The 288,358-nt window shown below is 43.6% G+C and overlaps 6 protein-coding genes across 10 annotated transcripts; 3 read left to right on the top strand and 3 right to left on the bottom strand.

Moving 5' to 3' along the window:
• Window positions 1-3,687: 3,687 nt before the first annotated feature.
• Window positions 3,688-34,573, bottom strand: LOC137355663 (A-kinase anchor protein 8-like). Of its 4 annotated transcripts, none has more exons than XM_068021038.1 (13): window positions 34,469-34,573; window positions 21,479-21,526; window positions 19,117-19,324; window positions 17,686-18,148; window positions 16,645-16,756; window positions 16,085-16,113; window positions 9,886-9,937; window positions 8,905-8,971; window positions 8,190-8,331; window positions 6,891-6,996; window positions 5,453-5,583; window positions 4,996-5,091; window positions 3,688-4,385 (listed from the first exon to the last, which is right to left on the bottom strand). In XM_068021038.1, the coding sequence occupies exons 1-13, from the start codon at window positions 34,485-34,487 to the stop codon at window positions 3,960-3,962; spliced, it is 1,899 nt and encodes a 632-aa protein (XP_067877139.1). In that variant the 5' UTR covers window positions 34,488-34,573; the 3' UTR covers window positions 3,688-3,959. The 4 variants fall into 4 exon arrangements, with proteins under 4 accessions (XP_067877139.1, XP_067877140.1, XP_067877141.1 ...); XM_068021039.1 differs by lacking the exon at window positions 34,469-34,573 and adding an exon at window positions 25,820-25,938; XM_068021040.1 differs by lacking the exon at window positions 19,117-19,324 and having other exon boundaries at window positions 21,478-21,526.
• Window positions 34,574-39,933: 5,360 nt separating this feature from the next.
• Window positions 39,934-71,096, top strand: LOC137355664 (A-kinase anchor protein 8-like). The gene is made up of 13 exons (XM_068021043.1): window positions 39,934-40,038; window positions 43,248-43,295; window positions 48,811-49,015; window positions 51,388-51,868; window positions 56,632-56,743; window positions 62,033-62,067; window positions 63,208-63,250; window positions 64,710-64,776; window positions 64,864-65,005; window positions 65,252-65,357; window positions 67,016-67,146; window positions 68,664-68,759; window positions 69,572-71,096. Exons 1-13 carry the CDS (start codon window positions 40,020-40,022, stop codon window positions 70,016-70,018), a joined length of 1,932 nt encoding a protein of 643 aa, XP_067877144.1. The 5' UTR covers window positions 39,934-40,019; the 3' UTR covers window positions 70,019-71,096.
• A 7,424-nt stretch (window positions 71,097-78,520) lies between these two features.
• LOC137355647 (uncharacterized) lies at window positions 78,521-192,405 on the bottom strand. The gene is made up of 18 exons (XM_068021021.1): window positions 192,284-192,405; window positions 191,056-191,125; window positions 187,697-187,838; window positions 176,258-177,538; window positions 168,927-169,014; window positions 163,733-167,199; window positions 162,769-163,151; window positions 152,889-153,128; window positions 150,153-150,405; window positions 131,976-132,188; window positions 128,007-128,519; window positions 118,735-119,166; window positions 116,040-116,576; window positions 110,420-110,959; window positions 107,411-107,899; window positions 86,236-86,409; window positions 84,737-84,941; window positions 78,521-82,921 (listed from the first exon to the last, which is right to left on the bottom strand). Exons 4-18 carry the CDS (start codon window positions 177,468-177,470, stop codon window positions 82,777-82,779), a joined length of 8,892 nt encoding a protein of 2,963 aa, XP_067877122.1. The 5' UTR covers window positions 177,471-177,538; window positions 187,697-187,838; window positions 191,056-191,125; window positions 192,284-192,405; the 3' UTR covers window positions 78,521-82,776.
• Window positions 192,406-217,042: 24,637 nt separating this feature from the next.
• Window positions 217,043-235,895, bottom strand: LOC137355547 (regulator of G-protein signaling 8-like). Of its 2 annotated transcripts, XM_068020790.1 has the most exons (5): window positions 235,557-235,895; window positions 226,701-226,796; window positions 225,800-225,861; window positions 218,787-218,953; window positions 217,043-217,500 (listed from the first exon to the last, which is right to left on the bottom strand). In XM_068020790.1, exons 1-5 carry the CDS (start codon window positions 235,598-235,600, stop codon window positions 217,333-217,335), a joined length of 537 nt encoding a protein of 178 aa, XP_067876891.1. In that variant the 5' UTR covers window positions 235,601-235,895; the 3' UTR covers window positions 217,043-217,332. The 2 variants fall into 2 exon arrangements, with proteins under 2 accessions (XP_067876891.1, XP_067876892.1); XM_068020791.1 differs by lacking the exon at window positions 226,701-226,796.
• Window positions 235,896-245,160: 9,265 nt separating this feature from the next.
• Window positions 245,161-257,112, top strand: LOC137355648 (regulator of G-protein signaling 8-like). The gene is made up of 6 exons (XM_068021022.1): window positions 245,161-245,246; window positions 250,061-250,156; window positions 250,236-250,238; window positions 251,110-251,171; window positions 253,039-253,205; window positions 256,664-257,112. Exons 1-6 carry the CDS (start codon window positions 245,161-245,163, stop codon window positions 256,829-256,831), a joined length of 582 nt encoding a protein of 193 aa, XP_067877123.1. The 3' UTR covers window positions 256,832-257,112.
• A 20,179-nt stretch (window positions 257,113-277,291) lies between these two features.
• LOC137355548 (regulator of G-protein signaling 5-like) lies at window positions 277,292-282,655 on the top strand. Its single transcript, XM_068020792.1, has 5 exons — window positions 277,292-277,389; window positions 278,522-278,632; window positions 279,315-279,376; window positions 280,609-280,775; window positions 281,581-282,655. Exons 1-5 carry the CDS (start codon window positions 277,346-277,348, stop codon window positions 281,746-281,748), a joined length of 552 nt encoding a protein of 183 aa, XP_067876893.1. The 5' UTR covers window positions 277,292-277,345; the 3' UTR covers window positions 281,749-282,655.
• Window positions 282,656-288,358: the final 5,703 nt, after the last annotated feature.

The following is a 288,358-nucleotide window of genomic DNA, read 5'->3' on the forward strand; positions in this document are numbered from 1 at the left end:
AAATGTACAATTGTTAGTGTAAGAGCAAATACATTAAAAAAAGCAGAATTAAAGCCAATATTCAGAATGATAAAAAAAGAATTAGAAAATACAAGACTATCTGAATACAATTCCTTCCCAAAATCCACAAACGGGACTGTCCCGGCAAACCCATTGTGTCAGCCTGCTCCTGCCCCACTGAACTTATTTCTTTCTATCTTGACTATCCTTTCTCCACTGGTCCAGTCTTTTCCCACCAACATCCGTGACTCTTCTGACACCCTACGTCATTTTGACAATTTCCAGTTTCCTGGTCCCAACCGCCTCCTCTTCACTATGGATGTCCAATCTCTCTACACCTCCATCCCCCACCAGGATGGTTTGAGGGCTCTCTGCTTCTTCCTGGAACAGAGGCCCAACCAGTCCCCATCCACCACCACCCTCCTCCGATGGGCTGAACGTGTTCTCACATTGAACAACTTCTCCTTCAACTCCACGCACTTCCTTCAAGTAAAAGATGTCGCTATGGGTACCCGCATGGGTCCTAGTTATGCCTGTCTTTTTGTGGGATATGTCGAGCATTCTTTGTTCCAGTCCTACTCAGGCCCCCTCCCCCAACTCTTTTTCCGGTACATTGATGACTGTATCGGTGCTGTTTCCTGGTCCCGCCCTGAACTGGAAAACTTTATCAACTTTGCTTCTAATTTCCACCCTTCTCTCACCTTTACATGGTCCATCTCTAACACTTCCCTTCCCTTCCTAGACTTCTCTGTCTCCATCTCTGGGGATAGGTTGTCTAATAATATCCATTATTGGCCCATCGACTCCCACAGCTACCTCGACTAAACTTCTTCACACCCTACCTCCTGTAAGGACTCCATTCCATTCTCCCAGTTCCTCCGTCTCAGACGCATCTGCTCTGATGATGCTACCTTCCATGACGGTGCTTCTGATATGACCTTTTTCCTCAACTGAGGATTTACCCCCCACTGTGGTCGACAGGGCCCTCAACCATGTCCGGCCCATTTCCCGCACCCCTTCCCCTCCCTCCCAGAACTGTGACAGGGTTTCCCTTGTCCTCACTTTCCACTCCATCAGCCTCCATATCCAAAGGATCATCCTCCGCCATTTCCACCACCTCCAGCGTGATGCCACTACCAAATGCATCTTCCCGTCAGCATTCCGAAGGGATCGTTCCCTCCGCGACACCCTGGTCCACTCCTCCATTACCCCCACCACCTCGTCCCCGTCCCATGGCACCTTCCCCTGCAATCGCAGGTGTAATACCTGCCCATTTACCTCCTCTCGCCTCACTATCCCAGGCCCCGAACACTCTTCAGGTGAAGCAGCGATTTACTTGTACTTCTTTCAATGTAGTATACTGTATTCGCTGCTCACAATGTGGTCTCCTCTACATTGGGGAGACCAAGCGCAGACTGGGTGACCGCTTTGCTGAACATCTCCGCTCAGTCCGCAAGCAAGACCCTGAGCTTCCGGTTGCTTGCCATTTCAACACTTCCCCCCCCCCCCCCCCCCCCCTGCTCTCATGCTCACATCTCTGTCCTAGGATTGCTGCAGTGTTCCAGTGAACATCAACACAAGCTCGAGGAACAGCATCTCATCTACCGATTAGGCACACTACAGGCTGCCGGACTGAACATTGAGTTCAATAATTTCAGAGCATGACAGCCCCCCATTTTACTTTCATTTTTAGTTCTTTTTTCTTTTTTTTTTTTGCATTTATTTCATTTCATCTTAGTTTGTTCAGTTGGCTTACCCACTTTTTTTTTTCAGGTTTGCACTTGCTGTTGTTCAATATTCAGTCCATTAACACCTAATCTGTACTAACGCTTTGTCTTTCAACACACTATTAACATATTGTTTGCCTTTGCTCCTTGACCTTTTGGTCAGCTATGTGGCCTTGTCCAATCTACACCTTCTCCTTTGTTATCTCTTGCCCCACCCCCACCTCACTTGCTTATAACCTGTGACTTTTCTAATATTTGTCAGTTCCGAAGAAGGGTCACTGACCCGAAACGTTAACTCTGCTTCTCTTTCCACAGATGCTGCCGGACCTGCTGAGTGGTTCCAGCATTTCTTGTTTTTGTATCTGAATACACATGGCATCACAACTGACAGGATTCTGGCTGATGAGGAGAGTGTTCTGGGGCAGTGCTGGTCAGCTGGAATTACAAGCCATCATCATCTCCTCTTGCTCAACTAATTAGTGACAGGAATTCCCTACCTCCCCCCACCCCCCAGCTTTTCCTCCAAAATTGGCTACAGGTATTACTTTTGTTTCTCTCAGAAGATAGCAAATTTAGGGGAGTGGGGAGTTTAATAGTGCACATCACATGGTTACAAGCTTGCTTGTCTTTTCACTCTTTGCTCTTTAGTTCAAATCAGCTAACTCAGCACAGGACAACGATCAGATCTGGGGCCTTCCTGGTCTACATTGCTCAGGCCAAAATCCCAATACACTTCGGTTTAGTGACCTCAGATAACAAGTCAGAGTGAATTAAGGACCATAGGCTATAGTATGACGTTTGAATTCCTGTATATTTACATGCTTTTACTTACTGCTTTTGTGATGAAACTTGCTATGCCTTTCCCCTCATTCCATCTAGCCAAACAAGTAAATGGAAAGTAGCTACTTGGGTAAATTGACCATGGATCTGCATCTCACCCAAGGATACCTACAAGAGCAGCTTGGAGGCCCAGAGGTGGGTTAAATGCTTGTTGTCTCAGTTCAACATGATTCTCCTTGTGAGAAACAAAGCAAGAAAGCAGATCAAATTTTTAAAAAATCCTATTTTCGAACCCAGAGACACACTTTCCCCATTATCAGCCAGGATAATGGAATTCAATCATCTGATTATATAAAATTCTTAAGAGTGACTTGACAGGGCAGATGCTGAAATGATGCCTCCCCTTGCTGGGGAGTCTAGAACTAGGGGTCATAGTCTGAGAATAGGGGGTAACCATTTATGGACATGAGAACCTTTTTCAAAAGGTTTGTGGAACTTTGGAATTCTCTATCCCAGAGATGAATAGGTGCTCAGTTGATGAGTATATTCAAGACAAAAGGTCAATAGATTTTTGGATGACAAAAGAATCAAGGAATGGACTGGGAAGATGGGACTGAAGTAATCAGAATGACTGAGCAAACTCAAAGGGCCAAATAGCCTACTCCTATTTCTTGTTATGTCTATACTCCTGCAAAGATTAAGCATTACCTGTTACTAAGGGTAGTTGCAACTTTTGTGCAAATGTCCACCTGACTTGAAGTACTCTCCCATATGGTCTGTTGCGACAGCACTAAGCAAGGGCAGGTTATTTTCTTTCTAAGCATATACCAATGCCACTTCAACTTAGTGTCAGGTACATTGGAGCAGCCACAGACAATTCACTTGAGGGGCGGAGGAGGAAGAAACATGGCCAAGCAAGCAAAAGTAATTAAAATCTTTACCCTTGCATCTGGAAGTGAAAGACATGCAATCGCTGTTTATAATGAGAGTTGGGAACAATCTCGGTCAGATTCTTGACCTGCTGAGTGTTTTTCTATTGAAAACTGGAATGCCTTGGTTTACAAAGCCTGAAAGCTCCAAAACTACAACTGCAAAGACCAAAATATCCTTTTCATATTTTCACATTGTAATAACTAGTCCTGAAGGTCACTTGAACATGATCAATAGATTGCCACATTAGTCAGATTATAGAAAGAATGTTTATTGTAAAATGTTTCACACAAAGGTTCAGGAGAGATTATGGTCTACATCATTGTGAAAAGCCATTCAGCACAGTACATAGGAAGCATTTACTAGACTCATGAAACGAACAATCAGCTGAAACTCAAGTACAGCAATAACAAATCTACTGGCAAGTCAAACAATGAGGAACGTTAAAACTAGTATAAGCTTCAGAGAATGACTGGGGAACATAATCATTTATCCACATCTTTTCAGGAAGTCACACTAAAGTTACTCTAAATCGGTATCAAATGGTAACGCATCATCCTCTCCCTCCAGAATCTTGTCTTCATTGGCTTCAAACGGCTCTTCAGGGTTCTTGCTTTCATTTGTCTCATCTCCTCCTCCCCCCAAGTCTTCCATTTCAGTTTCAGGCTCTGCCTCTGCCTCCATTTCTTCATCTGCAGCATTAACTGCTTCCTCAGATTTATCTATCCCTTCTTCTGCTGCACTGATATTTCCTTCTCCATCATCACCATCAGCAACTTCTTCACCTTCACCATCACCGCCTTCACCCTCTCCACCTTCTCCATCACCCTCTTTCTTCTCTCCATCATTGGTGCTATCATTGAGCCCATCACCCTCACCATCACCCTCCTGTATGCCACCCTCTTCTTCCTCTTTGTCATCTGGATCATCGGTGAATGGCTTTTCACCCTGTAGAGGAAAGAATTATGACAAGTAGTATTAGGTATAGTTGAGTGTTGACTAGAATTGACCATGATGAGATGTAATTCAGAGTTTAGGGTAAGCTATTTTGCCCTTTTACATGAGAGCTTGACTTTAGCCCTGCTGATATCCAAAAACAATGTGCACAATTCCAGATGTAAATCAACATTCTAACAATTCCATCAACCAGAGCGCTTGGTTGACAGAACAAAATGTTTTCTTCTCATTTCAGACTGGTCTCTGACATTTGGGTCAAAGCCTCCAAGCTTTATACTTTTCAGTTAAAATTTGTTTGCACAATCCAGTTCATAATGGGTATGGTTCCAGAACAGAAAACTGGCTCTAAATGGAGCACAAGTTGAGTTGCCTGGAGCAGAGGAAACAAAAATGACTTCTATTTCAAGACCAGACATGTTAGGAAATGTTGCTCAGAGTTATGAGCTATAGCATATTGTTGGGACTGTTCAGAGAGCTTTGCTCCACATCAACCCTGTGCTAAACTTGACCTGGGAATGCTCGACAGACACAATGTAAAGTTTTTTTTGGCACCAACATGTGACCAAACAGAGCCTTTAAGTAAAACATACTACATCCTTACCTTAACATATTTCTCCAGCATTGTTGCAATGTTGCTGTTATTCAGGATGCTTTTAGCAATAACCAGGCTACCCTTTTTGGCTCTCTCAATAGCTGCCTAGTGAGGGGAAGAAACAGTAACAAGTTAACACCATGTCAAAGGTGGGATTTCGTGGAATATGCAGCTTTTCAGTTCAACACCTTGGACACAGAATCAAATCCATACTTATCCAGAATTTTTTTTAAATGTAAAGAATCCACATTAAAAATTTGAATAAACTACAAATATGCACAAATGGAGGGGGCAAAGGGTGAAGATAAACCTATACATTCCACATCACAAATAGCATCCATGACGTACACAATAATTATTTACTGTTGTCTCATTATCCATTCTCTACCTCCTCCCATATATTTTATACACATACATACACACACCAAGCTCCAAGACGTCACTGTTCTTAAGCAGTTCCACTTACTTTGCGGTTTCTGTTGTGCTCAGCTGACCTCAAGTGCTGCCCGATGAAGCCAGTCTGCATAGGGATGAACAGCTCACAAGCCATACAATGAGCAGCCTCCACCTTTTTCATGCATTGCTCCATACCAATACCTACAGCAGAAGGGTTGATGTTAGAGAAACAGATTTGATTAGAATTTCCGCAGACATAAATCCACAACTTAGAGAGAAGCAACCCTCTAGCCAAAGGCAGCCTTACTGCGATAAAACAACTGGCAAACATTAACGGTTGGTTTAGCCAGCTTCTGTAGGTACTTTGCTAACCATGCTATGTAGAATCCAAGCATACTTCACAGCAGTGGATAAACAGTCAATGACTCTCCTACGAACAAGATATTAACAAATAGGTGCAGGAGGCCATTCAGCCCTTCGTGTGTTCCAACATTCAATATGATCATGGCTGATCTTCTACTTCAACTGCACCTTCCTGCACTAATAAGAGCATCTGAGAAAGGAGGAGGACTACATTAAAGTAAAAACTGTATACTACAGTGCAATTATAAAAAAATCACCTTCACAATGAAGGGAAGGGGTGAGTTATCTTGCAATTATAATTCACAAGCTTCCCACAGTAACGTATAAAAAGATGGTGACGATTAGGCCCAATGATCACTTGATCTATTACAGTGCATCCCTCTCCAACACTAGTAATGCTAACTCCTACTGGTCAGCTAGGGCATAGGACAGGAAGCCCGAATCCATTCTGTAGATCCCAAGGCAAATCAACAAGCTCTCCAGATCATAATTTTCTATGATGCATCACGAGACCGTTTGAACTAAAGCCTCCCCACTTTCCATCCCCATCAACAACCCTATCCTTCAAAGATAATCAAAGCAATGAAGAGCAAGACAAATCCAGTTTACATACTTGAATGTAGTTTAGGAAAAGAAATGAGCCCTACATTCACATTCTATCCACACCAATACTTCATAATTACAAATGGCACCAGAAGTGGTACACCACATTCAATACCAGAATTCTCATGTTATTTGTAGAGTTTTAATTTAATCTGCTTTACATTATTTCACCAAGCTTCATGTCTGCACAGGATATTTCACAGCCAACAATTCTGAATTGATTATGATCCAGAGAGGCGCATTAATACTGTAGAATTCCCTTTCCCCTCCTTCTGCATCCCATATCACTGCTAAATGAATATGGGCTAGAAATCCAACATCTGAAAAGATCAGGTGTGTATATATTTCATTTCCTTCATTCTTAGACTGCCTACCTTAGTTATACCAGAAGACGACAAAAATAATTTAATAAAAAGTATGATTAAAGTAAGTTGCAACAAATTCATCTCAACACAGTTGTATGTTTGTATGAATCATTTACAGAAAAACTTCCTATAATTGAATGTGAATGGACATTAAATCAGTGTTAGTTTCTAATTTACCCTGGAGTACATCGTGCTGCTGCATCAGCTGCTTTTTCAGAATAGTTTCATCTCCAATCTGCTCCCGGCGTTTCTGCGTTTTCTTGTTCTTGTTAGAGATGTATTCCTGAAACAAAATTCAGAGAGATCATTACTGCACACAGGAATTTAAACTCCTGGGCACCTCAATTGCTCAGCTAACTGAATTATCAATGATGTGTACAGACCAAGTAGGTCATGGATATTATTGCTGGTCTGTGCTGATCGCAGTTAAGGGCAAAAGGCCTGAGCAAAGTGAAAATTCACATTTCTGATGACTAACTAATGATCCCTGCTGGAAGTGTGCACATGAGAACAGGATTAGGTTCAAATGTGATGCCTTATAGTTGCAGAGACCATCAAAACTGCAAATAACGGCTACTTTGAAAAGGTACCAAAGGACTGCCAACCATCTATGGAACCAAACTGTAGTTCACTACCTCCAGGAAAAAAAAAAGAGGCTTAAAGTCAATGGATTATTAATAATCGTTCGTTCACTGTGAACGGATTACACTGCACAAAAGCATGCCAACTGCAAAACACAAACTAGTTTGTTTCCAAAACATGAAAGCAATATGTTCTCATGGATCAGATCAAGGTTATGCAATACTAGTTTGAAATACATGGGTTTTGGACTTTCTATCTCAGACTCCCAACACATCATACACTCCTAGAAAAATTATTCTCCATTCATTTTTAAAAAAATTTACATACTGATAAACTTTCACAAGTATCTAAAGTTGCTCAGCTGACAAATTATTGATCAAGTTTCACTGCTTTGAAGGGAAGTTATGAAACTTCAACAGCTTAAGCCAATAAACTATCAGCAGTGCTTCAAGCAAGCCAAAAGGTACAACATTTGATCCCTGGTCAGGATGAAGTTAATAGTCATTAGCTGGAGTGGCACAAATATACACAATGGCCATTTTAGGTGAGGGTGGAGAAAACTGGAATGTGGAACACAAAGCAACTTGTTACTACACACCACTGGCTACAGTATTAGAGCATGGTGTCATGTTTTTGGTCAACTTGCTAGAGGTCCGTATCAGGGAGTGCACCACCACCCCCGACAAACCTGCGCCATGGGTAGACAAATCTATATTTTCATATATTTCAAACTTTTGAGACTAACAGGCCTTGGTGCTCTGCTTTAGAATTTATTCACCAATGAAGAAACAGCACCAAGCCCCTAACCAAAGTTTGAAACATGAGAAACCTAAGGTCGCAGTTTGGATATTCTGCATGAGTGTGAAAATTAAAAAAAGGCAGCAGCATACATACATCCAAGAAGTCAGCAGTCTGAGCTTTCAGTTTGGTCCCGATGAATTTTAAAGTTTCCTTATGAAACTTGCTCTTCATGTGAGCGGCAATCTCCTCATCTTCAAATGTACGGAACTTACAGACTGAGCAGGCATATGTTATCCTGCAAACAAACAATCCAAGATTAAGCACAAGAAACCATCCAGTCGAGGCCAGTCATGAAATTATAAACCATTTATTTACACTTCCTTAGATACTGGGTAGCTTTTTAAGTTTTCAGAAACTCAAAGCAAGAACCAAATGGAAGATTCAGAAAGTAATTGTGCAATGCTTATTTTATGGTGAGAATACTTTGAAGCAGATTAAGTGTCAAAGCTGGTACCCAGTATAGAACTGAATGCCACAGGAGGTGGAGTTACCTCCTTCTCCCCAGCATAAGTGAAGCAGCTCTATAGCCATTTTAGTTTACAGAATGGTTAACTCCTACAAGAGGATGGCATAACCACACTCATCCAGTTCTTCCTTAGTAGCGCAGCAGGGGCAGACAACAGCTGAAACAAGAGGGATGAAAGGGATCATACACCGATTATAGTCAGCTTCCAGCTTTTCTTAAGCACACTGCACAGAAACTCAGCTTACAGCATTGGACATTTTTACAACATGTGGGCTATGAACTGGGTCTTTTAACATTCTGAACCTTTGGTCAAAAGACCAACATGGCATCAGTTATCAGTACCTCTCTGCGAGGCGGTCACGATTCTTCTTGGGTTTGCCAGACTTCTTCTTCTCTTGCATAGTTGGAACTGTATGGAAATAAAAGGATAAGTTGGCCATTGTAGGTAAGAAGTGGAGAAGTATGCTTTGTACGGATGAGACTGTATTAGTACATACTGCAGATCCAGAAATACAAAACGATTTAATAATGTGCATTATTGGTGTTATAGGTCTACACATAAGAAAACCTACAAAATCAAAAATTAAACATGTCCAGTGTGAAGTATTATGCGCTTAGATAAAAGTATATTATTAAATTGGCACATAAGACAGTGCACTCTCAGACACCGAGGCTGTGAATAGTCTTCCGGCACGGAAGGGGATGGAATCTGTGGCTAGGGAATTAAGTTTTTGGCGGGGGCTGAAGACAATGCTTCAGTTTTTGTAGTGTTTAATGCAATAAAATTTTGACTCATTCATGACTGGATGTTAGACAAGCAGTTTGACAACATAGGACATAAAAGCTGAAAGAGGTTTTGGGTGGGCACAGTCAGGATAGGGTAGACCCTTGGAATATTGAAGGCAACAATGTAGAAACAGCGAGAAGCTATTGCAGGGGAGCCCTTCAGCATTACAGCTGATCCCCTGCCCCCTTTGCCAGTCCTTACCTGACATCTGCTTATGTGCAGGAATCCCAGCCAGTTTTCTCTTGCCTAAATCAGGAATGCCTCTAACAGACTAGGGATCAAACTTAGGACCCTCACTCATTAAAATTATTCAGCCACCAGGAAAGCCCAGATAACTTCAGTCTAGGCTGTCCTATTATTACCGAGGATACGAACAAAGGTAGTGAATGGTGAAAGTCTAACCTATCAATGTTTACACACAAAAGCACAGGTGAGTGTCTTCATACTCCAGTATTATGCATCTCGATGGAAGTTAACCAGTTATGCATTATGTTTAGAGAAAACCTTGAAGAAACCACCATTGTGATCAAACTTACAACGCTTTGGTTTCTTCTCTCCTTTCTCACTTGAATCCTTGTCCTCACCGCCCTGAAATGGATACAAACCACAGTAGTTATAAAATTTCAAATCCCTAAACTTTATAAAACAAAGCAGTTTTTAAAAAATTGAATTTTGTGCCCAAGTGCAGCATGCTAGAAAATAAACGGTCTGCCTTTACAAGCACTGACTGTAGTTAAAGCAGAGAGAGAGTAAACCTCCAATTTACTAATGTGCTTCAGCCCCAACTTTAGGTGGCACTCCCAAATATAGCAGTGTACTGTAGTTACTGGCAGATCACCCTATTTTGTTGCTGCCATAGTATACTCCAAAGGCAAGTGGGGATAAATGAGAGCAAGATTATTCTCCACATTATTCATTATCTGAACCTGACTTCCACCTGTTTCCACACTGTTTAGCGATGGGTTGACGTTCAGTTGACAATAGGTTGCCTTTCCCTCCCCCATTTCTCTCGGAACACATCTTGCATTCCTAGACCGAATACATCCCCACAAACAATTGAGACAAAAGTAATCTGCTGAACAAGTATATGTTGCCATTCAATCTTGCCACAAAAATTAGTTATTTGTGGCAAAGAACACCATAGCAATGTAAATATACAGGGCGTCACATATAGTTGAGCTGGAACCTTGCTTCTAGAATAAAACTCAGATGAGTTTTTTTTGGTTTGTGCCAATTTTAAATTGGACAACTTTCATAAATCAAATTTTAGTTAACAAAATAAACAATTTCCAACAGGTGAAGTGCTCTTATAAACTGGCATTCAATTCATTAGAAACCATAGCAACCACAAATTCCACCTCACATGATACTGGTAACTACAATTAAATGCTACTCCAAAACTGAATGGATTTTATTCCCTAGGAAACATTTTTGTAAAAGAATCTTTATGGATGATTGACCATACATAATGATAGATTTTACATGATGTTTGAAAGTGAAGTAGTTCAATCAGAAGCCAGGGTGTTAAATTTGAACAAAGGAAATTATGGAAGTATGAGGGGCAAATTGGCTGACGTGGATTGGGAAAATACATTAAAAGGTATGACAGTGCATAGGCGATGGATAGCCCTTAAAAGAATTTAGAGTTCACAGCAACTACACATTCCTTCAAGATACAAAAACCTAGAAAGAAAAAGGTAATCAACTGTGGCAGACAAAGGAAGTTAAGGATTGTATAAGATTGAAAGAAAAAGGCCTGTAAAGTTGCCAGAAACAGTAGTAAACCTGAGGATTGGGAGGATTTTAGAATACAGCAAAGGAGGATGGAAAAACTGATAAAGGGAGAATAGAATATGTAAACTACCAAGACATAAAAACAGACTATAAAAGCTTCCCAATCCTTAGGTTTACTATTATTTCTGGCAACTTTACAGGCCTTTTCTTTTGATCTTATACAATCCTTAACTTCCTTTGCTTGCCACGGTTGACTGCCTTTTATGGGGTTTTTGTACCTTGAAGCAATGTTTGGTTGCTGTAAACTATGTAATAATTCTTTATGTACTGTGATACCTTTTAGCGTATTTTCCCGTACATAAAAAGGAAATGTTTGGCTAAGACAAATGTGGGTCCATTACAGTCAGTCAGGAGAATTTATAATGGGGAATAGAGAAATGGCAGAGAAGCTAAACAATTACTTTGTGTCTGTCTTCACCGAGGAAGATACAAGAAATCTCCCAGAATTACAGATCCAAGTGACTAGGGAAAATGAGGAATTGAAGGAAGAAGGTTGCACTGGAGAAATTAATGGGGCTGAAGGTTTGCCAAGTCCCCGGGACCTGACATTCTACATCCCAGGAGTGGTGAAAGAGGTAGCTATGGAGATATTGGATGCATTGGTGATCATCTTCCAAAATTCTATAGATTCTGGAATGGTTCCTCAAGATTGGAAGGTAGCAAATATCACCCCACTATTTAAGGGAGGGAGAGAAAACAGGGAACTACACAGATCTTTTAGCCTTACATCAGTTGTAGGGAAAAATGTTAGAATCTATTCTAAAGGATGTGATAAATAGACACTAAGATAATAATGATCTGATTGGGCATAGTCAACACGGATTTATGAATGGGAAATCATGTTTGATGAACCTGTTGGGAGTTTTTTTTGAGGATGTTACTAACAGAATTGATAAAGGGGAGTCGGTGGACGTAATATACTTGGATTTTCAGAAGGTTTTTGATAAAGTCCCAAGAGGTTGGTTAGCAAGATTAAATCACATGGGATAGGAGGTAATATACTGGCATGGGTTGAGGATTGGTTAACAGAAAACAGAAAGTAGGAATAAACAGGTCATTCTCACGTTGGCAGGCTGTGACTAGTGAGGTACTGCAAGGATCAGTATTTGGGCCTCAGCTGTTCACAATATATATCAATAATTTGGATGTGGGGACCAAATGTAATGTTTCTAAGTTCGCAGATGACTAAACTAGGTGGGAATGTGTTGTGTGGAAGATGCAAAGTGGCTTCAAGGGGATTTGGACAGACAGAGTGGGGAGAAATCTGTGGCATGGAATCCCACAGGGGTCTATGCTGAGGCCTCAACTTTTTACAATTTATATCAATGAGGGCAGTGATGGCACGGTGGCTAAATTTGCAGATGACACAAAGATATGTAGGAAGGTATGTTGTGAAGAGGACAGAGATTGCAGACCAATATAGAGAAGTCCAATGAATGGGCAGAAATCTGGCAGATGGAGTAGAGCGCGGGAAAATGTGAAGTTGTTCCCTTTGGCAGGAAGAATAAAAAAAAAAGTATTACTTAAATGGAGAATGACTGCAGAATTCCAAGATGCAGAGAGATCTAGGTGTTCTAGTGCATGAGTCACAAGAAGTTAGTGTGCAGGTATAGCAAGTAACAAAGAAGGCTAATGGAATGCTACCCTTTATTACGAGGGGAATTGAAAATATAAGTAAGGATGTTATGCTTCAGTTAGACAGCGCATTGGTGAGACCACATCTCAAATACTAAGTGCAGTTTTGGTCTCCTTATTTAAGGAAGGATGTAAATGCATTGGAGGCAGTTCAGGAGGTTTACTAGGCGATACCTGGAATGAGCGGGTTGCCTTATGAGGAAAGGTTGGACAGACTGGGCTTGCTGTCACTGGAGTTTAGAAAAGTGAGGGGAGATTTGATTGAAGTATAAAAGATCCTCAACTGTCTTGACAAGGTGGATGCTTCCTCTAATGGTTCCAGAGATGAGTAACTTCAGTTATGAAGACAGACTGGGCAAGTTGGGACTGTTTTTCTTGGAGAAAAGAAGGCTGAGAGGTGATTTGATAGAGATATTCAAAATCACGAGGGGTCTGAACAGAGTAGATAGGACGAAACTGTTCCCAATCGTGAAAGGATCGAGAACGACAGGGCACAGACTTAAAATAATGGGTAAAAGTAGTAAAAGTGACATTAATACTTTGTCATGCTGCGAGTGGTTAAGGTCTGGAATGCACTGCCTGAGTGTGTGGTGGAGGTAGATTCAATTGAAGCATTCAAAAGGGAATTAGACTGTTATATGAAAAGGAAGAATGTGCAGGGTTACGGGGAGAAGGCAGGGGAGTGGAACTTGGTGAAATGCTCATTAGGAAAGCCGGTGCAGACATGACGTGACGAATGGCCTCCTTCTGCACTAAACAATTCTATGATCCTTGTGGGTGAGTTGAGAACTAGGGGGCACTGTTTTAAAATTAAGAGTCACTCTTTTAGGACAGAGATGAGAACATTTTTTCTGAGGGTTGTGACTTTGGAACACTGGCTCAGAGGTGATGAAGGCGGGGTCATTGAATATTTTTAAGGCGGAGGTAGATAGATTCTTGTTAGGCAAGGGAATCAAAGGTTATTGGGGTAGATGAAAGTGTGGAATTCGAGACACACTGAATGGAAGAGCAGGCTCGAGGGGCCAAATGGCCTACTTCTGCTCCTAATTCCGATGTTCATATGTAAATTTCTTTACTCAGAGGGTTGTGAATCTTCAGAATTCTCTACCCCAAAGGGCTATGGAAGCTCAGTCATTGACAGATTTCTAAATACCAATGACAAAGGGTTACGGGGATAGTGTGGGAAAAAGGCACTGAAGTGGATCACCCATAATCGTATTGTATGGCCTACTTCTGCTACCATGTTCCTAAACGTAGCTCATACTTTCCACAAGCAATGCAGACCATCTGCTACCTCACTCAAAAGGGCCATTCTACAAGCACAATTCTCAACAGCAAGCTACCCTAGCACAGAAGCATCACAACTAAGCATAATCCTGTTCTCACCAGATAATCCATACATACTTTTGGCATCTCAAGCAGCCGCCAACCCCCCCCTAATCTAGATTAGGGTGACCATCTCTGAACCAGTTATCAAATAACTCAGCACAGACTAGGGACTGAACCTAAGACTATGCCAGTCTGTAGACCTCCAAAACCACACCAGACACTAACAACCAAGCAACAACCACATAGCACAACTGAACCAGTTCCGATGAAGGGTCACTGACCCGAAACGTTAACTCTGCTTCTCTTTCCACAGATGCTGCCAGACCTGCTGAGTGATGCCAGCATTTCTTGTTTTTATTTCAGATTTCCAGCATCCGTAGTATTTTGCTTTTATGAATATATTCATACATTGGGCAAGGGGAGGCAGTGGCATGGTGGTAATGTCACTGAACTACTGCTCTGGGGATATCAGTTCGAATCCCACCATGGCAGATGGTGAAATCTGAATTCAATTAATCTATACATTTTTTTTTTTAAAAAAGCTAGTCTAATAGTGACCATGAAACCATTGTTGATTGTTGCAAAAACCCATCTGGTTCACTAATGTCCTTTAAGGAAGGAAATCTGCTATCCTTACCTGGTCTGGCCTAAAGTCCTGCTCGAGTCTGCAAATGAAACCCAACCCTGGCAGAACCACATCTGGCCCGTGTCCTTTCATTTTTTCCCGCGCCCAACCCGACCACCAGAATGTTCAGTTAACTTAGCTTCCATTTTTCACTTTTTAAGCTAGTGTAGAAAAGCAACAAAAATGTAACTGGACTTGGAAGGTTGTTTAAAAAGCACATTAAGATTGGAACCACATACCGGACGTGGTGATAGCAAGTCCGACCCGTCCCGACCTGACCCGAATGCCAGGCCCGGAAGAGCGACCTGTCTCGAACCCGACACGTCGTCAGGTCCCATCGGGCTTGGGTTGGGTAGCCAATGCTCTAGTCTGGCCTAATGTGACTCCAGACCCACAGCAATGTGGTTGACTCTTAAATGCCCTCTGAAATGGCCTCACAAGCCACTCAGTTCAAGGGCAATTAGGGATGGGTGACGCTCACATCCCACAAATGAATAAAAGAGGGATGCAAGGAAGAACATTTTTATGCAGCAAGTGCTAATGACCTGGAACATGCTGCCTATGGAGGGTGATGGAAGCAGAGACACTGATTTTGAAAGGAAACTGAATGGGAACTTGAGGGAAATAAACTTACAGGGCTACAGGGATAGAACAGGAGACTACATGCGTCGGGTTCGGGTCGAAATTCTGAGTACAGCATTCAGGCTGGGGTCAAGTTGGACACTGCTTCTGGGAAGTCATGGGATCAGGCTTGCCCATAATTCCCCACAACTCCAGCTGCGGGAATAGCCTGCTGCCGGAAAAGTAGATAGATATTTGGGTCGGGCGCGAAAAATAATTAAAGGAGTCTGACCCGAGTCGGGTTTGGGTTGGCTGTGGTCGGGTCAGATTTTAATTTCACACCCAAGTCAGGCTTTACTGGATGGCTCTACAGAAAGCCAGCATGGACTCGATGGGCCAAATGGTCTCCTCTTGTGCCATAATGATTCTATACTGTTTATTGCATGCAAAACTATTCACCTTATTGGAAAGGACGATTGAACTAGCAGCTATAATGCCCTTGTGAAGTCCCAAAGTGTTTCATAGTTAATGTAATAAAGGTAAAATGCAACAAACTTTTATGTCCCATTAGCTGTCAAATAGTGCCATGTAATCAAGAAGCCAGCTCCAGAAGTCCAGTATCTCCAGCCTCCCCCATCTTTCCTACCAAAAACAAGACCTTTTCTGGTGCAATCAAAATAATTTTAATCCCAGTTTCCAGCAGCAAGTGTAAAATTATACCAAATCCCAGCAGATGTCCTGGCGCTATTTAGGTACTTTTGGACAAAGTCTTCAATGAAAGTAGTACTTACTGAATCAACCCCATCATCCTCCTTGTCTTCTATAAGAGAGAAACAGAAACAACTACTTTTGAATAGTTATCGTATGATCAACACAAGGGTTTTAGTAACAGCAACATTAACAGCAATTATTTTCTGTTGAAGTGAATCATGATTTCACAACAAAATTGCTGTCATTGGATGAGGTGCACATTCTTAATGTAAATCATCCCCAGCTGACTTTATTTCATAAATTGCCCACAGGACAGAGTACTATAAAGCTCATAATTCTTCAGTCACTCCAAATGACAGCTTGGAAGCAGAATTATTTATCCTCCCCAACGCATGCTTTCATTTGGACAGATTTTCCTCAAGTCTCTTCTCCGCAGCATATTGAACAAGCAAATGCACAGCATGACAGAGCCTAATCTTCAGTCAGAACCAGGATAAAGAGCACATCTGATGCCAACCCTTATAAGCCACATCTATTCAGCACCCCTGCTCAGCAGCTCAGACCAGAACTCAAACTTGCATGTGCTCATCTCATTTACAAACAGCACAAAAGGTCTAAATAACATTACAGTATATAGTACCAGCATCAGAATCTTCTCCATCGTCTGTTTTAGCTTGCTTGTTTTCAGGGTCTTCAGTGCTACTTGTTGACTGTTTCCTTTTTCTGCCAGGACCACCTATAACCTTCTTCCTCTGATACAAAGCAAAAACAACTGGCATTTGAATCATGTTGCAAGAACTCTAAATATGTGTTTCTGATAAATTAGAGGCTGCCTCTGCTGATGAGAGTCTTTTTTGAATACCAAGTTATTTCAGTCAGAGAATGAACGATTTATTATAAATGGTTGCACTATAACACATGGTTTGAAGCACACCGACTTAACTCTAAACCAGATAAAGGTACATGCAAGGAGTGCACCCAATAATAGCCTGAATAATGCAATTTGTCTGCGTATGGTGTACTTAGCATTTTCCCCTCTTGAAAGGGTCTTTTCTATGAAAGGTGTGAATTGCATAGTGAGCCAATCATCCAGACCAGGAAAGACCCCAAATATCCCAACATGAGAGACTGGCTCTCAGCTTAGGTGGCAGTTTCAGTACTATGAATCAGCCTTGACCAAGTGCAAACCCTGCCTTGAAAGGCCCTCAATCAATACCCAGTAACACTTGTACATTGCCAACACTCACCATCTTAGCTCACTCACAGACAACAGACACTGGCTTTTCGAGGGGGGGGGGGGGGGGGAGTGGGCAAGAATGGAGGGAGAAAAGACAGACTTTCAAGCCAAAACACTCATGCTTCATACAAAATTACTGTGAAGCCAGTCCTAGAGCACCACAATACCTTAAAAGTGACTATAAAATGCATGAAAACCTAATTTTTACTTGGACCCTCAACTAATACAGCTGCACAATCTTCCGCAACTGGTTAAAGATATGAAAATTACACTTAGTCAAGCAAGTCAGCATAATGAACCTCATTTTTAGATATTAAAAAGGGGGATGGACATATCCACTGCAAAAAAAAAAACCTTGCAACTTGGCCATTTTGATCCTTCATTGATCATACCCATTGGCTACTGATTAAAATAAATGCATTTTTTTTAAAAAAAGGTACTTACGCCTCTGTTTCGATTCTTGTCTCTCCTTCGCTGTCTGCCACCAAACGCTCTTGCCGAGCCCTGAGCTCGGAACAGGTCCATGGGGATAATGTTTGGGGAGAAGAGCGAAGGGAGGTTTCTGGTGGAGGAGGCAGCATTGAAGCCTCTGCCTCCCACTGACAGCTCATTCCAGTGTGCAGACATCCGCCTGGAACTTCCAGGCTGCATGTAGGGGTCATTCCAGTTTGCTCTCTTATTTGGAGCCCAGTCTCTAGACCAATTTTGACCCCGTTGGCTACTATATGCTCTGTTGTGGTACTGATCTCTGCGAGTCCCGTAGGAGTTGTCGTAATGGTCATAGTGACCTCCATAGGAATCGTTATAATTAGGTCCAGAATCACCGTAACCATAGCCGTAGCCAGATCTGTACGGATCATGGTCATTCATTGAAGACCTGGAGTCATAGGACTCATAAGGTGTAAACCTGAAAGAGTTGCAGAGCAAGCAAGGAATCTAATCAGTAGCTGGAAAGGATGATGGCACAAGCCTGCCAATCAGTGACAGCAGACTAAAAAACTAAACAGGATATTTCAGGTAATCATGGTCTCTGAGGTTTTATTTCTTCATCTGTAAACAATGTATAAAATTACTGAATACAGCAGCAAAAGGTGGCTTACTGCAACCAAAACGACAAATATACGTGCAAGTCATGGGGTGACCAGCTTGCAATCGCTCAACAGCCAACCTTCCTTCATAGGAATGGGGGGGGTGGGGGTGGGGGTGGGGAAATTCATTTGGCGAAAAGCAAGCTTTAGAGACAAATGGCTCATGTCAACTATCCAATGTTCTGTTCTCTTCCTCCCCACCCATCACATGTGTTCATGTTCTGGATGCCATCCTCAAAAACTTAACCTAATTGCTGGAAAGAATGGAGATTTTACAAGAAAATTACTGCATTCTATACTCTCTGCATTACCAAGCCTAGGTTTCACTACAGATGATAATCCTCAACCCATTCACATTGTGAACAGAATTAAACAAACCTAGGGTCAATTATGCCGACAATCCCGGTGGTCTCCAATTAGGACTAAATTTTGCACCTTGCTAATCTTGCACAGAATACCATGTGATACATCAGCCAGATTTAACTTGATTTTAAACAATAAAATTACTATTGGTTAACACGTTCTATTGAATCCATGCTTAATTTGAGTTAATTTCAAGTTAAAGACAGTAATTAAACAACGGTGTAAGATAGTGAATAAATCAGGGTTTCTCACCATAGTGTAGGTAAGCGCGAATGTTTCTTTGGGGTTGGGCAGGGGTGGAGGGAGTACAGAAGAAATGTGTGCCAGCCTATTTAAATCTGAAGTGTCACATCAGTCCCAAGTGCCAATTTCTTCACTTTTATCTGTACAGCATTTTACCATTTAGTGACCTTCCAGAAGATACCTGTTGTATTGGCCTGAAGAGCGACCTGGTGTCTTATCACACTCTAACTGAGAGAGCATGTCCAGACGTTGGTTGATCTTAGCGATGATGGAATCTGTGTTAGGGTTTTTAGGAGCATCCCAAGCTTTACTGCCAGAGTTATAGCCATAATTTCCTGAATAATTTCCTGAATTATCTTGGTTGTAATTGTAATCATAGCCATCATACCCTAACAGGAACAAAACACACAAGATCAGATATTCACATTAGAAAACAATAATAAGTCATAGGAACAGAAGTAGGCCATTCAGCCAGAGTCTGTTCCACCATTCAATATCATGACTGATCTGTCCCTCAACTCTATTTACACATCATTGAGTCATATACCTCAAAACTCTTTAAAAAATCCACTGATCTGTTCTGAAAATTTCAATTATCCCAGAATCCACAGCATTTTGGGGGAAAACAGAGTTCCAGACTTCTACTACCCTTTGTTTGAAAAAATGCTTCCCAACTTCGCTCTGAAATGGCCTAATTCTCATTTTAAGACTCCATCCTTCTTGTTCTGGATTCTCCCACCAGAGGGAATAATTTTTCTGTACCGACCCCATCAAGTTGCTTTATCATTTTAAAGAGCTTAAACAAAAATAACACCCTTCAACCATCTAAACTCAAGGAAGTAAGTGTTCATTTTATGCAACTTGTCTTCAATTTTTAACCCTGGTAGATCTGCACTGTACCACCTCCAATGTCTATATCTCCTTTCCAAGGTTGTATTATTAGTTCACTTTTCAAGGGAGATTCAGGACACCCCTGAACTGAAGATCTGCATTTTAAGAAAACTGACTGAAAAGTCACCACATTCTTTTTTTTTAAAAAAAAAGAGATACAGCACTGAAACAGGCCCTTCGGCCCACCGAGTTTGTGCTGACCAAGAACCACCCATTTATACTAACCCTACAGTAATCCCATATTCCCTACCTACACTAGGGGCAATTTACAATGGCCAATTTACCTATCAACCTGCAAGTCTTTGGCATGTGGGAGGAAACCAGAGCACCTGGAGGAAACCCACGCAGACACAGGGAGAACTTGCAAACTCCACACAGGCAGTACCCAGAATTGAACCCGGGTCCCTGGAACTGTGAGGCTGCGGTGCAAACCAGTGCGCCGCCCTTTATATAAATTCCATTCTGAAGTACCATCCACTAATTTCTTCATGCTTCAAAAATAGATGGCAAGGTTTTAAAAATAGGCAAACATTTACCAGAAAGCAACAGTTGTAAAATTATGTGCAATATTCCTAAGACAATTGGGTTGGGCACAGGAACACCAACATCACTTCACTGGCACCTCCAGCAATACTGCAATCACCAGAAGCGATATTAAAATCTATTTAGTTGGATCCCACAGCATTATCTGAACTGTTGGAAGCTCTCCTGGTGCCAAAAACACGTATGTCCCCCACAACTATTACCACCAATACCAGAGCAACTTGCTCTTTGTAGCATTTTGCTGGGTGCAAAATGGCTTCTTTCTTTGCTTTTCTACATTACTATCAGCATGTAAAGCCTATGAAGCATTTTGGACAGTTTGAGAGACTCAAAGTGCTGTGTAAATTATCATGAGCATCTCTGTACATTTCTTATCTTCTCTACGTCACAGCAGACAGCTACTCCTTATAAAGACTGACAGCTCAACGAGAGCAGACAATCCCAATGAACAAATTAAGCTATTCATTAACATCTTTCCCACTACAAAAAGGTTTTATTAATTCACGGGATATGGGCATCCTTGGCAAGGCCAGCATATTGTCCATCCCTAATTGCCCTTAACAGTTTTTATTCAACAAAGTTGCTTGCTAGGCCATTTCAGAGGGCAGTTAAGAATCAACTCTCATTGCTCTGGGTCTGGAGTCATGTAGAAGCCAGATTGGGTAAGGATAGCAGATTTCCTTGCCTAAAGGACAATGAACCAGATAGCTTTTTACAACAATCCAGTAATGGTAACCATTACTAATATTAGCATTTTATTCCAGATTTAATTAACTGAATTTAAATTCCCCCAGCTGCCATAGTGGGATTTGAACTATATCTATGGATTATTCCAGGCCTCTGGATTACTAGTCCAATAAGATAACCAACATGGTACCATACATGACTATTAAATTTATGTCCAATATTACAAATTTGATCAACATTAGCAGATTCTAACACTAGTTAATAATTGTGCAAATGTTAATGATTATTAAAACATCTGTTGTAAGCAATAAAACAGGCTTGAATATTTTAAAATGGCAATTTCTGACCCCATTAAGCCTACATTAAGTTTTCCTAATTCAACATTTTGTATTTTTAAGTGATAAAAATCAAAAGAAAATCACCTTGACCATCGTCTCCTCCTGTGTTCCAAGAATCCTCCTCTCCATACTCTGAGAAACAGAATCAGACAATGATCATTTCAGCTTCACAAAAAAAAAAATGCACTTCACAATTTTGTTTGGAAGGAAGTAAAAACCAGAGTCTAGCATGTTATAATCTCAGGTGATACAATAATGCAGTTCAACGTAATTAAGTTATGCTGTACTCAAGAACCTAAGAGAAGGCAATTCTTGCATGCAACCCCAGAATGACTTCAGCCAATTTTCTCTCAATCTCCTCTCCTGAAGGGACTGAGATGTACTGCTAACTTGTCCAAGTGACCATTGCTCATTCAAGCCAATGAATGGCTATTTGAAGCTGATTGGTGGACATACTAGGCAAGTTCAGGATGATCTTCACCGTACCCCATTGCACATGCCCATACGCCAGGTGGCAAGAGTATAAACCCTAGCTGATTTCTACTCCCTCATCTTCCTCAACCAGACATTCTAATGCTAACTGTAATGCATCTACTGCCATCTGTCTTGTGATCAGCTGACCCAGTACAAAGAATGAAACCACCGGCATTCTTAATCTGTGTGACTTACATCATCAGTGGAACACTGATGCACTAAACCATTAGGATGCTCCTGGACGCATTTCAAATCTTGGTACTGGGAATGTTAGGGTGGAAAGTGAAGAAAGGAAAAAAGAGGGTCACACTTTTAACCAGATAGGCAATCAGATTTTCAAAGTCTGTAAAGGGGATGGAGCGATCACAATAAAGCAAAATAAAGTCAGAGAATTAAAAAAAACATAAATGTCTAGACTTGATTGTTACAAACATACAGAATAAGATATTGGAAGTATCCTGCAGCTGCAGAAAATGATAATATACACATTACAGAACCATAACTCGCCTCGAAGACAGGAGTTAAGTCAGCATGAAAGTGTTTAGGGTGTTCAGTAAAGATGGAGATGACAGGAGGGGAGCTTTATCAGTTCAAAGAAAAACAAATTAAGGAAGCTGAACTTCTATTTCAGGGAGGACAGGAGGCAGAAAATGAATGCTTGTTAGCTCAAGCCAAGTTGTCAACGCAAGTATAGGCGTACCAGAAATTAACCATCGTAAACTTAACATATGCTCGCACATTAATACTCATGCTACAATAGCTATACAAAGTCAAACTTGGGGCAGTGGAGACATTACCTTGATAATCTATGAGAAGCGATTATGAAAAATAAAGTAGGCATACAGTAATAATTGACTGTATGGAGATAATCATGCATGAATAGACTTGTATTATGAATGCATTGGGAAGAATTTAAGAGGAAGGGCATAACTGAACTTCTCACTAGTAAACAGATCTTATTGCAGTCTCGTTGAAGGAAGATTAACCAGACAGTTAGAATGTGTTAACATTATGGCATTACATTAGGATAGGATCAGACATAAAAACAAACAGATACTGGAGCTCCGTGGAACTTTGTGATCTAGTCTTGCTGAGGTTAGCATAAGCAGTCAGGACAGATATAGTTTCAATCTACTGAAAAGCCCCTGGTATACCATTTATAATGTTATTTATATATCTCATGCACTTCTTGTAAGGGAGTTCATATTATTTCATTGACTTGCTTTAATAAAGACTATTAACCAAATGATTCAATGTTTCATAGTTTTTGAACTTGTGAAGGATGCGTGATGATATCCTTTAATGCTTTGTTTAGTTTAGTTTAGAGATACAGCACTGAAACAGGCCCTTCGGCCCACCGAGTCTGTGCCGACCATCAACCACCCATATAATGCCTTCAGATAAGGGCCATAGAAATGTACGACCACATCCTAGATAAACTCAACCAAGCACAAAGATAATAGGGTCTTGCTATAGACAAATGATCAAGTTACATGATCATTCTTATCCATGCAAACTTTGTAGCATGGATATAAAACCAGGAATGCCCAATTGTAAGATTAAAAGAATCAGAACAAATAATGGTACAAGATTGCTTCATGGACTCTACCAGGAGAAATGGGTTATACAAGTAAGCAGAGGATTACGGACAATATCATATCCAAAGTAGAATTAGTGTTAGTACCAGGACAAAAAAAAACAAGAGATTTCATCAGGGCGAAGTGTCATCACTAAAGGACGACTGAAAATAATTAATTGGGATTATTCAACCTCCAAGTTTTCTGCCTGCAGGCATGTTTCATTGACAATTAATCTAGCCCTCAAAGCCCAGGCAACTCAGTCTGATTTGTATTTCGTGCATGCTGGTTTGTACTATTTGAATCCTGGCAATTTGGAAAGGACTTTTCATCGATGGGTAGATCCTAAATTAGAACACCAAGATCGGTTAGCATCAGCAACTGGATATGCAAGAAAATTATTGGGAACAATGCACTTGAAGGCCCAGATTATACAGCCAGCAGAAAACTAAGAGCACCCACTGTTCATTACTCTTGACCACAGACTGTGGGATTCTGCGATTTGCAGAAATTAAACCAAACAGTACGACACCCTTGATAGGGTTCTGGGACCTGTGTGTGCAGGACAAGGAATGGTGAGTCACCTCAACCAGATTGAAGAATCCTTATTGAAATTCGTAGAGTCAAAAACCATTAAGTTAGAATATTTAATTCAATGCCAAATCATGTACAGAAAGTGAAACAGACAGGGAGAAGATGGGATTGAGACAGCAAGAGCAACAAGAGGAAAATAAAGGTACAAACGTTTTGTTTAAATTGCCAATAATTGAAATCTGAAGGAATGAGATTCCACAAGTAAATTCCCAGTGCCAGGGAGGATGTATAGCAGTAATTACTACTTAATATGCTATTAAAATTTCCCTTACACGTGAATGAACAAGCCCCAACTTTTTCTGGGAAGTTTAGTGGGAAGTACTGCAACTTAACATATATGAATGCTGAGTCACTCAGCAAAATACTGTGAAGAGTGAGGCTTCTGGAGGAGCAGGGCAACTCCCAACAGCAATTCTCACATTGTACATTTGCAGTTAAATGTGGTAGATGCCAGATGAATTGGCCTGATTTACTCCTTAATAATGGTAGGCACTGATAACCTCGTTATTCTTATTGCAAAATCCCAGCCTGCAGGTCTAACTTTTACCAACCCCCAAACCCCTCCCGAATATTCCATGGTATGCAGCTAATGAAGGCAAAAAGCTCAGAACCCTAAATATATTAAAGGTAAAATGGAAAAACCTTTAACATGATAAACATGCATAAAAATATCTCATACCCTTGTTTTTCCTGGGGTAAGACAAAATATGTCAGATTCCAAAAAAAAAGGAACCCAGAGATATTGCAAAAAATGTTTAGCACGCTATCTTACGTTTTTTACATCATAAGGTGCTTGTAGTTAAACAAAGTTAGAATTATAAAGATAAAAGCAATGATATATTTGAAAAGACACTAGCCAAAACATACACAAATGTTGCACTTTATTAAACTGTTGCAAACCAAGTTGCCTCAACAGTAACTTGGCTCATGCAGACCAACTTCCAGAACCATAATAAATGCAGTGACCACACGTCCAGCAATTTCCTGGACAGATTTTGGAACTAGGGTCCCCAACTCACCTTTACTCTTCGCAAGACTTCTGGCCCACCAACTGAAAGCTTTTATCCTTTTGTTTAAATGGAGGAAGCCTCCTGACTGACATGCATCTGAGCATCCCTCCACACAAAAAAAGTAGCCCATCTGCTAATTTCCACTGAGCCCTAAAATATTACATATGCAACGAACTGCACTCTAACATGATAAAATGTGCAGAACACTCAAGCAGCAGCACTGGCACCTAAAGTTTAGATTAAAAAGCAAGTTTTTGAGTGAGCTTTTGAAGGAAGGACAAAAGGTAGCAAGCTAGAATGGTTTAGCAGAGCATTACAGAACACAGGGCCAAGATAGCTGAAGGTTTACGGTTGATGGAAACTTCACTCACTCCGACCCAAGACAAAAGCTCACATGGACTACAAGCTGGGCTTCAGCAAGTGCAGAGAACGTGCAAAACATGTGGTTATATCTCAGCTTGATATTGAAGGCAGACTGCCCATCCCATTTATTAATCTCTACCAAAAAATGAAATCTCACAAGTCAAATCGAAGGCTTTTTAAAAAAAGATAAATTAGTAAATAGAACTGCTGGTTGCACTGCTCAGTGCTTAACCCCTTTAGTCAAGGACATCCTTTGTGTAACATGCCAATTTCTTTCCTCGCACTTCTGTAAAGCATCTAAGGAATTTTTTTTAAATTAAAAAGGAGCTATATAAATGCAATTTCCTGTTTATTACAAAGCAGAGTAGTTAAGGTTTTTTTCAAAAAATATACTTTATAGCACACACCTCCTTCCATTGCTCTCAGAACTTCACTCAGTTCCTGATCTTCGTGCTAGTACTGAAGACTTTACCAAGCTGAATTCTTTACAAGCACTTGAATGGATTATACGATTATAAATATTTAACCTGCATTAATTGCAAAAAAAACCAAGGATTTTTTAAACCTCAGCAAATGTGAATAAGTTTTTAATGTTTATGAATACGTACACTACCTACATCAATGTGAAACGCAATGAAATTCATCACTGGGATGACAAAGGAGCCATCAAGACCATAGGACACCCGAGAGATTGACACACGAGTCAGTCTCTTGAACTTGCTCATGTCACCCACAGGATATGGTGTCTCTATTTCATGATGCTGCTTCTCGCCAACCCTTCCTTTCTCCCCTTTGTTATTTTTGTGACAGGTATGAGGTACCAGTTAGCAAATGGATCCAACTTGGGGTACATCCCAGCTTCTTCAGAGACTGTAAGTGATAGATGGCAGCAGGGATCTCCAGCTTGGACCGCATGCTCTTAGGGCCACATTTTCTGCCAGAAAGATGTCGTCAGAATGACGCCTGAGGCTACATGCTGGCAGGTTGCAACAGTGGGCAGCAGAATCTATTTTTGACTGATGCATGTAGGACACTGATTGAAACAGGAATCAAGCCAGAACCATCAGCTTATATCAGGGAAAGGGAAGCGAATATATGAGAAAGCAATGCAAAAAGAGGCACTACTAGCGTATTACACCATCTACATTGGAGACATCGCAGGAGCTAGATAAAGGTAAGTAAACATTTGGCTGCATTGGAAATGTAAACCTTGTCAGCTTCAATATTCAGTTATAAAAATATCACAACATTATCTCTGAGCACTGGAAGTGTACACTATGTGGTTTATTAATGGGACAACCCTGCAATTAGTTTCATGTTCCAGGTAGCACATGTGAGTTGTCCCAAAATAGGAATGTGAAGGTGCAGTTACTTTGCAATTATATTTGGCCAAATTAAATTGAGTAATAAAGTAGTTGACATCAGGTAAAAAGAAAAGTTACTTAAATTTTCAATAAGAAGAGAAAAAACAGTGCCATTTTGAAAGGGATTCTAATAAAATTCTCTCATGGTCTTAGATATTGAAAGTTTTGGCAAAAGATGCAAGGGGAATATGAGGAAGCACTTTGCTTTTTACACAGCAGGTGGCAATGACCTGGAACTTGCTGCCCATAAGGCTGGTGGAAGCAGAGATGATCAATGACTTCAAGATGAAGTTGGACAGCCACCTGAGAGAGAGAGACTTGCAGGGCTTTGAGCCAGGGAGTGGGACTGACTGCACAGCTCCAATAGCCAGAACAGGTGAATATAAGTAGTTATGGCAATACTTTATAATATACTGGACAGAATATGCATGGTGCAAGGATATTTCTTTGCAAAAGTACATTAAAATATAATTTAAACTTTGACCACCTGTTGCATCTTAATTTCTCATTGAATACTTCTGCAAAAATTCTGCTGCCGTAAACTTGTAAGGAAGCACTTATTTGCAGGACTTGACACCAACTCTCGCATTTGGGATGTGTCTACCATCTCCAAGTAATCAAACCATTTGACAGAATGAGAAAATGAACAGTCAGGGATTTGAAGAGTTGCTCAAAAAGCACTGGGCCTTCTAGGACTAGATGGCTACTATTGTACAAGACATCAGTGGACACAAAAGTGCAGAGTGGTTCATACAAGACATTCCAAAGTGGGATTCACACGTTAGAAATATTACCCTACAAATAATAAGCACATAATCCCACTTGGTGCATGAAATTCCTTCTCACATTTTAGACAGAACTGGTAACTAATTCAGCCCTCTATTTTCATACTCCTAGTGGGAACTCAGGTGAAATCAGTGCCGAATGTTGGCAAACACACTATGTGGCAATGCATATTAACACAAGTCACTTCCGGAAGTTATTTTTAAACTCAATCCCAATGCACGCCTTAAAATAATCCCAACCTAGAAAAGCACTCACCCAATTCTCTAATCACCAAGGCAACTACATTATGGAGACTGCTGCATTAATTTATTTTGGTTACAGTTCATTACAACAGAAAGCAACCAGTTGTTACATGCAGACAAAACATACAATCAGATGTACAACAATTTGACCATAGGGATTTACACAGGAATAGGAGTAGGCCTTTCAGCCCCTATAGCCTGTTCTGCCATTCAATCAGATCATGGATTATCTGTACCTAAACACCATTGATCCATATTGTTTAATCCCCTTGCCTCAAAAAATTTATTCAATACCAATCTTACCGGAGAGTTAGGAGAAAAGGATGACTTGATTGACGGCGAGCATTAGTGAACAGATACGACACTGTCATTGCAGTATTCTGATGCCAACATACAAACTTAAAACTCCTAAAATATAGCTTTCTACACATCAACATTTCAGCAAAATGGATGACTATGATCTTAGAATGATACAACACATTAAGAGGCCATTCAACCCATTGTGCCCATTCTTTGGTAGAGCTACCCAATTAATCCCACTCCCCTGCTCTTAGCCCAGTACATTTTTCCCACGTAAAACAAATTAATCGTCATAAAACAAAACGTTAATCGAGAACAGAACCAAACCTAGACAGCACTGGAACACTAACTTTGACTTCCTTGGGTTTAAGGGACAACTTAAAAAATTGGTCAAGATTATACATTAGCAATGGTACAAAACTACTGCTAACACTGTTACAACCAGATCAGAGAGGAGAAAACACAAGAGCAACTACACACAAGTTTTTCCCTTCCCTGTACATCACCTGTAACTTCTCTGTCTATGCATTTAGCAGTCTTAACCAATTTATGAGTGTACAACAGAAAACTGCTGCTGACATCACTTAGAATTGGAAATCTCACTGAAAGGCCAAATAGGAGCCAAGAACTGGAAAACCTTCAGTGAAGTTAAATGGAGCTGGGCCAAGATATGTTACTGGGACAGCCTGAAAGGGAAATTTACTTTGCAATCAACCTTATAACACTTTACAGTCAATGATTTCTTTGAAGCGTAGTCACCATTGTAATATGGGAAACGCAGCTATTAATTTGCATACAAGGTCCCAAAAACAGAAATAAGGTAATGACTAGATAATTTATTTTAGTGATGTTGACTGATGAAGTCAAATCACTGGAGCAGATTCCTGTCAAGCATGATGAGAACTGGATGATGAGAGATCAACACACAGCAAGCATTGCAATATTCTGAATGGGTTGGAACTTGCAAGGTTCAAGATAGGGAACTGGTTGGAAAGGTCAAGCCTCAAGTGATAGAGTTCCAGTGGCCACAAGGTGGGGTGAGTTAAAGGGTACAGTTGGGCAATGTGGAAGAACACAATTTTGGTAGCAGGTTGGATGTATGGAACAAATCCAATATCAGCACTGAGAATACATACCTACTGAACCAGCCAAAGAGGCAGAGTCACTTACGGTACAGGAGGCCATTCAGCCAAGCAAGTCCATGTTGACTCTCTGCAGAGCAATCCAGTCAGTCCCACTCCCCTGCTCAATTCCCACAGCCATGCAAATTTATTTCCTTCAAGTGCCCATCCAATTTCCTTTTGAAATCATTGGTTGTCTTTGCTTCCACCACGCTCATGGGCAGCGAGTTCCAGGTCATCACTACTCGCTGTGTAAAAATGTTCTTCCCCACAATGCCCCTGCATCACTTGCCCAAAATCTTAAATCTTTGACCCCCTAGTCTTTGTACCATCAGTTGAGGGGAACAGATTTTTCCTCTTCTAACTTATCTCAACCTGTCATAAGATTATACACCTTTATCAAATCTCCCTCAATCTCATTTGCTCCAGGGAGAACTCCTCCAGATTTTCCAACCTAACCTTTTCACTAAAATACCCCACCCCTGGAACCATTCTGGTAAATCTTCTCTGCACCCTCTTAAAAGATCCTCACATCCTTCCTAAGGTGCGGTGCCCAGAACTGGATTCAATACTCCAGTTGGGGACTAACCTGAGCTTTATAAAGGTTCAGCATAACTTCCCTGCTTTTGTACTCCATTTATGAAGCCCTTATGAAGTTATAACCTTTGACATTTCTTATATTTGCTAGTTCCGAAGTATGGTCACTGACCCGAAACGTCGTTAACTCTGCTTCTCTTTCCACAGATGCTGCCAGACCTGCTGAGTGGTTCCAGCATATCTTGTTTTTATTTCCCATTAAGTATACATTGCCTCACCCTATCCCATCTGCCAAAATGCATCAACTCACACTTGTCTATATGAAATCCCATCTGCTACTTGTCCACCCATTCTGCTAGCCTATGTCGTGCTACAGGCAGTTCGTAACATTCTCACTGTTTGCTACTCCTTCAAGTTTAGTGTCAGCAAATTGAGATTCTACTGTATCCCAAGATCCAAGAAATTACAAAAAAGCAGTGGTCCTAGCACTGACCCTTGGGGAACACCACTACCATCCTCCAGTTTGAAAAACAACCATTTACCACAACTCTCAGTTTTCTATCCTTAAGCCAATTGTTTATCCAATTGGATAAAATGAAATAAAATGAAGGGGTTGACTCATCAAGAACAGCTAAACAGGTTAGGCCTTTATTCATTAGGATTTTCAAGAATGAGGGGTGATCTTATTGAAACGTACAAGATTCTAAGGGGACTTGACAGAGTAGATGTTGAGATGTTTCCACTAGTGGGGGAATCTCAAACTAGGGGACATAGTTACAGAATAAGGGGACGCTCATTTAAAACTGAAATGCGAAGGAATTTCTTCTCAGACGGTAGTTAATGTCTGGAATTCTCTATCCCAGAGAGTTGTGGAGTCCAGATCACTATATGTATTTGAGGAGGTAGACAGATTTTTGAAATATCAGGGAGTTGAGGGCTATGAGGAGCTGGCACGAAAGAGTTGTGGTCTGGGGCAGATCAGCCACGATCTTATTGAATGGCGGGGCAGCCTTGAGGGGCCAAATGGCCTACTGCGGCTCCTATTTCTCATGTTCTTATGACACTGACCCTCCTATTCCATGTGCCTCAATTTTGTTAACCAGCCTTTTATGTGGTATTTATCAAACGCTTTCTTAAAATCCATATCGACAACATCACTGCATTCCCCTCATCAGCCTTCTCTGTTAGTTCATCAAAAAATGCAATTAGATTAGTCAAGCATGATCTGCCTTTTACAAATCAGTGCTGGATATGTTTAACTCAAACCTCTCCAAATGCCTGTTGATTCCCCCCCCCCCCCCCCCCCCCAATTCTTGTTTCTAAAACCTTACCCACCACTGATGTTAAACTAACTGGTCTAGTTGCTAGGACTGTCCTTGCACCCTATTTTGAATAAGGGCATTACACTTGCCGCTCTCCAATCCTCTGGCACCTCTCCTATATCTAGGGAAGATTATGACAAGGCCTTCAGCTATCTCTACCCCAACTTCCTTTAGCAACCTGTGACTTATCACCCATAGCCAGCCTTTCCAGTACCTCCTCCCTCTTAATTTTTCTTATCCATTTCCTCTACTCTCTCTGCTTCTACTGAGATTTTGTCGGATTCCTCTTCCTTAGTAAACATGGATACAAAATACTCATTAAACATTCTAGGCTTTTCCTGTGCCCCTAAGCATACATTACCCATTTTGTCCCCAAGAGGCCCCACTCCACCTCTTACTACCCAGAGAAGATTTTTGGGTTCCCTTTTATGTTGACTGCCATTCTATTCTTATACTCTTTGCCAGCCTTATTTTCTACTTGGCATTCCATCTCAACTTATTGTATTTGGCCTGGTTCTCACTTGAAGAATTCACACGACATGCATCATATACCCTCTTTTTTTGTTTCACCATAATCTTTATTGCTGTCATCCAAGATGCCCTGTTTTTGGTTCCCCTACCTTTTGCCCTTGTGGTAATGGACCTAACTTGTACCTGAAGCTTCGCTTCCTTAAATAGTAACCCATTGTTCCTTTAACAGTTTTTCCTATCAATCTTGGATTCCATTATATCCTGGCTAGATCCCTTCTCATCGCAATGAAATTAGCCCTCTTCCAATCTAGCTGTTCTACCTTATATCATTCCTGGTTTTTCTGCATTACTAGTCTAAACCTTATGATATGAGGATCACTGTTATCCAAGTACTCTCAAACAATTGGTTACTTGGCCCACCTAATTTCCCAGCACCAGATCCAGCAATGGCTCCCACAAGGAAGTTCCTCTGAACACAATACAGAAGTTCCTCCCCCTCCCTTTACTCTAAAATTACCCCAATCAATATTTGGGTAACTTATATCCCGTAATATTGCCACTCTAATTCTTGTACATCTCAGATTTCCCTGCAGATTTGCTCCACTCTCCCTCTCTCGATTTGGAGGCCTACAGAATACCAGATGGAGTAAAGTACTCGCGTGCCAGTGGAACCAAAGTGGCACTGGTTTTGCAGACATGAAACTGAAGCAAACCTCGATTCACCCAGATCTTGTTGAACAGGTAGTTGGAACATCCCAAAATACTTAATGCCAATACTGGGTGCACAAAAGTCACAATAGCTTTCCAGTAGCTTATTCTGGAGTGGAAAACAGCAACTAAGAGAACTGGTGCGCTATGAATCAGTTCACTTCAGTCAGTGTAGTGATGGAACATTCAATATTCAACATTAGAAACTGAGGGAGGAAAAAAAAGTCAGGAATCACTTCACTGATAACTCCACTGCAGGATAGTCTGGGTATGTGGTTGAATGACAATGGGGTTGGGTGTGATGCTCTATTGTTGAAAATTCCATCAACAATTTAAGCATAAACTATTTTGCCAGATTCACACCAGACAATTTTGCTGTTATTGTAGTTAGGAATGTAAAACACAAGTTGGTTACACTATGAAACAAGTACTTGCTTCAAAGGCCATCCCATCTAAACCAATAAATAAAATGGCAATATAATAAAAGCAAAATACTGCAGATGCTGGAAATCTGAAATAAAAACAAGAAATGCTGGAACCACTCAGCAGGTCTGGCAGCATCTGTGAAAAGAGAAGCAGAGTTAACTTTTCGGGTCGGTTCCGAAGAAGGGTCACTGACCCGAAACGTTAACTCTGGTTGATCTCTTTTCACAGATGCTGCCATGCCTGCTGTGTGGTGCCAGCATTTCTTGTTTTTATTTTAAATAAAATGGCAAACTTTATTACAACTGGATTAAATTAAAATACACTCAAGTATAAAAACAGCTTTTTAGCAAATTATAAATCAACATTGATCTTGAAGTCAGGCACCTTTGAGCTTGCTAAGAGGGACAGGGTGAACAGATCGGGGTAAAGAATGCTTTAAAAGAAATTAAAATGGCAATGATAGCACTCCAAAATTCACCACAGCATAGTATTAAACCCAGGGGCCTGTGCACTAGCAATCTGGTTAAAATCTCAATTAACTTCTACAACTGTCAAAAAATAAACCAGACATGGTTATAGTAGTAATAGCCCTCCACAGTCCAACAGCCAATAATTGTCTATGCTTACCTATTAAGGATTATGAATACACTACCCCACACCCCCCCACCCCCACCCCTTGCAACTATCACAAGAATGGATTGGTTCAGGAAGGCCCATTAGCTTATTAGAAATCAGGGATGGGCAATCATGGCAGACTTGCCAGTATCACGCATAAAGTTGAAAACAAAAACTAGTTGTGAGACTGAAGTTGCTCCATGATGGACCAGGAAAAGAGAGAAAAGAGTGGAAGGAACAAGAACGTAATAAGGGTGACAGAAGTGGATTTGATAACTGGAAAGAGAACTTGCATAAATACTGAAAGGGGAATATTTAGCAGGGCTGTGGGACTAGGTGGATAAGCCCTTTCAAAGAGCTGACACAGGCACGACGGGCCGAATGGCTGTCTGAATTAGAAAGAATTGAGTAAAGGAAACTGGCCCAGATTATTGCAGGGCTTCCTTCATATAGAGGGACGCAACATGCCAAATTGGAATGCAAAGTTTGTGCGCGCGCATGCGCGAGCCTGGGCGCGCGCCCCTGGCGGGAGGAGGCCGCCGCCATTTTGTGGCGTTTGAGCGAAGTCAAAGTGGGGGAGGGGGAAAAAGGAGGGGGACAGACTCTTTCCAACCGCCATCCATTCACCACTAACAAACAGGCAGCATTAATATAACAAAAAAAAATTAAAAAGCAAGGTTAGGGATCGAGCGTAAAATCGCACAAGTTTAAAAACGCTACTGAAGATCGCACACGTGGGAAAACGTGCGCCACACGCTCCTAATTTGTCGCATTTGGCTGGGTTCATAGAGCTTTCTCAAAACGGGATAATTCCTTTTTAAATTAGTCAGGGTATTTTTTTCCCCTTTCATATAAAAAAATAACGTGAGTTGAATAATAAAGCAACGTTCGACCTCCCTCTGCCGGAGCAAGCCGAACAGTCCAGCGAATGATTGACAGCGCCCTTAACCAATCACAGGCGGCGCTGTGGTCAGCTCGGCCAATCAATGAAGCCGAGTTGGGAGGTGCAACAGGGGCAAGATTGCCTCCGATTTATCGGGAAAAAAGAAGCAAACGTCGGGGCGCCATTAAGAGGAAATGCTCCCTCAATAACCAACAATTAAAAGAATTGCTAACTTTCCGAACGCACAAAAACACCGAGAGGAAAAACCCGATTCCACCAACCTCCGTAGCGACCGTCCATTGCGATTCGGCTTCAGAAAGAAAACGCTCGGCCCTTGACGACGTCAAAAGCGTTGGGGCGGGTGAGTCACGTGGGGTATCACGTTGCTGCGTGGATCACGTGCCCCGCACTAGCTGACATGCGTGTTACCAGTTGCCTTTTATTACCTTTTATCCCATCTATTACCACAAGGGAAATTAATACATTTTTGGGGGGTTTCTTTAATACACAAGTTGCCAGAGAAACTAGGGATGATCTTAACTGCTTTTGCTTTGATTGATACTAATAAAAATAGAGGTGCCCAAATTATGTTGTTCATCCTTCAAGGCTAAGAGGACCATATCCATCATCTGGTGTGTTTGGTAGGGTTCTGGTGGGTATGTAGTTGGCTGTTAAGGCCAATCTGCATCCAGAAGGTTCTGCTGTAAATAGGGCAGGATCCTGTAGTCCGCTGAGTTTGGGCGAGCTGCTGGCTCAGAATTTCCTCTCCTTGCGGTTTCTCTCTGCCACTGATATGTGTTTGCTTTTGAAGGTGGCCTCGTCCATTTTTATTTGGTTGCGCCAGGTGCAGAAATCCTGGGCAGGGTTCTCCCAGGACTCGGGGTCGATATCAAAACTCCTAAGGAAGCCTTCGGAGAGTGCGCTTCCTTTCACCATCATGACAGCGCACCCCAGTCTCAAGTTCTCCATAAAAGATTTTGGCAAGTGAGTGTCAGGTATTCTGGCTGCATGACCAGCCCAACTCAGTTGTCACTGTCTCAATATGGTGTGAATGCTTGGCATAATAATAATAATGAATGGATGGAAGGAATGCTGAGGGTAGCACTGAGCCCCAGAGAACAGGAAAATCCAAAGTTTGCCTTTCGCTCCATTCATATAAAATGCAGCTGATAAAAATAAATCCAGTCAGATTATCACTTATGTGCAAGTATGTGCTAAGTTAAATGATGATACACAGTACCCAAGTCGGATCTAGTTGACAACCTTAATTGAGATCAGATAACTCACAATCCACTATATGGACTGTACCTGGGATCTTCTGGTTTGTGTGCACTACCATTAGGGAAAATTTATGCTGAACTTTGATCTACTCCTCCAGTGTTTCACTGATTAAAATGAAACATCCTTTTAACATTCATTTTAACTGAACCAAACCTTCCAATGTTTGCTGCTCAAAGAACAGCAGTGCAATATTTGAAGGGGAAACTGTACTTCAAAGCTGATAGATTGTTTAATCAGGTAAAAGGACAATGTCCTTAACTGAAAAAATGTCCACTTAATGAAAATGAAAAGGTACTGACACATTGTGGAAAGCATGACAATATTGTGATGAATGTGACTTTGGTTGTCTCCTTTCATCAAAGTGGCACCCCTTAAAATGGATGAGGGAAGGGAGCTGTATTAAGGTGTATTGCTATGCTATTTCAATGGATGTCAGGTTGCCTGCTTCCTTACTGTATGACTTGTTACTTATTTGCATGCTCACAGGCTTCTTCTTTTTAATTTTAAGATCATATATCTTTGGAATTTCTTTCGAAATGCCTCTGCATCTCCACTTCTATCTCCTTTGAGACCATCTCACCAAGCATTTCTTTGCCTCGACTAACAATTTGTTTGTTGGCTTTTTATGATTTAAACTTTTTTTAAATTCTCCCTCTGAGTTGATTTCCAATGATAAAGGTGCTTTATCTATTCAAGTTATTTTGTGGTTGCTGTTGCATACTATCTTATAAAGTCACATGATAATTTCCCCCTCCCCTGCTCTCCTCTTCTGAAGGCAGTGATTCATGCTTGGTTATGCTTCCATGGATGTTTGGAGTGACATTAAACCAAGGCCGCATCCTCTCTCTCAGGTGGACTTAAGAGATTCCATAGTTCTATTTTGAAAAACAGCAAGGAAGCTCTCTGCAGTATCTTGGCTAACATTTATCCCTCAATCAACACCATTTAAACAGATTATCTGGTCATTGGTACATTGTGGGAGACGGTGGTGTAGTGGTAATGTCACTGGACTAGTAATTCAGAGGTTCAGGCTAATGCCCTGCAGACACGAGTTCAAATCCCACTATGGCAGCTGGTGGAATCTAAACCCAATTAATAAATTCAATTAGTTGATAGAAAATCTGGAATTGAAAGCTAGTCTTAGTAATTGTGCCATGAAACTATCATCAATTGTCATAAAAACCCATCTGGTTCACTCATGCCCTTTAGGGAAGGAAATCTGCTGTCTTTACCTGGTCTGGCCTACATGTGACTCCAGACCCACAGCAATGTGGTTGACTCTTAACTGTCCTCTGAAATGGCCTAGCTCAGCCATTCAGTTGTCAAGGGTAATTAGGGATGAGCAACAAATACTGGCCTTGCCAGTCAGGCGCACATCCCATGAAAGATTTTTTTAAAATGCTGTTTTGGGGAGTTTGTAGTGCACAATTTGGCTGCTGTAATTCCAGCATTACAACAGTGACTAGAGTTCAAAAGTTCGTCATTGGCTGTAAAGCACTTCGGGATCTAAGGTCGTGAAAGACTATATAAGTGCAAGTCTTTCTTGCTTTCTTTCTATGTTGATAGTCTTCTAGTATCTTGTCCAGAGAGGCATTCTTTAGAGACTCGCATAGAAATTATGTAGAAAAGAGGCATTTGGCCAAACCAACTTCCATTGGTGTTTATCTTCCACATGAGCGTATGTCCTAATGACATGTATTCACTATGTTGCCATATCTCTTGATAATGTTTGTGCCCCCAGCAAATACTAAGCCCAATTGTCACCAGCCCAAATCACCCACCCAGATAGCACCCAATCCGGTTTGGTCTTGTCAGGTATGCAGAGTTGGTTAGTACTTGGCAGGGAGACCACTTGGAAATACAAGATGTAATAGACTTTAACCATGGCAGTGGGGTTGCAAGTCAGAGGACTTTCCCATGGGCTTTCTCCTGGGTCTTGTTAAAATGGAAAGTTATAGCTCCAGAATGGGCACTGCCCATGGTAGTGCTGGGGGGATGGGGGCAGTGTTATTTTGACTGCCTGCTTCTCTCCTGTGACGTTGTCTGTGTCTGAGTGACCCTGGAGAGGGGGCGTGTGATGTCCACCGGTACAGTTGAGGTTTTCTATGACCAGTGGGCACCACAGTGTATGAAGGGGGTAATTGACACTTGCACCCACATTACAATTTATTTCAAATTTCTGCTAAGACACTGTACTGTACGTAGTTATGTGAGTTTATCATATTTATTGTCTCCTAGGGAACCAGCCTTAATGTTTATCTATTTCTGCCAGGAGAAACTAGATAACTCTGGTTTTACAAAAAATAAGCCAGATTCAACAAAAACAAAGAATTGAACTTGGGACCTGTCTATTCTGTTTGATTCTTTACCAATCATAGTTAGTCAGTGTCATCTTGGGAGCCAATGCAGAGGTTGCTCTTTGTAACTATTGCACATATGCAAAGTTACATGTAATACATTTAGCAATATAAACATGGACATAATAGATAAAGGGAGAAAAATTGTAATTTGAAAAGTTTTAATTATAATTTGAAATTCATTGTTTGTAGTTTACGGATTTAAGTGCTTCCGATTGAGGATTAATCACCCTAATTGGTTAAACAAAATAGTTGTATGTACATGGATCATGTAGACCAGTGATTGTCAAGCTGGGGTGTGTAGAGACTTTCCAGGGGATTGGCAAAATAGTCTGAAGAGTAAGATTCGGAGACTTTGAGCAGAGACGTCTTTAAATAACTGGGGTGTCAAGGAAATCAGCTTACCTGCTTTTAATGAATAGACTTTTAATGAATAGCATGCATTCTATGGGCCAAATGGCCTCCTTCTGTACCGTGGCGATGAATCTATGAATGACCATGGGAAGTGGTCCAAAGTAAGCAAATGAGCAGCGGCCAAAGGTGGGAGTGGTGGGCATCGGCCACATGAGGAGGGGAGCGCTCGTAGAGGAGAGCGGCAGTAGAATTTACAATGTAAATAATCATCTGGTTGTCTGCTGATTTCTGTTGACTTTGTTTTGACCACTGGAACAGAATTCACTGAACTGATTTGAAGTGTCACTAAGCATTAAACAGAGCAATTGTAAATTTTAAATCAGTGATTGATAAATTTTTGTTGTTCAAAGATATGATCTCATTAAATGGTGGAACAGGATCAAGGTGCTAAATGGCCCACGCCTGTTCCTATGCTTCTATCAGTTACTGTGCCTATCAAACACCTTTCAGGACCACCAGATGTCTCAAATCATTTCACAGCCAATGAAGTAGTTTTGAAGTGCAGTCACTATATAAATCTAGGAATTGCAGCGCACAGTGAGCTCCCACAAACAGCAATGCAATTTTATTTATATTTAGAGATACAGCACTGAAACAGGCCCTTCGGCCCACTGAGTCTGTGCTGACCATCAACCACCCATTTATACTAATCCTACATTAATCCCATTACCCTCTCACATTCCCACCTTCCCATACCACCTACCTATACTAGGGGCAATTTATAATGGCCAATTTACCTATCAACCTGCAAATCTTTGGCTGTGGGAGGAAACTGGAGCACCCGGTGAAAACCCACACGGTCACAGGGAGAACTTGCAAAGTCCGCACAGGCAATACCCAGAATCGAACCCGGGTCGCTGGAGTTGTGAGGCTGCGGTGCTAACCACTGCGCCACTGTGCCGTCCAATAATGACCAGATAATCTGTTTTTTGTGATGTTGATTGAGGGATAAATATTTGCTCGGACACCGGAGAGAACTACTCCCTGCTTTTCTACAAAATAGTGCTATGGGATCTTTTATGTCCATCATAGAGAGTAGACGGGGCCTCAGTTTAACATTTCATCCATGATTATCTTGAATGGCGGAACAGGCTCAATGGGCTGAATGGCCTACTCCTATGTTCCTATGGCACTTTCACAGCAGTGATTTTTATATGTAAGCCCTGGAGTGGGACTGGAACCCAAAACCTTGAGACTTAGAGGTAAGAGTACTACCAACTGAGCCACAGCTGATGCTCACATGCATGTTAATAAAAAAAAATGCTGCAGATGCTGGAAATCTGAAATAAAAACAGAAAGTGCTGGAAATACTCAGCTGGCAACATCTGTTAACTCTGCTTCTCTCTCCAGAGATGCCGCCTGACCTGCTGAGTATTTCCAGCACTTTCTGTTTTTAATTAAAGCATTTATGTTGTTTATATTATCATTTAAATTGGAGGAATGAGTTTCCAGTGATAACGAATCCACATATATTTGAAAAGGGCTCGTCCATCCAAAAAAAAAAGGTTTTGAGACCCCACTGATTGAAGAAGACCTGAATCTGGGAACACCTGAGTAAATAGAGGCGGGTAAATGAAGGTTGCAACTTTCACCTTGCATCTTATTACGCAAATTAGCATATACGTCATGTGATCGACAGTTTCGCTCTACCAATCGAAAATGGAGACTGTCCGGCTCCGGCCTACAGGATGAACCAATCAGCGGCGGAGGGCGGTTCTTCCGGAGCTAGAAAATTCTGCAGGAGTGGGGCAGGGGCTTTTTTGAATTCAACGAAATCAAAATGGATTCTTGGTACTCAAGTAAGCTCTAAAGCGGTTTTCTCTTAACTTTTGAAAGCAGTTTCTTGTTCTGTTTGAGAGGAGTTTAATAAGTTGCGCTTCTAAAAGGGGAGAGGGAGATTATAATTTTTGTCCGTAGTGTGGGGGAGGGTAGGGGAAATAAGTGACTTTAATTTCCGTCTCGAGGCGCGTCATGTTAATGTAAAGCTAACCTAACTTGTTGGGCGCAGATGTCCCGCCCACTGCTGTTTTTGATTGGCTGTCGGACCACTCACCACCAAAATACCGCCGCGCGATTGGATGAGTGGTTTGTCAATTACAACTGCCACGTTAGGTTGAACGTTTTAGGGTTTTTAAAAAAAACTTAATATTTTTTATTTCGGTGTTGTCTTTTTATGTTTAACTTTAAGAGGGAATTGTTATTGGCTCGAAGTAAAACGGTCACGGTTAAGTATTCACATGGGCGGTTTAAATATTTCGGTTTTAAAATCATTTTGGCGCTTGTTTGTTTTTTTTGGGTTTTCTTTTTTAAAAAAGAGCGCTTTTCCCGACTCGTTTCTATAATTGATGGTCGATGAATGTTAATAAATGCCGAGGATTAAGAATTTTAAAATTTTCTCAAGACGCCACAAAATGGCGGCCGCTCTTCAGCGTGGATTGTTCTAGGAGCGCGCGCCCGAGAGCTGTCCCCGTTCCCGCGCAAAGTGGCGTGCATGCGCACGGCCATCTCAGCCCTTGCACATTGGGAATTAAACTGGGAGCCAAGATGCAGTGACATGACTTTCTAAATCATGCACAGGGAGTCCAAATAGGGGTGTAGAAAAACTGGTACTAGAGATGAGGGACTTTCAAGTTGTGTGGAGCTGATCGTAAAAGCAGAGTAGGTTAAAAGGAGATTTGATCGAGGTGCTCGATCATTTGAATGGTTTTGATCGAGTAAATGAGAAACTCGAAAGGAAGAAAGACTGAACTGCATTTCTATGGTGCCTTGCCAGGCCACAGGACTTCCCAGAGTGCTTTACAGACAGTCAAGTATTTCTTTAAGTGTAGTCACTGTTGTAATGTAGGAAACGTGGCAGTCAGTTTGTCCACAGCAAGCTCCCACAAACAGCAATGTAATGGCCAGATGGTCTGGTTTTGTGCTTGAGGGATAAATATTGGCCAGGACATCATGAATAACTCCCCTGCTCCTCTTCAAAATCATGCCATCGGGTACTTGACATTCAACTGAGAGGCATACCTTGGTTTAGCGTCTCATTGAATGTTGGTACCTCCAACAGTGCAGGGCTCCCTCAGTACTGTACTGGGGGTCGGCCTTGATTTTTGTGCTCAAATCCTGGAGTAGGACTTGAACACGCGACCTTCTGACTCCAGTGAGAATGCTACTAATTGAGCCACAGCTAATACTTAAGCATCAGTAAGCAGAGGACACCAATTTAAGATGATATCAGAGGTGATATGAGACAACTTTGTTTTTACACAATGGGTTGTTGAGATCTGGGATGCGCTGCCTGAAAGACTGGTAGAAGCTGATTCAAAAGTAGCATTCAAAAAGGAATTGGGTAATTCCTTGAAGGGAAAACATTTACGGGGGAATGGGGAAAAGAGTAGGGGAGTGGAACTAATTGGATAACTCTACCAAAGAGTCAGCACAGGCACAATGCATCTCCGTAAAGAGTACACCAAAGATTACATGCATTAATCTTCTATTCCATTTAGAAATAGAATCATGTGTGCTGTCAAGCTTTTACTTCAAGCATAGATTTAAAAAAAAAAGTATTCTTGGCTCCCAGTGCTGCCTTGCTGTTCTGCAAGATTAGGCCGCCAAAGGCGTGAGATGGATGAGGTTTGAATGGCATAGGATTTGGCAAAGATGGTTGCCTGATGCATTGTAAGTGCCTTTTTTTTTTAAATTCAGAGGATTAAATTATACCTCAAACTCCTAGGAGAATTCCCTGATCTGTCTTTGAAGATCTCAGCTAGGTGGTCCATGAGAGCAGTTGCATTTCATTGTGTTCCTGGTTAGAATTGAAGGCTGGCTAGGGTTTCTTTTTAATGTGGATTCTGGCTCAACAGCAAGCTATGAGTTTAAAACTAGGGAAAATGGATTTCCTGGATGGCTGAGATTAAGTGTGGTGTTTGCCCCTCTTGTCACTGTAGTCCTAGTCTATGACTTGATTATGTTGAGGCTGAACGTCTCGTCTGTATCCATGTCACCTTTTCTTTGTCGAGCTCTTTTGGTTCTTGTGCCTCACACTGGTAGTGCTTGTCCCCTCTAATCTGTCACTTGTATCCAATTGCATGTCCTTAAGTGGACCCTCTGCTCCTGACATTTGCATTACTACCACTGGCTATACAACAAAAACAAAGTTAGGGGGTTAAGGACAGCTTGTTACAATTTGTAGGTGATTTGGCAGCAAGCAGGAATAAGTGGAGGCACGTCTTAAGGTATAGTTGAAGGGAGCTTTTGAGAAGAATTTGGAAAATGGGGAGAAATTTAGCAAGGCAATGGAGTTTAGGAGGGGAACATCAGAGTAATGACTGAAGACATTGATAGCGGCTTATCGTGCAAGAGGTTTTGTAATCAAGCTTGGCAAATGGAAGCCAATGGAGTTGGGTTCTGGGATTAGTTTTTAATGGCCTTTATACATTTAATTTGAAGAGTTGATTCATTGGAACCTGCCAAAGATTTACGTTAATTGGTTCTTGTAAAATTGTTTATATGGGTCCTAGCAGACCTTTGATGTCCTGCATAAGTGCCATTCTTCCATTATGAGCCTAGATTGTGATTACATGGTGTTTAGCTGCATTGCTGGTGAGCTTCATCCTGTCCTTCCATAAAATTAGTACATGCACTTTCCAACAAACACCACTGGAAAGCCATTTCGAAATGGAACACTGGCTGAATTGTTCCATCCTTTTTTCTGGGGTAAGCTCAGTTGTGTACCTAACTTGGGATAGATTAATAATTGAACCAGTCTTGGACTGTGATTCAGTACTAATAGATGTGCATTTATCTGTTACGCCACCCTATTTAGAGTTAACCTTTGGCAAGATTTTGGGTTTTGATAAATGTTTCTGATGAAAAGGTTCGCAGTCGCTATGCCATTGCTTAGTCTTGTGGCAATATCTCCTGTTTGCAATGTAAAATAAATAAAGTTGGTGATACTTGGTTGGTGAGAAATTTTGATAGGTGCTGTTTAACTACATTTGGTTTGTGCTTATTGTAGGCTATGGAACTGGTGATTCTTGGAACACTGGAGCCACCAATTCTCAAGGTAAGGTTTTCCTCTGATTTCTTAGTTGCCTATCTACTAATCTCTGGTTCAAAAAGGATGTATTGCACTTTTTTTAACTAAGGAAATGCTGCTTACTTTTGACTTCCAACTGGCAATTGATGTTTGGTTATTGCTGTGCAAAGTTCTCTGACCAAACAATTAAACTCAGTGCTGTGAATCAGTGTTCTGCTTAAGTTAGATGTTTTCCACTGGAACACAATTCCATCTTGGCATGATAAAATGTTATGGGAGGTATGTGCGTGTATGTGTACTGCAGTTTAGTGTGCGCCTGGCATCCTTGGTTATAGGTGTTCACTGGTATAAAGCAATTTTTTTAATACATAAAATATTTAAGAAATTGTGCTGCTGTGAACTTGTAGAAAACAGTCAATCTGATTGACCTTGGAAATATGTCCAAGATGTATTAAATTCAAATTGATCTCGTGAACTCACTTGATCTGCAGAATACAATTATCATTAGACAGTAAATTCTTTTGCATTAAGTTAGTGCAAGCTCACGAGGGAGCCAATGTCCCAGCAAGATTATGCATAGTCATGGAGCAATCCAGGCGAAGAAGGTTGGGGTTCATTCAGCTTTGTGACAGTAGGAGGCACTCCCAACGTAACTCAGTAACCCTGGGTTAGAGTGGAAAAAGTTATCAAAAATTCTGCTTCTGATCATATGTCATGCTTCAGATGTCTGCGGACACAATGCATCGTTGCTGTGATTGCACCTCCCAGTTGATGAGCATGTTTCCTTTCATTATTCTGTTGCTTCAATTTATTATTTATTTATTTATTGAGAGATACAGCACTGAAACAGGCCCTTCGGCCCACCAAGTCTGTGCTGACTAACAACCACCCATTTATACTAACCCTGCAGTAATCCCATATTCCCTATCACCTACCTACACTAGGGGCAATTTACAATGGCCAATTTACCTATCAACCTGCAAGTCTTTGGCTTTATCACAAGCACCCAATATTTCTTCTTGTATACTTTATCCTACATTATGGTTACTGTTCGGGGGCCTGTAGACCACTCCCACTCGTGACTTCTTTCCCATACTCTTCCTCATCTCCACCCAAACTGATTCTACATCTTGATCTCCTGGACCAAGGTCATCTCTAACTACTGCACCAATGCCATCCTTGATTAACAGTGCTACCCCTCCACCTTTACCTAGCTTCCTATTCTTGAATGTCATATACCCCTCAATATTCAGGACCTAATCCTGGTCATCTTTCAGCCACCTCTCCGTAATGGCTATCAAATCATATTCATTTACTTCAATGTGCGCCATCAGTTCGTCTACTTTGTTATGAATGCTATGTGCATTCAGATACAGAGCCTTTAGTTTTGCCTTTTTGTTATCTTTGTAACATCTAGTCTTGACCGTTGGTGTATTAGGTTTTTTTTCCTCTGTCCCTTCCTGCTATTCGGACTTTCATTTTCCATATTGCTAATCTGATCTCCTGCCATGACTCTACCCCTTAATTTGCTACATCTACCCAGGCTTGATCCCTCTCCCCCCTTGTTTAGTTTAAAGCCCTACTTCTGATTCTATGGTTTGCTAGAATACTAGTCCCAGCACAGTTCAGGTGCAGACTGCCACAACAGTACAGCCCCCACTTTCCCCAGTACTGTGCCAGTGCCCAACAAACCAAAACCCACTTAGAACCATAGAAAAATCACAGCACAGAGGAGGCCACTCAGTCAGTCATGTCCATGTCAGCCGAACAAACTAGCCACTATCTAATCCCACCTTCCAGCACCTGGCCTATAGCCTTGCAGGTTACAGCACTTCAGGTGCATGTCCAGGTACCTTTTAAAAGAACTGAGGGTTTCTGCCTCCACCACTGTTCCTGGTAGTGAATTCCAGACATCCACCACCCTCTGGGTGAAAAAAGTTTTCCTCGTGTCCCCTCTAATCCTTCTACCAATCACCTTAAATCTGTGCCCCTGGTAACTGACTGCTCCGCTAGGGGATAAAGGTAGTTTCTGTCTACTCTATCTATCTAGGCCCTTCAATTTTGTACACCTCAATTAAGTCACCCCTTGTCCTCCTCTGATCCAAGGAAAACAACCTTAGCCAATCCAAACTTTCCTCATAGCTGCAACTTTCAAGCTCTGGCAACATTCTTGTAAATTTCCTCTGTACTCTCTCCAGTGCAAGGAGTAATGGTTCTACCAATAGCTGCTTTAGCACATCCTCTGGGGGAAAAAATGTAGACACTGCAGCTTTAAAGTATTTTCTTTTTGCAAATATAAAATTTTTTAGTCAGTATTTTTCCATTTTGGCAAGAACAATTTTAAAAGATCAAGTGACATGGCTGACAGACCCCTAAACAGATGGGCAATTCCAGGAATTAAATGGCAATTCAATTAATGCTAGTAAGTTAATAGCATAAGAAATAGGAGTAGGCCATTTGGCCCCTTGAGCCTGCCCTGCCATTCAATAAGACCTTGGTGGATCGGATCTTGGCCTCAATGCCACTTCCCTGCCTGCTCCCCATAACCTTTGACTTCCCTGTAGTTCAAAAATCTGTATCTTGGCCTTGAATATATTCAAGGACTCAGCTTCCACATAAAGGCCTACTCGGGTCTGCAAAAAAAAAAACCTGACCTGAGTCCGACCCAGCCAGAGTACCTCCTTTTCTCCCCGCGCCCGACCCGATCATCAGTTATGTACATTTGATACTTGCACTCTATAAGGCCTCATTGTGCAGTTTTCACTGACAGATTTCCTTTGTGTTGAAACCTGGCCTAAAGGTACTTATCTTTGGTATGGTGTGGTTTCATGCACTTTTCAGGTACATGCCTTATAATTGCGATGAGGGCATCACAGCCAAGCCCAGTCCTAATTCAGCATCCATTAGGATTCAGTATTTTTTCTTGTGCACAACATGACATACCAGTTCTATAGGTAAGCCCCTGAGTTAATTAACTGAAGGGTTGACATTTGCATGAAGTAAGCTCAGAGTTAATGTGCCTAGCACTGTTTCTCTTGGCAGATAACACTCTTAACAGACTATATTTGTGAAGTAATGCTTAAAACTTGAACTCTGTGTTCCCACCATAAGTCATCTATCTGGTGAATGCAAGTTTAAATCAGAGGCCAGTTGTGAATCCAGAATTGAGATTTTTCAAGTCTTTACTCATTGAATACAGCTGTCTTGCACAGTCTGGTTTGATCCATTTTGGGACAAAGTCAAGCTAGTAACATCTTGCTATTGGGTCTGTGACAGATACTTGATTTCCTGTAGCCAGATGAGCAATGTAAAATCATTCTTTTATTTGTATGGCTTGATTATTCCTATTTGGAGTTTTCTTTTTCCTTGTTTAACACCCCCGCTGTCCCCGCTCCCTGGAAAAAGTGACACTGCTTGGTACAGTGTCTAACCTTTTGGAGTACTGTAAGTCCAATGCACTATACGTATCAAAACCAATCATTGGGCTACATTTTATTCTTCAGAAGTGCATATAAATATTAATGCGTCTACTTTCCCTGCTTTGTCATCTCTTTTCCTTGCCCCAATCCTGGCAGGTTGAAAACTTGGCTCCTCAAATATTTTGGAACATAACGGCTAATCTTTGCTGCTAGCAGGCAACTTTTTATACTCTTCCAGCCCCTAGAAGATTAATGGACTCTACTAAAAGTTGTTGGCAGTGTATGCAAAGATGACAAGAACCAGTGGAATCCTTTGGAACGTCATTTTGCTTGCGGGCCATATCCTAGGTGCCCCATGCAAAGTTTCTGGATATCTGATACTGCCTTGTTTGAATTTCCTCTCTTGGCAGCCATACCTACAGCTGTCTAGGTCCAGTGCCCCTGCCCTTTCAAACCTATTGCTGTCCTTAAAATCGATCCATCTCTTTGAACAAGCTTTTGGTCAGCCATCTGAATATCTTTGTCTTGGTGTCTTTTTCTGATTATGCCTCTCAAGCACCTTAGAGGATTTTTCTACATTATAAATGCCAGTGATTTTTTTTAAACCTGTGTTCAGTCAGCAGTAAATAAATTGAAGGAACCACAATCTCACGTTTCCAAAAATTAATTTTAAAAAATTGGCATGCATGTTGAAATGATAGGAACATGGGAAAATGGGAAATAGCAGGAGTAGGTCATTTGGCCTCTTGAGTTTGCTCCACCATTCATGGCTGATCTTCTACCTCAATGCCGTTTTCCCACGCTGTCCTCATAGCACTTGATATCTTTAATATCTAGAAATCTGTCAATCTCTGTCTTAAACATATTCAATGACTGAGCCGCCACTGCTCTCTGGGGTGGAGAATTCCAAAGATTCCGCATCCTCTGAGTGAAAAAATTCCTCCTCCTCCCAGTCCTAAATGGCCTACCCCTTATTCTGAGACAGTCCCCTGCTTCTAGGTAGCCTCCCTCCCCCCCAGCTAGGGGAAACATTCCTTGTGCATCTACCTTGTTGGGCCCTGTAACAATTTTGTATGCTTTAATGAGATCTCCCATCTTATTCTTCTAAACTCGAGAATACAGGCCAAGCATTCTCAATCTCTCCTCCTAGGACAATCCTGCCACTCCTCAAATTAGTCTGGTGAACCTTTGTTGTACTCCCTCTATGGCAAGTATATTCTTCCTTGGGCAAGGAGAACAAAACTGTACACAATACTCAAGATGCAGTCTCACCAAGGCTGTATACAATTACAGCAAGACAGCTTTGCTCCTTTACTCTCATCCTCTTGCAATAAAGGCCAACATACGATTTGTCTTCATAATTGCTTGCTATAGGTTTCTGAGATCCCCTCTCACTCTTCTAAACTCCAGTGAATATCGGCCTAGTCGACCCAATCTCTCTCGATACGTCAATCCTGCCATCCCAGGAATCAGCCTAGTAAATCTTATTTGCCCTTCCTCCATGGCAAGAGCATCCTTCCTCGGATAAGGAGACCAAAACTGTACACAATATTCCAGATATGGTCTCACCAAGGTCCTGTATAACTGCTCCTGTACTCAAATCCTCTTGCAGTGAAGGCCAACATATCATTTGCCTTCCTGACTGCTTGCTGCACCTGAATGCTTGCTTTCAGCAACTGGTGTACAAGGACACCCAGGTCTTGTTGCACCCCCATTTCCCAATCTATCACCATTCAGATAATCTACCTTTCTGTTGTAACAACCAAAGTGGATAACCTCACATTTATCCACCTTATACTGCATTTGCCCACTCGCCCAACTTGTCCAAATCACATTGGAGCCTCTGCATCCTCCTCACAGCTCACTTTCCTCCCCAGCTTTGTGTTGTATGTGTGATTCAAGTTAGATTGAGATTGTATTTACTATTTATGTATTGATATCTGGTAATATCCAGTAAATGTGAAGCTTGTGCAATAATCCAGTTTTTAATTCCTGAAAAATGCATATATGTCACAAAATTGCCTTCCGACGCTTGACTTTGGAGGTAAGTGTACATCTAGGATAGTTTTAAAATCTATGATTTGTACAAGTTGCCTTAAAACAAATTCTCCTTTCCCTTTCAGAATATGATGGCTATGATTACAGTTATACCCAGGATACTATACCGAGTTCCGCAACAAATTATGGCTACAATGCTGGCAATAAAACTTGGGAACTTCCCAAAAATACAGCCACAGACACCATCATTGCTAAGATCAACAAGCGCTTGGACATGCTTTCTCAACTAGAGACTGAAAACCAGGTGCAAGACACTTACCAGGACAACAGGTATTTGCTGGAATGTCAGTGCAAACAGGAAGAGCAATAATGTTAATTCCTCTTTAAAGGCATTGCACCCAGACAAGAAAACATTTCCTCTATGTACCAGTGTGTTCTTAGATGGAGAGTTTCAATTGTCCAGGCTTAAAAGTAAACATTCAAAATACTTAATGGCAAATTTTAAATTCTGGAGAATACAGTCTTTTAACTAGAATATTTGAACTACGTGCTTAAAATTTACTGTTCATCTGTCAGTCTCTATCATACTAATTTTTTCAATGGGACTGCTCTTTTGACAAGTGTGGGTCATCGTCAATGGAGTCTTTTTATAATATGCTGTAATTTTTAGGATTTAGAGAAGCTTCCTGCAATTGGGATGATGGTGTCTGACTTAAACAGGCTGCTCTTGATGGTTTCATAAACATTTTAAATGTCCATTTTTGAATCTGTAGAATCGAACTTAACAATGAAAATTATTCTAATGTTTGGTAATTTGAGCTAAATGTCAGTTTTAACTATCGTCAAACTACTTTTATTTGCAAAATGATTAAACAGGTTGTTAAGCTTAATTGTTGACCCTTTAAATAAATTTAATGACAAAAAAATTTTGATCTTTCTGCGCTAATTGTGTAGCTCCCAACTTCTGTACTTAGCATTTTTTTTGAGGTATCAAAAGCAAAGACATGTAGTAAGGAAACTGCTCAAATTGAAAAGACTAAAAGAGGGACCAGTAGCCATTAGGCGAAGCTTAGACTTTTGAAGATTGGAGGAATAAAAGTTTGAACAAGTCCTGTTGAGTGTCAAGAAACTGGGTGAGTTGGTCATAGTCATAGACTCTATTTAAATAGTGTGGGTTTTTGTTTGGTGCAGGTATTGAGGGTTGCGGAATCAAGGCAGATATAATTGATGCTGATTGGCCATGATCTAATTGAATGGCAGAACAGGTGTGATGGACTGAATGGCCTGCACCTCCTATGTAAGGAAGAGATTACTATAGTTATTTTGCTCTTGCCAACACAATGTAAGCTAGTTGCGACATGCCTCATCTGTAGATTGTGGATCTCATTCAAATGTTTAGTTGAATTTTACGAAAATTCAAATTTTATAAAAAACTTGCCAAGTTGGATCGATTTTTAAGATTTTCAATCTGTTGACTGACATGATGTCTTCCAGAGTTGCCAACTAACAGTTTTCTGGGACATGTCCCCCTTTTAAACTTTTAATTTTTCTTTTTTAGAATCAATGCTAGTTATGTGCAGGGTGATCGTTCCCCAGATTTTATTACGTATCTAGCTCCTCTTTAACTCAGGAGATTTGACTCTCAGATTTAAAATGGGAAATTTGAGTCATTGGCGTGGAGTGGAGAGGGAACAGTCACCCTAAATGCTTGAAAACTTGCCACTCCTAGACCATGCATGCCTCAAGTTGCTTTCTTCCCTGTATTGCATGAATCACCTGGTGTATTTACTATTTCTTTTATGAAATCATATTAGTTACTGATGCAAAACCAAGCCTATTTAGTACTTTACGCTCTTTTGTCGGCATTCCATGAAGAAGTTGTTGTTCAGAGTAAGATGCTACATTTAAAATAGTGAAATTAATTACACTTTAATATCCCATTTGGCGCTGGATTTGAATTCACTCTAGATTGGCGATGTAAATGGGGCTTTGGCAGGCTATCTGCAATTATATCTGTGCTTGATGGCACAGAAGGTGTAGCATGGTGGAAAAATCCCCATCGTTTCTGCTGGTTGTAAGGACGAGATCTGGTCTCACAGGTAACGTGTCCAATGACATCAGGTAAATGATTTAAGCATAAAAGCCTAAAGCCAAACAATTCTGTTGTCATTTTAAGGTTGCCATTGAGTACATAGCCTCTGTAACTCCTTCCCCCTCCCACCCCACCTCCCCATAAGTAAAAGTTAACATGGCATACAACTTTAAAATGGCTAAAATCCAAAAATTGGTGGATTTTTCCATTCTGCTGTTTACCATATTGCAGCACGTTTTAGATGACCGTGTGCCCACAAGTGACTGCACAGCCAAAAAAAACTAGAATGTGGGCCATTATAAAGTATGTTGTATTTTGTAAACCCATGCTGAGAGATTTATCAGTTAAACTTTTCACTGATCCATTTTCTGCTATTTTAATTAGCAGTTTAGTAAATGCAGTCGAAGTGTTTATTTAGAGGCTGGCCATTATAGCCAGTGCTTATTTACTTATTGCAAACCACATAGGTTTCTGTGATTAGCTAAAATGTCATTAGCTGAAGCTATGTTGTTTAGTTTTTTTTTAGTCTGCTATCACTTCTTGGCAGACTTGTACCATGGTACTTTCCAGCTACTGACCAGATTCCTTGCTTGCTGTGCGACTCTTTCAGGTTTACACCTTACGAGTCCTACGACTCCGGGTCTTCACTGAATGACCGTGATCTGTACAGATCTGGCTACGGTTACAGTGAATATGGGCCTGATTATAACGATTCCTATGGAGGTCGCTATGACCACTACGACAGCTCCTACGGGACCCGCAGAGATCAGTTCCAGAACAGAGCACGTGACCCATACGGCCCTGCTAACCAGTGGGGCCAGAACTGGTCTAGAGACCGGCCTCCATATAACAGACCCAATCGGAACGACCCCTTCATGTCACCTGCAAGTTCCGGGCGAATGTCTGCACGCTGGAATGAGCTGTCGATGGGAGGCAGGGGCCCCAACGCCGCCACCGCCTCCTCCACCAGGAACCTCCCTTCGCTCTTCTCCCCAAACATTATCCCCATGGACCTGTTCAGAGTTCAGGGATCGGGAAGACCGTTAGGAGGTGGCAGACAGCGAAGGAGAGACAGGACTCGAAACAGAGGCGTAAGTACCTTTTTTTTTAATACTTTTTATTTTATCCAATAATGAGTAGGTAAAATGAGGGATTGAGAAAGTTTAATCTTGTTTGTTTGTGGAGGGACAGTTTTGTTTGCATAAGGATAGGGTTTTTATTTTTTTTTTTGAAGTGGACCAGCAGTTTGTCCAAAAAATTTCATTTTTTTTAATGTGCAGTGTTTCAACTAGTGCAGAATCAAAAGTGCTTAAATAAAACCGTCTCCTAGAATGTCTATAATTCAAGTCATACCACCCCTTTTGTTTAAAGCCAGAAATCTTCAGTGTGCTAGAATGGCATTAAGTGGTGAACCATACCAATTTCCACACCCTGGAATCAGTATTCAATCAGCTATGAATCAATCCTACTTCAAGCTAGGGTATTTGCACGCAGATGTTTATTAAACAATGTATCATTTGTAAAATGTATTTTGTCGCTTCTGTCTTAGATTACAAGATGAACATTTCTATTTTAATGTCTTTATAAAATTCGAGAACTAAATATTGAGTTCTGCTTATTAACTTTATCAATTCATTCTCATCTCACTCAGTACAGTATTAATCCTGTATATTAAAATACAACATCTAGTCTCCAACTGTTGGTGATACAAAATGGTCTTGAAATGCTGTGTTTTTGACTACTTTTTTACTTCTAGCCTGGAACTGATGAGCACATGCCAATTTTCAGATTAAACAACTAAGCTGAGGATAATTAGCATTTGTGGCCTTGAAAGGGACAGTCCTGCACTGTAGAATGTATATAAAACCAGTGTGGTGCACCATCTGCCTTAATGAGCAGTGCCTTTGGGGATCTACTTATTTATTGATTAGGTGCAATTTAACTTGAAAATACAAGGGCTTTCACACTCTAAACACATTTTTGTAAATGTCTGCTAAATGTGTTGTAATTTCTGAAGTGTAAATAGTGAGCATATTTCAGTAATCGTGCTACAATGATGCTGTTGTAGTTGAAACTGCTTAGTAGGCTGCAGTATCCCTTTTCTGATCACATTTTCAAATTTGAAATCTTTTTCAGACACTTATCTGTCATCCCTCTTAATTCAAAAACTTTTAAAGAGAAAGTAATTTACAATGAAATCTTTCTGATCGCAAAAGTAACTTTGTTTTGACGTGCATCATAATGCTATCCGGGTAAACCCTCATTTTTGATGATGCATGGCTTGCTGAACTTAATAGAAAGGTAATAGTTTGAGACAGGAGAATGCTATTGATCCATATAGCCTATCTGCCTATCCAGTGTTCCCATAATAATTCCTAATAACCCTCAATAGCAACATTACCATAGTTTACATTACTGGACTAATGATCCAGAAGCCGGGACGAATGATCTGGAGATGGGAGTTTAAATCCCATGACAGCAGCTGGGGAATTTAAATTCAGTTATTAAAGATGGAATAAAAAGCTTGTATCTGTAATAGTGACAATGTAGCTACTGGATTGTCTTTAAAAACCCATCTGGTTCACTAATGTCCTTTTGGGAAGAAAATCTGTTGACCTTATCTGTATTTACTGGCCTTAATGTGACTCGACCCACAGCAGTATAGTTGACTCAGTTGCTCTGTGAAATGGCTGAGCAAGCCATTAGTTTAAGGACTATTCAGGATGAGCAATACATGCTGGCCTACATCCCCTGAATGAAGTCTTTAAAACAAAAAAATCTAATTTGTTTACATGAACCTGTCTAATTTCTTAAAACACAGTCAGCTTGCTTGTTCACTTTCCATGCTAAAAGTACATTCATATCCCTTGCCATCCTTTTCAGTAAAAGAAATAGTTCCTAATTTGTTTTGTTCTTGTGTTTATAAATTATTCCTTGTGGTTCATTTTTGTGCAGATGAAATTTAACCCAACATTTCTTCATTTTAAACACTTTTCGAGTGAAAAGACCTGGGCTAGTCAATTTTTCTTTGACATTTCCTTTTAACTTCTGGGATCATTAGTGTAGCTTTCTCTGTCTCCCCTCCAATAACAGTTTCTTTTTAGTAGGGTGATGAAATCTTGCATTCAGTACTCCAGATGTGGGCCTGAGTGTTCAAATTTACCTTTCTGAGTCTGGAATATGCCTGTTGCTATGCATCCCAGCCTTCTGTGTGTTTTTTTTAATAGCCTTTGGACCTTGTGCTTTTTTTAACCTGTCAACTGAAACTCTCCAAGATCTTGTTCTGCTGTGGTGCCTTAAGTACATTCCCATTTATCATATAATCCACATCAACCTTCCCTCTGTCAAATCTCATAACTTTAACCTGTATTAAATTGCATCTTCTATTTTGCTGTCCACTGCTTTGTGTGGCCATAATTTCTTCCTCTGTCATTTATAAAGATTAATAAACATCAGCCCCCTTGCTAAATCTTATGGTACTGGTAACTAACAGATTGAGACCTTTTTTAAGGTAAGGGTATGAAGGGATATGGCATGGAGTTGAGCTACAGACCAGCCATGGTCTAACTGGTGGAACAGGCTTGAGGGGCTGAATGGTCTACTCTTTCTGTGCCAACCAGATACCTACCCATGCACTATTGCTTATCTAGCAGGCAGCTATTTCAATCCATATTGATACATTCCTATCTATCCCATGGATTTGCCTTTTGAGTCGTAACCTATTATGTGAAATAGTGGAATCCTCTACCCCAGAGGGCTGTGGAAGCTTGATCATTGAGTATGTTTAAAGCAGAGATTGACAGATTTCTAAATACAATTGGCATAAGGGGATATGAGCGTAGTGTGGGGAAAAAGGCATTGAAGTGGATGATCAGCCATAATATTGAATGGTGGGTCAGGCTCGATAGGCTGAATGGCCTACACCCGCTCCTAGGTTCCTATGTTCCTAAATGCCTTCCTGAAATCTAGGTAGATAACATTCACCACACTCTGTTGTCATCTCGAAGGAATCTAATAATTGGGCATAACCTCCCGCTCTGAAAACAGAGCTGCCTCCTGCTTAAGCTGTTCCCTTTACAATAACCATCTTAATACTTCAAAACACTTGTCCAACTGTGGACACGATGCTTGCAGATCTATAGTTTGATTATTTAAAGCTCACTTTTCTTTGAAGGTGGGAGTTGTGATTGATATTTTCCAATCATTTGGAATTTGACCAGAGTCCAGCGATCTTTGGAGAGAGATCCACAAGAGGACTTGCAGTCGTGTCAGTCAATTCTTCGAGAGCCCTGGGCTCAAAGTTGAATTAAATTCTACCTTGAATTTCAACAACCTCCCCAGTGTGCACCATCTGTGATTTTTTTTTTTTTGTTTTTGTTTTTTTTTGAATATCCTCCATCTACAATCACCTTTTAAGCATACCCCCATTTCTCCATTTCTTTTCTGAACATTGTTGAAAAATAACTGAGTGGGGTAAGGCAATTCCACATTCCTTGGTATACCACTTCCCATTATCTTTCTGTGGGCCAGCCCCTCTTTGCACCTTGGCTTACTCTTGGAGTTTGTTGTTTGGTTTGCAGTTAATCCATACAAATTGATAGGCTAGTACAATTGCAGTGTCTTTGTCCTAGTTTGCAGGATTTGTACATTACTGTGTGCTCTAAAGAAATGTTCTTAGTATAGCATGGGCAATTTTCAATAAGTGTATTAATCTGTTAATGGTGCGATCATGTTACAAGTAAGTGCCAAGGAAAGGGATACTACATTTTGCCCTGCAGTGCAGGAATCACAAGCTCATTACCTTGATCTCTTAACTCAATATAGAACCTACTGGACATTTCACTTCAATTTCATATATGGATCCAGCCCTATCACTTAGTTTTAATGTAGATTTTTTAAAAACTTGTATTTACTATTTTCCATTTTGTTGAGACACTACATGTATGATCCTTTTTAATGGTGACTCTGAAAATTCATTCACCAGTTCCAAGATTTGCTAGAGTTTAGTGCTGTCTTCAGGATTTTGCTCTCAAGCCATTTAATAATCATGGATGTTTGTTTTAACTTTGCCTCATGTTTTTTTTTCCTTATTTGTGTCAGCCTATTTTGTAGAGGTTGGAGATTATGGCTGGGGTGTTGGCACTTTAGACAACCAGTGGCTAGTGCCTAACATGAGTGACTACATTGCTAGTGTGTTGTACTTGGTCACAGACAAGTGTCCATCTGATGTGCTATATTCCATGAAACTGGCAAAAGTATTTTCATGGTACCTTTTTTGAAGAAGTCTCTATGCGACGCAATGATGCTCATCAGTCATGAGTTCACAAGATCCAGAATGTTATAAGTATGTATGTGGGAGTGACATGTATTGCACCATTTTGTGATCTGTTTATAATACATTTGATTGTATTTCTAATTTGTTCCATAGTAATGCCAGTCACAGGAAATTATAGCCTGTCTTGTACAAAAAAGTTAGTGGTTTATATTTGAAATGTCCAAATATGATCAGTGCTGTATGATCTGACTCATGTACAGCATTCAGTATTTCAAGCAGTGGTCTTGATGTACCTTTTTAACGTGGGGCAACAAACATGGGGCAAATTCTGTCTTTCATCCCAAGGCAAAAGCCTAAAGTTTGGGTGTACCGAAGTCATTGAATGGGAAATGGAAACTGCACCTACTTCAACTTGTGTGATACTTGAGAGGCTACACCATTAAATAACTGGAGCATTTGGAGACAGCTTGCACACATCATACAACCAAGATGGGAATCCTATTCAGATTTTTTAAATGCTTTTAAAAACAATATTGGTGCACGAAGTGTGGGAATTGAACTGTTTTTGATCTTTAACAGATGAAAAAAGTGAATGCAGGCTTTGGTAGGAAGAGGAAACAGTCCACAGCTAGTACTGATGAACCAGAGAACAAACAGGCAAAAACTGAAGATGCTAATGGATCCGATGCAGGTATGCTTCCGTCCCACTCCATCCAATTGCCTCCAATCTTTTCTGTCTTCCAAAAGTATTGAAGTTTTCTTGGGGTATGGTGGGAGGGCAACTTGTAGGCATGTGGCATTGCAGCTGAGCCCAATCTTTTTCCTGTTATCTACACAAGCACTTTCAGCAAGGTTTATGTGATGGTAATCTGGAGCAGAAGTCTTGGCTACTTGTCCTCCTTTGTCTTTACTTCTCCTGTACGTTCCCCTTTTTTCTCTTTTTTTTTTTTTTTTTTCTCTTTTTTTTTTTCCCCCCCCCCCCCTTACAAATTTGGAGGCTGGGGGGATATTTGTAAAATACACCTTCTGTGCCCTGCAACTTATCTTTCTGGCATGTCAAAGTACAGATTATATTGTCGAGCTTCTTCGTATGTGAGCATCTTGCATTTTAAATGTTTAGTTCTTAAATCTTTCTCTGATCCTTGATTTAGAGGCTATGCTAGAACAACTATACTCCTGTGGCAGAGTATTATAAATGTGTTAATGGCATGTAAATGTGCATGGGTAAGTTGGCATTAAACCTCTGGTTTTTGCTTGGCTATCTGATAAATGGCTACTAGTTGAGATTATAGGTCCGATCCAAGTCAATAGTTGCAGAATGCAGATGACAAATGTTACGATCGAGGTGGGAGCAATGCGCTGTCAGTTCAGTCCCATTACTCCACAGGTCATAGCATATTAAAGTTTGCCCACCTACTGGAACTTGGTCAAATTCAACACTTTATTAACTGTGCGTGCCCCCCCACCCCCGAATAAAACAGACCAAACCAGGTATCTTTAAACATTATCTATATATTAATAACTAAATCTTAAACACTGTTGAGATAAACCCATGTCTAAAAGACTTTATAACTTTCTCTTAACCCTAATGCACGCACACATTCAAAAACCAACAGTTAACTGGTTTAAAAATGATGTTTTTTAGGAATAAATAAGTAGCTGGGTTGTAAGTCTTTGTGGGTTGCATTCTGAGTTGGTGAGGTGTCCCAGAGTAGAATAATCTGCTCAAAGTCTCAAGGCGAATTTGACTAACAGACTTTAAGGTTCAAAGCACTTTGGTTTCAGCAGGCGTCACACAGTTCTTTCAACAAGGAATATAGCAACAGGTTTATTTGGATTTTGAAATTGGTAGTCTTTCAGAAGAAACTTTACTGAGGATTCCAGCAAACACAAACAGAAAAGAGAGAGTCCTTCCTGAAGCAGAGATTACTTAGAGTTTGGAAGTTAGAAAAAGGAATTTGCTACCTCCAACAATACAAATGTTCTTCTCCAAGATTTTTTCTCTCCTTAGGCAATACACAGCCATAGGCCAAAGTAGATTTTTCTGCTAGGAGAGGGGGAAATCCTTCCTTCAGTAAGCACATTTCGCTGGTTTTCAGTTCTGTTATAGCTAGATTTTACACTGTTAAAAGTTACAATACAATATGTGACCTCCTCTCTCTCCTGTTGCCCAGGAAGCAGGTGCAGCTCCTGGCACACTGTCCCCCTTAGTTTTTAAAGGCACACTGTTTAAAAACAAAGAAAAAAAACAGTTCCATGACACAAGGTACTGTCATCAATTAGAATAGCAAACCATGGCTTGTCTGTTTTTTAGCTAATCTGACCAGAGCAGCAGCTATCTGGTTGACATCCTTCCATTGAAATATGATGGACGCGCAGCAAGCAATCCATTTAGGTGGGGTGTCTTCTCTTGGTACAGCTTTGCTGATGGCTGTGAAGCCCAATCCTTGAGGTGCGGGTTCTGCCGCAAGTGCTGCATGTGAAGCTGCCAAGTGACGCTGTGCGTTCTTCTTTTTGACATTGGTGCCTGTTGGCAAGCTGCTGAAACAACTGGTCGTCGTGGTAGTGCGTTCAGTCCACAGAATGTGTTGCCATTTCCCTCTTTCGTCAGCTAGTGACTCTCAGGTGTGATAGTTGACATTTAGGGCCTTCATTTCACAGTTGAAAGCATCCTAGAACCATAGAAAAATTATGGCACAGAAAAAGGCCATTCAGCCCATTGTGTCTGCGCCGGCCAAAAAATCTAGCTGCCCAATCTAATCCCACCTTCCAGCACCTGGTCTGTAGCCTTGCAGGTTACAACATTTCATGTGAATATCCAGGTACCTTTTTTAATAGAGTTGTGGATATCTGCCTCCACCACCGTTCCTGGCAGTGAATTCCAGACACCCACCACCCTCCTGGGTGAAAAAGTTTTTCCTCATGTCCCCTCTAATCCTTCTACCAATCACCTTAAATCTGTGCCCCCTGGTGGTTGACCTCTCCGCGAGGGGAAACGGGTCCTTCCTGTCTACTCCATATAGGCCCCTCATAATTTTGTACATCTCAATTAAGTCACTCCTCAGCCTCCTCTGTTCTAAGGAAAACAACCCTAGCCGATCCAATCTTTCCTCTTAGCTTCAACTTTCAAACCCTGGCAACATTCTTGTAAATCTCCTCTACTCTCTCCAGAGCAATTATGTCCTTTCTGTAATATGGTGACCAGAACTGTAAGCAATACTCCAGCACTACATGCCAGCCTTTGTATTCTGTACCTTGGCCAATAAAGGAAAGCATTCCATATGCTGCCTTCACTCTCTCTACCTGTTCTGCCACCTTCAGGGACCTGTGGACATGCACTCCAAGGTCTCTCACTTCTACCCCTCAATATCCTCCCATTTATTGTGTATTCCCTCACTTTATTTGCCCTCCCCAAATGCATTTCCTCACACTTCTCTAGATTGAATTGCATTTGCCACTTTTCTGCCCACTCAACCAAACCATTGATATCATTCTGGAGTCTACAACTATCCTCTTCACAGTCAACTATACGGCCAATTTTTGTGTCATCAACAAATTTTCCAATCATGCCTCTTACATTTACGTCCAGATCATTAATATATAGTACAAACAGCGAGGGACCCAACACTCAGCCCTGTGGAACACCACTGGAAACCACCTTGCATTTGCAGAAAATCTGTGGGCTACTACCCTTTGATTCCTGTCACTGAGCCAATTTTGGATCCAACCTGCCACATTCCCCTGTATCCCATGGGCTTTCATTTTACTGACCAGTCTGCCATGCAGGACCTTGTCAAATGTCTTACTAAAATCCATGTAGACTACATCTGCTGCACTACCCTCATCAATTCTCCTTGTCACTTCCTCAAAAAATTCAATCAAGTTAGTAAGACTTGACCGTCCCTTAACAAATCCATGCTATCCTTGATTTAATCTGTGCCTTTCTAAGTTTATCCTGTAACTCCGAATTGATCCTAATAAGTTACCCACCCCTGAAGTCAGACTGACTTATAATTATTTGGCCTATCCCTCGCATTTAAAAAAAAACAATGGTATAACGTTCGCAGATCTTCAATCCTCTGGCACCTCGCCCATATCCAGTGAGGATTTGAAGATGATCCTCAGCGCATCTGCTATTTCCTACCTGGCTACCTTTTTAACAACCTGGGGTACAATCCATCCGGCCCTGGCAATTTATCCACTTTCAAGGAAGTCAGACCTTCTAGTACTTACCCTCTCATTATGCTTGTCATATCTAATATTTCACCCTTCTCTTTTACTATGTCTGCATCATCCTCTTTTGTGAAGAGAGACAAAAAACTCATTAAGAACCCTGGCCACATCATCCACGCATAAGTTCCCTTGTACATCTGAGCCCTACCCTTTCCTTAGTTATCCTCCTGCTCTTAATATACTGATAAAACATCTTTAGGTTTTCCTTGATTTTTACCTGCCGATAATTTTTCATGTCCTCTCTTTGCTTTCCTAATTTTTTTACTTCATTTCTATACTCCTAGGCTTTCTAAAATATTCTGTTTTTTGTGACTATCGTAAGCTTGCTTTCTTCTACTTTAACTTACCCTGTAGGCTTCTAGATAACTCCAGTCTCCAGATTTGGCTATACCACCCTTTATCTTTGTGGGGACATGCCCACACTGTGCCTGTAGTATTTCACTTTTGAATGCCTCCCACTGGTTTGCCACTGATTTTCCTTACGGTAGCTGTATCCAGTCCACTTTGACCAGATCACCTCTTGGTTTCATAAAATTTTCCTTCCCCCAGTATAAAATTTTTACTCCTGTTTTATCTTTGTCTTTTTCCATGATTATGCTAAAACTATTGTCACTGTTTCCAAAATGGTCACCCATTGCTACTTCATCCACTTGCCCAGCTTCTTTACTGAAGACTAAATCTAGAATTGTGCCCCCTCTCATTGAGCTTGTTACGTGCTGGCTAAAAAACAAGTTCTCTAATACAGTTGAAGAATTTTGTGCCCTCTGTGCCCTTCACACTGTTTGTATCCCGGTTGATATTAGGGTAGTTGAAATCCCCAGCTACGATTGCCCTACAACTTTTGCAACTTAGAAGAATATGCAGGCAAATTTCTATCTCCCTCTCGCTATTGGGGGGTCTATGGTATACTCCTAGTAATGTGACTGCCCCTTTATTTTTATTTGAGCTCCACCCACATGGCCTGATCTGATGATTCATTTAGCATATCATCCCTCATAGCTGTTGTTGATTCCTTAACCAATAATGCTACGTCCCTTTTTTTTTATCCCCCTCTCTCTATCCTGCCTGAAAACTATATCCCAGGGATGTTGAACTGCAATTCTTGCCCCTCTTTAAGCCAAGTTTCCATTGAACTTTGGGCACCCCACTGGTCATCTGGCCCCAGCTTCGTCACCATACAGATAGTCTAGGTGTGTGACTCTTTCATCCTGCACCTATATGGGGATACACATTGGCTGAATTGCCCCACTCAATGAAAATATGGTCAGGTTTCCTCCTGACTGTTGTACAGTGACCTCTGCTGGAAATTCATATAAATACAGGGTGAAAACAGGATTAGGCCCATCTGGGAGATCCTGTACTGTTCCTTGGTCTATAAGGAATGGGTTTTTTTATTACTGAACTTTCTGGAGAGCTCTGGAAATGTCTTCTGCTTAACCTGCCAACCAATATACAATATTCTTTTGTGCAGTAATTTGCTGGAGCCCATGTCTTTCATTCTATGGCACGCTCTGCTATAAACAGTCTTATGTTTTTAACATAAATTTAACTATTTTGAAATTGTACTCAAAATTTTGCTCTATATTGAAAGCATTTATAATTTTTTTTTTTTATAGGTATCTTAGCGATCCTATTTTTAATTGTTTGGATCTCCTTATTTATGCGTATATACTAGTTTAATACTGACCTATGAAATGTATTATGCAATAGCATTACCTATGTTCTTAAAATGACTCTTCAATTTCAGGAGATGATGATGGTGGTGAATCTGGAGATGGTGCTGTAAGTAATTATTGCTGTTGTGATTTGAGTATTTCATCATAGTAAAAGCAGAACTTGTCCCCTATTTGAGAGTGGGTAAGAGATCTTTAAGTTAGTGTTCTGTGGCTTATATTTGGTTTGGTTAAAGGGGTTTTGGTTAAAGGAGGAGCTTGGCCTCTACAGCTGTTCCATTTGTGTAGGATTGATATCCTGTGATGGGGGGGACACGTGACAGGCAGGTAATAGTGTACCATATCACTGCTAAGTGACCAGTGTATTCAACATGTGGGCTGACTAGCCAAGTAGCAAGTAGCTAACTGTGTAATGAACAGCATAGTATGATATTACCTCTTATATTCGAGGTGGCCAACTGAAGTCTTAACACTAAAAAAAAAAGTACATTGTCAAAACTGTTATCCCTGATGTGGATGTTTGACTCCCATCAATGGCATTCTACTGTGTAATGTACCTTGTTCTACTATCCATCAAGACTCCACACTCTAGGTCTGCCTTTTTCCTGTGAATCCTGTAGGAAATTGCTGGCAGGCTTCAAATGTAAAAGTAGGTGATGTGGAGAAATAGTTTTGGTCTCATCCCAGTACCTGGACAGTCACTGTCTGAGCAAGTTCTGAGAGATTTGAGGTTCTCAAGAATTTACCAAGTCTTTTATTTAAAAAAAAAACAACACAGGGCCATGTTAATTGTAAATATGTATGAGCAAAGTTAGCTCATATCAGGTATTAGTCAATTTTTCTTCCTTTTGAGGGTAATTTCAATTTCTGTAATTAGATGTTTGAAATTGTTACCTCAAATGTACTTTGTTAGGGAAAGAATGTTACTGAAACAATGCACTTAAGCAAGGCATCAAAGATTATCAGTGGTATTAGATGTCTTGTGTAATTCACAAGAGATTTTAACTATCCATTAATGTACTATTACTACAATAATCTGTTCTATTACTGAGGACTGTATAATGAGTCGGGCATCGCAACTATATGGGATAGATTAGGTGGACCTGTTAAAGTCTTTACTTGACTGCTGTTTTCATATGTTTGTTTGTACAGTGCTTCACATAGTGAGGTTTCTTGGAGCATGATTACTCTGTTACCCTGATGGGAGGGGAAGGTCTAGTTTTAAGAATAATGCTTATGTTTTTTCCAGACTGGCGAGGGCAAAGAGTCGGGGGACAAGAAACCGAAACGCTGTAAGATCAAGTTTTATTTCGTAAAATTACCACCTCCTTCCCTCCATCAGCCCCTGTCACAGCAAATCTTGACTTTCTCTTCTATTGACCTTTTTCTGTCAATCTTTTTTTTCTTCAACCCTCTCCAGGACAGAGTAGCATGCAGTTGTCGGGTTGGTTGGTTTATATTTCTGGCTTTCTCACGGCCACCTTTCCTCTAGAGAATTTGTCAAGCAACTTGCCAAGACTCAGACCTTGTGACATTTGAGCCTACTATGTTCTGTAAATGTTAATTAACTTCTATCTGGCAAGTTTTGCGACTTAAATTCTGAAGTAAAGGATTAAAATAATTTTGCGCAAATTGCTCCTCTGGTTTATTAAATTTAATGCTGTATAAATACACAACTGGGTCAAAATAGGATGTCATTATTTAAAATGTTAGTCAATGAAGTGGTTTTATTAAAAATATGTATGACCAATATGTAGCGGTGAGCTGCAAAAAAGTAATGTATTGGAGCCATTTCATTTTTGAGATGGCATAAACCAAAGCCCAAGCAGCAACAAATTGCTTTTATAGAATAAAATAAAAACAGAATATTGTGGGTGTTGGAAATACTCAGCAGGTTTGGCAGCATCTGTGAAGAGAGAAACCGTTAACGTTTCAGGCCACCAGATGATGAAAGGTCACAAACCTGAAAAGTTAACTGGTGTTCTCTCTGCAGATGCTGCCATACTTGGAGTGTTTCCAGCACTTTGTTGATTTTATAGAGTGCCTTTAAGGTAGAAAAATAAGGTACAAAATGAATGCTGAGCCAACAAAGATACTGAAGGATGATCAAAATCGTAGTCAAAGATGGAGGGTTTTGGAAAGGAATTTTAAAGGCTGGGGCCTAAAATGGCAGAAGGCACAGCTGCTAGTGCTGGGGCAAAGTGTGGGAGGAGGATGTATGCACAAGCAACTTAACATGAGCTGAACCCCAGGATTAAGCAAAAGAGTAGTTTTTTTTTTTGTTCCATGATTTTAACTGTCAAGAGTGGGCCTCCTTGAGATGGCAGAGGTGGAAACATTGATCTGCATTTCATGCTTTAGTCACTGTTCACTGACTCCTGCTGGAATGAATAAATGTACAATTGGTTGGATAGTTTATTTGGGGTGGTCTTAAAAAAAAAAAAAAAAAAAAAAAAAAAGCCAGTTGGGTGAGGTTCCTGAAGAATGCTGGTATCCGTGGAGGTGTACCTCTACTGGACTAAGTGCCTTCAAGAGCAGAAAGATCTGACTGGGAGGAGAGGGGCTGTAATTTAAAAAGGGGTTGATAATTTTGATGGGTAATAAATGTTCATATGGGACCTGAATGTGTTTTGGCTACATGACTGTACCACATGCTGATTATGATTTGAGGAGGATTAGTCTTCAATGCAAATGCAGAGTAACTGAATAATTACGACCTAACGTGATGAAATATTGATTTGTCTTGATCAGTTCCTACAATGCAGGAGAAGAAGAAGGCAAACAAACCAAAGAAGAATCGGGACCGTCTTGCAGAAAGGTATGTAGTAACAGCAGTATTATATTCTTCTGCTCCACTGTTCATACTCTGCAGTTTTTTTTATGCACCATGTTTTTTGCATTGCAGGATAATGTATGCCTGCTCAGTTTGTAAGTTCCGAACCTTCGAAGATGAGGATATTTCTTCCCATGTGGATAGTAAATACCACAAGGAAACTTTCAAATTCATTGCAACCAAACTTGACAAGCAGACTGCTGACTTTTTGCATGTATGTATCCATGTGGTTTGTTTTCACCTTTTGGCTTGCTTAAATATGGTTACTTTTATTGATCTTACAATTTGCAAAAAAAAAAACACTTGTTTAATTACATTTGGGTATGGATAGTCAACAGATCATTGAGTATTAGACAATGCGTATGTCTAAGGTAGCCATGCAATTCCTATTTTTAAACCAAGGCTATTAATGTAAAATACTGTCAATATGAAATGTGCTTAATGTTTGAATCTCTTCCAGGAATACATCTTAAATAAGATTCAGAAAACTCAGAAGCGTCGGGAGCAAATTGGAGATAAAACGATCCTGAAAAAGCAGCTTATGCAGCAGCAAGACTTGCTGCAAGGTATGTTGTACTTGGTAAATCATCCATGCTATAAAGGATGCAGACTTGTTCCTGCAAATGGGCTGGCCTGCTTAATCAGAATGTTCGCTCCGATTTGGCTTTCTAAGTTGATGGAAACTCGCCTAGCATCATATTACTTTCATACAACATGGCAGTGTTAACTCAGACTTTCTGGTTCTTGGCCTCTGGGTCTCCATTCAGAGACTGCTGTAAAATGCTTTACGATTGCCATTTGCTGTTAAGGGAAGGAAATACTAGCTAGAGTCAGGATAATCCCAGTACCTATACAGAGCTCTTTTTATAAAAAAAAAAATCTATTTTTAGTTGAATCATGTATCCTGTTCTGTTTTTCTCTCCATCACCACCCACACCCAACACTTCCTCTGGAGAGGTGCTTGGCAACTGTCCATTGGGAGGTGGTCAAAATCTGCAGCTCAGCGAGGAATAGGAGATGCAGATCCATATCTACTGCTTGGGATTGTACCCTTGGTACAAAGTTAGAATAATTGGTTGTGGAGAAACCGTGGGCAGCAGACCTGAAATGCAATTGAGTTACTGCAGTTCTATGGGGATGGAACTTTCACAGCATTAGAACAAGGTTTGAACAATGATGAGGACTGATCTCTGGTTTACTTTGCACATCAAGATGTCATAAATGGGTATTAACAAGCTTTACAGATCAGACTGAAATACAGTTTGAAATTGCAGATAAATTTCAAACCTTGTATAGAGGGTGGAAATTTGCAACGGTGAGCTGCAAATCTATTGTAAACAAATTCTGTATGTTCTAGTTCTGTAGTTTGAAGTCCATATGTGGGGGAGAAATAGGGAGAATAGAGTAGCCTTTAAGATGGTCAAGATTAGAAATTCAATCTGTATACTTTGTATACAATATTTTGTAATTATTATTGATCAGCTGATAGAGGAGTCTGGTTAAACTGACTTGGCCAGAGGCCTAAGTGATCACTGTTGACTGCCCTTCTCTGTCCTATGTTGGTGCTTTCATGATGCAGAGGTTTAGTGTTTTTACCAGTGTTGCATAAAACTTTTAGCAAATCACCAATACGCAGTACAGCTTTAACATTTTTGTTGGTAGAATGATAAATGTTCATGTGGATATGCTGTGCAAATGAGTATTGAAATTGTTCATCAATTGTTTCTACAACTCATTTTTTAATTAATCAAAAATGCCTTTTTCCACATATATTTCCAGTTAGCCATATGCAGCTAGTTGTTTGACAGTACATATATAGATAATCCCTGTTTCCTGCTGGTCAACACTCAGTTGGTTTAAATAACTGCTTAATTGGTTCCCAAATGTTGCTGTCATTACTGTATGACATTCATTACATCCTGAGTAATGTGAGTGCAATGGTGCTGAGCACTAACTAGTACCGTCAATTGTTGTAACAGCCTACACACTGGCAATGTTAGAAACTAGAAAAAAAAATCAAGGTGGTACTTAGGTGGGGAAAGAGTGAGGATGTCACCACACAAGTGTAAAATTTCACTATTTATTTGTGTAAATCGGTTTTATTAATTGTAATTAGAATGCTATGATCACTACAAACAGATCTTGCCCCCCACCCCCAAACAAAATTCCATTTGAATTTGTTCAGCTCTTTTGCTGTATCATCCTTTTTGTAATTGTGTTGTAGATGTTGGTTTGGAACATTTCATGAAGAAGGTGGAGGCAGCACACTGTGTGGCCTGTGATCTGTTTATACCTCTGCAGAATGCGCTCCTTATGCGACATCTGAAATCCCCTGATCATGGCTGGAACCGCAAAGTAAGTGCTGTGTAGTGAGAAACAGAATAGACTTGTAGATCTGAAGTATAGGCAGTGGTTTATCTAGGTAACTAACTTACTCGTGCCTTTTTAAAAAAAAAACTATCGAATGCCTTTTTTTTTCTACGCCCACTACCTTACCTCATGGCTTCCTCACTTAAAGTCAGTATGTTGCTGTTTATGGACCAGAGGTCCCAGGTTCAATTTGTGGTCTGACAAGTTTGCTGGTTTCAGCTTGAGTGGCAGCAAGGGCACTGATATCAGCCAGTCCAAGGTCCTTTTGTCCCCCCTCCATTCTGGTTATCTATTTACTTCCTTCTGTTTTTTTAAAAAAAAAGTATTGAGCTTGGGTCACCTGACGAACAGTTAATACTGGAGAGCATGTGATGGTAATTCAGCAAAACAGTAAACACTTTTTAAAAGGGTCAGTTAGGCTGAATGGCCTGTCTCTATGCTGCATATTCAACTTGGAGCAGGAGAGAAAAAGCCATGCATACAAATGTCACCTCTTAATTCCACCTCCTTGAAGTCCTGGGCTCAGTGATTGAAAGCACAGATTTGTATGGTGTATTTTTTCCCCCCCCCCTTGGTGGGTGGGGTGGTGAAAAATAGAAGACTGATGTATGTGTTTAAACAGTACACAAAGAATGGCTGCTTAGACACCTTACAAAAGGGTTCTTGTCTGTCTCCTTTTTAGGAGAGTGTTGTAAAACATTGGTTAGCTTTGTACAGCACAGTCACTCTTTTTGGGGTGGTTTTGCATTGATCTTTGTTTCTCAGGATTGGTCTTCAATTCTGCCTAATGTTTGATATCTGAGGGAGTGGTCCAGCACAGACTATAGTCACACTGGTACTAAGGTGTGTGGGAAGTCAATGAATGAGGGAAAACTATCTTTTGATGTATCTTGCTCCTTATGAAATTCATCCTCCTATTGCCATTTGATTTGGTGCTGAAGTACTGTACATGAAACTACAGCTTTGCTGCAAGTAGAATTTATGCTGCATTAATTTATAATATTTAAATGTTTCCTCTGGCTGCATTCCATAACATCAGGACGACACTGGGATTCTACTGTCCAGAGAAAATTGTTTGTTTCATTTGTGTAAACTGGGGGAGCTAGTCCTCAAGTTTCTGAAAATACACACCTATAGACATTACTCCCGTGTCCCAAATATAAGCAGAAGAATGGCAAATGGAGATTGCTCTTAACTGGACGAAGTACCCCAAGATTTGTGCGTGAGGTCATGGACGCTGTATGGCACTAGAATAGGGTGGGTTAGAAAAAGCAGTCATGTGCTTCAAACAGCCTGTCCTAAAATACATGAATTAAATAGCTCTATCTAGTCTTTATTCTAACTTAACTGACTTGCAAGTATGGTGAATACTGGAATTAAACACTTAACTAATCAGCCAAGCTTTCTTCTGAATCTTTTATCTCAATTTGTATCAATTATTTACAAGAAATGATTCTTTTTTTAAAGAAAGTGACCACCAGCTTATCTCTCTTTCTTGCCAGGCCATGTTGGAGAAAGCCAAGAAGGGTAGCCTTGTTGTCGCAAGGAGTGTCCTGAATAACCGCAACATTGCAGCAATGCTAGAAAAATACAAGAAGGTAACTGCGTTGTCTTTTTGAGTGCAATTAATTCTAATGAACAGCAAACTGTAGGGGGTAACTGTTACTGATTTGGTTTGAAGTTTGGGAAGAATATGGCAGGTTTATATCCCATGCTGTTGACCACATTGCTACCTTGAAGGCTCTGCCTTACAGACTAGTAGTAGTTTCTTTCTCTGCAGATGAATTCGGATCATGCAGTTTACAATTCTGTTGATTTGGGGGCACTGTTCGTGGTTACCAATATTAATTTCTCAGTTCAGTCACCTAAGCCTGAATAGGTCTCAAGATTTTTAAAAAAGTAATACAACCTATTGGTGTCAAGTCAGCATTCCTACTGATAGCATATTGAAGAGTTTTAATGGCAAATATCTAGTAAAATCTAGATGGCTGAGATTTTTAAAGGCCAAGTGTATTTAAATTTGATTTTATTTAATTTTTTATACTTCATTGAATTTTTTGAAATTAAGAATGTTGGTTTACCTCAATGCTTTGTCTGGCATTTGCCCTCAAAGTTGTGATCCATGATGAGTAGGGAAGCCTCAGTGAATTCTATTCCTCATTCATGATGGAATCATGGGGGTTGATTTGAGGGCCTTAAGAATTGCTGGTATCTCCCAAGGCCAATTTGGAGGTGGGGGTGAGTGGAGAGACACACTTTGGACTTTGTTTTTCATGTAACATCACAATAGTTTTTTTCCATCTGGAAGGAACACTTCAATATCTGACCACCTCCCTGTCAGGATTAATACTTAGAATTCCTGAAACAAAAGGACTCAATTAAAACCTGCTGATTGTATACTTTTTTGCAGGGTGAGAACCCATTCACTGATGACCCAGACAAAGATGAAGAGGATGCTGCTGATGAGACTGCTGAGGGTGATGGTCTGAAGGATAGCTCCTTGGATGTTGAGAACAAAGAAGGGGAGACTGAAGATACAGGGGACAATGTCGTCACAGATAGAATAAAAGAAGAAGCTGAAGAAGTGGCAGATCCCACTGAAGAAAATGTTGGGGAGGCAACAGAAGAGGAAGCTGGGGAGGCAGAGGAGGGGGCTGGGGGTGAGACAGAGGAAGAGGCTGGAGGGGAGGCAGTGGAAGCAACAGAAAAGGCTGAGGGAGAAGCAGAAGCAACAGCAGAAGGAGGGGCTGGGGCAATGGTTGGGGAGGCAGATGATGCAGCAGCAGACAAGGAGGTTGAATTGACAGCAGAAGAGGAAGATGAGATGCTGAAGGGAGATGAAGAACAATTGGAGTAAATTTTAGTACAACTTCCTGCAGTCATGCAGATGTATAATTCTATCCCATACCAGCTATTGAGGTTTATACTAGTTTAAGAATTTCATTGTTTTTAACTTGCCAGTAGATTTGTGTTCACTTGGTGTATTGCAGTTTCATCTGATATGGCTAATACCAAGTCCAGTTTTCTCTTACATCTGATGTGAATTTTTTTAATAAACTTGGTTTCTGTAATGTGATTTAATGTGGTGTTCAATTGATCCTATCAACTTTTAAGGACTGGCATGATGTTTGTTTGCAGTAATCGAAGTTTAAGTGATCTTTAATTCATAAGGTCTGGCTATCTTGATTCCAAGCTACATAACCCAGATTTGTTCCTGTGTGGTCTGTTAGAAGATAAGATACTGGTTTAAAATCTCATTTGGTTTGCCTACAGATGAGGTGTAAATATGCAGCAGGATTTGGGTAACTAGAATATTTTGTTGTATTAATTAGCTCTCGCATGAAGGTGGTGAATGGCGCTTCTGAGCATGTTTTTGTTTTAAAATCTGATTTTTGTAACTGCAAGACTAGCACTCTGTGGTAAAGCAGCTATTGTGAAAATCATCTAGAATGCTTCAGGGCACTAATACTGCATTCCTGCAGGGTGTAGACTGCCTCTTAAGGATTCAAATTACCTTTTTACAGGCACATGGTAAACTCCTTTCCTAGTGAATCTGATCAGCCTGACTTGACTCCTGCATTTGCACCTCCCCTGTATTTTCAAACCAAATGCAGATCAACTAGCATGCAATCTGAAGGGCCAGGTGATTTCAAGTACACTTCAGTATTGAGCAACATTGAATTGAAAACAGGTATGGCTTGACTCAGTGGGAATGCAGTGTGGTTTAACATTGTATAAACTGCAGGAAGTAGTTGCATTTTCCCCCCCCACCCCCATCCTGGGTTTATTCCACCCCGCTTTTCTATGCGGCAGTAACTTTATTTAGGCTATTTAAATGCAATGTACTTGGACGCTACTTCATTGTTTTCAATTTTATACACAACTGTAAATCAGTTTGTAGTGGTGTTAATTAAAACTTACAATGCAAGCTTCAATGTTGTGGTTTTTAAAGTTCTGCATTTTTAAGTGTCCTGTTTCTGTTGAACGACTGCACACTGTAAAATTGAGATTTTACTGGTGTCCAAGTTGGAAACAATATCTAACTTGTACACTAACAATTTGTATGTGTGGCCCAGTTTCACTTTTTTTACTGGTACAAGAAAATGGACATTGCTTTCAAAGATTGGGTGATGGTGAGTTTTTGAGGAAAGGTTTAGGAAGGGAGTGCCAAAGATTTAAACACCAGTATGAGTTAATGGTAGGTAGTAGGGATAGGATAGTATAAGACGCAATGCCAGTCAGTAGATGAATACAGGGAGAAATTGGTGGTCTTTGTAATGGAAGAGAATACAATGGTGACAGGATGGCAAGGTATGTGAAGAGAAAAAGATTGAAGACAAATGTAGGTCCCTTACAGTCAAACAGGCATTTATTATGGGGAATAAAGAAATGGCTGACCAACTAAATGCATAATTTGGTTGTCTTCACAAAGGAGGACACATATATCATACCAGAAATGTTGGGGAACACAGGGCTTAGTGAGAGAGAGGAACTGAAGGAAATCAGTATTAGTAGAGAAATGGTGTTGGGGGATGAAGGCCGATAAATCCCCAGGGCCTGATGGTATGCATCCCAGAGTACTTAAGGAAGTGGCCCTCGAAATAGTGGATGCATTGGTGGTCATCTTCCAAGATTCTATAGACTCTGGAACAATTCCTGCAGATTGGATGGTAGCTAATGTAACCCCACTATTTAAAAAGGGAGGTAGAGAGAAAGCAGGGAATTAGACCATTCAGCCTGATGTCAGTAGTGGGGAAAATTCTGGAGTCCATTATCAAAGATTTTATAGCCGAGCACTTGGAGAACAGTGGTAGAATCGGGCAGAGTCAGCATGGATTTACAAAGGGAAGATTATGCTTGACAAATCTACTAGAATTCTTTTGAGGATGTAACTAGTAGAGTTGATGAGGGGGAGCCAGTGGATGTGGTTTATTTGGACTTTCAGAAGGCTTTCGACAAAGTCCCACATGAGATTAGTGTGTAAAATTAAAGCGTATGGGATTGGGGGTAGTGTATTGCAATGGATAGAAAATTGGTTGGCAGACAGGAGACAGTAGGGATAAATGGGTCTTTTTCCAAATGGCAGTGACTAGTGGGGTACTGTAGGGATCGATGCTAGGACCCCAGCTATTCACAATATACATCAATGATTTAGATGAGGGAACTAAATGTAATATCTCCAAATTTGCAGATGAGACAAAACTGGGTGGGAGGGTGAGTTGTGAGGAGGATGCAGAGGGGCTTCAGGGTGATTTGGACAAGTTGTGAGTAGGCTAATGCATAGCAGATGCAGTGAGACCTAGGTGTTCTCATACACCAGTCGCTGAAGCTAAGCATGCAGGTGGTAAAGGCAAATGGTATGCTGGCCTTCATAGTGAGAGGATTTGAGTACAGAAGCAGGGATGTCTTGCTGCAATTGTACAGGGCCTTGGTGAGGCCAAACCTGGAATATTGTGTGCAGTTTTGGTCTTATCTGAGGAAGGATGTTCTTGCTATGATGGGAGTACAGCGAAGGTTTACCAGACTGATTCCTGGGATGGGGGACTGACATATGAGGAGAGATTGAGTTGGTTAGGATTATATTCGCTGGAGTTCAGAAGAGTGAGGGGGAATCTCATAGAAACCTATAAAATTCTAACAGGACTTGACCGGGTAGATGCAGGAATGATGTTCCCGATGGTGGGGGAGTCCAGAACCAGGGGTCATAGTCTAAGGATACGGGGTAAACCTTTCAGGACTAAGATGAGGAGAAATTTCTTCACCCAGAGAGTGGTGAGCCTGTGGAATTTGCTACCACAGAAAGCAGTTGAAGTCAAAACATTGAATGTTTTCAAGAAGCAGTTAGATATAGCTCTGGGGTCTAAAGGGATCAAAGGGGCAAAAGCCAGAACAGGCTACTGAGTTGGATGATCAGCCATGATCATAATGAATGGCAGAGCAGGCTCGAAGGGCCAAATGGCCTACTTATGCTCTTTTCTGTTACTGATTCTGCTTGAGCTAGTGAGGCAGGGGCTGAAGGGTGATATTGGTCTATCACTAGGAAAATGAAGACCAAATATTGCACTTTCCCTGATACTGTAGGTAGGGCCTGTTCTAACAATTGCAGTTTCATATGTACATAGTAAGTAATATGGATGTTAATAGATTGGAGATGTGTACTGGCATAGTTCCTGTAGCTGCTATCCTCTTCTAACCCCCTGCATATCTTATCTAAGGGGTTAGTTAGCTTGGACAGCCCAAGAGACCCAATCCTTACTGATACCTATGCCCAACTGTCCAGCAGCAGTGATTGGATATTTGCAAAAAGCGTTTACTTCTGAAACAGTTTGTCAATTGAAGTGCAACCAAGGTGCTCACAATTCAAACTGATCAATTCTAAATACTTCAGCTTGAACACAGTGCTTAACTTTTTAAAAAAGCATTCCAAATAATTAATCAGTCTGACTAGATAGATTCCACTGTGCAGAAACAAGTATTTAATTGTTTCATTTATTGAGAGTAAATGGATACACGAACTTTAAGTAACATGTACAGCAGTAACAGTTTGTAGCTGAGGCACCAGCTTCCAATTTGGTTTGTTTAACCTCAACAGTTCATAAGTTGAGTGAAAATGGGCTGTATCCACAGATGTCTGTCTTGAAAGTTTTACTGTGTACTGACTTCATAAACAATACCCAAGTACAAATATCTGAATATACAGCCCTTTACAGCTGTACCCAATCAAGTATACATTTTTTTTTAAATTATAAAAATGCAGCATCTACCTTTTTAGTATAAATGTGTTCCACTGATCCCAGCAACAGTGTCTGAACAGCTTGGAGGATAGGAGTAAGCAATAGTAGAGAGACTAAAGATGGCATTAAAACCTTATTTCCCATGTCAAACTTGAGTGCAAGACATTTAAACTGGTTTTGGATGTCAGTTTGTTTAATCATTAAGAATGAGGCTGATTTTAACCTCTACTGGTCCTCATTTAGATTACCAATAGCAAAGAAGGGAGATAATGCCAGTTAATATAAAGTCCTATTATGCACTGTTTGGAAGTGTTTATATACATGGAGAGAAAACTGTCAACATACCAATATATGTTGGCTACCAATATAAACTGAATGAAGACTTGGCATTGTCTTAAATCTGTACTAATGAGTCCTAGCTACCAACCTCATTGAAGAATTAAAGGAAGTAATCTGCGCTTGAAAGTTACCACACCACAGGGTTTGATCTGTAAACAACTGAAAAAAAGCTTGTGCACCTCCTAGAGTGAAGCTAACACAGAAAAGGAATGAAGAAAGCTGTCTTGTAGGAATAATGCCACACATAGCAAGGACAATAAGTTCTAACTGTTCATGTGCTTATTGACAGTTATATTCTAGCAACCACATGATTAGAGACAAATCTTAATACTTCACCCTACAGAGGATGTACAGGAGTAGGTTCTCCCTACAGCTGCTCCATTTATATTAGTCTTTTGCCTGGTTCTTTGTGAATTGTGCTATCAAGCTGAATATTCATATAGCAAACCTTACAACCTAATTACGTGCTCTATTCATATGGTTTTAAGTACTCCAGTTGATTCAGTAACTGCAGGAAAGCATAAGTCACAAAGCATAACTTTTACACAAAATTGGAACACAAATTCCAAAGATACAATGGCTCACAGAAGGCCATTTGAAAGATTATTGTTCTATGCTGGATATTGGCCAAGTTTTTTTTATATATATATACACAAGTAACAAATTATTCCTTAGCATCATCATGTAGCCGGCATCAGTGAAACACTTCATTTAAGACTGTGAATTAGAATTCCAAGTGTAAAAGTGACTTTTAACCTACAAAATACAAAAGCAGAATTTGCCTTACTACATTTTGCACCCCCCCCCCCGGGGCTATAGAATGGACTGGGCATCACTCACACCTACAGGAAAGCTTTGAAAATTCAGAACTGCAACCATAAAAATTGATCAGAAAATGAACTGTTGATTACTTATATGCAGGTTTCATTTCATTGATACTTGGCATCCTTTGAAAGGAGTTTGTCTTTCCCTCCCCCAGAGAAAAGGGCCCAAATCACAGTTGATACCAATTGCCCAATGTGGTAGTCTCCAAATCCTAAAACTTAAAAATTCAATAGGGATTGATAAAACCACTAAACTGTACAGGATTTCTTTGAACACTGCAGTTCAACAAAACACAATCTATCAGGCTATTCAGTATGAGTAGCTGCAACTTGTTTTTATAATAGCACGCAAGATTTGCAGTGTAGGGCTTTAAAAAGAAAACCACCATGGCTCCAATCAGTATCTAGGACAAAGTGTGTGTTCAACATAACTCATGCATGGTAATATTCTATAAAACCATCTGTATTAGAGACAATAAAGGCTGGGAACAGATGGCTAGTCAGCATCACTAGAAAAATGACAGATTAACATTTTGGGTGCATGCACCCCAATAATTAGCACTCAAGATAAACCTAAATGTTAACCTGGATTTTTGGGTTATAGATGCCCTGTTGAGTATTCTGGTATTTGTAGTTTAAAAAAAAAAAAAAATTTTTGTACTGGGTTGCTCACTTCAATCCAATTATGTTTGGAGATAGGAGTCAACAGTCAATGAAGCACTTAAAGTGTTTTAAGGGGTAGGTAACAGTGAAAATAAACTCCTTAAAGCTCCACAGTAATTTTGAGTTGCAATTCATCATAGGGATCCTTCACCACACCCAACAGCTTATGAATGGAGAAATATCATTAAACTAACACTTACTGAAACCACAAAGCAGTGAAAGAAACTGGAATAAGAGCAGAGGGAAAAGTTACGAGGCTAAGCAGTTCAAAGATTCAAAGCTGTGCATTCAGACTTCCCAAAGATTGTAGATATAATTTTCTAACATAGGATCATTCTCTTGATTCATCGTGGATGTTCCAGATGGTAGGCAATCATTGTGGCCTCAGTTTCCTGGGTTCTACTTTCAGCAAATGAAGGGAAGAGTTTCAGACGATGTGTCCAAGATCACTGTTCTTTGGCTTGTAAGTGATTTAATGCCTTTAAGTGGGTGTCAGTGGTGAAGGTTAGGCAATGCAGTTACCCAAGTCTTATTTGCAGCCCCTAAACGGTTCCAGCTTGATCACGTTAACATGAAAAAAGCCTTTTAAAAATTGTCAAGGGATGAGCCGTGTTTTTGTGAGGATAAAAGGCTAATCATTAAACTACATTTTATGGTTTCAAATCATTATTTTAATGAAAAACAGTTCTCTAAATAAAGATGGTTGGTATAGCTATAGCATAGCTGTAGATAATGCCTTTCACTCAAGGTTGCGACCATTATTGTTTCCAATGTAACTGAAACGATAAATTATTCTGAACGTGCTCTTAAACTTTTTTTTAAAATCACAAGAATCAACAGTTGAAAAAAACTGTCTTAATTCTACACATCTTAAAGTTTGTTTTTAAGATGACTACTGACAAAATTAGAGTTGAAAAAGTGATAATTCAGAGTTAGATCTATTGTAATTTTTTTCTATTGATACATAAATTCAATATATGTATTTCATTATATATGCAAAATTATGCATTCTCCTAGAGACACTTGGCAATTTGCCAAGTATTTGGTTTAGAGATGGCAAATTTTCATCTTGTGGCTCTCAATAGTTGTTTTGGGCAATTTTTAAAAAAAGGTTCTTCGGGTAAAAAAGGCGTGCAGACCCCTTGCCCTAGTGAATCACTCGCACAGATCCTACACCGTTCAGTGGCCCACACTCTCCCACTACTGTAACTGACTGACCCAGAAGATCCTGAGAGAGCAGAGAAAATATTTCAGCTGGGCGGATGCTCTGTCGATGGGGTAAAGGAATGTTATGTGGAGCTCAGACAAACCATCTCCTTTTCATCCAGTTTCCCAACCCTCTTTAACGTGCTCGGTTTTGTGGCAATTGAATTTCATAGGCTCCTACTATCTATCCCATTCCTCATGCAATGCTTAAAACTAGACACAGGATGTCCGCAGGTCACTGAACCACTGGGAGCATTAAGCCAAGGCAAATCCTGTCCTCAGTCATGCACATGCACATTTTCCAGCGACCATGAGCAGGAACGCAACTGGTGTTCTGACATAGATCAGCTTGTTCAGCAGCGACTGGAAATTAAACCTGGAACCTTCTGACCTGCAGGACAACACAGGGTGATTTACCCAATACATTAGAGAAGCTGAAAAGCTATGCAAGAGATATCCTTATGATTTTCCAGTTACACAGCTTACCATAAACCCAGAATGAACAATGATTATATTTACTGCCTGTGTTCAATCTTAGGATTTACTCTGACTGAATACAAGATTGCTCTGTGCCTCGATCAGTATTGTTGGGGTAGACGTCCAGACCCCTGCACGGTATCATACACCTTGTCCAAGTGGCTGTTTAGAAATGGGAAACGGTTGGCACATTTGAAATGTACCAGCTCTGCAGAGCCCACTAAAATCCTACAGATGTCGAGTCAGACTGTAACATCTCAACTGAGCACAGAAGAAATTGATGATCAACTCCAAGACTAACTCTAAGATACATGTTCCCCGATTTTCATCGCTCTACCACTCATGGCCATGCTTTCAGCTGCCTAGGCCTCCCAAGCTCTGAAATTCCCTCCCTAAATATCTCTACCTCTTCTCCTTTAAAACACTACTTAAAACCTCTCTCTCTGACAAAGAAGCAGGATCTCACTCTGTTTAAATCCATGCGATTAAAAAAAAAATCAACTGGTATTACATATTGCCATTGGACTCATTTGTAGCAAAAGAGTTAACATTAACCTATAGATTTATTGCTAAAATCCCCATGCCGAAAGGTATCTGTTACCTTTCAGATCACCATTTTGATAAAGTTGAACAAAAGCAAGAGATTACCTACTGCTTGCTTGTTAGCCAGCCCATTATAAAGAGCGGATTAACTGTTGGGAATGCGAAATCTTCAAGAGATGGCATAACCCATCAGCCCACTGGACCCCATGTTGCCTGCAACACAATCCTGTGCCCCACAAACTGGCACCACCCATCCCACAGTTCCACATGCTTACCATGGCTTGCAAACCAATCCCTACATCTACTTGCTACAACCAAGAGGGGAGAAAGGAAGAAATGAACAAATGTGAACTTTCTGAAATACCATGCCATCCATAAGGGCATTTACACCTGTTCGGAGCGAGGCTATGCAGTGTCATGTTTCTGCCAGCAGATGGTGAAATGGTAGCACTGATAGTGCAGTAGGAAACTGTTTAAATCAGCACCCTGAAACAGGAGACAGACATTTACCTTTAAAACATCATGGTATGAGCACGAAAAAATGTAACACTACATAAAATGCAAATCCATTCGTACTGTGGTAACACTTGTATTAAAAAAAAGGATTAGGTTAAAATACAAACAGTTGAGAATCAATAATATTTAACAATACATGCGAGAACAGCAGGTTATGGTACAAGGAATAGTAAGCATTTTAAAAAGTTACCACCGCATCAATAAAACAATAAGAAACTTGCAGCAAAATACGAGCACATCAACCACCACTAGAGATACCATCCAGCTCTAAGAAACTGTACACAATGATCGGATTCCCAAAATATTCTTTTAAAATTCCTCTCAGACCCTTAGAAAAAACGACCACAAACAATCGCTTTCTAAGTAAGATGCTTCCTCCATCACAGAGTTCAGTCTGAGCTTCGCCAACTCGGTCACAGGGCTCACCTCCACAGTAAGTAATGACCTGCACAAACGCGTCAATCCTCAAAACCAGCACTAACAGTCAATGCCACTACCCTGAAGATTCCTTTAAAGTTTTTGGGTGTGGGGGAATTAACTAGTCATTCCTACAGCATTTCAGACACTGACCAATGAAACTTTAATAGTAACTTTCAAAAGGATAAATATTTGAAAGGGGAAAAATTTGCAGAGTTATGGGGAAAGGACAGGGGAGTGGGACTAATTGGATAGTTCTATCAAAGAGCTGGCAGAGGCCCTATATGGTTCTATGAAACACCATGCCATTGTTTCATCCTAAACCTGCGAACTCCTATATACTTATTCATATCAAGGAAACAGGTAGGAGGGGTGTTTGGAATTAGTTAAACAAAGATATGTTATACTTCAGGGTCTAGCTTAAAGTTCCACTGAATGGAGTGATCAGTACAGCACTAAATAGCAAGGAAAGTAAAGTTTAAATGAATCCCCTACAATTCAAGGATAAGGGCATGAGGCTTTCAGCATACCTTGAAATGCCAAATGAACTACGCAGTGGGCTGCTGACAATCAGACTGCTTGGAAGGTAAACCCTTCATTGTATTTAACCGGAACTTCTGTAGTAATGATCTTCTACTTCTCTGCCCAGCGTGTTATTGCTTGTCCTAATAAGCCACTCACCCTGGGTGCATATTTTGCCTGTGGTCAAGGAATGGAAGGGTTTTGTAGCAATATCCAGATATTTGCAATCTATTACCCAGCACAACTTAATGCCCGCCTTCCCCACTGCTGGACCCCAGCTGAGAGCATCTCCTTGCTGTGACCACGACCATAACAATTAGCTCAATGACGCCACCTTCAGGAGCCATTTGCCATTAACAGGAGCAGCTCATTGTGATCAGAGGCGCCTAGCGAAACCAACTCCCAAGGCGCGTTTTGGTGTCTCTAACAGTACTGGCACCTAAAGCACCTTTTCCGTGGACGGTTATACTTTGAGGTAACAGGCAAGACCTAGCTCTGCACTTCGTGAAGAGATTCACCTTAATCTGGATTTTCAATATTAGGAATGCAATCAGGATCTGAATAAGTTAACTATACCCAACTCTGCAACCCACGCTCTTCGAAGTACATGATCATGCTGATTCGCTCAGGGGTGGGGGGGACGTGGAAGGAGGTACCTTCCTGTAAGCTGCAGCAACTGAAATCCCAAGGTTGATTCAGACAAGGTTTTCAGAAAAACTTAATGGTGGACATTAAATTTTCGGACTATGTCCATGAGAATTGAAAGAAGCTCCCAGCTCGACAATGATGGGTTATGTCTCCTTGTTGCAAGTGCTGAACATTTTCAGTGTGTGTGTAGCATGAGGATAAAGCACTGATGGTGACAGGTTTGGCAGTGATGTTAGCGATTTCAGGCGATGAATTAACAGCATCACACAATGTTAAAATACATTAAATGTGATCTTTCCTAAAGCGTATTGACATCAATACACTAAAAAACACAAAATTAAAACTATACCTACCCAAATGAATGCTGAAAGTGGATTTAAATGGACCCAAAAGTCTGAATTTCCACCAGTTCAGCCAAGGAGCTTTTGTAAATGTGTTGAGACAGCAGTCCATTCTCAAAAACAAACCTTATTCTGGGATACCTAACAACCAATCTCATAGCACCTTTGGTTATGAAGGTATATTTCATTACACTCCAAGTTACAACAATACATAGTCACAGGAACAAACAGGTAACAAGATTTTTTTTGGTCACAGAGAGTCTGATTGCATTAGATGCACAGACCCACATCACAACACTGAAAATAGAAAAGTGACCACAAACTAAGTTTTAAATCGAAAATTTTCAATAAAAACAAATGGTCTTTTGTGCCCCGCTTACAAACCAAAAGAGGCAGCCCCAGGCGGACAGGATTAGTTTTTTGGTGGGGAGCAGACGTGGTGGGGGGTGGGGAAGAGAAGAGAAGAATTTGAACTTGACGAGCATCTTCCTGGTGAGCAGCCTTGAGATACCTCCTTCCCCTTCCTCCCCACAGCTACATTATCTGGTTTGCAAAGAACCAGTGACTGATGCATTATCATGGCAGCAGGAAGGACTCTTGGAAGTGTTGCTGTTTACAGAGACAGACACGCTTGACGGCGTTTGCTGAGGCAGCGGTGAGAATGTGGCGCATGTGGGGGCCAGCACTGCCACTGTGGCCCAATCACCCAGAAGCAGCATCTTCCACGGCCCGTATCAACTGGTCAGGCGCAAGACGCCGAGAGGTCCTCGGGTGTGAAAGGGAGCACAACTAAAGTTTCTAAAACCTGTTACACTTCGCTAAAAATCAACCATCATCCAGCACGTACAAGAGGATGAAAGGAAGTTAAAAAAACATCTTTACAGATCGACTATAACATACACTTACATTTTTTATGTGCAGACGTACTGCCACTTTGTGACCTAAGCACTTCTAAAAACAAACAGGTCCTTCGCTAAATATTAAAAGAGCAACTAAACTCTATGGAACATCCAACAGGATGGGTTATAAACATGTTACTGACCAAAATTTAGTGATTTAGTGGCTTGGAGTCAGAGGTAAAACATGCCCTTTTGGACCCATGACTGTCTCATCCATCCCGAGCCATATGTCCAATGACAGTTGAGACACTGAAGGACACGGCTTGACCTACACACAGGCAATACAATCCTCCACGTGGTGGGAGTGTGGGGAGAGCGTGTCAGCTGCGGTGTTGCCGTTTTAAAAACCTTGTAAACTCAGACCAGAAAGCAGCAGCTCTTTGCTCGTCCAGTCACCAACAGGATTACGTTCCTACTAAGCTGGGAAGTTTATAAGATTCAACATGGTCCGACCTCCCCTCTTGCAGAAGGTTGTAAAATATCCATGCCTGGTCAGCGCTGAGAGACCAACCAACTGGAAGGGCCCCAACTGACACATTAACCCTTCCAATGCAGACAGGCCTGTATATTTCCTGCTTATGGTTCTGCGTTATACTGTACTGCTGCAGTACTCATCTCCGATCTGCTACTACAGACTGGCAGCATGTGAAGTGACCACCCCATCATGAAGGTCAGGTCCTCCAGAGTACATCGTTTAACACCAAACCAGCCAAGCACAGCTGCGTCACTACCTTGCAGGTCTGGATGACCCGCAGCCTGTAACAAGACCGATAAGATTCACACTGCACGGAGTACGTCATGTCCAAGCCTTCTGCTCACAGCTGCTCGGTTTTGCCTTAATGCAGTGATCTGCGGCTTAGCAGCAACCTGCGTGTGGTCTTTTTTCTTTTTTCCTGCTACCCATGAAATGATTTGCAAAGAGAAACACCTAACAGTTTTACTCACTACAGCTGGGTAGAGTGTTTAAAAAGTGGCACTTTAAAAAAAAAAAAGAATTTTAAAATAATGGTCACCAATCTGCCTTTTGTTTCCTTCTCTCCCAAGGCATGGATTGATGCACCGATCTATTGCCTGGGAATCCAATGGCAGACAGTCAAATGGATCTCAATCAAACCATGCCTTTACTCCAGGTTACATAACTGCCCAATTACAATGCCGTGCACCCCTCAACCTCCCCATGTAGTGCGACTCCCCCTGAAGTGCACTGTGCTACGTAACTGCTTCTATATTGTATAAAATTAATCAGGGCTAAGTTGTTTTTTTTTAAACATTCTAACTGTACGAGGCAAATGCAGAATTACTCTAAAGAAACCCACGTAAGGCAGATACTTTCATTACTACACAGATGTTTAAACGTTCAAGGCAAAGAAGAATCTTTCCAAATTTCACTAAACTAGAACATAAAATCGAGTGTGTCTTAGTGAGAGACTGCAACAGACGTTCTGCTCCATTGTACCCACGTTTCTACATGGGCAGCGGATTCAGCTTATTTCCCCGGCTCGGTGGACACGGAGATCTCTTCGCGGGTGGCCTCTGCTTTTGGGAAGTTCATGTCCAGGATGTGTCGTTGCAGATGTCTCACCCATTCTTCCTGAATCGAGAGGGGGCCATGGAACTCCACATCGCAAAACCTGCCCAGGAAAGAAGATGCATCAGAAGCTGCTGATCCAATTTATTAATTTGTCTGCTTAAAATTAAAAACTGTCTTCCCCAGTTTATCCCACCAGTTATCTCATCCAAGTGGGGATAAGGGGCACATCACCATCGTGTTGGTTTGGACAGAACAGTTGGTGGTGGAAAGTCAAACCAGGTGATGAAACTTCAATAAGGGGCACTATGTCACCAACCGCGAGCCAAGTTTCAATCAAAGCAAGGATGTCCGTGCAAGCCTCCGTTACAAGGTTGCGACAGAAAGTGCCCTCCTTGTTCACAAGTGCACGGACATTCTGGAATGAAATGCGGAGACGGGCTGTGATTGTTTATCTGCTGGCACAGTCAGAGGGGACAGGAAGGAGCCGACAGGAGGAGCTGAAATAACAAACCCCAACATTCAGGCACAAGTCTTATATCTCACACCCCAAGATGCACACTCCAGCGATCATATGGAGTTCAGAGCTGGAGATTTCAGGGAATGCTTTACTTCCTCATCAATTATTTTGCACTAATGGCAGTGTCACTTGAACATCAACTTTCCTACAATTATACTGCTTGACTTAGCCAGAATATTAGGATTTATTTGCATTGTATGTTACAGGGGAGTAAAAACCAAATACAATACCTTCTTACTGTTAATATCTATTCAATTTACACCACATGGCACCATAGTTCCTGTTACAACAACCAATATACAGTAAGGTAGCATAAACCCAGCACCCCTGTCGTCCCACATCATGTGGCATTGTTTTCATCTTCAAACGGACTGCACTGTTACACTCCAGAACGCCAGTTAGCGAAGGATAAAACTGGAGCCAATCTTTATTTAAAAATTTATTTATAGAGATATACTTTACAAGCATGCACCTTCTAACCCAACAACCACAGTTTCAGTCCGTGTCTAAAGGGGCTCAAGTGAATCCCCAGTTAATGCCCACCAACTGCAGACAATTAAACACAATTAATCTAATATTAACAAACAGTATTAAGGCAGCAACTCAATTAAATGACTCAAATGGGTAAAACGGTACTGCCTGCTGCAATACTGAGTCATACAGATTAGATCAAGTCTGTCTTAACCTGCCTGCTTTCAGCTATGGTAGTGAGTGGTGGGGTGGGGCTAAAAATAGCCTCAGCAGCACATGATTAGGGAGTGGAGAGAGATTTGTCATGGTCCCTGCTACTAACTGCCACCCCGTTATTACCTGCAGAAAGGTGAGCATCTGTGGGGCAATAGGCTCAATCAAGCTCTCCAAAGTCCAGCAGTCTACCGACAATGAGTAAACTCAATTGTGAAAAATAAGTACTTGGATGAGGTACAGGAATTACTATCAGCACTGACTGAACCACAATTCCTACATTGTTCAAATACCCCCATCACTAGGCTGAACACCCATCCACTGCACTAGGATGAACTGCAGTAACTCACCAAGGTTATTCTGACAGCCCCTTGCTCCCTGTGACCTCTACAATGGAGGAGGCCAAGAGCAGCAATGTCATGAGAACACCATCAACACAGTCCTCTCCAAGCCACACACAATTCTGACATGGACATACATCCCTTGCTCCTGAATGATCACTGGTTCAATATCCTGGAAATCTCGACCCAATACCTTTATGGGACAGCTGTAGTTCAAGGAGAAAGCCCAACACTACCTTTTCAGGGAATTGGAAGCGAATAGTAAATCTAGCCTTGCCCACATCCCAAGAACAAATTTATACAGAAACAGCCATCTCATATTTCCCCCAGGGCAGCACGGATAAATATTCCATTGCGCGACCGGGACAATTACCTGCATTTCAGAGTGTAGACATTTCCTGTAAACTTCACCAGTGAGAGGGGTTCAGGTTTCGGCACCGGGAAGATCACAGGTCTCACTCGGACAGGTCTTGGTTCCTCTGATTTTGGCCTGAATGTCTTTGGCTCCTTCCCTTCCTCGCGTTTCGGTGACATGTTCTCTGTACATACCACTGGCTTATGCTGCTTACGCTCATAGTCTGAACACGAAAGAGAAGCCGTTAGCTTGTCTCATAAAAGTCATATCTGTTTCAACCTTTTTTAAACTGTCAGGAAGACATTTTCAGGATATAACTTCAGATGTAATCACATTTTACTGAAAACCTGCAAGTACAATTGAACCCTCCAAAGACCACATTGCTCAATAAAAACTCCCAAATTTCTTTCACAGAAAACCACCACTTAAGATTGCACAGAAATATATCTTTCTGTAAATAATGGCACTTAGAGGCATTCGGAATGAGAGACTTCATGCCATAATCAAGGAACCGTCCATTGCTAAATGCCTGACCCAACATCTGTTTGAGTCAGTGGACACTTTTGTTCAAGGTGGATATGCTTCAAACAGACAGTAATATTCCAATGACATGTGAATGTCAACTATATTCATTCTGTGCAGGAACATATTGAGTTACTGCACCTCTCAAGAGTATAACATATTGAATTGGCTGCTTCTATTACTGAGTTTTGGGAGGAACAAATGTCTGATTTCTGCAACAGTGGCATGATCAGGGTACAATTGTCTTCTGATCTATGCACATGGCCATTTAGAGGGTTTAACTGCACTTATCAATAGGACGGAGGGACTATTCCACATCTGCCAAGAATCGAGTGGGTATAAAGGTAATGTCATTTATCAATTACATTCCCACAAAGTGATTTTTCATATTCAGCGCCACACGCAAATTTTTAATTACAAGTTATGCTCTTAATAGAAAAGAGAGAATCAGCGCAATTCAGTTCTTCTACTTCTGCAACTGTTAACCAACCTTTCCGGGAAATTGTTGAACTCTGAAAGTTAAGCTTGTGAGGTGAATATTATGCAGGCTTTTCTAAGTTGCCAAACCGCATGCAAACGGGGCTTGAACTCATCTTATACCGGTATAGGCTTACTTACACATTACAATGAAATATACACCATGGCTCGGTTTCTACACAGGGGAAAGAGTGCAAGAACAAAAAGGTACAATAAATACAATCCACTCACGTGCAAATTAAAGCAAAAAAACTTATATACATAAGCAAGCAAAAGCTGCAACTAGTCCTGAACTTCTAGGGTTAGGCTTTGCATTCTCAAGCATGTCAATGAAATGGATGCTCAACTTCATTAGGTTGGGAGGGGGGGGAATTAACTTTGTGTCTGGATCACAGCATGTATAATCACACAGTTTTCTTTACAGTGCATTTCAATTTAACAAGCTTTCTCTTCAGCACTGTCAAAGTTCACATTTAGTTTTTTTTTTGGTTAAGTTATACAAAGCCAAAGGGTCTCACATGTGTCGGTGAGTGCAGGTTCAGCCTTTTCGTGGAGTTCCTCAAACTGAGACAGACTCGGTAACTTCCTTTTCAATCCAGATTTCAGATGGCCACGCATGTGGTTGGAGAGGCCTACACCCGTGGTTAGTGTCACTCCACAATACTCACAGGTTCCTAACTTGACTGGGTGCTCTGTTGTCCAAAATGAAATTAAGATTCAGTTACCACCCTGCCTTCCACAGTTCGATTCCTAATTTTAAATTGAGGTTCTGGCAGGTTTCAACCTAGTTCCCAGTGGACGTGAGCCCGCAGCACAAATAAAGGATCTCAAATTTAGCACTGACTGCCTGCAAGTTTCTTTACAGGGTGCTGTGGAAAGTGGAAATAGAAACGTCACATGTACCATTAGGGGCTGCTCTTGGCGGTCAAGGATTGGTAAAGAAGGTAGGCTGCTGGGGGATGGGCACAGGGATGGAGTGCTAGGGTAAGAGCTCTGAATTACGGGTGATGCCCTATCTGACTAGGAAATCCTCAATGACTGCAAAGCAGAAAGATGCATCACTTCCATCACAGCTCCCACACAAACACACATTCTGAGTCACTCTTCATCCATGCATCAAGCCAGGTATTTGGAGGCAGAGGAAAGAGCTGCAAAGTAAAGGAAGCTCCAGAGTCCACTCACAGTGATTAATCCTACGACCAGCATTTACCACTGAACAGGTATTTCTTTCAAATTTTCAATGTCCTTCAATAAACTTCCTTTCAAGATGCTGTATTGGATAAAATGTGGATGGAAACTTTCTTTCGTATTAACATGCACTTTGAATGAGTCTTCATGTTGATGTTTGAGACACTACTAGATTGCTGCAAGTGATGTAGACACAAACCAATGGAAATGCTGTATCCGCTAAGGTGTGCAATTGAAAGACACCAATGTGGCGTGGCAGGAGCACACAGCTCATTAACTTGCACCATGATTACTGCCATGCTCTATATAGAGTCATTATGGTACAGATTGAGGCCATTCGGCACATCAGGTTAGTGACCAAAACAGGCACAGACCTTTATTTAAACCTGAAGTATGGCAAACAAACATGCCCACATCAACTGATTACAGTGGTAGCTCTGCACCCTCCCTAATTTCCATCACACTGCCGTCCCCTCCCCCGGAAGGGGCTTCACACTGCCGTCCCCGCCCCCCAGAAGGGGCATCACACTGCCGTCCCCGCCCCCCAGAAGGGGCATCACACTGCCACCCACGCCCCCCCAGAAGGGGCATCACACTGCCGTCCCCTCCCCCAGAAGGGGCATCACTGCCACCTCCGCCCCCCAGAAGGGGCATCACACTGCCACCCCCGCCCCCGGAAGGGGCATCACACTGCCGTCCCCTCCCCCGGAAGGGGCATCACACTGCCGTCCCCTCCCCCGGAAGGGGCATCACACTGCCGTCCCCTCCCCCGGAAGGGGCATCACACTGCCGTCCCCTCCCCCGGAAGGGGCTTTACACTGCCGTCCCCGCCCCCCAGAAGGGGCATCACACTGCCGTCCCTGCCCCCCAGAAGGGGCATCACACTGCCATCCCCGCCCCCAGAAGGGGCATCACACTGCCACCCCCGCCCCCCAGAAGGGGCATCACACTGCCATCCACGCCCCCAGAAGAGGCATCACACTGCCACCTCCACCCCCCAGAAGGGGCATCACACTGCCGTCCCTGCCCCCCAGAAGGGGCATCACACTGCCATCCCCGCCCCCAGAAGGGGCATCACACTGCCACCCCCGCCCCCCAGAAGGGGCATCACACTGCCATCCACGCCCCCAGAAGAGGCATCACACTGCCACCCCCGCCCCCCGGAAGGGGCTTCACACTGCCGTCCCCTCCCCCGGAAGGGGCATCACACTGCCGTCCCCTCCCCCGGAAGGGGCATCACACTGCCGTCCCCTCCCCCGGAAGGGGCTTCACACTGCCACCCCCGCCCACCAGAAGGGGCATCACACTGCCACCTCCGCCCCCCAGAAGGGGCATCACACTGCCACCCCCGCCCCCCAGAAGGGGCATCACACTGCCGTCCCCGCCCACCAGAAGGGGCATCACACTGCCGTCCCCGCCCACCAGAAGGGGCATCACACTGCCGTCCCCACCCCCCAGAAGGGACATCACACTGCCGTCCCCGCCCCCCAGAAGGGGCATCACACTGCCATCCCCGCCCCCCAGAAGGGGCATCACACTGCCGTCCCCTCCCCCAGAAGTGGCATCACACTGCCGTCCCCACCCCCCAGAAGGGGCATCACACTGCCACCCCCGCCCCCCAGAAGGGGCATCACACTGCCATCCCCTCCAGAACCATCGAATGTGGAAAATGTTCAGATTCCCATTCCTAACAAGTGCTGGACATACTACATTTTTGTGCGGCAATGCATAAGACAGAGTTTACTATCTGGTCTTGGCATTCAATGGCATTATTATCGCTAAATTCCTCCACACCCTGGGGGCCAGGGGTGGTTGGGGGGCAGGGAGGTGGTGTGGGGTTACCATTGATCAGAAACATAACTGGACAAGCTATACAAATACCGTGGCTACAAGCGCAGATCAGAGGCTGGGAATTCTGCGGCAAATAACTCACCTCCCGTCTCCCCAAAGCCTGTCCACCATCTACAAGGCACAAGTCAGGAGTGTGATGGAATAATCTCCACTTGCCTGGATGAGTGCAACTCCAACAACACTCAAGAAGCTCGACAGCATCCAGGACAAAGCACCCCGCCTGATTTGCACCCCATACAAAACCTTAAACATTCACTCCCTCCACCACTGGCGCACAGCGGCTGCAGTGTGTACCATCTATAAGATGCACTGCAGCAACTCGCCAAACCTCCTTCAACAGCACCTTCCCAACCCACGGCCTCTACCACCTGGAAGGACAAGTTCCCCTCTAAGCCACACATCATCCTGACTTGTAACTATATAACCGTTCCTTCACTGTCGCTGGGGCAAAATTCTGCAATTCCCTCCTTATCAGCACTGTGGGAGCACCTACACCAGACGTTCTAACAGTTCAAGAAGGCAGCTCAACGCCACCTTCTCAAGAGCAACTGGGGATGGGCAATAAATGCTGTCCTAGCCAACAGTGCTCACATCTCAAGGGCAAATTGAAGAAAAAAGCCTCGAAGCTCTAATTAAAGTGACAACCAGTAGGTCCATTGAGACTATGGCCAAGAGATCGCGATCAGTGCAAAGCACGAGATAAAAGCCCTTTTAAATCTGCGCCAAGGAGGGTGAAGGTAAGCCAGAGTGAAACTTCAAGCACTGAACAAGTAGAGTGTCTTTATACGCTCACACAACATGGAGCTACCTGCTTGGCTATGTTTGATGAAAGTTTATCAATAGAAGTCAAATAATATGATAGTATAGCCCCTTCATGGGGCTATATAGGTTAGCAGCCAATATTTCTTAGTCACAGTTTATGGCACTGCCTCAGTGATAAAGCTGAGTACACACCATTGTGAAAGAACAGCCAGGTCAAGAGCATGGGACAATACCTGCTCACAGCCGCACAGATCAACATGGCTACCCAGAAATGTATTAAATGAGTTCTCTCCCTTCCATTCCACACATTAGCCAGTCCGAGGAGAGGTAAGTAACTACTGGCGCAGTTCTTTTCCACCAGCCTCCATAGGCATGAGAGAAGCACTTAATTCTCAAAACTGAACTGTCAACTCACTGACGCACAAGCATGCTGCACCACAGTCTGAGACACGAGTTATAATTTCACTAGCTGTAAGTGACCAGTCTTGGTCTTGTTTTTTGTAGGGAGGTGCTATACAGAAGGCACATCCTTACTTGGGTGACAGCAGGGAAGGGAGGAAACCAAGAGCAAGATTCACTCCTGCCTCCCCCCTCACTTCTCATCAGATCAATTGCAGTAAAGGAAGCCTAGGAGCAGGACATTCAAACTTCCCCAGTCAGGCTTGGTGCAAGGAGGGAAAAGAAACAAACACACTATTAAAAGAAAATTGCAGAGGCACTAACATGAATGCTCAGCATGACTGCTGATCAACAGCTGCAAGAAGTTACTGGGCCAGTGACAGTGACAAAAGCAGAGGAGAAAGGTGCAATCCTAATAATTTAGGAATGACATTTTAAAATGGAGCATACAAAATTAGAGTATAGCGTCAAAAAGCAATAAGAGTAGGATAGCTAAACCATTGCACTGTTACGTCAAAGCAACTAATCCTGATTGGGGAAATAGCACTCTAAATGAGCGCAGCAGGAACCATTTCCCCCATGTGGCAAGTTCCCAAATGTAACAAAACCTCGGCGAAAAGCAGTAAACTAAATAGGAAAATCACGCCAATATTTTCCCCACTAATCAAGTTAATTGGAGCCAATTTACAAAACTACTGGAGACAGCAAAAAAAAAGCCAAATGTTTGCGTTCTTTAGATCAACAAATCTTCAACAAATATTGCAGGCAGTCTACAAGTTGCAATGTCTGGGCTCTGATCTACCTTGAGTAGAGAGGAGAAGCAACTCTGCCCAATGCCATGCAACTTCCTGTTAACTAGGAATAGCGACATCACTGGCTGTGCTTATTCAAGTCAGGATACCAACTCGCCTATCCCACTGAAGGCTGCTAACATGTTGGTAACAGGCTGCATAAGAGGATCCCCCGAAGGTATGACATTGGAAGACATCTATATTGATGCAATTATCATATAGGTATTTATTTTACATTAATAAATTATTGCAATTTAATCTGATCAAACCAATTACTAAATTTGCATATTTAATTCCTTGTACTTCCCCTTTTAGGACTACGATCTACTAAAAAAGGTCTATGAAAAAGGAAACTCAGTAATCAGGTGACTGATTATTGTGCCATTAAGGCAAAAGGTATCCACGTCATGGATAAGTTTTCTTTATTCTTTAAATTTTAATTTACCCTTCATGCACACTAAGAACTGGCAAAGCATAACAACAACTTGCATTTATATAGCACCTTTAACGTAGTAAAACACGCTCCAAGGCGCTTAACAGGATTTTAAAAAAAACAAAATTTGGCACCGAGCCACATAAGGAGATATTAGAACAGATGTCCAAAACATTGATCAAGGTGGAAGGTTTTAAGGAGCATCTTAAAAAGGGTAGAGGGGTAGAGAGGCGGAGAGTTTAAGGAGGGAATTCCGGAGATGAGGGCCTAGGTAGCTGAAGACACGGCCACCAATGGTGGAGCAATTAAAACTGAGGGTGTGCAGAATTGGAGGAGCATAGATATCTTGGAGGGTTGCAAGGCTGGTGGAGGATATAGAGATAGGAGGTCATGGATGGATTTGAAAACAAGGATGAGAATTTTAAAATCGAGGTGTTACCAGACGATGATGGGTGAAAAGGACTTGACATGAGTTAGGATACAGGCAGCAGACTTTTGGATGAGCTCAAGTTTACGAAGGGTAGAATGTGGGAGGCCAGCCAGGAGCGTTAAAATAGTTAAGCCTGGAGGTAACAAAAGGCATGGATGAGGGTTTCAGACAGCAGATTAACTGAAGCAGACATGGAGTCAGGTGAAGTTATGGAAGTTAAAAAGTAGGTGGTCTTGGTGACAAAGTGGATGCATGGCCAGAAGCCCAACCTGGGGTCAAATATGACGACAGGGTCTGGTTCAGCCTCAGACACTTATAAGGGAGAGGGATGGAACTGGTGGGTAGGGAATGGAGTTTGCAGTGGGGACTGAAGACAATGGCTTCCAACCAATAGCAAATCATCCAACCAGGGGAAAACTACTGAGTAATTCATTTCCTGCACTATAAAAGCTACACAAGTTTCCTGCACTATACAAAATTGCATCTACAAACCAGTCTCCCTTCCTAGTTTTTTTCTTCTTCTGGGGTATGGTGCTACAGAGGCTGTCAGCTCTCCACTGCCTTGACCAAAAAACTAATTCTTCATGGATGAACCTACTGAACTAAAGGGGCATCACAACTGACCCAATTCTGTTCTTACCCAACATTCGCATATGCATATTTTCCAACAGGGCTCATTGGACAATAAGGAAAGGGAACACTGGCGAATTTATTTTCCTAATCCCCAGTTGAAGATGGTTAAAGCTAACTAGTATCGCAATTGCCAAAATCAGCTAACTAAGCAGACTCGGTATCAAACTGGAGACATTCTGGTCTGTATGATTTATCACATTAACCCATCAAGGAGCTGTTTCACAATGAGGAAGACCATACTGAAGATAGGCTATTTCACTCTCTTGTCCTTTTGTTCAGCATCCATGTACAGCAACTATACAAAAGTAAGATCAGGAAACAAAATGGGTTAACTCTGATTTAGTCCAAACGATATGCCTTAAGAATCAATGTGCCAAGAATGGAAGTCTTGAGAACAAACCTCGAATTGATTGGCTCCACAAGCATACCTTATGAATGCGATTCAACACAGTTCGAATAGAATCTTTCATTTGTTGTTGACCCTTTAGCTCATTAAGAGACGCAAGCTATGACCCATCAGGCAACATGATGCAAAGTGACCCTCTCCAAGTAAGATGGTGCCTAGATGTATGCAATTCTCAATTGTTGCTGCAATGCACCAAAACTCTTAAGGAAGTTATGCAATTAACTCAATTTCTGCAGTTGAAACAATTACAACACAACCAGCTCATAGGAAAGTTGAAATTCCAAGCTAAAACTAGGTAGCTCAAGAGTGCCAAATAAAAACACGATGGATCGGCCATGAGCTCTTGGAAACGCTTGACTTGGTGTACCAAAACTAAATCGCAGGTGTGACTGTCTTAAGTGCAAAAAATTTAAAGCTATAAATTGACAAATGCCTAATTAGGAATATGGAGAAGGTGCTGCAGGTCCACAGCAATGCTGAGGGTCAGACAAAGGCTCGACATTCCTTATTCCTTTCATCAACTGGATACCAGAAGATGTTCATCTCTTAAGGTTGATGTTTTAGTTTACTTGTTAGAGATGTAGTGCCTCATCACAGAGATGAATATTTTCACCTTCAATTTAGCAGACAGTAGAGTCACAGTACTGCCTAGTGTTCTTGAAACAGGTCGGGGTCCTGCAACGGAGTGCAATGCCTTACGCTAAAACAAATTTCATCTGGAGCTTCTGTGCTGATCTTCAGATAGAATGACATCCTCCAATCTTCAAGGAAATAAATCTTCCTCAACAGAACGAGAAATATTTGAAGCATGGTGAAGTCATGCAGCTAAGCAATTTATTACTTCAATAGAAACCACATGCAGAACAAAGAACTTCCCTCAAATCAAGATGAGGATTCCCTGAAGCTTCATTAGTTGTAACTGGAGTACTCTGGAGTTCAAAGTTTACGTTTGACTTGTTTTTGGGAGAGCAACCACTGTTTGCAAGACTTCTATGCCGTGTGGAAGGAAGAGAGGAGGAGCGCTTGCTGCTCACTATTTCTGAATAAAAAGCATCCACTTTCTGCAGTGCATTTCACTACTGCAGAGGGATATCTTCATAACACAGCATCTCTTAATATCATGGTTCATAGTTTTCAATAAAGCAAATATTATTACTTTTTCTTACCCAAGAATGCTGCACTAAATTAAATATTCTTGTTAGAATCTCCCTTGAAACATTTCTATAATATTCCATTCTCTTATAAAAATGGATCTAAGAATATTATATTTTTGGAGCTTTCCCCCTTTTTTGGAGGACAGGGTACTTTGTAGGAAGGAGTAATTTTCTGGATTGTTATTTCTGGAATTTCCTGTTAAATCTTCTTTTGGTGATAGACTGCTTAATGATGAAAGGCAAGTAACTCGAGGGCATTCTTGGAGACACTGTTGGAAAACATGTACAATCGATACACAATGTAAAAGCACTGTAAAGGTCACCAATCCTGTAATTTTCCTTTTCTCTCCCTCAGTCTTCCCACCCAACATTCTCAGCTATCGACAAACTTGGGACTATATTTTGCACATGATGTGCATGATCTTTTTTTTTAAATTGGCTTTTCACAGGGTGAATTTCAGCAGATTTTACAGTCAGTCCACTTGCCATGGAAAAAAGTCTGCACAAATATTGGTCCCATCAATAATCTCATGCATTTGCTAAGGATGCAAAATAAAAGTAGAAAGTTGTCACACTCTCAAACAAAAATAATTGGCCGACATAAATTTTTCAATTTATAATGAGTAGGTAATTCAATATCACCCTTTCACTAAAAATACCTGATAACTTCAATCAGACCAACAAAGTTTTGGCTGTTGCTACTGAACATCAATTGACTCATTTAACAGCTTCTCCTCTCAATGCTGCTCCAGACACAATCCAAATTTAGAATGACAAAACCTGCATTTTCTCTGCCAAGCGCTTTAGTTCAAGTGGCAGAGTGCCAAAATTTCACACATCCACCAAAACCATGGTAACAACAGTGCACAACACGAGACTCCTTGGATATTATTAACACAGTCGGGGAGATTCTGAGAGAGCATCAACCCTGCCCTCCTCACCCCAAATAAACTTCTGTGTGGTTCCCAAAGACTGCTTTATATGAGAACAGAAAATCCTAGATGCACAAAGAAAGTCAACGTCTGGAAAACAATGTTTCAGGTGGGACCTTTCGCTGAGCCCCAACCAAAATCTTAACCTCTTTCAGATGTGAGTGATCTGCTGCTTCCCAAGTGGTTTCTGTGTTTATTTCAGCTGTTTGTGTGTTTTGTTTAAATTTCTAATCTTTGATTTTTTTCCCTATACAATGATGAATTAGATATCTGCAACTTTGAATTTTCATTGCACCAGTGTTGAAAACTCCCAAAAAAGAAAGCTGTTACACTGTAAAAATTTGGCATGGGGTTTTATTTCCGAGTGAACTTTATCTGGACTTCACTAAAACCATTACAAGCAAAGATCATACACATTTACACTGGAAATGTGCTACAAAAGTATTTGTGCAATCCAGGAGGCAGAGTAATCAGGGCTTCATTCCTCAAATGTAGGTACTGAATTAACTCAATGAGTGGTACCTACACCACCAGGGAATTTTCAAACAGAGAAGTGCTGCACCGTCCCCCATCCTCCCTAATCCCTGGGGTGCCTCAAGAGACTGTAGGGGGACCAGGGTAGCATCAGTCTGTTTAGGTTCTGCCACAGCCTAGCAGCAACACACAGGTACCACTGCGGCAGGATGACACAGTTTCTGTCCACAGATAAGATGTGTTCAAGTCTTCTAAGATCTACAGAGCTATCACAGAATTTCTCACAGTAAGGGTTTCCAGCTTGCTGAGGATCCATTTGCCAAGGGCAATGAGTAGCTGAGATATATAAACCAGGAAGGTGCCAGGTTTGATTCCCAAGTCTGTGAATCGGGTTAGCTGAACATAAGAACATACCAATTAGGAGCAGGAGTAGGCCACTCGGCCCTTCGAACCTGCTCCGCCATTCATTAAGTTCATGGCTGAACTAATAACTCCACATTTCCACCTACCCCCCGATAACCTTCCACCCCCTTGCTTATCAAGAATCTATCTACCTCTGCCTTAAAAATATTCAAAGACTCTGCTTCCACTGCCTTTTGAGGAAGAGAGTTTCAAAGACTCACGACCCTCTGAGACAAACAATTTCTCCTCATCTCTGTCTTAAATAGGTGACCCCTTAATTTTAAAGTCACCCCCAGTTCTAGATTCTCCCACAAGAGGAAACATCCTTTCCACATCCACCCTGTCACCCTCAGGATCTTATATGTTTCAATCAAGTTGCCTCTTACTCTTCTAAATTCCAGCGGATACAAGCCTAGCCTGTCCAATCTTTCCTTGTAAGACAGCCCGCCCATTCCAGATATTAGTCTAGTAAACCTTCTCTGTACTGCCTCCAACACACTTACAACCTTCCTTAAATAAGGAGACCAATACTGTACACAGTACTCCAGATGTGGTCTCACCAATGCCCTGTGTAGCTGAAGCATAACCTCCCTACTTTTGTAATCAATTCCCCTCGTGATAAATGACAACATTCTATTAGCTTTCCTAATTACGTGGTGTACCTGCATACTAACCTTTTGCGATTCATGCACTAGGACACCTAGATCCCTCTGCACCTCAGAGCTCTGCAATCTCTCACCATTTAGATAATAGGCTTCTTTTTCATTCTTCCTGCCAAAGTGGACAATTTCCCACTTTCCCACATTATACTCCATTTGACAGGTCTTTGCCCACTCATGTAACCTATCTATATCCCCTTGTAGCCTCCTTATGTGCTCTTCACAACTTACTTGCCTATCTATCTTTGTGTCATCAGCAAATTTAGCAACCATACCTTCGGTCCCTTCATCTAAGTCATTTATATAAATTGTAAAAATTTGAGTCCCCAGCACAGATCCCAGTGGCACACCACTCATTACATCTTGCCAACCAGAAAATGACCCGTTTATGCCTACTCTCTGTTTCCTGTTAGCTAGCCAATCTTCTATCCATGCCAAAATGTTACCCCCTACACCATGAGCTTTAATTTTCTGCAATAACCTTTGATGTGGCACCTTATCAAATGCTTTCTGGAAATCTAAGTACAATACATCCACCGGTTCCCCTTTATCCCATGTAACTCCCTCAAAGAACTCCAATAAATGTTAACTCTGCCTGATAACCTAGAATTTTTCTAAATGCCCTGCTAAAATGTCTTTAATAACTTCTAACATTTTCCCTAAGACAGATGTTAAGCTAACTGGCCTGTAGTTTCCTGCTTTCTGTCTCACTCCCCTTTTGAATAAAGGAGTTACATTCGCTATTTTCCAATCTAATGGAACCTTCCCCAAATCTAGGGAATTTTGGAAAATTAAAATTAACGCATCAACTATCTCAATAGCCACTTCTTTTGAGACCCTAGGATGAAGTCCATCAGGACCCAGGGACTTGTCAGCCCGCAACTCCAACAATTTGTTCAGTATCACTTCCCTGGTGATTGTAATTTTCTTGAGTTCCTCCCTCTCTTCCATTTCCTGACTTACAGCTAATACTGGGATGTTACTTGTATCCTCAATAGTGAAGACCGATGCAAAATATCTGTTCAATTCATCTGCCATCTCCTTATTATCCATTATTAATTCCCCAGACTCACTTTCTAAAGGACCAACGCTCACTTTGTTAACTCTTTTCTTTTTAAAATATCTATAGAAACTCTTACTGTCTTTATATTTCTAGCTAACATTCTCTCATACTCTAATTTTACCTTCCTTGTCAATCTTTTTGTCATTCTTTGTTGTTTTTTATATTCTGTCCAATCTTCTGACCTGCCTCCCATCTTTGCACAATTATAGGCTTTTTCTTTAGGTTTGATACTATCTTTAACTGTTTTAGTTAAACATGGATAGTGGGTCCTTCCCTTGGGATTTTTCTTTCTTGTTGGAATGTATCTATTCTGTGTATTCTGAAATATCCCCTTAAATGTCTGCCACTGCATCTCTATTGACCTATCCCTTAACCTGATTTGCCAGTAAACTTTAGCTAGCTCTGCTTTCATGCCTTTATAATTGCCCTTATTTAAGTTTAAAATACTAGTCTTGGATCTATTCTTCTCTCCCTCAAACTGAATGTAAAATGTAAACATATTATGATCGTTGCTCCCTAGGGGGCACCTTAACTATGAGGTCATTAATTAATCCTATCTCGTTGCACAATACCAGGTCTAGTATAGCCTGCTCTCTGGTTGGCTCCAGAACGTATTGTTCCAAGAAATTACCCCAAAAACATTCTATGTACTCCTCATCTAGGCTACCTTTGCCCATCTGATTTTTCCAGTCTATATGTAGATTAAAATTCCCCCATAATTATTGCTGTACCTTTCTGACAAGCTGCCATTATTTCTTTCTTTATACCCCGCCCTACAGTGTGGTTAATTTTAGGTGGCCTGTACACCACTCCCACAAGTGACTTCTTGCCTTTATGATTTCTCATCTCTACCTAAACTGCTTCTACATCCTGGTCGCCTGAACTCAGGTCATCCCTCTCTATTGCACTAATACCATCATTAATTAACAGAGCTACCTTTTCCTAGCTCCTTGTCCTTCCTAAATGTCATGTACCCTTCAACATTCAGGTCCCAATCTAAGTCAAGCAGTGGGGGGGTGGGGGGAAAGACAGTCCAACCTGCAGTAGTATCCCCAAGTTTTGACACCGGGAGAGGAGCGGGGGGGTTGCAGAGAAAAGTTCCTGCTCCTGATTAGTACCCAGCAACCCATATTAGGAGAGTGTGCGTGTGTGTTGAATGGGAAAAGGTCTGAGCACAGCTGTTACACTGTTTCTGTACAATATGGGGGTTTGGGGGGGGGGGGGGGGGGTGAAGGAATGCTGGAAGGTGGGATTAGATTGGGTAGATAGTTTTTCGGCCGGCACAGACATGATAGGTCAAGTGGCCTCTTTCTGTGCCATAAATGTTCTATGATTCTATGAACAGCACGCTGATGCTCATCATCTAGGGTTGCGCATGAATAATAACCACTTGGGGCAAAGTACTCAAGAGCTTCCAGCAAGCAAGTAGTTAATGTTTTACCTATTATTTAAGAACGGTGAGGGAGAGGAATCAGGAAATGATAGATTGGTCTAACATCTCTTGTGAGGAAGTTATTAGATTTTAAATTTAAGGACAGAGGGCTGAGCACTTAGAGAAATTTGAGCCAATTAGAGACAGTCAACATGCATTTGTAAATGATGCACATGTCTAACAAACGTGAATGAATTGTTTGAGGAAGCAACTAATGTAGTAGATAGGGGAATGTCTATGGATGTAGTTTATACAGACTTCCAGAAGGCATTCAGTAAGGGAATACATAGGAGGCTGTTATCTAAAATTAAAAATTCATGGAATTGAGGGCAAATTATTGACCTAGTTAGGAGACTGTTTAGGTGGTAGAAAACAGAATGTAGGAATAATGGGTATGGACTCGATTTGGAAGGAAGTAACTAGCGGCATCACATAAGGATCTGTGCTGGGGCCTCAACTATTCACAATATTTATTAATGACTTATATAGCACAACAGAGAGCCATATATCTAAGTTTGCTGATGACAGCAAGATTGGTGGCATAAGCAGTGTAGATGGAAGCATGAAATTACCAAGTGACATTGATAGGTTAAGCAAGTAAGCAAAACTGTGGCAAATGGATTTCAACATAGGTAAGTGTGAGGTTATCAATTATGGATCTAAAAAGGATTTGAGTATTTTTAAAATGGTAAAAACCTAGGAACAGTGGGGATCTAAGGAGATTTAGGGGTGCATGCATACAGATCAATAAAATGTAGTGGTCAAAAAGGTTAATGGAGTTTTTTTTATTCGTTTGTGGGATGTGGGTGTCGCTGGCTAGATCATCGTTTATCGCCCATCCCTAATTGCCCTTAAATTGGCTAGGCCATTTTAAGAGTCAACCACATTGCTGTGGGTCTGCAGTTACACGAAGGCCAGACCAGGTAAGGACAGAAAATTTCCTTCCCTGAAGGACATTAGTGAACCAGATGGGTTTTTACAACAAATCGACAGTGGTTTCATGGTCACCATTAGACTAGATTTTTAATTCCCAGATTAATTGAATTCAAATTTCACCATTTGCCATGGTGGGATTCAAACCCATGTCCCCAAAGCAATAGCCTGGGTCACTAGTTCAGTGACATTACCACTACACCACCGCCTCCCCTGTATTAGTCTTCATATTTAGAGGGTGAGGATGTAAAAGGGAGGATGTTTCACTGCAGCTAGGAACATAGGAGCAGGAGTAGGCCATTCAGCCCATCAAGCCTGCTCCACCATTTAATATGATCATGGCTGATCATGCCCTTCAATGCCTTTATCCCACACTATCCCCATATCCTTTTATGTCATTGATATTTAGAAATCTGTCAATCTCTGCTTTAAACATACTTAATGACTGAGCTTCCACAGCCCTCTGGGGTAGAGAATTCTAAAAGATTCACAACACTCTGAGTAAAGAAATTTATCCTCAACTCGGTCCTAAGTGACGATCCCCTTATTTTGAAATTGCTTCCCCTGGTTCTAGACTGCCCAAACAGGGGAAACATCTTAGCTGCATCTACCCTGTCTATCCCTTTAAGTATTTTGTAGGTTTCAATGAGATCACCTCTCATTCTTCGAAATTCTGGAGAATACAGGCCCAGTTTCCCCAATCTCTCTTCATAGGACAGTCCCGCCATCCCGGGAACAAGTCTGGTGAACCTTCGCTGCACTCCCTCTATGGCAATAATATCCTTCCTAAGGTAAGTGGATCAAAACTGCACACAGTACTCCAGGGTACAGTCTAACCAAGGTTCTATACAACTGAATACTTCACTACTCTTGTACTCAAATCCTCTTGCTATAAAGGTTAACATACCATTAGCCTTCCTGATTGCTTGCTGCACCTGCATGTTAGCTTTCAGTGACTTACTGACGAGGACACCCAGGTCCCTTGTACATCTACACTTTCTAATCTCTTACCATTTAAAAAATACCCTGCACATCTGTTCCTCCTACCAAAGTGGATAACCTCACATTTTTTCACATTATATTCCATCTGCCATGTTCTTACCCACTCACCAAATCTGTCCAAATCCCCTTGAAGCCGCTTTGCACCTTCCTCACAACACACATTCCCACCTAGTTTTGTGTCATCTGCGAACTTGGAAATATTACATTTGGTCCCCACATCCGAATCACTGATATATATTGTGAACAGCTGGGGCCCAAGTACCGATCCTTGTGGTACCCCACTAGTCACAGCCTGTCAATGCGAGAATGACCCATTTATTCCTACTCTCTGTCTTCTGCCTGTTAACCAATCCTTAATCCATGCCAGTATATTACCTCCTATCCCATGTGCTTTAATCTTGCTAACCAATCTCCTGCGGGGGATTTTATCAAAAACCTTCTGAAAATCCAAGTATACTACGTCCCCCTTTATCAATTCTGTTAGTAACATCCTCAAAAAACTCCAACAGGTTCGTAAAAACATGATTTCCCATTCATAAATCCATGTTGACTATGCCCAATCAGATTATTATCCAAGTGTCCATTTATCACATCCTTTAGAATAGATTCTAGTATTTTCCCTACTACTGGTGTAAGGCTAACAGGTCTGTAGTTCCCTGTTTTCTCTCTCCCTCCCTTCTCAAATAGTGGGGTGATATTTGCTACCTTCCAATCTTCAGGAACCATTCCAGAATCTATAGAATTTTGGAAGGTGATCACCAATGCATCCACTATCTCCATAGCTAACTCTTTCAACACTCTGGGATGTAGAATATCAAGTCCCTGGGACTAATCAACCTTCAGCCCCATTAATTTCTCCAATACAACCTCTTACTAATACTAATTTCCTTCAATTCCTCATTCTCCCCAGTCCCTTGGATCTCTAATTCTGGGAGATTTCTTGTATTTTCCTCAGTGAAAACAAAGTAATCATTTAGCTTCTCTGCCATTTCTCTATTTCCCATTATAAATTCTCCTGACTCTGACTGTAATGGACCCATATTTGTCTTAGCCAAACGTTTTCTTTTACATAACTATGGAAGCTTTTACAGCCTGTTTTTATATCTTTTGATAGTTTACATTCATATTCTATTCTCCCTTTATCAGTTTTTTCATCCTTTGCAGGATTCTAAAATCCTCCCAATCCTTAGGTTTACTACTATTTTGGGCAACTTTACAGGCCTTTTCTTTTAATCTTATACAATCCTTAACTTCCTTTGTTTGCCACAGTTGACTGCCTTTTCTTTTGGGGTTTATGTACCTTGAAAGAATGTATAGTTGCTGTAAACTATGTAATAATTCTTTAAAGACTATCCATCGCCCATGTACTATCATACCTTTTTATGTATTTTCCTAATTCATCTCACCCCTCATACCTTCATAATTTCCTTTGTTCAAATTTAACACCCTGGCTTCAGATTGAACTACCTCACTTTCGAACATGATGTAAAATTCGATCATATTATGGTCACTCATCCATAAAGGTTCTTTTACAAGATTAATTAACCCTTTCTCATAACATAATACTAGATCTAAAATAGCCTGTTTTCTAGTCGGTTCCTCAACATATTGCTCTAGAAAACCATCCCTAACACACTCCAGAAACTCGTCCTCCACAGCAGTAGTACTCATTTGGTTTACCCAGTCTATATGCAGACGGAAGTCACCCATGATTACTATATTCCCCATGCTACATGCATCTCTAATCTCCTGATTAATGCCATGACCCACATTACCACCACTGTTTGGTGGCCGATAAACAACTCCTACCAATGTCTACTTCCCCTTGCTGTTTCTTAGCTTCACCCAAACAGATTACACATTTGTTCTTCCGATCTGAGATCCTTTCTTACTAATGTACTGATCCCATCCCTTATCATCAGTGCAACACCACCTCCTTTTCCTTTTTGCCTGTCCTTCCTAAATGTTGAATACCCTTGAATATTTAGTTCCCAGTCTTGGTCACCCCGTAGCCACGTTTCTGTAATGGCAATTAGATCATACCCATTTACCTCTATTTGTACCTTTAAATCATCTATCTTGTTGTGAATGCTGCGTACATTCAGGTAGAATGCCTTTAACCATGTCTACTTGACATTATTCTGCCTTCTAATTTCACTTGCTACTTTTCTACCTCCTGTTACCAGCTTTACTTCCTTCCAATTTGAGCTACCCCTCAGGTTCCCATCCCCCTGACAAGCTAGTTTCAACCCTCCCCAACAGCACTAACAAATCTCCCTGCGAGGATATTAGTCCTGGTCCTGTTAAGGTGTAGCCCATCCATCTTGTACAGGTCCCACCTGCCCCACAACTGGTCCCAATGCCTCAGAAATGTGATGCCCTCCATCCTACACCAATTCTCCAGCCACGTGTTCAATCCTCCTATTCCTATGCTCACTAGCACGTGGCACTGGGAGTAATCCTGAGATTACTGCTCTTGAGGTCTGCTTTTTAATTTCTTTCCTAACTCTCTAAAATCTGCTTTCAGGACCTCATCCCCCTTCTTACCTATGTCATTTGTACCAATGTGGACCACGACCTCCAGCTGTTCACCCTCCCCCAGAAGGATGCTCTGCAGCAGCTCCGTGACATCCTTGACCTTGGTACCAGAGAGGCAACACACCATCCTGGAGTCACGTTTACTGCCGCAGGAACGCCTGTCTGATCCCCTATCGTATCCCCCATCACTATTGCTCCCCTGGTCTGAAGCAACATATGCTCTACTACAAAGAGACATATACTTGAAATCAGTACGAGATCATTCAGGAGAGAAGTTAGGAAAAACTTCTTCACAAAAAGGGTTGTAAAAGTATGGAACTCCCTCCAATAAAAAGCAGTAGATGCAAGCTCAATTAATAATTTTAAATCTTAAGAGCGACAAATTTTTTGCTTGCCAAGGATATTAACGGATATAGAGCCAAGGCGGATGGATGGAGTTAGGATACAGATCAGCCATGATTTCTTTTAATGACTGCACAAGAACACAAGAAATAGGAGCAGGAATAGACCCATATGGCCAATTGAGTCTGGTCCGCCATTCAATACGACCATGGCTGATCTTAGGCTTCAACTCCACTTTCCCATCTGCTCGCAATATCCCTCGATTCCTTGAGACACCAAAAATCCGTCTATCCCAGCCTTAAATGTATTCAACGATGGAGCATCCACAACCCTCTGGTGTGGAGAATTCCAAAGATTCACAACCCTTTGAGTGAAGTAATTTCTCCTTATCTGCATCGTCTACTCCTACATTCTTCAGCAACTTGCATTTATATAGTGCTTTTAAAGTAGTAAAATGTCCAAAGGCGCTTCACAGGAGCATTTCAGGAAAGTACAGGTTCTGATGAAAAGTCCAGACCTGAAACGTGAACTTTGCTTCTCTCTCCACAGATGCTGCCAGACCTGTTGAGTATTTCCAGCACTTTCTGTTTTTGTTTAAGTACAGGGAAAAGACTGACTGAAAATTAGCATCTATTACACAAATTTCACTAGCTCTTCTAGAACTTGCGCAAATGACCAATCATGTATGACCTGGACAGTGTTGCTAATGGGTTATTTAACCATGGGTGCAGTGCAAGTGTTGCAGCCAAGCCTGAATCTGCCCTCACTCAACAAACCCAAGAGAAAAAGGATTAAATTTCCTGGTTGTATGTCTTGGCAAACTGACAACACATCTTTACTACTGAAATACTAATATTACAGATGTCACATATACTTATTGAACACTGAGAAATCCTAAAATTTGAATCAGTCCATTACATATAGAAGGCTGCTGTTGTGTGTTTTAACAAGAACAATGCAATTACAACAATATTTGGTGAAGTTTGTCAACACATTTGAACCAAGATGGCGTAGTTGAATAGGATTTCCTTTTAATGTTGATCCTTTCTCTGGAGGTGTTGACGGTAGTAGATAATATCTAACTAACTGCAGTCCTAGCATTCTAGATTGTTTCAGGCCTCGTTCTCATGCTAATCTATTTATTACTGACTTAAATCATCTCAGTTGACAAGAGTTATCTTAAGTTAATTCTTCTCCATTTGACCATCATCCTAAGGAAAATTAACTTTAAACTAATGACTGTAGGGAACTAACATTGTAAAGCTTGGGCTTATAATGTGCACTTAAAAACAAGGGAAACATGAATGGCAGTAATCTCATTGCAGGATTCAGATGATAAAATCCAACAATGACAGAGGAATTGCCTACTGAACCCAGAGCAGAGATTACAGCCCATCAATAACTCCCGTATATCTGCAATTTTAGTATTTTTGGGGGATGGGCTGGGTAATTCGACGGCTGAGAGAGCAGAGGGTGGGCTGGGGAGTTATTTAATGAGTTTCAGTGATGTTCTGATGCCAGAGTGTCACAGTGCAGGTGTAAGCTTTGGGTTCAGTGACTGTGATGCAATCATCACAAGTAACGATGTGTATGGAGAATAGTCCACAGACAATGCTGTGGATTATTAAAGAAGTTTCAAAGTCTTGCTGGATGAGATGGACTCAAAACAGTGGTGCTGCAGCTACCTATTCAGATAAAGCATTTTGAGATGTCCTGTGGTCGTGAAAGGCGCTCCATAAATACAAGTCTTTCTTTCTTTATTTAGCATCAATTAGTGGTTTAGAGCCCTGGGTTAAAGATCGCGGTTTGTACTTTTGTCCTGAGCTAGACTGAGTTTGTCTGTACTCTTAACAAGGTGTTTTGAAACTACAACTGCTCTCAGTGTTCAAATCTTCGTTGAGAGATTGGAGAAAGAGGGAAGGAGGAGGATGAGCAGAAACTGCTCCCATTTCTCATTGGTATTTGTGATCCTGCACGAATGGCTACCACAGGAATAGAATCAGGCTTGGCTGTGACATATCCCACGGTCAAATAGTCTGCTGGCACACACTATTCAAGTTCACAAAGTATTAGAAGACTGCTGATAGTTAGGAATTACATCCCAGCCCGAATCACTATCGAAGGCGGAATGTGGGAGGGAAGAAAAAGAATCAAACAGCTAATGAGATAAAACTTCATCTTGGAGGAGTCAGAGTTTGAGTTTAGTACAGTGCAGCAGCATGATTACCTTACAAAAAAACGTAACCCAGCTGTACACACATGTTTCAGAACAGCAGAGTGTGGAATTGAATCAGTGTTCATATCCCAAGGTAAATTCGGAGCACCGCCAAAGAGGTGCTATTGCAAAAATAATAAAAGAAAACTTTATTCTGTGAAAAATAATTTCAAAAGAATATGGGGAAAGGACCGGGGCCTGCGACTAAAGCTCTTTGAAGGCCAGCAAATGCATAACGAGTCAAATGGCCTCTTTCTGTGCTATAAAATTCGATGATTCTAAAGCACTGTCTCTGATTCACTGACAGGTGTCATCCATCCGAGGAGAAAAGAGCAATGCTGAAAAAAGTTACAAAATGCGGAAAAATTGAGATGATTTGCAAGTCCTGGCTCAATAAAAATTGTGAGTTAATGGTTTATCTTAATGAGCAGAGTTATGCTGCACTCAAAGATGCACGTACAACTAGTCGGAGATTCTGTCTGATAATTACTTTAAAAAGTACAAAATAAAATTAAATGTGATATAATGATATGGATCATGGGATTTTATGTAAATGAAAACTCTTCTTGTTAAAAAAAGATATTAAATGGTGGAGGCAAATACCAAAACAAGGGCAGATCAAATAGGAAATCCCCTTCAATTTGCTGGCAGAAGTATTACTAAATTTTCTTAGGGATGTATAATTATTGACAACACTATGCAAAAGTCATTGATATAAATGACATATATGTGACTGCACTAACGTGCCTAGGATTAATGTGGGGACTGATGTGTATTCCTTTAAAGGGTATGACTGACTGACATCAATGGTTGACAACATTCACTCCCTCCACCACCGGTGCACAATGGCAGCAGTGTGTACCATCGACAAGATGCACTGCAGCACTCACCAAAGCTCTTTCGACAGCACCTTCCAAACCTGTGACCTCTACCACCTAGAAGGACAAGAGCAGCAGAAGCATGGGAACACCACCTGCAAGTTCCCCTCCAAGCCACACACCATCCTGACTTGGAACTGTATTGCCGTTCCTTCACTGTCGCTGGGTCAAAATCCTGGAACTCCCTCCCTAACAGCACTGTGGGTGTATCTAGACGACATGGCTGCATCGGTTTAAGAAGACAGCTCACCACCACCTTCTCAAGAGCAATTAGGGATGGGCAACAAATGCTGGCCTTGCCAGCGACGCTCATACCCCAAGAGATTAATCTTTCAACCTGTACTTCCTCACCCACATCCAACATTAAGACGTCATTCAGCTGCAATGATGGTTTAAATAAGGACTTCTACATTGTTAGATGCTGCCCAGATGGTCACGATAGGTCAAGTAAAGTGCAACTGGAGACTAGCTATTTGCCATACTAGCCCCTTCCCCTCCCAGTCTTGTGTCTGCTTTTAGAAAAGCAAAACCTTTTTATTAAAATAAAGTTGAAGTTTTTTTTTAAGAAGCCTATATAGGTTAAAACTAAAAGGAAGGGCTTCACAGGAACTGGCTCTTAAAGTGGTAGGTCAAATCTGAACAGTTGGTCTGTCCTCATCTGCAGTTCCAACCTACGCCTTTAAGATGAGAACACTGCACAGAAACAAGTAACCAATTTTTTCTCTTTTTTTCAAATTCTATTAAAATATTTGCTCAAATACCAAATACAAACTTACTTCTCTTTTTCTTTGGATGTGGCTCATCGTCCTCAGATGGCATAGAGGAGCTCGGGGTGCACTCAGTTATGCTGCCTTGGCTCAGATCTGTGGGGATGTAGCACTCTGTCGGAGGCATTTTTTCTGACTCTGGATTCTTCTGTACCGGTGAGGCCGGAAACCCCAGCTCTACTGTTTTGGGCTGCATTGGCTCCAACTTCACCGTCTTACCCCCTGGCAGAGAACACAGCTCCCCCGACAGCTCCTTAACCATAGATTTGATATTGTTTCTGATGGGTTTTGGAAGAGGGCGGTCCTGCACACAGTTCAGGGAAGCACCCGTGCCAATGTTGGGCTTCTGGCGGATCCATTCCCTCAGGGTGTCTATCGGCGAGCCGTTGATGTGCCATTCAGTCACCCCGAACTGTCTGAGATGGGCTCTGGCATGGCTGGCTAAAGCTTTCCGGTTTTCAAAGTAGTGGCCGCACAATTCGCAGCAAGTATCTGCGGCTGCAGGGAAGAGACCAGGACACAAATCAATGTGTTAATGTGACTCCGGCTGTTTAGTGGTACAGCCATCTGTTTAAGTCAAATTAATGTTCAACAGTCCTGATGGTAAAGACTGTGTTTTCTCTGTGCTTGCTGTGTTAAACATTTTACAGCACAGAAGGAGGCCAGTCAGGCCATTGAGACTGTGCCAGCACATAAATATTTAGCCACTTTGTTCCGTTCTCCTGCTTTTTTCCTTATTGATATCAATTTCTTTTTTCAATTAGCCACTTTCTGCTTATTCTGGATTCTGCTTACCCCACTGTTTCTGGGACGGCATTCCACTTCCTAACAACCCTGTGTACAAAAAAAATTCTAACCTCTTCCTTCATCCTTTTGGTGATCACTTTAAATTTCTGCCCTCTAGTTCCCAATATATCAGTGGAAATAGCTTTTCCCATAACTCAACAAAACCTCTCCATTTCGAACATGCTATTGGATCTCGTCACTCTTCTCTATTTCAATGAAAATGTCCCAGGAGACAATGTGGAATCTGCAGAGGTACGTTATAGATTTCAGTTTGGGCTTCGCCATAGATCTGGTGAGTAGAGAAAATGGCCGGTGTAGTAGTAAACAGGAATGGTCTCTTGAGTTGAGTTAGCTGATCTCAGCCAGGGAGCAGTGGGAGGGAGCATTACACATGAGATGAGCCCTTGTAGGGGGAACATAAAGAAAACCAGCTAGGATTCCTGCTCTTGATCACTATACAACGGCCTGTACTGGAAAGTATGCATGCGAGGTCAAGATTGGGTTCAGTTGCGATGCCATCCATGGTTAAATCTGTAGATACCCTCAGTTTAAGGTTCTCCATATGAAGAATGCACACACAGAGGTCTGCTCCCACCCTTAGACCTGTAACCCAGCAAGAGTTAGTGCCTTAAGGAGACAAAGAGAGAAACTGGAAAAAAACAGATAAAACAAGTATCTTTTCACCACTGTAATTAAAGATTGTGTTTTATTCCACATTCATACACGAGTGATGGTTCTCAGTTATTTCTTCCATCTGCTTTGAATACTCATCAGTACCATTAGAAAATGTAGAATAGTGAACAATTTCACAATGCATGCAAGGTGTCTGCAGTTTCAAACTCCACCCACCTCTAAGAGGGAAGGGCAGTGGCAACATTATAATCAAAAGACTTGATAATGTTTAATGGGATGAAAATGCTTTCTCAACAGATCTGATTGAGTTATTTCTCCCCATTACATTTCTAAAGTTAAGAATGAATCAGAATTGAGCAAACACATGAAATCCATAATGCAGAAACTCAATAAAATTCCAAACTTCTTCTCAAGTACGAAGGCATTCAAGTGGAAGCTCCAAGTTAGCAATGCAACAACAGAATCTGACAGATTTAGAGCCTATTATGCACCAATCGTTTTTAACAGAAGAATACTTTGGGAATAGAGCAGCAATCTCATTATTTGGGCTTCTTTTAAAATGCAAGTTCAAACTAAAGTAAACCTTATGCAGTTATCTCATTGTTAATGAGTTAAGTCCAGGAAACTTCATCGTGTCAGATACATGTTTTCATATCAGTATCCTTTCATCAACTGTACAAACCTTTTCTCCTGGGAAGTCGTGTAAAGCAGCTTTAGCTGCTGTCCTTTTCTTCTGCATTCCCAAGCGGAGCTTCACTGCACGGCCATGTCAGTGTATGGTACACAAAAATTCGAAGCAAACCATAGCATTGAATTCAATATTGTCTCTTAAAAAAATGTAAATTCAGTATTGAAATATTGTTTTAGGAGGAAACTGAACAGCAAGGGAACGATCCATGAAGCGGATGAGAGAAGATTGTTTCAGCAATCTGGCCGCTGTTGCTCTCAGTAACTCAATTAAAACAAAAAGAACACAAATCATAATATTTTTACAAAGCTTTTTTTTGTAATCAAAAAGAAACTATTCTTCCCAGCAGGGATCCTGCCATCCCAACCAGGTTTGGCTCACACGTGATTCTAGTTCCATGCTACGTTAACTCTGAACTCTTTCTGAAGTGGCCTTGCAAGCCACTCAGTCATACAACTGCCTAAGATGACAGCTCACCACTTTCTCAGGGCAATTGGGGATGGACAATAAATGGAGCCTCACCTGTGTCTCCAACATTCTGCAAAAAGTTTTTTTTAAAAAAAAGTTAGCGGTGAATCTTCCAAATTCCTTACAACCAGGGCCAGGAACTGCAGCAATCACTAACAGTGAAACCTGGTGTAAGCAAGGCATTTGCAGCGTATCTTGTAGCAGGATTGCTCAGAGGAAGCAGAGAAGGAATGGCAAGCGTTTACACCATACCACAGGGAAGAGAAACATAAAACAAAAAAGAAAGGCTTGGGCGTCCCTGGAAGTTTTTCTTGTAGGCAGCTACTGAGCAGCAGTGCCAGAATACGACGAGCTGCTCGTCTGGTGGCTTACTGTTTGGAATTAAATGTACAGCATTGTGAGAGCAAAGAGAAGGCAAGAATATTCAAAGTAGTTTGACTTACCTATTACTGGACTTGTTGCCACCTTCTCCTGCGGGGACCATGTGGCCTTTGGCTTAAACAAGCCCAATTCTGGAGTGTAGCTGTGTTTCAATTCTGGAGTCAGATTTCTTTCATCCAGCATGGGTTTCTTTAGTGGTGCAGTTGACACAAAACCCATCGGTATCTTCTTGCCCAGTGGCGATACAGTCGCATGTTGGCTGTTGGGTGTATAGGTTAACACTTTTCTTGCCGGGGGCATCAGATGCTTTTGCTGCATCAACTTGGCAGACGATTTGACAAGCTGTCCAAATGGCTTGGAAACGGGCTTTGCCTCATATAAGTAGTTTTCAGGTTCCCGCTGTAGGTCATGGCCAAATGATTCAGGCTTCTCTTTCCTCTTCATCAGCTCCTTCAGCGTGTCAATTGGCGAACCATTCACAGTCCATTCTGTCACCCCAAACTGCCTCAGATGTGACCTGGCGTGGCTCGACAGCCCTTTGCGATTCTCAAAGTATTCACCACAGAATTCGCAGCGGACATCCTTGTTGGGTTGATCGATTGCTACCAAAGCAAAAGAAAGAGGAAAATTGACGTCAGAGGGAAAGAAGGAGATGGTGAGGTAAACTTGGGAGTTAAAATGGGGGACATCACTGATAGCAAATGGATTACCCACCAAGTTTCTCATATCACCCAGAGACAGCAGCAATCACAAACAACCTAAATTAGATGTACAGTAAAGCTGCCTTTTCTCTGTGTGACATTTCCATTTCTCACACCAGCCGTCCTTGCGGCCTCCTGAGTGAATTACCATTTTAGTGCCAACAAAGAAAAAACCTTAAGGTCTGTAATGTGGGGAACCATAAAATTAGGACTCATATAGCAGAGGAGGAGGAAATTGGGGATATTCACGCCATTAATCAAGATTCAAAACCCAGATCCCAGGAAATAAGACATAACCTGCATGCAGTATCAATTGATCAATATCCATGGCTGACAAGGGTGTTGACATCTAACCTAAACTACACTGCTTACCTGTGGATCTGGTCGTAAATAAAATGACAGGAGCAGTCACACTGCTCATGGATTGGGCTGATTTAAATTTACCACTGGCTAGGTAAACAGGAATAGTTGTTCTACCTAATTTTAAAGCTGCAAGGGTGGTACACAGCACAGGGCTGTCTCTCCCATGTTTACAAACTTACAATTCGAGATCTCTGGTACATTTAATATAGTGATCTGCATAGAGCTATGCATATCCTCCATTACACTGGTGAGGTAGAAGAGACTTCACACCAATGTGGGCAAGTGGGATCAGTCTGCTGTCAGTTGATAGCATGCCCTATTCTCCAGCAAGGGGCTGCATTTACCAATGTGAGAAAGAGGGATTCCTCTCAGCTACTGTATCTCAGCAATTTCACAAATACCAGAATCAGATTCATCATCCAATGTAGACCTCAAGATCAATGCTTCAAGGGAGTTTTCTTACTGAAGCCTTTCAAAAGGCCAATGGTCTCTTTCAGACGGTCACTATTCAGCTCTCGACAAATAGCTGAATACTGTCTGCATTCACAAAAACGGAACAATTGTGAATGATTACCAATTTCAAAAGGTCTCCAATCAGGGGGGCAGTAGTTAAAATGACAAGAGCTACATAAATTTAGAGGGCAACCAGATCTAAAAAGGAATCCAACTGTCACAAACCTATCTTCCACACATTGAATAGCACTGCATCACAGTACCAACGATTCAATGTGGGCAATTCTAGGATTTGATTTTAAGATCAGGTTTCATCAATGCACCTTTGCTGGAGTAAACACTTAACATTTATAGAGCACATGGCAGCTTACAGATAGCATAAAAGGTGATTCTTGATGCAATGCAAGATTTGCCCCCCATCTGACCCTAAGGAACAGCTAGAGGTCAGTCTAACAGAACACTCATAAAAACACTCTTGAAGATTACTTTTGACTTCTGTCACACAAGGTACCCCCTCTCCATCAGTTCTATGCACGAACAAAGTCATTTTTGAAGATCATACTCATGAAATCGAAATGGAGAATCCATTCGTGACAGTGTACCTCATCTCTGCTGCAATATCCAGAATGGTTGCGAAAATCACATTTGAAATAGACAATACCAATGGGAATAGATCAGTGCCAAATCTATATTGAGTCACTGCTGAGAGATTGAAATCCTGCTCATCCCAAAAATCAGTCTTTGTATCCATCTGGAAATGCTAAGAGTATCAGTTACACCATGTATGGATTGAGTTATTAAATTTGGCACTGGCTCATAGCTATCATTCCCTAGTGATAGTACCCATTCCTATGAGATTATACCCAACATGTGGGGGAGACCCAAGGACCTCCAACCACAATTCACTAGAGTATTTGCTTTCAGATCACAAAGCCAGAACAACTGTGCTTGGCCTCTATATCCTGGACACAGGGAAAGTGCTTTGGAGAACAACCAATGGTTGCATTGAGGTGTGAAATTACAAAAAATCTGGCCTCTGCCATCAGTCTCAGAATGAATGGAATTCTGAAAATCAAAGGAAGTTGAGCATTCTAGCTGAAAACTGTGAACTGACCCACATCCAGTGAGGTAATAAACTTAACTGGTGAGATTTGCCTTAGTTCAAGAGAAACTCCAGTTTCACAGGAAATTCAGAATCCCATGAACTGCAGACACCAATCCTAAAAATGCTTCTACAGGTCATTTAGGTAATGTAGTTTAGTAGTTGGTGCACCCTTGATGGAATGCTCTAGTTACTGCTGGACAAATCACATACAGTGATACCCACTTATCTCAAACCTGTTTGTCAAAATCTCTTTCCTTTTTCAAAGTAAGCAGCAAGTCCCTTTCCCATCTCTACACATTAATACCAAAAGCTTATTCTATGGATCGCCAGCTACAAGTTCTGGTATGACTATTTCAACACAATCTTTAAGTCTTAAGTCTTACAGGCCTCCTATTATTACCACTTATGTCAATTAGCATGACACGTGAGTGTACCTACTAGGCCTATAAATTAGCTGCGCTCAAGTGCCCAAAGTTTAAGATAGCAGGACTGGAATTGAACAGAAACCCAACTTGAGGGTGCTCAAGAATAAATACTATGCAATCAAAGCAACTAAGAGTGGAAATTCCAGAAAAGAAGTCTACAAAACTATCTCCTTGAAGCTGTAGACCCTACTTGGCTGGGGAAAATCTGCCACAGAGATAAAGGCCAAGTGTGAATCAGAAATGCACAAGCCGCCGATAAAGAAAAGCTGCAAAATAAGAGGTTGAAGATGCATTAGCCATGTGGTTTAGTGAGAAATTCAATGAAAATCTCAAGTGATCATGACCTATTTTTGAAAAGGCCAAGGCTTTTGTCGATCAACTAGGTGTGATAAATTTCACCAGTAGCAACAAGTGGTTTAGTTGCTTAAAGGCGTGGCATGGCGATGTGTTCAAGAAAATTTGCAGTGGGGGTAAATCTGTGACCTCTCTCACATCACCAAGTGGAAGACGACAATCTGCTGGACAACTATTTGGGCAATTCAAAAAAATAATGAATACATATTATAAAGTGCAGCCCAACAAAACTTACTGCGTCAAGGGACAACTGTGTACTGGTGGTAAACATCATCCATTTAAAGGAAAGTCAAAGAACCCACAATGTTTTAAAAATATGAAATATCCAACAGTCAATGAAGAAGTAGAGACCAATGCCAAAGCCTGAGTAGCATCTGATATTTCACAGGACGAACCCAAAAACTTGATCAAAACAGGGCAATGGTTGGTCAGAAAATAGTGCCATTAGTCAGTCAATAACTGCTCAGCTCAATCTCATGTCAATGGCATATAAGTCATCAAATTAACTTTTCTTCCTCCAAGTACCACATCCTTAATCCGGCCAATGGATAAAGAGATATATTCATAGAAAACATAGAAAATTTACAACACAGAAGGTGGACATTGGTCCTATTGTGTCGGTCGTTGGAAAAGTATTCTTATAAAATGTTAACCAATGCTCTTAGTGAAAGTCAAGATTTAAATAGAGCATTAACAATCTCTGAGGGCACCCTGCTGACTAAGGAGCAAAACGAAGCCCAGCTGTGAGTCAATACGACTTTACCCCAGAGACTAAGGACAATGATATAACAGCAAATATCATTCCGTAAAACAGCCCAAAGCCTATCCCCAGCCATGAGAATGCACAGGCCCTGTTTCACCAGCTCTCTCCGTGACCAGTTCCCTGACCAACTGCATTTCCCTTTGACCAGAAGTACTTTGCTTTGAACTGTAGACCCAAGGTCCAAAGATTCCACAAGGTAGAGCTGATGAAAATGAACAAATTCCAGCCTTTGAAGATCACTTTATAGCACTTGTGTTCTTAATTAACTCTTCTCAAAGGACAAGTAGGTTTGCAACTTTCAAAACTAGGCACCTCGCACAACAGAAACTGTCCATTGCCCAAAGCACATAATGCAAAGCGCAGAACTTGAAATCCTAAATGGGCATTTATGTAAGCCAGTTTTGGTAGGACTCATGATGCTGTTCATACTGAAAAGTCCACTGTGGAGAAGAATTAGGGCTGTGACTTGCACTAGGAATTTCTGAAGCTACTACCCAAACCACACCCCCCACCACTCCCGCCCCACACCCGAGTGAAAGACAGCAGCAGTGTTATTTGGCAATTGAACAGAAAGAACAGATGAGGGAGTCTGAACTCAGGTTTATAATGCATCTTAAAACTACATAGCTCTCTTGAGGGTGGACAGAAAGCTTTTTTTGGGAAAAAGGAACAATATCCTGGGATTTACTCGACTGGATAGACACAGAATTGTCACATAGAGGCAAAGTAAATCAGTGCAAGATTAAAGTCAGAGTTCCACAAACGAACCCTGTAAAAGCAAATACATTGAAGACTGTATATACTTTATAAAATAAAAAGGCATGCACCATCCGAGACCGATCTGGAAGTACTTAGCACAGATAGTAACTTTTGAGAATTAACGTCTCCTTGAACATTTACTGTTTAAAGGCTGAGCGCTGCAGTTAAAAACGTCCATTTGTTTTCAATTAAAAATGGACCACACACAGGAAGGTATAAATTATTTTAAAAAGCTGTTTACATTTCAGGCATTCAGATTTTAAGGCTCTGCGTGCTGTGAAAAACAATTTCTAAAATCTGCAAGCCTGCCTCAGCGCTTCTCAAGAGTATGGGCAGAAGGGAAAGCATATGCGACTGCTCTGGGTTGGTATGTTTTTGATATTTTGTGCATTACTCCACTTTGGCTGTCAGGTGATGCCACTGAACAATCCAGATATTCCAGCAGCAGAGATTAATCACTGCAATCTGCAGCAAAAACTGGGGTGGCGAATTCAAGAGGTAAAATAATCAAGGACAGATATCAGATGATTCAGATAACCATAAAACTGACAAACATTATCTGAAGCCTAATCTTATTAGCTCACAATATCTTACAATTCATATCTCTAATGCTGTCTTTTATTCCATATATAAAGTCTAACTTCTAACACGCTTCCAAGAATTATTTTCCACTATTTCCAACAGCATAATAGTTAATTTTTTTTTGCTTGACCAAGGTTAAAAGATACACAAAACTGTCTCAGCAACAGAAAAACCTACTTAAACGGAGAGGTGAAGCATCCCCGCTGGGTGACCACATTTCTTCGGATAAATAACTGCCGCTCTTCAGCGAGGCTGCTGGATCCTCAGGGTTATACTCTACTTTGAAATGTTCTTGTTTCACCTTTTTCAGTGGGGTTGGCTTCATCTTTTTCAGTGGAGGCGGTGAGAGAAATTGCCCCTGAACCTTTTTGGGCACAAATGATCCTGATGGAACCTGCCTGATGGATGGAATGGTCAGGCTGAACTTGGATGATTTACTGGGAGAGGGTGAGAAGGGTTCACTCTGCAGGGTCTGCATTGGTGATTTCATAACAGCTGCCGCCAGCTTTGAAGGCGTGGCAGGTGATTCGAGAGGATGCATTTTCCTTTTCATAAGCTCCTTCAATGTGTCTATTGGCGAACCATTAACTGTCCATTCGGTCACCCCAAATTGCCTCAGGTGTGACCTCGCATGACTCGACAGCCCCTTGCGGTTCTCAAAGTAATCACCGCAAAATTCACAACGCGTCTCTTTGCTAGGCGCTGAATCAATTGCTGTAAATGAAAGAAAGGGGAAATTGCAATGAACATTTTTTAAACATTTCCCCATAAACTGAAAGTGAAATTGTTTGGCCCATTTTAGATCTCCTTATGCCATAAGCCTTTCCTCGCCAGAGAAGGTGCAACCAGGTGACAGGACAATGCTTCTAAACTTAGCATGTGAAGAAAGTGGCTCAGGTTACTATCATTCATTCCTAAAGGGAAACACTCAACTTTCACTTGCCACACCCTGGATTTGGCACAAGGCTATGGAAGGAAAGTCACAGGATATCTGTTCCGATCTATCATACGTGCACTATCTTATTACTGCAACACAGTCACCAGGTCACTACCCCCAAAACTCATCCCACCCCAACATTCCCCACCCTGTCATCATCTCCTCTGAATGCATGGTCATTGCAGCAGCCTTTTGGGTCCAATTCCACAGATAACAGGAACCTTCCGGCAGATCAAGTAAGTGGTAATTCTTCATGCGTGTGAACCTAGACCATGAGTGCCAGAAAGCTATTGCACTCAGAGTAAAATCTAGTCTTGCCCAAAATCCACATGCATGTACTTTCTAGCAGAGTCAATAACCTGGAACTGGAATACTGGCTATGTTTTCCCCTCCCTCTCTGATCCAGGGATGCTAATATCACCTGAAGTCAACTAACTAAGCAGATTTGGGATTGAACTTGGGTCCACGTATTCTGTAAGGCTCTGTATAACGGGTCTTTACCCATTAGGCACTGGAGGAGTTTGATTGATTTTACTCCTGGTACCTCACTATAAACAGGGCAACAAAATGGGAAAACTCTATTACTTGCAACATCAGCAAAAGCTGCGAGGTATTCAACAGCTATCAGAGTTGACTTGTATGCCAACTCCAATCCCTGACGGTGATCCCTCCATTCACCACCCCACCCTAGACTATAATTGAAATTGGGAACTTGATGTGTGTATTCCGACTTCAGGATACAATGCATTTGATACTTCAATGCACCAGAATATTTAAAAACATTTCTATTCAATTCTAATCAATTCACGTCATTATGTCCTGTTTTTCCACGACATGGTACTACTTTCTACATTGTTGCTTTCAGACACAAGGCAGTGCATTCCAATGCTATGGATTTCTAAGTAAGCCTCGGTCAGAAGTAGTTATGACAATTCACTTTGCACATTTCTCCTAAAAAGCAGGATGAACACACAATATCAAAAATACTGCACTCAAACTGACTTTTCCTGTAGCGCATAGTGCTACCTTGTGAATGCCTGATGAAAAAACCATCACTCAACAGACTGTTCACTTGTTCCCTCATATCTCCCCAAGGTACATGTGATTTCTAAGTGTCAGCTTCACTCAGTGGTAGCACTCTTGGCTGAGTCAGCAGGTTGTGGGTTCAAGTCCCACTCCAGGGCATCAGCACATAATCTAGGCCAATATTTCAGTGCAGTACAGAGGTGCTGTCTTCCGGAAGAGACGTTAAATTGAGGCCCCCATCTGTCTTTTCCGGTGGATGTAAAAGATCCCATGGCATCTATTCGAAGAGCTGGGAGTTCTCCAAGTGTCCTAGACAGTATTCATCAACCATCACCATCAAAACAGATCAACTGGCCATTCATCTCATTGCTGTGTGTGGGACCTTGCTAAACTACCCACAAAACAAATGTAACTATACTCAAAAAACATAACTCGTTCGCTAAAAAGTACTTATGGACGTCCTGAGGACATGACAAGCACTATATAACTGCAAGGTTGTTCCTTCTCGCCTGACTGAAAGAAGACCAGCATGGTTCTGACAACAGGCCAACACACTTTTTGAAAAATCTAACATGGAATTTGAATCTATAAAGCCTTGCGAGTCTTGGTTTATGAATAAATGCTTTCGGTCACTAAATCACCAGTTCACACTGCCCCCTCGAATAATGGCTCAATGTTCAAATCCCATTTCCCACGCATTCCTATTTTAATGTACCTCCTCTTCCCATTCCAGTTAACGCTTCCCTACTGGTGTTCTCAGTAGGGATAGCTGAATGATCTGGTGCACTTGCATCCGTACACAAATGCCATCAACTCTGCAACGTTTTAGTTCATTTTGACCAGAGGGGCACATTTCCTTGGATTACAAAGTACAGTATCTTGCCCACCTATCACTAATTAAAACCTTACACAGATTTATAGGTGATGTTGGCCAATATGTTTCTGTCAGCTCATTATTAGGTCTCGAAGACTCAGAAATCCCAGATTGCATATGCACTCTCATAGTGACTTGCTTCAGCCTTTTCTGTGTTGACATTGAAGGGGACGTTAGAGATGTTTTCTTGTTGACTGGTGTCCCTAATTTGAAATTGGTCCTTTCCACTTTGAGGGCAGACACCTTAGGGTAGCTGTGCGCTTTCTTCATCGGCAGCATGGATGACAAAGCACTCTGTATCCCTTTTTTCTTAATGAATTCATTTAGAGCTTCAATCGGAGATCCTTTAGAATCCACATCCACCGCTCCAAAGTGCCTCAAGTGAGCTCGGGAATGGCTCGACAGTCCCTTCCGGGTTTCAAAGCAGGCACCACACAACCGACAGCTTATGTGTTCACTGTTTACTGCTGTGAATGAAAGAGAGAAGTTGTATTTAACACCGTTAGAACGGCACCTGCGTTACGTTCATTAACCTCTCATACACTACATCAATCTTGCGTCTAAGAAGCATTTTGCAGCTCTAGGCAGCAACCCAATAACCAAACTTTACACAATTTAGATTTAATGGGTTTAAGAAATGATGAAAATTTAGGGCTGAAAAGTAAATGTCTGGTATTCTAGTAAACCACACCAACTTAGAAGGTCCCAGCTCCACTCCTCAGTCTGTGTTATCTCAACTCAGCTGGGATTGAGATAGGGCCAATAATTGGTTTGTTTTGCTAGCTGTGAATAGGAAATAAAATAAAATCAGCCAGGGACTTCATTCCTGATCACTAGTCAGGAACTCTTGTTAGGAGATGCTTTCGCACAAACTCTGGGTGAGAACACTGGGCTCAGTTGTGACTTTCATGCAGTTGAACAGGCTGCCAACTTGGGAGAATGCTGGAAGGCTGGCAATGTGCACAGATCCCCAGCCAGAGAGAGTTGCCATTGCATCCTAATCTCCCCGCATGGCAAGGGTCTGCTCCTAAGTGGATAGAGAGGAAGGGATGAACAACTTAATACACCACAGGTATCATTTATTTAGGGTGGAGCAGCATTGAATGCACCAAGCACACCACCAGGCTGTGCTTCTGACTGAAGGTAGATCACACATCAAGATTGAAAGGAAAAAAGAAGTTGGAGTAAATAAAACTAAAATTTAAGATTTACACACACAAAAATAAATTAGAGAGCCTGTGTGGAGACTTTCTGCCAATAGCAGCTTTTTCATGGTACATCGTAATAAATTTTGTGAGAATCCATAGCAATCCTTTTTGGGGGGGGGGGGGGATATGGGAGGTTGTGGTTGGGGTGTGGGCAAGAGAAGAAAGAAGGACTGACATGAGTACTGACTAGTAAGTCCACGATTAATGTTATTTCAACTGAGTAGGTAACAATTATTAAAGCAGTTATATCAATAGCATCACTCTACACCTCGGAGACAAATACAGGTGTAGTGCCAAATGCAGGTTAACCCCTTGCCCTACACTTCCACCCCACCTCCCAAAATTAAAAAGCAGCAGTGGATGAGGCAATGAAACTCAAACAAAAAGCAGTCAAAGCTTCAAGAAAAGCAGACAACCACCACCATTACAAAATAAAAGGTCACAAAAGTACACGGAAACACAAAGCATCATAGACAAAGGTTCCGCAGCACAACCATGCAAACAGCAGCGTAGACAAAACAAACACAGCCAAGCCAGTGCCAGAGCAAATGTGAACAGCCTTAACTTGTAAAAGCAGATCCCAGCACAAAATGCAGTTTCAAAAGGAAATAAGTTGGTGTCATCCTTAGGTTTATGCACGCTTCACATCACAAAACTTGGGGGTATTTCTGACATAGTGCAAAATTACAACGATCAGCGCATGAAGTTAGCAAATGCACAGAGCAAGTTTCCATCAACTTTAATACTGAATAAAGTATCTGACACAAAAGCTGGCACTTAAACTCAGCCAACATTAAAGACAGTCGTTAAATTTCCATGATCACACGTCTATCCTTATGTTCATTTCTGCCCAATATCGAAGAGAAACCAGAACCTGTTGAGATAAAATCCCTTCATAAGCTGTCTAAATAACTGATAAGAACTAATTAAAAAAAATAAAATTAAGAAAATGCCAAAAAGGACCATGCCATACTGGCAGCTACAGTACAAGGACAGTGGACTCTTCACCAAGAGAGTTAAGTTTGATTACCAATCTCAACTGGATGCAAACTTCCCCCCACTCCAGGCAGTCTCAACTGGAAGAGGAATGTGAGGGGGTCAAGAATGGCCAAGAAAGAAGTTCCTTCCCACAACATTCAAGACACAGGTAGATTCACAGAAAGCCAAGTCTGAAATGTGCAGCAACTTTGGAACATCTTCACGATATTGATAAAATCTACAAGGTAAAGAAAATTAATAGGAGATTCTATGAACATCCTAATAACTTAGTGAAAATAATTAAAGGCATAAAAGCTTACGCGGTAGGATTTTAAAATAATGCAGACTACTTACCTTAGGTGTACTGGTCCTTTGAGTTAAGGTTATATTCCAAACACCAGGTAACATTATGCAAACAAGCAATGTCTTTAAGACTTCATCCAAAATCCACACAATCCTTCCATTAATGCATAACAAATCACACCTCATTTCTCAAGTTAGTTTCAGTACTCTCAACCAGGTAGCAACTTGGTACTATGTTCACCAAGGACCCATTCCCTTATGACCCATAGAAAGAGAAATACACATTCTCTGCTATACCAGAATGGATCTAATAAAGTACTAGAAGGTAGGGATCAAATGGGCTGAAAGGTTTGCATGAAGAAGGCCTATCTTGTGAAAGCCAAAGATAAAAGGAGTTTATTGTTGCTCAAAACAGTATTTGAATAAAACAACGAATAAAATCTCAAGTCGAGCATGGAGCGCAAAACCATGTCCCATGCAGATTAACATTGAACCAATATCCTCCTCCCACAAAATACTGTTAATAAAACTTAAAATCTTCACTTCTGTCTTTACAGTAGCTATGTGTTGGGGAATGCATTTATTTATTTGTAGAACCCAATGACCCTGCCACCATAAGGTGAGTAATCCACTTTTAATTATACTCATAATACTATGGGTAATGTCTTGTGAAGAGCCCACTTACGGAATAGGTAAAATGCTCCTGATAACATCTGCCACTATGTTCTCCATGTCTATTACAAGTTAGTTATTCTATGCCAACATCTCTTTTACACCAACATATGACTTCTAAAGGTCCAAAGGTAAAAGGTACCATTGCATTTATGGCCTTTGCTGATGCAATGAACCACTGTAGTCGCATCTCTCTGCAAAGCAGACTGGCTGTGCATCTGTAGCACAATAACACTTTGGATTCCAGATCATTTACTGGACTATGAAGGACCATCAAGATGGACAAATAGGTTAGGAATCTACAAAAGGCATCGATAAAATCCAGAAGTGGCAGATAATCACAATATACTACAAAACGGAAGGAAAATGGATGTTGTTAGAATGTTAAAGATGGTACAGTAATAGTTAAAAATGAAGCAGAAAGGGATCTGGGTCTGATAGTAGATTCAGCACTTAACATGACAAATTATCTTCATCAATTAAAATAAAAAGAATGCTCAATACTATAGCTAATTCAGCGGAGTACAAAACAATGTCATGCTAAAACTATGCAGTGCTATGGCCCGACTGGAATTTAGGTACTCTGTTCAGATTTGGTTATCAAGACATTTAAGCCATGGAGATGGTGCAGGAAAGAGTCACATGACAGATCCACAACATGAAATGATTCAGCTGCATGGCAACACTGGAGTCATCAGTCTCTTTAAACTTGAAAGGGAGGCAACTGAGAGGGGAACTTTTATAATTATATGAAGATATTCAACAACCTGGATAAAGGGAAATCCAGAGCACTACTTCATCATATGCCAAGATAAGGGGGTGTAAATTAAAATCAGCGATAGGCAAGTCTAGGACAGATGCCAGGAAGATCATCTTCAGGCAAAGAGTGCCAACACTTGGAATAGTAATCCAGGTAAGGTAGTGGAGGTTAAAATCTTACATTCAAGAGCCACTTCCATCTTGTGAATGGGAAATGTAGATTTGTTTTGAATGGAAAAGCTCATCCATATCTAGTTTGTGATTTCTATAGCTGGAAGCCTTGGGTTTCCCTATACTGTACTCTGAAGCAGGCATTGGTTACAATAAGCAGTGCCTGTGCAGAAGACCAGAAGGGTCCTTCTACTAAAACATTACTTCAATCATCCAATGCTAGAAGCAGAGTCTGATCCCTCTGGCTTGTAAATTAAGCTGTAGAGGGGTCAAGCCTTCAGTCTGGGGCTACAAAGAATGATGCTTGCCACCAGCACTAAACTTATATTTTATATTTATATTTTTATATTTTATTATATTTAGAGATACAGCACTGAAACAGGCCCTTCGGCCCAGCGAGTCTGTGCCGCCCAACAACCACCCATTTATACTAACCCTACAGTAATCCCATATTCCCTACCATCTACCTATACTAGGGGCAATTTACAACGGCCAATTTACCTAACACCTGCAAGTCTTTGGCTGTGGGAGGAAACCGGAGCACCCGGCGAAAACCCACGCAGACACAGGGAGAACTTGCAAACTCCGCACAGGCAGTACCCAGAATCGAACCCGGGTCCCTGGAGCTGTGAGGCTGTAGCGCTAACCACTGCACCGCCCTTTTGTCAGAACCATATTGCTTAGCTTATGGTCAATTTATCTTTGGGCGCAAGCACCGTGCTAGTAACATGTGCAATATGTGCTCAATGAAGATTAGGTTGTACAGCTCTGTGATTATTGGAAGCTTGGTACAGTTTCCATGGCATGCACTTGAATAAGCTAGCCATCTAACATTAACAGCACATGTAGTCCTTGTAAGAACAAAGGTAATAAAAGGACATGTCACCATCAATGATAGGCAATGCTGAAGAATAGCACATTGATAATGGATGTTGCTCATGGGAAATATAATTACTTTTAGTGCAGGCTCTTCTGATTTGGATTATTCTGTTGGGAATTAATATAACAGCATATTGCACAATGCTTCCTCTGGGGAGAGGCAGATAAGACCACAATTTTGTTTTGCGGGCGGTGGGCGGGGTGGGGGGCGAGAAAGAGAAAGATGATTAAGCATTCAAAAATGATAGGAAACCTCAACTGTGCATTTACCACAGTAATCACAATCTATTGACTGCAAAACCCGAGCTACTGTTCTGATACCAAAAGTCCGATCAGTGGTGCCGGGCACTAAAACTATGGCCATACTCAAATACACCAAGATCCCAAGAATTGGCTCCTTTTGTGGTTGACAAGGGATGACAACTTGAGCCCTACCATTTTAAATTGAGGCTGGAAATGAAGCTGATCTATCTGAAGATTATCCTTTTGTGCAAGTGCTGTGAATCTCGAGCTAGCACATTATGATATAGAACTGCTCTATTTCTTAGTAGCTGTTTGCTAATTTATGACAAGTTTCTATGGTTTGCAACTCCTTCTCCCAGAAGGACTTTTCCATGGAACTGTTGCACATTTCAAAGTTATACCTGAATCTGGTTTGAAACTACAGGGTCTTAATAGAAGGTTATGTAGAACACTTATGAAATTAACTACAGTAGATACCATCTTGTCTGCTCTCAGGGACATGAGGTTGCTTATGATGGCCTCTGCCGAATTTTCACCCATAATAGAAGGAAAGACTGGTGTACGTCTATTACTTTATGGATCAATGACATTCCTAATAGTCAGAAATTGTCAAATTTGTGACTGAAAACTACTTTGTACCAAAGCTTGTACAACTTCTTCCTGGCTCTGAGCTAGTTGAAGTATCCTCCGTGGGATATATATCCTTCTGCGTTCCCCCCCCACCCCCCCCACCCCCGCCACTGCAACCACCCAAGGCCCTCTTCAATTCAAGCAGAGATGCATGGATAAAAGCACTACACCTAGACTGCTCAGGGAACAGATCGCAAACAATCAATCTACAAACTCATGCACAAAGGAGTGGAAACTATTGCAGTGTCTGCACCTCCATCTAGGGGCCAGAGAAGGTCAAAACTGTGGCCACAACATTTTTGTGCAACATGCTCGAAGTCAAGGGCTAATTCAACTTGCAAAAAAATTGTGGCATGAGTAGTAGTATAGAGGTCTGCCAAAGTACTGTGGCTTTGTATGCCAGCTCTTTCTAACATATTTCAAAGGAACAACACAAAACATTCTAGTTCTGTCAGAGTTATACAGTACAGAAACAGGTCCTTGGGCCCATCGTGTCCATGCCAGCCATCAAGCATCTATCTAGTCTGATCCCATTTTCCAGTACTTGGCCCGTAGCCTTGTATGCTATGGCGTTTCAAGTGCTCATCTAAATACCTCTTAAATATTGTGAGGATTCCTGCCTCAACCACCCCTTCAGGCAGTGTGTTCCAGATTCCAATCACCCTTTGGGTGAAAAAATGCTTCGTCAACTCCCCTCTAAACCTCCTGCCCCTTACCTTAAATCTATGCCCCCTGATTATTGACACCTCCGCTAAGTTTCTTCCTAGCTACGCCATCAATGCCCCTCATAATTCTGTATACATCAATCAGGTCCCCCCTCAGCCTTCTCTACTCTAACAAAAACAACCCTAGCCTATCCAGTCTCTCTTCATAGTTTCATTCCTATAGTGTGGCGCCCAGAACTGTACACAGTACTCCAGCTGTGGCCTAACTAGCATTTTATACAGCTTCATCATAACCTCCCTGCTCATATATTCTTTGCCTTGGCTAATAAAGGCAAGTATCCCATATGCCTTCCTAACCACCTTATCTACCTGTGCAGCTGCCTTCAATGATCTATGGACAAGACCACCAAGGTCCCTCTGTACTTCCTAGAGCCCTACCACCCCATTGTATATTCCCTTGCCTTGTTAGTCCTCCCAAAATGCATCACCTCACACTTCTCAGGATTAAATTCCATTTGCCTCTGCTCTGCCCATCTTACCAGCCCATCTATATCATCCTGTAATCTAAGGCTTTCCTCCTCACTATTTACGACACCATCAATTTTCGTGTCATCTGCGAACTTACTGATCATACTTCCTATATTCACGTCTAAATTCATTAATGTACACTACAAACAGCAAAGGTCCCAGCACCGATCCCTGCGGTACACCACTGGTTTCCAATCGCAAAAACAACCCTCAACCATCATCCTATGCCTCCTACCACCAAGCCAATTTTGGATCCAATTTGTCAAATTGCCCTGGATCCAATGAGCTCTTACCTTTTTGACCAATCTCCCATGTGGGACCTTATCAAAAGCCTTACTGAAGTCCATGTAGACTACATCAACTGCTTTACGCTCATCTACACACCTAGTCACCTCCGTGAAAAATTCAATCATATTTGTTAGACATGATCTCCCCCTGACAAAGCTATGCTGACTATCCTTGATTAATCTCTGCCTCTCCAAGTGGAGATTAATCCTGTCCCTCAGAATTTTTTCCAATAGTTTCCCTACCACTGATGTTAGACTCACGGACCTGTAATTACCCGGTTTATCCCTGCTTGAATAATGGTACCACATTTGCTGTCCTCCAGTCCTTTGGCACCTCCCCTGTGGCCAGAGAGGATTTGAAAATTTGCGTCAGAGCCCCTGCAATCTCCTCCTTTGCTTTACATAACAGCCTGAGATACATCTCATCTGGGCCTGAGGATTTATCCACCTTTAAACCCGCTAAAACCGCTAATACCCCCAACTTTCACTGCTAATTTGTTCAAGTATATCACAATCCCTCTCCCTGATCTCTACACCTACATCGTCCTTCTCCATAGTGAACACAGATGAAAAGTAATCATTTAAAACCTCACCTATGTCCTCTGGCTCCACACACACATTGCCACTTTGGTTCCTAATGGGCCCTACTCTTTCCCTGGTTATCCTCTTGCCCTTAATATACTTATAAAACGCCTTGGGACTTTCCTTTATTTTGGCTGCCAGAGTTTTTTCATGCCCCCTCTTCGCTTTCCTAATTACTTTTTTTAAGTACCCCCCTACACTTTCTATACTCCTCTAGGGCCTCTGCTGTTTTCAGCACTCTGAATCTGCCATAAGCCTCCTTTTTTTCCCTATCCAATCCTCTATATCCCTTGACATCCAGGGTTCCCTGGACTTATTGGTCCTACCCTTCACCTTTATGGGAACATGTTGGCCTTGAACTCTCACTATTTCCTTTTTGAATGACTCCCACTGGTCTGATGTAGACTTTCCTACAAGTAGCTGCTCCCAGTCCACTGTGGCCAGATCCTGTTTTGTCATATTGAAATCGGCCTTCCCGCAATTCAGTACCTTTATTTCCATTCCATCTTTGTCCTTTTCCATAACTACCTTAAATCTTAAGAGTTATGGTCACTATCCCCAAAATGCTCCCCCACTGACATTTATACCACTTGTCCGGCTTCATTCCCTAAGATTAGGTCCAGGTCTGCCCATTCCCTTGTAGGACTTTCTACGTGCTGGCTCAAAAAGCTCTCCTGGATGCACTTTAAGAATTCCGTCCCCTTTAAGCCTTTTGCACTAAGACTGTCCCAGTTAATATTGGGGAAGTTGAAATCCTCTACTATTATTTTTACACCTCTCTGAGATTTGCCTACATATCTGCTCCTCATGAGGTTGTGATTATACACAGTTATCTTTGGGGTGCAGATATACTAAGGCCAATGCACAAAAGGGATAGTCTCACAAAAACTCCAAGAAATTAAGCAGGCTTCTATATTTGTTATTGAAAAATATAGGCGAGTGCTCAAAGCTCAGGGTAAAATACCAACAAGGTAGAACACCACCGGGACAGGAAAAAAGGGAATCAAGAATTAGCTTGCATTTTAAAAGCCTTCAGATTTCATGAGGGAGAGAAGGAAAACTAAGGGTGATGCAAAGTTTTGATATTCTGGGAAAGAATCAGTGATCAATATATGAATCCTGATTTTACTGAGGATGAGGTTTCTTGCTGGCATTTCTACTCATCCAAAATATGCAAGGTATAACCAAGTTAAACCTCTCTCCTTCAATGCAAGAGGAAACTGCTGCCCTCTTTCCCAACAGCTGAACAAATAAAGTGCACAATGATTAATTTATTTGGTGATTCAATAAATTAACTCAATTCAGCCATGTTTGTATTCATTGGGGCTTGCTTGTTCTTTTAAATATCACTGGGATTTTACAAATTTGATCACCTTAAAACCTAATAGTGAGCACAACTTACTGAGGTTTAATGGTGTATTGTCATCTTGGGGGGACCAAAACAGCTTCTTCGACAGTAGCTCTCCTGATGTCTGAGGTGTGTTCAATGATCTACCTGTTTTCCCTTGCTCTGGAGATTTACTGGACATTGGCTTTGGTAAAATGGGATGCACTTTCTTGAGTGATGATCCTGTCTGAGACTGGCCCTTGGGTGGACTGTTCATGGCCAACTTTGGCAACTTAGCCGTATGAGTTGTTTCACCCTGACATTCCTCCCCGAGTGGTTTGCCAGGAGCCTCTTGCTTTAAACCAGACATGTCCTTTGGTGAACAGCTCTGCGGTTTATCACTAGCCAAAGCAGAGGGTAAAACACTAGGTATCCCTTTTCTTTTCATCAGGTCGTACAATGTACCGATGGGGGCACCACTGCTTTCCGAATCCGGCACTCCAAACTGTCTCAGGTGGAAGCGTGCATGGCTCGACAATCCTTTACGAGTTTCAAAGCAGGTGCCACATAACTGACAGGAATTCAGCACTAAAGCAAAAAACATAAAATAAACACAGTCAATCCTGACACAAGCAGAATGTTTTGACAGTTCTAACTTGTTCCCAACATGGTCTGTACCGTGCTTGTTGAGCCTTGCCCAGAAATATCCAAGTCTGTTTATAAACAACTTATACTGTCTATCCTGACTTGTTGCAAAGAGTGGAACAGGATTTAATGCATGAAGGAGAACATAAAGGTACAGGTATGTCTCCATTGCGAGGGCAGCTACCCACAGATTACCTCAATGGAGTAAAATAAAAAAGGTAAAGAACTTGCTTCTCAGAATACATGTATTTTCAGGACTCTTTCCTGTTTTGTGCTCAGACAGAAGCAGTTCTGATTAGTTGATGCCAGCTTAAAATGCCTCGCAACGCATCCACTCAGAATTACTAGTGGCAGCACACATGGCACCTGAGATAATAGCAGAACACCCCCTCCATATTCTGCACATCAAACACCCACGTCCACTCCACAAACACATTGACTGGCTGTTTGTTTAAAGTCACTGCCACATCCCATCTCTTGCCCTATGAGTTTTCCTTCTCTCCTATCCGCCCCCATCCAAATTAGGAGCAATCTTATGCTCTCAATATATCTTCTGTATTTAATACCTGGTACAATCCTTGTTCTGTTAAGAACATGAAGCATAGAATCAGAAAAGGTCCTTTAGTATATCAAGCAATTAATTTCTTAGAACACATAGGATTCTCACTATTGTGGGCTTTATCCTTTCATTTTGGCTCCTGAGGAAAACTTCTTTTAAGTTTCAGCCTATGCATAAATCCTTTTCCTTTTATCCCATTGTTTGCATCTTTTCAGACGTTAAATGCCCAAAACAAGGAAACATCATTTCAAAGTCCAATTGCTCACTCTGAACAAAGCAAAATAATTATCATCACATATAATGGCCTTCAACGTCTGCTTACATCACACAGTCACGTCAATTTCAGCTACGTTGACTTTCCTTACCTTTGCCATTTCTAGAAAAGATAAGCATTTCAATATTTCTCAATATCTGGTTCTTTGCCCAATTACCATGTGCCTGTAAATCTCTAAATATCAATTGCCTTTGAGTGCCCTACTTTGCTAAACTATTTTGTCTCATCTGCAAATCCAGGAGGAGCAGACTGTGGGCTGGTTCTTATGCCATCTCAGTTCCATTTCTACACTAAGGCTACTTGGTGCTTTCAAGTGTGTGATGGAAGAAGCCACAGGGGAAATGAACCCTAGGCACTTGTTTGTCCAATCTCAAGTTGCTTTCAGAGCAACAGTGATGAACTTAAAAGCAGTTATCAACTGTCTAGGGTCACGTGTGAGGAGAATGTAACTCCACTAGTCCCATCTACCTTCAGTTGTCTTTAGGCCAGATACAATAAAGCACAACGAGCCAAGAAAGCTATATCAAGCCAAAATATGGACAGGCTCACAACCATCAATTCACTTACATGGTTAACAGTAGTTCTAGCGAAGCAGCAAGATCTCTACTATCTTCCTATGTGGAGCATTAACAATTATATTGCCAACAACTCCGAATTGAAGCATGTCTCACTTCACAAGAACTGAAACATTTAGTTTGACCGGAGTTAGTGAACACAGGATGCTCTCTCCATCAAGTTGTCTCCCTGTTCAGTTATTTGTAAAATGCGAATGATACGGTGTTTCTTAATCCAGTTTCACATTGCATTATACTTGTCTAGACAATGACTGTGTGTGCATTGCACCAAAATAGATTGAATTTCTCAATAAGTAGCCCATGAGTACAGTGTGGTGTTTGAAAGACTAATTGTATATAATAGTGACACTCACCACCAGAGTGCCCATTCATTTCCATGGGACAATACACAAGCTACAAAGGCAATTTTCACATTCAAGCTTGAACTACTTGAATAATATTTTGGCTGAATGCAGCTAAAAACTCAGATTTAGTTCTTTAAGCAGTTCAGCTGTAAAGATCAAACTCCTCCTGTTCAGGATAAGGACCCCATTCAACATGCACGAGGTACAGCTCTATAGTTCAGCTTTGTGAGTAAGAGCAAAACTGCTTAGCAGCATTAGTACAGAAGACCTTTTAAAGGTTTTTATTTATACTTTTGCAAATTTCTGAACTAATCAAGTAAAGATGCTCGAGAATGAAGCACTCGCTTAGTGACTAGCATCGTATCTAGCAGTCATAGGTGAAACACAGCATGATCCAGATTCAGAATAAGGATCCTCTGCAATTACCCAACACATGCTTTAGCTTCAATCACAAGAGAACAACCTTTTGCAGAATCATAGAGTCATAGAGAGATACAGCACTGAAACAGGCCCTTCGGCCCACTGAGTCTGTGCCGACCAACAACCACCCATTTATACTAATCCTACATTAATCCCAAATTCCTTACCACATCCCCACCATTCTCCTACCACCTACCAACACTAGGGGCAATTTACAATGGCCAATTTACCTATCAACCTGCAAGTCTTTGGCTGTGGGAGGAAACCGGAGCACCCGGCGGAAACCCACGCGATCACAGGGAGAACTTGCAAACTCCTCACAGGCAGTACCCAGAACCGAACCCGGGTCGCTGGAGCTGTGAGGCTGCGGTGCTAACCACTGCGCCACTGTGAAAGTGTGACATTTTTCATTTCCTAGCCATCTTCCTTCTCCAAATGAGATGGCACATTTATCAACTGAAAGGTCATTTTGTCCTGTACACCTCTGTCAACCAAACTGAAGCTACCCCAAGCTTGCATTCAACACGGCTATTACAGGCAGCAAGGAGGAGTTCATTCAATAACAGATGAATAGACATATTTGAATAAGGTCCCAAAGGAAAGGGTAAATCCTAAATCTTTCGGTTTTGCCAAATTGAAAGAAAATGTAAACTTTAAAATTTAGAAAGGGATGACAAACTGGAAAAAATTTGATCCCGAATGGCTGTCACTGGAACTCCAATGTGCATGGCACTGACAGAACAGGCCATCAATCGATCACCATGTAGTCATGTAGTAAGCTGCCAACCTCACCCCCACACAAAACAATGTAAAGTGGAGATGAAATGCTTCAAAGCACGAGATCCTGCCAAGTCATCCTTGTGTCTCCTCGTTGCGAATTCAACAATTCTGGCAGAGAAGTCACCAGCTAGAGACTGGACCAGGGATAGGGGAGCCTCCGCAAAACAGTATATAAATGTAATACATATTTTAGAATGAATGATAAGTTCAGCTTTGTGCAAGAATCCAGACAATCAACATATTTAAACACTGCAATTTGAAAACTGAACATGGAATATTGGGTTTGGAGAACAGCATCTTAAACTCAAACTGAAATGCTGGATTTTTCCCTTTAAAGAGCAAACATTATGCAGTAAAAGTAGTCATGTTATTACCCAGATTCCTTCAGACATAATATTTTTGCTATCTCTGTTGCTGCACCGATGAAGAGAATTGCTTTAAACTTACATTTGTTGGACTGTAGCGAATCCTCCCCTTGGGTCACCAAGGCAATTTTGGGAAGAGGCTGCTTGGGATGCACTGGAGTTGCTTGCGAGTTAGCGTCTAGCGTTCCCAACAATCCATTTTTCTCCTTGAGCTCAGATTCGCCAGAACTATGCCCAGATGGCAATTCTAGCTCCAGAGTGGACATTTCATCATCATCAGGATCAATTATCACCACTGAAAAAAAAAATAATTGTAAATGATTTCAGCAGTTAAGATACCTAAATTCTTTTCTTGCAGGTCCATTGTCCAAAATGTAAAAATGGGGAATGCACAAGGTGACAATACTATAGCTCTTAAAATCTCCCATCTTCAAACCACTGCATTTTGCTGGCTGTATATTTGCATGAGTAGCAGTTACCCTTCAATAACTTAGTCAAGTGTCCATGCTTCATCAGTGAGCCCAATGAAGGTCACCGGCCTATTTGAACACAGAGAGTCTGGTCCTCTCCTTGTGAAATGCCCAGACTCACAACTCCTTACGGTGATAATTGAAAAGCAATCGAGGAATGGAACCGCAGTTGATTTTGCCTCACACCCCCATGCCTCGCCCAAAGCTATGATGACTAATGGTAGTGTCCCAATGACAAACACAATGCAATCAACTAACACAGCACAGATCAGAGGTTGAATCAGAGACCTTCTGGTTTGAGAGGCTTAATGCTAGCTTGGGTTATGTCTTTAAGCACTATGATATAGAGAGAATTACAGTCCTGTTAAATGTGAATTTAAAAAGTACCTATAAGTTTAAACAAGGGTAATTGTTGTAGGTGTCACTTGAAGTAATCTGCAATCTAATGGGGGCCGCATCCTTAACTCAAAATGGTCTTCTGGCTCAGCAGTAGTGCACACTTTTAAAAAGGCACATAAACTTTATATATTATACAATACACCACAATTAAACTTGTGAAAGCAACAGTTACTTCTATAGCTCTAGTTTTGCAACAAATACAGTAAATGATTTCACCAAATAACTGCCTTAAGTTCTTTGTCTCTTCATTTCTGCTGTACAGTGGTGGCAAAATAAAATCAAGTAGATGATAAGTAATAGGTACAAAACAAAAATATTCAACATCCCTGGCTATGGACTATTTCAACAAGGTGCTTAACCCCTCCAGTCTCTGAAGATAATCCATATACTGCCCGATAGTACTTTTGTTAGAGTTCATTTCTTGGTCTGTCTTCATACTCCATGGTACATTTTCCACTGAACTCTCTTAAAACCTTCACATTTATCCTTCAGGATCCACATTATTTGTCTTCCCAAGCCCCTCACTGAAATCTCTTATGCTTCTTTTCTCACTCAATTTTCAGACGCTCCTGCTTGATATTGAACTAAATATAAAACCCCTGTCTGACACTAAAACTGCCCTCTTCCACCAGATCATCTGCCATTGCAACAAGCTTGCCCAACTGGTGTGGGAACCCTAATTCACCCTGATGATTGATTCTACTAATCTTCACCAGAACCCATCGCTGTGAACTTCAGCTCAGAACTTGCAGTCCATGTCCCCACCCATGCAAAGTCCCTTCTCTACATCATCAAAAGCCTTCTAAAAATCTTTGTCCACAGCTTTGGTCTTCTTCCCCTCTTCTATTGCTTTATTTTTGCTGCAGCCACCGCGACCATTTTTTTCCACATCAGTAACACTTTGTGACTACAAGCTGTTGTTGAAGCAGCATTAAGTTAACTCAATTCTGTCCAAGTTCTCGTCTATTGGTAATCTCGACACAGAAAGAAAAAATTAAAATGAAGCAAAGAAAAAATATAAGTATGAAAGGAGAAAAACTTCTGCAGCTAGACAGAATATGGCAGCTCACAGAGGGAAAAGACAGCGCACACAGATCTGTGACAGACTCAGAAGGGGAGGGGGTATCCACTTAAACAGCCTGGGAGACAGACAAAACAATGAGAAAGCATTAAAACGTCTGCCAGATATTTTTTTTAAAGGTTGTAAAATGGGATTCAAAAGTCTTTACGACCCAAGATCAGTCATTATTCTATGAAACTTTAAACGGCTAAAAGTTGAACCTGAACAAACCTGGTCATTTGGGGCAAAGTAGTTTCATATTTCAATTGTTTTTAAGATCACATTTAGAATAAGTGAACTCTGACAGACATAAAGGTGCCCCAAATTAAACCAAAATGCAATAAAGCATAAAAAAGTCTGGATGTCTCCATTTTCGAAGAGCTAAATCTCTAGACAGTTAAAAGGGGCAAATTTTAAAGATGACTATGCTCTCTAGAACAGACCTTGCTGGATATAATATTTCAACTTTGCAACTGTTTAGTATCATGCAGTGCTGGCGACAAGTGATAATTTAAACAAGCAGCCAATAAATTAAACCAAAATGTTTTCCAGTCATTTCACCAAATATTGAAAATATTGAAATTGAATTGGAGCTTCCCTCCCCTAACAATTCAATCCCATGTGCATGCATTTTATTTTACAATTAAAGCTAACCTAGAACTGCACATCCTTTGAGAAACTATTAAACAAATGGCAGCAAAAGGTGGCCAGAGACAGAATTCATCTGACCTGAGAGAACTACTGGTAACGGTTTGGGAGTAGGACCTGAAGACTATCTGTTCTAGCCAAGAGGTCATGCAGTTCACTGGATTAGTCACAAGGGCAGTCCTGCTCCTAAAATCCAGGAACTTCCATTTATTATTGCACTAGGGTGGGGGTGTTATAAAGTCTACAGACCCCCACAAACTGTGGCTACAGGTACGGTATACATGAAACACATTTTTAAAACATTACATTCACTATGCTGCAGTGGTTTATAGCTAAGCGTTCGCTGTAATTCTATAACAGAATAGATAAATGAGCAGTTGAAGGAAAAAGGAATAAAGGGACATGGGTGGGCACATAGGATTGGATTAAAACCTGGGTTTTGCCTGTTTCTGAGCTGTAATTTCTATGTAAAGTTCATTCATGAGCTGCCTGTCAGTAGCCTTAATTTTTTTCTGATGGTTCTGTCATAATTAGCACTCTTATACTGTGGTTTATACAGGTGCTCTGCATTTTAGGCAAGAGGCTGCTCTGCCATCAGGCTGTTGTTGACACAATCACACTGGCCATCAAAATATATTTTTCAATTATATTTCACCAAAAAGACAAAAAGCAGCGATGAAATCATAATCTTCTACGAAGAATACATACCAAAAAGTTTTTAAGGGTGAACTCCCACATCAATGTAACCCTAGAGAAAAGCCTGATAACACCAGTTAAACATACATATATTCCTCATTTCAGAGTACAAGGCTGCGGGCAACTCAATAGAACGACAGTCTCTTTAAATGTGAACCAGCCAAACTATTAAGGTGAAACTATTATCTGTGAAAGGAATTGGATGTTAATGTAAATTCTCAGCTGGCCGAGAACAACTGGGCACAAATCTCATTTCACCAGCCAACAAATACCGGAGCAAGCGAGCGGGGGGCGGAGAGCGGGGGGGGCGGAGAGCGAGCGGGCGGGGGGGGCGGAGAGCAAGCGGGCGGGGGGCGGACAGCGAGCGGGCGGGCGGGGGAGAGAGCGAGCGGGCGGGGGGGGAGAGCGAGCGGGCGGGGGGGGGGGGGGGGAGAGCGAGCGGGCAGGGGGGGCGGAGAGCGAGCGAGCGGGGGGGGGGGGGCGGAGAGTGAGCGGGCGGAGGAGCAGAGCGCATCTTCGGCCGCTCTTGGGCAGTGGGTGGCAAGCGGGGCGTGGGGGGGGTGGAGAGCGAGCGGGCGGGGGGAGGAGCAGAGTGCATCCGCACCTGCCACCACTAAGGTCTTCGGCTGCTCTCCCACCCACTCTCTCCCTGCTTCCCCGCGTAACGCGATGACCTTATATGCGCATGCGCCAACCTGTCCTGGCAATCCGGAATGCAGCGCATGCGCAGAGGACAGGAGCCCGTTTGCGCATGCGCACATCTTGGCGTAGTCTGATGTCGTCAGTGGCTGGCTGCGTTGTCAAGAGTCACTTTGTTTTAAGAATTCCACCCCCTTTAAGCCTTTTGCACTAAGACTATCCCAGCTGATATTGGGGAAGTTGAAATTCCCTACTATTATTACCCTATTATTTTTACACCTCTCTGCGATATGCCTACATATCAGCTCCTCTATCTCTCCCTGACTGTTTGGAGGACTGTAGTACACTCCCAGCCATGTGATTGCCCCCATTTTGTTTTTAAGTTCTACCCATATGGCCTCTTTTGAGGTACCTTCTAAGATATCATCCCTCCTTACTGCAGTAATTGACTCCTTGATCAACAGTGCAATGCCAGCTCTTCTTTTACCCCCTCCCCTGTCACACCTGAATATTCTATACCCTGGAATATTGAGCTGCCAGTCCTGCCCCTCCCTCAACCATGTCTCTGTGATAGCAATATCATCATAATGTCAAGTGCCAATCAACGCCCTCAATTCATCTGCCTTACTAGTACGATTCCTTGCATTAAAGTAAATGCAATCCAGCCTTGCATTTTTCACTTGTGCCTTAACAGGTCTATATTTGCTCTGCCTTCCAGACTGACTCAGTTCCTCTTCTATATTTGACTGTGCATCACCCCTACTGTAACTCTGTATTCCATTCCCCTGCCAAATTAATTTAAACCACCACCCCCCCACCCCCAGATGGGTGGGATTGAAAGACTATAGCAGCAAGTCTAAAGTTATGTGGCTGTGAATTTTTAAAAAAATTAACTATCCTTCATTCAACCAGCTTCACACCAAGCTGAAACAATACTGGCAAAGGGCAATACCGAATGGCCTCACATATACAGACTACTGTGGAGAATCTTGCAAATTATAATGAGAATTTTAATAACATGAACCTAAGCCAACCAGAAGGAATTTTCTTTGACAGCAGATTCAGCTGTACAGATTGAAAATTTTAGGGCACTTTTATGCAACAGCTACTGGTCGGAGGCTGATACTAGCTTAATGAAGACTGCAAATCCAAGTTATACTGCTAATTTTGTGCCACTCTCTGTATCTGCATACCAATATCCAAATGCAAGTTATCATCAGTCCCGCCATCCCCAAGTTCATCCTGACTTGGGCATATTTTTGCTGTTCCTTCATCGTTCCTGGGTCAATAACTTGGAATTTCCTACCTGACATCATTGCGGGCTGCTGCAGCTTGAGGAGAACACACGCTATCACCTTCAGCTAGGGAAAGGCATTAAATGCATCCTTTGCCATAATCACAGAAAGCTCCAGAGCAAAAAGAGAACAGTTGGCCCTTTTCCAACATTGGAGGCTCCAAACTTTACGGGGTGAGAATGGGGGAGTGTGTTTGCTTTTGGGGGAGGGGGAGGGAGATCCCAGGAACACTGAGGGCCTGCCAAATTTAACAAGACATTTATCTTTTTTCTTGCACTGTTTCCTGCCCAACAGCTGACCAGATTGACAGGCTGGCCAGCAGAAAACGACTGGAGCCAGGATCATCTGGAGTCAGTTGGATTGGGAGAGATCGTGAGGTTTTGTGTTGGGGGGGGCGGGGGGAGGTGGTGGTGGTGGAGTAAGGGGTGGCAGCCCGATCATGGCAGATTCTCTTGAGGGGTCGGGGGAGCATTCCTAGATGTGGCTGCTCCTGCCTCCCTTTAACTGTCGGGTTTCCAGAGTCCTGGGAAGCTTCTGCAGGAGGTGTTCAATTCAAGCCGTTGCCAGAATATCAGGAAAGGAACTTCATTTGAATATTATTGCCTCTCTAGAACAGGTTATTTGGAAATGGATTAAAACGGAAACTGGTGCCTGCATGGTGGTTTGTGATGGGTTAAAATTCCTCGAGTTGAATATGTATAGTTTAAAATTCTGGGAAGCTCCTAGATAGTTTTAGAGAATGGCTGGGACTTCTTCAAAGTTCACTTTGCACTTGTACCTGTTAATTCTATCATGACTGGTATGAAGTTGAGACACTAATTGCTCAAGCTAGGCTGACAGCGTAAGTCAGAATTCCACTTCTTGTCAATGGAAACTCTGTGGTACAGCGGGCCTGTTGAGTTCTGAATTTGCATTCAATTGCAGGAGATTACGTGCTGTGTTTTCACTGATGAAAGCATGTATTTTAGCAAATGACAGGATACAACAGCAATAGTCTAAAAAAAAACAAGGGACGAGGATCCAATTATGGCTAAAAAGTGAACTGACCTACTAACGAGTCCAGGTACACAATTATGAACTGAAAGAGAAAGCATTAGGCTCCATTATGGTAACTTACTGGGCAAAATAGTGCATGAACATTTAAACACGGAAAGTGCAATTCTCCTCGATGCACCAAATAACTCATTACTGGAACACAAAAAAATTATCCTTCCAATTTTTTCTCTGAGTACTTACAAACACAGATTCACCAACATAACACTCACCCCACTAGAGAGAAACTTTAGTCAGTACAACAAATTGTGTGACTAGCCCTTTGAGAGTTAAGCTTATGTCTGCAGTATCTGACAACTTGTCTTCAGTGTTAGATTGAGCCATATGTTCAAACCTCCCAACAGACAGTTAACATCTCTGTTAGGCACTACAGAATGAATCCAGGCTGTCCAAATTGGCCAGCATATCAAAAAGAACCAGAATTGGCTGTTAGTAACTGGTTTCTGCAGCAGCACTGCACTAAGAGCTTGTTTAGTCATATAATATTGTGTGGTGGTACTTTTGTGCCAACACCAACAGAAATGGCTTGAACTCCATCAATAAATGCCAGGAAAGTCCTGGCAGTAATGTCAGTTACTTTGGGATGTGTGTAGGAAACCACGGCGTTCCCACAACCATACATAGAATGTTCTGCACAAGGCTCCTCATTTTCATGTGTTTTAAAAAACATATTTCTGGCAATTTCACTTTATTTTAAACACAAAACAAAATCACCTAAAAGCTGAGACTGGTTAACTTGGACCATCTCCCAAAACTGTGTTATGCCTATCAGTCTTATTTGATTTGATATTGCTGTTAGCCGATTGACTGGGATCTGAAGATTCATTAATTCGGTCCGCTGGTCGCATCAGTGGTTTCACCGATAAATTGATGACTCACGGGGGATGCCACCAGAACACATACACATTGCCCTCAACTGAGAAACAAATACCACCACTTTATGCTCATCTGCTCTTGTAACCTGCTATCTGGTTAGAAGATACTGTGCTCCTGTTTGAGCTCTTGGAATATCTCAATTGTTCAGATGCAAAATTGACAAATACACTTTGTAACCAAATCATATCGTCTATTGACTAACCTGTTCTATCCATCAAAAGCTTGGCTCTGTTCAAGCCACCCAATATGACCAATCTTTCCTGATTCCTTTGACCTTTTGTCATCGTGAAAAGTGGACAGAGGTTCCTATAAATTACCATTATCATCTCCGATCCTATAGCTCATTAACCAGGATTCAGCTGCTCATGTAGTTTGGCACTTCTCATCCTCTTTTGAACTGGACAGGAAACCGCAAACCTTCACCTTCATTTGCGACAACAACAAACGTCATGTCTACTAACTAAACGTGCTTTGCACGCTGGTGATAATGCGCCAAAATGGCTGGAGCTATATGCTGTATTTATTTAGCGTATGCAAATCCAAGATTTAATTCTGTGTATCCTGATCAGCTGCATAAGGAGATGGTACTGCTGAGATTTGTGGCTTTTCTTTCATCTCATTTACACCAAGGCAGATACTTTATTAAAAATATTGGCTTTGAAAAAATAAAAATCAAGTAAGTGCTTAAAAAATATAGCCCAGCAGAGCCAAGTGAATAATTACATAGATGATAATTAGTGAACCTGAACTTATTCTTAAATGTAAATGTCTCCTTCCCTCATGGTTTCCATCCCACTACCTTAAATCTCTGAAGCATCATAGAATGTCTTTCTACATTGTTATATAACTGAAAGATGTTCTCCTGGGGCAGCAAAGTATACGGGAGCTTTTCAGTATCACTCTTCATTCACAAGCCCACGCAGCAATCCTCTGTGGGCTATTCGACTATGACAATCACCACTCTTGAGCTGAATGCACTCATCACCCAACAACCACAAACAATTTCACAAGGATTCCTGAATTATTCAGAGTTGGATCTCTGACTGATCACTACCTTCCACCCTAGGTTCAGGGCCAGGAGCAACTGCATGTTCAATTACCACTACTTATAACCATTAGTGTACTTAACACCTCATCAAATCCAGAATATTCCTGCTCTGCATGGCTCAGCACTGCACCACGTTAATACATGGTCCATAATTTAATTTTATAGTAAGATGTATAAAAACTGAAAACTCAAGAAACACAAAATGAAAAGCCCAATTTATCAAAAGTACTCAGTTCCCCTGATCAAACATTAAATATTGTGTCCCAATGAGTACTAATAAGCTGCAGGAAAACCTCACAATACTCCTATCAATATTTATTCTCTTTTTATACTTTACTGAAATCCAAGCAACACTTAGTAGATTTGAGCACATCGTGATCTTCTCCAGCCCTGGGCTACATGTAATTCAGGCAAAATTTAGCAAAAGAGCACTGAAGATCTGATGTTTTGACAGAAAGAGCCTCTGACCCGATTTGTTGAGGTACTGACAAAGCATGCAACATTATTCACATTATAAAACTCTTCCGAAGATGCATCTAAACAATCACCAACTTCCAAGTCATCCAAAAGCGAATGGCAAATCTTTGCTCTAGCTTTTGGATGTCAAAGCTTAACATTATATAGAATTCATTGCACACTGGCGTGACACCCCCACCCCCAAAATAAATTCCTGTCTGATTCAGAGTGCAATTTAAAGGGACATTCCTGTAAACACGAGGAGAGCACAATGACATAACCAGTCATTATACATCACACCAGACCTCACTTCCGTGAATGGGACAAAAATCAAACCCATCATAAAAGTCCTAGTAGACCATTCTTTCATGGCAAGCCCTGATCACACTGACATTCTGCTTTTAAAAGCAAATATATCTGTTTCCTCATTCGTCACATATAAAACAGAAACAAACTGATGCTGAAGTTATCAGTTTCATTTTCAAACCTGTTTGTTCAAATTGCAGCTCTGGCTCTCATTAGTACCGATGCAGTGGCTGGAACAGGTTAGAGTTTCCCCCCATATATTTTTACCTGTCTTTGATAGATGAGCTCAATTGCACCTTTGAAAGATCTATTACAATATATATTTGGTTATAAGGCTGAATATAAATTAGTGTTTCAATAATTTCTCATCAGCAAGATCCACAAACAGACATCCCAAAGCAATTTGTTAATTGCAACCAGTATATGCCCGCAGCACAGCAACTCTCCCTGTAACAACACAGTGACTAATACTAAAAGGCAAGTATTTTCCTGTTCTTAGGTACAACTCCCAATGCAGGCTTAACAATTTGCATTTATATAGTGCAGTTAACAAAGGAATATCTGATGGTTTGGCTCTAACAGGCACAAGGAAAATGTTTGTGGAGATTAGAAGGTAAAGTTGAAAAATTAGCCACAGACACACTCTTAGAAGTTTACAAAAGGTAAAAGAGAGGCAGAAATATACAGGGAGATAACTGCAAGGAGCAGGATTGAGGCAGCTGAAAGCTCTACCACCAACTGTGGGTCAAAGGGGACAGGGGTGAACAGAAGCCCAGAATCAGAGGAACAAAATGTTCAGGAGGGAAGGTAAGGCCAGAAACTGCAGAAATTGAGTGGAACAAGATCAAAGAGAGATTTATTGACAAGGACCATAATTTTGAATTTAAAGCATTGGAAAAGATGGGGAGCCTGTGTAGGTCAGCAAGGACAGAGTTGATGGACAAGGAGGACTCAGCGTGGGACAGAAAATGTTTGGCAAAAGTGATGTTATTCAATACATGGCAAGACTATGAGGAGGAACCTCCCTGTTTAGGTTGATTTGGTAGCTTTATCTGGTACAAGTTGCCATCCTTGATAATTTTGGACTGGGTTAGTTGACAGCCACGACAGTGTAGTTGCATACAGTATACTGCGGGGAATGGGCTTAATGGGCTGAGAGACCTTTTAATACTTAATGACTTCTGAATTAGGATCCTGTTCACAGAAGGGTTTTCCTTCCCCAACTCATTCCTTGCTGCCAGTCTAAGCTTCTACCTAATTCTTTTGTTTTACTCTAGGAGCACTCAACGCAGGATTTCATCATCTGACAAAAAATAATTTGAACGATCAAGAATTCTTGCCTGCAGCAATCCTTTCATGAAGTAAAGCATCAATGAGGCGTAGGGGCATCAGAAAGCAAAACAATAGGGATCATCGCGACAGCTGCTCACTCTGTGCCCCCCACCACCCAGCTGTTCAGAACAACTTTGCCAGAATAGGCTTAGAAAACATTCAAGCCATATAGCCAGCTTATGGGAAAAAATACAACTTCTAACCCCATTCTCTAGTCGTATCCCATTTAAAAAGGGTGTTTACTAAAAAGAAAAGTACTTCATGTTTCTTCTCAGGAAGCTTTTTTTGCAATGATGCAGTTGTAATTGTTTACAAGAGCTCTTTAGTGTGCGACAGATGAATTGAAATACAGTTAAAGTGCAATGATTGCCAATGACACACTTAGCTAACACTGATCATGTAACAACATAGGCAGGGGTATAAATACCTCAGCCACAACACACTATAAACATTAAGATGGTAAACCCTACACATCAGAAACCCAACAGCTGCCTTTGTAGGTATACAGAAATTTCACCTTGAAAACAGGCAAATCAGCCGAACCAGTAAGTGTTGGCATTTACCATCCCTGTGAGCAAACAGTTCTCACCACACTTACATGTTCCCATATCACTTCAACCCTTTCTTTTATCCACCTGTCCAATCTAACCTTGAGTGTTGCCATAGTTTCTGCCTCAACCACAAATCCTGGAAGTGAATTCCAGTTTCAAGTCTTTGTGTGAGGAAGATTCTCCTATCCTCTGCTCGAAGTCCCTTACATTTAACCTTGCATCTATGGCTCCTCATTCATGACCTCTCAACTACTGGAACCAGTCTGCTTCCATCTATCTCTTTCACAATTTTGAACACTATTATATAGCCCAACAATCTGAAATGTTTCAACAAAAGAAAGATGTGAAAAATGCAAATCTTTTCCAATGGATCCAGCAGTCCACAGTAACAGTAAAAAGGAGAGAGAGAGAACTCAGAACCTGCAAATGAAAAATACTGCAAAGGTTGGAAATCTGAAATAAACAGAAAATGCTGGAAATACACAGCAGGTTCAGGCAGCATCTGTGGAGAGAGAGAGAGAGAGAGAAAGAGTTAACATTTCAGGCCGATGACCTTTCAGGTTTTAAGCAAGTGCATAGGCAGGGACAAGAAAAAACAAAAGGGAAGGTCTGTGATAGGGTGGAAGGCAGATGAGATTAAATAACAAAACAGATGATGGTGCAAGGCAAAAGGAGATGGTAATAGGACAAGGAAAGAAACAAAAGACAGGTCTAAAGGTGGTGTAAATGGGAATAGCAGAATCATCACCAAGTTGCTGCCCAAAAAATGGGGGCAGAAGTTATGATCTGATCTTATGATTACAGCTTGCACACTCCACCTGAAAGTTATTCTCCCAGAGCCACAGCCAAAGCATAAAAGTACTTTAAAAGGTACATAACTGTATCCATCATTGGTAATTCAGCATGCTCACGGAATCAGGCCCAATCTCTTAAAGCAATTTCCTTTCTCTACCCTTTCGACTAAGAATGATTTAAATAGAAACTATTCAAAACAAAAAGAGGTTTTCTAAAAGGTATGTCATCTTGAAAGTCACCCTTTAAAAAAAACAATATTACTTCTTTATGTACAAACAAAACCTTACAGCAGACTGGCAGACACTCATTCCGATAATCTCAGAAAACCCTGTTTGGATCTAAAGTAGAAAAACAATCAAGCTCACTGTATTCATGTTTGTAAATTGCTACACTTGCTTCTCATTTATTTCTGTGCATTTAGAGGCCATCAATTCAAATAAATAAACAGCATTAATTTACTTCAAGACTCATATTCTCGGACACCCTCCTTGATACTTCCTATAACAAAGCACAACTTGCTAAAACTTCATCACTTCCATTATATCCTGTTCACCTACCACCCTCACAGCCTTCCTGATTCCCAGTGCACATGTTCAAAACACTGCCCTTGTTCACAAATCTTGTGGTCTCATAACTTCCCCTTGCCCTGTAATTTGTGCTTGCAAAATATCAGAAATATATTCTGGAAGCAGAAGGTATTCTGTGAAAGTGTTCTGTATTAATTCACCCCACTGTGTTCAACTCTGCAGAGATCAGCAGTATGAATACAAAACACATTCCTCTTGCTTGACCTCTCCTACACAAGCTTCAAATATCTTAACTATGAATTCACTGAGTTTTTCTCTAATCCTTCGCCCCCTCCCCATGCCCATAATTCCATGTAAGGATAAACACAAAAAAAATTTGACAGCAAATACCTTTCATGAAGGAAACAAGAGTCAGGAATGCAATCCAAGGATTTTAACACAATGATTGTTTCAATTAAGCTAATTTAGCCTTGCGGGATTCAATAAAAAAAAAATCACTTACCCATAATTTCAGAATGGTTACACAGTTTCTTTAGAAGGATTTTTTTTTGGCTACCATCTATCTACACATTAAGTAACTGAAATGCAAGTCAGTCTTACTTAAAAACTACTGTCATGCTAGGCCCCCACCTGCCAAGAATGAGGCACATTAATTTTGTCATGAACATTGATTTTAAACTGTTTCTGGAGTGAAGGACCTGCTAAACAGATCAGCCGTGGCTGGAAAAGATATTAACAGACAATCATTGGAAGAACAAAGGACCATTCCCTGACAATGGACCTTGATCACCAGGTACTGTGTGTAACAGGAGCATTCCAGAGACTGCTGTAACCCTGTACATGGTCAGTCCAGTTAGTCACGATTATAATAAAAGCAAACTACCGCAGATGCTGGAAATCTGAATTAGTCACATGATTAACCTGCTTGGCAACCTGGGTGTTTCTGAATTGTACAAACAGTTTGAACTCAAAGTCTGTTTGCTCCTGGACTGAGAAGATCCCTCCTGTCTGCTCCCATCTCTTTCTCACAAGCCTCTGAATCCACTGAAGGCACATGACCCCCAAGACAGAAAAGTCTCCTACAGCGAACAAGGTTTAAGAATAATACTGGGCCCCAACGAAAAGCAAGATCTACCTACAATCAAGGACTCTACAGTGAGCTCAAAGAACCATAACAAAAACTCTTCAGATATTGCCACAAGCTTTTCCACTTTATTTTTCTTCTGCTCTTTTCTGTCTCTATTTGCACGCATCACGTATGCATGCTAGCACGGGTGTGTCGTATATCTGTAGGCATCAACCGAATTAGAGTTTAAGTTTGAATTTAATAAATTTCAACTTTTCTTCTTTAAACCTAAGAAAGCCTGTTTGTGCTGGTTTCTTTGCCTTATAATTGGAAAGCGGTGAGCAAGGATTCACCAAGGGGGAGCTAAACAACATGGTGTGTTTAAAATTAAACCCTGTTACAGTAGACCAGGTGAAGGCTGAAAGGGAACCCTAGACCTCTTTCTCACCTGGTCGTAACAGAAATTTGGGTGCTAGTGCCCGGAACTGACCCACTGACAAATGAGAGAAATTGGAAGTGGGAAGTTAAATTGTTCCCAATACAGGTTTTCTTGTGGTTGTGTGTGTTTGAATACTAACATGTCTGCAACTGCAGTTAGTAGCTCTCCAAGCCAGGGTGAAGTAACTCAGGATAAGTTAAAAGCACTGTCTACAGAGGAGTTGAGGAAAATAACTGAGCAGTGTGGGATCACTGTACATGGCAAGGCTAAGAACTCTGAACTCCTATGACTCGTGAATCTGAAGCAGAAATAGGGTTAGAAGCAGACTCTGACAGGGTATTGTCAGCAAAGATACAACTGGAACACAGGAAACTTGAATTTGAGGAAAGAGCCTTCCAGAAGGAACGTGAAGAAAATGAAAGACAGGAGAAGGACAGAGAGAGAGAGAAAGAATATGAGGAAAGAGAGCTGAAGCAGTTTGAGTTAACTAGGGGGCAACAGAGTAAGCCAGTGAAAGCATAGCCAATATGGAGGAGCATAATTCAGGGCTGGGTACAGAATTGTTAAAACTAGCTCCACTAATTCCAAGATTCAATGAAGAGGATGTAGCAGAATTTTTTGTATGTTTTGAGAAACTGGCAAGGCAGCTAAAATGGCCAGCTGAGACCTGGCCTCTTTTACTGCAAAGCAGGCTAACCAGAAGAGCCCATGAGGTTTATTCCCTGTTGCCAGATGAGAGTTCATTAAATTATGAACTAACAAAAAATGCTATCCTCTGAGCATATGAATTAGTGCCCGAAGCCTATTGCCAAAAGTTTAGAACCCTCAAGAAGTAAGCTAATCAAACTTATCTGGAGTTTGAAAGAAGTAAGCAGCTGGCTTTTGACCAGTGGCTGAGGGTTCTTAAAGTACAGTTCAGCTATGAGAATCTCAGAAGTAATTCTGCTAGAGGAATTTAAACACATTCTCCCACTCTCCACGAAAACCCATGTAGAGGAGCAGTGGGTCCAGAGAGCCCAGCAAGCAGCCGTTCTGGCCAATGAGTTTGCTTTTAATTTATAAGTCGGTTTCCCAGGGGAGAACCTTTCCTAGTCACCTCCACAAATCTGAAAAGGACAAAGGGTGGGAAGGTAACAGGAGCTCAAGCAAGTCCTGGGAGAGAAAGAAAAGCAGGAGACACAGGGGGCCCTCCACTAGCCAAAAAGAAGGTGCTGTGAGCAAGAGTGAGACCTGGAGACCTGTGTGCTTCCATTGTAATAAAGCAGGGCATTTAAAAGCTGACTGCTGGAAACTAAAGGGAAAACCTGTGGGGTTAATGAGAGCACACCAGCTCAATGAAGAAGAGAACCTAATGGAAAGCACAGCAGAACAAGCTGTGGCTTTAACTGCAGTAAGAGTGAGACCCAGGAAGCTTACAGCTGCAAGTGCAGGAAAATTTAATAGGATTCTTGAAGGTCATCAGGGTTTTGAGTATGAAGGGAAAGTAACCCCATACCCCTCGAGTGGGGCAAACAAGCCCATAGTAATTCTCAGGGACACAGGGGCCACTAAATCCTTTTTACTGGGTAAAGGCCTGACCTTTCCCCTGGAGAGTGCAGTGAACCCCAGAATGGTGAATGGTATTGGAGGGCAGTGTATGCCTTTACCTGTACACCGGATGCACCTAGAGTGCAACCTAGTTTCAGAACCAGTGACCGTAGGGATTGTCCCTAGTTTGCCTGTGGACGGGGTTGACCTACTCCTAGGTAATGACCTGGCGGGGGTGAAGGTGGTAGGCCCCCCCCCTCACCAGTAGTGAAAGACCCCGGAGGTCCAAGAGGCAGGGCCATGGATCCCTACAGTTTCCCTGAATGTGTAGTGGATCAGGCCATGTTCAAACCAGCTCCCCCAGAGGAGACTGAATTGGCACTGCAGGCAGCTGACCAGGTCTGTCTGAGTCTTTCTTTGGAAAGTTAGGAGACCCAGGGAATTAATTAAATGGATTTTCCCTAGCTGAGGCTCAGCGAGCTGACCTAGTATTGCGAGAGTTAGCACAGGCTGCCCAGTCTCAAAGTGAAGCAGAGGGAGTCCCTGATTGCTACAATTAATTTAAAGAATGAGGAACTGATGAGGAAATTGAGTGCTCCTCACAGACCTGAAAGCCAGGAGTGGGCAGTAGCTCACCTGTTAGTGGTGCCGCAGAGAAATATTAAAAAGGTCCCACGAGACTACAGTGGCTGTACATGCCAGTATACGAAAGACCAAAGCGGCGCTAAGACAGCGGTTTGACTGGCCAAAACTCTACAAAGATGTGGTGGAGTACTGCAAGAGTTGCCACATGTGCCAGGTTGAGGGAAAACACCAACCTACAGTGAAACGTGCACTCCTAAGTCCTGTTAGGAGGACCCTCCAGTAGAGGGCTGGTGGACTGTAAGGGACCCCCGCTAAGAACAAAAGGACACAGGCAGGCACAAGGCTGGCAAAAGTTTAGAAAGGGAAGGGGAAAATGTGACCAAGAGGGCAGGTTAAAATGAGGTCCGGGAGGAATCCTGGATGAAAACCCTTACTGTCCGGTCAGCCAACACTGAAAAATGTGAAAAGTTAGACCCCACATCCTTCGAAGTAAATGCAGGCAATAGAAGCACCCCACCAGAGTTTCTAACAGTCTTTACAGGAACTTGCAGAGACAAAGATAGACCTCTAGGGGGCATAGAAACTGTGAGGGTGATGCCTCACCTAGTCAAAGTGCCACAGGGGAATGCAGTAGAGTCTGCACAAATACCTACAGGCAGGAGTGTCCCAGAGAACAAAGGAGAGAGTAGCAAAGAATCCTCCCCCGCAGTCAGGAAAAAGAAAACCACTCATCCCCTAAAGTCAAAACCTTTGCATGACTCAGCAAAGATCTGAAAGAGAGTTCAGGGATAGACACGCCCACTACTGACTCCTGGAAAGAAATTACCACAGCAGGAACAAAGACCCTGGTCAGCCATGGAAATGGGCAAACAGAAGAGAAACTTCCCCAAAATAGAACCACATGTTTACTGGGATGCCAAAAATGGGTTATTTTAATAAGTTTAAGGATTTGTGAATGAATGTGAGGATTGCATGTTTTTTTCTGTATATTTTCTCTCAACCCTTTTAATGAAATACGCCTTTTCTCAAATCGCATTTCATTCCACTGGGTGTGGAGGTGTCATGCTAGGCCCCCATCTGCCAAGAATGAGGCACATTAATTTTGTCATGAACATTGATTTTAAACTGTTACTGGAGTGAAGAAAGGACTTGTTAAACAGATCAGCCGTGGCTGGAAAAGATATTTGCATATGAACAATCATTGGAAGGGCAAAGAACCATTCCCTGACACATTCAACCCACAATGGACCTTGATCACCAGGTATTGTGTGTAAGAGGAGCATTCCAGAGACTGCTGTAATCCAAGACAAGGTCAGACCAGACTGCTTGGCAACCTGGGTTTTTCTGAATTGTACAAACAGTTTGAACTCAAAGTTTGTTTGCTCCTGGACTGAGAAGGTCTCTCCTGTCTATACCCGTCTCTTTCTCACAAGCCTCTGAATCCACTGAAGATACATGAACCCCAAGAGAGAAAAGTCTCCTACATGAAACAAAGTTTAAGAATATTGGGCCCCAACAAAAAGCGAGATCTAACTACAATCAAGGACTCTACAGAGAGCTCGAAGAACCGTAACAAAAATTCTTCAGATATTGCCTCAAACTTTTCCACTTTATTTTTCTTCTCTTTTCTATCTCCATTTGCATGTGTGTATCGCGTATGCATGCTAGCTGCGCTGATTTCTTTGCCTTATAATTGGAAAGCGGTGAACAAGGATTCACCAAGGGGGAGCTAAAAAAACATGGTGTGTTTAAAATTAAACCCTGTTACGGTAAGGCCAGGTGAAGGCTGAAAGGGATCCCTAGACCTCTTTCTCACCTGGTCGTAACACTACATTTATACTTTCCAGCTTCAGAAAAATACAATTTCTCTTTTCGAGCTTGCAAACTGTCTGAGACAAGGAGCACATTATGAAATATGAAAATCAATAATATAACACAAGCATAATAGTATCAATTCATCCCAAAATACTGCAAAATCCAGAACTTTAAAGCTGAAAAATATGCATTTAAATTAAAAACCATAATAAATCTGTATTTTCCTGGGTTGACTTTTTTTTTAAAAATGTACTTTCTGTAAAAATTTAATTCAATCTGGAGCCAGAAACAAGTGGAGAGGGGCTGCAAAGTGTGAGGCGGGCCTGTGTTTGGTGCTGAGCCTTTTACAAAGAGATGGCTGGAAGCATTGTAATTGCCTTGATATTTTTTGCAGGGATTGAAGATACTGGAGGTTTCCGAGAGGGGGGGGGGTTTAATCCTGGCAGATATGCGGGGTGGAGGCTGGGGAAGTATCAGGGTCAATGGGAGCCCCAGGCTGCTAAGGCTGACCAGGGGGCAGACAGTGTCCAACACCCTCCCCTCCCCCTCCCCTAGTGACCAACCGCCACACTCACAGCCCCGGCCCCGCAAACCGCACCACCCACCCCACAAAAAAAAATCCGCAACATAAAAGGCCACCGCGGAACACCACCCCCTGTCCCCCTCGGCTGCCTACCCTCGCCCTCGCCGGCCACTTCCTTCATACTCGGGCAGTCGCGGGGCTCGGCCTTTGTCAGATTCTCCAGGCTGGAAGGGGAAGGAGAAGGAGAAGCAGCAACGGCGGCAGCCATCTTAGCAGAGCTGAAGAGCGCGCGGTCAGGCGGGAGCGAATGCCGCGCAATCGATCGTTCGCGGGGAGGGGGGGGGGGGGAAGAGAAGAGGTGGATGGATTCCAGGCTCAACCAGACGAACAACGACCGCCGATCAGCCTAGTGACGTCACCATAAGCCCAACGGGGCTTTGTCGCCCCTCTGAGAGAAAGGCGTCCATTGATATAACGCCTTTCACGGCCACCAGACCTCTCGAAGCGCCTTGCAGCCAGCAAAGTACTTTTGGAGTGCAGTCACTGTTGTAGACAGCCAGTAGCCAATTGCTGCACAGCAAGCTCCCACAAAAACAGCCACAGACCAGATAATTTTATTTTATGATGTCGTCGGGCAGGATATCTTCCCTGCTCTTCTTCAAAATAGTGCCACAGGATCTTTTATGTCCTCTTGACAGGGCAGATTGGGGGTCTCGGTTTAACAGCTCATTCCAAAGGACGCCACCTCTGACAGTGCAGCACTCACTCAGTCCTGCGCTGTGAGTGTCAGTGTAGATTGTTGTGCTCATGCCCTAGAATGGGACTTAAACCCACAATCTCCTGCCATAGGTGAGCATGCTACCAACGGAAACACAGCTGACACGTGACAAATTGGATAAACGCATACTGTTGTTGGGGGGGGGGGGGGGGGAGGTTGAGGCACAGAACATAATACAATAGCAAAAGAAAAATACCCTGATAAAAGAAACATCAATTTATTCTTAAAGAAATTAAATACTACTGGCTTCTCTGTCAAATTAGATACATGTTGTATGCTAGCTGGTAAGGTCCCTGCTCTCTGCTGTCGTCAGAGCACTGCCACAGATTTCAATGCCCTCAGGCTTGGGAAGGTAAGAATTAACCATCATGTTCAGCTTCTAATCGGGCTCCAAAAACTCTCCTTGAATAGGTGACTGGGTGATGGCTTTCATACTTTACCCCTCCCGCAAATGTTTGAGTAGTTACTGGTGACACATTTAAGTAGAGCCATTTAAGGTGAAGTACCGAATCCAAGCATAAGTCAGCATCTTCAGAAAAGTTGAAAATTACAGGGAAAGGAATTTGCAAAAATAAATGTTTGTCACAGGGCGAACAGTCAAAAATCATTTTCCTTCCAATTATGTTTTTATTGAAATAGAGTACTTGTGACATCATGAGCCAGATAATTGGGTTGGAGGAATTATTAACCTCAAGAGTTGGCCCTGGGAAGCTAAACATCTTAATTAAAATTACTAAAGCTTTGATGGTTTAACATCTGGGCTAATAGTCTTTTTTAAACTTAAAATAATTATTTAAAGAAAGCACTTAATGAAAGGATCTCTCCAAAGTATTGCAAAAACTGCCATTTTTGGAATCAAGCTTCTAACTGGCCATCCCATCATTTATTGTAACACTATGATAATTAATGTTAATAAAATATACAAACTATGAAGCTGTTCAAAATGGATTGAACTGTTGAAAATCAGTTTTAAAAAAATCTTAAAATGCAGTTCATGGAATCATGGTTACAGCACAGGAGACGACCAATTGGCTCTTTGTAACAGCAACTCAGCTAGTCCCAATCCCCTGTCTTTTCCCTGTAGCCCTGCAATTTGTTTTCTCTCCTGGTTCTTTTCCAATTCCCTTTTGAAAGCCATGATGGAATCTGCCTTCACCACATTTCACCCAACGCATTCCAGATTCTAACCACTCGCTGCGTAAAAAAGTTCTCACTCATGTCACCCTTGCTTCTTTTGCCTATCACCTTAAAATCGTGTTCTCTAGTTCTTGACCCTTGTGCCAATAGGAACAGCTTCTCTCTGTCTAGACCCCTCATGATTTTGAACACCTCCATCAAATCTCCTCTCAACCTTCTCTTCCCAAAGCAGAACAATCCCAGTTTCTCCCATCTAGCCACCCAACTGACGTCCCTCATCCTTGGAACCATTCTCATAAATCTTTTCTGCACCCTCTCCCGTTCACCACCACTCTCTGTTTCCTGTCACTCAGCCAACTTGGTAACCATGCTCCCACTGTCCCTTTTATTCCACTGGCTTCAATTTTGCCAGCAAGCCTATTATGGGACACTTCTTCAGATGCCTTTTGGCATCAACCACATTACCTTCATTAACCCACTCTGTTACCTCATCAAAAAACTCAATCAAGTTAATTAAGCATTTGTGTCATTTACCAGACCACCCTAAACAACCGTTGACAGGTGAAATCATCCGTTTATTGTACACAATGGTCATGTTTTAGCGTACTGAATAGCAAAATGGGGAAGGAACCTTACAGATAGCCTTGGTTCCAATGAATGGGTTTAGAGTTTAGGCTACCTGTTGTACCCTCTTTCTACTGGGTTTTTGCTTGTGTTGTGGTGAGCCACCAAAGTCGGGTGGGTCGACATATATTCACCTATGACAGTGCCTGGACTTACAATGCACATCAGTCATTTGGCAACAGGCCAAGAATAGGGAATAGTTTCAATAAACTTATAATGTAAACAGAGTGTGGATCTATATTTGATGCAACCCACTTTGATTGGGACCTCCTGTTGCCACCATAATGGCATCCACTGGGTTTAGTAGAGGACCTACCATTTCCTCATTTCAACTCAATAACTCATCCAACCCATTTACTACAGTTATGCCAACAGCCACTGCTCTTTTTCATTTCTTTTCTATTTGAAATCTCCACACAGGTGCATCGTCCCCGGATGACCCAGTGCAAGGGTGGCCAACCAGCATTCGCTATGTGCAACTCTTCAATGGGTGAAGTACAGCTCTTCAGTTTCCTTACTCTCACACTCAGTTCTGATGTGCCTTGATCAACCGCATCAAAACAGGCAGCTTTGCTTCCATTCAGGCCCAGCTAATGGACATATTTTGAATTCACTGTATTACAATAATGTTTATTGCTGGGTGAGCAGTAAAACCTGTATTGTTCTCAATTACATTATAACATACGGAGCAAGCTAGGGTTTAGGACATGGGTTCCATCCTTCTGGAAATTAAAACTCTTTCATTTTACAATCAACTTTTTTTTAAAAAATAGGAAACAAACATTTTGCCTTTCCTGCCAATCCCCCAATCCCAAATATTCATGTTGAAAAATAGGGGTTTTTTTTTTGCAGAAAAGCAGTTAATGTATCAATAGCAACATTAAATATTGTGTCATCCTCCTGATTTCAGCATGATGGCATGAACTACTTGCACATTGCAAACAAAAAAAGAGTTTGTATAATGGTTTTAAGTTGATTAGTGTCTGGGGGGGGGGGGGTTAATAATTAAGACTTTTTAATGTAATATTTCCAATTTACAGTTAATGAGCTATATTCAATAATGAATTTGGCATTGGGTACTGCTTTGTAGGTTCTGAATTAGGACATCTGGGTTCTCTGGACTGCAGTCAGATAATGCAGCTGTTTTTCCTCTGAACAATTTTTGCTGCAGCATTTCTGGAGTACTTTTGTGTGTCTCTCTGCCTCTGTGTCATGTACAAAAGGCCCAGTCACATATAATTCTGGATGTGACATAAAATAAGATTATTTGCAACCCTTAGCTAGTCAACCATATCTTAAAAAGATTAGCTGACCCTAGGAGCTCTGCTGATGAACTGCATGTCTGAATTCCAGGTTTATGGGATCTTGGTAAGCATGTGAGCGCATGTGAGAGAACATGAGAGGGAAGGAAAAAGGAGCTAATGTGGAACAGGGAAAGACAGAATAACGGAAGGGAGAGAAAAAAATGAGGCAGCTGAAAAATGGAAGACGACAGACAGAGAGAAGAACTGGGAAAAAGGGAAGAGCGGATAAAGAGTGAGGAAATGGAGTGAAAGACTAAGAGAAAGGACTTGCATTTATCTCACGTCTTTCACAACCTCGGAAAGTCCCAAAGCGCTTTACAGCCAATGAAGTACTTTTGAAGTGTAGTTACTGTTGTAATGTAGGAAACACGGCAGCCAATTTGAGCACAGCAAGATCCATCAAGCAGCAACTAGATAATGACCAAATAACCTGTTTTAGGGTGTTGGTTGAGGGTTAAGTTTGGCCAGAGAACTGGGAAGAACTTCTCTGCGCTTTTTGAGTAGTGCCATGGGTTCTTTTACACCACCTATGAGGGCAAGTGGGGCCTTAGTATAATGTCTCATCTGAAAGAGGGCGTGTCCAACAGGACAGTGCTGGAATAAGAGAGAATAAGAGTCAGCAAGAGAATGAGCAATGGAGAGGCATGGCAAAGAGAAAGTGTGGAAATATGAAACTATAATCCAGATTTCAGGTAATAAGTTAGAAAGAAAGCACTTGCATTTATGTAGTGCCTTTCAAAACCTCAGGATTTACCAAAGTGCTTTACAGTCAATTAAGTTCTTTTTTAAAATTGTACTCACTTTTATAATGCAGGAAACACAGCAATCAATTTGCACAAGCAGCACTGAGCTAATAACCAGAAAATGTTTACTTTTAATGATGTTGGTTGAGGGATAAATAGTGGGCCAGGACACTGGGAGAACTCCCCTGCTCTTCTTTGAATATTGCCATGGGATCTTTTACATCTACCTGAGAGAGCAAGCAGGCCTTCATTTGTTCTCATCTGAACAGCGCCTCTGACTGTGCAACACACAATGTAGTACTGTAGTGAAGAGCGAGCCTAGATTACAGGCTCAAGTTTCTGGAGTGGGTTTTGAACTCACAACCTTCTGACGTCAAGGCGAGAGTGTTATCCACTGAGTCATGGCTGACTGTTGTAAGCAAAACAGTTGAAAAATTACATCTGTGGGCTAGAGTTCAAAATTTGGTGTATAATGTACTAGCAGTTATAGTTCTCTCCAGTATCCTGGCCAACACTTATCCCTCAACCAACATCACAAACAGATTATCTACTCATTATTTCATCACTTGTTTATGGGATCTTACGGTGCATAAATTGGCTTCTACATTTCCTACATTACAACAGTAACACTTCAAAAGTACTTAATTGGCTGTAAAGCGCTTTGGGACTTTCTGAAGTAGCAGCGTTGTTGGAACACTCCCTTAAAACATAGACAGCCCTTATTTTGTTTTTAAAAAGTGCTGTAAGTCACTTTTGAATACTTCTTAAATTAATCGGAAGAAAATCTACTTACCACTGCCAGGCCTGCCGATCGGAGCAGCCATTTTGTACAGTATTTCAAATTAAATCTGGAAAATAAAATTTTCAGCAGCTGTGTGTATCCCATCCCAACACCAAATGAATCTCTTACAATACAAACAGCAACTACAAGCTTAAAGAACCACTTAGAAGAAATTCCCCTTCTTGGGAGTTCCTCAAAAATTATTTTCCAGAAGTGAATAAGAAAATTGTACAAGAGGCCTTTTTTTAAATAAAAAAAAACCTCCTCTCCACCTCTCTGTGAAGGTGCTGACTCTTGCTGAGTGGGATTTACGAGACTGCCGTGCCCTTTTGTATACTTCAGTGCTTCTTCATATGTGTGTGAGCACTGTTCTGCATTGAATTGGTTGGTGTCTGCTCAGACATACCTGGAGATACTACAATCAAGCATAGGGCAACCAGGATACAGATGAGCAATTAAAAAAAAATCAACCAGGGTTCTGCTCCTGGTCAATATCCAGTGATTCCTCCTTCCTGGAAAGTAGACTTATAATGGGTGTAAAGCAAGAGCAGAATCAGGCTCAACTGTGATACCCAAGATAGTGAATAGTCCAATGAAGCTCACACAGAAAGAATAGCTACTTGGGCAAGGAACTAGAAGGCTTGTTCATTTATGTGGAACATATTCCAGCAAGAGTTATTGAGGTTGGAATTTCTTGGAAGGTTTCTCTCAATTGTCTGCTGTAAGTTCAGCAAAAAGCCCACAGAATGTCCTGGGGGAACAGCACAGCGTCTCTGAGATTTCCACAGATCTTCCACCCAACTTACGGCAGGTACTCTGGGGAAATTCAACTCTTCAGGAGAGTAAGGTGAGAACATTGAAGAGGAAAGGGTTTGTCCCTAAATGTCATTATCTTCAATGGAAATAATGATCAGATCAGCCATGATATAACTGAATGGCAGAACAGGCTGGAAGGGCTGAATGGCCTGCTCCTGTTCCTCGATGTACATTTGTTCATTTCTTTTGGCAAAGAGTAGGCTGCACACATAGTGAAGAATAGCTCTCTCAGAACCCCACAACACTGGTGTCCATCTGCGTCAGATTGTGTTGGTCAATTCAAGAGGGAACTGGATAGCTATCTAGCTGAGAGAGCGATTAAACAGTATGAGACACAAAATATATCTTTGAACTTTGGTGTCCTCTAATCCTGAAATACCTATGCTGCTGTCTTTCCAAGGCCAATACGGACTGTTATGTCCACTCTTTTGCCTGTACATTTCAGTAATTACTGGTCAATCTCCCATGGTTGGATAGTCAAAGACTAAGTGTAGTCTTCAGACAAAGTCGTCAGAAGGTGGGGTTAACTGGACTAGATGCAATTCAGTCACCATTTCAAAATCATGTATTCTGTCCTTAATTGTACAGAAATTATTTGATATTATTTATAATTAAATAGAAAGACACGTGGCATTTTGAGAAGTAGTAGAGCTGGTTGAAGGGTTGGATCCCCAACTCCAGTAGGAGACATTCCTGCAGCTTTCATCACAGGCCCTCCTGCCTCCAACTGGCCTGCCCAGTCAAAGGATTAAAACAAAAGCACACTTTTTAAAAAAATGTCCCTATGATTTTTCTTCTCCTGTGTGGCTTGCACCAGCGTCCAGGAAATTAATTCCTGGAGAGTCTGGGACAATCCTGGAGAGGGTCGGAAGTTGCTCTCCAGTACAGGTCAAGAACCTGGGGGACACAGGCGCTACTGCAGGACAGCATAATTACAGCATGACAAGTTTACAAGGACAATCACCATTACAAAACTGAACATAGGAATTCACTGTGGAAACGTGGACAGAGAATATGCAGAGAGCTTGGAAGACTAGGCACATTGACATCACTGTTGTGGAGAAACGTTTATTAAAAGATTTATTTAAAACATTAAGAAAGGAAAATGATGTAGGGCTTTTTAAATTCAGAAAAGTGAAGACTTCAAGGTGAACTAGTTGAAAGGTAATGAATTATGAAGGTAATTAATCAAAGCAATTTGCTTATGTATGTTTGTGTGCTGATTAGAAACAAAATGCAGTGATGGAGTGCGTTTGCGATCATTGTTGGGAAGAGGATGGAACATGCCTTTGTGTTTAGTGATTCCTAAGAGGATGCAGTAATGGAATGTTGAGATGTTTGCTACATTGAAGGAGCTATATAAAGGCAAGTTATTATAATGCATGTACGTGCTGGTTAATAGGAGGAGATGCAATGATGAAATGTGTGTGCTATACGTTCAGAAGAGGATGCAATATGACATGACAAAAATTAAGCATTTTTGTTTACGCTGGATTTTTAATTGGCTTCTTTCTTGCATCACACACAAAACACTGGGGACTGCTAGCTATTTCTGCAGGCCACAGAGAATGCACGCAGCAGGCTGACTGATTTGCATACCTCAAAATAAGGCGGATACAATTATGTAGTTCAGGAAGACCTCAATGTGCATGGGTTAATTGGCACCATTGTCCTTAAATAGGGACCTGGTATAGAGCATTCAGTTGCTTCAAACTGATCAGCGGTTCAAGCCAGTCCCTTCAACTGCAAGCATCCTGTGGGGCTCCTTACAGTACATATTTGTTTGGCAGCTGTAATCATGTGGGCAAACACTGTTTTGAATCCTGTGAATGTCTGACAACCTGAATGTAATTATGACTGTTTCAATGTCCTTTGCTCTGGGATATCTTCCAAAGGATTTGGAGTTGTGTCATGGGAGACATTATGCAAAGGCAGCCATCGGTCCAAAGCCAGCAATGATCAGAGTAGTTAGAAGGTTCCATGGTAAAGCAGACAGAAAGCAAAAACAACTGTGTTTCAAGGCTGAATTGTATGTTAAAATGTTAGCTCAAGGGAACTGCCTTTGTCATTTCGATTCAGGAGAACAAACCAATGGGGGTCTCCCTTGCTCTGCTGCTATGAAGAGGAAAGAGATTATGGTAAATCTACTGTTTTATCTATTTTAACGTTCAATTAACTTGTCTAGTGATTTAGCGCCTGATAAAGTGTACATCACCAACCTTGGTGGCATGTAATGTATTCCTCCAAGGCGGAATACATCAATAAGGCTTCTCTGTTTGACCCTGGGTCTTTTTACCCTTACCTAGGAGTTGGCCACACAAAGGCGCAATTTGATTCATAGGAAACGTGAGGTCAGTTTACGAACATACAAACATACGAACTAGGAGCGGAGTAGGCCACTTGGCCCCTCGAGCCTGCTCCGCCATTCAATAAGATCATGGCTGATCTGATTGTAACCAAAACTCCACATTCCCGCCTACCCCCGTTAACCTTTCACCCCCTTGCTGATGAAGAATCTATCTACCTGAGTATCCAGTAACCGGGAACCCGAGGAAACATGTAAAAAACCCGGAAAATATAATCGATGAAGTGTATGTTTGCTTATTCACAAAAGGGGTGAAGTGATGAAGTGTGTGGCTGTACTGGCTAAGTAGTGTGTGCTATTCATATGGCTGTTGCTGATGATTTAAATTAATTTCACTAAAGGAGTAGGATAGCATAGCCTAGTACTTTCTATGATGCTAAGGAAAGAATACACACAATACAGCATGGTAACAGTGTAGAGAGGCCATTCAGCCCACCAAGCCCTTGCTGCTCTCTGCAAGAGCAATTTAGCTAGTCCCACTCCCCCGCCCTTTCCCCGTAGCCCTGCAAATTTTTTCCCTTTGGGTGCTTATCCAATTCCTTTTTGAAAGCCATGATTGAATCTCCTTCCACCACCCTTTCAAGCAATGCATGCCAGATCGTAACCACTCGCTGCGTAAAGAAGTTTTTCCTCGTGTCAATATATTGGCAGGAAATGGTGCTAAAAAGTTCCTGGCAAGCAATATTCTTCATTTTACTGCTGATTTTCACTGCCAATAAGACTGCCATTTTGTGTCTCACCTTACATCAGGCAGCTGCTCCACTGATAGCTCTAGTGTCAGACACATCATGGAGCTGTTCCACTGGCAACTCCAGGGACCGGCTTCTAAGACAGGTCTAGATAATGATTAGGAGGTGCCCCAAGCTGAAAAAATTTGACTGCTTGTTTGTTATCTTTCCCGGTACAGACACCTTTGAATCAGCAACGAGACTGACGGCAACCCTGGAAACGCCTCTACCAATCAGAGTCCACTTGCCAACCAATCACACTCTTCTCATACAGTATAAATTTGTTGCTTCCCTTGCATTGGTATTCTTTCAAACTGTCCTGATGAGTGCAAGATGAAAAGCTTCAACAAAATGTCTCTCTTTTCATCAATACTCAAAACATTCTATTCCTTTCTCCCTCATGTACTCATCTAGCTTCCTCTTAAGCTATGCACCTCAATTACTCCATGTGGCAGCGAGTTGCACATTCTAAGTACTCTCTGGGTAAAGGAGTTCCTCCTACATTCCTTACTGAATTTATTAGTGACTATCCTATAATTGTGCCCTTTTTTATGCTTCTGTGAACAAATTAAAGAAACCTCAACAAGTTGTTTTCGAGACAGCTTGACTGCAGCTCCCCAGCATGTAACCAGAACAGACAACTGCTCCCCAACACATTAATTCCCAGTTAAACTGTAGCCACTGGATATTCTTGCCAGAGGCATCTCGCAGGCTACAGGATGCCATGCTGCCGCCAGTGACCAGCCATGTAAACAAACACACGGCCAAATTTCCACCAATACCTCTGTAATGGGAAAGCGCTGCAGAGGAAGCCAAAGAGGCTAACTCAACGTCAGCAGCACTAGAATTACAGAATCTCCCCATCTAAGTTCTTTAAATTTTCTGAAGTAATTAATGTATATTTAACTGATCCCCTCAGTTTCCCTTTGGGAAGGTGAGATTCAAAATTATTGCCCTGATATTTGTAATACCTTTGCACAGGAGTCTACCGGTCACTTTAAGCGCTAGGTACCGGTCAAATGCTGTCTTGATTTTAAAATTCTCATCCTAGTTTTCAAATCCCTCCATGGCCTCGTGCCCACCCGTGCACCGCCCCCTCTCCCCCATCTCTGTAATCCCCTCTAGCCCCACACCCTGCACTCCTCCAATTCTGGCCTACAGCATCCCCGATTTTAACTCCTCCACCATTGGTGGCTGTGCCTTCAGCTGCCTAGGCCCCAAGCTCTGGAATTCCCCCCCTAAACCTGTCTGACTCTCCACCTCTCTTTCTTCCTTTAAGATGCTCTTTGCCCAAGTTTTTGGCCATCTGCCCTAAATTTGCCTTATGTAGCTCAGTGTCTAATTTTGCTTTATAACACTCCTTAAAGGTGCTATATAATGTAGATTTGATACTACATTTGTCTTAATGCTTTTTTATTCAAAGGATTTTGAATTGAAGACCCAAGGCGGACTTCCTTCAAGACTCCAGTTGGCAGCAGCAGAACAAGCCACAGATTACAGCAGTCAATGTTCATCATAAAATAACAGCATGTGTTTCAGTGGACAATTAAAAAAAAAATTCATTCTTGAGATGTGGGCATCGTTGGCAAGACTGGCAATAATTGCCCATCATTAGTTGCCCCGAAAGGTGATGAGCCACCTTAAACCATGTGCTTTGGCACCAAGATAGTGGCCACTTCAAAGTCAACCACATGGCTGTGGGTCTGGGGTCACGTCGGGTCAGACCAGGTAAGGATTGCATTTATATAGCGCCATTCACGACCTCAGTCCCAAAGCGCTTTACAGCCAATGAAGTACTTTTGAAGTGCAGTCACTGTTGATAATATAGAAAATGCAGCAGCCAATTTGCACACAGCAAGATCCCACAAACAACAAATGCGATAATGACCAGATAATGTTTGCTTCCACAGAGCCTGACGGCCTTACGGATGGCACCTGAAATTAGAAATTATGACTATGGAGGGGCTGCCCTCGTAGACTGGACTGTAAGGTGCAACACTGCTGGCTGAATTTTCATTTGTGGGTCCTGATCCCAATGTTGGAAGGAAATGCAGGTCAGGAACCCACAGAACTGGCATAGGGGCCCAGAGGGCGATTTTTGAGGAGGCAGCCATTTAAGTGGCCACCTTTGGGAGTCCCATTCAATTAAGGATGGAGGGCGGGCTCCTGAGGCTGGAGGGTCAATAGGAGCCCCTCAGCACAGAGAAATCAGCACCATCACAGGCGGGGGCTAGCAATGTAAGTAGGTGAAAGAGACGGTACCTCAAGATGGCGACGCCCTCTGAAGATGTTTTTAAAAATTCAGAAATAAAAAGTGGGATTTGGCTTTAGCGGGGGATATTTTGGCATCTGCACAATGGCCTTAATAGGCCCATTAAGGAGCTCAATTGGCTACCCGCTGCTTGTGGACAGGTGCCTGTTCTCCACCATCCCCTGCCAACCAGGCTCTTCAAAAATAGCCTCGAGTTTCAAAATTCGACCTGCGTCTTTCAAATGTGGCTGGAAGAACCAGTCCAGTTGTGCTTAGACGATCTTATGAAGTGGGCCAATCCAAACTGAGTTGTTTTACTAATGAGGCCACATCATACAAACAGACATCGTCTTCAGCAGAAGCAAAGCTGCATCCTTTCTCCCTGGTCACATACAAAAGCCTCCCAGCTGCAAGTCTCACCCAGTCGACTGTCATAAGTACAAGCTAGGACAGATTCTCTCACATGCATCTCTCACACACACATACCACTGTGCATACAGTCCTCTGGCCCTGGATGGGTGGGAACCGGCTCTCTAGGAAATCTACTCCCACATCCTTGTGGAAAACTCCCCAAAAATATCTGCAAGATGCAGATTTTTTTTATTGCAGTAAATATGTTCTAAAGACATCTGCTCATCAACAATTAAGACTCTTACCTTCAGGATTTTTCCCAGACATGATTATTGAACGATACAGAAGAACTTGACTTGAGCAAATGTAGCCTTGCAGAAAACGCTTGCTTCTTTTAACTGAGAAACGCAAGTACAGGCCAAGCATCAGAGTCAGGAAAGGAAGTTAGCTGAAGACGAGCTGAAGCAAGCAACTCAATGCCAAGCTTGGGTTTTAAATGCCTGTGGTTTGAGAAGGAAGGGAAGGCCTAGGGAGGCATGGAGTCGCAGAGACTTGAGGTCCACAGACAGAGCAAATTGGAATAGGCAACAGTGCGACAAGACTCGGCTTCAGCAGAGTGAAGGCACAGGGAGGAGGAACAGTGCATTTCAGGCTTAACAGGCAACAATGAGTATGTGGTGTCAAATAGAATGCAACCAGAGGAAGCAAGAAAGACATTTTTTTGTAACGTACCATATAGACATTAGCTTGGCATGAAGACCTTTATTTTCTGTAGGTGCACAAACCAGGTCTCTTAAATGAGAAAATGTATCCTTAGAAAAGTCAGAAGTGAACATCAGGGGACTCTTGGCAACAGACAAGCATGCTTTTCAATGCAATTTCACACACCTACATACAGTACTCACTGTGTAACTCACCCTTGTTTCTCAGTGGCGGTGAATTATTGTTCGCGGACATGAGCGGTTTCACTAGCGGGTGGGAGTTTGACGCCTCCGACCCTGCCGGCGGTACTTCTGCTCCTGGCCTGTAGCCGTCAGGACCCTGGGGGCTGGTGTCCAGGATGGGCCGGCCATTGGTCAGACTGGCAAAGCCGGGCGGGACCAGGTCCTGAAGGAGCTCGTTCAGCAGGTCAATGGGGGAGCTGGTGGCACTCCAGGTCATCACGCCAAGTTCTCGGAGGTGAGCGCGGGCATGGCTCGACATCCCCGCCCGCGAGTCAAAGTTGGCGCCACACAGGTTGCACTTTTCTGCACTGCCAGCACGGAACTTCAGGGCTGAGGAAGGAAAGAGACCGGCAAAATCCGCAAGGGAGTAAACACATCGTAGTGTGATAAAGCCATCTTTCCGAAATCGCATCTAAAAGATACATTAGTGATTTGGCTACACAAGGTATCACAACTGCAGAAATCTCTACATTACACTTGCACCCACCTCAATATCTTATCCAAATCCCACATTCATATCCCAGTAACCCCGCCACCTCTTTGCAAAAGCATAACCTCTAACCCACTAGTATATGCTGTCTAAAGAATTACAAACAATATTCCCCAGCCTTTTTGCCAGATTTCCCCCCAACTCCCCTTTCTTTACTTGAAGATGGTGTGTGTATAACTCCACAGTGGACTGAAGCACCTAGCATGACTCTGCCCAAGTGGACACGATGTGTCCTTGGACAGTGAATGTCTGCAGGTTCTTTGACCAATAAAGGCATCGCGGCCACGTTGGGACCTGTCCTCATCAAATACACCATGCATTTACTAACTGGGCAGCCCTTACTTTAGTGTCTAAGTCAATCCTTGTAAATTAATACTTAAGAGACTATCTACTCCATGTACAACATGGCACAAAAATTTACCTTTCCTCTTCAGTTTTTGTAATGAGAACTGCTTTTCAATAGCCGTGACCTCTTCTGCGCTAATGAAATGGCGGGTGTTGTAGCTGATGCCAACTCGTTTAAGGTGACCTCGTACATGATTGGCCAGGCCTATCCCTGTGTGGAATTTATCTGGACAATAGGGGCATTCTCTTTCCTCCAGTGGAAACATGCGTAGTAAATTCTTGCTCAAGAGGTCTTTCGACTTTTTCATCAGATCTATTGGTAAATCTTCACTGGGCACCTCCCAAAAGATGCCTTTGTCTACCGCTTCTTCCACAGATGAAACTAATTCCCTTTCGTCAGATATGGGGTCACATTGAGAGTAGTTTCCTATGGGTTTCCGTGGTGGGTGGCCCGCCCGGGGCTTGCGTGGCGGGTGGCCTGCCTGGGGCTCGGGTTGAGAAAGGCCCTCCCGGGGTTCGCGCTGAGAAAGGCCCTCCCGGGGTTCGCGCTGAGAAAGGCCCTCCCGGGGTTCGCGCTGAGAAAGGCCCTCCCGGGGTTCGCGCTGAGAAAGGCCCTCCCGGGGTTCGCGCTGAGAAAGGCCCGCCTGGGGTTCGCGCTGAGAAAGGCCCGCCTGGGGTTCGCGTTGAGAAAGGCCCGCCTGGGGTTCATGTTCAGAGTGTCCCTCCCAGTGTTCGCGTTGACAGTGGCTCTCCCGGGGTTCGCACTGAGAATGGCTCTTCCAGGATTCCATGGAAGAATCTAACTCCTTTTCATCTGAGACAGAGTCACATTCTGATTGGCTTTCCATTTTTTCAAGTAATATTAAAGGAGTCATCCTCACTAGTTGTTCGTGTTGGTCAACTGGAAGATCTTGTGGTATATTGATGGTCTCCAGCATTTCTTTTGTGTACTTCTTTACTGCTTTAGGCCTGCAAGAGGCAGCAGTTGGTTCTGTCGACCTCCTTCCTTTCTTAGTAGGAAGACTATCCTTAGTCTGAATACAGTGCCCCTGCGATCCTGAGGTTTTCAGTTTCAGATTCTCTGGTTGACCATCAAACGAAACATGGCAGGTTTTATTTCCTGTAGGCCCCTCTTCATTGGCCTTTAACCTCACAATGGCCTTGTGGACTGGAGGTCCACTGTTGCTCATTCTGGATGAGAAATGGTCAATTACTATTTTTCTGTAAGTTAAAGCAGTTCCTTGCCTTATGCTATGATCTCCACCTACCTCCATTTTCTTCTTTTGCAGGTCAGTGGAGGGATGGATTGCCCCTTTTTGCGGAACATAACTTTCTCTGGCCAAAGCAAAAAGGGCTGTCCCTGTACCTTCTCGCAGGGTCGGGTAATCAGGCAAACCCATGGGCAGCTTGTACTGTGCACTCTGTGGCCTGACCCGCTCCGTTACACCCAGCAACGAATGAGTTTTTAACTTTGCGTTCTTCCCTTCTGGGACGTCGGTCGCCATTTGGTTCTTCAAGTCCCCTTGGAGCAGCAGAGGGCGACCAGGGCCTCTTGTGGTTGAAGGAAGCAATACTCGCTCTGGCACGTGATCCAAACCACTCGATAGCAGAAGGCTTTGGGAGTTTTCACACTTATTGGATTGACAATGTGAATCCGCAGCTCCTTGACTGGCGGAAGGCCAGGTTGACCGCTGGGGAGGACAGCCTGGTTTCTGCTGATAGAGATGCTGTTGGCTGAATTTCATATGGTCTTTATACAAACTGTCAACTCGCTTGGAGGACGGACATTCCTTGGTCACGCGCAGGTCCGTTTTGGCAGCATGAGGAAGCATCCCTGGACTGGGCGTACGCGGAGTCTTGCTCTTCTTTACCGCGCCTGGGTGAGAATGCAACTGATGCTCCTGAAGCCCTTTGACCGTGGCTGCCTGAAACTGGCAGAGATGGCACGGGTTAGGGGTCTTGTGGACGTGCACCTTGGTGTGCTCCACAGGCAACTTTGCGGAGTTGGTCCCAAAGGTGCCCTGCCACCTGGCTCCATGCCCCTCACCCTGTGGATCAGTCAGCTCTTGTATGGCCTCCATGAAGCTCGCCCTGCGCTCTTGGTGGAGACTCATGTGTATCTGAAGGGAGGTCGGGTCGCAGAAGGCGTGACCGCACTCATGGCAAGCAAACGGGTGGAGCCCTCCTGCCAAACCTTCCTCGCCATGCCCGTCAAAGTGATCCAGCATGTGCCTGCGCAAGTACTCCCTGTCCTGGAAATAAACACTGCACTTGGTGCACGTGTAAAGAGATGGTTCACCCAAAGGCACGGAATCCCTTGTTGCCATGGCAGCAGGTTCCACATGGGACTCTTTCCCCTCCTCACAAGCACTGGGCAATGTTTGCCCTGATGCAGGTGTCAGTAATGGTTTGACGCAATCCACCTGGTAATCCCTACTGATGGTCTGGTATTTACTTACATTGTTGTGCTCATCTGAAAGGTTCATTCTCGGCTCAAAGGTTTCTTCTGATTCCACCCCAGTGACATCGCTGAAAGCTGTCGCGATCTCTCTGGAGATTACTTTGCCTTCTGTTGGCAATTCTTTGCTCTCGGACTCTTCCAACCCTTTAGCGACTTGCTCCTCATTTTCATTTCTCTTCCCCAAAGGTAACTTTGTCCTTTCACTGGCTACTTTAGACGATTCTGAGCAATCGTCTACTTGTTCTAAATCTCGTTCCTGCTCCCTGCTTGTGACTGAAACAGATGATTTGGTAGAAGAGGCTGGCTCAGAGAATTCTCCCGACTTCATATTATCTTCAGGAGCAGGTCTCTCCTCATTCTCGGGGAGACAGAGTTGTTTGGATGTTCCGTCTGGGTCACAGTCAGGGCTTGTTCCCATTCCTTCTTCCGCTGCATTCGGATTCTTCACCCTAAATGTCTCGGCTGCTGGGCTACTTATGGTTTCCATTGAGGTTGGAACGGAGAGTTCCCCTGAGTTTGAAGGCTGCAATGACACAAGTCTTGAGGCATCAGCTGAAGACGACATTTCAACTCCACCACTGACCTCCTCCTTTCCTGTTGAGCTTCCGTTTGGCCCTGTTTGGACCGGCACAGATGCATTCAAGGCTTCTCTATTTTGACTAGGAACGCTTTTGAGAGACACCTCTTTATCATCAGGCAATTGCATATTGGCAGCAAACAAAGGGGCTGCTGGTTGGATCGCCTCAGTCTCCTTTTCAGTAGCTTGGGCCACCTGCCCAGTTAGACCGGGCCTCTCCACCGTGCCTGAGTCTGGAAGGCCAAGAGCGTCGCTACCACTGAGGCCTGATGAACTTTCAGTCGACTGAACTGTTGAGGTAGCCCGTGAAGATTCCATGCTACTGTCTGCAGAGGTTTTTGCAGTGGACTGGGAAGGCTTCTTCACATAGTCTGTGGCTGTTGCGCTCGAGCAGTCCCACGACGCAGCTTGACAAAGGCTGAGAGTGTAATTGGTCACTGAGGTATTGGTTGGTTCTACACAGCCACCATCGCGCTGCTTACTGAAGCACTCATCCATTGCCGACCTGCACGCAGACACAGATTGAGACAGCATTATCCGAGAAGCAGCAACTCTCATTTATTTTGTGCATGTGTCTTCATCAAGGAGATTGATGACTGTGACCTTTTCCCCACCCCTTACTTTATATCAAGCGACAGCATCAAGCATGCAATACCATTGTTGCAGGCGAAAGGGCTCCACCCCTATTCCAATTGTGCGGCACAATCCAGACTCAGAATTTAAAAGAACAACTCCCCTCCTCCATCAACTACATATGTTATGTGACATTAAGGGGTTACTTGACCAAAGCCATACTTCAGGACTTGGGCGGGTGTGGGGGAAGCAGGGGGAGGGTGGAGTTAACTATGGTTACGGCAACCTTACTGCATTTGGTCCTTAACTTGATCTTAGTAACATTTTTATACAGACACTGATCTGTGAATCTTTCTCTACTGGGGCAGGAACACACAATGGTGAAGCTTGGCTGCTTGTTTCTGCGCTAAAACTGAGAACAAAAGCGTACAAGACAACAGGGGCGCATATGTACGAACACATTATTTTAACTCCATCTCCCACGCTCATTGTCCTCATGACAAGATCAGTAATTAGTGATATTGGTGACTGGCAGCGTGGCCTGTTGGTGGTTATGTCATCAGGAACACATAGCCACTTAGCCAACACTTTTGACAGATGGGAAACCAGCAGTTCAAATGCCAGCCCAGTCGACAACAGCATTCTGTATCATCTTCAGCAGTCAATTCAGATCTTTGCTTGGCCGTGCAGAACAGTCCCAGTGGGTCACAGCGTCACCAGTGAGATCCCAACTCCCAGATTCCCCACCCCCACTGACTGCTAGGGATCGTTCCCACCGATTGCCCCACTTCAGCCCCGTTACCAACTTCCCGCTTCCGCCTTTTGGCCAGGTAACGAGCGGGACATTTATTTATCCACTTCTGCAATCTTGTTTTGGGCTCTTCACCCACTACCCGTCCTCCCGTTCAAAAAAAAAATCAAAACCAAAGGGTGGAGGGAGCCCTAGAATTGCACAGAATCTCAAATAGGCCATTCAGCCCAACAGGTCCATGCTGGTGTTTATGCGCCACACGAGCCTCCTCCCACCTTACTTCAACCTTACCCCATCGGCATATCCTTCTATTCCTTTCTCCCTCAGTTGCCTATCCAGCTTCCCCTTAAATATCTCTATGCTATTCCCCTCAACTACTCCATGTGGGAGAGAGTTCTACTTCTCACCACTCACTGAGTAAAGAAATCAGCAGTGGGAACTCTAAGCTGGTTTTATCCTTCCCTAGCCCCAGGGCACCAAGACTACACACAATACTTTGACAGCAACTGCAGCTGGCATACAATGGGCAGGTAAAGACCAGGAGATCCATCAAGCCTGCCCCCACTCCACGAAAGCCGCAGCATCATGACCAAACACTTCGCTGCCTGCTCCCATCCTCCATTCTCTCCTCTGCCTGAGCAAACTTGTAAAGAGATGCAGTAACCCCGGGGCCAATAAGGAGGGAAAAATACACCGGAAAATTCCCCTCCCACCCCCTCAGGCGATCAGAACCAGTCCAAGAGATCAATCGGACCAAGTGTTATCTCTAAAGACACATCACTAAAGTCAGCACAACACAGCATCTTCCCAGCCTTTGTGATATAGTACCACAAGGTAATGTGTTTACTGAGACCCATACTAAATAAAGAATACGAGACAAGGAAATTCTACACTTAATTAGCACTTACTGATTGGGTTCCTTCTCCTCCGAGGTGCTGAGATACGGGTGGTAGCATACAGTTGCTGGTTCACAGTAGTCTGGATATGGCTTCATTTCTGCTAAAAGAAATTCAGTTAAGTTCATATAAAAAGCCCTCGCACTCAGATCATTGGATTCAGCAGGAGTGTTCAGCGCGATGTCTCCACTGCTGGTTGGCAGGTTGTCCCATCCTTTTGGAAAAAGGAACAGAAGGCCTTTATCAATACGCACAGATTCCCGATCTCTGCAAGTCAGGACATACAAGGGCAGGACATCTGTAGTACTTCTGCTGCTGACGCCTTGTGGTGAACTGTGACAGGGCTTTCCCATTCTCCCTTGGAATACAGCTTATTCCCCTCAGCCAGCACAGATTTGAGTCATGTTGCAGGCGAGTTTGAGATTACCTTCACCTTCCACAAGCATGGGGCAGCAGTGTTACTTAAAAAATATGGGAAGAAAGGAAAACCTGCATTCATATAGCACCTTTGAAGATCTTGGGACTTCCCAAAACACTTTATAGCCAATGAAATACTTCTGAAGTGTAGTCACTGCTGTAATTTAAGAAACGCAACAGCCCACAAACAACAATGTGATAATGACCAAATAATTTGCTTTAATGGTGCTGGTTGAGCAATAAATATTGTGCTGCCATTTTTATTAGTTTGCTCTTTGTTAAAGTTTTTATTAATTATGTTTAACAGCAGCTAGTCTGATTAGTCAGCTCCTTTGTCAGCTCCAGTGGGATATTAACTGGTGCCAGGGAGAATCCTCCCCCACTCTTCTTCAAAATAATCCCGTGGGATCTTTTATATCCACCCAAGAGGGCATATGGGGCCTCATTCAAAAGATGGCACCTCCAACAGTGTAGCACTCCCTCAGTACTGTGTTGAAATGTCAGCCTAGATTATAGGCTCAAATCTCTGGAGTAAAGCACGAACAAGAGAAATTAAAGAAACTCAGCCAGCAGAACCATGCAGAATACATTACAAAATATAAAAACCCATTCTCAAAACAATTCTTCTTCCATTCATCTCATTCATCCTCACATCCACCTATGCCTGACTATCTTATTTTACTTATGTACCTGACTCTGCCCCAGCTCATCTGCTGCTGAAACCCTCATCTGTTACCTCTGGACTCAACTATTTCAATGCTCCCCTGGCTAGCCTCCCACATTCTACCCTCTGTAAACTTGTTCTACAATGGCTCCCGGCTAAGCAACACCTCAATTTTAAAATTATCCTTTTCAAACCCCTCCAAGGGCTCACCCCTCCCTATTTCTGTAGTCTCCTCCTGCCCCATCACCCTCCCAGATATTTATACTCCTCCAACTCAGGCCTCTTGAGCATCCCCAATTTTAATCGTGCCACCATTGCTGGCAGTGCCTTCAGGTGCCAAGGTCCAAGACTCTGGAATTCCCTCCCTGCACCTCTCGCTCTCTCTACCTTTCTTTCCTTCTTGAAGGCGCTACTTAAAAACCTACCTCTTTGACCAAGCACCTGAAGAGAAAATTTGCAAGACAACGGGAAAAGGGCTGGGCAGTGGGACTAGCTGATTTGGCCTTGCAGAGAGCTGGCACGGACACAACGGGCTGAATGGCCTCTTTGTGCTGTAAACATTCTATGATACATGACTCGGTGTCAAATGTTGTTTTATAATGCTCATATGAATGCTCTTATTGGGATGTTTTATTACTTTAAAGGCACTATATTAATACAGGTTACTGTTGTCAACTTCAGTTCCAAGATATCAGCGAGTGTATAATACAGTTTTTTGCTTTCAAAGTTACCTCAGAAAAAGTTATAGTTCATGCTTTGCCTTGTCTTCATGTTAAAAATACTGAATTTTAATTACTTTCAGCACTTTCCCAGGAAGGGATTTTCTTAGTTTTCCACTGGACGGACAGGGATTACAAACAGCAAGTCACGGCATGCATTTTGAATGGTCAGTCTAGTTATCAGTCATAAAAATGTCAAGTACTTTGAGGTACAGGTGCACGCTGAGAACTGTAGCTTGCTGCCCATCTGAGGCTTCTCAAATTGGCCTAGGCCCCGACAAAAGTGTTACTATTGGCATGCCAAACACAAAACCTTTTCATACGTAACTTCCTAACTGTCTTGTGAATTTTGTATTTATTACATCTTTATTGTATTAACTTTATTTTCAATAACAACTTCAGGTTAGTGGATGAAAAATGATAACTGCAAAGATTTCGAAAAGTATCTGGATTCAATCAATTCGTTCCCCTTCTCCCTTCTTTTATTCATAGATTTTTCTGACTGCATAACTATCAAGAACTTAGATTTACACACTACCTTTAATTTAGAAAAACATCTCAAGATGCTTCACAGAATCGTAACAGTGCAGAAGGAGGCCATTCGGCCCAACTGGACTATACTAGTTTATGCTCCCACATGAGCCGCCTCCTACTGACTGGCCATATTTCCATGTAATTCACGTGACTTTATCTGCATATGCTTCTATTCCTTCCCCCCCCCCCCCCCCCCTTATCTACATATCAATCTTTCCCTGAAATGCATCAAATTCAAGCATTTGCAAGTCTTTAGCAAAACAGAGAGCTGGAAAATAGGGAAACGTAGAATAATGTCTGGCAATACTTTCATGAAAGCTCAGGGAACCAGGCGTCCAAGTGAGCAGCTGTGTGGCGGTTGACAAATCAAATTGATCGGGGTGTGGTGGGGTGGGGGGGGGGGAAAAAGAGGGAGAGGTGTTTCTGAAACCAAACAAGAACAAAACTTGTATTTACAGCAGATATTGAAAGTATAAATGTGTCCCATGGCAGTTCACAAGAGGTGGGAGGGACATTGACACAAGGAGGGAGAAAACTGGGGGTGGCTGGGAGGGGTGATCAAAAGTTTGGTCAGAGGTAGGTTTGGAGACGTGTCCAACAGGAGGGGGGAGGTGGATGAATTTAGGAAAGAAATTCTGGAGAGTGGGACTTAGAGTGGCTGAAGGCATCCAGTAATGGAGCAAAGAGAGTTGAGGATCTACAGCGGCTGGAGTTGGAGAAACAGAGTTATTAGGGAGTTCAGGGCTGGATGTTACAAAGATAGAGAACAGCCAAGCAATGGATGGACTTAAATACAATCATAGCATGTCAGCAGTGGCTCAGTTGGTAGCACTCTCACTTCTGAGCCACAAGGTTCTGGGTTCAAGTCCCACTCCAGTACTTGAGCACAAAAATCAAGGCTGACACTTCAGCGCTGTACTGAGGGTTTGCTACACTGTCAGAGGTGCTGTCTTTCAGTCGAGATGTTAAACTGAGACCCCACTTGCCTTCTCAGGTAAAAGATCAAAGAGCAAGGGAGGTCTCCCTGGTCTGCTGGCCAATATTTACCCTTCAATCAACATACAAAAACATTATTTGGTCATTATCACATTGCAGTTTGTGGGATCTTGCTGTTCACAAACTGACTGCCATGTTTCCTGCATTACAACAGTGACTACATTTCAAAAGTACTTCATTTGCTGTAAAACACTTTGAGACATCTGGTGGCTGTGAAAAGCACTATATAAATGCAAGTTTTTTATCTTTTTATAAAATCTTACAGCGCAGGAGATCATTCAACCATTGTGCCTGTACTAGCTCGATGAAAGTGCTATTCAATTAGTCCCACTGTCCTGTTCTTTTCCCACAGCCCTGCAAATTTACCCTTCAAGTATTTATCCAATTCCTTCAAAATGCAGAGAGGGGAGGTGGGAGGAGCACAGAAATACACAGAGTGAAAGAGGCACACGTGCACAATCCTCAGCCGCTTTCTGCTGTCCAGACACACTTGTGCAGGGACTCAGTTCGAAAACAAAACTGCAAAGCCCTTTCTAAATTTACAATAAAATCTGGAGCACACATTGCAAATTCATCGAGAACTTCATATTCTGTTAATACAAGGGTGTGACCATATAAACCCATGAGGCTTTTCTCGGACAGCTGTAAACTAAGGGGGCGAGACTGGAATGTCAGACTTTATGGTAACTGGCTTGGGGATCAGGAAATTGTTTTCCTTTCTCAGCACAACAGCAAGCTCACACAGCTCACATTCCAGAGCAATGCCTGGCAGTGCAGCACCAGCCAGGAGCTGGGTTACAGGCAGTGCACTAGGGCCCTGTCTGTTGCTTACAGACAAAATGGTCAAGCATGTGAGACAATGGTTTTCGTTTGTCAGTGGACTGCATACCCTATACATGAGATCCATGGAGCATATCCATAGTGTACGACTGACGCTCCTCTATAATAAGCCACCTCAGTAGGGAAGACTCTCGCCTCCGAGTCAGAAGGTCACGAGCTCACGTTCCACTCAACAGACTTGGGTTTAAAATCCAAGCTGACACTACCAGTGCCGTATGCTGTCTTCCAGACGAGATGCTAAACCAAGGCCCTGTCTCTTGTCTTAGGGGGCAGGGGGGGGACCTAAAAGATCCCATGGCCCTCTTTCGAAGAACAGCAGAGAAGTTCACCCCAGTGTCCTGGGTCCTTAATCAATATCACAAAAAGAGTGCAATTCAAAAGTACTTCATTGGCTGTAAAGCGTTTTCGGACGTCCTGAGGTCGTGAAGGCGCTTTATAAATGCAAGTTTCTTTCTTTTATGTCTTTCTCGGTTCCAAATCCAATTAAAGAAAAAAAATTTGCTTCCTTGATGGCTGTCAGTTTACCAAATGAGTAGCTGAACCTGGAAATTTCCCAGTTCAATACCCAGTTTGCACTGAGATAGGCCAGCAGTGCAGATTCTTTAATTGGTTTCACTGCCCTCGAGTTATGGAGGGTTGAAGAATCAGCTCCTGCAGGAAGACAACATGGGAGGCCGATGGGATCAGGCTCCACAATGATGATGTTTCCCACCCTCGACCCATAAGATTGCTTGCGTGACAGTGAAAGCACTGGTCCCAGCTTCTTCCCCTCCTCTTCATTGCCATCCACTATCCTCTCCTTTTCATTCCCTTTCACTGTCACCAATTTTCCCTTCACTCTGGCTGAAGTGTCAGCTTGGCTCAGTTGGTAGCACTTCCTCCTGAGTCAGAAGGTTACAGATTCAAGTCCCACTTCAGACACTTGAGCATTATCTTTTAGGCTGACGCTCCAAGTGCAGTACTGAGGGAGCACCACACTGTCAGAGTAGCTGTCTTTTGGATCATTCATTAAATAGAGGCCCTGTTTGCTCTCTTGTATGAGCATCAAAAGGTGCATGAAGAAAAATGAAGAAGCCCTTAAGTGACAGACGCTATATAAATGCAAGTTCTTTCTTCCTTCTTTCCTCCTCGCTAATCCCAGAGTAACAATTGTGCCTGACCTGGAAAGCACAGGAAAGGGAATTCGGGGGCCACTTGCAAATGAGGAAACTCTTAGTTCATTTCCAACTCCAGCTAAGACAGCGTTCTGCTAATGCAGTAAAAGGTGCCTTCTTAAGGTTGGGTTAAGGTAGAGGTGATGGAGCTTTATTTACAGAGTGCGCAAAATATTCACTGTAGGCACTCAGTACTATTTTCACAATATTTTCACTCTCAAATCCCTTAGCACTGGGTCTCTTAGGGCATGGCAATAGCTGGAGGCTTTGCACACCCTGCACTAGTACTCATATGCTCTGCTTCAGCTCTTCATGAGTAAACTAAGCTTAGTCCCAAAGGGGCACCCTCCTCACTTAACTAACCACATTAAACTCTGGTTTGTTGGTTTGAGGTAACTGTGCCCAGAATGGATCAGTGCAATTACAAGTTATAAACCAGATGTGTTCCTATTGGAGCATACCAGGAATTACTCTACATCCAAGAGATTGTTCCAAAAGTTCCTGTTGACTGGCTTATCATGTACAGGTAAATGCCACTCAGAATGCTTTGGGCACTATTTTGCCGCCCCCACCCCCAACCCCCACCCCATCTACCCCCTGCTCCCCTATGCCCTCTCGAACAGCTTTTAGCTCAGACTTAAGTACTGATGTGTGTGCTGGTTAAAGTCACTGAGGGACTTACTGATAATGTGTACCACATGCCAAGGTCATAGCAATCAGTGTTGACTAATGGGATCTCTTTTTATTGTGCCTCAGGCTGCAGGATCATTCTGTGGGACAGACTCCTTGCTAACAGATCAACAGAACTGTAACCGTGGATATGCTGCCTTTAATCCCACATAATCAGAGGGGAGGACTGTTTAAAGGGTGACAGATATGAATATAGTCCCCATTTGTAATCCGAAACGAACGACTGTCACACTGATTGAGCCGTTATCTTAAAGTGACCATTCTGTGCCAGCAGTTTAGCAACAGCAGTGCAAGTGAACCCACAGGGTGGCTGAAGGGTTTAATCAGCATATTTTGTAACAACATTGCATTCAGCGCAAGTAACAATATTTGAAGAAACAAGATAGGAAACCACTTGACAAAGGGAGCAATAACTGGGCTGGCGCATGTCTGCGGCTGACATTTCGTGGGTGGGGGAGGGATTTCTCCCGTTATGCTGCTGTAACTTGGGCACAAGGACCACAGTAACCCTGGAAACCATACTAACCTAAATATTTTACAAAGATATAATAATGATGGGCAGAAAAAGACCCGCTGTTCCATCAAGCATGGCCCAACCCCTCATGATGGCTGCAGCAACATGACTAATATTTCTTACGCCCATCCACCACCCAGCCCCTTTGCAGCTATGTGATCTCCTGAAAGAGGCAATAAAAAAAAGGGACCAACATGGGAAACAATACTCTAGAAAATTCTGACCTTTCTCTGGCAATCGGAACCAGACCAGTAGATCACACGGACTAAGTGTTAACTGGTGATCCACTTACCTTCCATATAATGCAATCTCTCTCCCAGTTAGGAACCAGTCCAGCTCCCTCTTGCCGCGAATGTGGACTGTCAACTCTCACAAGATGGAACAACTAATCCTGACAATGACACAATGAGTTTGAATAGCTGAACTACAGACTAGGCAGGCCCCAAGCTTAGCCCCATGTCTGCACTATTGATTGCTCTCCAACCACATCTGGTTTAGACCTCAGGGGAGAACGGGATCAGGACTTGGCTGTGATATTCCCTGCAGATTAATATACCTGACAACACTCAATGACTGGACAATAATGGGAGGGTACTCAACATTCACTCTAGAAAGTAGTTATTCCCTTTGTGGGCAGTGGGGAATAGTAATCAGCAAATAAGAAAAAGCAAAGATGGAAGATATTTCTGAATACTGGCAATGCCATCGAGCTTTTCCACTGTTGGCTGCAAGATAAGTCTTGACGTGCCCGCTCTTGCATGTGTGAAAATACATCAACCAAAGTTAAATTCTGCAATGAATCCTTTTTGACTTACCAGAAATACAATCTTTCCCCAAACTTGTCACAACTTGTTCCGTTTGATGAACCTCTCTCACTAGCAGCATTTGGTCTCGAGACGCCTCGACAGAAATCTCGGTCACGGCCATTCCCTTGCAGCTGCCTTCATTCCTTAAGGGTACAACACTGGGAGAACTTTCCATGTTGCTTTGATGCTCAACTGGTCCTGTAACCAGCTCTGTATCAGGCCATGACTGGAGAGCACTGTGTGTGTTACTGATAGCCTTTCCACTGCCAGCACTTGATGTCGGAACATTTCCAATTTTGCCACCATCAAGGGTACTTTGACTAAAACATATCATTTCATCATCATCTCTTGTGCAAGCAACCTCAAACTCGTATGACATTGGATCTAGTGAAGTGTCTAAATCTTCATCAGCTTCACAGGATACATCAAAGCTGTAGGACACTGGATCCAAAGAAGTGTATTGCACTTCTTCCTCTCCGCAGGCTACGTCATACTCATAGGTCATCTGGTCTAATGAAGAGTATTGGTCTCCATCTCGTTCACAAGTTAAATCAAACCCATACAATATCCGATCTACGGCAGTGCTCTGAACAGTATTTATTGTGTGAATGTCCTGCTCCTTTTGGCTATACGATGCCAACAATGACCTGCCTCCTACTTCTGACACGTTCAGATTTATCCCCTCTAAAATATTCTCAGGCAGACAAGTGGAGAAAGAGCTCATGTGGTTATTTGATTGGTCACCTGAGCTTTCAGTAGAAGTCAAGTTCTCAGTAAGGGTGGAGTGCGTAGGAACAGGCCGAAGCTTGGCTACGAATGGTCCTTCTTCAGAGCCCATTGCGTCTGTGTGTCCAACATTGTCGTGTTGCTCTGATGGGCTAACTGGTTTACAACCTGAAGCACCCACGAACTGCCTTTCATATTCCACCCCTGAGCTTGGAGGTGCCAACAGCTGGTTGGCGCCCATCACACTCTCAAGGGGTGCACTGAGGGATTGTTCACATTGTGTCAGACAGGTAATCCCACCACTTAGCTCCTCCATGCTGCTCACATAATGGACACCCAAACTGGTGCTGTCCTCACCTCCTGAACCATGTAGTGGAAGCCCGGCATTGCCTCCAGACAGATTCAGCACATCATCTGGGCTGCAAAATCCTTTGTTGACATCTGTCTGCATTCCTTCATCCCATAATATTAGTTCCTGATTACTGCTTTTCTCCATTGAATTGATGGACCAACGGTGCCCTCTTGCAAAGCAGTTTATACTTTATGATCAGAGTTCCTTTGTAGCTGGAAGAGAAAATGTTTAGACCATGAGAATTTCTTTAAATCCAGTAATCCCGATGTTTAGTCACTGAGCTCAATCCCACCAGCCCACTTTTTTTCAGTATAACCCTCAAGTCCTTCTCTCTCCAAAAACACAACCAGTTGCCCCTTTATAAAGTCACTCAGGTTACACACATTATAGAATCATACAGCACAAAAGGAGGCCATTCGGCCTGAGTCAGCCCTTTGAAATAGCTATCTAATTAGCGCCACTGCCCCGCCCTGCTCTTTCCCCATAGCCCTGCAGATGTTTCCTTTTCAAGTATATATCCAATTCCCTTTGGAAAGTTATTATTGAAATAGATTGCTAATATTTTCAGGCAGTACATTCCAGATTTTAACAACTTGCTAGGTTTAAAAAAAATTTCTCATCTCCCCTCTGGTCCTTTGCCAACTATCTGGTTACTGACCTTCCGGCCATAGGAAGCAGTTTCTTCTTATTTACTCTATTAAAACCTCTCAGCATTTTGAACGCCTCTATTAAATTTCCCCTTAACCTTCTCTGCTCTAAGGAGAACAACCTCAGCTTCTCCAATCTCTCCACATAACTCAAGCTCCTCATACCTGGCATCATGCTTGTTTTTTTATGCGTTTGTGGCAGTCTAGCACAGAATTTTAAGTAACAATTGAAGTGTAATGCTTGAAAGGTGACAGATTGGCAACCATACCAGGTATATTGTAAGCAAATCTTCGATTGCACTGCTCTGCAAGTCACAGAATACACTGTTTCATAAGAATAGTAAGATTATACCGCGCAAAACGCAATGTATTATTCTTCTGCTAAGGTGTAGGTATGTGTTTCTTTAAGGCTACAGTGTTTATGTGGCATTTTTTGATCAGCAACTTGAAACGTTAATCTACCTCCTCTCCACAGATGCTGCCTGACCTGCTGAGTGTTTCCTGCATTTTCTGTTTTTAAGTTCAGAATTCCAGCATCTGCAGTATTTTGTTCAACTGCTGTTAAGTAAACACTGGGTGAACTCCAAGAGGTTAATCAAGAGGCTTTTGAGCAAGGACTTGAGTCCATATGGAGGTCACTACTCCAGCATTCTCTGTTCCCTTGCTCGGCATCAACGAAGATCAAGAACTCGTCACAAGGAGGAACTGTGCAAACAAACCCACTCTGCAACACAGTGAGTCAGTGCTTGGACATGGATCCTATAAAGTCATCCATCAAACTCGAGGAACATTGAACAAAAATATGGGGATAAAAGTCAGACTACACAGAGGGAAACTTGTCCCGCTTGATATGTATGCTCTCCTGGACAGATAGACCCTATGGGTGCTGGTAGTCCTCCTTTACCTCACCTAACTCACCACATCTGCTGTCAAATGCTAGATAGCTGTTCAACCAAGTGTGCATCACAGCTAAGCCCAATGTCTACATATTTTCCAGTAGAGGTCACTGGCTAGGGGATTAGGAGTAGGGAGTGAAATTGGACATATGTCTTTATAAACTGCCTCAATGCCCCGCCTGCCATCAGCCATATATACAATGGCTAGTGCCGCTTGTACAATTACCCATTAAGCTATTAAGAGGAGATTTCCATATTAAAATCTGACTGTGACCTTTGCAGCTATTTGAATTTTTCAGTGGAACTCACTTTTAAGTCCACTGAGGCATATTCAAACGTGGCCGAAAAGCAACATCCATTTTAAATATTTGGCATAAGCTGTGGTTCTGTGGGTAGCACTCCCGCCTCCGAGCCATAAGGTCTCATTCGAGAGACTTCAGCACATCATTCAGGCTGACATTCCACTGCAGTACTGAGGGGGTGCTGCGCTATCAGAGGTGCCGTCTTGCGGACGAGACGTTAAACCAAGGCCCAATCTGCACTCATGGACATGAAAACTTCTCTGGCGCTATTTCGCAGAAGAGCAGAGAAGTTTTCCCTGGTGTCCTGGCCAATATTTATCCCTTAAATCAACATCACAAAAACAGATGATCTGCGCATTATCACATTGCTGTTTGGGGGAGCTTCCTGTGCACAAATTTGCAGCCGCATTTCCTACATCACAACAGTGACTACACGTAAGAAGTGCTTTGTTGACTGAAAAGTGCTTTGGGACATCCTGAGGTCATAAAAGGCGCTATATAAATGTAAGTCTTTCAATCTTTTCATTAACACTTCTGAATGCAATTGAGTTAAACCTCAGACCTTGGTCTAAAACACAGAGCGACTCATTGAGTCTTCAGTGGGAGGCAGGCAACACACCTTAATCAAGCATGCCCAAAAATAATTCAAATGGGTTTTGTTGCTCGTATCACTCCAGCCCTGCAGTACCAAGTCTATCTGACTGCTTTGATGCTACCGCCTCGCTCACTTGTGCTGCTGCAGGGCAGGGTCTGGGCGACTAATTATTAAAAGAACAAAAACATGAATTCTGTACTGCGCACGTACAGTCAAGAGATGGCAGCCTGCTCTGGAGAGGCCACAATTGAAACCCATCCAGAATATGAGAATCAGACTCACCCAAAAAGAACAAACTTGCATTTATATAGCACCTTTCACCTCCCAAGGCTCTTCATGGCCAATGAATTACTTTTGAAGTTTTTTTTAGTTCATTCTTGGGATGCGAGCATCACTGGCAAGTCCAGCATTTATTGCCCAACCCTAACTGCTAGGTTTGCTAGGTCAGTTCGGAGGGCAGTTAAGAGTCAACCTCATTGTTGAAGTTTGGGGAGTCATGTGCAAACCAGACCAGGTAAGGACAGCAGATTTCCACCTCTGAAGGACATTAGTGAACCAGATGGTTTTTTTAACAATAATCTGGAAGTTTCATGATCATCATTAATGAGACTAGTTTTTAATTCCAGATTTATTAATTAATTGAAGTTAAATTTCCCCAGCTGCTGTGGTGGAATTTGAACTCATTTCTCCACAGCATTAGTCCAGGCTTCTGGATTACTAGTCCAGTAACATTCCCACTCTGCTACCATCCCCCACATTCCAAGTGCAGCCATTGTTATGAAGGTAAATTTGACAGCCAATTTGCGCACAGTAAGGTCCTACAAACAGCAATGTGATAATGACCAGTTAATTAGTTTTTGTTTGGTGTTGTTTGAGGGACGAATGTTGGGCAGGACACCAGGAAACGGGCAGGCAGGACCTCAGTTTAACATCTCATCTGACGATACCACCTACTATGCTGCACTCCCTCCGTACTGTACTGACAAATCAGCATAGATTATTTGCTGGAGCCGGAGCCTGAACCCATGCAGACGCGACCATGCTCCCAATAAGCCAAGCTGACATCCAAAGACCAATTAACAAGCTGCCAGAGAACTCATCGCTTCCAGCCTCTATAATGTAATTGCAATGAATGGTTTTCATTTCTCAAGGAGATCAGATTTCAAATTCCTGAAGCTATTTCACTTGAAATTTCACTAAAAAGGAAATGCTCAAAGCATGAACTTTTTAAACCAGCTCTCCAGATGGTGCAATGGGGAAAGGGGGCGAACCATGCCAAGAATAAAGGTCATGGGTTCAAACTCACCCAGAGACCAGAGAGAACGCTCTAATTTTTGTTTCGTCCTTAGCAGCCAAGAGAAGGGAGGGAAGAGAGACAAACAGCAAGAGTAACTTAACTATCCGACCAATCCTTAAGAACAATACATATGTCTGTGTCAAGGGTTGGGCTGGTGGGGCTTATCCTTTCCACATTCAAATGACCGGCCACCATTCACTGTCTAGATCCATAATGTCACTAATGGCAATAGTGTGGCTTGGGGGTTAGCACACTCACCTGAGTCAGGAAATGGTTGGTTCACCGACTGGAGCAAATAATACATAATATAGACTGACACTCCCAGTGCAATACGGGCTTCAGTACAACAACGTCTAAGGTGCCATCTTTCAGATGGGATGTCGAACTGAGGCCCCATTTGCCTACTCAGGTGGGCTTAAAAGATCCCACGGCACTAAATCTGCCGTCCTTTTTTGGTCTGGCCTACCTGTGACTCCAGACCCACAGCAATGTGGCTGACTCTTAACTGCCCTTTGAAATGGCCTAGCAAGCCACTCAGTTGTGTCAAAACAGCTGGCACTGTGGGTGTACCCACACCTCATGGACTCCAGCAGTTCAAGGAGGCAGCTCGCCTCCACCTTCTCAAGGGTAACAAATGTTGGCCTTGCCAGCGACGCTCACATCCCAGGAATGAATAAAAAGAGCAGGGGAGCTTTCTGCCCTGTCTGGACAATGTTTAACCAAAACCTATAAACAGATGATCTGGTCACTATTACATTGCTGTTTGGGGGAGCTTGCTGTGCACAAATTGGCTGCCGCGTTTCCTATATTACAACAGTGACTACGTGTTAAAAAAGTATTTTATTGGCTGCGAGGTCGTGAAAGGTACTATATAAATGCAAGTCCATCGTTCTTTATAAGCTCAAGGGAAGAATGGTCACAGAGATACTGAAGGGTTTCCACCTGTAGAAGTAGGAGCGAAGAGAAGGAACTAGCAAAATAAAATTCAAAATCCTTACTATATTTTCATAAGTTAATTAGCATTTCACTGCCTTCACTGAAACCAACCCACAGAGGAACATCATGCTTCATTAAACCCGACATTTTTACGCCTTTGCCTAATTAACCTTTAACACTTACTGTAAATAGAGCACAGTATGAAAACCTGTGGGATATGATTTACATGCCAAACATCACACTGACCATAACTCACTCTTGACTTAGAAGGTCACCTTATATATAAATCACAGCCAATGGTTCCTCACAACATCCCCTCCATTTCCATTGCCAGGTTTGTTCATATCTAGAGTTTAGAAGAGTAAGAGGCGACTTGATTGAAACTTATAATATCCTGAGGGGTCTTGACAGGGTGAATGTGGAAAGGATGTTTCCCCTTGTGGGAGAATCTAGAACTAGGGGTCATTATTTAAAAATAAGGGGTCACCCATTTAAGACAGAGATGAGGAGAAAACTTTTCTCTGAACGTTGTGAGTCTTTGGAATTCTTTTCCTCAAAAAGCAGTGGAAGCAGAGTCTTTGAATATTTTTCAGGCAGAGGTAGATAGATTCTTGATAAGCAACAGGGTGAAAGGATATCGGGGTAGGCAGGAATGTGGAGTCGAGGTTACAATCAGATCAGCCATGATCTTACTGAATGGCGGAGCAGGCTCGAGGGGCTGAGTGGCCTACTCCTGCTCCTAATTCGTATGTTCGCATCTGGGCCCAATTAACAGCAATACATCATTTAACGCCGATCAGGAACAAAGCCTGGGACATTCCTGGTCTATATAGGCAAGTTCCATACAGGACAATGCCATACAATTCTTTTAAAATTTCAAGCAAGCTATAAAGATCACTAGCTACACGATCTTCAAAGCTTGCTTGAAATTTGAAGAGGATCATATTGCAGGAGAGGGGCTTATAGCACAGTTACTCTACTTGTGTGGGGGAGATCTCTTCCCTCTGTTAGTATTGTTTTATCGATGGGAGAGGGAAGACCAATTGTAAAGGAAAGTTTCTAAAAAGGTTATAGACCTTTGGTTCTACATCTTACAACAGGACCAAAGATTTACAAGGACAATTACAAGGCACTGGAGAGGGTGCAGTAAAGATTCACGAGAATGGTTCCAGGGATGAGGAACTTCAGTTACGTCGACAGGTTGCAGAAACTGGGTCTGTTCTCCTCGGAGGAGAAAGCTGAGAGGAGATTTGATAGAGGTGTTCAAAATCTTCAGGGGTCTGGACAGAATGATGTGGAGAAACTGTTCCCATTGGCCAAAGGATCCAGAACCCAGAGGATACTGATTTAAGGTGATTTGGCAAAAGAACCAATGGCAATGAGAAAAAAAATTAATTTTTTTTTTTAAAAACACAGCAAGTGGTCAGCATCTGGAATACACTACCTGAGATTGTGGTGGAGGCAGGTTCAATTGAGGCCTTTTAAAAGAGAACTGGATAATTATCTTAAGGGAGAAGATTTGCAGGGCTACGAGGAAAAGGTGAGGGAGTGAGACTAGGTCAACGGCTCTTGCAGAGAGCCAGCACGGACATGACGGGCCGAATGGTTACAGCACAGGAAGAAGCCGTTCTCTGGTTCTAGGATACCAGAACTGAGAGGATACAACTATCAAAAAAGGCTAAGTTGGGGGTCTTTTCTCTAGAAAGGAGAAGACGGAATGCTGATCTAATAGTGGTCTTTAAGCTTATAAAGTGTTTGATGTAGATGTGGAGAAAATGTTTCCCAAACTAGGGGTCATAAATCCAATAAGGAGTTATTTTTATTTGTTCCTGGGATGTGGGCAGTGCTGGCAAGGCCACCATTTATTGTCCATGCCTAATTGCTCTTGACAAGGTGGTGCTGTAAGAATATAAACTATGTTCCGATTCATTTATCCAAACAAATGTATCAATCAAGTGTATTTTGAAATCTTGCTGCCGTATTTGATACATTAGTATTTTATACACTCCAGTTATATGTTGATATACATCCTAGTTGTTATATGAAGTTTTGTGTTAGTTTTGAGATTATGTAACTTTTGTCATGGTTGAAAACATTATTCGCCCTTCATAATTTCATTTATAAGACAATATGAGATGTGCAAACCTTTTCCTGGAAACCACATGATCCCCAGAAATCATGTGGTCGCCTCAGTTTTCAGTGATAAGCAGGATTCCTGGAATCACACAGCCCTAATTCCTGTAAAACATGTGACCCATTATCACTAGAGAACAAAGGGGCAATTTAATGGATGGCGCTGCCCTGGGTGTCTGTCACTTTAAGAAACCAATGAGAAGACCAATCAAAAGAACTGGGGAGGGTTGTTAGGGGTGTATACCTCTAAGAAAGGGTTTAAAGACTATGCCCAGTACCCTTTGGCACACAGCTTTACTAACAAAAAGTAAGAGGAGGCCAGAACTAGCATTGATCTGTGTACAAATGCCCGGAGAGTAAAGGCTTTGTGTGACTTGTAAACTATCACCTGGTTAAATATAATTTTGTTATTTAATAAATCCTCAATTTGTTGCACCAGAACTACTGTCTGCAACTGTTTTGTCTTGTCCAAGAACCCAAATAAGGTTTAGAAACACCCAGACCCTTTACAATGGTGAGCTGCCTTCTTGAACTGCTGCAGTCGGTGTGGTGTAGATACACCAACAGTGTTGTTAGGGAGGGGGTTCCAGGATTTTGATCCAACGACAGTGAAGGAATGGCAATATAGTTCCAAGTCAGGATGGTGTGTGACTTGGAAGGGAACTTGCAGGTGGTGGTGTTCCCACGTGTCTGCTGCCCTTGCCCTTCTAGGTGGTAGAGGTCGCGGATTTGGAAGGTGCTGTCGAAGGAGGCTTGGCGAGTTGCTGTAGTGCATCTTGCAGATGGTACACACTGCTGCCACTGCGCGTCGGTGGTGGAGAGAGAGAATGTTTAAGGTGATGGATGGGGTGCCGATCAAGCGAGCTGATTTGTCTTGGATGGTGCCAAGCTTTTCGAAATTTGTTGGAACTTCACTCATCCAGGCATGTGGCGACTATTCCATCACACTCTTGATTTGTGTCTTGTAGATAGTGGACAGGCTTTGGGGAGTCAGGAGCTGAGTTACTCGCTGCAGAATTCCCAGTCTCTGACCTGCTCTTATAGCCACAGTACTTATATGGCTGGTCTAGTTATGTTTCTGGTCAATGGCAACCCCCAGGATGTTGATGGTGGGGGATTCAACAATGGTCATGCCACTGAATGTCAAGGGGGAATGTTTAGATTCTCTCTTGTTGGAGATGGTCATTGTTTGGCACTTCTGTGGTGTAAATGTTACTTGCACCTTATCGGCCCAAGCCTGAATGTTGTCCAGGTCTTGCTGCATGTGGACAGAGCTTACTTCAGTATCTGAGGAGTTGCGAATGGTACTGAACACACTGTTCGTTCAATCAATCAGCGAACATCCCCACTTCTGACCTATGATGAGGGAAGGTCATTGTCGCAGCTGAAGGTGGTTGGGCCTAGGACTCTACCCTGAGGAACTCCTGCAGTAATATCGTGGGGCTGTGATGATTGGCCCCCAACAACCACAACCATTTTATTCATTCTTGGGATGTGAGCATCACTGGCAAGGCTGGCATTTGTTGCCCATCCCTAATTGTGCTTGAGGGGGCTGTGGTGAGCTGCCTTCTTGAACTGCTGCAATCCATGAGGTGTAGGTACATCCACAGTGCTGTTAGGAAGGGAGTTCCAGGATTTTGACCCGGCAATAGTGAAGGAATGGCGATATAGTTCTAAGTCAGGATGGCATGTGGCTTGAAGGGGAACTTGCAGGTGGTGGTGTTCCCATGCGTCTGCTGTCCTTGTCCTTCTAGGTGGCAACGTTCGCAGGTTTGGAATGTGCTGTTGAAGGTGGGTTGGCAAGTTTTCCTTTGTGCCAGGTATGATTCCAACCAGTGGAGAGTTTTCCCCTGATTCCTATTGACTTCAAATTTTTCTAGGGCTCCTTGATGCCACTCTCAGTCAACTGCTGTCATGATGTCAAGGGCAATAACTCTTACCTCACCTCTGGAGTTCAGCTCTTTTGTCTGTGTTTGAACCAAGGCTGTAATGAAGTCTGGAGCCGAGTGGTCCTGGCGGATCCCAAACTGAGCATCAATGAGCAGGTTATTGCTGAGTAAGTACCGCTTGAGAGCACTGTCGAAGACATTTTCCATCATTTTGCTGATGATTGAGTAGATTGATGGGGTGGTAACTGGCCAGATTGGATTTGTCCTGCTTTTTGTAGACAGGACATACCCAGGTGACTTTCCACATTGCTGCGTAGATGCCAGTGTTGTAGGTGTACTGGAACAGCTTGGCTAGGGCCGCAGCTAGCTCTAGAGTACAAGTCTTCAGTACTATAGCCGGATGTTGTCAGGGGCCTAGCCATTGCAGTATCCAGTGCCTTCAGCTGTTTCATGCTATCACAGGCAGTGAATCAGACTGGCTGAAGACTGGCATCTGAGATGCTGGGAACCTCAGGAGGAGACCGAGATGCATCATCCATTCGGCACTTCCAGCTGAGGATGGTTGCAAATGTTTCAGCCTTGTCTTTTGCATGGAGTTCAGGAGAAAGCATCTTTCCTCAGAGATTGGTTAACACGTGGAAATAGCTACCACATGGACTGGCTGCGAGGCACAACATAAATTCATTTAAGAGAAAACTACCTAAGTATATGAGGGAGAAAGAAATAGAAGGTTATGTTGATAGAGTTGGATGAAGCAAGATGGGAGGAGGGTCATGTGGAGCATAAACACCAGCATGGACCAGTTGGGCCGAATGGTCTGTTTCTGTGCTATAAATCCTATGCAATACCAGGACTGAACCAGATCCTACTGCTGCAACCATCACTCATAATTTCCAACAGGGGGAGTCTCTGCTGCCATCATTTAAATAGGGGGACAAGTACCCTTTGGGACCCATACTTAACGAGTCGGGATGGAGGACAAAACTAGCAAAAGGTGAATCAATCATGCCCCTCCTACCAGCTATCTTAATAATAGCACCCTGCCCATCCTCTGAGCACCACCACATAAGTTTTGGGATGGGGCTGATTTTTATCCCATGGTCCCAAGTCCCAAATTTATCCAACTGGAATGACGATTGATTTTCTTCGGCACACGGGAATGAGGTGTTCAGCCAAGGTCTCCCGCGGTTAAGAGAAATGTCTGCCTGATTGGTGTGCATTTCACCAAATGCCAAAGTTCACCACTCGGTTCCCTCCAGCTAGCCTATACCGTCATGCCATGGGCTTCGCAGTTGAAAGAAATAAAGTGGGTTAACACATCATGATACTCGCGCGTGCCACATCTACGCCAGTGTTACTAAGCGCTGGAGTAAGCATGGTGTATCAGCACCTACTACCAGTAGTTAAATGTTTATGAACTTCACTGGAACTTCCATTCATACACGATGAATCTGAATGTATATGGCATATCTTTTTCAACTTGGGGGTAATTTTGTAAGAGAAAAGTTGATTACTGAATGGGAAAAATCAGAGTTAAATAACCTCACCCAGTGATACAGATAACATCTGAAATGTTTAATTTTGGGCTTCAGATGAAAACAGTTTCCATTGTAACTGCTCCCATACAACTCACTTTAAAGAAATTAAATGAGTCTCTATAAATGGGCTTACTTACAGCAAACAGTGAGAGGAAATCTGACCTCTTACTCTGTTGTTTGCGGAAGGCAAGGTTTTATCAGTGGCAGATATCATAGCCAACAGGCTAGCAACAGACAGGACCTTCCATCATATATATCGTCGCTGCTGAAAAATGGCATCTGTGGGAACATCCATACAAAATTACAGGAATTAGTATGCTATTTATACAGGATACAGAAATACCATTGTTCTAGACAGAAATCATAATAGTGATACAGCATGGGAAAAGGCCATTTGGCCTGACCAGTCATTGTCCCTGTTTGCCCACCATGCAAGTAAATCCTTCTAACCGCATATTACCCACTTTGTTCTCACGTTGCTTCAACCGCTATCCCCCTCTTCAACCTAATCTTGATTATCATCTCTGCCTCAAACAATAACCCTGGAAGTGAATTCCGCAGCCTCACAACTCTCTGTGTAGAGAAGTTACTCCTGCCCTCTGTTCTAAGTATCTTACATTCAAATCAATGAGTTCTTGTTCTAGACCCTTCAAATACTGGAAATAGTCTGCTTCTATGTACCCTGAACCATCGTTTCATAATTTAACCACTTCAATCATATCACCCCGTAATCTGCATTGTAACAAAAGATCTAATTTTTAAAGTATTCCTTCATATTTGATTCCTTATACCAGGCAGAATCCTTGTGAATCTGCACTTTTCCCTCTCTGAAGCCTCAATATCCTTCCTATAATATGGAGCCCAATGGTGCACACAGTACTCTAACTGAGGTTTTATATTATTAATACTGGAAATACTCAGCAGGTCTGGCAGCATCTGTGGAGAGAAAAGCAGAGTTAACGTTTCAGGTCAGTGACCCTTCATCGGAACTGGCAAAGGTTAGAAATGTAATAGGTTTTAAGCAAATAAAGCGGGAGTGGGGCAAGAGATAACAAAAGGGAGGGTGTTGATGAACAAGGAAAGAGACAAATGGAAATCCCGGAGAGAAGAGCAGAACTTCTTCCTGGAGGAGAAGTGGCAGATTTCCAGCATCTGCAGTATTTTGCTTTTATTTTAGTGTTTAATTCACTGCCACTTCTCTTCCAGGAATGCCTACCTTGAAGAAGTTCTGCTCTTCTCTCCCGATGGGATTTTCATTTGTCTCTTTTTTCCTTGTTCATCAACACCTTGCGTTTTGTAAATGTTAACTCTGCTTCTCTCTCCACAGATGCTGCTAGACCTGCTGAGTATTTCCAGCATTTCATGTTTTTATTTCAGATTTCCAGTACCTGCTGTATTTTGCTTCTATTTTATATTAGATTTTAGATTAGATTAGATTAGAGATACAGCACTGAAACAGGCCCTTCGGCCCACCGAGTCTGTGCCAACCATCAACCACCCATTTATACTAATCCTACACTAATCCCATATTCCTACCAAATATCCCCACCTGTCCCTATATTTCCCTACCACCTACCTATACTAGTGACAATTTATAATGGCCAATTTACCTACCAACCTGCAAGTCTTTTGGCTTGTGGGAGGAAACTGGAGCACCCGGAGAAAACCCACGCAGACACAGGGAGAACTTGCAAACTCCACACAGGCAGTACCCAGAATCGAACCCGGGTCCCTGGAGCTGTGAGGCTGCAGTGCTAACCACTGCGCCACTGTGCCGCCCTATTATATTATATTGTCCCCTCTTCAATTATGCTGGGATTTGGCTCATGGCAATAGGTCCAGTCCAGTATATCATAGCCAAACCTAATCCTACCGTTAGCCAACACACTCACCCTATCAAAAGTTACCAAACAGTGTGCATTACCTATAAGACTGCCTATTTCCACCTCCCTAATGTTGCCCAATTTCATCCCTGCCTCAGCTCATTTGCTGCTGAAACCCTTATGCATGTCTTTGTTTTCTCTAGACTAGTCCTGGCCTCCCACATTCTACCCTTTGTAAAACTTGAGTTCCTCCAGAACTGCTGCCTGTGTCCTAACGTGCACCAAGTCTCGTTCACCTCTCACTCCTGTGTTCGCTGACCTGCATTGGCTCCTAGTCCAGCAACGCCTTCATTTTAAAATTCTCATCCTTGTTTTCAAATCCCTCCATGGCCTCACCCCTCCCTATCTCTAATCTCCTAGAGCCTCTTGCATACCTCTAATTCTGGCCTCTTCAGCATCCCCAATTTTAATGGTTCCACCACTGATGGCCACACCTTCAGCTATCAAGGGCCTAAAGCTCTGGAATTTCCCCCACCACCCCACCTCACTTTTCTCCTTTAAGACACTCCTTAATACTACCTCTCTGACCAAGCTTTTGGTCATCTGCCCTAATATCTCCTTATGTGGCTCGGTGTCAAGTTTTGTTTGATCACTCTCCAGTGAAGCACCCTGGGACATTTTATTACATTAAAGGTGCTAAATAAATGCAAGTTGTTGTAAGGATCACAAGTACTTCGCTTCGCACTCTGACTGTGCCACAGAATGCACCATGAATAACATTACCAGAGAGTGAGATAGAGAGATAGTTATAAAGAAGCACCTGTCACAATTCTGATGTCACAACAGTAGCAGAAAATACCAACTGATAACAAAAGTGTGATTGCCTACAATCTGTCATTGACCTCAGCAATCAGACTCAAAAGAGGACAAAAGGAAGGAATTTCCACCCCGTAGCCTATAGTTTGCAGCAACCAACCAATCTACCAACGTCCTCGACCAAAGAGCAATTGAACTCTGGTTGACCTCAACTGGTGCTTGCTGAACAGCAACTAGACTCCTGTGGTCTTAAAGGAGGACATATGCACCTCAGTAGCATAATACATTGTGCATTACTCTTAAAGAACATTCACTTACCGTGAGCAAGAGAAATGTGCAAATGCACGTAAAAAAATGGACTCTAGTTTGAATTTATTATAGACGAGACATCATAATTTTGCACAGGTGCAAAACAACCTGTTTTTTAAAGAAAGGCAGAAAGCCATCATTAATTTGGCACCCAAAAATTACAATTATTTCCTCATTAGCAAAGTTCCCCAATCAAAAAACAAACTCTGATAGTATTGTAGCTGTTTTAAACTTAAAAACAGTTAGAGTTTTGGTGGTCAGAAATCTACCTTAGCAGATGAATAATTCATTTTGTATTAGTATCAAAAAAAAATACAGATGCTAGAAATCTGAAATAAAAACAGAAAGTACTGGAAATACTCAGCAGGTCTGGCAGCATTTGTGGAGAGAAGCAGAGTTAACATTTCAGGTCCGTGACCTTTCATCAGAACACCTTTCTGATGAAAGGTCACAGACCTGAAATGTTAACTCTGCTTCTCTCTCCACAGATGCTGCCAGACCTGAGTATTTCCAGCACTTTCTGTTTTTATTAACGCATTTTGTATTACCTGGTAGAATAGCCCAGCCTTTACAGAACAGTGCATCATCCGACTCATCACAAGCAGTGCCACGGGAAATCTGCCAGTATAACAAATATCACTGTTCAATGCAATATGCTGAAATATCACAGTTCCAAAAAATATACAAAAAATACATTCTATCTTATTTAAACCTCCCCTACTCCTGTAGCTGGAGTAATGGTGCATGGATGACAGGTGCTGTTCAGTACATCACAGCCAAACCCAATTCTCTCCTTACCCAGCACCAACATGTTCACACTTTCCAGCAATAATTCACAAGTGGGTGCATCGCCCCTGTTCCCCTCCCTAGCTCAGGGCTGTCGAGACCAATTAATTGTATTGCTCTAACCACTACCCTAAATATGAGCTAATGACTCAATACACACTTGGAATGAAAATAACACTGTTCTATGCATATTATATATCTACATATATATATATATATATATAAACAATAGTGTTATTTTACATATCATACAGGAAACAATACCTCACTCTCCCATTCATATATTAGAAATGCCCGGTTTTTAAACAATGACAACATTGCAGGAGACTAACAATTCCCTTATTGTCCAGGTGACCTCACCTGGACTTTTCTCTAAAAGCAACAAAAGCACTTCTTCGTGGTATTAATTAGTGGTAGAATTATTTTAACCACCGTGTGACTAATCACATGCAAATATTAAGACGATTGCAACTTCAGGGTTTTTGCAAAGAGGGGAAGCAAGACAAGACAATGCAACAATAAGTAAACCTTATATATATATTAACAAACATCAAAGCCCATTCACTCGTTTTGCTTCGAGTCAGAGCTCGATTGCGAATCGCCCCGCACAACCAAAGATCACAATAGGCACCGTGCTCTTGGAAAGCACAATAACAGCACTCACGGGTTGGGTGGGGAGCCTTCTCCTTGTAGAAACACTTTGCAGCAGCCTTGTGTGCCAAAGCTTGCACACAGAGCAGCAGCTACAATAAGCAGCACTGTCAATTCCTCATTTCCCCAATATTAATTTCAATGCAGCTGAAAGTTAACACACAGCCAAAGAAATGGAAGTCCAGCTCAGTGCTGTATCACTGTGCAATGAAATAAAACCACTTCAATGCAAATATGCACTTTTGCATTGAAGGCAATCACATCCCACTTTTGTTTTTTTTTTGCAAGGGGATGAGCTACATACAGGGCTTTGGAGGAAGGTGGGATTTTTTTTTGCACCTGATGTCCCTCAGGCTGCACTCTCTCCTTGCTGGGTGCCAGTGCTCAGTGCTTGCTGCCTGGAACTGCAGACCCTGCTGCAATCTCAGTCCTGCTCCATTGCAATCCCAGCCAAGTGGCATCCATTACTGCCTGGGAATGCCAGGCTCAGCCCCAACGCGCTGGACGGACATCCCGCCCCCCGCCGCCTCCCATTGGTCAGGCGCCCCGTCCATCGGGGCCGGGGGCCCGGGGCCCGCCTCCCCCCCGCGCCCATTGGCCGGCGGCACGCCTCCCGGGCTGCGATTGGCCGGCCGCCAGCTGCCAGTCGCGGCTTCCCGGCGCTGGGTTTCCGCCGGGTTTGCGGAGATTTGGGCGGCTTGGCGTTTGCGGAGAGTCTGTAAACAAACAGCGGGGGCTGCACATGGAGGCTGGAAGGTGCGGGAAGCCGAGGAGGCCTCCAAAGTTGTTCCTCCCTAGCCGAAGAGCCCGAATGGCACCTGCTGTCTCGTCGCCCGGATTAGGAGTAGAGACAATAAGGCCAAAGCCCCCCCCGTAAAAGTCCCTGGGCTGCAGCATCAAGGCCACCCCTCATTCTTCACCTTAGACTGTTCGACTGTGGGGGGAAGCACCTTGTCCCCATTCAATGCCCACACCTTCACATTCCATGCCAGATAAAAGAAAGTCTTTCATTTATATAGCACCTTTTCACAACTTCAAGGACATTGCAAAGGGCTTTACAGCCAATGAAGTGCTTTTGAGTGTAGTCGCTGTTGTAATGTAGAAAATGTGGCAGCCAATTTGCGCACAGCAAACTCCCACACATAGCAACATGATGATGACCAGTAAATGTCCTTGTGATGTTGATTGAGGGATAAATATTGACCGGGACACCAGGGATAACTCCCCCGCTGCTCTTCAGAATAGTGCCATAAGATCTTTTACATCCAACCAACCAAGCAGATGCGGCCTCAGTTTAACTCGGCACTGGAATCCAGCACCTTATGACTCAGAGGCGAGAGAAGTACCAACTGAGCCACAGCTGACAATTAGGCACTTTTGAAGTGTAGTCACTATTGTAGAGAAACAGGGTAGGTGCTGGGAGGCTGTTTTCCCTCACTGGGGAGTCTAGAATTAGGGATCACAGTCTCAAAATTTGGACTGAGATGATGAGAAATTTCTTCACTCAGAAGGTTGTGAATCTTTGAAATTCTCTATCCCAGAGAGCTGTGGATGCTCAGTCGTTGAGTATGTTCAAGACTGAGATCGATAGATTTTTGTAGACTAAGGGAATCAAGGAATATGGTGATAGGAGGAAGGTGGATTGAGTTAGAGGATCAGCCATGATTGTATTGAATGGCGGAGCAGGCTTGAAGGGCCAAACGGCCTACACCTATTTTTTCTATTCTTATTAAACAAAGCGGCCAATTTGCGCACAGCAAGATCCCACAAATAGCAATGTAACACCAACCAAGACCGCTGCGGCCAATGTTTGCAGCTGCATTCTGTTGGAGCACAGACACTATCGTGTTCTGATTTTATGCTGCTCTCTTTTCCATATATTGCAGTATCAAGAGCTCACAAATTATTTCCTTATGTAATTTTATTGTTTGTGTAGCACAATTACATTTACAAACAGCTTTTAATGCGGCAATACGCCCTCCATCGCTTCACTGAAGCGCAATCAGACAAAATTTGACACTGAGCCAGAGAAAGAGACATCAGGACGGATGACCAAAAACTTGGTTGAAAGAGGTGGTTTGTCAGGATCGTCTTAAAGGAGTAGAGAGAGGTGGTGAGGCGGAGAGGTTTAGGTCGGGAATTCTAGAGCTTAGGGCCTTGACGGCTGAATGCAGGATTATTAATGGTAGGTGAAGGGCGTAGGCAATGGACAAGAGACAAGATTTGGAGGAGCACAGAGTTGGAGGATCATTGTAGGGCTGGAAGAGGTTTGAGGGACAGGGAGGCATTTTAAAAAGGAGGGATTTGAACATGAGGTTGAGAATTTTTAAAAGGGAGCAAATGTGAGTCAGCGAGTAAGTCCTTTTCATCCCTGCCATTTATCCTCAGGACCATACAGCACTGCTGCCCTGAGCTGGCATGTTTATGGCCCATTGATAATTCTCCCTTTGATTTCTGCTTCATCCTGCGCACACCCCTTCTCCATCTTGGAGATACCTGACCTTTCTGCAGTAACACAGCTCAGGAGCATACTGGTTAAGGCAATAGTAACAACTTGCATTAATGTCGCACCTTTAACATAGTATGTTCCAAGGCAGGTCAGGCAGCCGTGATCTAAGTTTTGGTTAAAGACATGAAATTCAAGGAAAGAGGGGAGAAAGGTGGAAAGGCAGAGTGATTTATAGAGGGAACTCCAGACCATGATGAAAGGCATCACTGCAGATGCACAGTGGCAGCAGTGTGTACCGTCTACAAGATGGACTGCAGCAACTTGCCAAGGCTCCTTCAACAACACCTTCAAAACCCGCAGCCTCTACCGCCTAGAAGGACAAGGGCAGCAGACACATGGGAACACCACCACCTGCAACTTCCCCTCCAAACTGCACACCACCCTGACCTGGAACTATATCGCCATTCCTTCACTGTCGCTGGGTCAAAATCCTGGAACTCCCTTCCTAACAGCACTGTGGGTGTACCCCCACCAGATGGATGGCAGCTGTTCTAGAAGGCGGCTCACCACCAACTTCTCAAGGGCAATTAGGGATGGGCAACAAATTCTGGCTTTGCTGGCGATGCCCACATCCCATGAAACAAATTAAAACAGAACATAAAGAATAGGAACAGAAGTAGGCCATTCGGCCCCTCGACCCTGCTCCACCATTCAGTAAAATCATGGCTGAACTGATTGTGGCCTTAGCTCCACTTTGCTGTCTGCCCACCCATGCCACCACCACCCCCCGCCATAACCCTTGACTCCCTTGTAGATCAAAAATCTGTGAAGCTTAGCCTTCAATATATTCAATGACCCATCCGTCACTGCTCTTTGGGGAAGAGAATTCCAAAGATTAACGACCCTCTGAGAGAAGAAATCCTCCTTATCTCCTTTATAAATGGGAGACCCCTTATTTTGAAACTGTGCCTCCCAGTTCTAGATTCCCACACGAGAGGAAACATTCTCTCAGCATCTACCCTGTCAAGCCCCCTCAAAATCTTACATGTTTCAATAAAATCACCTCTCATGCTTCTAAACTCCAATGAGTATTATTGTATGAAGGCTTTAAGAGTGATGTCCCTTTAAGAACTCAGTATATGAATGAGCAAGTACCAGGATGTAGTCACTCTGCACAGCAGCACCCAGGACAAAGGTTCTGTATGTAGTTTGCTCTGTATTGTATGTACTAGTGTAGCTGTTAATAAACCTAGAGAACTTCAAGGAACTGGAATCCACGTACCTCATTCTGTTGCTTAAGATAACACAAAGAAACTCATGATATGGTGACAGCAGTGGTGAAAAGACAAGATATAAGCTTGAAGACCACGGATAAAACAGCAAACAAATGAAGAAACTTTGAAATAAGTACCTTAGAAGGCTGAGAAAAGCTCCATAGAATGTAAGCGTGGCTGAAAAGCAAGTGATCGGGTGAGTCAATGTGCAGACGATTGAGAAATCCCGGTAAAAAAAAAGCCTTTGAAGAATTTAAAAAACGTTCATTGTCTAAAGGCTCTGTGTGAGCGAGGAAAAAAAGGGAGGAAACCCTGAAAAGCGCAGGAACTGAGAAAATAACAAAGTCCGATAGTAAAAACAAAGTACGGAAAATCCTCAAACATAGCAGAGCCATTAAAGCAGTCCTGCTGAAAAAAATAATTCAACCAGTCAAGCATGAAGAAGATAAATAAATTATAGCAAAAAAAAGCAAAGGGGAAAACCCTTGAACTGCCTATCGACCAACTGTGTAAACATAAAAGTGGAAGTGCTGAAAGAGAAAAAAAATCAGAGAACACCGTCAAGCACCTGTTACACTCTGTCAAAGCAGCTGTCCAAAACAAAGAATTTCTTAAAGGGGGAACTGCGCAGAGTTGACAGAACAAGTTTTAAAACAAGTTTTAAGCCATAAATAGAAAAGTCATAATAAGCACAGTGCTGAAGGCACATACAGTGCTGAACAAAGTTTAAACATAGAGCATAAAGCAAAAGAACAGCAGAAGGATGGATATCAAATTTCTCAGCATGAACTGGGCGAACATTGATATCCGAGTTCAAAGTTTTTAAATAAAGAATGCAGTTATGCTTCATCGACCGAGCGGTTGCAGAACCAGAGAAGCAGGCTGTGAAAATACTGATAGCAGTTGGAAATGAGAGGTTATACAAAATCAATACCTCTGGCTTATGTGAAGAAGACCAGAAAGATCCCACAAACGTGGGAATGTGCTAGAAGATCAGCTTTGGGTAAGAGTGAATTTTACAATTCATCACCTGAAATTGATGTCCTACAGGCGACAGCCACAGGAATCAATAGATCAATTCATCAATAGATGCCGTAATAAGGGCAACGAATGTGATTTTTCAGAAACTGAGATGTCGGAGCGAATAGTGGAGCTAGTGATTGTCTCAATGCCTATTGAAGTGTTTCAAAAAGACCTCTTGGGGGAAAAAAGAAATGTCACAGCATTGATGCACTGCTAGAAGATGGCAGGAAATACAAAGCCATTGTAGTTGGACAACAGCACCTAACAAGCACTAGATGCAGAGTATCGGCACCGTAACCAGGTCATAAAAAGCAAGCACACTGTGTGGTACGTGTGGTTTGTCCCGCTCACCATGAAGTTGTCCTGCATTTCAAGATCTGTGCAAGGCGCGCGGTGCAAAAGGACACTGGGCCTGCCTATGCAAGAAATCTGGCTCCAAAGACACAGCCAGAAGTCACAATAGGACACAAACAAACAGAAGACAGGGGCAGCAACAGGGCAACAGCAGCCAGGAGAGCGCCAGAGACCTGCGTAAATGCAAGCCAATACATAAAGTCCACAACGAAATAGACCTGAGACAAGACTCAGAGTGGAGTGATTCTCAGCCAGAAGATGATCAGGGTTTTCACATTGTGAACCTGACACATTGTGTTGATGAAGTCAAACCACTGGAAACTTTTGCTACTAATAATATCATGTGCACAAAGAAAGTTGGCAACCACACACTCAGGGCTAAGATTGACACGGGAAATATCCTACCAGTCTGAATCCTGAAGGATATGTACCAGGGTTGTTGGAAATTAATGATACAACCGACAACTGCAAAGTTAACTGCATACCATCAGTCACCCATCCCTTGCAGTGGCACACTAACAATGCAATGCAGCTAAGGCAAGTTGGCATGGAAACCACAAATATTTTACCTGGTAGACACGAGCGAACTACCAGTATGTAAGGACCTCAACATTGTAACTATCCACGAGATCACCAAAGTATCCATTACAGCAGAAGAGACCAAGGTACCCACATTGAGGCACACCAGGACTTACAACAAATGTACCCAGACAAGTTCAATGCCATAGGAGACTTCAAAGGCGATGCCATACTGCACCTCAGTGATCATGCTTGGCAGACTAGTGAGAACAATTCTGCCAAGCCATCATCTGTCCAAATTCTCCGAGATGCAGGAGGCACTGCTCGAAAAGCAAGGGAGAATGAAGATGGTGCATGACCGACATGCAGGGCGGAACTACCTCAGCTACACATAGGACTAAAGGTCAGGGTCATGCACCCCACAATGAGAACATGGTTACCCGCAGAGGTATCCAAAGTATGTAGTAAGCCTAGGTCCTACAAGGTTACAACATCGAACAGAGCAGTGTTGAGGAGGGACCGAAGCCAATTAAGAAAAGTGTGCAATACCCCAATTGCGCATAGAGGACTTGAAAGAACGAACTCCGATGATGAGGGTGTGGCGGAACAACAGGACAACAACCAATACATTGACAACACATCTGCAAGCCAAAGAACAGCCTTCTGCACTTGTAAATTTCATAATCCTTATTTTTATACTTGTAAATTGTATAATCGCTTGTATAAGACACTAGTTCGGCCTCAGCTGGAGTATTGCGTCCAGTTCTGGGTGCCGCACTTTAGGAAAGACGTGAGGGCATTGGGGAGAGTACAGAACAGATTCACGAGAATGGCTCCAGGGATGAGAAATTTCAGTTATGAAGATAGATTGGCTTACTCCTGCTCCTAATTCATATGTTAGTATGTTTGTAAGTTCGGACTGTTTTCCTTGGAGAAGAGAAGGCTGAGAGGTGATTTGATGGAGGTATTCAAAATCATGAGAGGTCTGGACAGAGTAGATAGAGAGAAACTGTTCCCACTCCTGAAAGGATCAAGAATGATAGGGCACAGATTTAAAATATTTGGTAAGAGAAGCAAAAGTGACGTGAGGAAAAACTTTTTCACGCAGCGAGTGATTAAGGTCTGGATGCGCTGCCTGAGAATGTGGTGGAGGCAGGTTCAATTGAAGCATTCAAAAGGGAATTAGACAGTTGTATGAAAAGGAAGAATGTGCAGGGTTACAGGGAGAAGGCAGGGGAATGGAACTGAGTGAATTGCTCATCAGAGAGCCAGTGGGGACTCGATGGGCCGAATGGCCTCCTTCTGCACTGTAACGATTCTGTGATTCTATCTCTGTATAACTAATTTTGATATTATCCAATTTTATGTGTTTTTACTTGTAACGCATGAGACTTATCTTTGGAAAGAAAGGGGAAGTTGTATGATCGCTTTAAGAGTGAATTCCCTTTAAGAACTCAGTATGCTAATGAGCTGAATACCAGGATATAGTCATGTGACTATAAGCCATAGTCACTCTTCACAGCAACACCCTGGACAACTGTGTATAGTTTGCTCTGTATTGTATGTACTAGTTTAACTGTTAATAAACCTTCTAGAGATCTTCAAGGAACTGGAATCCAAGTACCTCATTGTGTGCTTAAGGTAGCTCAAAGAAACTCATGACAAGTATAGGCCCAACCTGCTTAACCTTTTCTCATAAGACAACCCCTTCATCCCAGGCATCAACCTAACAAAGCTTGTCTGAACTGCCTCCAATGCAAGTATATCCCACCTTAACTAAGGAGATCAAAACCATACACAGTACTCTAGAGGAAAAGGTTGTTTGGTTGAAGCAAGTTACATAGTTAGGAAAGGGTGAGACCACGAAGGGATTTGAACACAAGGATGGGAAATTTAAATTTGAGGTGTTGGTGTGTGGGGAGGTGCCAAGAGCTAAAGTAAGTCAGCGAAAACTTGTTGCTGTGATGGGAGAGTGGGACGGTGTCAATTGAGATGGTGCCAGAGTTTTGGATGAGCTCATTTTGTGGAGGATAGAAGGTCAGTCAGGAGGGCATTGGAATAGTTGAGTCTGGAGACAACAGAGACATAGATGGGAGTTTCAGTGGCAGGTGTGCTGAGGTGGGGTAGAGATAGGTGGTGAAACTAGATCATATTCATGGACAGAATATGGGGATCAGAAACTCAACTTGGAGTCGAACAGTACACCATTGCTTCAAACAATGTGGTTGAGCCTCTAACCATCTCCCATTGACTTTCAACAGCACTACCATTGCTGAATCCCTCAACATCAATATCCTGGGGGTTACCATTGACCAGAAACTGAACTAGACCAGCCAATAAATGCTGTGGCCACAAGAGCAGGTCAGAGGCTGGGAATTCTGCAGCGAGTAACTCACCTCCTGAGCTGCCAAAGCCTGCCAACTATCTACAAGGCACAAGTCAGGAGTGTGATGGAATACTCTCCACTTGCGTGGATGGGTGCAGCTCCAACAACACTCAAGAAGCTCGATACCATCCAAGACAATGCAGCCGGCTTGATCGGCACCCCTTCCACCATCTTAAACATTCACTCCCTCCACCACCGGCACACCATGACAGCAGTCTGTACCAGATACAGATACAGCAACTCGCCAAGGATCCTTCAACAGCACCTTCCAAACCCTCGATCTCTACCACCTAGAAGGACAAGGGCAGCAGACGCATGGGAACACCACCGCCTACAAGTTCCCCTCCAAGCCACGCATCATCCTGACTTGGAACTATATCGCCGTTCCTTCACTGTCGCTGGGTTAAAATCCTGGAACTCCCTCCCTAATAGCACTGTGGGTGTACCTACACTACATGGACTGCAGCGGTTCAAGAAGGCAGCTCACCACCACCTTCTCAAGGGCAATTAGGAATGGGCAATAAATACTGGCCTAGCCAGTGACGCTCACTGTAATATTACTTGTTCCCTTGGTGTGTGAACTATTGTAAGATTCACTGGACTGCAAGTAATATCCAAAAGAAACCTTGGGTTTTTATTATAACTTAACTAGAACAATATATAAACAGTCATGCACAAGCCACACCTAAACAAAACTCTATCGGGCTACATCCACAACTCCCTGGTCATGTGTGATGCAACATCACTTCCTCTAATGACCTTGACTTACAGTTTCTTAAGATCATCCCACAACACTGACATCCTGTGAACGAATAAAACTGAAGCCTGAAACACTGGCCAAGGAAGAGGAATGGAGTCTGTGGCAAGATTGCACAGTTTGTGGCGGGGGCTGAATATGATGACTTTGATCTACTCAATATTTGGCTCGAGGAAATTATAGTTAATCTATAATCTAGGAGTGGGAGTTCTCCCTGGTGTCCTGATCAATATTTAGCCCTCAATCTACACCACAAAAACAGATTATCTGATCATTTATCTTATTGCTGTTTGTGGGAGCTTGCTGTGTGCTAAATGGTTGCTGCAATTCCCACATTACGAAAGTGACTATAGTTCAAACGTACTTAATTGGCTGTTAAGCGCTTTGGGGCATCCTGAGGTTGTGAAAGGTGCTATATAAATGCAAGTTCTTCCTTTCTAAAGACAACCAATAAATTTACAATAATTACAGACTTGCCCAGCCCCCCACAGAAGGTTGAAAACAACCAACACTCAACACTGCCTGGATCAATAATCCGGAGAAGCTGAGTTAAAATCCCACCGGGGCAGCTTGAGATTTTTGAGCTTAGGGTTGCCAACTCTGGGTATATTCCTGGAGCTTTCATAACATGACCTCCTGCCTCCCAGTGCCCCTCCCCCCCCCCCCCCCCCCACCCCCACCCCGTCAAACAGCTTCCTCCCTCCTCCACCATCTCCAGTATATTTATTTACTGCTCCTATGATTATTTTCTCCTGCTTTTCTTTGCGGCAGTGCCCCAGGAGACTAATCTTCAATTCCTGGAGAATCCTGGAGAGTTGGCAACCTGAGCTGATCCCATCTACCCATCTGGACTCAAACACTTCTGTTTTATGCCAGATTATTCTGTAAGGAGAGGGCAATCTCTTTTGGATGGGCAGACATTCTGTGCTGTGGACTCGCACAGTTTTCAGCCCTTGCATCTGACCGTAAAGGAATGTTGGCAATGCTATGTTAAGACAGTATCTGAAAACTGATGTGTCAGCCGTATGTGCAAATAATTACAGTTGTACTTCAGTCTTCCCCTGATGCATCCTTCAACATGATCCCTTCTTGGCCTGCTGTACATTAAACATCAGTTATGTCCCTCCATGCTACAGTTCCAGCGGAGTACTTGTCCAACTCAGATCAAGCAAACGTGTCTCATGCCAGGAGCTTTGATTGGCATTTCTTGGTACTACATTACAGCAGTGACTGCAGCTCAAAAGCAAATCATTGGCTGTAAAGTGCTTTGAGGCATTCTGAGGTTGTGAAAGGCACTATATAAATTCACGTCTTTTCACTCTTTACATACTTTTGAGACATGGCAACAGAACTGTCTTATGCTTACATTAACAGCTAAAGTGGGAGTAGTACTGACACATTGCTAACATTTGTAGCTCATCGGAATAAGTGGAGCAGGAGTGGGCCTTTCCACTGATCTTCTACCTCAACTTCACCTTCCCACATTATCCCCGTATTCCTTAATTACCTTAGTATTCTAAAATCTATCATAGAGTTATACAGCACAGAAACAGGCCCTTTGGCCCATTGTGTCTGTGCCAGCCATCAAGCACCTAACTATTCTAATCCCATTTTCCAGCACTTGGCCCATAGCCTTGTATGCTATGGCGTTTCAAGTGCTCATCTAAATACTTCTTAAATGTTGTGAGGGTTCCTGCCTCTACCACCTCCTCAGGCAGTGCGTTCCAGATTCCAACCACCCTCTGGGTGAAAATATTTTTCCTCAAATCCACTCTAAACCTCCTGCACCTTACCCTAAATCTATGCCCCCTGGTTATTGGCCAAGGGAAAAAGTTTCTTCCTATCTAACCTAACAATGCCCCTCATAATTTTGTATACCTCAATCATATCTCCCCTCAGCCATCTCTGCTCTAAGGAAGACAACCCTAGCCTTTTCAATCTCTCTTCATAGCTGAAATGCTCCAGCCCAGGCAGCATCCTGGTGAATCTATCGACCTATGTCTTGAATATATGTCTGAGCATCCACAACTCTCTGAGGTCGAGGATTTCAAAGGTCCACAGCCCTTTGAGTAAAGAAATTCCTCCTAATATTCAATCCTAAATGCCCGACCCCTCATTCTGAGACTGTGTCTCCTAGCTCTAGACTCCCTAGCCAGGGGAAACATCCTCCTAACATCTACCCTGTCAAGCCCTTTAAGAATTTTATATGTTTCAGTAAGACCACCTCTCATCCTTCTAAATTATAGTCAATATAGGCCTAGTCTACTTAATATCTCCATATAGGACTTATAGGAATCAGTCAAGTGAATCTTTGTTGCACTCTCTCTAAGGCAAGTATAACCTTCCTTCAGCAAGGAGACCAAAACTTTATATATTCCAGATGTAGTGTCACTAAGACCCTACAGAACTGCAGTAAGTCATACTCTTATAGTCCAATCCCTTTATAATAAAGGCTAATATACCATTTGCTTTCCTAATTGCTCGCTGATTAACTTTCTCTGATTCGTGTGTAATGACACCCTGGTCACTCTGAACACCAACTCATTCACTTATCACATCAATTCATTAATTTATTCACAATAGTCACTGCATCTAACATGTTAAGTGTCAACGGTACTGTTATATTCAGATTGTGAATTCTATACAGTGAGGCTGATTGGGGTTTTGGTCTGTTTTATCCTTTAATGTGGAAATGAATAGTGTTATGACTGAGGCGGGAGGAGTGTACTGTTAATTCAGTCCCACTTCTCCACGGGTCACAGCATTTCAATAAATTTTCCCACTTACAGAAAACAGCCAATTAGATACTCTATTTGTCCCCAGAGTAAAGCACACCAACCAGGTTTCTTTAATCAACAACAAAATTAACTATTTATTATAAAACCAAGTCTGAACCAATAATGAATTAAATCTATATACGAAATGAGATATTAAAGCTCCTTATTTCCCTAGCCCGCGTGCACACACACATACATCCAAAAAATGGTTAACCAGGAAAAAAAGGATTTTTGGTTTACAGCTGTTTCATAGGAATAAAAGGCATAATAAAAACTTAGTCTGTCATAATCTGGGAGGACGTTTTTCAGTATGGCGAGGTGTCCCAAAGTCGAATAATTGGATGCCACTCAAAGTCTTTCCAGGCGAGGTTGATGAACAGTCTGTGATGGGTAGGCATTCAAGGAAATTGAACAGCAGTAGGCTTCACATAAGATCTTCCATCAGGGGTGTAGCAACAATTCTTCCTCAGTCTTACAGCAGCAGTATAACAGTTGAAGGTTTCTTCAAATTTCAGGATTTTCTTAAAACACAGAAGGCAACAGGAACCACACTTGATGCAGGGATTCTTCAGAGACAGGAGGCAATATGAATCTGCCACACCTGAAACATAGGGCCTCTTCTCAAGAGCTGCAGGATTCCTTTACAGAGAGGTAATGCATTTTCTGGGTCTTCTTCTGATCTCCAGGCAGGTCAGAATCAAATTTCAGAATGCCTGCTTTTTGTCCAAACTCAGTGGCTTTTAAAGTTCCAAACTGAAAGCAAAACCTTCCTGAAACAGGTCACATGCCCAGTCATAAAGTCTCTCTTGTCACTCAAGGAGCAGCTCTGAGGTCAAACCCCTTGCTGGTTTCCTTGTAATTACTTGCTTTCCCATCCTGTTTACAGGCCCTTCAGCCCACTGAGTCTGTGCTGACCATCAACCACCCATTTATACTAATCCTACATTAATCCCATATTTCCTACCACATACCTACACTAGGGGCAATTTACAATGGCCAATTTACCTATCAACCTGCAAGTCTTTGGCTGTGGGAGGAAACCAGAGCACCCGGCGGAAACCCATGCAGTCACAGCGAGAACTTGCAAACTCTGCACAGGCAGTACCCAGAACTGAACGCAGGTCACTGGAACTGTGAGGCTGCGGTGCTAACCACTGCACCACTGTGCCGCCCCTTTAGTTGAACTTCCTTTCAAAACATCCATAAAATTCAACTATTTGCGTGTGCCTCAATGTCCACTGAAAATCCTTTTTCAGTTTTTAAGAACATCGAATCTTAAGTTTTAATTAAAAAAAGTAAAATCCTTGTAACAACAGGAAAGGGATTTGTCCATTGGAATTTTGTGCCGGTGATGAATGGGAAAGGAGTTAGTCCATTGGAAATCTATATATTGGGAGTGAATGGAAAAGAGCTGATCCCTTTGAGTTCTGTACATTGGGAGAAAATGGGAAAGTGTTAGTCCATGGACCCCACTGCAGATATCTTCTCCTATAACTGTGCTTGCATGCAGAAATTGGTAAGGTCAAAATTAAGGTCAACACACACAGTGGCGCAGTGGTTAGCACCGCAGCCTCACAGCTCCAGCGACCCGGGTTCAATTCTGGGTACTGCCTGTGTGGAGTTTGCAAGTTCTCCCTGTGTCTGCGTGGGTTTCCTCCGGGTGCTCCGGTTTCCTCCCACATGCCAAAGACTTGCAGGTTGATAGGTAAATTGGCCATTATGAATTGCCCCTAGGTAGGTAGGTGGTAGGGAAATATAGGGACAGGTGGGGATGTGGTAGGAATATGGAATTAGTGTAGGATGAGTATTGAATGGGTGGTTGATGGTCGGCACAGACTCGGTGGGCCAAAGGGCCTGTTTCAGTGCTGTATCTCTAAACTAAATAGTCTTAAATACTCAAACAGTTAAGAGAATTGCTGTTCTGATGTAGCCTCGGCTGAGTGCCATAAGACTTATCAGTCATCTTATTCTGAAAATTGCACGGTGCAATATTATTTTTATAAACACAACACAGGTTTTTATTTCTACATGGGATTTGGACAAGCAATGCTTCAAAGGCTGCATTTATTGCCCATCTCTGCTTACCCTGAGGAGGAGGGGGATGGTAATTGGTCATCTTCTTGTGGTGGTGCTCCCATGGTGGGAATTCCAGAATTCTTAACCCGCGATGATAAATTTGAAATTGTATCAAGTTTCTTTGTATCTAATGGAGGTGCAACTCACATAAAATGAAGAGGAGAAAGGAACTTAATACAAATGTTACTCTTGTTTCTAGAAATTATGATGAATTTTTGATGCATACAAAGGTAATAAGGGGAAGGGTTATTTTCTTGAATTCTATTACTATATTTCACTCCGGGTTTATGTTCCACTCCAAGACTTGAGCAAACAAATCAAGGTTGACGCTCCAGTGCCGTGCTGAGGGAACACTGCACTGCCGGAGGTGCCGTCTTTTGGATGAGATGTTAAACTGAGGCCCTATCTGCCCTCTTAGGTGGGCGTAAAAGATCCCATGGCACTATTTTGAAGAAGAGCAGGAGAGTTCTCCCCGGTATCCTGGACAATTTTTATCCCAAAATCAACATCGCAAAAACAGATGATCTGCTCATTATCACATTGCTGTTTGTGGGAGTTTGCTGTGCGCAAACTGGCTGCCGCATTTCCTACATTAAAACAGTGATTACATTTCAAAAGCACTTCATTGGCTGTAAAGGGTTTTGAGATGTCCAGTGGTCGTGAAAGGCGCTATATAAATGCAAATCTTTTTTCCACTTAAAGAAGCATTCTGATACAAACACTGATTCCGAATTTTCCAGTTTACTTCCAATGTTCCTCCCTTCTCCAGGGGATGCTGGTGCATCGCAAATGTTACCCCGGACTGAGATCACCTCTTCACCTGTGCCTTCAGTCTTCACTTCCCGATTGGTATCTGGTCCGTCGTCCTTTAAAGTCCTGCGATGTGTATGTGATGACAGAACTGACTGGTGGCATTCGCTTCAGTTGCATGGGGAAACAGCCTGGAAGTCAAAGGGCCGATGGAAGGGTGAGTGAGGGTATCATGGAGGCAGGGAAGGGAAGACATGACAGATGGTGGGATCGTGTTGTAGACGAACCAAATGATGAAAGATGATCTAGCCAAATCTAAGGGGTGGAAGGTGAGGATCAGAGGGCGTTGGTTATTTTGCGAAGAGGTGGAAGAGGGGAAGAGGGGAGGCATGGGAACTGGAGTGACAGTCCAAAGTCTTGTTGACCACAATTAAGGAGAAACGTTGGCAGAGGAAAATGAAGAAGATTTCAGAAGCTCCAGTACAGAAAACAAAGTCATTAAAAACACTTTATATCATGACTCTGGCAACATTTTACCTACAGTGAACTACTTCAACTTGTGACTATTACAGAAAATAAGTCACTGTCGTAATGTAAGAAACTCAGCAACCAAGTTGCGCACATGAAGCTCCCACAGCCAACAACGGCCAATCTGTTTTTAATACTGGTTGAGGGATGAATATTAGTGAGGAGACTTGGGTAACTCACCTGCTTTTCTTCAAAATAGCAGCATGGGTCCTGAGAAGACAGATATAGACATCTCCTCTGAAAGATAACACCTCTGACAGTGTAGCACTCCCTCAGCACTCCACTGGATTGTTAGCCCAGATTTTTGTGTTTGAGTTTCTGAAGTGGCACTAGAACCAAAACCTTCTGCCTCAGAGAAAAAGATAAAGCTTTTGCAGAAAGAAAGTCCGGGATGAAATGTGATCACATAGTTGTGGGAGTCTGTGACAAGCCCACTGTCAGGTGTGGAGAGAGAGCCTCAGGAAGTTCATTACTCATGGAATGCTAATGAGCTCAGTTGCGCCACCCTCAAGCTTATGATAGTACTGCAACTGTAGCACAGCTCTTCGGTTTTCAAACCATGTTTAAACAACAGCTGAATTTAGATTGTAAAAATCAAAAGTTTTGTGGAAACAATTTGAGATTCCACCTTTTTAATTGTGTTTTTTTTTTCAATTTTCTCCTCCCCTTCTCCTGAAGATGCTGACTGTTGGGGACTCCTGAGATACAAGGGGGTTAATTTTAATTAACACTCACACACACACACAACATGCATGCATTTAGGAGTCACTGATAGTAATCAGGGCTGAGAACCCTGGTTCATCTTGCTCAACCCAGACCAGTGATAGAGGTTAATTTTAGAATTCCTACCCCAACCCTGGTGATATAGACATTCTGGTTTGTTTGGTTTAGCTACAATGTCCCTTTACAAACTGAACTATCATGGGCTGGATTGTAGATTTTGATCACAGACCTTGCCTTGCCTTGTTTAAAAACCGAATCTATAAAAAAAGACGTCATTTAGGAACAAATAATTGATTAATAAGATTTAATATTAAAGTAGAACAATGGTTATTTGCAAAATTGCTGGACTATTTAAGAGTTAATTAAAATTCATATAATCAAATTGTATCAATAAAATAAAGCTTTTTTACACTGACACCTATTATTGTGACAGGTGTAATGTGTACTATTTAAGAGTCGATGAGATTTTATTTTAGGCTGCAGTGACACCACAAGTCCTGGACAGAATGGAGATGATAAACTCTGTTGATGTAAAATAGACTCTGTTTGCTGTCGTGTGCGGTGACCCTATTTAAATAGACTCTGTTTGCTGTCGTGCGTGGTGACCCTATTTAAATAGACTCTGTTGTCGTGCATGGTGATCCAATTTAAATAGACTCTGTTTGCTGTCGTGTGTGGTGATCCGATTTAAATAGACTCTGTTTTATGTTGTGCATGGTGACCCTATTTAAATAGACTCTGTTTGCTGTTAGTCCTGCCCTGCCTCCAACTCACTGTCTGACTCAGTGAAGTCACTCCATTTATTTTACGTGGCTTTGAAAAGCAAGGTGGGAATGATGACGATTGGTTCAAAGAAACCCCTCCTCTGTCTCCCTTCACCCCACCCACTTCCAAACCACTCTGCTAACAGGAGTTTCCTCTGTGGTGCTCTGATGGGAGCAGTTCATCTCAAACCTCTTGATATACGGTCAGGTACGGTTATGGCAACATCTCTAAATTACACACTCAAACATGAAACATTGGCACTAACAGAAGTAAGGGAACATCCAGAGGTGCTCACACTATATTATTACAATTAATTAATTCATCACAGACCAGGGATTCAATCTGGCATCTTGCTGCTCTTCATCACTCTGTGACCATAAAGGACCAGAACTGAGCCACACATTAACCAAGATAGTTGTTATGCAGGTGTCTCGTGTGACTTGATTCAGTCAAGAAGCTGCAACTAAACTGTATTAATTTTCCTGAAATTCAGATTAACATAGAGTTATCGAGTCATTTACAGCGCAGAAGGAGGCCATTCGGCCCATCGAGTCCATGCCAGCTCTCCGTGGAGCAATCCAGTCAGTCCCACTCCCCCGCTCGATCCCTGCAGCCCTGCAAGTTTATTTCCTTCAAGTGCCCATCCGATTTCCTTTTGATTATTTTTGTACCTCTGCAATTTCCCTGCAAATTTCCTCCTCTATATCTTTTCCACTCATTGGTGACCTATAAAACATGCAGTAGTGTAATGATATATCGGTGAGGCTGCCCCTTTGCACAGTCAGTGGTCCAATTGTAGTGGAATGTTCTAGTTGTGTTGCCACTGTGGCCGTTTTATAAACTGAGGAATATTTAGTTAGTGCAACACACTTTAATGGGTGAAACTATCTTAAGTTGCTGCCACTGCCAATGCTGGACCAGTAACCACTGGTACTTTACTGTAAATCACTCCATAGCCTCAACCTTCCTTATCTCTGTAATCTCTTCCAGCCTCACAACTCTCTGCGATATCTGTGTGCCTCTAATTCTAGCCTCTTGAACATCCCCGATTTTAATCCCTTCACCATTGGTGGTCGTACCTTCAGTTACCTGGGCCTGAAGCTCTCCCTTTCTCTCTTTCCCCCCTTAAGACACTGCTTAAAACTTAACTCTTTGGTCAGCTGCCCTAATATCTCCTTCTGTGGCTCGGTGTCTAATTTTGCTTTATAATGCTCCTGTGAAGTGCCTTGGGATGTTTGATTACTTTAAAGGTGTTATATAAATACAAGTTATTATTGTTGATAAGCAGATCGAAATGCGGGAGACAAGCCAAGCGAAGGACAAAATCCAGAGGTGCTTTTGCATTCCTGGGCAGGCCTGCAAAGACTGCGTGGCAGCATTGTTCACAGCCACTTCCCACCTGCTCCAGCCCTTAAACACAGCCAGTGAACCCAACGGCAGTTTACAAGGACCTGTGGCAACATGCAACGCTGCTGCTGGGACAAGCTGAGTGGGGTTGGCATGTTTCTAAGGCACAGTCAACTGGGCACCATTCTGGTCTCTAGATTACAGAAAGAATCTAACTAATTTGATTGAATTTTTTTGAGGCAGTGACTAGATGTGTAGATGAGGGTAAAGCAGTTGATGTAGTCTACATGGACTTCAGTAAGGCTTTTGATAAGGTCCTGCATGGGAAATTGGTTAAGAAGGTAAGAGCCCATGGGATCCAGGGCAATTTGGCAAACTGGATCCAAAATTGGCTTAGTGGCAGGAGGCAGAGGGTAATGGTCGAGGGTTGTTTTTTGAGTGGAAGCCTGTGACCAGTGGTGTACCACAGGGATCCGTGCTGGGTCCCTTGCTGTTTGTAGTGTACATTAATGATTTAGATGTGAATATAGGAGGTATGATCAGTAAGTTTGGAGATGACACAAAAATTGGTGGTGTCGTAAATAGTGAGGAAGAGAGCCTTAGATTACAGGACAATATAGATGGGCTGGTAAGATGGGTGGAGCAGAGGCAAATGGAATTTAATCCTGAGAAGTGTGAGGTGATGCATTTTGGGAGGACTAACAAGGCAAGGGAATATACAATGGATGGTAGGGCCTTAGGAAGTACAGAGGGTCAGAGGGACCTTGGTGTACTTGTCCATAGATCACTGACGGCAGCAGCACAGGTAGATAAGGTGGTTAGGAAGGCATATGGGATACTTGCCTTTATTAGCCGAGGCATAGAATATAAGAGCAGGGAGGTTATGATGGAACTGTATAAGATGCTAGTTAGGCCACAGCTGGAGTACTGTGTACAGTTCTGGTCACCACACTATCGGAAGAATGTGATTGCCCTGGAGAGGGTGCAGAGGAGATTCACCAGGATGTTGCCCGGGCTGGAGCATTTCAGCTATGAAGAGAGACTGAAAAGGCTAGGGATGTTTTCTTTAGAGCAGAGAAGGCTGAGGGAGGACATGATTGAGGTATACAAAATTATGAGGGGCATTGATAGGTTAGATAGGAAGAAACGTTTTCCCTTCGGGGAGGTGGTCAATTAACCAGGGGGCATAGATTTAAGGTAAGGGGCAGGTGGTTTAGAGGGGATTTGAGGAAAAAAAATTTCACTCAGAGGGTGGTTGGAATCTGGAACACACTGCCTGACCAGGTGGTAGAGGCAGGAACCCTCACAACATTTAAGAAGTATTTAGATGAGCACTTGAAATGCCATAGCAAACAAGGCTACGGGCCAAGTGATGGAAAATGGGATTAGAATAGTTAGGTGCTTGATGGCCAGCACAGACATGATGGGCCGAAGGGCCTGTTTCTGTGCTGTATAACTCTCTGACTCCAAAGGAACTGGGGAAGTTGCAAGTGGGGCGGCACAGTGGCGCAGTGGTTAGCACTGCAGCCTCACAGCTCCAGGGACCCGGGTTCGATTCTGGGTACTGCCTGTGTGGAGTTTGCAAGTTCTCCCTGTGTCTGCGTGGGTTTTCTCCGGGTGCTCCGGTTTCCTCCCACAAGCCAAAAGACTTGCAGGTTGATAGGTAAACTGGCCATTATAAATTGTCACAAGTATAGGTAGGTGGTAGGGAAATATAGGGACAGGTGGGGATGTTTGGTAGGAATATGGGATTAGTGTATTGAATGGGTGGTTGATGGTCGGCACAGACTCGGTGGGCCGAAGGGCCTGTTTCAGTGCTGTATCTCTAATCTAATCTAATCTAAAGATTTACAAGGATGATACCAGAACTAGAGGTTGAGTTATCAGGAAAGACTGAATAGGTCGGGGCTCATTTTTCTAGGAACGAGATGGCTGAGAGTTGACCTGATAGTGCAGACAGAAAGAAAATGTTTTCACTTGGTGGGAGACCAAAACTAGGGGCCATAAATACAAGATAGATACCAAAAAAATACCAATAAAGAATTCATAAGAAATTTGTGGTTAGAGTGTGGAACTCGCTACCAGAGTGTTGATGTCAATAGCATCAATCTATTTAAGGGGAAGCTAGATAAGTACATGAGGGAGAAAGGAATAGAGATGAAGTAGGGTGGCAAGAGACTCATATGAGGCAGTAACACGGGCATGGACCAGTTGGGCTGAATGGCCTGTTTCTTCGCTGTAACATCTGTGTAACTGGGGCATTGTACTGATATCACTGGCTGTGGAACCTGAATGGGGGGTGGTTTTCCCAGTTTGAAATGGACATAGTGGTAGAATGTTCCACATTACCCATGTCACTCTCCTGAATTCTGTGAGTGCATGGCAGTACTGGAATGAATTTGCTTTTATGTAGAACCTTTCCCATCTCCGGAAATCCCCAAACTGCTTCCCAGCCAGCGAAATACGTTTGTAGGGCAACACACAAGCCAATTTACACACAGTAAGGCCCCAGAAACAGCAATGTGGTAAATGACCATATAATCTGTTGATTGAGGGGAGATCGTTAGCCGGGGCAACAGGGAAAAAAACATCTCTGCTCTTCTTCGAAGTGGTGACCGTGGAATCTTATACGTCTGCCTGAGTGGGCAGACAGAGTCTCGGTTTGATGGCTCACCTGAAAAATTCTGTTGAAACAAATACAAGAGTAGTTTTCATTTAAGAATTACATACCCTTATGTCTTTCTTTTATTTCTAAATTATGTTATTCATCTCACTTTAAAACAAAAAGTCAAATATTTTATTCAGCGCTTGGTGATCCAGAGACATTCAACTAAGGTAAATGCAGTAACATTTGTAAACAGTGCTCAAATGTCATGTGATCAAATGTCACATGAACAAGACTCCAGGAATATGTCCAACCAAAGTTGGCAACCCTAATCAATAGCTCTGGTAAAATAGAAGGCAAAGGAATGTCACACCAACCTATTACCTGTTGGTTGGCTTATATCACTGGCTCACCACCACCTTCTCTGGGGCAATTAGGGCTGGGCAATAAATGCTGTCCTAGCCAGCGACACCCACATCCCATGAACGAATATAAAAAATATATAACTTTAGGACCCCGACACTGAATTGGAACTTCCCGCACACATAGCTGCAGTACCACTAAAGCCCCTATTGGCGGTGCTGGTTAGCCATTTTTCCTGTTGTACTGTGCATCAGCCAGCACTGTGCACGTACCTACGTCCATTCACTTGTGTTTACATCTTTTCCCAGTGCTGTAAATGACAAACTTGCATTATCAGATACTACTCGTAACCCTGCAGCTGTGAAAATGCCTCATAAAAGGTACTACACAAGATAAGAGCTCAGGATGTTGGGGGTGATATATTAGCAAGGATAGAGGATTGGCTAACTAACAGGAAGCAGAGAGTTGGGATAAGAGGGGCATTTTCAGGTTGGCAAACTGTAACTACTGGAGCACCACAGGGATCCGTGCTGGGGCCTCAACTATTTATGATCTATATTAATGATTTGGCCGAAGGGATCGAGTGTATTGTAGCGAAATTTGCGGATGATACAAAGAAAAGTAGGAAGGCAAGTTGTGAGGAGGACACAAAGTGTCTGCAAAGAGATATAGGTAGGTTAAGTAAGCGGGCAAAAATTTAGCATATGGAAGAATAGAAAAGCAGAATGCTATTTACCTGGAGAGAGACTGCAAAATGCTGCAGAACATGGGATCTGGGTGTCCTTGTACATCACAAAAAGTTAGAATGCATGTACAGCAAGTTATTCGGAAGGCAAATGGAATGTTGGTCTTAATTGCAAGGGGGATGGAGTATAAAAGTAGGGACGTCTTGCTACAACTGCACAGGGCATTGGTGAGACCACACCTTAGAGTGCTGTGTACAGTTTTGGTCTCCTTACGTAAGGAGGGATATACTTGCATTGGACAGCAGTTCAGAGAAGGTTCACTAGGCTGATTCCTGGGATGAAGGGGTTGTCTTATGAGGAAAGGTTAAGCTGGTTGGGCCTATACTCATTGGAGTTTAGAAGAATGAGAGGTGATCTTATTGAAACATATAAGATTCTGAGGGGGGGGCTTGACAGGGTGGATGCTGAGAGGATGTTTCCCTTCGTGGGGGACTCTAGAACGAGGGGACACAGTTTCAAGATAAAGGGTCTCCCTTTAAAGTCTGATATGAGGAGGAATTTCTTCTCTCAGAGGGTTGTTAATCTTTGGAATTCTCTTCCCAGGAGAGCAGTGGAGGCTGGGTCATTGGATATATTCAAGGCTGAGTTAGACAAATTTTTGATCGACAAGAGAGTCGGAGGATATGAGGGCAGGCATGAAAGTGGACTTGAGGCCACAATCAGACCAGCCATGATCTAATTAAATGGTGGAGCAGGCTCGAGGGGCCGAATGGCCTACTCTTGTTCCCATTTCTTATGCTCTTATATGATCAACCACCAGAGTACCAGTGCGTTGCTCCCTATTCTACAGATCTTCACTGGTATCCTGGTCCATGAGTAACATTTTGTAGTAAACTACTTATGTTCACATATTGCTGACAGACCTCTCAGTGACCTCTGCAGTTGTCTCTTCTGAAGACGTGGAATCTTGCTGGGTTCAGTTCAATGGGTTCCAGCCATTTCACCAAAGAACTCATCGTGTATCGGTCAGCCCAACTACTGAGTGTCGGCAGATGTTTGACTGACATCTGTCAGCCAGAGATGCACTTTGCAGTGGTAGGGGGGTGACATTGACATATGCTTCTATTCCTTTCTCCCTCATAGGTTTATCTAACTTCCCCATAAACGCATCTATGGTATTCGCCTCAATTACTCCTTGTGGGAGCGAGTTCCACATTCTCATCACTCTCTGAGTAAAGACTCTTTTAAAAGCCGGCCCTCCCCCAGTCCTGCCGTGGCTTAAATCACCTTAAGTGATTTTGGGATGCAGTATATGAGTAATCGAGGTATGACGAGTATTAAGTATAGCCTGGCTCGGAAGGAACAGGTGACTTTGAACCTATGGCTCCCAAAGCTCTCCAGCACTGGGAGTTTTCCTCATTTCATGTCTGGGTCTGTTGTAGACCCATTGATAGAGATTCATTGCTGTGATTAGTCAATAACTCCATTATCACTGCATCATGTGATCATCAGCATGGTGGAAGGTGAACTAAACAGTCCTTGGTCTTGCAATTCCGATATTACTATCAACCTGCCTCCTTCCTACCACTCCTGCATAACGCTGACATTGTGGAAGATAGTTTGTGGTAGCCTGGCATTATTCGAGCAGTTACTGCACAGCCCCCCGCCCCCCAGATTAAAATGGACAATTCAAGGCTCCCTATTAGTCTCTTTGGTAGGTTTGCAGCTCAGTTTGGATGATTTCACCCAATAATTGGCTCCCCGGAGAGAGAGAGAGAGGATAAGCAGTCAGGGAGACCCCTCTCTGTCCAGTGAGGTCAGGGACAAAGAGCTTGTGGCTTGATGTTGGGTTGGAATCAGATCAAAATTCCAACTGATTGAATGGTTCTGCCACGCACACATGAGGAATGGGTACTGGGCAGGATGGGGGAGACAGGGTAGGGGTATGGTGCGGGGGGCAGAGGTGTGGGGGGGGTGGTAGTGTTCCTCAGCAGGGGGCAGCATCTTTCAGGAAAAGATTGTGGGAGGGGAGCAAACATTAAAAATTAAAAGTGTATCTTTAATCGTTACCAAACACCTGTCCAAACAGCAGAGGAAACATCAGCAACACAGACTAATACATTTTAATTTTAGCACATTAATGTAATGTACAATTTCTAATACAAGACGGAAGTAATTTGGTTTAAGGAACTGCTAGGGGGTCTGGTTAATATGGACTGGACTGGGGTCCGCAGTGTGGGAGCACACCCTGTATCAAAGGGCAGAGATCCCTGATACTGCCTCACATTGACGGCAGGCTAAAAGAGAAGCAGCTGCCTGCTTGTGAATAGGGAGCCTCACCCACATCCTATCACCAGCCATTCATGAGAATAATGCTTGCAGCTCACCAGCACCTTATCACGTCAAGAATTTGTGAAAGCAGTTCAGCTGATGAATTAGTTTGAAGCGTCGAGACTAACTCACGGTCACAGTGAAAAGAAGGAAATGGTCACTAGTCATTGGCGCTATCCCAGAATCCACCGGGGAAGTGAAAGGCCTGTATTTAAACCACTGCCCAGGCAGTTTGATGGAGAAGTGTCTGAACTCCACTCAGCACCAGCCAGGGCAGCACATTAGAACTCAGCACTCACTAACTATGGGGGAACTGTAGGTACAGACCCCTATCCCGTCACCTTGTGTGGACTGTAGCATTGAACAAACGTCAGTGGGAAAGACAACTGCAGGGAACTTCTACACAAGTACCTGTTCTCAGGCTGACTCTGTCTGGCAATTTAAAAGGTATAAATCATTGTAATAAGTTATCAGTGAGGCACCAATACCTTTACAGATATCTCCTTTGTAATATTTAGGATGAATAGACAAGAAAGGAACCTGCATTGACATAAAAACTTTCACATCCTGAGGATGTCGCCGAGATCTCCACAGCTTTTGAACTGTAGTCATTGTTAATGTAGGAAATGATGGCAGTCAATTTGTGCACAGCAAGATCCCACTAACAGTAGAGTCAGTTTTACTAATTTTGGTTGAGGGATAAATGTTGGCCCAGACTCTGGGGAGAATTCCCCTGCTCTTCATTGCAGTAGGGCAGTGGGATCTTTTACATCCGCCAAAGGTCTCATCCGTAGGACGGCACCTCCGACAGTGTCGCACTCCCTCAGCACTGCACGGGAGTCTCAGCCTTGATCATAGGCTCGAGTCTTTGCAGTGGGGCTTGAGATCTTAACCTGCTCCTGAACCAAAACTTTAAACACAATCCAATGGACAGAATCATGGGGGAAGCCAACGGAACGCACTCGAATGCTTTAACGGAAGGCCCTACTCTTCATGTTCTGTTTAACACAGTCGTACTGGAGTGACAATATCACACGTTTTTGCAAGTGTTGAACAGATCTTGAGATAGAGAGAGAGAGATAGTGACCTAGACCCTGACCTGATTGGTCTATTTAAAGTGTGGAGCCTAATCTATTGATATTGACCATGAGACAACCTCGATGGGCTGAATGGCCAATTCCTCTTCCTATGAGACCTGGCACTGAAACTATCCCAGCCACAGGTCTGGCCTGTATGCTGCGGTTAGACAAATGTAACTGTCCCCAGCACAAGGAACAGGCTTGGTGGCAGCAATTACAAGAGGCTCCTCACCCAAGGCCCATGAGTCTTTAATATCTAATCCCCCTCCCCCCCAATCCCCTCCCCCACCCCCAACCCCCAGCAGATTATCTCCCCTGAAGACTGTGACTACTATTTGGCTATATTTACAGGACATGTCCCGTTATCTCTGCCGGAATCTTCACTGCTCACTAGAATTGGAGAAAAATGAGTTCAAACGAGGTGATTCATCAGCCCATTGGCTCTTCTCAGTCAGTCGACCAGTTGAGGGCCCGAGTCTGAGGACTGAAATTCCAGACCCCAGGTAAGCAGATGTTGGGTTGGTGATTCTCTATGCGACGGTCTCCTGAACTCTCTCTGATTCCTCTGCTCTTCTCGGACGTGCATCTTCCTCCCTCTAAGTCTGCTTGACCAAGCCGAGGTAGAACTTGGACTTCAGGAAACGAGGGAAGGAGTCTTTCTCCATGAGGCCGTAGATCCTTTTCTGGGCCGGCTCGAAGCAGGAGCGGCTCGGCTTGGTCACGTTGTTGTGGACACTCTCTCTGCTGTGCGAGTCGAGATTGACCTGAGAAGTGTTAAAGGAAACAGTCAGTGTCCTGCCCACCAGCTCCTCCCCCTGTACAGCCCTCCCATCGAAACTGCTGACTCCTTGTTGAGTGTCCCCTGCCCCGTCCAGTGAAGATGTTGGAAGATGTTGACCCCTTTGCTGAGGTACAGTCCTGCAGGCAGTGGGGCGCCTCAAGTTCCATGGGGTTTCTCCTGGACCTCTGCCATTCAAGCCATTCCAAAGCTGTCCTGATGAAGCTGAAGACAGGGAGAAGCCCCATGGAATTCCGGGGCCTGAGTATTAGCTGACTATTTAACTGTGCGGGCATCACAGCTAAGACTAATCATACTCTCATCGGACAGTCACACACAGGCACTTTCCAGTGGGGCTGGTGAGGTGGAGCTGGGATTCTGACTGGGGTTCGCCAGTTTTGATCAACAGTGAGTTGTTGTGATCTGGAACGGGCTGACGGAAAGGCCGGTGGAAGCAGATTCAGTGGTAACCTTCAAAAGGGGAATCGGATAAATACTTGAAAAGAATATTCCATTTCTGTTGTGCCTTTCACAATCTCAGGGTGGCCCAAAGTACATCACACCCAATTAGATACTCTTCAACGGTGTAGTCAATGTGGCAGCCAATTTGTGCACAGCAAGATCCCAAAAAAATCAATGAGATAAATAATCTGTTTTAGTGATGTTGGTTGGGCGGGGGGGTGGGGTGGGGGAGGGGGTAAATATTGGCCAGGACACCAGGAAGAATTCCCCTGCTCTTCTTTGAGATAGCATCATGGGATCTTTTACATTAACCTGAGATTGATACATATCTGGATACTAATGACTTCAAGGGAAATGGGGATAGCAGGGGAAAAGGCGTTGAGATAGATGATCAGCCATGATCTGTTTGAATGGCAGAGCAGGCTCGATGGGCCGAATGGCCTACTCCTGCTCCTATTTCCTATGATCCTATGGCAGATTGGCCTCAGTTTAAAATCTCATCCAAAAAGTGGCACCTCCAACAGTGCAGACAGAGCTAGGGAATGATGAGGCCATGGAGGGATTTGAACATGAAGATGAGACCTCTAGCTGAGGTACAGGTCTTCCCACCCTCCATGTCCCCTCAGAACCTCACTTCCAGCTCCCACTGACTCCCCCCAACTCCCCCCAGCTTCCCGCCACCTCCAACACCTACTAACCCCCTCCAACTCCCCCCAACCTCCCCCAGCCCCGACACACATTCGATTCAGGGCGGAGCGTGAAGAAAAAAAACTGGGGAAGGGGGGGCGGAAGCGAGAGAGGAAAACCTGCCTCCTTTGGTGCCTGGACCTTGACGAATTCGTCGTAAATCTTCTGGGCCTTGAGTGTGAGCTTGGAGCCGATCTTCGTGTTCTTGTATTCCTCGCAGGCGAGCCAGAAGTCGATGTTCTCCTCGCTGAACTCGGAGCGAAGGAAGGCGCGGAACGCAGCCACACCACCTGAAAGCGGACAGAGAGAATTGGTCTTTGTTTCTATGTGATTCACAACCTCCAGAACCGTAGACCTGTTCCGTGACCATTGATAAAACACGGTGCACATGTCCTCATTGCAATATTGCTACAGTACACACCTATAGGTTGTTTACAGTCCCTCATTACAAACTACACCCCCCCAGGCACAGCAAACACTCCCTTGTACTGTGCGGCCTTTTAATTTTGGACCCTTTGATCTCCTGCAGTTCATCAACATCTTGCATCTATAGGGTATTAGTGTTGCCAATACTCCAGGAATTGCCCTGGAATTTGCAGGAACTAAACGTTAATCTTCAGGACACTGGTGAGAAATATCATAAGACCTTTAAAATGCTATTTTAATAAATGTTTCTTTGAACATTTTTGTTTCCTGGTTATGAAAGTATTGTGAATGGGGAAAATAAAAAGCCTGTTTGACTGACAATCAAGAATCATTCAAGTAGGTAACAATGCGTCTGTTTGCTTTCCGATTGGTGGGTGAAGGTAGGCCACTGAGAGGATGGACATGTCGGGTGAACCAATGGTGGGTGCCTGGGGGCGGGGCAGTTTCAAACAAGAGGCCATGTGATTAAACTTCCAGAAATATGTCCCACCAGAGTTGGCAAGCTGATAAACAGTGCCGTTAACTCGGCAATCACGGAGGTGCCCCTCCACCCAGTCCCCTCGCGCACCCTGAGGTGTGGTACAGGAGTTCAGGACAAAGATACAAGTTTCTCAGGAGCTGTGACCAGAGGCGGTGAGGTAAGGGCGCCAACTCTGGTAGGATGTATTGCTGGAGGTTTCACCACATGACCTCCCGCTCCTCACTGCCCTGCTCCCATCACTGGTCGATCGTCGTGATGCCTTGCCCACTGCCCCACCACTCTCCACGCCAATAGAGACACAAACGGCTGATTACCCGGCTAGATGGTTCTCGACTTCAGTCCAACAACCTTTTTCCTCAAACTCTCCAAGGATTTTTTTTTTTTGTAACCATGAGGTGTTCAAACCAAGTTTAAAAAGGAGACATTTTTTATTTAATGTCCGGATGATTTTGCTCCAAGGTTTGGCTGTCCTGGAGATCCATCGACAATTCCCGGAGCCGCCAGGACATTTCTGGGAGGGTTGGTAACCTCACAGCAAGGGGAATGGCCTTCAGCTCAGTAGGCCCAAGATGGCTGAAGGCTCTCCAGCAAGAAAGGGGCTTAAGCAAGGGGGCAGGTTTACAGGAGCCCAGAGGATAATCACTGGCTGTGATGTAGGTGGAGGTTGGGGGAGGGATCAAGGTGATTAAAAAGGGTTTGCGACAGGATTTTGAAGTCAAGGTGCTCGGCAGCTGGAAGCCAGTGTTTGTTAGTGAGCACAGGAGTGGATTGGATGGTTTGAGGTGAGATGGCAGAAGGTGACTGGTGCACGGCCCCACATGCGCTGCCAGCTCTCCTGTATCCAAACCCGAGTTCTCAATGTCCGTTACTGGATCCAGATTGTTGGCTGGCTATTCTACTGCAGGAACTTTCACAGCTGAGTCTAGTCTCGTCCCCTTCTGAGATCAGCAAATTCAGTACAAAGCAGAGGCCTCCTGTGACAATGGTTCAGTACGACAGCCTGTGGTAGGGGGCAGCCCAGGAATAGTCCTTTTTGGGTAAGGAGAAAGACTTGCATTTATATAGCCCCTCGCACTATATCAGGATGTCCGAAACTGCTTTATAGTCAGAGAAGTACTTTTGAAGTGTAGTCACTGTTGTAATAGAGGAAAGGCAGTAGCCAATGTGCACACAGCAAGCTGCCTCGAACAGCAATGTGATAATGACCACTAAATCAATTTTACCGATGTTGGTTGAGGGATAAATATTGACGAGAGGTCCACAGCTCTTCTTCAAATAATACAATGGGATTTTTTACATCCACCTCAGAGACAGGAGATAGGAGCCTTAGTTCAGCTGAACGCTGGCACCTCTGACAGTGCAGCACTCCCTCAGTACTGCAAGCTCTGATTGCAGACTCAGGTCCCTGGAGTAGGACTTAAACCCCACAGTTTTCGGACTCAGAGGCAAGCATGCTATCCGCCGAGCTGGGGGAAAGAGAAATTATTACTCGTATTAAATAATTAACCCCCTCCGCTCTTAAAGATTCTCTATTACTAGGGTACGGTCCACTGGTCCCTGCCACCTCACTGCCAGCTTGCTCAGGCAGCAATTCTTTGTGTGCATGTAGCAAGCTATTCAACTGTGGTGGGCATCGGAGGCAAGTCCAGCCGTTGTCATCTGCTGATATATCCACATTTACACTGACACAAATAGGCACAAACACACACTCTGACACACATGCATTTTTCCCCTCTCTGCCGACTGAGGCTAAAGCTAACTGTGCCAACAACAACTTATATTTATATAGCATCTTTGACATAATGACAGATACCAAGGCGCTTCTCAGGAGTGTTATCCAGCCGAATTAGATACCGAGCCACATAAGGAGATGTTAGGGCTGACGGCCAAAAGCTTGGTTGAAGAGATAGGTTTAAATGAATGTTTTAAAGGAGGAAAGTGTAGTAGACAGGCCAAGAGTTTTAGAGGGGGAATTCCAGAGCTTAGGGTCGAGGCAGCTGAAGGCACGGCTGCCAATGGTGGAGCGATTAAAACTGGGGATGGTCAAGAGGCCAGAATTAGATGTGTGCAGAGATCTCGGAGGGTTGTGGGGTTGGAGGAGATTACAGAGATAGGGAGGGAGGGGGCGAGGCCATGGAGGGATTTACAAACAAGGATGAGAGTTTTAAAATCGAGCCATTGCTTGACTGGGAGCCAATGTTGGTCAGCGAGCACAAGGCGATGGGGGAACGGGCCTTGGCGCGAGTTAGGAGGTGGGCAGCAGAGTTTTGGATGAAGTTGAGTTTATGGAGGGTAGAATATGGGAGGCTGGCCACATGCATTGGAATAGTCAAATCTAGAGGTAACAAAGGCATGAATCAGAGTTTCGGCAGCAGCCGACTACGCAGGCCAGAGATGAGGCCTGGGGCCTTCTGCTCCGAATGGCTCAGTATCACATTGGGTGTTAAGGCGGGTAAACCAGGAACAGTTTGGGTTCTGCAACAGCTCAGCACCATTTTCCTTCATGTTGCTGCAGAGCACAAGGGATGGGCCGAGACTTTCACTGCACTGTGAGGCTTCAGGTGTTTATTAGCAAAGGAAGAAAGGTTATATTGAGGAAAAAGATGCCCCCTTTAAACTCGATTGCTACTGGGTCACCCTGTCTTTATGGTTTGTATATTGAAGCTGGTTTAGCTCAGTTGGTAAAACTCTCGCCTCTAAGTCAGACGCTGTGGGTTGAACCCAATCCAAGGCTTGAGCAGGTAAACTAGGCCGACATTTCAGCTACGTTGCTGGAGTCGGGTCCTTCAGTGTTCACGTGGATGTTAAGGATCCCACGGCCAATGTCCACTTCTAAACCCACTCCAGTAAAAAGCAGACTGACGGGTTAGTTATCTCATTGCCCCTTTGGATCCTGCTCCAGGTGAAATGGCTGCTGGTGTCTGCCCTATGGAACAACAGTCACTGAGCTCCAGTATAATTCATTGTGTGTTTTTTATATTCATTCTTGGGATGTGGGCGTCACTGGCCAGGCCAGCATTTATTGCCCATCCCTAATTGCCCTTGAGAAGGTGGTGGTGAGCTGCCTTCTTGAACCGCAGCAGTCCATTTGGGGTAGGTACACCCACAGTGCTGTTAGGAAGGGAGTTCCAGGAGTTTGGCCCAGCGACAGTGAAGGAACGGCGATATAGTTCCAAGTCAGGATGGTGTGTGACTTGGAGGGGAACTTGCAGGTGGTGGTGTTCCCATGCATTTGCTGCCCTTGTCCTTCTAGTTGGTAGAGGTCGTGGGTTTGGGGTGCCAATCAAGCAGGCTGCTTTGTCCTGGATGGTGTCAAACTTCTTGAGTGTTGTTGGAGCTGCACCCATCCAGGCAAGTGGAGAGTATTCCATCACACTCCTGACTTGTGCCTTGTAAATGGTGGACAAGCTTTGGGGAGTCAGGAGGTGAGTTACTCGCCTCAGGAATCCTAGTCTCTGACCTGCTCTTGTAGCCACGGTATTTATACGGCTACTCCAGTTCAGTTTCTGGTCGATGGTAGCCCCTAGGATGTTGATAGTGGGGGATTCAGCGATGGTAATGCTGTTGAATGTCAAGGGGAGATGGTTAGATTCTCTCTTGTTGGAGATGGTCATTGCCTGGCGCTTGTGTGGCGCGAATGTTACTTGCCACTTATCAGCCCAAGCCTGGATATTGTCCAGATCTTGCTGCATTTCTGCACGGACTGCTTCAGTATCTGAGGAGTCGCGAATGGTGCTGAACATTGTGCAATCATCAGCGAACATCCCCACTTCTGACCTTATGATTGAAGGAAGGTCATTGATGAAGCAGCTGAAGATGGTTGAGCCCAGGACACTACCCGAGGAACTCCTGCAGTGATGTCCTGGAGCTCAGATGATTGACCTCCAACAACCACAACCATCTTCCTTTGCGCTAGGTATGACTCTAACCAGAGGAGGGTTTTCCCCCTGATTTCCATTGAGCTCAGTTTTGAGAGGGCTCCTTGATGCCATACTTGGTCAAATGCTGCCTTGATGTCAAGGGCAGTCACTCTCACCTCACCTCTTGAGTTCAGCTTTTTTATCTATGTTTGAACCAAGGCTGTAATGAGGTCAGGAGCTGAGTGGCCCTGGCGGAACCCAAACTGAGCGTCACTGAGCAGGTTATTGCTAAGCAAGTACTGCTTGATGGCACTGTTGATGACACCTTCCATCACTTACTGATGATTGAGAGTAGGCTGATGGGGCGGTAATTGGCTGGGCTGGACTTGTCCTGCTTTTTGTGTACAGGACATACCTGGGCAATTTTCCACATTGCAGGGTAGATGCCTGAGTTATAGCTGTACTGGAACAGCTTGGCTAGGGGCGCGGCAAGCTCTGGAGCACAAGCCTTCAGTACTATTGCAGGAATATTGTCAGGGCCCACAGCTTTTGCAGTATCCAGTGCCTTCAGTCATTTCTTGATATCACGCGGAGTGAATCGAAGTGGCTGAAGTCTGGCATCTGTGATGCTGGGGACTTCAGGAGGGGGCTGAGATGGATCATCAACTCGGCACTTCTGGCTGAAGATTGTTGCAAATTTTTCAGCCTTATCTTTCACACTGATGTGCTGGGCTCCCCCATTATTGAGGATGGGGATATTTGTGGAGCCACCTCCTCCAGTTAGTTGTTTAATTGTCCACCACCATTCACGGCTGGATGTGGCAGGACTGCAGAGCTTCGATCTGATCCGTTGGTTATGGGATTGCTTAGCTCTGTCTATCGCATGCTGCTTATGCAGTTTGGCACGCAGATAGTCCTGGGTTGTAGCTTCACCAGGTTGACACCTCATTTTGAGGTATGCCTGGTGCTGCTCCTGGCATGCCCTCCTGCACTCTTCATTGAACCAGGGTTGGTCTCCTGGCTTGATGGTAATGGTAGAGTGGGGGAAATGCCGGGCCAACAAGGTACAGATTGTGGTTAAGTACAATTCTGCTGCTGCTGATGGCCCACAGCGCCTCATGGATGCCCAGTTTTGCATTGCTAGATATGTTTGAAATCTAACCCATTTAGCATGGTGATAGTGCCACACAACACGACGGACGGTATCCTCAATGTGAAGGCAGGACTTCGTCTCCACAAGGACTGTGCGGTGGTCACTCCTACCAATACAGTCATGGACAGAAGCATCTGCGGCAGGAAGATTGGTGAGGAAGAGGTCAAGTATGTTTTTCCCTCGTGTTAGTTCCCCCCCCCCCCACTGCCGCAGACCCAGTCTAGCAGCTATGTCCTTCAGGACTCGGCCAGCTCGGTCAGTAGTGGTGCTACCGAGCCACTCTTGGTGATGGACATTGAAGTCCCCCACCCTGGTTACATTTTGTGCCCTTGCCACCGTCTGTGCTTCCTCCAAGTCGTTTTCAACATGGTGGAGTACTGAGTCATCAGCTGAGGGAGGGCGGTAGGTGGTAATCAGTAGGAGGTTATCTTGCCCATGTTTGACCTGATGCCATGAGACTTCATGGGGTCCGGAGTCGATGTTGAGGACTCCCAGGGCAACTCCCTCCCTACTGTATACCACTGTGCCACCACCTTTGGTGGGTCTGTCCTACCGGTGGGACAGGACATACCCGGGGATGGTGATGGCAGTGTCTGGGACATTGTCTGTCAGGTATGATTCCGTGAGTACGACTATGTCAGGCTGTTGCTTGGCTAGTCTGTGGGACAGCTCTCCCAACTTTGGCACAAGCCCCCAGATGTTAGTAAGGAGGACTTTGCAGGGTCGACAGGGCTGGGTTTGCCGTTGTCGTTTCCGGTGCCAAGGTCGATGCCGGGTGGTCTGTCTGGTTTCATTCCTTTTTATTGACTTCGTAGCGGTTAGATACAACTGAGTGGCTTGCTAGGCCTTTTCAGAGGGCATGTAAGAGTCAACCACATTGCTGTGTGTCTGGTGTCACATGTAGGCCAGACCAGGTAAGGACAGCAGATTTCCTTCCCTAAAGGACATTAATGAACCAGATGGGTTTTTACAACAATCAACAATGGTTTCATGGCCATCATTAGACTAGCTTTTAATTCCAGATTTATTAATTAAATTCAAATTCCACCTTCTGCTGTGGTGGGATTTGAACCCATGTCCCCAGAGAAATACCCTGGGCCTCTGGGTTACTAGTCCAGTGACAACACCACTACGCCACCGCCTACCTATGAGGATGTTTCTGGGACACGTTATCAGGTCCTACAGAAAAACGAGCCTCTTGTCCTTTCACACTTACGTTTGTGGTTCAGCAGTTTGTCCAGCGATTCTCCCCATTTAAGAGCTTCGGCTGAGTGGGCTCTACAGCAAAAATCAAACGAGATTATTTTATCCAAATTACTAACAACCACAAGAACAATATTGTGCCATTAATGGAACAAGGCACTTCACAGAGGCATAAACAGACAATAATTGGCACTGAGCGAAAGGAGGAGACATTAGGACAGGTCAATAAAAGCTTGTAGATACTGCAGGTGTTTGTGGGTGAGGTTACAAATGTTTGTGGGTATGGTTACAGTTTGGTGGTCTGCTTCCAGTTTGGGGGTGTGGTTACAGTTGTTTGGGGGTGTGGTTACAGTTTGTGGGTGTGGTTACAGTTTGGGGGTGTGGTTACAGTTTGTGGGTGTGGTTACAGTTTGTGGGTGCGGGTCCAGTTTTGGGGTGCGGTTACAGTTTGTGGGTGTGGTTTGCAGTTTGTGGGTGTGGTTTACTGTTTGGAGGTGTGGTTTACGTTTGTAGGTGTGGTTACAGTTTGTGGGTGTGGTTACAGTTTGTGGGTGTGGTTACAGTTTGGGGGTGTGGTTTGCAATTTGTGGGTGCGGTTACAGTTTGTGGGTCTGGTTACAGCTTGAGGGTGTGGTTTGCAGTTTGGGATGTTGTTTACAGGTTGTGGGTGTGGTTACAATTTGTGGGTGTGGTTCACAGTTTGTGGGTGTGGTTACAGTTTGTGGGTGTGGTTACAGTTTGTGGGTGTGGTTACAGTTGGCTGGGAGTTGACTGAATTGATGTAGTGCCTGGTATATCAAGGCCTGTCAGTCTAATGGGAGACATACTGAACCGACTGTATGATCTGGCTCCATTATTCTCCCTGTATTCCAGTCACACGATCCCACTTGCCCCTCTCCCGTTACTGGACTCACCCCCGGCTCCTGGCCTTCCTCTCAATCCTGCTTGTGGTTACCGTGGATTCGGATTTCAGCAGCAGGAAGCCCAGTCGAGTGCCGAACTCTTTAGCTCTGGAAAATGAAGAGAATGAATGTTGGTCTGAGGCAGGGACACTTTCAGCTCCTGCTGTCCGTCTACACATAACGGTGACCTCATTCTACCATCACAATTACTGGAGATTCTTTACCCCGGGAGGGACCAGGATCAATTCTGGTTCGATCTGCTTTCAGGGCTGAATTAGCTGGGTGGTATTGAGTGGGGAGCTCTGGAATTGGCCAGAGGAGGACGGAGATGGTTAAAAGAACGAAAATTATTTACAAGTATATTGAGTACTTTGCAATAAATATTTATTTGCCAGCTCCAAAATCTGCAGAACTGCAGTCTTCATAGAAACAGAGACACATAGAAAGATTTACAGCACAAAAGGAGGCTGTTCAGCCCATCGTGTCTTCGTGGCCACTTTCCACCTGCTCCAGCCCCAAAACACAACCGCTGGTCCCATGGCAACAAGCAAGTCTGCTGCTCGGACAAGGTGTGATGGATTGGCATATTTTTCAAGCATAGTCAACAGGGCGCACTTCTGGTCTCCATATTACTGAAAGGATATAGAGGCACTGAGGAAGGTGCAGAAACGATTTACAAGCATTGATACCAGAACTTAGGGATTGTCAGTGTAAGGAGATGGCTGGAGCTCTATTCTCTAGAAACTAGAAGGCTGAGGAGTGACTGAAGGGGTTTAATAGGGTCAATGTCGAGAGGATACTTCAGCTTTTGGGGGAAACCAAAACTAAGGGCATAAATATGAGATAGTCGCCAATAAATCCGAATAATCACCAACCCCCAAGCAACATACTCAGGAGAAACATCTTTCCCCAGAGAGTGGTGAGAATGGGGAACTCGCTACCACAGGGAGTAGTTGAGGTGAATAGCAGATATGCATTTAAGGGGAAGCTCGATAAACACGTGAGGGAGAAAGGAATTGAAGGATATGATAGAGTGGAGCATAAACACCAGCATGGACCAGTGGAGCCGAATGGCCTGTTCCTGTGCTGTAAATTCTAGGTAGTGTAATGAAGAAAGGATTAATACCAGTCCCTGATCGACACACTCTCCAACAACCATCTGTAAAGTCAGTCATCAGGATTTGTGGCAGAAAATATTTTGGTCACACTGTTGTGTTGCTTTAATAAAATTCCCCCCAGTTATCAGCTACTGTGCTCTGACAAAACGTTTGGGGCAGGTGTCAGCAAGGGCTGTGTTTTCTTTCCTTGCCTGACTCTTGCCAGGGGACACATTTCTAGGGGCACCAGCCCCAGGCATGGTAAGTGTTGACAAGCTATTCGACTAAAGGGGGCATCCCACCTGAGCCTGACCCTGTGCTCACCCGAGAAGCACCCAAGTGTGACCTGTGGATGGGGTCATTGCATAATGATCGGGGAGGGAGCAATCAAGACTCTGATATTTACCCTCCTGGGGTTAGTGAGGCAATAAAACTGCATCTCTACCAAATATAATGTTGCTCCAACCATAGTCCTAAAGGACCATAGGCATCTCTCCCCATTAGAGAGAGAGACAGTTAGTAATGTATAGCTTGAGGGTCACACTCCTCAAGTGTCGGGCAAAGCGAGGAGGCAGGCCCCCATGAACTACCACAGCTGATACGGGGATTGAATCCACGCTGTTAGTGTCTTTCTGCATCACACTCTAGCCAACTGAGCTAACCGACCCCCACAAAGTAAAATGCTAGAAATATTCAGCAGGTCTGGCAGCATTTGTGGAGAGAGAAACAGAGGGTGGCACAGTGGCGCAGTGGTTAGCACTGCAGCCTCATAGCTCCAGCGACCCGGGTTCAATTCTGGGTACTGCCTGTGTGGAGTTTGCAAGTTCTCCCTGTGTCTGCGTGGGTTTCCTCCGGGTGCTCCGGTTTCCTCCCACATGCCAAAGACTTGCAGGTTGATAGGTAAATTGGCCATTGTAAATTGCCCCTAGTATAGGTAGGTGGTAGGGAAAATATAGGGACAGGTGGGGATGTGATAGGAATATGGAATTAGTGTAGGGTTAGTATAAATGGGTGGTTGATGGTCGGCACAGACTCGGTGGGCCGAAGGGCCTGTTTCAGTGCTGTATAACTAAACTAAATTAACATTTCAGGTCAGTGACGTTTCATCAAAACTCTTATTTTCTCTGTCATCATGCTAGCTGAGAATTTTTTAATATTCATTCATGGGATGTGGGTGTCGCTGGCAAGGCCAGCATTTATTGTCCATCCCTAATTACCCTTGAGAAGGTGGTGGTGAGCTGCCTTCTTGAACTGCTGCAGTCTTTGGGGTGTAAGTACACCAACAGTGCTGTTAGGAAGGGAGTTCCAGGATTTTGACCCAGCGACAGTGAAGGAATGGCGATAGGATGGTGTATGACTTGGAGGGGAACTTGCAGGTGGTGGTGTTCCCATGTGTCTGCTGCCCTTGTCCTTCTAGTTGGTAGAGATTGCAGGTTTGGAAGGTGCTGTCTAAGGAGCCTTGGTGAGTTGCTGCAGTGTATCTTGTATATAGAGCACACTGCTGCCACTGTGCGTCAGTGGTGGAGGGAGTGAATGTTTGTAGATGGGGTGCCAATCAAGCGGGCTGCTTTGTCCTGGATGGTGTCGAGCTTCTTGAGTGTTGTTGGAGCTGCACCCATCCAGGCAAGTGAAGAGTATTCCATCACACCCCTGACTTGTGCCTTGTAGATGGTGGACAGGCTTTGGGGAGACAGGAAGTGAGTTACTCGCCACAGAATGCCCAGCCTCTGACCTGCTCTTGCAGCCACAGGGCTGGTCCAGTTCAGCTTCTGGTTGATGGTAACCCCCAGGATGTTGATAATGGGGGATTCAGCGATGGTAATGCCATTGAATGTCAAGGGGAGAGGGTTAGATTCTCTCTTGTTGGAGATGGTCATTGCCTGGCACTTGTGTGGCGAGATTGAAGTTAATTCCTTATGTTCACCTTGTTTAGGTTTGTTTGAATGAGAAGCAATAATGTTATTAAAGCTTAAAACATTATATACAGCAACAGCTTCATCTCTGCTAACTAGAGCTCCCTCTGCAGTGCTCTGGAGGGAGCAGTTCATCTCAAACCTCTTGATACACAGTGGGGTACTGGCTGCTCTGCATCACTTAGTGACAATGAAGGACCAGAACAGAGCCACACATTAACCAAGTTAATTGTTATGTTAGTGTCTCACATAGCTCAACTCTGTTTCATTCAGGAACCTGTAACTAAACTGTATTAATTTTACAGGAATTCAGAATAACCTATTGGTGTGGGGGTGGTGGGGGGGGGGGGGGTCTTCCCTTTGCACAGTCAGAGTTCCAATTGTTGTGGAACATTCTGGAAATTGTAAAATCGCTGGTGTTCTGAATTGTAATTTGTTTTAATTTAGGAGTTAGAGCAAGGTTAATCGTTCCAATGCTTGCTACAGAGGGAGAAAAAGAGGCAGGAAGATAGTGACAGAGAGCTAGAAAGAGAGGGAGAGATGGTGAATGAAAGCCAGAAAGACAGAGATGGGAATAGAGAGATAGAGAAACAGAAAGAAAGCAGCAGAGAGAAAATCGACTGAAAGAGAGACAGAATCAGAAAAACAGAGGGAGAGAGGGGCACACAGACTGAAAGACAAAGACAGAGGGAGAATCAGTACTTGGCAAAGAATTTTTACAATCAGATCCACCTGTGGGAAGGCAGATAATTTGAACATTAACAGTTCTAGCAGGTTAACTTCCATTTTATCCTTCCCCCTTTTAGATTGAACCCTTCACTCCCCAGGTGAGAAGGACATCAGGCTGTTTTCCCTTTGATTCAGCTTTTCCCTTTGATTCTAGTTCACTCAATCCCCTCTCTTCCACCAGGGGTGTGCCAGATCACTATTTATCATCACTGACGACCGTGGAATCAAACTGTGCTCATACAGACTCACATTGACACTAACTCACACACACACACACACACACACACGCACACACGCACACACATACGCAGCACCCTGAGCACCAGCTAACAATGTATTCCACAGCCTCACTAGACTGTAGAAAAAGACGAGTCTCCCAACATCCAGTCTATGCTAACCCATGTTATTTAAACTTGTATCCTAGTGTCGAGGCAGGGATTCATAGACCAGCTGGCCTTTCCCTGCTTGTTAATTTCAGATGTTGCTATGTAATATCCTAACACTGGCAATGTGTCAGGGACCAGTGAAGTGTAGCTGAGAATGGAACCCCCCCCCCCCCCCCACCCCCAGTATAGACCAGGGTCACTCTACTCTTGTTGCTCCAGCTCTCCAACAGTTATCTGGGTTGATTAACATCATGATACAGAGGGAAAGTACAGTATGATTCTTCTAGGTTTTGTACATTGGGCATTCACTGTCTAGATCAATGAAACAACAGGGGAGGTGGTGGTGTGGTGTTATTGTCACTGGACTAGTAACCCAGGGTGTTTCTCTAGAAACAGGGGTTCAAATCCCACTACAGCAGATGGTGGAATTTAACTTTAATTAAGAAAATCTGGAATTAAAAGCTGGTCTAAGGATGAAACCATTGTCAATTGTTGTAAAAACCCATCTGGTTCACTAATGTCCTTTAGGGAAGGAAATCTGCTGTCTTTACCTGGTCTGGCCTACATGTGACTCCAAACCCACAGCAATGTGGTTGTTTCTTAAATGCCTTCCAAAATGGCCTAGCAAGCCACTCAGTTGTATCTAACTGCTACGAAGTCAATGAAACTGGATGGACCACCCGGTATCGACTTAGGCACCGGAAATGATGACAGCAAACCCAGCCCTGTTGACCTTGCAAAGTCATCCTCACTAACACCTGGGGGCTTGTGCCAAGGTTGGGAGAGTTGTTCCACAGACTAGTAAAGCAACAGCCTGACACAGTCATACCTTCTAGACACTGCCATCACCATCCCCTGGTATGTCCCATCCCACCAGCAGGACAGACCCAACAGAGGTGGCGGCACAGTGCTATACAGTCACGAAGGAGTTGCCCTGGGAGTCCTTAACAGTGACTCTGGGTCTCATGGCAACAGGTCAAACATGGGCAAGGAAACCTCCTGCTGATTGCCACCTTCGGCCCTCCCTCAACTGCTGAATCAGTACTCCTCCATGTTGATCACCACTTGGAGAAAGCACTGAGGGTGGCAAGGATGAAGAATGTACTCTGGGTGGGGGACTTCAATGTCCATCACCAAGAGTGGCTCAGTAGCACCACAGCTGGCTGAGTCCTAATGGACATAGCTGCTAGACTGGGTATGTGGCAGGTGGTGAGGGAAAAACATACTTGACCTCATCCTCACCAACCTGTCGATCGCATCTGCCCATGACAATATTGGTAGACGTGACCGTCGCACAGTTCTTGTGGAGACGAAGTCCCGCCTTCACATTGAGGATACCCTCTGTTGTGTGGCACGACCAGTGTGCTAAATGGGATAGGTTTTGAACAGATCTAGCAATGCAAAACTGGGCATCTATGAGGTGCTATGGGCCATCAGCAGCAGCAGAATTGTACTCAACCACAATCTATAACCTCATGGCCTGGCATATCCCCCACTCTACCATTACCATCAAGGCAGGAGACCAACCTTGGTTCAATGAAGAGTGCAGGAGGGCATGCCACAAAATGAGGTGTCAACCTAGTGAAGCTACAACACAGGACTACTTGCGTGCCAAACAGCGTAAGCAGCATGCGATAGACAGAGTTAAGCGATCCCATAACCAACGGATCAGATCTAAGCTCTGCAGTCCTGCCACATCCAGCCGTTAATGGTGGTGGACAATTAAACTGGAGGAGGTGGCTCCACAAATATCCCCATCCTCAGTGATGGGGGAGCCCAGCACATCAATGTGAAAGATAAGGCTGAAGCATTTGCAGCAATCTTCAGCCAGCAGTGCCGAGTTGATGATCCATCTCGGCCTCCTCCTGAAGTCCCCAGCATCACAGATGCCAGACGTCAGCCAATTCGATTCATTCTGTGTGATTTCAAGAAACGACTGAAGGCACTGGATACTGCAAAGGCTATGGGTCCTCACAATATTCCAGCAATAGTACTGAAGACCTGTGCTCCAGAACTTGGTGCGCCCCTAGCCAAGCTGTTCCAGTACAGCTACAACACTGGCATCTACCCGGCAATGTGGAAAAATTGCCCAGGTATGTCCTGTACACAAAAAGCAGGACAAGTCCAACCCGGCCAATTACCACTCCATCAGTCCACTCTCAATCATCAGTAAAGTGATGGAAGGCGTCATTGACAGTGCCATCAAGTGACATTTGCTTAGCAATAACCTGCTCAGTTTGGGTTCTGCCAGGGCCGTTCAGCTCCTGACCTCATTACAGCCTTGGTTCAAACATGGACAAAAGAACTGAACTCAAGAGGTGAGGTGAGAGTGACTGCCTTTGACATCAAGGCAGCATTTGACCGCGTGTGCCATCAAGGCACCCTAGCAAAGCAGAAGTCAATGGTAATCAGGTGGAAAACTCTCTGCTAGTTGGAGTCATATCTAGCACAAAGGAAGATGGTTGTAAGTTGTTGGAGGTCAATCATCTCAGTTTCAGGAGATCACTGCAGGAGTTCCTCAGGGTAGCGTCCAAGGCCCAACCATCTTTAGCTGCTTCATCAATGACCTTCCTTCAATCATAAGGTCAGAAGTGGGGATGTTTGCTGATGATTGCACAATGTTCAGCACCATTCGTGCTTCCTCAGATACTGAAGCAGTCCGTGTAGAAATGCAACAAGACCTGGATAATATCCAGGCTTGGGCTGATAAGTGGCAAGTAACATTCGCGCCACACAAGTGGCAGGCAATGACCATCTCCAACAAGACAGAATCTAACCATCTCCCCTTGACATTCAACGACATTACAATCGCTGAATCCCCCACTAGCAGCATCCTAGGGGCTACCATTGACCAGAAACTGAACTGGAGTAGCCATATAAATACCGTGGCTACAAGAGCTGGTCAGAGGCTAGGAATCCTGCAGCAAGTAACTCACCTCCTGACTCTGCAAAGCCTGTCCACCATCTACAAGGCACAAGTCAGGAGTGTGATGGAATACTCTCCACTTGCCTGGATGGGTGCAGCTCAAACAACACTCAAGAAGCTCGACACCATCCAGGACAAACCATCCACTAACATTCACTCCCTCCACCATCGATGCACAGTGGCAACAGTGTGTACCATCTACAAGATGCACTGCAGCAATGCACCAAGGCTCCTTAGACATCACCTTCCAAACCCGTTACCTCTACCAACTAGAAGGACAAGGGCAGCAAATGCATGGGAACACCACCACCTGCAAGTTCCCCTCCAAGTCACACACCATCCTGACTTGGAACTATATCGCCGTTCCTTCACTGTTACTGGGTTAGAATCCTGCAACTCCCTTCCCAACAGCACTGTGGGTGTACCTACCTCACATGGACTGCAGCAGTTCAAGAAGGCAGCTCACCACCACCTTCTTAAGGGCAATTAGGGATGGGCAATAAATGCTGGCTTAGCCAGTGACGCCCACATCCCATGAATGAATTAAAAAAACAGGGAACACAATCAGCCTCAGGGTCTCTGAGGCAGAAGTTTGAGTGTTCAAGTTCCACTCCAGAGATTAGAGCGCATAATCCAGGCTGACTCTCCCAGTGCAGTACTAAGTGAAGGCTGAATTGTCCGAGGTGCTCTCTTTCAGATAAAATATTTAAACAAGGACCTGTCTGCTCTCTCAGGTGGATGGCACTATTTGGAAGGAGAGCTGGTGAGTTCTCCCCGGTGTCCTGGGCAATATTTATCCCTCAACCAACTTCACAAAAGCCGATTATCTTGTCATTATCACATTACTGTTTCTGGGATCTTGCTGTGCACAAATTGGCTGCCATTTTTCCGACATCACAGCAGTGAATACACTTCAAAAGTGTTCATTGGCTGTCAAGCATTTGGCAATTATCTGAGGATGTGAAAGGCACTATAGAAATGCAAGTCTTTCTTTCTTTCCTTCCCCTGGATTAAGATGGGAATAATTCAGTGAGAGTTCCCAGTCTCGATCACTCTCCTGCTCCACCCTTGGAACGCCTTCCAGTTATCTACCCGAACTTGTACCCTTTACTGTGTCCTTCCCTCACTCGCCTGCACCATCTCCAGCCATTACCCCCTTTCACTCTGCAGCTCTTTCCCGAAACCCATCTCGCTCGCTACATCTCTCCCCACCTTCAGAAACCTCCTCCAAACCGACCTGTTTAACCTCATCTTCGGGCCAACTCTCCACATCCTGTTCAGTATCAGTTCCCTCTCTCTCACCCTTTGTAAATCAGCTCAGGATGTTTCGCTATACATGCAAGCTGTTCTTGGTGAAAAATGTGCATGTGTGTGTGTGTATATGTGTGTAATCCGTGTATGTGTGTGTGTGTATATGTGTGTAATCCGTGTATGTGTGTGTGTGTATATGTGTGTAATCCGTGTGTGTGTGTATATGTGTGTAATCCGTGTGTGTGTGTGTGTGTATATGTGTGTAATCCGTGTGTGTGTGTGTGTATATGTGTGTAATCCGTGTGTGTGTATATGTGTGTAATCCGTGTGTGTGTGTGTGTGTGCATGGACAGGATCAAGCTCAGCTGTGATGCCCTCCACAGTTGTATAGCACGGTAACAATCCAGTCTGACCTCAATGAAAAATGCACACCCGCCTTGCGTTACTGAGAGAGTAACACTCCAGCAGGAACACACATCTTCAGTAGCAATGAGGAGGAAATCTGGACTGAATAAAGGATTCCCTGCTGCTCAGTCAGTCCTCTCTAGTAGCGAGCTGCTCCCTACCTTTCCAGACATGTAACTGGCGCTGTAACAAGCCCTTTGCACATCTCCGATCCGTTGCTCGATCAAATCCCTTAGTTTAAGTTCTTGTTCAACTTGCTGCTTCTGCCTCTCGCTTGCTCTCCCCTTGGCTGGGCCCCTGTTCTTCTCCTCTCAGCTACTCCTTGTGCAGAAGCTCGTTTAAATAAATGCCCTTAACTCCTGAGGGAGCTGAGCCGGCACCTTGCCCAATCGCTGGGCCCCAGATATTGCTGCTTTCTAAGCTGCTGACATTTCCAGGCCTCCAGCTGGGATATACATTGCTTTTCAGCCAATGCCAATCTCCTGTGCACATATAGAGTCACTTCATGTCCTTGTTTTTGCCTGAATATTGCTAATTATTTACAGCTACAAATGCTTTTAGTGCCTGAAGCACATTTAACTCTTTCAGCCCAACTCAAAGCTGCCGAGTGCTGCAATCAGCAGGAGCTGTAATGGGAGCAGGAACTCGAACAACTCCAGCACATCCTGTAACATTACAGTGACGGGAACACTCCAAATCACATCAAAAACTGCAACAACCCGCAGCTATCACATCGAATGTACAGCACAGAGACAGGCCATTCGGCCCAGCTGGTCGATGCTGGCGTTACTGCTCTACACGAGCCTCCGTCCACTCTGTTTTATTCATCTCACCCAATCAGCATAACCTTTTATTCCTTTCTCCCTCATGTACTTATCTAGCTCCTTCCTAAATGCATCTATGTTGTTCGCCACAACCACCACATGGAGAAACTTGACGTTCCCTGTGCGCACAGCAAGATCCCACACACAGCAATGAGGTGTTTACCGATGTTGCTCGAGGGCAAAATATAGGCCAGGACAGCAGGAGAACTGACCCCGTACACTGACTGTATTGCACAGGCGTGTCCGTCTAGATTTTGTGTTCAAGGAAGAGCAATAGAGAGAGGGGAGTGAAAAGTGGGAGAGGAGAGGGACAGAGAGAATGAGGGTGTGGAAAGGGAGACAGAGAGAGAGAGAGAGTGAAGGAGTGACAGAGAGGAGCTGAAGGCCAGAGGTAAGTGGATTGTCAACGGGATGATGAAGAGTATCTCGTATCCTGGAAGAAGTCTCTGGATTTGGGAACAGGATTGAAAGCAATCCCTGTAGCAATATGAGGCCACATGTATTCTGTGAAGTTTTAGGACTAACAAACCGTATGGAATGTCTGAACGCAATGCCTTTTGCGTATTTTGTACCTAGCAGCTGTACTTAATAAACATCTGCCGCAATGTGAGATGAACATCATTGATAGAAGCCGACAGAAATAGATTCAGATGCTGGTGGGTGGAATCCATTCACTCCTAATGCAGCTTCCTCTGTACCCACCACAGACTCTGGGCACCGGGTATCATGAACAAAGAATAATGATTGTTCTTGTTTACAATACCTCAATGTTTTGGATTTAAAGCAAATTATGAAGCCTTCTGCAGTCTCGGACTTTATTGGATTGTGTTTCCACATTGCAACGGACTTCTTGTGGTGGATTTTATCTTGTTTTATCTTGTGTACCAAACTTCAGAATCCTTGGCAGACCTGAAGTTTCACCTGTTGCCCCAACCACTTGCAGTATTCCCAAGCACCAGCAATACGGGGAAAGAGCAGGGGAGTGGGGCTAATTGGATAGAGCTTCCAAAGTGCCAGCACAGGCATGATGGGTCAAATGGCCTCCTTCTATGCTGCAGGATTCTGTAACGATATAGGTAGAAGAGACGGGGATGGACTGGCAGGAGATTTAACAATAAACTTAAAACGTGAGTCCCTGAAGAGTCTGGGATTGAACGATTGGTCCAGCATCAATAACTTACCTTTATATTACACCTGGCTTGTAGTGAAAAACACGCTTGTACTGGCAACTGGAGGAGGTGGGAGAGAAAGCAGCCCAAACGATGCTGGAAGAGGTAAGTCTGGAAGAGAATGAATGTCGAGAGAGAGGTGGGACGATGAAGAGATTTACAATTTCTGCCTCTTCAACTCTGTGTGATTCCTCTCACCTCCTCCATCTCTTGGGAGGCTCTTACTAAATCTCCCAGACCAGAAGACTAAACACAGACTGGGAGACTAAACACGGACCAGGAGACTAAACACAGATTGGAAGACTAAACACAGACTAGGAGACTATACACAGACTGGGAGACTAAACACAGACCAGGAGACTAAACACAGATTGGAAGACTATACACAGACTGGGAGACTATACACAGACTGGGAGACTATACATAGACTGGGAGACTAAACACGGACCAGGAGACTAAACACAGACTAGGAGAGTAAACATGGACCGGGTGACTAAATGCAGGCTGGAAGACTAATCACAAATTGGAAGACTAAATACAGACTGGGAGACTAAATGCGGACTGGGAGACTAAACACGGACCGGGAGACTAAACACGGACCGGGAGACTAAATACGGACCGGGAGACTAAACACAGATTGGGAGACTAAACACAGATTAGGAGACTAAATGCGGATTGGAAGACTAAACACAGACTAGGAGACTAAACATGGACCGGGAGACTAAATGCAGGCTGGGAGTCTAAACACAGATTGGAAGACTAAACACGGACTGGGAGACTAAACACGGACTGGGAGACTAAACACGGACTGGGAGAGTAAACATGGACCGGGAGACTAAATGCAGGCTGGAAGACTAATCACAAATTGGAAGACTAAATACGGACTGGGAGACTAAATGCGGACTGGGAGACTAAATGCGGACTGGGAGACTAAACACGGACTGGGAGACTAAACACGGACCGGGAGACTAAACACGGACCGGGAGACTAAACACAGATTGGAAGACTAAACACAGACTAGGAGACTAAACATGGACCGGGAGACTAAATGCAGGCTGGGAGTCTAAACACAGATAGGAAGACTAAACATGGACTGGGAGACTAAACACGGACTGGGAGACTAAACACGGACTGGGAGACTAAACACAGGCTGGGAGATTAACACCGATTGGGATTAAACACGGACTGGGAGACTAAACACCGACTGGGAGACTAAACACAGGCTGGGAGACTAAACACAAACCGGGAGACTAAACACAAACCGGGAGACTAAACACAGGCTAGGAGACTAAGTACAAACTGGGAGACTAAACACAGGCTGGGAGACAAACCGGGAGATGAAACATGGACTGGGAGACTAAACACGGACTGGGAGACTAAACACAGGCTGGGAGATTAACACTGATTGGGATTAAACATGGACTGGAAGACTAAACACCGACTGGGAGACTAAACACAGGCTGGGAGACTAAACACAAACCGGGAGACTAAACACAAACCGGGAGACTAAACACAGGCTAGGAGACTAAATACAAACTGGGAGACTAAACACAGGCTGGGAGACAAACCGGGAGATGAAACACGGACTGGGAGACTAAACACGGACTGGGAGACTAAACACAGGCTGGGAGATTAACACTGATTGGGATTAAACACAGGCTGGGAGACAAACCGGGAGATGAAACACGGACTGGAAGACTAAACACAGACTGGGAGACTAAACACAGACTAGGATTAAACACGGACTGGGAGACTAAGCGTGGACTGGGAAACTAAACACCAACTGGGAGACTAAACACAGGCTGGGAGACTAAACTCGGACTGGGAGACTAAACACAGACTGCGCCACTGTGCCGCCCCAGAAAGTGGCAAGAATGTGGAACTCGCTACCACAGGGAGTAGTTGCGGTGACTACAATAGGTGCATTTAAGGGTAAGCTGTATAAAAACATGAGGGAGAAAGGAACAGAAGGTTATGCTGATAGGGTGAGATGAATTTGGGTGGGAGGAGGCTCGTCTGGAGCATAAACACCAGCACAGACCTGTTGGGCCGAATGACCTGTTTCTATGCTGTAAGTTCGATGTAATTCTATGAAATGTAGATATATAATGGTAGGTGTTACAAACTTGCCATCGAGTTTCCTATTCTGGGGTGTATATCACTAATTCGGATTTTTGTTAGGTAAGGATATTAAGGCTTATGGATCCAAGGTGGATAAATGGAGTTAAGATCCAGACTCGCCATGATCTAAGTGAATGGTGGAACAGCTCAATGGGCTGAATGGCCTCCTCTAGCTCCTATGTACACTTATGGATATGGAAATCTGGAGCTGGAGTCTGTAGCTCATTGTACGCAAAGTAAAACATTTGCAGATGTAGAGTTCATGGTGCTACTTACCCCTTCCCTGGGTTTAGAGGCCTCTCAATCCCACAGAAATGGTATCTGTTTGGTTGCCAAGCAACCAGTGTTGATGGGATGGTGTCCTGCGAGAAGCTGGAAGCCATTAGCAGGGAATATTTCAGAGGAATGGATTTTACAGAATTAAGCCTTGATGCCAAGATTCTGTCGCAAATTCCTTGCAGGTTTCCCCACCGTTTAACTCATTAGTGCCCGGGGATGGGGGGAATGCAATGTGTAGGGTGATGGAGGTCTTTACATGCAGCAGGCCCCCTGGTTCCTGCAACTTAGTTGATTGCAACTGGGATTGGGGATTCGATTAAGCTGGGGAGGAGAATAAGATAATTGTCCAGCTCCTGATTTCTACCCAGTGACTCTGCGAGAGCAGACTCAGATGTGAGTCTCTCATGGTTGAGAAGCTGAAACAATAAAGTAAATGTTGGTTAAGATGTCAAAGGCCTGTGATTTCTCAAGGCTTATAACATTCGGCCATTGTACAATGATTTTCTGAGCCATATTCTACAAAGCAAGTGGCCGTTTCCTGATTGCCTCCCACTGATCTCACTTCCATGGTGTGTCTGTGTAACCTGTGCCCAGTGAAGTGGACCTTGTCTCCAAATTGAGCTCTCAGACCCTCCCTCAACACTTCAAGCGAGTCTCACCAATGGCTGTTCTGCTCCCGCCTTCGTCTCAGTGGCGAATTTCTGGAATCCTGGGAAGCCAGTAGATGTGGCGTTAAATTTAAAATATCGCTGGAATTCAGCGAGTTAACTTTTCAAATCGCCAACCCGCCTATCTTGGGAGGATGGATTAGACTCCTGCAGATGAACGCACCTGGGTTAAACCTGGGATTAACCTGTTGGAGTCATCTTCCAGATGTGCTGACATTTTCACCAACTTTAAGCCCCCCTCCCTCCACACAACAACTGCACCTAAACCTGCTCCTCTATTGTTGACATACTGTCACTGATTCTATGTAACATCACAATAAAGCCTTGCTCCTCTGGAAGCTGAAGGTAGTGATGATGAAGACTGAATGTACAAGGCATGTTTTCTTTAAGCAACAACATTCACCAAAAAATGCTAAAAAAAATACCAGTCACCCTAATTACCATTGGACAACACCGACTCCACCCTCCTCTGCCCCTCTAGACCCTCCCTCCCAGGTTGCTCCATCCCCTGCACACTCTCCTCCCACTCAGTTTAGTGAGGTTTGCTCCTATTGTTGCAGTACATGAGATTTGCCACCAGAGGACCTAAGCGAGCTAAGGAAACAAACAGAATCGCCGTCTGTGCGGCTGAGCCTTTGTTCACTCGGCGGAGGCGGGTTTGGTGGCGGGAGAGCGGGTGCGGAGAATCTCTCCATCTGCCACGAAACCCGCTGTCGTACCACAGCGTGCCGATTTTGTGGGAGGCGGGGAAGTACCATGGTGGTACTGACACCCTGATGCGATGGCATCATTGAAATGGCTTGAAATGCTGCTTTCAATAAATTTGAAACTAATTGACTGCGACCCAACGAAGGTCTCTCAATATTCTCGTTGACGTGCGGCACTCGCCTGCCTTCAGTTTCGCGACTTTGAAAAGCTGGCGGCACCGAGGAGAGAGTCCTGGGTGGCGCGAAAGGGAAGGTAACCTAACCAGAGTAGCAGAGGGGAAGTGGGCTTGTGAGTGACTGGGGGGGGGGGGATCTCTGTAAAGGGTTTGTGAGTGACTGGGGGGGGGGATCTCTGTAAGGGGTTTGTGAGTGACTGGGGGGGGGGATCTCTGTAAGGGGTTTGTGAGTGACTGGGTGGGGGGGTCTCTGTAAGGGGTTTGTGAGTGACTGGGTGGGGGGGGGGGATCTCTGTAAAGGGTTTGTGAGTGACTGGGGGGGGGGATCTCTGTAAGGGGTTTGTGAGTGACTGGGGGGGGGATCTCTGTAAGGGGTTTGTGAGTGACTGGGGGGGGATCTCTGTAAGGGGTTTGTGAGTGACTGGGGGGGGGATCTCTGTAAGGGGTTTGTGAGTGACTGGGGGGGGATCTCTGTAAGGGGTTTGTGAGTGACTGGGGGATCTCTGCAAGGGTTTGTGAGTGACTGGGGGGATCTCTACAAGGGGCTTGTGTGTGACTGGGGGAATCTCTGCAAGGGGTTTGTGTGTGACTGGGGGAGATCTCTGCAAGGGGTTTGTGAGTGACTGGGGGGATCTCTACAAGGGGCTTGTGTGTGACTGGGGGAATCTCTGCAAGGGGTTTGTGTGTGACTGGGGGGGGGATCTCTGTAAGGGGTTTGTGAGTGACTGGGGGGGGGATCTCTGTAAGGGGTTTGTGAGTGACTGGGGGGGGGATCTCTGTAAGGGGTTTGTGAGTGACTGGGGGGGGATCTCTGTAAGGGGTTTGTGAGTGACTGGGGGATCTCTGCAAGGGTTTGTGAGTGACTGGGGGGATCTCTACAAGGGGCTTGTGTGTGACTGGGGGAATCTCTGCAAGGGGTTTGTGTGTGACTGGGGGAGATCTCTGCAAGGGGTTTGTGAGTGACTGGGGGGATCTCTACAAGGGGCTTGTGTGTGACTGGGGGAATCTCTGCAAGGGGTTTGTGTGTGACTGGGGGAGATCTCTGCAAGGGGTTTGTGAGTGACTGGGGGGATCTCTACAAGGGGCTTGTGAATGACTGGGGGGATCTCTGCAAGGGGCTTGTGAGTGACTGGGGGGATCTCTACAAGGGGCTTGTGAGTGACTGGGGGATCTACAAGGGGCTTGTGAGTGACTGGGGGGATCTCTACAAGGGGCTTGTGAGTGACTGGGGGGATCTCTGCAAGGGGCTTGTGTGTGACTGGGGGGATCTCTGCAAGTGGTTTGTGAGTGACTGGGGGAATCTCTACAAGGGGCTTGTGAGTGACTGGGGGATCTCTGTAAGGGGCTTGTGAGTGACTGGGGCGGGGGGAGGGATTCTGCAAGTGGTTTGTGAGTCACTAGAGGGTGTCTCTCCAAGGGGCTTGTGTGCACCGAGCGAGTAAGTGCAGGGCCGGCTGGCTTTTAAAGATGGCGCCAGCACCTACTCCAACATCATGTGATGCTGTGAATTGGGTCTCCATTGCCGCCCCTGCCACGTGATTGGGGGGTGCGGGAGGCGGGTGGTGGTGGAAGACGGCTGCCACCATTATGCAAAATGGCCGCCCGCCTCGTCATCGCGGCAGTGCTGCCGCTGACGTCACAAGTGGGATTGCCGCCATTTTGCACACCGACCCCCCCCCCCCCCCCACTCTGGGCAGCAGGATCAGAAAACTCAGCCCATCGTATCTACAGCGCAGAAACGGGCCATTCGGCCCAACTATCCATGCTGATCCATTTCTGGTGTTTACGCCCCTCTCGAGCCTCCTCCCAACTGTCTTCATCTCACTCTATCACCATACCGCTCTATCCCTTTCTCCCTCATATACTTATCTGACTTCCCTTTCAATGCAACTTCCACATTCTCACCACTCTCTGGGTAAAGAGGTTTCTCCTCAATTTCCTAGCGGATTTATTAGGGATTATCTTATAGTCTACAGTTCTGGTCTCCCCTACAAGTGGGAACAACTTCTCCATGTCTACCCCTATCAAACGTCTTCATCATTTTAAAGATCTTTATGATGTCACCCCTCAGTCACATCCTTTCGAGTAACAGAGCCCCAGCTTGTTCAATTTTCTTTAATAGTTCTGACCTCCCAATTTTGATATCATCCTTGTAAATCTTTTATGCACTTTCTCCAGCACCTCTATATCCTATTTATAACAAGGAGACCAGAATTGGGCACAGTACTCCAAGTATGATCAAACCAAGATTTTATACAAGTTCAATTCTATCCCTCGCAAAATGAACCTCAGTGCTTTGTTTGTGTTTTCATGGCCTTATTACACTGTGTTGCTACTTTCATTGCTTTGTGTATCTGTAGCTCTCTGTTTCTCTACCCCCATTTAGATTCTTATGTCGCTTCCTTCCTCTTCTGACGAAAATGTACCACAATCACACTTCTTATACTGAAGTTCGTTTGGCAATTACACACCCATTCTGCAGGTTTATTAATGTCTTCCTGTATTTTGTCGCACACCTCCTCAGCATTGACTGCATCCTCCGCATTGGTGCCCTCCGCAAGTTTTAAAATCGTACTTCCGATTCCTGAGTCCGAATCATTGGCGTCGTTTGTGAACAGTTCCTGTGGAACACCAGTTCCCATCTTCCGCCAGTCGGCTCCTAGTCGCCCACTCCTATGAGATTGAGCTGTGGGACCGGTGTGTGAGGGCTTGAGAAGCCTCTGGTGACACTCCTCTCAGGGAAATAGCTGCTCCAAAGCTGACGATTAGTCAATATAAAACCCTGAAGTATAATGAGGCATTTACTGGTACCGAGTCAAAACTAACATTCAAAAGGTAATTGGATAAATACTTGAAAAGGAAAAATTTGCAGGGCTAGGGGGAAGGAGTGGGGGAGTGGGACTTATTGGATAGCTCTTTCAAAGAACTAGCCCGGGTATGATGGGCTGAATGGCCTCCTCCTGTGTTCGTATGATTCAATGATATTATACATACAGGAGAAAGGGGTGGACTAGCAGGAGAATTAACCATAACCTTAAAAACCCACATCCCAGAAGAGTCTAGGAGTGTATGATTGGCACAGCATCGATAACATATCGCGATATTGTATCTGTTTTGTAGTGAAAAGCATCTTTTTTTATTTGTTTGCGGGATGTGGGCGTCGCTGGCTAGGTCAGCATTTATTGCCCATCCCTGATTGCCCTTGAATAAGTGGCTTGCGAGGCCATTTCAAAGGGCATTTTTAAGAGTCAACCACATTGCTGTGGGTCTGGTGTCACATGTAGGCCAGACCAGGTAAGGATGGCAGATTTCCTTTCCTAAAGGATGGGATTTTACAACAATCGACTAGAGTTTCATGGTCATCATTAGGCTAGATTTATTATTGATTGAATTAAAATTTCTCGGGAAGGAGACAGCCCAAGCAATGCTGAGAAAGGTCAGTCTGAAGGTCAGGAGAGAGATGGGAAGATGAAGAGAGTTAGGAAGAGAATTACAAGTGGCGAAGGAGAGATGAGAGGTGTTACACAGCAGGGGAGTACTGAAGAGGCAGAGAGCACACGTTGGGCTTGAGAATACAGCAAGGGGTTGGGCGCAGCAGGCGAAACTTTGGTCAGGGATTCTGAAGTTTGTCAGACAAGGCAAACTCCATGACAAAAAATACACTGGAACACAATCCAAAAGGGCCCAGGACTGCAGGAGGTTTCATAATGTGTTTTATATCCAAAAAGTGGAGGAATTCTAAACACGAGCAATAAATCTTTGTTATTGATACCCGGTACCCAGAGTCTGTGGAGGTACAGAGGAAGCTGCATTAGGAGTGAATGGATTCCACCCACCAGCATCTGAACTCATTGCTGTCGGCTTCTATCAATGATGTTCATCTCATATTACGGCAGATGTTTATAAAGTACAGCTGCTAGGTACAAAATGCACAAAAGGCATTGCATTCAGACATTCCGTACTGTTTGTTGGTCATAAAATTTCACAGAATGCGTGTGGCCTCATATTGCTACAGGGATTGCTTTCAATCCTGTCCCCAAATCCGGAAAGGTTCTTCCAGCATCTCGGGCTGGGATACCAGAGTCTCTTCATCATCTGATTGACAATCAACTGAAATCGAATCTTCACCCTCTCTCTTCCCCTTTCATTCTTCCTCTCTCTTATCTCTTCCCTTGCTCCCTTACTCCCTCACACTCTCTCCCTCTCATTTTCACCCGCCCCCTCTCACTCACTCTATCATTCTCAGCCTCCCTCTCCTCTCTCACTGTTTCACTCCCCTCTCTCTCTCACCACTTCTAGTTCAAAATTTAGACTGGCACCAGTGGAACACAGAGATTGTGCTGCACTGTCGGAAAGGCAGTACTGACAGAATGCTGCACTGTCAGAAAGGCAGTACTGAGGGAGTGGTGAACTGCTGGAGATGCAGTAATGGAGAGAATGCTGCACTGTCAGAGGAACAGTACTGAGGGAGTGCTGCACTGTCGGAGGTGCTGTCATTGGTTGAGACATTACGCTGAGCTCCTATCCGTGTGTTGTGAGGATCTGATTGATTTTAAAGATTCTGTCGCACAATATGGGAGCAAACAGGCTCCCGGAATTTGCTTGCAGCCTCACCTGCTCCTATGCCTTAATTTTGTGGGATTTGGATGATCCTTGTTTTCACATAAACAGGTTTCCCACTGACCTTTCCCAAAGCTGCAGCGATGGAGCGGGAGAGACTCTGAGGAGATTCCCAGTGAGGGAGGTCTCTGGTGTCCTGGACATTTTCCATCCCTCCACAAATCCAATCCACTAAAACACTGTAACTGGGCATTGATCGCACTCACTGCTGTGTGTGAGGCTGGACTGGGGTAGATAGTTCACTCTGTCTCCTGCAAAACAACACTCAATCCACATCAAAAATAATTCACCATAAGAAGCCGTGTAAGAGGCACAATCTCAACACAAGCCTTACTTATTATTGATAAACCACTTCCCAGTGTTTCTATGGACTCAGGACAGGTGATAATTTCCCATACAGGTCGAAGGCCTCACCCCTTCCTCTTCCTGTAACCTCGTCCAGCCCTACACCCCTCCCAGAAATCTCAGTTTCTCTGATTGGCCTCTTGAGCATGGCCCCTCCCTGCATCTCACCATTGGCGGCCGGGCCTTCAGCTGCCTAGGCCCTAAGCTCTGGAATTCCCTCCCTAAAGCTCTCTGCCTCTCCATCTCTCTCTCTCTCTCTTCCTTCAAACCCTCCTCTGTGACCAAGCCTCCAGTCGCCTGTCCTACTGTCTCCTTCTTTATCTTTTTGCCTGTTTTTTTTCCGATTCTGCCCTTCTATGGAATATTTTCCATGTCAGTGTACGGGGTCAGTTCTCCCGGTGTCCTGGCCTATATTTTGCCCTCGAGCAACATCGATAAACACCTTATTGCTGTGTGTGGGATCTTGCTGTGCGCACAGGGAATGTCAAGTTTCTCCGTGTGGTGGTTGAGGCGAACAACATAGATGCATCTAGGAAGGAGCTAGATAAGTACATGAGGGAGAAAGGAATAAAAGGTTATGCTGATTGGGTGAGATGAATAAAACAGAGTGGACGGAGGCTCGTGTAGAGCAGTAACGCCAGCATCGACCAGCTGGGCCGAATGGCCTGTCTCTGTGCTGTACATTCGATGTGATAGCTGCGAGTTGTTGCAGTTTTTGATGTGATTTGGAGTGTTCCCGTCACTGTAATGTTACAGGATGTGCTGGAGTTGTTCGAGTTCCTGCTCCCATTACAGCTCCTGCTGATTGCAGCACTCGGCAGCTTTGAGTTGGGCTGTAAGAGTTAAATGTGCTTCAGGCACTAAAAGCATTTGTAGCTGGAGGTCAGACTGGATTGTTACCGTGCTATACAACTGTGGAGGGCATCACAGCTGAGCTTGATCCTGTCCATGCACACACACACACACGGATTACACACACACACGCACACACGGATTACACACATATACACACACACACACGCACATTTTTCACCAAGAACAGCTTGCATGTATAGCGAAACATCCTGAGCTGATTTACAAAGGGTGAGAGAGAGGGAACTGATACTGAACAGGATGTGGAGAGTTGGCCCGAAGATGAGGTTAAACAGGTCGGTTTGGAGGAGGTTTCTGAAGGTGGGGAGAGACGTAGCGAGCGAGATGGGTTTCGGGAAAGAGCTGCAGAGTGAAAGGGTGTAATGGCTGGAGATGGTGCAGGCGAGTGAGGGAAGGACACAGTAAAGGGTACAAGTTCGGGTAGATAACTGGAAGGCGTTCCAAGGGTGGAGCAGGAGAGTGATCGAGACTGGGAACTCTCACTGAATTATTCCCATCTTAATCCAGGGGAAGGAAAGAAAGAAAGACTTGCATTTCTATAGCGCCTTTCACATCCTCAGATAATTGCCAAATGCTTGACAGCCAATGAGGACGTTTGAAGTGTATTCACTGCTGTGATGTCAGAAAAATGGCAGCCAATTTGTGCACAGCAAGATCCCAGAAACAGTAATGTGATAATGACAAGATAATCGGCTTTTGTGATGTTGGTTGAGGGATAAATATAGCCCAGGACACCGGGGAGAACTCACCAGCTCTCCTTCCAAATAGTGCCATCCACCTGAGAGAGCAGACAGGTCCTTGTTTTCACGTCTTATGTGAAAGATGGCACCTCGGACAAGTCAGCATTCCTTTAGTACTGCACTGGGAGTGTCTGCCTGGATTATGGGCTCAAGTCATAGTATCATAACATAGAAGGGCGACAGCACAGAAGGAGGCTATTTGGCCCATCATATCCATTCTGGCTCAGTGCAAGAGCAATTCATCTAGTCCCACTCCTCTGCCTTATCTGCCATAGCCCTGCATATTTTTTATCTGAGGATAATTATTTCATTCTCTTTTGAAAGCCTCAATCGAACCTGCCTCCGCTACACTCTCAGGCAGTGCATTCCTGATCCTAATGACTCGCTGCGTGAAAAGGTTTCCCCTCATGTCGCCTTTGCTTCTTTTGCCAATCACCTTAAATCTCAAGTCTCTGGAGTGGGATTTGAATCCTCGACCTTCTGCCTTAGAGACCCTGAGGCCGTTTGTGGTCCCTGTTGTTTCCTTGGCCTAGACAGTGAATGCCCAATGTACAAAACCTAGAAGAGTCATTCTGTACTTTCCCTCTGTATCATGATGTTAATCAACCCAGATAACTGTTGGAGAGCTGGAGCAACAAGAGCAGAGTGACCCTTGTCTATACTCGGGGTGGGGGGGTTCCATTCTCAGTGAGTGCTACACTTCACTGGTCCCTGACACATTGCCAGTGTTAGGATATTACATAGCAACATCTGAAATTAACCAGCAGAGAAAGGCCAGCTGGTCTATGAATCCCTGCCTCGTCACTAGGATACAAGTTTAAATGACATGGGTTAGCATAGACTGGATGTTGGGAGACTCGTCTTTTTCTACAGTCTAGTGAGGCTGTGGAATACATTGTTAGCTGGTGCTCAGGGTGCTGACTGTGTGTGAGCATGTGAGAGTGTATGAGCAAGGTGTGTGCGTTTGTGAGTGTGTATGAGGGTTTGTGTGCGTTTATGAGTGCGTGCAAGTCTGTGTGTGCATTGGAGAGTGTGTTTGTGTGTGAGAGTGAATGTATGAGAGTGTGTGTGCGTGCATGTGTGAGTGTCTGCGAGAGTGAGTGTGTGTGTGTGTCAGTGTGTGTGTCAGTGTGTGTGAGTGTGCGGTTTGATTCCATGGCTGTCAGTGATGATAAATAGTGATCTGGCACATCCCTGAGGGAAGAGAGGGGTTAGGGTGAACGGGACACAAACTGGATCAAAGGGAAAACAGTCTGATCTCCCTCTTCCATGGGGAATGAAGGGTTCAATCTAAAAGGAAGAAGGAATAAAATAGCGGCTTAATATTCAAATTATCTGTCATTCCACATGTGGTTCTTATTTTAAAAAATCTTTGGCAAATACTTGCTCTCTGTCTCTCTTTGTCTCTCTGGTTATCTTGTTTTTTTATCCACCTGTCTTTCTTTCTCCCACTTTCTTTCCTCTCTCACTTCATCTCTTTCTACATTTCATTCTCCACCTCACCCTCTCTCTCTCCCCAGAAGCTTGAGCCCATAATCCTGACTGACATTCCAGTGCAGTAGTGAGGAAGTGCTGCACTGTCAGAGGTGCCGTCTTTTAGATGAGACGTTTAGCTGAGGCCCCATCTGCCCTCTCAGGTGGATGTAAAAGATCCCATGGCACTATGTTGAAGAAAAGCAAGGGGGTTTTCCATGGTGTTCTGGCTTATATTTATCCATTAATCTAAGTCATCATAAAACAGTCTATCTTGTCTTTATTTCACGGTTGTATGTGGGAGCTTGCTGTACACAAATTCACTGCCATCTTTCCAACTTTACAACAGTGACTAAACTTCAAAAGTACTTTGTTGGCTGTAAAGCACTTTGGGTGGTCCTGAGGTTGTGAAAGGTGATATATAAATGCAAGTCTTTTTATTTCCCAACTCCTCTGACCATTTACAGAGCTTCCCACTCAATTCCATCCCAGCTGAGATTGGCTAACACCCCTGAAAGCAGATCGAACCAGAATTGATCCTGGTCCCTCCCGGGGTAAAGAATCTCCAGTAATTGTGATGGTAAAATGAGGTCACTGTTATGTGTAGACAGACAGCAGGAGCTGAAAGTGTCCCTGCCTCAGATCAACATTCATTCTCTTCATTTTCCAGAGCTAAAGAGGTCGGCACTCGACTGGGCTTCCTGCTGCTGAAATCCGAATCCATGGTAACCACAAGCAGGATTGAGAGGAAGGCCAGGAGCCGGGGGTGAGTCCAGTAACGGGAGAGGGGCAAGTGGGATCGTGTGACTGGAATACAGGGAGAATAATGGAGCCAGATCATGCAGTCGGTTCAGTTTGTCTCCCAATAGACTGACAGGCCTTGATATACCAGGCACTACATCAATTCGGTCAACTCCCAGCCAACTGTAACCACACCCCCAAACTGTAAACCACACCCCAAACTGTAAACCACACCCCTAAACTGTAGCCCACCCACAAACTGCAACCACACCCCCAAACTGTAACCCCACCCACAAACTGTAACTCCACCCACATACTGTGAACCACACCCACAAACTGTAACCACACCCACACACTGTTAACCACACCCACACACTGTTAACCACACCCACAAACTGTAAACCACACCCACAAACTGTAACCACACCCACAAACTGTAAACCATACCCACAAATTGTAAACCACACCCACAATCTGTAACAACACCCACAAACTGTACCCGCACCCGCAAACTGTAAACCACACTCACAAACTGTAACCACACCCACAAACTGTAAACCACACCCACAAACTGTAACCACACCCACAAACTGTAACCACACCCACAAATCGTAAACCACACCCCAAACTGTAAACCACACCCCACACTGTAACCACACCCACAAACTGTAACCACACCCACAAACTGTAACCACACCCACAAATTGTAAACAACACCCACAATCTGTAACCACACCCCCAAACTGTAACCACACTCACAAACTGTAAACCACACCCCCAAACTGTAAACCACACCCACAAACACCAGCAGTATCTACAAGCTTTTGCTGACCTGTCTTAATGTCTCCTCCTTTGGCTCAGTGCCAATTATTGTCTGTTTATGCCTCTGTGAAGTGCCTTGTTCCATTAATGGCACAATATTGTTCTTGTGGTTGTTGGTAATTTGGATAAAATAATCTCGTTTGATTTTTGCTGTAGAACCCACTCAGACGAAGCTCTTAAATGGGGAGAATCGCTGGACAAACTGCTGAACCACAAACGTAAGTGTGAAAGGACAAGAGGCTCGTTTTTCTATAGGGACTGATAACGTGTCCCAGAAACATCCTCACACACAATGAATTATACTGGAGCACAGTGACTGTTGTTCCATAGGGCAGACACCAGCAGCCATTTCACCTGGAGCAGGATCCAAAGGGGCAATGAGATAACTAACCCGTCAGTCTGCTTTTTGCTGGCGTGGGTTTAGAAGTGGACATTGGCCGTGGGATCCTTAACATCCACGTGAACACTGAAGGACCCGACTCCAGCAACATAGCTGGAATGTCGGCCTAGTTTACCTGCTCAAGCCTTGGATTGGGTTCAACCCACAGCCTCTGACTTAGAGGCGAGAGTTTTACCAACTGAGCTAAACCACCTTCAATATACAAACCATAAAGACAGGGTGACCCAGTAGCAATCGAGTTTAAAGGGGGCATCTTTTTCCTCAATATAACCTTTCTTCCTTTGCTAATAAACACCTGAAGCCTCACAGCGCAGTGAAAGTCTTGGCCCATCCCTTGTGCTCTACAGCAACATGAAGGAAAATGGTGCTGAGCTGTTGCAGAACCCAAACTGTTCCTGGTTTACCCACCTTAACACCCAATGTGATACTGAGCCATTCGGAGCAGAAAGCCCCAGGCCTCATCTTTGGCCTGTGCTGTCGGCTGGGCCTGGTGCAATTAGCCTCAGCCCAAGTGGGGTGGCTGTGGCAATGTGTGTCGGAGGAAGAAGGTTGATTATTTATTACAAATAATAATTTGCCCCTCAGCCCGCTGTGATTGGTGAAATGACGGGACTGCCATTGGCCTGTAGAGTTGAACGATGCAGCAGCGAGCAAGTGATATCACCACCCCGATGACCTCTCCCGCCCCCAAAGAAATAATGATTCTGTTCCTGTAACTGAGTGTCCTCAGAAATACTGACACAGTAATCGGAGGAGGGGAAATGTCGTCCCAAACACAGTCCTCCTCTGAGTTAACAGGCAGGGGTCAAAGGTCAGCGCTGTAGATGGTGACGCTGTAAGGGAAAGCTCGGAAACCCCCTCCCCTCTCTGCTTCCTGCGCTTACAATCACGTCTCGGCTTCAGTTTGTCTACAGCACTCTCTCTCTCTCGACCACTTCCAAAAGTACTTCATTGGCTGTAAAGCACTTTGGGACATCCTGGTATGCAAGGGGCTATATAAATGCAAGTCTTCCTCCTTACTGAATGGACTGTTCCTGTGTTGCCCCCCCACACCCCCACCCCAGGCTTTTGTACTGAACCATTGTCACCTGGAGGCCTCTGGTTTGTATTGAATTCGCTGATCTCAGAAGAGGAAGGTATTTCCAGTCCTGACCAGCAGTCAGTATCTATTGTGAGTGGACTTCAGCCAACAACAGGACGAGACTCAGCTTTGAAAGTTCCTGCAGTAGAATAGCCCGCCAACAATCTGGGTCTAGTCATGACGATTGAGAACTCGGGTCAGATGCGGGAGAGAATGTGCCTCAGTCACATTCCACCAGCTCACCTCAGCCCACCCACCCCTCTGTGATTACTGGGTTAACTGGACCATTTACTGTCACCAACTCTGATTGGACATATTTCTGGATGTGTAATCACATGACCTCCTGTGACTGAGATGATGGGAGGAGATTGAAAGGACCAAAATTAAAAAGCCACACAGCACAAGTGCGAGTTTGCTGTGCCTGGGGTGGGGAGGGGTATAGTTTGTAATGAGGGACTGTAGCCAGACAGTAGGTGTGTACTACGGTAATATTGCAATGCATGCATGTGCACTGTGTTTTTATCAATGGTCAAGGAGCAGGTCTACGGTTCTGAAAGAATCCTTCATGTAGAAGCAAAGACCAATTCTCTCTGTCCGCTTTCAGGTGGTGTGGCTGCGTTCCGCGCCTTTCTTCGCTCCGCGTTCAGCGAGGAGAACATCGACTTCTGGCTCGCCTGCGAGGAATATAAGAACACGAAGACCGGCTCCAAGCTCACGCTCAATGCCCAGAAGATTTACAACGAATTCGTCAAGGTCCAGGCACCAAAGGAGGCAGGTTTTCCTCTCTCGCTTCCGCCCCCTTTCCCCAGTTTTCTTTTCCTTGCTCTTCCCAGAGCCGAGCATCTCTGGATCAGGGTCAGGGGTCAGAAGGGATCAGGGGATCGGGGCGGGGAGGGGGTGGGGTGATTTGGAAGGATATGAGAGGGTTGGATGGGACTGAGCGGGTGGGAGGGTCAGTGGGCCCTAACAGCGTTGATGGATTTTGGGAGTTGAGTGTGCTGAGGGGGTCAGAGGGCACTGTCAAGGTCAGAGGGGGCTGTAGGAGTTGGACCGGGTCGGATAATATGGTCAGATGAAATGGTGGAGAGACGAACTGTCTTTTTTTGTTTGTTCTTGGGATGTGGGCATCGCTGGCAAGGCCAGCATTTGTTGCTCATCCAATTGCCCCTGAGAAGGTGGTGGTGAGCTGCCTTCTTGAACTGCTGCAGTTCATATGGGGTAGGTACACCCACAGTGCTGTTAGGAAGGGAGTTCCAGGATTTTGACCCAGCGACAGTGAAGGAACGGCGATATAGTTCCAAGTCAGGATGGTGTGTGACTTGGAGGGGAACTGGCAGGTGGTGGTGTTCCCATGGATTTGTTGCCCTTGTCCTTCTAGTTGGTAGAGGTCGCGGATTTGGAAGGTGCTGTCTAAGGAGCCTTGGTGCATTGCTGCAGTGCATCTTGTAGATGGTACACACTGCTGCCACTGTGTGTTGTTGATGGTGGGAGTGAATGTTTAAGGAGGTGGATGGAGTGCCGATCAAGCGGGCTGCTTTGTTCTGGTTGGTGTCGAGTGTTGTTGGAGCTTTACTCGTCACACTCCTGACTTTGTGCCTTGTAGATGGTGGGCAGGCTTGGGGAGTCAGGAGGTGAGTTACTCACTGCAGAATTCCCAGCCTCTGACCTGCTCTTGGTGGTAGCGATGGTAATGCCATTGAATGTCAAGGGGAGATGGTAGATTCTCTCTTGTTTGAGATGATCATTGCCTGGCACTTGTGTGGTGTGAATATTACTTGTCACTTATCAGCCCAAGCCTGAATGTTGTCCAGGTCTTGCTGCATGCGGACATAGACTGCTTAAGTGTCTGAGGAATTGCAAATAGTACTGAACTCTGTGCCATTGTCAGCAGGGAAGGTACTTGATGAAGCAGCTGAAGATGGTTGGGCCTAGGACACTACCCTGAGGAACTCCTGCAGTGATGTCCTGGAGTTCAGATGATTGACCTCCAACAACCACAACCATCTTCCTTTGAGCTAGGTATGATCTCAAACCGGTGGAGAGTTTTCCCCCTGATTTGCTAGGGCTCCTTGATGCCACATTTGGTCAAATGCTGTCTTGATGTGAAGGGCAGTCATTCTCACCTCACCTTTGGAATTCAGCTCTTTTGTCCATGTTTGGACCAAGGCTGTAATGATGTTGGAAACAAGTGACCTGGCAGAAACCAAACTGAGCATCAGTGAACAGGTAGTTGCTGAGTAAGTGCCGTTTGATAGCACTGTCGATGACACCTTCCATCATTTTCCTGATGATAGAGAGTAGGCTGATGGGGAGGTAATTGGCCGGGTTGGATTTGTCCTGCTTTTTGTTGACAGGACATACCTGGGCAATTTTCCACATTGCAGGGTAGATGCCAGTTTTGTGGCTATACTGGAACAGCTTGGCTAGGGGCACGGCTTGTTCTGGAACAGAAGTCTTCAGTACTATTGCCGGAATGTTGTCAGGGCCCATAGCCTTTGCAGTATCCAGTGCCTTCAGTCATTTCTTGATATCACGTGGAGTGAATCGAATTGGCTGAAAACTGGCATCTATGATTGTGGGGGCCGTCAGGAGTCCGAGATGGTTCATCAACTTGATACTTCTGGCTGAAGATGGATGCAAATGCTTCAGCCTTAACTTTTGCACTGATGTGCTGGGCTCCCCCATCATTGAGGATGGGGATATTTGTGGAGCCCTCCTCTTCCGGTTAGTTGCCTAATTGTCCACCACCTTTCACAACAAGATGTGGCAGGACTGCAGAGCTTAATCTGATCGGTTAGTTGTGGGTTCACATAGCTCTGTCTATCACATGATGCTTCCACTTTTTAGCATGCATGTGGTGCTGTGTTGTAGCTTCACCAGTCTGGCACCTCATTTTGAGGTATGCCTGGTGCTGCTCCTGGCATGCCCTCCCGCACTCTTTATTAAACCAGGGTTGGTCCCCCAGCTTGATGGTAATGGTAGAGTGGGGGAATATTCTGGGCCATGAGGCCACGGATTGTGGTTGAATACAATTCTGCTGCTGCTGATGGCCCACAGCACCTCATGGATGCCTAGTTTTGAGCTGCACTATCTGTCTAGCTCATTTAGCACGCTGGTAGAGCGATGGAGGGTAACCTCAATGTGAAGATGGGACTTGGTCTCCACAAGGACTGTGCGGTGGTCGCTCCTGCCTATCCTGTCATGGACTAATGCATCTGCGACAGGTCGAGTGGTGAGGAGAAGGTCAAGTAGACTTTTCTCTCTTATTGGTTCTCTTACCACCTGCCACTCGCTCTGTCTGGAAGATATGTCTTTCAAGACACAGCCAGCTCAGTCAGTAGTGGTGTTACATTTTTTTTGCCCTTGCTACCCTCAATGCTTCTTCTAAGTGGTGTTCAACATGGAGAAGTACTGATTCTATAGCTGAGGGAGGGTGGGAGGTGATAATCAGTAGGAGGTTTCCTTGCTCATTTTTGACTTGATGCCATGAGACTTCATGGGGCCTGGAGTCAATGTTGAGGACTCTCAGGGCAACTCCCTCCTGATTGTATACCACTGTGCCGCCACCTCTGGTGGGTCTGGACATAGCCAGGGATGGTGACGGAGGAGTCTAGGACATGAGCTGCAAAGTATGATTCAGTGAGTGTGACTAGGTCAGGCTGTTGCTTGACTTGCCTGTGGGACAGCTCTCCCAATTTTGGCACACATCCCAACATGTTAGTGAGGAAGGCTTTGCAGGGTGTGCCTTTGTCGTGTCTGGTGCTTAGGTCGATGCGACTGGTTTTATTGTTAGCCTTTTCTGTAGTGGCTTTTTACAACTGAGTGGCTTTCTAGGTCATTTCGGAGAGTAGTTAGAGTCAATCACATTGCTGTGGGTCTGGAGTGACAAGTAGGCCAGACCGGGTAAGGACAGCAGATTTCCTTCTCTGAAAGACATTAGTGAACCAGAGGAGTTTTTACAACAAAGTTAGTTTCATGATCATTATTAATAAGACTGGTATTGTATTCCAGATTTGTTAATTAATTGAATTTAAATTCCTTCAGCTGCCATGGTGGGATTTGAACCCATGTCGCTGGGGTATTAATCCAGGCCTCTAGATTACTAGGTCAGTAACGTTGCCACTAGGCTACTGTCCCCTCAGCAAGGAGTCAGCAGTTTCGATGGGAGGGCTGTACAGGGGGAGGAGCTGGTGGGCAGGACACTGACTGTTTCCTTTAACACTTCTCAGATCAATCTCGACTCGCATAGCAGAGAGAGTGTCCACAACAACGTGACCAAGCCGAGCCGCTCCTGCTTCGAGCCGGCCCAGAAAAGGATCTACGGCCTCATGGAGAAAGACTCCTTCCCTCGTTTCCTGAAGTCCCAGTTCTACCTCGGCTTGGTCAAGCAGACTTAGAGGGAGGAAGATGCATGTCTGAGAAGAGCAGAGGAATCAGAGAGAGTTCAGGAGACCGTCGCATAGAGAATCACCAACCCAACATCTGCTTACCTGGGGTCTGGAATTTCAGTCCTCAGACTCGGGCCTTCAACTGGTCGACTGACTGAGAAGAGCCAATGGGCTGATGAATCACCTCGTTTGAACTCATTTTTCTCCAATTCTAGTGAGCAGTGAAGATTCCGGCAGAGATAACGGGACATGTCCTGTAAATATAGCCAAATAGTAGTCACAGTCTTCAGGGGAGATAATCTGCTGGGGGTTGGGGGTGGGGGAGGGGATTGGGGGGGAGGGGGAATAGATATTAAAGACTCATGGGCCTTGGGTGAGGAGCCTCTTGTAATTGCTGCCACCAAGCCTGTTCCTTGTGCTGGGGACAGTTACATTTGTCTAACCGCAGCATACAGGCCAGACCTGTGGCTGGGATAGTTTCAGTGCCAGGTCTCATAGGAAACGGAATTGGCCATTCAGCCCATCGAGGTTGTCTCATGGTCAATATCAATAGATTAGGCTCCTCACATTAAATGGACCAATCAGGTCAGGGTCTAGGTCACTATCTCTCTCTCTCTATCTCAAGATCTGTTCAGCACTTGCAAAAACGTGTGATACTGTCACTCCAGTACGACTATGTTAAACAGAACATGAAGAGTAGGGTCTTCCGTTAAAGCATTCGAGTGCGTTCCGTTGGCTTCCCCCATGATTCTGTCCATTGGATTGTGTTCAAAGTTTTGGTTCAGGAGCAGGTTAAGATCTCAAGCCCCACTCCAAAGACTCGAGCCTATGATCAAGGCTGAGACTCCCGTGCAGTGCTGAGGGAGTGCGACACTGTCGGAGGTGCCGTTGCCGTCCTACGGATGAGACCTTTGGTGGATGTAAAAGATCCCACTGCCCTACTGCAATGAAGAGCAGGGGAATTCTCCCCAGAGTCTGGGCCAACATTTATCCCTCAACCAAAATTAGTAAAACTGACTCTGCTGTTAGTGGGATCTTGCTGTGCACAAATTGACTGCCATCATTTCCTACATTAACAATGGCTACAGTTCAAAAGCTGTGGAGAGCTCGGCGACATCCTCAGGATGTGAAAGTTTTTATGTCAATGCAGGTTCCTTTCTTGTCTATTCATCCTAATTATTACAAAGGAGATATCTGTAAAGGTATTGGTGCCTCACTGATAACTTATTACAATGATTTATACCTTTTAAATTGCCAGACAGAGTCAGCCTGAGAACAGGTACTTGTGTAGAAGTTCCCTGCAGTTGTCTTTCCCACTGACGTTTGTTAAATGCTACAGTCCACACAAGGTGACGGGATAGGGGTCTGTACCTACAGTTCCCCCATAGTTAGTGAGTGCTGAGTTCTAATGTGCTGCCCTGGCTGGTGCTGAGTGGAGTTCAGATACTTCTCCATCAAACTGCCTGGGCAGTGGTTTAAATACAGGCCTTTCACTTCCCCGGTGGATTCTGGGATAGCGCCAATGACTTGTGACCATTTCCTTCTTTTCACTGTGACCGTGAGTTAGTCTCGACGCTTCAAACTAATTCATCAGCTGAACTGCTTTCACAAATTCTTGACGTGATAAGGTGCTGGTGAGCTGCAAGCATTATCCTCATGAATGGCTGGTGATAGGATGTGGGTGAGGCTCCCTATTCACAAGCAGGCAGCTGCTTCTCTTTTAGCCTGCCGTCAATGTGAGGCAGTATCAGGGATCTCTGCCCTTTGATACAGGGTGTGCTCCCACACTGCGGACCCCAGTCCAGTCCATATTAACCAGACCCCCTAGCAGTTCCTTAAACCAAATCACTTCCGTCTTGTATTAGAAATTGCACATTACATTAAAATGTATTAGTCTGTGTTGCTGATGTTTCCTCTGCTGTTTGGACAGGTGTTTGGTAACGATTAAAGATACACGTTTAATTTTTAATGTTTGCCCCGCTCTCCCAATGGCCTTTCCCGAAAGATGCTGTCCCCTGCTGGCAGACACTCTTTTCCACCCTGCCCAGCACAATCACAACCTCGCCTGATTTCTTTAGCCTACTCTAGGCAGATAGGATTTACAGCATGGAAACAGGCCGTTCTGCCCAGCTGCTCCATGCTGGTGTTTATGCTCCACATTAGCCTCCTCCCACTCCTCCTCACGTAATCTTATCTGCACACCATTCTGCTCCTTTCTCAATCATATATTTGTCAAGCTTCCCCTAAGGGAACAAATTTCATATTCTCACCACTCTCTGGGTAAAGAAGTTTTTCCGGAACTCCTCATTGGATTTATTAGTGACTGTTGTATAGTTCCGGTCCCTAGTTTTGGATTTCCCACAGTGGAAACATCTGTTTGACATCTACCTTATCGAGCACTTACATAATTTTAAAGGCCTCTATCACATCGTTCCTCAGCTTTCTCTCCTTTTAGAGAAAAGACCCCCAGCCTGTCAATCTTTTCTGATAGTTCTGGCCTCCAACTTCTGGTATCATCCTTGTAAATCTTTCTTGCACCTTCTCCGGTGCTTCTGTATCCTTTAGGTGATATGGCGACCAGAACTGTGCACAGTTGTCTCTGCTTGAGAAATATGCCTACACTACTTAACTTGTTCCAACAGCATTTTGATCTACTTAATAAGTACAGTAATGTACCAGTGATTACAGGCCCAGCATTGGCATTGGGAGCAATGTGAGATAGTGTCACACATTAAAGCTTGTTGCACGAAACAATTAAATATACCTGAGTTTGTACACAACAGCCAGAGTGGCAGCACAACTAGAACATTCCACTACAATTAGAATTGTCTGAGGCCGAACCAAAGTGTTTGCAACTTTATTGTCATATTTGACCCCCAGGTGAGCCCCCAACCACATATCTGCACCATTATCAAGACCGCCTACTTCCACCTCCATAACCTTGCCTGTTTCCACCCTGCCTCAGCTCATCTGCTGCTGAAGCCTCTTTACTATCTCTACAATCTCCTCCAGCCCTACAACCCTCCGAGATATCTGAGCTCCTCTAATTTTGGCCTCTGGAGCTTTCCTAATTTTAATCGCTCCACCTTTGGCTGTGCAGACCCTAAGCTCTGGAATTCCCTCCCTTACCCTCTCCACCTCTTGCCTCCTTTGAGACACTTCTTAAAACCTACCTCTTTGACCAAGCTTTTGGTCATCTGACCTAATATCTCCTTATGTGGCTCAGCGTCAAAGTTCCTTTAATAAGATTCCTGTGAAATGCATTGGGACATTTTATTATGTTAAAGGTGCTATAAAAATGGAAATTGTTGTTGGAACTCTGACTGTGCAAAGGGGCAGCCTCACCCATAGGTTATTCTGAATCTCAGGAAAATGAATACACTTTAGCTACAGGTTCCTGAACGAAACAGAATCAAGTCACACGAGACACCAGCATAACAAGTATCTTGATTAATGTGTTGGTCAATTCTGGTCCTTTCTGGTCACTGAGCAATGGAGAGCAGCCAGATGCCAGATTGAATGCCTGGTCTGTGATGAATTAGTTGATTGTAATAATATAGTGTGAGGACCTCGAAATGTTCCCTTACTTCTGTAAGTGGCAATGCTTCATGTTTGAGTGTGTAATTTAGAGATGTTGTCATAACCGTACCTGACTGTGTATCAAAAGGTTTGTGATGAACTGCTCCCATCAGAGCACCGCAGAGGAAACTCCTGTTAGCAGAGTGGTTTGGAAGTGGGTGGGGTGAAGGGAGACAGAGGAGGGGTTTCCTTTAACCAATCATCATCATTCCCACCGCACTTTTCAAAGATTCAAAATAAATGGAGTGACATCACTGAGTCAGACAGTCAGTTGGAGGCATGGTGGGACTAACAGCAAACAGAGTCTATTTAAATAGGGTCACCGCACATGACAGCAAACAGAGTCTATTTAAATGGGGTCACCACACATGACAGCAAATAGAGTCTATTTAAATAGGGTCACCACACACAATAGCAAACAGAGTCTATTTAAATGGGGTCACCACATACGACAGCAAACAGAGTCTATTTAAATGGGGTCACCACACACAAAAGCAAACAGAGTCTATTTAAATGAGGCCACCACACACGACAGCAAACAGAGTCTATTTAAATGAGGCCACCACACACGACAGCAAACAGAGTCTATTTAAATGAGGCCACCACACACGACAGCAAACAGAGTCTATTTTATACAAAACAGAGTCTTGGACTTGTGGTGTCACTACAGCCTAAAATAAAATCTTATTTACTCTTAAGTAGTACATATTACACCTGTCACAATAATAAGTGTTAGTGAAACAAAGCTTTATTTTAATAATTTGATGATATGGGTTTTAATTAACTCTTAAATAGTCCAGCAATTTTCAAGAATGCCTTCTTTTGTAAACATAGTTTTACTGTAATATTACATCTTATTAATAAATGCTTGTAGTTAAATCATGAAAATGTATTTTTTACATATTGGTGTTCAAACAAATCCAGTAAGGCAAGGTCTGTGACCAAAATCCACAATACAGCCAATGATAGTTCAGTTAGTAAAGGGACATTGTAGCTAAACATTCCAGAAGGCTTCAAATTGGTTCCCATTAGTGCTGAGTTATCCAATCACAGCCAGCGTGGCAGTAGGAATGCTAAAATTAGCCTTCATACCCTCAGTGGTGTGTGTGTGTATGGTGGGTGGTCTGTGTATATACATGTCTATGACTACATGGCTGTGTGTGTGACAGGGTCAGGTTCAACTCTGATGCACCTAGCTGAGGCCTCAATTGTGACGCCTCCACAGTGGAATATCTTACAAGCAACAACTTGAGCAAAATAATGGAAGATAGCCAGGCAAAACTTGAAAAATGATCCCAAAAAAAAAATCCAGTTGTCTTTTTGTAATGCAAATAGTCACTCACACAAACACACTCACACACACACACACACACACACACACACACACACACACACACACACACACACACACACACACACACACACACACACACACACACATATGATCACTATCACACACACAAATCACAGATTCACATGTTGTCACCACCTCGGGTTATGCTGATTTAGTCTAGATGAAAATGTACATGAGGATTGTTTACTATTTATCCTTTTCCAACCGGCTTGTAGTTAAGAGAAACACTCTGGGCCTGAAACCTCTCAGGTCTCGATGCTAGCCATTATGCCCGGTTGGACAGTGCCCATCGATGCTTGTTGGGGTTTGCAGGGTCAGCAGGAGGGCATCCCAATAGCACAGGTCAGGTGGGCACAACATCAGCACCCAACTACCCAAGCCTGTCGAAAACTCTGGTGTCCACTTGGCTGTGGAGGTGAGGTGATGTGATGGGGTGTTGGTGGTGCCCAAGATGGTAGTGGAGAAGATGTTTCTACTTACTGGTAAGGCAAGAACTGGGGGCCATAAATATAAGATAATCACTAATAAATTCTACAGGGAATTCAGGAGAAACGTCTTTATCCAGAGAATGGTGAGAATGTGGAACTCTGTCAGAGGTTTCCGCTCCCGTTTCCCCCTTTACTGATGGTTCTTGACTTTAGGATTTTTATAAAGGATGAATTGCACAGACACAGGGTTAGACTGAACCACAAACTTGTTTATTAAAACCCTCCTAACACCCTGCTACAAAGACCTTTAAACTAATTTAAAGGACACCACAGGACACCTTGATTGGTTAGTCCAATTTAAATCCCTTCACGATTTAACCTCAGCTCCCACCCAAACACACAAGTCACCACGAATTAAAAGATAAACCTTTTTCAAAAAACCCACAGTCAAAACCTCACGTTTCTGCCCCAAATTCACTCAATTCAAAAAGCCAAACCCTCCCAGGATTTGGTTGTTACTGGCTTTGGGTTTGATGTAAAATCTTTGAATTTCAGTTAAGTCTTGCAGTTCCCATTGGGGCCCAGTGCACACTTTCAAACATGTTTTGATGGTCTTCAGTCACTTCCGTGGATCCCTGGAACTTTGCGTGAGAGAGACAGGGAGAGACCTTCTTTCTCTGCTGTCTTCAAATTGCAGTCTCTTCAACTGTTCTGGGAGCACAATTCAAACAACTCCAAGTTGACCAGTAGATTAATCGTGTGACTAACTCCTTACTTGGAACAACCTCTCCTGTGGTTTGTAGATTTCAAAGCTGTCAGTGGGGGGGGCAGGTGGTGTAGTGCTGTCTCTAACACAGACAAGATGTGGATCATTGCTGTTGCCCAGACCAATCCTTGTTAATTGAATCAGTGAGCAGTTCCATTGTCTGTTTCAACTGTCTTTTGGAATGCAAATGCGCAGTCATGTTTCAGCCACTGCTGTGGTCTCTCTAAACAAGTTATTTTTTCCAGTCCAGTAACAGTTTAAAATTAATGTTCCATATGATGAAATTAATAGGCCTCATTTTGGCAGGTGTGGTTTTCATGACACCGGCCAATCGAAGGGCCAGCAGCTCTGCAGCACCGGCAGCGCCACTGGGAGTGGTGGCCACTGCTGGTATTGCAGGAAGCCTCCCATGCTGAAGATGGAGGAGACCCTGGGACACAGGTGAGTGGGGTGCAGCAGGCCCAGATGACGAGGTAGGGGAGGTGGCCATTGCCACCGGGGAGCCATCCAGGAGCAATCGATTGCCCCCGGAGGAGGGACCCGCCTCCGAGCCCACTAGGAGGCCACCTGGTCTCACCTGGTGGTGTCTGCATGTGGTGGCAGGCTCCTCCGTCTTTCTTAAAATTAGAACAGAGGCTGGAGGAAGCCTTTAAGTGGCCATTAGTTGGCCACTTATGGACCTCAATTGACCTGGGGAGGGAATGCCATCCTCGGCCTTGGTTGAGGGGATAAGAATTCTAGGACGCCGGGGAGAGCTGCCCTGCTCTTCTTCATTCACTCTTTGGATTCAATGGAAATAAAATACAGGAGGGACATGAAGGGGCTGCCAACTCCTTATCATCTGTTTTATGTTAGTGCTTGAGTCAGGACCTACCCCTCTCAGCACGGTCGCAAGACAGCGAAAGGCAATGGGAATTGGCGTTACCGAAACTCTCCCCCAAAAAACCATTGATAGAGATCGATAGAGATTTTTGTCGGGTAAGGGTATTAAAGGGATTCAGAACCAAGATAGGTAAATGGAGCTGACGTACAGTTCAGCCATGGTCTAAGTGAATGGCGGAGCAAGCTCAAGGGGCCGTATGACCTCTTCCTGTTCATATGTTTCTCGTTGTTATTCAGTCACGGGATGCAGGAGTCAATGGCAAGGCCATCATTTGTTCATAGGCCTTCATAGGCCTTGAGAAAGTGGCGCTGAGCTGCCTTCTTGAACTGCTGAATGTGCTCCCTCAGTGCTGTCAGGGACGGAGTTTTAGGATTTGGACTCAGTGACAATGAAGGAACGGCGATATATTTCCAAGTCAGGATGGTGTGTGACTTGGAGGGGAACTTGCAGGTGCCGGTGTTCCCATGCGCAGCTCCCCTTGTTCTTCAAAGTGTTCGAGATCGCGGGTTTGGGAGTTTGCTGTGGAAGATTACTGTTCCTATGGTTCTTCCAATGACTTTCACCTCACTGGCCTAAGGCACTGAGGCCAATAGCCTCCCTACTGTTGCCACAGCTGAGATCAGTTATTCAGCAGTAGAAGTCAAGAACTTCCCGGTCCATGTGGCTCAGTTAGGTGGCACAGGGGAGGGAATCCCTCACTGACTGAGGCACTGGAAACCCCCATCAATAGGTGAGCTCCAACAGAGATATATACTTACAGCACATTCACCAGAATGATGTCAGGGAACAGTTACGTGGAGAGACAAGAGAATTTGGGATTGTTCTCCTCAGAGCAGAGAAGGTTAAAGAAAAATTTAATAGAGGCATTCAAAAAATAACAAGGGTTCCAGTACAGTAAATAAAGAGAAACCATTTCCAGTGGCAGGAGGGTCTGTAACTAGAGGATACAAATTATAGTAAGTGGCAAAAGAACCAAAGGGGTGATGAGGAGAATTTATTTATTTATTTTATTTAGAGATCCAGCACTGAAACAGGCCCTTCGGCCCACCGAGTATGTGCCAACCATCAACCACCCATTTATACTAATCCTACATTAATCCCAATACCCTCTCACATCCCCACCTTCCCTCATTTCCCCTACCACCTACCTACACTAGGGGCAATTTACAATGGCCAATTTGCAGGGCTATGGGGAAGGAGCAGAGGAGTGGGACTAATTGGATAGCTCGTTCAAAGAGCTGGCACAGGCACAATGGGCCAAATGGCCTCCTTCTGTGCTGTTTGATTCTATGATATTAACTAAATATAAAATCGCTCACTCTTTTTCTGATCCGTAGCCACTGGGATGTACTGCTGCTGCCGTAATTACTATCAGTGCAGAAACGGCATAGCCAGAGGGTACAAGTATCGCTGTCTGATGATGTGTGTGCAAGTAAACTTTGTGACTGTAAGGTATCTGTACGCAATGAAAAGCTGCAAGGCACCAGGAACATCCAGGCAAAGACTGTTAGAAAGAGGTAATTTAAACATCCTGCAACCAGGGCACAAACAGTCTGAAGAAAATATCGGAGCAGTCCTCAGTTCAGAGCAAAAACACAGAACGACAGACGCAGATAAAGATACAGGCAGACAGACAGAAACATACAGGCAGAGACACACAGATAGAAAGACCCAGATGGTGTTACGATCAGGTCCCTCTCCTTGCTTGACCACAAGATTTATTTCTTTTAAATACTGGATATACTTACCAATTCAGCGAGTGTTTAACCCTTTTATGTGTTATGATCATGAAAAGAACCAATCAGACAGGTTTTCTTGAGGTCAAACAAGAAAGAGGTTAGTTTATTGTACTTAAAATCAAAACCCGATCTAAGTAAAAGAATAAACTATGCACCAGCATACACACGAGAATCACACACGCACACAAATATGTTACGGAGTGAAGAAGAATAGATTGGTTGGATTAGAGTCCTGAACAAATAAAAGAATATACAGTCTGTGGAATCTGGTAATTCAGTTGCCTTCTGGATGAACTCATGGTCCTGAAGTTTCTGGCTGGTAGAGGTGGCCACTTGGTTCAGGATTTTCTTGGAGACAGTGATGTAGATGGTTATCTCCCTGGGATCTCTGTCTGCAGTAATGATAGACTTGGATGCTTTGTAGCCCGCAGGCAGGGTTCGAACTTACAGTGTTGCCTAGAGTGAGAAAGAGACAGACAGACCTCCCCACCTGGGTCCTGCACTGGTCAACTCAGGTGCTTGTTTCCTGTAGTGAAAAGAAACTGCACGTTTTCACACAGATGGAGAGACTGTCACATGATTGTTCAGTGTATTCTCCCTTCGGCAATTTAATTAGATCATGTCTAAATTCTAATCTCTCAGGGTCCTATTGTTTCAGTATTTACCCTTTGAGGTTCGTCTCCACCAGTGTTAATGTTCCAAGATGGTGGGAGATAAACCAGACATTCGTCTCCACCTCGGTATATTGGTGTGTGAGGTATTTCAATGCAAATTGTGGTGGCCATTTTTGCTGTTTTCTTAATTCAAGTTCTTTGTCTCCTGCTTTCTTTTTACAGTTTAATTCAGGTTTTCAACTGATGTATTAAAAAAAAAACCATTCGACATAGCACGTGTTCATGATAATGGACACAGACAGAGACACACAGAGCTAAACACACAGAGCTAAACACACAGCCACACAAACACAGAAAGACAGGAACACATATACACACATTTGGAGAGAGACACAGAGACAGAAACACACAGACACACTGAGACATACAGACACACTAGACTAATACCTGGAATGGGGAGGTTGTCTTATGAGGAAAGGTTGAATAGGCTAGGCTTGTGTCCGCTGGAGTTTAGAAGAGTAAGAGGCAACTTGATTGAAACATATAAGATCCAGAGGGGTCTTGACAGGGTGGATGTGGAAAGGATGTTTCCCCTTGTGGGAGAATCTAGAGCTAGGGGTCACTGTTTAAAAATAAGGGGTCGCCCACTTAAGACAGAGATGAGGAGAAATGTTTTTTCTCAGAGGGTCGTGAGTCTTTGGCACTCTCGTTCTCAAAAGGCGATGGAAGCAGAGTCTTTGAACATTTTTAAGGCAGAGGTAGATAGATTCTTGATAAGCAAGGGGGTGAAAGGGTATCAGGGATAGGTAGGAATGTGAAATTGAGTTTGCAATCAGATCAGCCATGATCTCGTTGAATGGTGGAGGAGGCTCGAGGGTCTGAGTGACCTACTCCTGCTCCTAATTCGTATGTTCATATGAGAGAAACACACAGGCAGAGAAACACAGATAGAAACAGAAAGTTAAGCAGAGGCACTCAGACAGATACAGGCTAACACAGGGTTTTTGCAAAATATCTAAATTCATGACCCTGGTTGAAATTTAGTTAAAAGATGATGGGATAGAGTCTGTTGACTTGAAGGATCATAGGACTTTCAGCAGGACCCTAACCTGGTATTGCATTCCCAATCTTACATAGAGAGGCCACAGGATGGCAGAGGGGGAAATGACACATCACATGACCTCTCCTGAGGTTAGACTGAGCCATGTCGCTGGGAGCTTTTCTTCTGTATCTATCTGTACACCTCGGTGTTGACACGGGGGCTGAAATTCTCCGCACAGGGTTGAGGCAGAGAATGAAAGAAATTGCAAGCATTGCTGACAACTTAAGCTCGAGTGTCACGTACACCTCATTAGGACCAATTCCTCGGCCAATGTGGGGAGGATGCTGGGAGGCCCCATGAATCGGCCTTGAATTTTCTCCCATGGAGGCTCCTCTGGCCCCACGCACTGCAGAATTTTGACCCAGTATTTGCCAAAGCCTATATGGCCAATCCCCAGGGTGCTGCTGCCCTGTTAAATGCCTTTTATGATAATACAGCATCAGCGGGAATCTGTGGCTGGGCAGTGGATAAGTACCCCCTTGGTGACAGGAGCCCGCCATGGATATTAAATGAAAACGAGTCCCATTCCCCAGCACATCTCTTTGACACGTATAAAAATATAAGCTAAGGGGTACTGAATGGCGGAGTAGGGCATTGGGGGCAGGCCCTCTCCTTCCCACTTCTATATTTTCCCTGCAGCAAGGGAGGCAAGGCCAGAGGGAATGTTACTCCAATTTTCCGACAGCACCTTCCAAACCTGCGACCTCTACCACCTGGAAGGACAAGGGCAGCAGATGCATGGGAACACCACCACCTGCAAGTTCCCCTCCAAGCCACACAACACCCTGCCTTGGAACTGTATCGCCGTTCGTTCACTGTGGCTGGGTCAAAATCCTGGAACTCCCTACCAAACAGCACTGTGGGTGTACCTACCTCACATGGACTGCAGCAGTTCAAGAAGGCAGCTCACCACCACCTTCTCAAGGGCAATCAGGGATGGGCAATAAATGCTGGCCTTGCCAGTGATGCCCACATCCCATGAATGAATAAAAAAAAGTCGAGGGGCAGGACCAGAGCGAGGGGCTGATGGAAGTCCTCATGGAAGATCAAATCTCAGAAGGTGGCTGGTTATCGATGATGGCCTGAATGGGATGATCAGACAGCTCAGGGAGATAGCAGAGGGAGAGAGTGATTGTGAGGTCCTGGGACACCCAAAAGGAAGCCTGGTTCAGCTGCCTGATCGACTGACTGTCGATTGATCAGCCGTTTGACAATTACAGACCACAGATTGGCTTTCTTACCTTGATTGTCACATGGATTCCTGTTAGGAAGAGGAGTTGTGCCAGGAAGAGGTTCACACTCTGCTGCTTGTGGACGGTGGTGTTGGCATTTTGGATTGAACGGCACTTGACAAATATAACGGGCGAGGCCGCGAGGCACAGCAGGGATATGATGAGCCCAGTGTAGGTGGTCACCAGGCACTGTGCAGGTTGGATGGCACCATAAGCAGCAGACAGTGCCAGTCAGGGTATGTGGGGATGAAATTAACCTTTGGGGGGTAGTGTGACACAGTAATAGTGAATCAGCAGCTTGTTTTACACTCTGACTTATATCTTCATTGATTCTAATAATGACTAGTGATGTTGGTTGAGTGATAAATATTGTCCAGGAAATTTGGGAGAACTTCTCCAGCTCATCCTTGAAATAGAGCCATGGGATCTTTGACTTCCACCCGTGAGGACAGACCTGGCACTGGTTTAATGTCCCTTCTGAAAGTCAGCACCGCCGGCAGTGCGGCACTCCCTCGCTACTGCACTGGCAGTGTCAACCTAGATTTTGTTCTCAAGTCTCTGCAGTGGGATTTGAACCCACAATTTGAACAAATTAGCATTGAAAGGGAGGAGGTATTAGCGGTTTTAGCGGGCTTAAAAGTGGATAAATCGCCAGGCCCAGATGAGATGTATCCCAGACTATTATGTGAGGCAAGGGAGAAGATTGCAGGGGCTCTGACACAAATTTTCAAATCCTCTCTGGCCACAGGACTGAGGTGCCAGAGGACTGGAGGACAGCGAATTATTTACCATCATTTAAGAAGGGTAGCAGGGATAAACCAGGTAATTACAGGCCAGTGAGTCTAACATCAGTGGTAGGGAAACTATTGGAAAAAATTCTGAGGGACAGGATTAATCTCCACTTGGAGAGGCAGGGATTAATCAAGGATTGTCAGCATGGCTTTGTCAGGGGGAGATCACAGATCACATCTAACAAAATTGATTGACTTTTTCGAGGAGGTGACTAGATGTGTAGATGAGGGTAAAGCAGTTGATGTAGCCTACATGGACTTCAGTAAGGCTTTTGATAAGGTCCAGCATGGGAGATTGGTCAAGAAGGTAAGAGCCCATGGGATAAGGGGCAATTTGGATCCAAATTTGGCTTAGTGGCAGAAGGCAGAAGGTGATGGTTGAGGGTTAGAACAAAGAACAAAGAACAGTACAGCACAGGAACAGGCCATTCAGCCCTCCAAGCCTGCACCGATCTTGATGCCTGCCTAAACTAAAACCTTCTGCACTTCCGAGGACCGTATCCCTCTATTCCCATCCTATTCGTGTATTTGTCAAGATGCCTCTTAAACGTCACTATCGTACCTGCTTCCACCACCTCCCCCGGCAGCAAGTTCCAGGCACTCACCACTTTCTGTGTAAAGGTTGTTTTTGCGATTGGAAGCCTGTGACCAGTGGTGTATCACAGGGATCGATGCTGGGACCCTTGCTGTTTGTAGTGTACATTAATGATTTAGACGAGAATATAGGAGGTATAATCAGTAAGTTTGCAGATGACATGAAAATTGGTGGTGTCATAGATAATGAAGAGGAAAGCCTTAGATTACAGGACAATATAGATGGGTGAGTAAGATGGGCAGAGCATTGGCAAATGGAATTTAATCCTGAGAAGTGTGAGGTGATGCATTTTGGGAGGACTAACAAGGCAAGGGAATATACAATGGATGGTAAGACCCTAGGAAGTACAGAGGGTCAGAGGGACCTTGGTGTACTTGTCCATAGATCACTGAACGTATATGGGATACTCGCCTTTATTAGCCGAGGCATAGAATATAAGAGCAGGGAGGTTATGATGGATCTGTATAAAATGCTAGTTAGGCCACAGCTGGAGTACTGTGTACAGTTCTGGTCACCACACTATAGGAAGGATGTGATTGCACTGGAGAGGGTGCAGAGGAGATTCACCAGGATGTTGCCTGGGCTGAAGCATTTCAGCTATGAAGAGAGACTGGATAGGCTAGGGTTGTTTTCCTTAGAGCAGAGAAGGCTGAGGGGGGACCTGATTGAGGTACAAATAATTATGAGGGGCATAGATAGAGTAGATAAGAAGAAACTTTTTCCCTTAGCGGAGGAGTCAATAACCTGGGGGCATAGATTTAAGGTAAGGGGCAGGAGGTTTAGAGGGAATTTGAGGAAAACTCTCTTCACCCAAATGGTGGTTGGAATCTGAAATGCACTGCCTGAAGGGGTGGTAGAGGCAGAAACCCTCACAACATTTAAGAAGTATTTAGATGAGCACTTGAAACGCCATAACATACAAGGCTACGGGCCAAGTGATGGAAAATGGGGTTAGAATAGTTAGGTGCTTGATGGCCAGCACGGACACAATGGGCCAAAGGGCCTGTTTCTGTGCGATATAACTCTATGACTCTATAACTTTCTGACTCAGAGGCAAGAATGCTACCAACTGAGCCCTGGGGGCGAACATGGGAACTGCTGACTTCACGGCAGCAGAGCAGAAGAAATTCTGAGGAAAGTCATTGCTTCGATGTTCCTGGTTTAGTTGGGGAACAGTTAGCCGCGATTTCCTGTTCCTGATCACTGCCCCCCATTGCAAAGTACGTGTGCAGGGATGTCAGACAGTGACTGAATCAGGACCAGTGGGGATAGCCGCCTCCCACAGTTAAATAGCATCTGATTCTCAGGCATCAAGATGCCTTTTATTAATGTGGAACAGCAAATCGTCAGTTTTGCTCCACAATTGTTCATTGGTTTTCTTTACCTGCATTAAATAACAAACTCTTTTAACCATCATCCAAAATTCCCTCCTCCCACAACAAGTCTAAATATTTCCACAGATGCTGCCAGACCTGCTGAGTATTTCCAGCACTTTCTGTTTTTATTTCGGATTTCCAGCATCCGCAGAATTTTGCGTTATCTAAATATTCCCATCTCTCTGAACTATGCCAGTACAGGCCACTGCATTGCTAACGGTCAATAACCTCATGTAGATATGAAGTTAGACACAAAATCACACTTAACACCATTGGGGGAGCACCATCACCAAAAACTCCCTCCACGCTGTCTCATCAAACATTCCCACGATAGGTACAGCACGTGGATTAGATACAGAGTAAAGCTCCCTCTACACTGTCCCATCAAACACTCCCAGGATAAGTACAGCACATGTTAGATACAGAGTAAAACTCTCTACACTGTACCAATAATGTGAATTTCCTTTGATCACTACGTCTAGTAAAATGACGATCACATTCTAAAAGAATGGGTACCACATATTCATTAAAAATAGAGATAGAGGAAGTCTTCCTTTGATAAAGGGGAACCGGTGGATGTAGTGTATTTGGATTTCTGGAAGGCATTTGATGAGGTGCCATATAAAAGATTATTGCACAAGATAGGAGTTCACGGTATGGTCCTTTTACCTCTTCCCTTCTCACCAACCAAGGCCCCAAACACTCCTTCCAGGTGTAACAGCGATTTACTTGTATTTCTTTCAATTTAGTATACTGCATTCATTGCTCACAATGCGGTCTCCTCTACATTGGAGTCCTCTATCAGGTCACCCCCCTCGGCCTTCTTTTTTCAAGAGAAAAGAGCCCAGCCCACTCAGCCTTTCCTGACAGCTACATCCTCTCAGTTCTGCTATCGCTCTTGTGATCTTGTTTGCATCTCCTCCGGTGCCTCTATATCGCCCAGATTGGGTGACCGCTTTGCAGAAGACCTCCGCTCAGTCTGCAAGTGTGTCCCCGAGCTTCCATTCGCCTGTCATTTTAATTCTCCACCTTGCTCTCACTCTGACCTCTCTGTCCTCAGCCTCCGAAACTGTTCCAATGAAGCTCAAGCCAAGCTCAAGCAGCAGCACCTAATCTTATGACTGGGCACTTTACAGCATTTGGACTCCGCAGTGAGTTCAACAATTTCAGATTGTAACCTCTGCCTCATTTTGCTTCCTTTTCCTGTTTTTGCTTTCAGTTGGTTCATCATTCTACCATTCACACCTCCTTTCGACAGATCTTTTATTTTGTTACTGGTCCCATTTCCATTCCTTTTGGCTTTGCACTATCCTTTATCATTTAATCTCTCCTGTCTTCCATCCTATCACAGACTTTCACTCTTGTTCTTCCTCCCCCCTTTCACCTGTTCAATACCTATTCCATTTCTAACTTTTCCCAGTTCTGATAAAAGGTCATCAACCTTCAAAGTTAACTCTGTTTCTCCCTCCACAGATGCTGCCCGAGTTGCTGAGTATTTCCAGCATTTTCTGTTTTTTATTCAATTATAGAGTCTTGGTCAGAAGACACTTGGAGTACTCTGCTCAGTTCTGGTCTCTATGTTATAAAAAGGATATGGAGGCACTGAAATTCACAAGGATGATGCCAGAACTGAGAGGAGATACCTCTCAGGAAAGGCTGAGTAGGAAAAGAGAAGGCTGAGGGATGACCTGTAAAATGATGAAGGTGCTCGCTAGGGTCGACATAGAGAAGATGGACTGAATTTTACAGACACCCCCCGACCGGGGAACCGAGGCAGAACACTGGTGGGGAGGGGGGAGCTAGTAAGTTTTTCAGTGCGGTGGTGTGGGGGGGGTGCAGCGGGTTCAAACTAATATCATTGGTTTAGGGGATGATGGGAAGGGTTAGAGTTTAAAGTTTATGAACTGGGGGGGGTGGTGTGGATGGGGAAGGTCAGGTGGGAGGAGGATGTGTTTTGGGGCAGGGAGAGGGCAAGTAGTTGATGACATGGTTATTGTGGGGGGTGGGAGAGGGACAAATTAAATGTCTTTAACATTTTTCATAACATCTTTCTTTAAAAATTTTAATTGAATGGAAAGGCTCGAAGCCCTTTAAAAATGGGGTCAAAGGTGCCATGGCCGTGGATGGACTGCCTGCCCCCTCCATGTCATCGTGGGGGGGGGGGGGGGGGGAGGGGGAGGGGGAGGTCCGCCCCAGTCATTTAAATGAGCCGTTTAATATCGTGGTGGCTCCGCGATGGGCGGGCCCCCGTTGTTTACGTCCGTCGCTGATTTCAGCGGCAGGAATGTAAAATGCAGCCCGATAAATGTAAAGCAGCCGCCGATAAATCCTGTAGGGAATTCGGGAAAGACCTCTTTACCCAGAAAGCGGTGAGAATGTGGAACTCGCTACCTCGTAAAGCAGTTGAGACAAATGTTATAAATACCTTTAAGGGGAAGCTAGATAAACACGAGGGAGAAAGGAATAGAAGGATATGCAAATAGGGTGAAGATGAAGAGGGTTGGAAGTTGGCTCGTGCGGAGCATAACCGCCAGCATGGACCAGATGGGGCGAATGGCCTGTTTCTCAGCCATGTAATTTTAATCCTAGACTGCGTGAGGATCTCAGTCCAGGAGGTGGCTCGATAGCTGCTGCTGGGAGAGAATGGTTAGGGGAGCTTTTACTCTGCAAGCTGGCCCGAGGGTGGGATGCTGAAGAGGTGATGGACTCCTAACCCCCAGACCCAGAAACACTGCCAAAAAACTAATAAATAGAAATGGGGCCAGAATGCACCGTGGAATCACTGGGAAAGTAATGTGATTTTATCACTTTTGGACGATGACACTGTCAGACTCCCCTGGGGAGAATGTGTGCTGGACAGAGATAGTACAATACAGGCACAGAATGTACACTATGACTTTACTCAGAGTTAGCTAGCTCATCAGACAAGTACAAGATCTTCCTATAAATACATAAACAGCTCTTATCAGCTGGGAGCTGGCCTGGGAAAGAACAACGGGAACACGGAGTGTCAGTAACACAGGATGGGAACTTAACGAAGGCTGAAGTAAACCTTCAGGTGTCTGAAGTCGATGGCTACACACTTTCCCACATTGAACTCCCATCAGCCAGGTTTGCCCACTCACTTAATCTAACAATGTCCCTTTGTAACTTTCCGCTCCCATCTACACTATTTACTGCACTATTAGATTTAGATTAGAGATACAGCACTGAAACAGGCCCTTCGGCCCACCGAGTCTGTGCCGAACATCAACCACCCATTTATACTAATCCTACACTAATCCCATATTCCTACCAAACATCCCCACCTGTCCCTATATTTCCCTACCACCTACCTATACTAGTGACAATTGATAATGGCCAATTTACCTATCAACCTGCAAGTCTTTTGGCTTGTGGGAGGAAACCGGAGCACCTGGAGAAAACCCACGCAGACACAGGGAGAAGTTGCAAACTCCACACAGGCAGTACCCGAAATCGAACCCGGGTCCCTGGAGCTGTGAGGCTGCGGTGCTAACCACTGCGCCACTGTGCCGCCCATTAGACACTATCTAATTAGTGTCATCAGCAAACTTAGATATACGTCTTTTTATTCCTTCATTCAAGACATTTACAAATATAGTGAAAAGCTGAGAACGCCAGTACAGATCCCAGGGGAACACCAGTAGATGTAACTTGTCAATTTGAGTAGGTAACCATTATCCCTATTTAGTATATATCCCTACTCTGTCTCCAACTCCTACGAATTCGCTATCCAAGCCAGTAGGCTGCCTGCAATTCCATACACTCAGATGTTTTCTTGTGAACTGAAGGCACAGCCACCAATGGTGGAGTGATGAAAATCAGGGATGCACAAGAGCCCAGAATTGGAGGAGCACAGGGATCTCAGGAGGTTGTAAGGCTGGAGAAGTTTATCGAGGTGGGAGAGGGTGGTAGGGCTGGAGGAGGTTACAGAGATAGTGAGGGTTGTAGGGCTGGAGGAGGTTACAGGTAGGGAGGGATAGAGGATTGGAGGAGGTCACAGTGCAGGCTCCGGGTCATGCAGCAGCTGACAGGTGAGACCTCAGAGTTTACAGCAACAAGAGGGAATCTTCTTCTTCAGTGTGGACATGAGTGGAGCTTGTACTGGTTTTGTGGAAGGGAAGTATATAGAGATAGATAGATAAAGTTGACAAACAGTGAGGTTCCGAACCTCCGAGATTCCAATCACCAACACCTGCTGCTCAGAAGAAAGAGCTGACAGAACCTTTCCGACCTGCCATGCTTGAGACTGACTCTCTTTATGGCCATCTCTGTCAGTGCCTCTGATGTGTGTATTATAGAACCAGTGTGCTGAGTAACAAGTGTTGACTTCACTCAACAGGCCATTGTCATTGTTCAATGGAAACTCTGCATGGAAAATAGCGGGGGGAAGCCATATCAGGATGGCTCCCTGATGCATTCCTGCTGCTGGGATAGTTTGCTAGGGATGGTCAGGAATGCTGATCGGCTGCCTGCAGCACAGAGGCGGGCAACCAATTTACCTACTTAAACCCCCAATTCGGGGCGGTTTAGAGGGAGAGCCGGCGTTTTGCCAGCAGCAGAGTGTTCCTCCCAACCTGCGCATTCCAAAGGCGGCCTCCCTGCAGCAGTTCCGGAGCCCATCAGAAACTGAGGCTTCATCTCTCAAAGGATGCCCCCGCAGCCCAAATGGTCCAAGCGATGGGGTTTCCAAATGCGTTCGAAGCAGTTCAGAGAAGGTTTACTGGACTAATACCTGGAATGGGCGGGTTGCTTTATGAGGAAAGGTTACACAGGTTAGGCTTGTATCCGCTGGAGTTTAGAAGAGTAAGAGGTTGATTGAAATGTATAAGATCCTGAGGGGTCCTAACAGGGTGGATGTGGAAAGGATGTTTCCCCTTGTGGGAGAATCTAAAACTAGGGGTCACTGTTTAAAAATGAGGGGTCGTCCATTTAAGACAGAGATGAGGAGAAATTGTTTCTTTCAGAGGGTTGAGAGTCTTTGGAATTCTCTTCCTCAAAAGGCAGTGGAAGCAGAGTCTTTGAATATTTTTAAGGCAGAGGTAGATAGATTCTTGATAAGCAAGGGGGTGAAAGGTTATTGGGGAGTAGGCGAGAATGTGGAGTCGAGGTTAGAATCAGATCGGCCATGATCTTGTTGAATGGCGGAGCAGGCTCGAGGGGCCGGGTGGCCTACTCCTGCTCCTAATTTATATGTATGTTTGATCTGAGGAGCCCTCCCCCTTCCCCCACTCTTAAACAATTATCTATTTTTACGGCTCAGAGGACACCTCCATGTTGAGGCACCCTCGCGGTCCCTGACCTGCCTCAGCAGTGCCCACCTCTGGCGGTGGGGCTGCCAAGACTCTACAGCTGCCGTCCCCATCATTGGGCCAGCACCAATGGGATCCCACCGGCTATCCTTACTAGAACGTCGAGCGGAGAGGCAGCCAATTGGGAAGCTGCCTCCAGGAATATAGTCCCGCCCGTCCGGCTCCCTGCAAGTGCGGGCTCGGGACCTCCATTTTGTCTCAACGTCAGAGCCCCAAACCCCTGGGAAAATCCTGCCCCTTCAGTCAAATCGAGGTTTCCCTCACACCTCTGCCCCACAAGGGTTAAGTGATTCTTTAGATAATTCAAGACTCATTGTTCCCTTGTTTATCATCAGTCCAATCTGTGAATGGAAACTGTATGGAGTAACTTCTAATAAACACAACTGATGCAATTAAATAAAGGACAAACTGGCAAACAGACTGATGACAGCTCACTCAATAGCAGTGCAAAGGCTCCAGTCAGGACATCTTTCAATTTCAGTCGTACTGAGACACTGGCTCTGAATGTCCCCATCCTGACATTCTGCAGAAACTTTGTTCAATGTCAGACAGCTCTTTGTGAGGGTTGAATGGGTGATTGACATGGGCTGGTAGCTCCTCCCCCGATCTAAGTTCGACTGTGTATATATATCTCTGTCCCATCTGCCTGCTTCAGTCAGAGCTGTGTCATCCAGACTAGTACTGAGTTTCTTAGCTTCAGGAAGAGAAAGTGGAAACAATCAGCCATCAAGATGTGTAGGGGACTGGCTGCATTACCTAGCACCTGCATCGAGAGGTATTTCGCTTTTCTTTTTACCTTTACAGCTGCAATTGGTTGATATGGATGGTTGGTACAGTTGGTCAGTGCTATGGAGAATTGGTATGAACGGTTGGCGCAATTGGTCAGTTGGTACTGTTGGTCAGTTAGTAAGGACAGTTGGCGGAATTGGTCAGTTGGTACGGACATTGGTACAGTTGTTACGGACAGTTAGTATTATTGGTCAGTTGGTAAGGATGCTTGGTAGCATTGGTCAGTTGGTACGGACATCGGTACAGTTGTTACGGACAGTTAGTATTGTTGGTCAGTTGGGAAGGATGCTTGGTAGCATTGGTCAGTTGGTACGGACATCGGTACAGTTGTTACGGACAGTTAGTATTGTTGGTCAGTTGGGAAGGATGCTTGGTAGCATTGGTCAGTTGGTACGGACATTGGTACAGTTGGCCTGTTGGTACAGACGGTGTTAGTTTTGCTGAGTGATAGAATGCTGAGCTCTGAGTCAGAAGGTTGTGGGTTCAGACCCCATTTCAAAAGACTTGAGCACATAAATCAAGGCCTACACTCTAGTGCGGTACTGAAGGAGTGCTGCACTGCCAGAGGTGCCATCTCTCAGGAAGGTGTGAAAGATCCCACAGCACTGTTTTAAGGAAGAGCAGAGGAGTTCTCCCCGGGGTCCTGGCCAGTAATCATCCCTCACCAACATCAGTAAAAAACAATTATCTGGTCATTTATCCCAGATGCTGTTGGTGGGATCTTGCTGTGCACAAATTGGCACTCCTGTGTTGGCTGTGTACTCCTTGATACATTTCATGAACCATAGGACAGACATGGAGTGATGTGGAATAACGGTGAATGCTGTGCTCAAGTATGGTCAAAGCTGAACTTACTGACCCTCACTGGGTTTAGCTCTCCCTCCAAGGCACTGTTTCCCCAGAGTACCATTTCCCATCTCCTCTGAAGGCACTGACCACACCGCCCCCCCACTCCTGGAGTACAGCTCCCTCTCCTCGCCTGAAGGCACAACTCACCTTGGGATACAGCTCTCTCTTTTTACACAAGTCCAGTCCACTGTGTGGAGGCTCAGTTTATCTCTGCTCCTTGAAGTTCCGTTACTAATGCGTGGGCATGTCTTTGCTTATTTCTGTTCCAGGGCCAAAGAGGTGAAGGTTCATCTGGGACATTTCCTGCACAAATCGAAATCTATCAGTGACTGTGACAGTCTTTCTCCTGTCAAACATGAAAAAGTTACAAGAACAACCAAGTGAGCATACTATTGTCGAAAAATTGCACACAGATGCACAGTGTTATGTTTACGCCGGGTTGCTCGATATAGTATGTATATCTGATTTATCTCAGAGCAATGCAGATATCACACTTGTATTAAATCACCAACTGGATTATTTAAAGCACTTTAAAATATAATAGTTCTTACACGATCTCAGTACAATGTCTCCTCAGAGCAGTGTGTTTTCTTTTGCTGTAGAACCTTCTAGTTTCAGTTTTAACTCTTAAGCTCCACCATAGGCTTAAGCAATCAAACACAGATAAGTGGACAGACTAATACAATCAAATCCAGATCAATCAAACATTACACACACACACTCACAAACGCACACACATGCACACAAAGATGCACACACAAACACACAGACGCATACACATACAAAACACTGACAAACACGCAGTTGCACACACAAACACAGATCCGCGCGCGCACAGACACACAGGCACACACACACACAGGCACACAATGATGAACACACAAACACACTGACACAGACACATACACAAACACAGACATACATGCAGTTGCACACACAAACACATGTAGATGTGGGGCGACACTTGCTGAAACATCGAAGGCCTGGAGGCTTTCATCTTAGAGGCTGTACATGAGATACTGACATGAATGTGTTCTCAGTCTCTTATTTTCATTCCTCCAGGTCACGCAGCGAGGACACTCTGAAAGGAGGTCAGTTCTTCGAGAAGCTCCTGGTTAACAAACGTAAGCATCAATTCTGCCGTTTATCACCAACAATGTGCAAGATTCAGCCTTATCCTTTCAATACCTGTCCACTGATTCCCCATCTACTGGAGACTTGTTGATATTTTCTTATTTCAATCACAGGTGATACGCCCCCACCTCTCCTGAAGGCTGACTAAGGTATATGTTCCTTCCACTGGCCCAGTTGAATATTTTATAAATGGTGAGGAACTAGGGACTGTCGAGATGCAGAGAACTTGGGACTTGAGACTTGGGAACCCAAGTACACAAATCATTACAAGCTAGTGGACAGGGACAAATATTGAGTCAAAAAGGCTAATGGGAGCATCAAGAACCCGGAGGAGGGCGGTGGGTGGATGGTGTTGGGGGGTGTAAACTTAAAATTAGAGCTAGGCTGTTCAGGAGGGAATTTAGGGAGCACTTTTCCAGAAGGTTGGAATTCTCTCCCTAAAAAGCTGTGGATGCTCAGGGGACAATTGGAGTTTTCAAGACGGAGATCGACAGATTGGGTAAGGGAGAAAAGGGAGGGGAAAGTATTTGAGGTACAGATCACGTTGAATGGCAGAACAGGCTCGAGGGGCTGAATGGCCTCCTCCTGTTCCTATGTTCCTAACCTCTCCCTCATTGACTCACCAACCTTTTTCATTCAGCCTATTTGCAGAGAAACTTAGGGTGTATTTTACATTAAAGATACATTATAGGTGCGAGTTATAGTTATTATAGGAGAGCAAGGGAAGGAAAGTCTTAGAGAGAAGGTACTGACAGCTGGTTACGGTAAGCCTGGGAAGGAAATTTTGCACCAACCCTTGACTGCAAGGCACCAGGTTCAGACAGAAGAAAGAAAAGACCAACAACAATTTGCATTTATCAAGCACCATCCATGTAATAAAAAATAACATGGTGCTTCACAGGAGGATTAACAGAGAATTTAACACTGAGCCATATAAGGAGATATTTGGACATGTGACCAAAAGCTCGGTCAAAGAGGTAGGTTTTACAGAGGATCTTAAAAAGGAGAGAGGTGGAGAGATTTAGGGAGGAAATTCCAGAGCTCCAGAAGGCACGGCCCCCAATGGTGGATTACAGAGAATGGGGGAGAGGCCAGAATTGGTATAATGTTAGAAGGAAAGGGACAGAAAAGTTCACAGGAAAATCGTTCAAGACTTGGGGAGGAATTTTTAACGGAGTGATGAATGAATGAGAATGACGGGGCAATGGTGTCACCGTTTCAGGTGGTGTGGCTGCGTTCCGCAACTTCCTTCGCTCCGAGTTCAGCGAGGAGAACATCGACTTCTGGCTCGCCTGCGAGGAATACAAGAACACGAAGACCGGCTCCAAGCTCACGCTCAAGGCCCAGAAGATTTACGACGAGTTCGTCAAGGTCCAGGCACCAAAGCAGGTAGATTGTAACCATCACTACAACTACTGGGAAGGAGGAGGGAAGAGTGTTTCTGCGCCCCCTAAGTATTTTATGATGTATGTCCTCTTCCCAATCCATTCCGAATCACAGAATTGGCTTCATATCACCTAAATCTTTATGTGGATGTGCCTCTAGTTCTACTTTTGATTGAGAATTTCCAGTGCATTCACACTCACATCCATGTACAACTCTGTTCACACTCCCCATTCAAATCCGAGCTTATACATGTTCCAGTGCTGGAGTTCCAACCCCCTGATTCCAGTGAAAGTGCCGGGGGTCCAAGAATCCATGAATGTAATAGCTCCTAGTAATGCATTGTGGCAAGAACTGAGGAACACTGTTATTGATCCTCAAACTGGGATATAATTGGCAGGTTCACATGAGTCTGGGCACTACTGGGGCCTGGACACTGTTTGGGTGCCTCTACCTTGAATTATTGGGATAATGGTGGATGAATATTAAGTTCAGATGGCGCTGTATCCATTTTTTTTATATGGGTTAACTTGGCTTCAACAAGTTTAAGATAGCGAATAAAGGAATGTCATCCAAACATGTTATGTGTTCATCCTCCACTATTGCCACAGGTGATTTCTAGACTTCTATCTTCTGTATTATGCATTTATGACTCTCTCTTGAACTCTCAACTCCCAAACAAGAACTTCGAGAGTGCAATGACACTTCCTTTCATTGCTACCTAAACCATGGCGTTCCTCTCGCCAAACAGTTCCCCTGAGATGTCCTCATCGCTTCTCCCCTTCTGATATGTTATTCCTCTCTATTTCAGGTCAACCTTGACTCACTGACCAGGGAAATCGTCACCAAGAACCTGGCTGATCCAACCAGTTCCTGCTTTGAGCTGGCTCAGGAGAGAACTTACAGTTTGATGGAGAAAGATTCCTTTCCCAGATTCCTGAAATCAGACATTTTCTTGGAATTGCTTAAATACATATAAATGAGTTTTCCTGCCATGACTTTTGCCCTTTAAGCTACATCCCGAGGAGTCAGGAGCTTTCTTGACCCACCTCCCATTTCACTTCTCAATACCCTCTCCACCTTTATCCACTTACTGCGGATCATATCTGTTTTGTTTAGGGCAAGTATGCAGACACCTCAATGGCCATTTTGAGATGCACAGACCTACTTTAGGAAAACACCTGTCACATTGTAGATACAAGATCTTGGGGGATAATTTTAACCAAACCCCAGCCCTTCCCCAAGCGGGCCTCCAATGAAAGGTTAAAATTGGATGGGGTAGAAAACAAGCTGCCCATCCAAGCCGGCCACCTTCCCGCTCGGAGCGGGAGGAGTCAGATTAAATGAATCCCATTGTCACTTATAACATTTTCAAGCACTGAGGTAATTGGTCCTTCATTTTGAGGCACAAAATTAATTCTTTCAGGTAAATCACCTCAGAGGCCATTAGGGTTGCCAACTCTGGTTGGACGTAATCCTGGAGGTTTTGCCTCCCACTGCCCCCCACCACCCCCATGCTCCCACTATTGGTCAACCCAATAGGCCCATCCTCATGGCACATGGTCTTCCAACAGCCAATTGCAAAGGGAGCAGACTCTTCATGACTCAATTGGATAGCTCGGGGCTGTCAAACAGCCTCTTTTATTCACCCAAACTCCAATAATTTTATGACTAATTAACGCAAATGTTCAAAGAAAATGAAAACGAACACTTTTTTGAAATGCTCCCATTATTTTTCTCCTGGGTGTTGCTCCCAGCGGTGTCCTGGAGGTTAATCTTCAATTCCTGGAGCCTCCAGGCCAGTCCTGGAGGGTTGGCAACACTAGGCGGCCATGTTGAAGCAGTTGGCTGTGGGTTATTGATGTAGACATCACAGAGAGTGAGACAAAATAAACTCTTGCAACCCGATAGATCCATAAGGGATTTATTAAAGAGAGTGCACTCCGGGACCATGTTCCTCTGTTGCTGTTAATTAAAATGATTTTGAAATAAATAATGCATGCGAATTTCTGTGTTGTAATCACCTCTCATTGTCTGCCATATTATACATCGCACCCGAACATGGGGGAGTAGCAGTGTGATGTCCTCGGAACTTGAGGGAGGTTTAGCCAAGTTTGATACAGGATATGAAGCAAAGACAGAGAGACAAAGGCTGCAGCAGCTGAACATAAAGGCTTCTCCTTTTATTCTGTCTTAGTTTCACTTTCACGCTGCTAGCATGTGCATTCTACAGCAGCCTCTAAAGTACACAATGCAGTTGCAATTTCAAAACACCACGCAACTGTAGCATAAGGGTATCAAAGGGTTAATCTTGTGAGAATGTAAAGATTACCACCCACCAGGATGAGGTAAGAGATCATGTGGGAGAGACTCGAGAACGGTTACAGCATGGCTTTTGAAGGAGGCACACAGGCTAGTGTGGAGTGATATAGTTACTAAGCAATAAAGATTCATGTTTAAATATTACAGTCCAAGAACCTTTCTGGTTAGACTCTATACAGTGGCAGCATACAGAACCAAACATATATCAGGGACAGCAGAGGGATCCGACACCCAGAAGAAAAAGTTTGAAGCAACTATCATCCTTCAGCCAGAGGAGACGATTTAAAACAAGTACCTGAAAAAGAATGAAACAAACTACAGACCTGAGAAGGCTGAGAGAAGCTCCATAGAACAGAAACGTGGCTGGAAAACAAACGATCGTGTGAGTCATCGTGCCGACGATCAAGAAATCCCATTTTTAAAAAAAGCTTTTGAAGAACTTAAAAAACTAATTTTCTAAAGGCTCCATGTGAGAGAGAAAGAGAAGGGAAAACCCAATCCCTCACTCAGGCTGAACGCAAGGGTGGAGAGCAGGAAAACCTTGAAAAATGTGCGAGCTGAAAAAAGGCACGGGAAATGTCCGATACTGAAGAGTAAAAAAGTGCGAGATATTTCCGAACACAGCAGAGTATCCATTAATGCAACCAAACATGGAAAAAAAATTAAAGCAGTCAAGCTTGAAGATAAATAAATAACCTCTAGCTCTGAAGAAGCAAAGCGGAAAACCCTGGAACTATGAAACTGCTCTCTCAATTCCATTAGGCAGCTATGTAAACATATAAGTGAACTGCTTAAGCAAAGGGAAAACCCCTAGAAAACACAAAAAACAAACAAACAGGGAACACTCTGAAGCACATGCTGCACTCCATCAAAGCAAGCTAGCCTGAAAAAAAGTTTTTTTAAAGAGGAACATCTAAAAAAAATCTATAATTTTGTTTTAAATTGGAGTGCCAGAGATTTTGAAAGTGATGAGGGATCCAATGAGACTCAAAACTGGGTACAATGGAGGAAAAGATTCCTCAGGTCTAGAATTGCATCAAAATTGGACAGTAGGTCCGAATCAGAGCAAGTGAATACATTATTACATTTAATTGGTGCTGCAGCTGATGATATAATAACAAAACAACAGGCAAATTTGACGATGTCTTAAAAGTTTGTGATTCCTACTTCAATTTGCATAGCAATAACAGACCAATCCTGTGAGGTGAGAAAAAACCTGGTTTCAGGAAACCTCCTGTCACAGTTCAGTTTCTTCACCAGAGGGCTGAACAAGAGGTACAAGGAAAAAAGGTACACTAAGGTGGGGTGGGGGGGGGGGGGGGGAGGGGGGAGGTGGGTATGAGTGGGGCAAGAGCAAAAGATGCCTTTAAACCCCTGCCAGCACTTCCCACAGGCATGAACAATGTCCCACCAATGCTTTCACTGCAGAAAAATAGGGCATTTCAGTAAGATGTGCTGAAATAAAATCTGGATTACTTCAAGCTCTAAAGGAAAAGTCGTTAAGAATAGAGGAGTAAATGAAGTTATGCAGCCTCCTGCAGCAGACCAATCAAAATATTTTCTGGGTGAAAACAAGCATTTTGGTCAACTGACGTATCACTAATATCAAACTCGACACTGCAGCAAGTGTGACGGTCCTGTCAAATAAAGAGTTGTGGCTATCGACACACGTTCTGCAACCAACAGAAACTCAGTTACGTGGCCCAGGAGATGTTGTACTTGAAGTAATGGGGAAGTTACAAGTGACGCTTCAATATAAGGGAAAGCTGATATTAGAAACACTGTATGTCCTAATCAATCAGGAATTCTCACTGTTAAGTAGAAGAGCTTCTATTGACCTTCATATTATAAAGAAAGTTGAAGACGATAAACAAGAGAAATCCAGGAGCCAGGACAGAGGGAGAGCCCCCCAACCTAACCTGAGCACTGCAGAGAGTCCGGATTCCACCAGAGAGCCCACACAATGCAGAGAGAACCCACACAACACAACACAGCCCGCCATGCCGCTCAAAGATTACCAGAGAGAGAAAGAGAAATGCAGCAAATTCCTACAGGAGTGCTACACGGAAAGAGAACTTGGGAAGAAGCAAGTCCAACAAAATTGTCAGGTACAGGGACAAGATCAAAGAGAGCCTTTAATTTTGACCCAATTCCCAACTAGACTGTGGGGACAGTTGGCGATGGATTTATTCTTCTTTGAGGGAAGATCCTATCCAATTCTCGAAGTTAAGTGGGTGTACACAACAACAACTGAAGCAGTCATCAGAGTTTTACAAGAAGTTTTTGCAGCACATGGTAAACGTGATCAGATAGTATCTGATAACGGACCACAACTTGCAAATGATTACATCATGCACTTCATAGAAGAATGTGGATTTGTTCACCTAACAAGCTCTCCTATGTATCCACAATCAAATGGAGAAGTTGAGCGAGCGGTTAGAACCATTAAAGCTATGGCGAAGAAAAACCAAGATTTCCAATTAGCACCACTGACATAGAGAACTGACGTACTGACAGTCAGAACTGACCTACTAACATACAGAACTGATGTGCTGACATATAGAACTGACCTGCTGACATACAGAACTGACGCACTGACATACAGAACTGACCTACTGACATACAGAACTGACGCACTGACATACAGAACTGACCTGCTGACATACAGAACTGACCTACTGACATACAGAACTGACGCACTGACATACAGAACTGACGTACTGACATACAGAACTGACGCACTGACATACAGAACTGACGTACTGACATACAGAACTGACCTACTGACATACAGAACTGACCTACTGACACACAGAACTGACGCATTGACATACAGAACTGACCTACTGACACACAGAACTGACCTACTGACATACAGAACTGACCTACTGACATACAGAACTCACGCACTGACATACAGAACTGACGCACTGACATACAGAACTGACCTACCGACATACAGAACTGACCTACTGACATACAGAACTGACGCACTGACATACAGAACTGACCTACTGACACACAGAACTGACGCATTGACATACAGAACTGACCTACTGACACACAGAACTGACCTACTGACATACAGAACTGACGTACTGACATACAGAACTGACGCACTGACATACAGAACTGACGTACTGACATACAGAACTGACGCACTGACATACAGAACTGACGTACTGACATACAGAACTGACCTACTGACATACAGAACTGACCTACTGACACACAGAACTGACGCATTGACATACAGAACTGACCTACTGACACACAGAACTGACGCACTGACATACAGAACTGACGTACTGACATACAGAACTGACCTACTGACATACAGAACTGACCTACTGACACACAGAACTGACGCATTGACATACAGAACTGACCTACTGACATACAGAACTGACGCACTGACACACAGAACTGACGCATTGACATACAGAACTGACCTACTGACATACAGAACTGACGCACTGACATACAGAACTGACGTACTGACATACAGAACTGACCTACTGACATACAGAACTGACCTACTGACACACAGAACTGACGCACTGACATACAGAACTGACGTACTGACATACATAACTGACCTACTGACACACAGAACTGACGCACTGACATACAGAACTGACGTACTGACATACAGAACTGACGCACTGACATACAGAACTGACGTACTGACATACAGAACTGACCTACTGACATACAGAACTGACCTACTGACACACAGAACTGACGCATTGACATACAGAACTGACGTACTGACATACAGAACTGACCTACTGACATACAGAACTGATGTACTGACATACAGAACTGACGCACAGACATACAGAACTGACGCACTGACATACAGAACTGACGCACTGACATACAGAACTGACCTACTGACATACAGAACTGACGTACTGACACACAGAACTGACGCACTGACACACAGAACTGACGCACTGACACACAGAACTGACGCACTGACATACAGAACTGACGCACTGACATACAGAACTGACGCACTGACATACAGAACTCACGCACTGACATACAGAACTGACGCACTGACATACAGAACTGACCTACCGACATACAGAACTGACCTACTGACATACAGAACTGACCTACTGACATACAGAACTGACGTACTGACATACAGAACTGACGCACTGACACACAGAACTGACGCACTGACACACAGAACTGACGCACTGACATACAGAACTGACGCACTGACATACAGAACTGACGCACTGACATACAGAACTGATGTACTGACATACAGAACTGACGCACTGACATACAGAACTGACCTACTGACATACAGAACTGACGCACTGACACACAGAACTGACGCACTGACATACAGAACTGACGCACTGACATACAGAACTGACCTACTGACATACAGAACTGACGCATTGACATACAGAACTGACCTACTGACACACAGAACTGACCTACTGACATACAGAACTGACCTACTGACATACAGAACTCACGCACTGACATACAGAACTGACGCACTGACATACAGAACTGACCTACCGACATACAGAACTGACCTACTGACATACAGAACTGACGCACTGACATACAGAACTGACCTACTGACACACAGAACTGACGCATTGACATACAGAACTGACCTACTGACACACAGAACTGACCTACTGACATACAGAACTGACGTACTGACATACAGAACTGACGCACTGACATACAGAACTGACGTACTGACATACAGAACTGACGCACTGACATACAGAACTGACGTACTGACATACAGAACTGACCTACTGACATACAGAACTGACCTACTGACACACAGAACTGACGCATTGACATACAGAACTGACCTACTGACACACAGAACTGACGCACTGACATACAGAACTGACGTACTGACATACAGAACTGACCTACTGACATACAGAACTGACCTACTGACACACAGAACTGACGCATTGACATACAGAACTGACCTACTGACATACAGAACTGACGCACTGACACACAGAACTGACGCATTGACATACAGAACTGACCTACTGACATACAGAACTGACGCACTGACATACAGAACTGACGTACTGACATACAGAACTGACCTACTGACATACAGAACTGACCTACTGACACACAGAACTGACGCACTGACATACAGAACTGACGTACTGACATACATAACTGACCTACTGACACACAGAACTGACGCACTGACATACAGAACTGACGTACTGACATACAGAACTGACGCACTGACA

The sequence above is a fragment of the Heterodontus francisci genome, chromosome 43 (genome assembly GCF_036365525.1).
Source record: "Heterodontus francisci isolate sHetFra1 chromosome 43, sHetFra1.hap1, whole genome shotgun sequence".
NCBI lineage: Eukaryota > Metazoa > Chordata > Chondrichthyes > Heterodontiformes > Heterodontidae > Heterodontus > Heterodontus francisci.

What these genes read in the sequence shown, in the direction of transcription:
- LOC137355663 (XM_068021038.1), bottom strand. An exon ending in GCAGCACGATGTACTCCAGG is followed by an intron (nt 5,584 to 6,890) that starts GTAAATTAGAAA and finishes CTTCTGCTGTAG; the next exon opens with GTATTGGTATGGAGCAATGC. An exon ending in TGCTGGAGAAATATGTTAAG is followed by an intron (nt 4,386 to 4,995) that starts GTAAGGATGTAG and finishes TTTCCTCTACAG; the next exon opens with GGTGAAAAGCCATTCACCGA.
- LOC137355664 (XM_068021043.1), top strand. An exon ending in ACAGGACTCGAAACAGAGGC is followed by an intron (nt 51,869 to 56,631) that starts GTAAGTACCTTT and finishes GATCTTTAACAG; the next exon opens with ATGAAAAAAGTGAATGCAGG. An exon ending in GCAGCAAGACTTGCTGCAAG is followed by an intron (nt 65,358 to 67,015) that starts GTATGTTGTACT and finishes ATTGTGTTGTAG; the next exon opens with ATGTTGGTTTGGAACATTTC.
- LOC137355647 (XM_068021021.1), bottom strand. Translation starts at nt 177,470, where the DNA reads ATGGAGAAAAGCAGTAATCAGGAACTAATATTATGGGATGAAGGAATG. An exon ending in GGGGAAAGATTGTATTTCTG is followed by an intron (nt 169,015 to 176,257) that starts GTAAGTCAAAAA and finishes TTCTTTTAGCAG; the next exon opens with AAATGAAGCCATATCCAGAC. An exon ending in GAGGAGAAGGAACCCAATCA is followed by an intron (nt 167,200 to 168,926) that starts GTAAGTGCTAAT and finishes GTCTGCGTGCAG; the next exon opens with GTCGGCAATGGATGAGTGCT.
- LOC137355547 (XM_068020790.1), bottom strand. Translation starts at nt 235,600, where the DNA reads ATGTGCAAAGGGCTTGTTACAGCGCCAGTTACATGTCTGGAAAG. An exon ending in CCAGTTACATGTCTGGAAAG is followed by an intron (nt 226,797 to 235,556) that starts GTAGGGAGCAGC and finishes TTCATTTTCCAG; the next exon opens with AGCTAAAGAGTTCGGCACTC. An exon ending in AGGAAGGCCAGGAGCCGGGG is followed by an intron (nt 225,862 to 226,700) that starts GTGAGTCCAGTA and finishes TTTTTGCTGTAG; the next exon opens with AGCCCACTCAGCCGAAGCTC.
- LOC137355648 (XM_068021022.1), top strand. Translation starts at nt 245,161, where the DNA reads ATGGATTCCACCCACCAGCATCTGAACTCATTGCTGTCGGCTTCTATC. An exon ending in TTACGGCAGATGTTTATAAA is followed by an intron (nt 245,247 to 250,060) that starts GTACAGCTGCTA and finishes TTCATTTTCCAG; the next exon opens with AGCTAAAGAGGTCGGCACTC. An exon ending in CAAACTGCTGAACCACAAAC is followed by an intron (nt 251,172 to 253,038) that starts GTAAGTGTGAAA and finishes GTCCGCTTTCAG; the next exon opens with GTGGTGTGGCTGCGTTCCGC.
- LOC137355548 (XM_068020792.1), top strand. Translation starts at nt 277,346, where the DNA reads ATGTGTAGGGGACTGGCTGCATTACCTAGCACCTGCATCGAGAG. An exon ending in GAAGCTCCTGGTTAACAAAC is followed by an intron (nt 279,377 to 280,608) that starts GTAAGCATCAAT and finishes TCACCGTTTCAG; the next exon opens with GTGGTGTGGCTGCGTTCCGC. An exon ending in AGGTCCAGGCACCAAAGCAG is followed by an intron (nt 280,776 to 281,580) that starts GTAGATTGTAAC and finishes TCTCTATTTCAG; the next exon opens with GTCAACCTTGACTCACTGAC.